The following is a 288358-nucleotide window of genomic DNA, read 5'->3' as shown; positions in this document are numbered from 1 at the left end:
CTGCGCGGACGAACTCGCCCCGCTGAGGACCCCGCCTAGCAGACCCGGCAGCAAGAAGGCCCCATGGTTCACCGACGAACTCAAGAGCTCCAAGAAGAACTGCCGAGCCCTCGAGAAAGTCTGGAAAAGGGATCCGACACCGGACAACAGGACCTCCTACAAACTTGCCACCCGGAAACACCACCAGCTGATCCGCGCCGCCAAGAGAACAGCATTCAAGGACCGGTTGGACAACAACGCACACAACAGCAAGGAACTCTTCAACATCGTGAAAGAGCTTTCCAACCCCAACGCGGGAAACAACGACATCACCCCATCGCAAGACCTCTGCAACTCCCTGGCTTCATACTTCCACAACAAGATCGCGGACATACACAGCAGTTTCAACAACCAACCAACGCACACCACGACCGACCAGCCAGCCCCCCCCACCACCACCCTCCACGCCTGGACCCCGATCAGCACAGAAGACACCATCCGCACGATGAACTCAATCCACTCCGGATCACCAACCGACCCCTGCCCCCACCACATCTTCAACAAGGCCGACGCTGTCATCGCACCCCACCTGCGAGACATCATCAACACATCCTTCGACACCGCCATCTTCCCCGAGAGCTGGAAACACGCCGAACTCAGCGCTCTACTCAAGAAACCAACAGCGGACCCCACCGACCTCAAGAATTACCGCCCCATCTCGCTTCTCCCGTTTCCAGCCAAAGTCATCGAGAAGACCGTCAACAAGCAGATGGCCGCCTTCCTCGAGACGAACGGATCCCTCGACCCCTCACAGTCCGGCTTCCGAGCCAAACACAGCACCGAGACCGCCCTCATCGCCGCCACCGATGACATCCGAGCCCTGATGGACAATGGAGAAACAGCGGCCCTCATCCTCCTAGACCTCTCCGCGGCATTCGACACGGTCTGCCACCGCACCCTAATACGGCGCCTCAGCAACATCGGAATCCAGGACAAGGCGCTGGAATGGATCATCTCCTTCCTCGACGGAAGAACACAGCGAGTCCGCCTACCACCATACAAGTCAGAGGCCTCCGAAGTCATCTGCGGCGTCCCCCAAGGATCATCCCTGAGCCCCACCCTCTTCAACGTCTACATGAGCCCCCTCGCGGCCATCGTACGCAAACACCACCTCAGCATCATCTCCTACGCCGACGACACCCAGCTGATCCTCTCCCTGACCAACAACCCCGCCGCCGCCAGAGCCAACCTACACGAAGGGATGAAAGAGGTAGCCGAGTGGATGACGACCAGCCGCCTGAAACTGAACTCGGACAAGACGGAGGTCCTCATCCTGGGCTCCTCTCCCTCCGCCTGGGACGACTCCTGGTGGCCTCCCGCCCTGGGCACCGCACCCAAACCGACAGACCATGCACGTAACCTGGGCTTCATCCTGGACTCCTCCCTCTCCATGACCAGGCAAGTCAACAGCGTCTCCTCGGCGTGCTTCAACATCCTACGCATGCTACGGAAGATCTTCTGGTGGATCCCCACAGAGACCAGGAAGACCGTCACCCAGGCCCTCGTCACCAGCCGACTGGACTACGGCAACGCCCTCTACGCCGGGACCACCGCCAAGCTCCAGAAGAGACTCCAGCGGATCCAAAACGCCTCAGCCAGACTCATCCTCGACATCCCACGATCCAGCCACATCTCCGGACATCTGAGAGACCTTCACTGGCTCCCCATCAACAAGAGAATCACCTTCCGCCTCCTCACCCACGCACACAAAGCCCTACACGACCAAGGCCCGAGCTACCTCAACAGCCGAGTCAACTTCTACGCTCCCAAACGCCACCTCCGATCAGCCAACCACGCCCTCGCCGCCGTCCCCCGCATCCGAAGAGCAACTACAGGAGGAAGGTCCTTCTCCTACCTGGCCGCCAAGACCTGGAACTCCCTCCTGTCCGACCTGCGCCTGACCCAAGACCACCTCTCCTTCAGGAAGAAGCTGAAGACCTGGCTGTTCGAGCAGTAGCGGCACCCCCCCCCCCCCCCCCCCCAGCGCCTTGAGACCCTACGGGTAGGTAGCGCGCTCTACAAGTGTCACTGATTGATTGTAGTTCTGATAGGGAGGGAGTCGGCCACAAATCCAACAATTAGTAGCATTGTTGGTCTGATGAGAATGGTGTAACATACGAATGAATGTGTTGTTGCGCAGCGCAAGTCGGTAGGACAATTCGTGTGGGGGTAGAGTACTGAACGTGTGCTCTGCAGTGTTATTAGAAACAGAAGGTGCAGGAGGAAAATACATATAAAGCATCCAACTCAGAACAATAATGGTAAGACTCAGAAAAAGCATAATCAGTAAGGTGCAGATGCATCTGCTCCGGAGACTTTTACGATATTTTAGCTTCTTGATCTCCTGTCTATCTCTCTCTCTATTTGGGTCTAACTTAAACATTGTCAGAACTGCCTAACCGCTTCACCCAGGGGGGACTTAAACAATTAAACTGTCTGACTTACTAGACCTCAGCTTTTGCCTGTACTCCTCTTGGGGAGTTTTCTCTAGCAGGGGGAGTTTGGTATCAGTCACTGATACGTGGGAGTTCTGGGATTCAGAGTTTGGCGGTAGTCCATAATGTCTTTTCACGTGACTTGAGTGGAGCCAGCCCTTACGGCCCTCCAACTTGACTGCAGTCCTTGTAGTTAACAAAACAAGCTTCGGCTCCTTCCAGCGGGGCTCCAGCGGAGTCTTCCGATCGAAGTTGCGGATGTATACGAGATCACCAGGGACGATTTTGTGTGGCTTCACCTCGGTGTTGTCTGGGAAGGCTGCCGCGACCTGTGAACGACATGATTGTAGTGCAGACATCAAGGAAGCAAGGTAATCTGTCAACATAGTACTATCAACATCAGTAATCTTTCACGGCAGAGGCGTCCCCCACATATTAGGAGGTCTACCGAAGACCACCTCATACGGGGATAGCCCTGTTCTAGAGTGAGCTACCATTCGCATGTAGAAAAGTGCAACTGGCAATGCTATTATCCAATCCACTCCCTTTTCTTTGCACACCTTTGCAAGGCGTGTTTTCAGAGTCTGGTTGTGTCGCTCCACGAGACCTGCTGCCTCCGGATGCCGGACACAGTGAAACTTCCACAGGTACCCCAATAGAAGAGAGATCTGCTTCATAAGCTCAGATGAGAATGGCTGACCGTTATCTGAATATATGACACGGGGCAAACCATATCGGGGGAAAAACTCGCGAACCAACTGCCTGGCAGTGGTCGGGGCAGTGTAATCTGGAACGGGATATGCTTCTGTCCATCGGGATAGGGCACATACGACTACGAGGACATACTTAAATCCTCGGCATCTGTCCATCTGGATATAATCCATCTGGAGGACTTCAAAAGGATAGTCGGGAGGATGGAATCCACCTTGCTCTATGGGAATCCCTTTTCCTGGATTGAACTGACAACAGATCATGCAGGTACGCACTTTCTGTTTTGCTGCTGCTCGTAAATGCTTGTTGAACCAAAGGTTCTGTACACTGTCTAACATGGCTTTTTCTCCTAGATGTGCTGGACTATGTGCTGTGTTAATGATGACTTGAACCATAGAGTCGGGGAGAAACCATGTGGTCTTTCCCCTCGTCATCCATCCTTGGTCTGTCTGGACCCCTCCTTGTTCAGCCCATTTCTTTATTTCATCTGGAGTGGCATGTGTCTGTATGTCGATGACATCTAATGTGGGGTCCCTGACTGTCATACAATGGGTCTGTGATGTTGCATCAGTCTTTGTCATGTCCGTCGTTTGAGTATGAGTCAGTGCTGTATATTTCGCTGTCCGATCTGCAAAGTCGTTGCCCTGAGAAATCTTGTCTGTGACTTTTGTGTGTGCTTTGCACTTCATGATGGCTATAGCTGTAGGCAAATGTATTGCTTCCAATAGGGCTTGAATAAGGGGACCATGTTGTATCTTGGCTCAGTGAGAGGTCAAGAAACCTCTTTCTTGCCAGAGGACACCGAAGTCGTGTACGACTCCGAATGCATAACGTGAGTCTGTGTATATGTTCACTTTCAGGTTCTTGGCACGTATACAGGCTTGTGTCAGAGCGATGAGCTCTGCTGCTTGGGCTGACAGGGTGTCAATGTGATGTGTTTCTATGACTTCAGTTTCAGTGGTCACTGCATACGCGGCCACTAACTCTCCTGTACTTGTTCTTAAACATGAACCATCCACATAAAGTGTCAGGTCTGTATAGGGTAATGCAACATCTGTCAAGTCTTGTCTAGGTTTCGTAACTGTGTCAATGACATCTATGCAGTCATGTGGAGTGGGATCTGTTGTGCTCGATGGTAAAAGTGTAGCAGGATTCAGTGTGTTACAGCGTCTGATTTCTATGTGTGGTTCGAATAATGTCAATTCATAACCTGTCAGTCGTGCTACAGTCAAGTGTTGAGTCTGGGTTCGGTTTAAAAGAACCTCTACAGAATGAGGAACTTGCACTGTCAATTGATGTCCTAATACAATGGAATCGCTTTGTCTAATTGCTAGAGCTGTAGCTGCAACTGACTTTAAGCACGCAGGCAAGGCCTGGGCTACTGGATCCAATGTACTCGAAAAATAAGCACACGGTCTGTGTTTGTCTGCTTGTAACTGAGTGAGAACCGACAATGCTGTGCCATCGCGTTCTGTCACAAAAAGTGTAAAAGGTTTGCTGTAACATGGTGTTGCTAAAACTGGTGCTTGACATAAGGCTTTCTTTAATTCGTCAAAAGCTTGTGTATGTTCCTGAGTCCATGGGAGAACAGTCGAAGATGCTGCCTCCTGTGTTGTCAACTGAATGAGTGGTTTAGCTAGAAATGCATATTGTGGAATCCACTGTCTGCAATAAGAAGTGAGTCCAATGAAGGCTCGTACTTCTTTCTGTGTCTTGGGTTGCGGAAGATGTGCAATTAACTGAATTCGTTCAGGTGTCAGCTGCCTACCCCACTTGGTCAGCAAGTGCCCAAGGTACACCACTTGCTGAGCACAGAATTGTAGCTTCAAAGGAGACACCTTGTGTCCTTTGTCCGCCAAGAAAAGCAAGACTGTCAGTGATGCTTGTTCACATTCAGGTTCGCTACGGGCGGTGATCAATAGATCATCGACGTATTGAAGTAGGGCAGTGTTAGGTGGCATGTGAATACTGTCAAGTTGTCTTTTTAATGCTTGGCTGTAGATGCTGGGGCTTTCTGTGAATCCTTGAGGTGCGCCGGCAAATTTGAAGCTTCGGCCATTTAAACAGAATCCGAAGAGGTATTGGCTTTCCGGGTCAATAGGAACACTAAAGAAGGCGTTCTTGAGATCGATTACAGTAAAGAACGTCGCTTCAGAATCAATAGCAGTCAATAAGACGAAATGTCGGGACCACGGGATATTGTGGTACAACGCATTTATTCAGTTCTCGTAAATCGATAACTAATCGATAAACTGGAGGTGCATTTGGATCTGTACGTTTAAGAATTGGAATGATAGGGGAATTACAAACATTTGAGTCGGTTTCTACCACCACTCCTTGTGCAATGAGCTCGTCAATGATTTTCAGCAAAGCCACTACAGCATCTGGTGGTAACTTGTATTGTCGAATTCGGGGTAGTACTACTCCTGGCTTGAGTGTAACACGGTATGGAGTAATGTGCATACAACCTACATCAGTGGGGCCTTTCGCCCATAAATGTGCAGGAACATTCTGTAACCTGGGGTCAAAATCTCTCAATACATAATGTCCCTTAAAATCACGAAGGAACAACCTTACTCCTTCCGGAGAACAACAAATTACAGCTCCCAGAGCTTTCAGAGTCTTGATACCAAGTAAGTTTTCTGGACATGATTTCGTGAGTAATAAATCTGTAGTGCGGGACAATGGACCAACTGCAAGGGGAACTGGTTTCGATACTTCGTTAACAATAGGCTTTCCTGAAAATCCAAGGGAAACATTCTGCGAGCCTGAGAGGGGTGCCCCTGGAACCTCGTCGTGACTGATGGTTGTCCTGCTTGCCCCTGTGTCAATCAAAAACTTTCTATCTTTCCCTAATACCTGACTATGTACATAAGGACCCTCTTGATCTACAGGAACCTCAATAAGAGGCAAGCCAACCTCCCTCTCTAGGCTGTTTCATGTGTATTGCTGGTAATCGGGGTAGTCGGATTGTGCATACTGGTACATCTGCTGTGTGACATGTTGTGTTGCGGCAATGGGCTGTGGCTGTGGTACCGCTACTGTCTGTTGTGGAATCTGCATAGGCTGTATATTCTGTGGAACATGTTGTTGGACCTGGTCCTGTCTAGGAGGACGCGGTCTCTCTTTAGTTTTACCTGTGGCTATGTTGTGTTTCAAAACTGCACAATCGTTAACATAGTGTCCTGGCTGTTTACAATAGTTGCCTGTCCCTTTAACAGGAGCTGCTGAATTATTGGACTGTGATTGTGTAGTACCCTTTTTATGACCGTCACCTGGAACTGACTGAGCAACTAACATTTTCATTTTTGTGTCTTTCATACGTCTCTGTTCGTGGTCATGTTCTTCCCTGATTCTGTTCTGTTGATACTGTAACATTTGTAACATTTGTGAAGGCGAATTAGCTTGCCATGTGCTCTCGACTTTCAATACACGGTTCTTAACCTGGGGCAATGAGTTCTCGACTAATTTGGATACAAAAAGGTGTGGGTATGACTCGCTACTTGCTTTCAGGCCACTATTAATAATAAAACATTTCTCAAATCGGGAATAAAAATCACTAGTGTCTTCATCGGGTTTCTGTTTGCAGGCTGAGATAGCATCCCAGTCCTCCTTTTTAGTTGCTAATAATCGTGGCAAAACCTGTACTAACAATCCTGGTAATGCTTTAGTTTTATACCCAAGACCTAAACCTGGGGTTCGAGTCGTTTCTTCGTTTTCTAATGCAGCCCAATCAATCTTTTGGTCTCCCACCTCCCATTCTTTTTCTTTGAGTTTCTCGTAAATACCGGCAGGCAATAACACTTTCAATATTTTCATGATGTCGGGATAGGTATAATCTCCCATGAGTAACATGTCTTTTATTTCACGGTGAAAACCTGCAGGGTCTTTATCATGACTGGGCACTATTTTCTTCATTTCCAATAATTCCATTTTAGTTATGGGCGTGTATACATACACACGTGTAAGGGTATTATCAGTATTCCTGACTGGATGTACTTCTCGTAAAGGATTCTGTTTGTCAAAGTCAAAGTGAAATGGTTTCCTGACTGGGGGTGGAACGGAAACAAGATGTGGAGTCAAGAAGGTTCTATATTTGTGACGTTGTTCTAAAATCGTTTCAATTAGATCGGTACCTAGACCTCTCCATCTTCTCAGGAGTAAGTCTTGCAGTAAATTATATAACGGACCTGGATCGGATGCTTGGTTTTCATACTGTATAATGAGGTGTTGGGTCATGTATATACCAGCTAATCGCTGTTCTTCTGGAATAAGACTCAAAAATGTTTGCACTACTGAATCGTCTTTATATATGCTGTCATCTCCGGCCCACTGTACTGCGGACCGGGCTAGTTCCTGCTCACGTAAGGTATTGAGTTCTTGATAACCTATCCTTTCTTTTAATACTTTGTCAGTCATTTGGAATACATGTTCAAGGGTACATCGTTCTGGTATCGGACAAAGGTAACGTTTCTTGTTTTCTAAATGAATGGGTCTATCGAAGGGCCTGTCAAGAGGGTACGGTCTAGGGAGTTTCTCTCTACCTACATATGCTATCATTTTTTTATCTGTCAGTTGCGAGGTTTCTGCTAGATTCTCTGATTCATCCTCCTCCTGCGAGGAGGGTGGATCGTCTGATTCGAGTGGCTCTTCAGATTTTCGACGGGCATGTATGTCTACTATTTCTTTACGGATCTTTCTAACCATAGCATGTGCACAGTTCTCTTTATCATGTTTACCCTCCGCAATATTCTGGCTCCATCTGTTCAATCTATCCATCTCATCTTGTAGAAAACCTGCCTCATCTTGTTCTCTTATCAAACAATTAACCAAAAATCGCATAATCAAACCTTTGTTCTCAACTTTCTGACGTGACATGGCTTCACCAACACTCTCTGGTCTTTCTCCTGTTCTAATAAAATGATACAATTTGTCTAGATGTTCTGGCATTTCTGGTAGTAATATCAAATAATCTGTAACACGTCTTAAACGTAGGGAAGCTAACAACATGGGTCCTGCTGTACCAGGCACTGTGTCATATCTGCAATCTGTAAACTGTTCTCTAAGCTGTTCGGCCGGGGCACCTTTAGGTGTCCGCGCCATTGCGAATTCTCTCATTGTCACTAGATGTAACAGTGGGGGGGTTTGGTAACCTCCTGTAGCACCTCCTGAGGCGGAGGCTTGAGCATAACCTGGCTGTAGGGTCGGTATTTGTTGTAACTGGGTTGGGATCTGAATGGTGCTAGTCCCAAAAGGATTAAGCGGATGAATAGTAGGGGGAACAACGGGTGGAGGAAGCGAACCAGGAGGAAGCGGTCTGGGAGGGGTCTGCTGTTGAGGACCTGGGGGCTGATGATTATCAGGTGGTAGGTTATTGTCAGCAGGTGGTACATGAGCAGGTACATTGGTATATGCGGGAGCTACATCGTCTAAATAGGAAGAAAGGAAAATGTCTGCTGCGGTCTTATGACGTAATTTAGTCGGAACCAATGGAGGGGGCAGATCTTTCGGTATTTCCGGGGTTGCCTTGGGCAGGCCCTCGGCCAGGACTGGGTACAGTCCTGTCAAAATTGCATTTCTCTGTCTGTCGTGTTGTTCCATTCTAACTCGTTCTCCTTCTTCTAGTAGTTCTTTTTCTTTGGCTTTTTCCGAATCCTCTCTACTTTTCTCTGTTTTTCTGAGTGCTTTCTCTGTCCTTCTATGTGCTTCTTTACGCCATAATTCAATGGCATCTTTCTGTGACTGTCGGGCTTTCTTCTTCCACAACGCTTCTTCTACTCTCATGATGCACTCGGCATCCCATGTCCCTGTAACGGGCCATCTCTGATTCTCTGCCAAGTCTTTCGTGTAGTCTGCCCACAAGTCGAGAAATAATATGGCATCTAAGCCGTGCTTGTGGTACATAAAATGCCCAGGAGTGTCCCTGGGTGGGATGGGAACAGCTTCCTCGAGTATCCCTTTTCTAGTTCCTATCTGTCGTAATTTCGAGAATAAAGGCATTCCTACCTCAATCTAGACACTTTACACAAAAAACACAGTAAGAATTGCGAACAATCTCTCATACCACGACATTAAAACACATTGAAACATTTCAAAAATGAACAACAAAAACACCGTAATTATATACTAGATGCACTGCTAAACAGTACAGATACACTGCTAAAACAGTGCAGACCGGGTCTGTGTACCCAAACCCGTCTTGACCGGACACAAATTAATGTACCCGTCTAGATGCGTCCCCAGCAACGGTACTCACCGGGAAGCACGGAACGGAAGGCCTCGGAAACTCGACTGGACTGGACTGGACTGACGTCACTGCTTCTGCCGCGCACCACTCATGCGCCTCGACTCTACTGGTGGGCCTCTCGATACCTCGGACACTGCTCTCTCGGCTGGGCTCTGGTTGGGATCCTCCGCACTCCTCACCGCCTCGTCTGGATGTCGGCCGCAGTCTCCGTCACCTCCGTAGGCCTGAGGGAGACACAGGAAATCCTGCAGATGCGCATGGGGTCCGTCACAGCTGTAGTCGGGGGCAGAGTCTGCGACGCATCTCCGGCGCGTGGGGTGGGGGAGGGGTCCCTGTTCGGGCGTCAAATTATGTGGTAAATAATTTACCGTATACTCTTTTTGCCATACAATTTACAAAGAATAGCTCAATAAAAATGAGAGGCAGAGTCCGTGATGTCTGAGTCATAAGGGCTTTAATCATAAATGACTAAATGACTCGAGTCAATGGAGATCTCGTCCATCAATACAAGGGTTCGGGTATGCAATGATGGCAGGAAAAGATGTCAACGATTTATTCACAGTACATGACATATATAGTAAAATGACACAATAGCATTGAATACAGTAGGCGTGACAAGTGAAATGTATATGATAAGAACACATGTGTGTAGCAAAGAGGCGTGAATATGGGTGTGCACAGAGGCGTGAACTAGATATGTCACAGAAAAGTGTCATTAGTGGGTGGATGCTTAAAGAATTCTTGCAGAGTCAGCTGAAACCTAAGGCCTGGATGCGCGCGCAGCTAATATGACGTGTGATTGACGTGTATCTGGAGGAAGCTAAGAGTCTGACTTTTGACACGAGTAGAGGAGACAGAAGCCTGGCATGTCAGATCGACCTGTCCCTAAACATATCTGATATCTGGTGTTTGGAGGATGTTTAATCTGGAGTAAAAGGTCTTTCGGGCAGAGGCTATTCTATACTGAATGTATGCGTGTCTAGGTGCAAATGCTCGAAGACGGGGGCCTACCATCGCAACGGGAGCAATGAATTGCATGAGGGAGGACAGGAAGGCTTGGCCCTTGCTCCGCAGTCAGGGATATGTTTTCGTATTTCACTAGACAGGAATGTGTTTTCGAGGAGCTGAGCTGGCTATGCTGATAACTTGAAGGCAAAATACCATTTTTGGCAGGCAGACCAGGCCTAGCCGGGCACCGCTCGCTTGGCAGGAAGTAAGGCAGAGGTCAGGGATGCATCTCAAGGCTGCAGCTTTCAGAGACAGAAGCAGAAATGGCTTGAGGACAGAAATCAGGGCCTAGTTCGGCAGAGCCAGGAAAACGTGAAAGTGCACCACATAAAGACGGTGGCACGGCATACTTAGGAACGGAATTATCGATCCATTTATGGTGGATCTGATAGAGGACATGTTAACTTTGGACGCAAATGTATTTGCGTCTTCAAATTCGGTTGTGGAGGGAAATTACATGCACTTGAAACTCATACATGGAGCCGTTGGGGTCTACGTTAGGGGACACAATTGACCATAAAAATTCCAATTACCTCAGATTCCTAAACCGTAAATATCTCAATACTATAAATGTTGCTATGAGGGTTTATACCTGTAAAAGAAAAAGCAAAAGCCTTGTGGATGTGTAGAGGCAACGTAGGGTTGGATATGATGTAACTATAAAGATACAGAAAATACAGGAACATAAGTAATCTATATGGACAGGAAAATCAGTGCTCTTGTACAAACCAACTGTCCCTGATTTATGAACCTACCTAGATATGACTCCACTAAACATCACAGGGGTAGAGTGTATCTCACACCTCCTAATCCCCTGTTAATAGAAAAGTCAAATATCATGTTACACATAAAACAAAGAATATGTAAATGCCCTTTCCACACACAGTGTTATCATTCCACACAAGCTCCTCTGGAAGGTCCATAGGTGAAACCACCAACTAATAAGTCTTAGCTTGGTTCCAGGAATAGTCGTATTTACAGCAAGAAAAATCAGTACCAAAAGAGAGGCTATCCAAAGTTTGATAGCAACTTATGCCACACCACCGTTGGCCGACAATGCCAACCGGGACAATATCCAAGGAAAGAAACCCACAGCAAGAAACCAAACCAAACGTGAGGATTCCGAATATTTACACATAAAAGGGCAAGTATCATCCAGAGAGCCACTGAGTTTTAGCCTCTCAGCGACGCGGTGTAAGCACCCTTACCGCACCCGAACCAAGAACTCCGAGGTCGATAACCGCATCAGGTAAGGAATCCCCGACACTGCTCCCCGGCCGCCATTCTCCTTATGAGATGTCTCGCGGGAGTGCGGTGCGTCGCGGAGGATGCCGGGAGCGGTAGTTCTTTCCCGAAGCATGCCGGGAATTGTAGTTCGCGGCCATCCGCGATTGTGACAAGGTTAGACTCGTGCAGAGAATTTAAAAAATGTTAATGTCAAGGCTGGGGCTCGAGCGCAGGGAGTAACAGAAACACTGAAAAGCTTGAGCGCCGTTTAGTTTATGAAAAACACTTGAGTGCTAAGTCGCTTTAAATTAATGTTTGAAGCAGTTTTTTCAAAAGGTAAACCCAGCGCAGGCAAAGAATGTAATTATGGCCAGTTTTCTTCAAAGGTAAAGCCTCGGTTTATTCTGTTGAAGCTTCACTGCGTGAAGCAGAGCACAGAGACGAGGTGAAGCCTTTCAGTGAAATAATAAATATCAAAACAGTACCTTAAATTGCAACTCGACAGAAGCAATTACGTGTTAGGACGCTGATATATGAAGAATGAAGATACCAAGCAGGGTTCTTTTGAAGACAGTTGAGTGTTGATTGTAAAAAGTAGAAAAAGTATCCCAGGATCGTCGCCAATGTGAAGAAGTACTCCAAATGCAGATAATTAAGTATCTTCTTTATTAAGAAACAGCTTATACAGCGTCCCATTCACCAAGAAGTCTCTGAAGAACTAACTGACAAAGCTTAGAGTTTCCAACACCGTGACATCAGCTTCTAGAGCTACACAGAATGAACATTCCCTAACCAAAGATAACAAGCATTGCTAAAACAAATTAAGACATGTACAAGCATTACTACAGTTGGCCTGGTCAAAAAATCTCAGATGTAGGCTTGATAAGGGAGGGTTGGCCCTGCCCAATTTTAACATCTATCTGCAGCGTTTCAGTTAAAAAATGTGCTGATGTTGTTAGGGAAGTCAGATGACACCACATGGGGGAAGCTTCTAGGGGATAGGGTGAGAGAACTGAGGGATAAGTTTGGTGCTCCAAGATTTTAAAAAGAAAAGTCTGCTTAAAAGTACTGAGATCAGCTTTGAATGGTATAAGATCGGGTGAATGTGGGGCATAGGTTTCGTGAAGGATTTAGTTTTGTTGCAAATAATTGTTCCAGACACTGGATGGTGTTGGGGATAGAGACTGCAGCAGAACAGGTTGTGGTCCTTACTAAACAGATAGCCGAATTGAAGGCAAGTATTTCAGGCGACAGCACCCTCACCAATTCCAAAGAGGCACTATCTAAACTTGTTGCGACCCTCCAAGATTTCGAGACCTCAACTATTAAGAAGAAGCTTGACAAACTAGCCCGTGATCTCAAGTTCTACGACAAAAAGAAAACATATCCATACCTATCTGAGGACTATTTCCGACAGGACCAACAAGGACGCTTTACTAATCGGGGCTACAGAGGTGGTAGATCAAGAGGACAATTCACCACATTTTCTGACTCTTCCTACAGCTCAGGAGAAGATTCCGAGCAAGATGGCACTAGCAACTCCTAGGGTTACCAGGATAACTATCGTCCTCAATACCAATCAAACTCTTTTTTAGAACAAGGGACATGGAGACAGCCCCGCGGACGAGGCAACAACTGGAACCGAGGGACAGGACGTGGGCAGCAAGGCCCCCCGATGCAGTGGGACAACGACGGTGGCAGAGGCCGCGGAATGAAACAGGTTCGATTTCAACCGGAGGAACACGGGGAACGCTCCACCAGGCGCAAGAATTACAGGTGGTAAAATGAACGGATACACCAATCATCAACCTGTCATCACATGAACTTAATGAGGACGAACTCAGAGTGCTGAGTAAAGGGCCTGTCCTTTGTCCCTACAACTCCACCAAACTGTTTCAATACACTAATGGAACTTTCCAAATTCTTTCGGAAAATAAGACTGCGATTCTTCTTCAAAAATAGACCACCACCGAAGAACATATCTGTAACCGGATTCAGGGTCCCATCCACATTTGTACCCCATACCAACACAATGAGCCACCGAATACTGGCGTCTGAGAGTATCATCACTGATGAAGTCAAGAAAATCCTAAGTGAAAAGACCTATGTGAAATATAATATCCGTAAGACCGAAAGAACAGCATTGGACACTCTAAAATCTAATCCTGATGTTGTGGTGAAGCCAGCCGACAAGGGCGGGGCGATCATCATCCAAGATGTATCCAAGTACAAAGAAGAGATCTGGCGCCAATTAAATGATGGTGTAAGTTACAGAAGACTAACATCTGACCCTACGCGAGACCTGGCTACTGAAATCCAACGGGTGACACAGGAAGGTGTCCAACACGGTTTCCTGATGGATCAGGAATACCACTATCTCAATCAGAGCCATCCACGCATACCAACAATATATACTTTACCCAAGGTGCACAAAGACCTACAAAATCCCCCGGGACGACCCATCGTCTCCGGGTGTGGATCTATTCTTGAGCCTCTATGCCGTTATGTAGACTTCTTTTTAAAACCACTAGCTGAAGCTACCTCCACCTATTTGAGGGATACTACACATACCATCACTCTGGTAGATGAGAAAGCCTTTAATCCTGATGAAGAACTACTGGTAACGTGCGACATTGTGTCGCTATACACGAGCATCCCGCAGGAGGAGGCCCTAATGGTGGCCACCGAAGCCCTTGACAGCCGTGAAGCCCCGGTACAAGTACCAACCTCATTCATAATCCTTCTACTGAAGATCGCAATGATGAGAAATTTCTTCATGTTTCAAAATGTGTTTAACCTACAAACGAAGGGCGTGGCAATGGGGGCAGCCTTTGCCCCGGACCTGGCCATTTTGTTCATGGCCTTCTATGAAAAGACTTTTGTCATTTGTGACCAAAATCCCTTTTGACACCATATACAACTTTGGGTGCGTTACATTGATGATGTGCTGTTAATCTGGAAGGGCAATGACAATGAACTTGAACTTTTCCACTCATGGCTAAATCTACGGTCTCCAGACATCCAATTCACGATACAAGCCAGTAACAAGAAGATTGATTTTCTAGACATCACGCTAGTGGCAGAGGGGGGCACTTTGCACACCACTTTATTTAGAAAACCTGCAGAACGAAATTCATTGTTGCAGTATTCCAGCCACCACCCTAGGAGCCTTCGGGACAACTTGCCCTATGGACAGTTCCTTCGTATCCGAAGGAACTGTAGCAAAAAAGAAGACTATATGCTACAATCAGACATTTTGATGAAACGTTTAACAGAGAGATGCTACCCGAAACGGCTAATCAAACGCTCTAGGAAAAGAGCTTGGTTTTGCCACCGTGAAACACTCCTTGAACCATCAGCACGCAACCGTCACTCAGAAGAACGCATGATTTGCATGACCACCTTCTCGACGAAGAGCCACTCCATAAAGAAGGTTATAAATAAACACTGGAACCTTATTGCCAAGGATCTAGATATCACAAACTTACCGATGCACGCCTTCAAAAAGGCAAGGAATGTAAAAGACTACGTAGTTTCATCGTTTTTAGAGTGCCCACCTGAACCCACCATAGCCTCATGCTGGAAACAACCACGGATAGTTGGACACTACAGATGCGGTAAATGTAAAGCTTGCCCCTCGACTATCCAATCTAAAGACTGTTTTTAAAGACCATCGACACACGCACAAACACCACACGAACTGCAACACCAAAAATGTGATCTATGGAATAATCTGTCCATGTGATCTCATTTATGTAGGTCAGACTCAGCAGCGTGTTAAAGCACGGTTCCTTTCACATTGCAGTAGAATCAGATGTAAGGTACCTGGGGCACCTCTAGTCGAACATTGCACAAAAAAAAAACATTTGCCTGAATCACTGAAATGGGTGGTTTTGGAACATGTCACACTAGGCCCAAGGGGTGGAGATCTATCTTATATTCTAAATATCAGAGAGCTCAAGTGGATTTATATCTTTAACTCTGTAGCCGAGGGTCTAAACGAATCTGAAAATAGTTTTCCACAATTGGCAAATCTTTGATCTATAGGGTAACATGTTGGACTACTTTCAGTTATACAATTGATAGTAAAACTGTTTTCCTGTTTCATTTACAGTAATACCATGTATAAACTGCTTGAGTTTACACTATCCTATGAGATAAGTGCACTCTATTTTTCGTACTAGCAGTTACGTAAATGTCTATATGTATATTACAATGAGAATACATAACACAACGTTGGTATAATTCCTTTTTCATATGTATGTGGATTCTGCAAATATTTTATCTTCCTGAACTATTTAGTCCATGAGTTTACACTATCCTATGAGATAAGTGCACTCAATATATGTATAAATGGAATGTATGTGCTAAGAGAAATCCTAATGTCTATATGCATTACAATGACAAATTTCATCAAATCATCAAATGTTTGGTTAATAATTGTATATCACCAGGATTCTATTCTTTACTAGCAAGGTCGGTGGGGTAGACTTGCCTTGACTGGTAAAAAAGAAGAAAATAAGTTTGACCTCTTCGGTATGGCCGTAAATTTATTTTGTACAACCATTATTGAAACAAGAGAGTTAACAGCACCGCAATAAATTAATAGATGGACAATACAATCTAATTTAAAAATTGTAGTTCGACAACTCGAGGTTAATCTGGACTACAAGGCTTCTAAAGGGTAGAGTCTTTTTTCCACCCTTATAACTCGAGGCCCCGCCCCCTTCAAACCAACCAGGAAGTAATAGGTTTGAGGCGGCAGATTTGAGACAGAGCATTCGGAGTCTCAGACGGGACGGGATCGGTATGCCTGCGGTTTTGTGACAGAGCGCTGAGCATTCTATGATTCAATTTCGGGCGGACTCGCAGACGTCCTAAGGTAACAATTTCATCCAGCCCCTCGTCCTTTACAAATTGCGGCTGAATCACGGGCCTTTCCCTGAACCCATGGGCGTTCTAATTTTATTCTCCTGTAGGAGGCTGTGAACATTGCGTAGGATCCAGCCTTCCTCCAATAATAGCCGTCATTTGTGGAGGTAAGGATCTAATCAGAAAGGTCCCCCTTATTTTTATGTTCACATTCCGAAGCGTAATAATAATTGAACTGGACTGTTTTCTCTTTCCCTCAATTTCCAGGCATAAATTAAAGCCAATTCTTATCAACTTGATAGATGCTTCCAGAACCATCTGTCCATAAGAAGCGGTAACTTTATAATAGAACCATTCACAGCCAGGTTTTTTCATTGAATGCGCATGCACTGAACAGAGAATGAATATTCAGTTTTTCCTTTTACATTTAGGTTTTCGCTTACTCATTTCAAGTTAACCTATATGGAGTACGACATATTGGAACATTTAACCTTATACAGAATCTATTTCGACTGCTAAATTTACCTGTATACCAGTGGTAAGCCTTATAGGATAATTTCCTGGAGCTTTTTCTGTTAATGATACTTCTATAACAGAGTGATTTTAGCCCCTTTTCTTAAAGGTGCAAACACTAAGTTTACATTCTAAATCTGTTTTCTCTCCATATTTAGGTGTTTCTCTAAATAATTCCTAGTTAACCTACATGGAATAGTATGATATATTGGTTCACCTACCCAGGGTACCAGTTTCGCAGGATCCTTCCTATCCGCCCAACAAACTAAATGATAGCGGTAAGCCCTTTGAGGATGAACTTTTGGAGACATCTTGAGCGTTTATAGTTATGATGCCTCTAGATTATGACAATAAATCCATTCTCTCGTTCTTTAGGCTGAAAAATTTGAAAATGTAATCTACTGATAAGAAACTTTAGAAGAAGCTGTCAAGACTCTAACCTTTAGAGGTCAAAAGGTAAACAACAAGGAGGCATGTTGTCACCACAGAGGGATTTTTTATGTATTTAACAACTGTGCTCATATGTTCCTTTGAGCTTAAATGTTTTCACAAACAAGGAAAAGGGATGACCCAACAAGCTCTCTTTGCTGTTTAAATCTTGTCTGTACTAGCTGACATTCAATAGATCTGTAGAAACATCAGTTTTTTCCTTGTTATCTACAGTTACAAAATCACTACTCCAGTCCGGGAGAATCCATCCTTCTGCTGATCCAGCCCCTCTCGCCCCTTGCGATAAGTGAGCGTTAGTCTCTGGTTTACCGTTCAACCTAACAATATGTGATTCTGACACAGACAGACAACACAGTTTTTATTTGTTCACATTGTTCCACCCTCCTTTGAATTCATAACTGGATGGGTGTGTTTCTAATTTGTTTTTTAATTGTCCCCTAGGAGGTTGCCCATCCACAACTTCTTTGTCCTGACGAAGACCCTTTTGTAAGGAAAAGACTCCTACTGTTTATTCGGGTCAAAACGTAGACGACTACACAATCATCGACCAACTCCGGTCCTAATCGAGACACTAACGGCTCTAACGGAGTTAGGTCTTTGTTTTGCCAGTCATATTTTGGACTCTTTACGAGCCTCATGGTGTGGCCTTTACTCTAAGGGGCCACATGTACATAGTCTTCAAATCAAGAATAAGACTTGTCATCGAATGATTCAGACCACTTCTATCCTATCCCTTACACTTCCCTCACTTCACCCCTCCCCGTTGTGAATGTGGGCACGTACATGTATATAAACTTGTTGATATCAAATAAATGTATTATGAGTTCTAATCCATTGAATAGGATGTATATGCAATTTTGAATTAAACTCTTTTGCATCCAATAGCTTTTCTTTTCTGAATTAATTAAATACAAATGAAATACATTTGTAATTCTTGTTCTAAGTCTGAGGACCCCTTCCTTTCGCTACAGAAACAGGTTTGCATTCCTGTGCCTTTAGTAGAACGAGGCGTCGCCTCTCGCCTCCCGTCTACCGCCCCGTCCGGGGCTGTAGGTAAATCGGCCTCGCCTTCTATTTAGTGCTTGGCAGGTTCCGCTTGGGATAACAAATCTCCCGTTCTATTAGAAAAAATGAAGCGCATTATTAGACGCTTCGCGCGCAACGGGGATTTTTTTATATAAAGAATGAGGGTTGTAAAAGGAGGTTCTGCGCTGCCGCGTAGATTCCATTACCTGCATATGCAGTCCACACGTTTTCTATTCTGCTCCTCGGTCGCTCCTAGCTCAAAAATTATAAAAAGGCTCACTTGTGAACTCAATGCATTATGGGAACTGTAGTGTATTCAAAATTGGAACGCATGAATCATGGTTACGTGGGTGGCATGTTGGGTTTATTTGGACACCCATAGTATTAGAAAGATGGAAATCACAGGGTTATTGTCATTAGTATTCAAAAGAAGGCATATTTAATGCATCACATCACAAATCAAGAACTTTTACTGCAAATCAATTGATTCAATCTTTGCGAGTATAACCCGGCAGTGTGATGGAAAGTCTCAGATTCTTTACAATTCGGTCATATTATTCAATCCAGTCATTGTACAATTAAATTTTAGGATGAGGTATGCTTCCTTTTCCAGTAGCATCCTGTTAATGTCCGCTGGGCGTTGTACGTTACTCATTGTATGGAGGACAGACCACCTGAAGTCGGTTTCACTATGTGACATCTCAACAAAATGTTCAACCATAGGGGCTGTAAGTATTTTCTTTTTAATTCTCGACCTGTGTTGTCCTATTCGGAGGTTGACCTGCTGATTTGTTTTGCCTATGTAGATTTTTTGACAAGGGCAAATGATCACATAGATCACGTTTTTGGTTTTACAATTTGAAAAACCTAGATGTCTCCACTTAACTCCTTGGTGCTGGAACTCGTTACCTTCGATAGTGCTCCCACATGCAACACAATTGCCGCATCTGTGGTGGCCCTCTAATGGTTTCATGTCCCATAGTGCTCGAAGGTCATGTTTTGGCTGAGATTTTGGAAGATCTGCTCTCACTATTTGTTCCCCCACGCTTTTGTTCTTTTTATATGCGAAGATGGGACGCGGAAATGGGCATTCTAAATTTTCAAGCAGGTGCCAGTTTTTGAGCACCGCTTGTCTGAGATTATGCGTGTCTGGCCCAAAGGTTGTAACGCAAACTAGTTTATCTAGTTCCTTCTTTTCTTTAACCTGCAATAGGGTTTCCCGAGGGGTGCACCTGGCCCTTTTGAGGGAATTCTTCAGCAGTTTTCGTGGGTACCCTCTGTGGATCATTTAATTGCAGAACACCTGGGCATGGTGGTCATAGTCAGCTATCTCAGAGCAATTTCTCCGGATACGCAACATTTGCCCATACGGCAAATTGGCCTTCAAGCTTCTGGGGTGGTAGCTTTTATGGTGCAAAATGGTGTTTTTATCAGTCAATTTTTTATATAGGGACGTCTTTAATTTTCCATCCTCACAGGGGACCTCTACATCCAAGAATGCCATTCTAGTGGTACTTGTCTCGATAGAGAATTTGATATCCCTATGCCTGTTATTAATCCAGTCATGGAACGCCAAGAGGTCCGTCTGGCTCCCCTGCCACAGGAGCCAGACGTCGTCTATGTACCGCCACCATTGTTTGATGTTGCATTTGTCTGGATTATTATTCTCTATAAATAGAGACTCATACTGTGCCATGTAGAGCACTGCCATCTCTGGGGCATAAGGACACCCCATGGCAGTGCCCTTGATTTGCATGTAGAACCGCTCACTGAACGTAAAGTAATTCTTTTGTAAAGCTATTGCTGCAAGCTTTAGAATGAAGCTGGTTGGCACTCTATGTGGCTTTTCCCTTTTCTCTAGGAACAGTTCAATTACCTCTAATGCTTCTTCTTGGGGTATTTGTGTGTAAAGGGACGTGACGTCCATGGTTGCCATTATCTGTGTAGTTGTGTCAAAGGTCAATCCTTCTACCTTCATTAGGAAATCTGTAGTATCTCTGAGATACGATTTTACCTCCGTCAAAAAGGGCTTTAAAAAGAAATCCACATATTTGGATATTGGTTCCAAACAGGAATCGCAGCCCGAAACAATCGGACGCCCTGGTGGTTCGGCTAGGTTCTTATGTATTTTGGGGAGTAAATATAGCACTGGTATTCGTGGAAATGTTTTATTCAATAAGTCAAATTCTTTACTCCCCAAATGTCAAATGTCAAATAATTTATATAGCGCGCTACATACCCAGAGGGTCTCAAGGCGCTTGAAGAAGGGTGGGGAATTACTTGTCGAATATCCAAGTTTTAAGTTGCTTTCTGAATGCTAGGTGGTTCTGAGTGAGGCGAAGGTGATTGGGAAGTGAGTTCCAGGTTTTATCTGCCAGGTAGGAGAAGGATCTTCCTCCCATGGTGGTTTTGTTGATGCGAGGTACGGCAGCAAAGGCTTGGTTGGAGGAGCGTAGCTGGAGGGAGGGGGTGTAGAAGGAAAGTCGTGTGTTGATGCAATCGGGTCCGAGTTCGTAAAGGGCTTTGTGTGCGTGTGTTAAGAGGCGGAATGTTATTCTCTTATTGACGGGGAGCCAGTGGAGGTTTTTCAGGTGACTGGAGATGTGGTCTTTACGCGGGATGTCTAGTATGAGTCTCGCTGAGGCGTTCTGGATGCGTTGGAGTTTTTTCTGAAGTTTTGCGGTGGTACCGGCGTATAGGGTGTTACCGTAGTCCAGGCGGCTCGTGACCAGTGCGTGGGTGACCGTTTTTCTCGTTTCGGTGGGGATCCAGCGAAATGTTTTTTTGAGCATGCGAAGAATGTTGAAGCACGATGATGAAACGGCGTTGACTTGTCTGTTCATCAAGAGTGAGGAGTCCAGGATGATGCCCAGGTTCCGTGCATGGTCCGTCGGGATGGGTGCTTTTCCAAGGGCCTCTGGCCACCAAGAGTCATCCCAGGCAGAGGGGGAGGTGCCTAAGATAAGGACTTCTGTTTTGTCTGAGTTCAGTTTCAGACGGCTATGCTTCATCCACTCGGCTACTTCTTTCATTCCTTCATGTAGGTTGGTTTAGGCGGTGTTAGGGTCTTTGGTGAGTGAGAGGATCAGTTGAGTGTCATCAGCATAGGAGATGATGTTGAGGTTGTGTTGGCGTGCGAAGGTCGCGAGGGGGCTCATGTATACGTTGAAGAGGGTAGGGCTGAGTAAAGATCCTTGTGGCACGCCGCAAATGACTTCAGTAGCCTCTGACTTGAATGGTGGAAGGCGGACTCTCTGAGTTCTTCCGGTAAGAAACGAGGTGATCCAATCCAGTGCTTTTCTTTGGATTCCGATGTTTTTGAGGAGTTGTAGGAGGGTGTTATGACAGACTGTGTCGAAGGCTGCGGAGAGGTCAAGGAGGATGAGGGCAACTGTGTCTCCATTGTCCAGTAGGGTTCGAATGTCGTCTGTTGCTGAGATGAGTGCGGTTTCAGTGCTGTGTTTTGCTCGGAAGCCGGACTGTGAGGAGTCGAGGGATTTGTTGGTTTCGAGGAAGGCGGCGAGCTGGTTGTTGACGGCTTTCTGGATGACTTTGGCCGGGAATGGTAGGAACGAGATGGGGCGGTAGTTTTTGAGTTCGGTGGGGTCAGCTGTGGGTTTTTTCAGAAGGGCGCTGAGTTCGGCGTGTTTCCAGCTTTCCGGGAAGGTGGAGGAGTTGAGGGAGCAGTTGATGACGTCTCAGAGGTGTGGTGCTATGATGGAGTCAGCTTTGTTGAAGATATGGTGAGGGCATGGGTCTGTAGGGGATCCTGAGTGGATGGAGTTCATCAGTCGGATGGTGTCCTCAGTGGAGATTGGGTTCCAGTCATTTAGGATGTTCAAGGGGGGTGAGGGTACGGCAGAAGGTTGGGTGGGTTGGTCTCCGGGTTGGTTGTCGAAGCTGTTGTGGATGTCTGCGATTTTGTTGTGGAAGAACGAGTCTAGGGAGTCGCAGAGGGTTTGAGAGGGAGTGATGTCGTTGGAGTTGGCTGAAGGGTTGGTAAATTCCTTGATGATGTTGAATAATTCCTTGCTGTTGTGGGCGTTGTTGTCTAGACGGTCTTAAAGTGCAGCTTTCTTAGCAGTCCGGATCAGTTGGTGGTGTGTGCGGGTGGCATTTTTGAAGGCGTCCTTGGTGCTGGTGTTTGGGTCTTTTTTCCAGGCCTTCTCAAGGGAGCGACAGAGTTTCTTGAATGTCTTAAGATGGTCGTTGAACCAGGGAGCGTTTTTGCTGCCTAGTTTGATTTGACCTTTTTTCAAAGGTGCTAGGTTGTCGGCGATGTTGGTTAGCCATTGAGTGAGGTTAGTGGCTGCTTGGTTGGGGTTCGAAGAGTGGGCAGGGGGCTTTTGAAGAAGCGATGAGGAGATCTGGTTGATGGTGATTTTGTTCCAGTTTCTTCGCAGAGTAGGTTGAGGAAGGTTGTGGGTTGTGGTCTTTTTGTAGACAAAGTGAACACAGCTGTGGTCCGTCCAATGGAGAACTGTGGTGTGACTGAAGGAGATATGTTTGCTGGAGGTGAAGATGGGGTCGAGTGTGTGGCCTGCGTAGTGAGTGGGGGTGTTAACAAGTTGTTTGAGTCCGAGGTTGGCGAGATTGTCCAGAAGGGTGGTGGCGTTGCTGTCGTTGCTCTTTTCCAGGTGAAAATTGAGGTCTCCCAGTAGAATGTAGTCCTCGGAAGGGAGGGCGTGTGGGGTGATAAAGTCAATGATGTCTTCACTGAATTGTGCACGGGGTCCTGGTGGCCTATAGAGGAGGGTGCCTCGGAGTGTGGTCTTGGGGTCGGTGTGGATCTGGAAGTGAAGGTTTTCGGCGCTAGCGAGGTTGGCGTCTGAACTGGTTGAGATGCGGATGGAATTCTTATGGACGATTGCGATGCCTCCTCCTGTTTGCTTGGTGCGGTCTTTTCGGATGATCTTGTAGCCTTCCGGGATGGCAGTGGTGATGTCTGGGGCTGAGGATGCGTTCATCCATGTTTCTGTTAGGAAGGCGACGTCCGGAGAGATGGTGTCTAGTAGATTCCAAAGGTCGATGGCGTGTCTGTGGACCGAGCGGGTGTTGAGCAGGATGCATTTAAGGTGGTTGGTGTCAGATCTCTGTTTGGTGTTCGTGGATGAGGAGTTGGTCTTGGTGCCGTCATACTTGCAGGAGATGCATGTGAAGGGTCCATGGGTGTGTCCAGGAGCGGCTTGGGCGCAGTTGGGGAGTCGGCCGGGGTTAAGGGCTAAGAGGGTGGAGGCATCGTATGTAATGCGTGTGGGGTGGGTGGGACGGGGGCCAGGGGGTCTGGTGCTGGGCGCGGGCTTAGCACGGACGGGCGCAGACAGGCTTACCTTTGGCACACCTTCGGCGCGACTGGGGCGCGATCGCTGCGCGATTGTGCAGCTGTCATTAATGGAGAGTGGAGGGGGCGGAGCGTGGGCGGGGCGGCTGGGAGGCAGGAGCGTGGGGGGAGGGACGGGCTGAAGGCACAACCAAATGGCAATACATGGAAAAACAAAGCGCAAAGGCTAACACGCCGATATTAGGGCACAGGAAGAGTAAATAAAGGTTAAAGGTTATGGAAATGCTATTTAAAACACTTTTCAGCACACAGGCACCAATTACGAGTCAAGAGATTACATAGGCAGACACACGGCACAATCAATGAAAGTACAGCAGTGCGAGGTGCTTGTGGAGGAGAGCAGCGCTACGATACCCAGAGGCTGCAGGAGGCAAGGGGGAGCAACCGCTGCATCCGGAGACAGGCCTCTTTCCCTTGTTTTAACACTTGAGTGATCAATCCTTGGATCTGTTTTGTAGGGTCCTCATTAAGGGCTCGATACCATTCGGTATTGTTAACCTGTTTCAGTCCCTCTGCGACATATTTTTCGCGGGCCAGTTGACAACTGCTCCTCCCTTGTCCGCCTGTTTTATGACAAGCGTGGGATCTTCCTTCAGACTACATATTGCTTGTAGTTCTCCCTTGCTGTTATTAGGAGGTACGTACTTCTTAGTTCTTTCCATTTTATTAATTGAAGAGAGCATGATTTGTTCAAACGCTTGTATTTGCTTTGGAATGTTTTGGTGTGGGACAAATTTGGATTTGTTTCTTAGTCCAGTTGTCTCAGTATTTTGGAGAGCCGGCTGATTAAAAAAGAAAGCCTTTAGCCTAAGTTTCCTACAAAAATCCAACGTTTCTATCTTCAATTTTGTATAGTCTGTTCGTTTGCAAGGAACGAATTTCAAGCCAAGATTAAGTAAGGATTCTTCCTGTCTTGTCAGTATTCGATCAGAAAGATTGACCACTGCGTTGGGGTTGCTTATGATTGTAAAACCGTTTGCGCGTTCGCATTTGCCATGGGACTTTGGACTTGGTTCTTCCTTGTTGGCCCCTCTCTAAAAAAGCAACCTGTTTACGTGAGTTATTCCCTCTTGCGTCTGGGTCTGAAGAATCTGATGACGAAGTCTCAGAGAAGGTGGTAAATCGATTTCGGGATCTACCTTGGTAGTCGTTCAACGCCCTGCGGGACTCAGCCTGGGTATAGTAATCCTCTTTTAGAAAGGGATATACTTGTTCTATTTTAAATGATTTGGTGTCTTTCTCGTATTTCAAACTTTTGTTATTTATTGTAATAGCCTTAAAGACCTGTATGTCTTTTTGGATTTTGTCAAGAAGAGTCTTGGCATCAGTGACCGCTGGGTTATCCGCAATAGCTTTTGTTAGCTCTTCTATTTCCTCTACTTCTTTTTTACACAACCTTTGTGCCGTCTCAATGGTATGGACCATCAAGTCCCGGCTACATTTAGTATTGATGTAGCTGAATCCCTTTTTGTATTCAGCGTTGTCTAAGAAAAACACTGGTATGTTCTTAACCTGGAGTCCCCAGGGAATAGTTCCACCCTGATGTTTTAGCAAGAAATAGCCATGTAATTCAGTTCTTACGTGTTTTTTACAAAGTCTTGTGAGTTTTTCAGACTAAAGGATAGTGTATCTTTCTCTGCCATAATATTCGAAGGAAACACGGTCCTTCGCAGCTGCTAGTCTATTCTAGCAGCTGCGAAGGACCGTGTTTCCTTCGAATATTATGGCAGAGAAAGATACACTATCCTTTAGTGAGAGTCATATCCAGTCTCTCATTGCCTCTTCACCGTTTGGATCTATCTCTTTAAGTACCACTGCAAAACAACAGAACGAGTCTGAAAAACTCACAAGACTTTGTAAAAAACACGTAAGAACTGAATTACATGGCTATTTCTTGCTAAAACATCTACAGGGTGGAACTATTCCCTGGGGACTCCAGGTTAAGAACATACCAGTGATTTTCGTAGACGACGCTGAATACAAAAAGGGATTCAGCTACATCAATACTAAATGTAGCCGGGACTTGATGGTCCATACCATTGAGACGGCACAAAGCTTGTGTAAAAAAGAAGTAGAGGAAATAGAAGAGCTAACAAAAGCTATTGCGGATAACCCAGCGGTCACTGATGCCAAGACTCTTCGTGACAAAATCCAAAAAGACATACAGGTCTTTAAGGATATTACAATAAATAACAAAAGTTTGAAATACGAGAAAGACACCAAATCATTTAAAATAGAACAAGTATATCCCTTTCTAAAAGAGGATTACTATACCCAGGCTGAGTCACGCAGGGCGTTGAACGACTACCAAGGTAGATCCCGAAATCGATTTACCACCTTCTCTGAGACTTCGTCATCAGATTCTTCAGACCCAGACGCAAGAGGGAATAACTCACGTAAACAGGTTGCTTTTTTAGAGAGGGGCCAACAAGGAAGAACCAAGTCCAAAGTCCCGTGGCAAATGCGAACGCGCAAATGGTTTTACCAATCATAAGCAACCCCAACGCAGTGGTCAATCTTTCTGATCGAATACTGACAAGACAGGAAGAATCCTTACTTAATCTTGGCTTGAAATTCGTTCCTTGTAAACGAACAGACTATACAAAATTGAAGATAGAAACGTTGGATTTTTGCAGGAATCTTAGGCTAAAGGCTTTCTTTTTTAATCAGCCGGCTCTCCAAAATACTGAGACAACTGGACTAAGAAACAAATCCAAATTTGTCCCACACCAAAACATTCCAAAGCAAATACAAGCGTTTGAACAAATCATGCTCTCTTCAATTAATAAAATGGAAAGAACTAAGAAGTATGTACCTCCTAATATCAGCAAGGGAGAACTACAAGCAATATGTAGTCTGAAGGAAGATCCCTCGCTTATCATAAAACAGGCGGACAAGGGAGGAGCAGTTGTCATCTGGCCCCGCGAAAAATATGTCGCAGAGGGACTGAAACAGGTTAACAATACTGAATGGTATCGAGCCCTTAATGAGGACCCTACAAAACAGATCCAAGGATTGATCACTAAAGTGTTAACACAAGGGAAAGAGGAAGGTTTTTTTGGGAGTAAAGAATTTGACTTTTTGAATAAAAAATTTCCACGAATACCAGTGCTATATTTACTCCCCAAAATACATAAGAACCTAGCCGAACCACCAGGGCGTCCGATTGTTTCGGGCTGCGATTCCTGTTTGGAACCAATATCCAAATATGTGGATTTCTTTTTAAAGCCCTTTTTGACGGAGTTAAAATCGTATCTCAGAGATACTACAGATTTCCTAATGAAGGTAGAAGGATTGACCTTTGACCCAACTACACAGATAATGGCAACCATGGACGTCACGTCACTTTACACACAAATACCCCAAGAAGAAGCATTAGAGGTAATTGAACTGTTCCTAGAGAAAAGGGAAAAGCCACATAGAGTGCCAACCAGCTTCATTCTAAAGCTTGCAGCAATAGCTTTACAAAAGAATTACTTTACGTTCAATGAGCGGTTCTACATGCAAATCAAGGGCACTGCCATGGGGTGTCCTTATGCCCCAGAAATGGCAGTGCTCTACATGGCACAGTATGAGTCTCTATTTATAGAGAATAATAATCCATACAAATGCAACATCAAACAATGGTGGCGGTACATAGCCGACGTCTGGCTCCTGTGGCAGGGGAGCCAGACGGACCTCTTGGCGTTCCATGACTGGATTAATAACAGGCATAGGGATATCAAATTCTCTATCGAGACAAGTAATACTAGAATGACATTCTTGGATGTAGAGGTCACCTGTGAGGATGGAAAATTAAAGACGTCCCTATATAAAAAATTGACTGATAAAAACACCATTTTGCACCATAAAAGCTACCACCCCAGAAGCTTGAAGGCCAATTTGCCGTATGGGCAAATGTTGCGTATCCGGAGAAATTGCTCTGAGATAGCTGACTATGACCACCATGCCCAGGTGTTCTGCATTGAAATGATCCACAGAGGGTACCCACGAAAACTGCTGAAGAATTCCCTCAAAAGGACCAGGTGCACCCCTCGGGAAACCCTATTGCAGGTTAAAGAAAAGAAGGAACTAGATAAACTAGTTTGCGTTACAACCTTAGGGCCAGACACGCATAATCTCAGACAAGCGGTGCTCAAAAACTGGCACCTGCTTGAAAATTTAGAATGCCCATTTCCGCGTCCCATCTTCGCATACAAAAAGAACAAAAGCGTGGGGGAACAAATAGTGCGAGCAGATCTTCCAAAATCTCAGCCAAAACATGACCTTCGAGCACTATGGGACATGAAACCATTAGAGGGCCACCACAGATTTTAGATTTTAGAAAATATTGTCAAAGATTACTTGTGTGCTAATTTTACTTACCGGACAAAACAGCTGTGTACTCAGCGGAGCCAGCGCTGACGCCACACGCATTCTTCCCCTCGCGCCCTCCCGCCACGAGCGGAGGCCACGCCCCTTTCAGGCCACGCCCCCAAACAAACACTCGCGCATAAAAGGCGCCGTGTTAGGGCACCAAGCAAAGACTAAGGGTTGACTCCTGAGGCGGAAGCCGGGAGTAAGGCAGCTTGCTTTTAAAATACTTTTGTGTCACTGATTAAACTGCATTTTCGAAATTATTGTCACAGATTACTTGTGTGCTAATTTTACTTACCGGACAGAACAGCCGTGTACTCAGCGGAGCCAGTGCTGACGCCACACGCATTCTCCCCCTCGCGCCCTCCCGCCACGAGCGGAGGCCACGCCCCTTTCAGGCCACGCCCCCAAACAAACACTCGCGCATAAAAGGCGCCATGTTAGGGCACCAAGCAAAGACTAAGGGTCGACTCCTGAGGCGGAAGCCGGGAGTGAGGCAGCTTGCTTTTAAAATACTGTTGTGTCACTGATTAAACTGCATTTTAGAAATTATTGTCACAGATTACTTGTGTGCTAATTTTACTTACCGGACAGAACAGCTGTGTACTCAGCGGAGCCAGCGCTGACGCCACACGCATTCTCCCCCTCGCGCCCTCCCGCCACGAGCGGAGGCCACGCCCCTTTCAGGCCACGCCCCCCTGTTCCACAACCCTAGAGCAACATAAATTATGTGTAATTCTCGGTCGCGCAGCGGGCGAGCGCAGCGGGCGAGCGCAGCGGGCGCGACGTTTGCACGCTGAAGGCGCGCCTAAGGCAAGCCCGTCTGCGCCCGTCTGCGACCGACCGGGACTAGGGGCTATACCCCCTACAGGCTCCAGCTCATCCATGTCCAAACCCATCTGTTACACACGCAGTGAATTACTAGCTCTTAACAAAACAACCACGGGTGCTAGATCACACCCATGTACTCAAACCGGCCCTGGTCTATCCTATGGACCTATCTCCTGCCGCTCATGCCGATGGTCAAGCATGGGCCAATTCCCAATTGATCACCACACAATCTCCACTAATAATCAGCTGGAATTGAAATGCCTATATCTCAATGCCAGATCTCTACCTAGACATGCACTGGACATCTGGGACATGTTGACATCCAGGACCCCTGACCTGGTTTTTATCACCGAAACATGGTTATCTGATGCCAGCGCCCCAGACCTGGCCAACGCTCTTCCCCTTGAATACAAAATAATTACACAAAATAGACAAGGCAAAAAAAAAGGAGGTGGAGTCGCTGTGATTTTCAGAGACCACCTAACATGTCTCGCGGAAACGATAACTGTCTACCCCGAACATGAGATATTACCATTTAAAATTCTCTTGAAGGACCTTATCATACTAGCCGGTGCAGTTGTCTATAACCCACCAGGGCAACAAGCCAGTGTAGGCGCCAAACTACTGAACCAACTGCTACCATCCTGTCTAAAACACAAAAATTACATGGTCATTGGTGACTTCAACGTCCATTATGAAAATACTAATGCCCCCGGATTGTCCCAGCTGAAATACGACATGTAAATTTTACAACTCAAACAGTTGGTCGAGGGCCCCACGCACTCAGCAGGGCACACCTTGAATCTCCTTTTTACTAATATTGAGTCGACCACTATAAAGGAAATCCTCCCCCTGTCTTGGTCCGATCATTCCATGCTATCTTTCTCTTTTAAACTCCTCGGTAAACTCGTGAAACCAAGACCCACTCCCCCCACCACCAATAGAGCCTGGAGACTAATCAATGACTCCAATTTTCAAAACCACTTTCTTGAGATAGATGTCACCTTGTCGGATGACTCTTCCATCTGCAGTAACGTCACTCTTCTAGAAACCGGAATTCGCCAAACGCTAGACAAACTAGCGCCCCTGCGGGAATTAAGGAAAAAAACAACTACCAGGGAAAAATGGTACACCCCTCTCCTCAAAAGCCTCAAAAAGGAATGCCAAAAAACTGAACATCGATGGAGACAAACAAAAGACTCAGAAACCAGAGCAAACTATGTCACCAAGCGGAAACAATATATCCTTGCCATTCGAGACGCTAAAAAAGCATTCTTTACTCAACGAATCCATGAAAACCACAACTCCGCAAAAGAATTGTTCAAAATTGTAAAGGAGCTCAGTAATCCATCCAGCACTTCAACAAACCCTCACCCCCTCAACCGAGGCCTGTGAACGTATTAGCACTTTCTTCGCTGAGAAAATTAATACAATTTACTCTACCTTTGCACCTTCATATACCCCTATCTTGTCCGACAATCCCGACGAAAATTCGCTAACATCAGACAAAGGCAATGTCCAATCAGACGCAGCCAATTCTCCACGTCTAACTAATTTTCAACCATTCTCCGAAAACGAGGTATTATCGGTACTAAAGACAATCAAATCCGGCTCTCCTGCGGACCCATGTCCCCATTTTGTGTTTTCCGAAATTGCACCAACGCTTTGCCCTTTTATCACCAAACTTTTTAACCAATCCCTCACCACCGTGTCTTTTCCAGAAGCCTGGAAACACGCATCTGTGACCCCCCTTTTGAAGAAAGCTGGATCCGATATCTCCAACCCGGAGAACTACAGGCCAATTTCCCAGCTCCCTTACCTCTCCAAGGCTTTGGAGAAACTGGTTAATATACAACTGTCCCGATATCTGGAAGAGAATTCACTTCTGGACCCCACCCAGACCGGCTTTAGAGCCAACAATAGCACCGAGGCAACGTTGCTGGCAGTGTCGGACAGTATCAGATGCATCACAGATCAAGAGGGATCTGTGGCTCTGATACTGCTAGACCTGTCAGCGGCGTTTGACACGGTATCACATGACTGCCTATTAAACATCCTCCTGAGCAAAGGAGTGCAATCTACAGCATTAAGCTGGATTAAATCATTCCTCAGCAATCGCACCCAAGCAGTGCACATAGGCCAGTTTTACTCAAAACCCTGTCCCATCGGCTGTGGGGTCCCACAAGGGGCCTCACTGAGCCCCACTCTCTTCAATGTCTATGTCTCATCTCTGGCCGACATTGGAAGAAAGTGGGGCATCGGCATATGCTCCTATGCCGACGACACACAGCTGATGGTGACAATGGATGAAGGGTCGGAGACAACGGAGACAACAAAGAAAAAACTACACAGCTGTCTCTCCGAAATGGCAGAATGGATGCGCAACGACTGCCTAAAACTAAATGCCGGCAAATCGGAGATACTACTGTTCGGAGGAGCCAAACTCACATGGAACGACACGTGGTGGCCACCATCACTGGGATCAGCCCCCATCCCGAAACAGCACACCAGAAATCTTGGTATCATGATGGACGACGCCCTGTCCATGAAGGACCATATACGCTTACTCTGGGGCAAAGGCTTCGCAATACTCAAACTCCTGGCAAAAATCTTCTCTTGGATACCTCTGGATTGTCGACGTACAATCACCCAGGCCCTCCTAGTCAGCCGCCTGGATTACGGCAATGCCCTGTTCGAAGGGATGAACGAACAACTGTTCTCCCGCCTACAGGTCCTACAAAACTAGGCGGCTAAACTGGTCTGTAACAAAGGCAAGCGAGACTCAGCATCCGCATGCCTTAAAAAACTTCACTGGCTACCGATGCGCCAGAGGGCCACTTTCAAACTACTCTGTCACGCGCAGAGAGCTCTTTACAAAATGGGCCCTACCATCCTCCAAGGCAAAATTGAATTCTATATCCCCAACAGAAATCTAAGATCCAATAACTTAGCTCTGGCTAAACCCAAGCGGGAAATGAACAGCATCACTCCTGTCCAATTCATAATGGCCTGTGCCACTTTGGCCATGAAAGAAAACTTTTTTCAATTCGAGGAACAGGTTTATTTGCAAACATCGGGCACTAGCATGGGGAGCGTTTATGCCCCCAGCTTAGCAAATCTATACGTTCATTCATTCGAACAAAATCATGTACTGAATGACCTGAATCCCTTCATCGATAACCTTAAAACCTGGAAAAGGTATATCGATGACGTCTTTGTTGTGTGGAGAGGCTCGAGTGATAGTTGTTTGGAATTCTTGGGTTGGCTGAACAGCAGAAATAACCATCTCAAGTTGACCATCGAAATCGGTCGACATGAATTGGCTTTTCTTGACCTTTTAATCACTGCTAGACCAGAGGGCCTGCAAACTGAACTTTACAGGAAGCCCACTGCCAGGAACTCTTTGTTGCTCTTTGACAGCAACCACCCGAAAGCACTGAAGGAGAGCCTTCCCTTCAGCCAGTTCCTACGGGTTCATAGGAACTGCTCAACAAAGGCAGCTTTCAAGAAACATTCCAATGAATTAAGCACGCAGCTGGTTGCCCGTAAATACCCTCCTAGACTTGTGCAAAGGTCCATGAAAAGGGCAATGAACAACAATCGTGAAGCTCTGCTGGAACCGAGGCCCCCTAAGGCTACTCTGGATCGCCTCACTTTTGTCCATACTTTCGGGAATCTCTCCAACAGTATTCAAAGCATGGTCAAGAAACACTGGCCAATACTAAATTTGGGACGTCTAACTCTTCCTCGCCCCCTGTTCTCATTCAAGAGGGGCCCAAATCTTAGAGATAGACTGGTGCACACCAGACCACGTGAAGATCTACCGAGAGCCATAGGTTCACTGTGGAATCTCCCTCCTGTCCAGGGACACCACCCCTGCGAAAATTGCCAGGTGTGTGCACAGACTACAAAATCAGTGGAGATTGATATTGGCACTTCAAGACCCTGGAAGCAGATAAAATTCACTAACTGCAACAGCGATCATGTGATCTATCTAATCACCTGCCCTTGTGGCCATAAGTATGTGGGTATGACCACACGGAAGGTCCGTATACGGATATCGGAACATAAGAGTACCATCCGTTGCGCCAGACAAGCCACAAAACTAACTGCTCACTTTTTGGAGGCTAAACATCTGGCCACTGAATTTCAGTGGACTGTCTTGGAACAACCTTTTATTCCAACACATACAGTAGATGTGGCCAAGTACCTTATGAAAAAAGAACAAAGATGGGTACTAAAACTTAAGACACATAAAGAGGGTTTAAACGATGATATCCCTTGGTCCATACTATAGTCTCTCTCCCTTGAGACCAACAGGACATTGAACACCTTGTTACTGTTTAGATCTACTGCCACTGATATACCAACACTAGTAGTAGGATACATACATCTGTCCTCTTTCATATAATTACACACCGGCCTTACACTGTATATTGCCAATGGCTTGTTCATTATACTGTATTTGACACTCTCACCTGATACGTTTATTTGGTGCTCTTTATCATAACATCCTATTCAAAGTCATTACAGCTAGACTTGATAATATATTAGTTGATCAGAGACACACCTCCTTGAGGGTTCCTCATCGGTCCACCTATATTGTTGACACACTGTATAGATACTCTTGTCTTGACCGGTCGGTTTTGTTGTGTACATCAAATATGGTGGTTTTTACAATAATATCTGTAATTAGCGATACGGGATTAAATGTTGTCCGTTTAGCATTTTCTCCTCATTCTACCTCGCTCTGGATGTGCTCGTTATTGTTTATGTTTACATCTTTTTCCCTCGTGGTCGGCCAATGCCCAATCATCGGTCTAGGGCTAGGCAACCAATGAGCGCCCATTTTGCATTATTAAGATCTTCTGAACCAATGACAATGCACATTCACACGCACCAGGTGGTTACGTGACCAACGACAGCGCGTGTTATAATCAGTCTCGCGCCTGCCGTCCGGTACCTCCCCAGTCGGCCAGGACGCCGGCCACGGAGTACCGACGGACAGGTAAGACGAGCCCCTTCGTTTTCCGCGATGCTGCTTCATCCCGGCACGAGTTCTGTGGATGCGGCGGAGTCTTTTCTCCGTTACTTTAGGGAAAGGCACCATTAACTATAGATACAAGTCCCATTAACAACCGGCTACCGACAGTGAGGAGTGTTTTGTTTTCTTTTGTGCAGACTGTAATTGACATGTGTTTTACATGTTTTTTAGAGCGGTGCTTCATCTTCCCCTGAGCCGCTGCCAGGTGGGGTGAGGCCAGTCTACCTTACAGATCAAGGTAAGGACTGAACGACATTTGGCAAATGCAGTCTCTTTCCAAATGTATAACATCTGGCTCGATTAATATTAAGAGCGCTTAGATCAACTCTTCGAGTGTGATTTTAAGATTGATCCATAGATTATGGACTTACTTGATAACCCATGAGATATTGATAGTTATACCCATACCCCTTACTCCTTTTTTTTCCGTAGTGATCGACACAGACTGTAAGGGCACTCGGATTATCCAGGTGACGTGAGCACTTGTTTTAGTTCCTTGTGTCACTTTTTTCACTTCACTTATTATTTTCACGTTGTGCAGTAGCCCTATTTGTTTAGTCCTGGTCCTGATGAATGCAAGGACGTAGCAGTCCCCATATTGCAGAAACATGTCGACCACCCTTACCCCAGGCAGTCTACATAACCAGACTGCTTAAGGTTTCACATATTTTTAATCTTGGTATTTAAGGCACGCATTGAATAAATATTATCTTGTGCTCTTTCTAAACCAATTTTAACACACTCTTTTGTCTTGGTTTCCTTTTCTCACTCACTTTTTCCTTGCACTTCACACCCCAGTCCCATGCCTTTGTCCACTCATTATCATCGAGTGGTAGACCACACTGTTAGTATCTATACCCTCTGAGGGACCCCTCACCACCGGGTTGACCTCTGAGTGTGGCACTGATTTTCTCAGACGGGTGGTTCGGATAAAATCCCAAATGATGAAAGGCGGATCCGAATGGTGACTGATGGGTAATTTCCTCATCCTTAGAGAATCTCCTGTGCCGCATCGATCTAGTGGTGCGGGTGTCTTGGGTAACTTCTTTACACTCTTGGGCGCCTCTTCTTGAGACCCTCTGGTACCTTGTGTTGTTTATAAACCCAAGCGCATTCACAAGGCAAGGACAGGCGGACGCGCCTTTTCATACTTGGCTGCTAAAAGGTGGAATGAGTTACCTGTAGACCTCAGACACACCACAAACTACCTTCAATTCCGCCAAAAATTAAAAACCCACCTCTTTCCCAAAAACTAACTCCCCAGCACAGTTCTCAGCAGTCTCCTTTGTTTCACAGCGCCGTGATATCCCATGGGATGAGTGCCGCGCTTTACAAATACCAGAAAAACAAAAACAAACAGATGCGGCAATTGTGTTGCATGTGGGAGCACTATCGAAGGTAACGAGTTCCAGCACCAAGGAGTTAAGTGGAGACATCTAGGTTTTTCAAATTGTAAAACCAAAAACGTGATCTATGTGAACATTTGCCCTTGTCAAAAAATTTACATAGGCAAAACAAATCAGCAGGTCAACCTCCGAATAAGACAACACAGGTAGAGAATTAAAAAGAAAATACTTACAGCCCCTATGGTTGAACATTTTGTTGAGATGCCACATAGTGAAACCGACTTCAGGTGGTCTGTCCTCCATACAATGAGTAACGTACAACGCCCTGCGGACATTGACAGGATGCTACTGGAAAAGGAAGCATACCTCATCCTGAAATTTAATTGTACAATGACTGGATTGAATAATATGACCGAATTGTCAAGAATCTGAGACTTTCCATCACACTGCCCGGTTATACTCTGAAAGATTGAATCACTTGATTTGCAGTAAAAGTTCTTGATTTGTGATGTGATGCATTAAATATGCCTTCTTTTGAATACTAATGACAATAACCCTGTGATTTCCATCTTTCTAATACTATGGGTGTCCAAATAAACCCAACATGCCACCCACGTAACCATGATTCATGCGTTCCAATTTTGAATACACTACAATTCCCATAATGCATTGAGTTCAGAAGTGAGCCTTTTTAGAGTTTGACAAAATGCCGGCCGGCTCTGCAATTGAGCTAGGAGCGACCGAGGAGCAGAATAGAAAACGAGTGGACTGCGTATGCAGGTAATGGAATCTACGCGGCAGCGCAGAACCTCCTTTTACAACCCTACTTCTTTATATAAAAAAATCCCCGCTGCACGCGAAGCGTCTAATAATGCGCTTCATTTTTTCTAACAGAACGGGAGATTTGTTATCCCAAGCGGAACCCGCCAAGCACTAAATAGAAGGCAAGGCCGATTTACCTACAGCCCCGGACGGGGCGGTAGACGGGAGGTGAGAGGCGACGCCTCGTTCTACTGAAGGCACAGGTATGCAAACCTGTTTCTGTAGCGAGGCGGCCGTTTTTATGAAAATATGTGAGTTTTAATAATTATTGGGTACTTACAAGTGCGTTACATAAACAGGTAGACATGGAAGGATTCAAAGAACAAGAGAAAAGAAAGAACGAAGTCCTTTGATTGGTACCATCACATGATTTGAAGGTACGGGATGGGTTTGAGAATGACACGTACCTACACATTCTTGTTTACATACAAGGGTTATTTAAAAGCAGGTTATATGTCATTTAATTAGGATCACAAGAACAAAGAACAAGACATTTTTCCGCCCCCCGGTGCATCGCAAGATAGCGCAGACCAAGGTATGAAAAACCACTCTAAAAACAGTACTAGGTGGCTTCCAAACCCCTGGTATTGTATTGAGTAAAAATAGACAATATGTTGTTTGTTTCACAGACTGTCTCTTGTGGAATAAAGTGCCCAGCTTGACAGTTGAAGAAAAGAGTTGTGCCCAGTGATAGAAGCTAAACTACATAGTATCACACAGGTACAGTTGTTTTTATCCAAACCGTTGAGTTTCAACAATAGAGGCTAATTGGTTGTATTAAAACTACGTTTTTCTGCATCCTAACAGAATAATACACAGCCCTGATGATGGTTTGGACACTCATGGTCTGAACTCGAAACGCGTCGGCTACCCCAGCAAGAGCGAATTGTAACAACTAAAGTGTTTCAGGATAATAGTGATACATGTCTCTATTTGCTCTTTGAATATGTAGTAATTTCATTCTTGTTTATGTAAAGAACTTTGATCATTGAATTGATCTCACATATTGCAAAATTCTGCACTGCAATTTATATTGAATGTTGGATGTAATGTTTATGTTTATTGTTTGATATTTTCGTAAATATGCTTTCTTGTCAATTGTTCATTTAATAGGTTTGTTAGCAATTATTTGTTTTGTGTATTCACTTTCTGCCATTTGAAACGATTTTTGTATGAAAGAATATGATTAAAAGGTATAAATAAATATACCGGACCAGATTTAATACTATAGTTTATTTGGTCCTCAATTTAAAATAACTGGAGAGGGGGCAATTTTTTGTGTGCTACAATTATATAGGGCTCAGCCCTCCTTCTGCCCCACCAAGGGCCTACCTCCTTTTTGTGTGAAATCTATTTTATTAGCATTTTATATGAAACCATGTTTCCACCTTCCGCTATCCGCCCATTGGGCTACCCTTTGAGTTCTCAAATGTCCTGTCACCCAGACCGATTTACCTAGTAAATAAAAGATGTTTTACACCTTGTTTATTAACCACACACAAAGTTACAAACACTATAAGCAAATAACACTGACTGAAAGTCACACACATTAGCACTTCAAAATTCAAGAAAGATGCCTGTTACACCTTCCTAAGCGCGTATGTATCGTTTGTAGCAACTTGACTCCCAGCGCCCCACCTGTTTTATATTTTCAACTGGCAAGCCAGCCTAGAAAGCCGTGGTTGCTGCCCCTATCCTAAAAGAATGGGTACAAAATCTTTTGCCCTACACTTTGTTGCCAGGCAAGTCTAAACAGGTTTCCATAATATGCTGTACTTGGTATTTGGTCAAAGGTGTTTCGTCTGCATGCAACAGCAGGTAACCCTCAATGGGAGGGCGTAGTGAAAGGTATCTCTCAACCAGTCGTACCAGGCAGTACCTGGCAACTTCTAACTTGTTTAGCACTACTACTCTGCCAGCCCCTTCTTGGTCCGTCTTAGATTGTCTCAACCTTAGCGATAGGCAATCCCCTGACAAAAGAGCATCATGCCTGCTCAAGGCTATGCCTGATCTATCATTCTTCGATTTTGCCACTATCTCCCCTATCCTGAAGGCACCAAAGAAGGCCAGTGCAAATGTTGCGGAAAAGAGAGCAGCCTAAAACTTTGAACTTGTGGATCTATCTATGCTATCCAGCATCCCTTTTAATGTAGCAAAGTCAATCGCTGCCCTGTTATCTGGAGCACGAGGCTCGCTTCTGGACCAGCCCTTCAGCGCCTACCTGATTAAAAATTACCTGGTTGGGTCTAGCTGCCCCTCAATCCAGCGTGATGGCTGATGGCTGACAGGTGCCCCGCAACCCACGATTGGGACTTGCCCTCATCTTTAGCCCACAGAATGAAGTCCTGTGTCCGGGACTCCAGCATAGGCATCTCCTGTTTCCACTCCCCGGTGACAGCGCAGAACTTCTCCACGCCCGCCCGGTATCGTTTGATCGTCCTCGGGGCCAAAGCAAGCTCCCCTAGCCCTCTCAATCGCCTCTCAGATTCAGAAGGAACCATAGGTGCTCTGGGAAATGGGTCATCTCTTCATTTGTTCTCGGCCACGCCTCCCGAAACCTGTGCCACTGAAAGCGAGAAAAAGCGTCAGCCGCTATGTTCTGGACCCCTTGAATATGCCGCGCTCTACACTCCACATTGCACACAAGGCAAACCCTCATCAACTCTCTGAGTAGACACAGAACTAGCTGGCAAGAAGCTGACTGAGAATTAATGGCCTGCACCACAGCTAAATTATCCGACCACATCAGGACCCTCCGTGCAGCTAGCTTCTCTGGCCATAGGTGAAAGGCTACCACTATGGGAAACAATTCTAGCGCAGTGATGTTAGATGTAATTTTCTTTTTCCGCCACACATTTGGCCAGCCTTGCACACACCATTCAATGTCCATAATGACACCAAAACCTTCTCTTCCAGACGCATCAGTGAACATTGCAAGTTCAGGGGACCCTGCCCAAGGTGCCCTCAAAACAACAGAGCCGTTGAAGTCCCAAAGGAAGGTAGCCCACATTTTAAGGTCCTCTTTCATGCCTTTACTGAGTCTCACTAAATGAGAGCTCTTGCTGACTGTCGCGGATGCCCTTGCCAACCTACGCGCAAAGACCCTTCCAGCGGGAATGATTCTGGCGGCGAAGTTGAGTTTGCCCAGCAGACTCTGTAAGAAGCCCAGCGTCACCATATCCTGCCCCAGAGCCGAATGAATGATTTCTGCCAGATCCCGAACCATGTCTGCTGGTAACCTACACTCACCCTTCACTGTGTCAATTTCAATCCCCAAAAAGGTCAAAACCTGCGCGGGGCCAACGGTTTTACCAGGGAATGTCTGACAAAATATCGAAAACAAAAATATTGAAATACAAAAATATCGGAACAAAAATGTCGAAGTCAAAAATATAGGAATCCTATCCCTAACAAGGTAAGTACAAATATATCGAATATAAAATATAGAATGACAAAAATATCGTTTTTTGTAAAATATAGTTTTTTTTAAAATATAATAAAAATGTAATATTAACAAATTAATACTTATAAATGTAATAAACATATTTAAAATTGTACTATATTATTACAAATTATTATAAAATGTAATACAAATTAATATTAATAAATATATAATACATAAGATATATTTCATAATAAATTAATTATGGTCATAACTTAAAAACAAATAAAAATGTAATAAATTACTAATACATTTATTTACATAAAATGTTCACATAAATAACAATTAATAACAACATAATACTAATAAAAAAGCTAAATACATTTTAGATGGCGTATGAGTAAAAATTACTATTCCCACTCCAGAGAGTGCGACAGTAGGGAAAGTGTTGGATAGCGTAGCAGTAACAATTACTATTCCCACTCCAGAGAGTAAAACAGTAGGGAAAGTGTTGGATAGCGTAGGGTTAAAAACTACTATTCCAACTCCAGAGAGTGCAACAGTAGGGAAAGTGTTGGATAGCGTAGGGGTAACTATTACTATTCCTACTCCAGAGCGTGCAACAGTAGGGAAAGTTTTGGATAGCGTAGGGGTAAAAATTACTATTTCCACTCCAGAGAGTGCAACAGTAGGGAAAGTGTTGGATAGCATCAGGGTAACAATTACTATTCCAACTCCAGAGAGTGCAACAGTAGGGAAAGTGTTGGATAGCGTAGGATTAAAAATTACTATTCCAACTCCAGAGAGTGCAACAGTAGGGAAAGTGTTGGATAGCGTCAGGGTAACAATTACTATTCCAACTCCAGAGAGTGCAACAGTAGGGAAAGTGTTGGATAGCGTAGGGGTAACTATTACTATTCCTACTCCAGAGAGTGCAACAGTAGGTAAAGTTTTGGATAGCGTAGGGGTAAAAATTACTATTCCCACTCCAGAGAGTACAACAGTAGGGAAAGTGTTGGATAGCGTAGGATTAAAAATTACTATTCTAACTCCAGAGAGTGCAACAGTAGGGAAAGTGTTGGATAGCGTAGGGGTAAAAATTACTATTCCCACTCCAGAGAGTGCAACAGTAGGGAAAGTGTTGGATAGCGTAGGGGTAACAATTACTATTCCAACTCCAGAGTGTGCAACAGTAGGGAAAGTGTTGGATAGCGTAGGGGTTTAAATTACATACTTATAAATTACATCTATCAATTAATTAATTATTTTAAAAAAATTACCAATTAATTAAATTTATTTTCCAATTAATAAAAATAAATGTATGCTTCCTACTAATTAATAATTAATTCTACATAATGAAATTACTTCCCACCCTATTCCCCTATAAACCCACAACCCGCTACAGTACTAAAAGACAATATTTAATTAAATTACATTAAAAATAAATAATAAAACATAATCAATACAATATAATATACACAAAAAAAATTTTAAATCGATATTAGTAACATCGAAATTATGTATTTCGATATTATTGACATCGATATTTAAAACTTCGAAATGACTAATATCATACTAATATCGATATTAAGACTGTCGATATTACTTACCTTCTATATTATGTCCCATCGACATTTAAACTTCGAGATAATTGTATATCGAAATTTAAAACTCGATATTTTGTCTGTGTACCCTTACCAGGAGCTAAGGGGACCCCTAAACTAGCAGTCAGTGCTTCAAACTTCTGCAGTGCCTCACTCCACTCCACTGACCCCTGGCTCCCTATAAAAAGGAAGTCATCCAGGTAATGCGATACCCGCTGATCCCATAGCAAGACTGTAATAATGCCCACTGCAGGAAGCTGCTGAACGCTTCAAAGTAGGCACAAGACACTGCGCATCCCATCGGCATGCATCGATCGTAGTAATACTCCCCATCCAATTTGAAGCCTAGCAAGTGTTGACTGTTGGGATGCACCGGTAATAACCTGAAAGCTGATTCAATGCCTGCTTTGGCCAACCATGCTCCTACGCCTGCTCTTCTTACTGGATCTAATGCTACATCCAGCATGCAGTATGAAACGGAGCAGGATCCTTCCTCTAGACCATGGTTGACCGAAGCTCCCTCAGGGTGGGAGAGATTGTGGATTAGTCTGAATGTCCCTGGCTCTTTTTTAGGTACTACACCCAGAGGTGACACCACGAAGTTTTCTAGAGGTGGACTGGCAAAAGGGCCAGCAACTCTCCCTAACACTCTCTCCTTCTCCACCTTGGACTTGACTATAAGCTGCATATCCCTAGCTGACCTTAGATTCTCTGCCTCTCTGGGGCACTTACGGCCCACGTAGGGTATTCTAAACCCTTCGCTAAAACCATCCAAAAGTAATAGCCTGTCCCGCAAGAGTGGATACATATGCAATAGGGGTAGCATGTTAGGATCACGGGCGAGGGCCCCTTCACTGCGCCTGGATAAGCATTGGTTCGTGCGATGGTGAGCAAAGGGGGGGGTAGGAGGGTGGGAGGAGGACACACACTACTCTTATTGCTTGTTTCCTGCATCTTTAGTGGTCTTTGGAGTGGCCCCTTGCTGCACAGAGCATGATCCTGCGAAGTGGGAGCCCCCACATTTGTTACAAGAATGGGCAAATTTGCAGGACTTTCCCCAGGCGCAATAACCGGTGTTAAATGAGCGACATATCCCCGGGGGTGACCTCCTGAACGACACTCTGTTGCCCCCTCTTCCCCTTTAGCCACCCCGAAAGGACTGTCTATCCCCATGTGAATCACCACGCTGTGTATTACTGCCTGAGTCCTTGTTCCCCTGCTTCTTATCCAGGCTCCCCGCATTGCGGAGCAGGTTGGAACCCAGGTGGTCTAACCACTGTTGTACTTCTTTTTGGTCCCATCTCATCTCTGGGCACAAGAACATTCTTCTCCTAAATTCTAGGACGTAGCTCACCCAACCTTGCCCGCCGCATTGAGCGGCTTCTTTCCTTATCATAGTGCTGTATTGGACGAGGGCAGGCGCTTGTTCTCGGTACTTCTCTAATATAACAGCCTGTGAAATGGCAAACGCATCTAGCCAGTTCTCTATTGTTTTCTCAGGCCATTGCTGGTATTTCGTTTTCTTATCCTCCACTTTCACCCCAGCCTTCCTGACGTCTGTCCCTTCCTGTCCTAATAGCAACAGCGAGAAGATATCGATCAGTTCTCTTCTCCATATCACTTCTTTTGCCGCTAGGGGAACCTGCCAGGCCAAGTGACAATGACCAGACAGTAGGGGTGCGGCAGCCACCTTGGCCTCCGGGTTAGGCGCCGCCGGTGGTGCTGACAGGGGAACTACGCAAGCAGCGCTCCCTGCGGAAGAAAGGGTGTTTGTCGACAAAGGTGGTAACAAGGCACCACTACCTAGTGTAGGTGCAGAAGACGTACCGATGGATGGAGCAGAACTGACCACCCCTGTGGCTGTAAATATATCGTAAATCATATGCTCTTATAGAGCGCCTTATCACCGTAAGGTCTCAAGGCGCTTGCTTTGGGAACCCGTCCTGGTCTTTCCCTGCAAGATAACCCCTACTGGGCATCCCCAAGGTGAAGACCAGGCATCCCATCGCGGTGGAGCCGTAGTGGAGATTAAGCAAGCTATTGCCCAGAGTTGCAGAGTGTGAACCCACGATTAGAGTAGGCACTGAGGCGAGAATTATCGAGTCTGTGGACATTATGAGCTCAAGACCCTGCCGCGTCGGGAATTGAACCCTGGTCCCGGGTCTGACCTCTGCATCAGGGTCTGCCTCCTCTAACCGGTAAGCCACACTTCTCCACCCCTGTGGCTGTGGAGACCATAGCGTTGCTGGTGCTGGCTGGTGTGGTTAATGAAGGAAGAGCGGGCGCCAAAGGAGGAGGAGGCGACATGGCTCCCCCAATGCTTCCAATCGGCCGCGACGTGGACGACCCTTCCACCATCGCATTAGTACTGTCCACGGGAGGGAGAGCCGATATGAAGGGCAATGGAGCAGCCGGAGTGACCCACACCAAAGCCACCGCCCTGGCCCCCTCACCGCCATCAGCTGACCTACTTAATGTCATCACAGGAGAAGGGGATACCCTGCTTCCCATAAGCTCCCTCATGAAGTCTTTTAGGGAGTCAGACAATTTACCAAGGTCCTCCCGGGTGACGTAAACATCCGTGTTCTGGACTGCATCCTGGGGAACTACTGGTAACACACACGGTGATTCAAGTCGCGTAGGGGGCTCGATTTGAGCTAGCACTTTCCTGCTCTTGCCTGCAGGAGGGTCAGGCGGGAATTCCTTAGACGTTTGCTTGCGCGCCCTCTTAGACGATCTAGTTGGCCCAGCCTCCTGCAAGTCGACTTCCGGCACGGGCGCTTCACAGATGACTCCGGAGTCATCTCCTTCGACATCCCTCGCAATCCCCCGGGCAAGGATAGCCTCTTCCCCCTGGCCATCTGCATGAATGCCGCCCATTGCGCTTCTTGAGTCGCCTCAGGCAGCAAGTCGTCCACCTGTGACATCTGGGAGAATAGCGATGGGGAGCCCTGGCTCTCCATAGTGCTTCGTCGGATCGTCTCGGAATCTGGGGGGGGGGTGATAAAGGAAAAATGAGAAATGTCCCTGACACTCGAATAGCTCGGGCAACCCTCCGCGAGCCCCGCAGCCTCCAAGTCCCCTGACCCTTGACTTACTTACTCAATCTGTGGCGACTAGTCGTAAGCGAGCTCCCGGCCCGACCAATACTTCACAGCGCGCACTGCTGAATGGGGATGAAAGAGAGGTTTAGCAATTGATACCATACTGTGTCACCAGTTGCTCATGCCAGCCTAGTGCCCAGCACCTCCCTGCCCCAACCTAAACACCTTGCCCTCTGCGTTTCCTGTTATACCTGATCCCACTCCTGTTCCCACCGGTCACCCAATGCTTGTATTCTTCAGCAACCGCCTCTCTGAAATAGAAAATTCAATTAGCCTCACACTGCAATATTTTTTCTCATTGCCGGCCCACTGACCATAGTAAGCCAAACCTGTTTACCCACGATATATCCCATGATGTCTGTTCCGACAACCTCCGCTTCCTGTAGCTCTGCAGTAAATAAAAGAGACATGAGTTCCGTATCCTCCAACCCCCTGCTCAACCCTGCCCCGTTAATTAAGGCCCAAGATCTGACAATCAAACATGCACAATATTCATATTACATTGCATTTCTAGAAAGTTTAAATTATCTTAAAAACGCTTTCTTGTTTAAATTAATGCATCATCATCCCTGAGCCACATTGTCTGTGAGCTGTATAGCGTTTGTCGACCTCCTCTGTTGCAGCTGCCCTGCATTAAGACAAAATAAACATATGAAATTCCCCTTGGGGCCCCCCCCCGTGCTCTTCTTAACACCGGTATTTTCCGTGACCCCACATAAGCACACTCAATGCACAAAACAAAACATAACATTCCCCATGCCCGCAACCCCTCCTCGCAACATCGTTAAAACATAATAAGTGCACCCTGCAGTATCAAGACGAGGGATCCTAGTACCCAAAAAGTGACACTGATGTCCTCCTATAAATAGCTAAAACCTATGCGTGCGAAGCGCAACAAAATGCCAAGAAAGACCAAATTCCCAAAAGACATAGACAGCCCACCCCCTGCACCGTGATAGAGCAAGGAGGAGTCCCTCCCTGCCGCAGCGACGAGCGCGGCCGACGATGCCGCGGGGGAAGGGGGGAGGGGTTGGGCAAGGGCTCGAGGACCGCGCTGCGTAAGTCCGCGACGAAGACGGCGGCCATTTGGCGCCCAATACAAAGTCCTACGTGGGCCCCAACTATGAGGACCGACAGCGGGGCAAGAGCAATGCGCCCGATCCTCGACTAGCCTCATGAGGTCAGCCCAACTGATGGATCACCCCCACGTAAAAATGCAAAATTGCACCAAAATCCAGTCCACCGTGGGCCCGAGACCACGAGGACATGCACAGCAGCAGGGCAGCCCCACCAGCGAGCGCCAGGCACAGGAAGAGGTCCACGCTGCTCCGGTGAGTGTGGTACTGAAAATTCTGAACCTGTGTTTTAAATAGCATGATTCTGTTATGAATTTGGTAACAGCAGACCGTAAACAGTGAGTTCAGCACGTACGAGTGTTTTCGTCATGTTACACCAATGGATTCACTGTGTATTTGAAGGTTTTGTTATGAACCCTCGGGTTCCATCTTGTGCACAGCAGCCATTTTGTGGATTGCCCTTACAGTAGGCCCTCACTGTGGCAGAACAAATATTTAAGGACATAACCTTAGCATGGGTTTGTGCTGACTCCTGCATGACCTGGCGAAAGCTGACCCTGTTGCTTGAGGCTAACCTTGCCAAGCCAGTTCCTGCCCTTAAGCTGATCAAGATTATAGATCAGAGCACAGGACATTGTAAAGATTTACTACACACAAACGTGCCTATCTTACTTCCATCTGTTCCTGTTCCTGCCTCCACGAGCTATTTATGACATGGAATGTGATCTTACTGTTTTGGGTTTATCCGGCATCGTTAGCTAGAGAATGTACGCATTATGTGGACATTGTTTATGGCCTGGATTTATCTTGAAAGTGGGTTTGTCATCATACCGTGCTTTGTGTGCACGTCCTGGGAGTGACCAACAATAATGTACTTCAAAGAGAAAATGTGTGCCTAGGGCATAATAAATGGTATAAAAGGTCTGTGCGGAGACCATTCAGCAGGCTGCCTCATTCAGTTGCTTTAGGTGCAACAGGGCGACGTAGCCTCACAATTAATTGTAATAAAGATGTCTTTTCATATTTCAGATTCTCTGTTGATTTCTTTGCTGCTTTTGAATGGACTACTTATTGGTAAGACCCCTGAGAAGGAGTTTAAGGATTTTTAGAACTACATGAGGCCCAAGGAAGACCACAGCCGCCCCCGGTCGGCCCGCAAGCCGAGAGAGGAGGCAGAGAGACCAGCACAGGCCACCCCGGCGTCCCACCCCACCCAACAGGCAAACCCCTGAACATCCGGAGGCACTGGATCAGCGCTGACAGCGCACAGGAGCAAGGTAAGCCCCCCTACCAGCTTGCGCCACCTACCCGCAGCATCCCGCCCCACCCCAAAGGCAATCCCCAACCAAACAACAGATACAGCGAACCAGGGGCAACACCGGCACCGAGCCACCCTCCCGCCTGCAAGCCCAGACAACCGCACATGGACCGCCGGGCCCCCCTCTCCCCTTGCACGCACCCGGGAACACCACCCTTCCGCCCACAGCACCCCCACCCTGCCACCCCTCAACCCACGCCAGCATATCGGGTACACCAGAGCGCCCAGGGCAGCACCTAGGAACCCCCCACCTCCCTCATCCCTGCCCTTTCCCCCCGCACCAAGAGAGAAAGGCAGCAACGCAGGGCGAAAACAAGCAGTGACCCCGGGGACACACCAGGTCATGAGCACCCCCCCCGGAACGGACCCCCCCACGTTCCCCCCTGCCTGCCAGCACAAGGCACAATAACCCCACCAGCAGCAACCCCACCACTCCAACCCAAGAGCTTCCATACCTCAAAAAAAAAAAGTGCACGGGCAGCCACCCATCCAAAGTCCACGGGGGAGGGGGGGAGAGGGTCAGCTCGCCACCACGTCCAGGAACAAAGAGTGAGCCTGACCCTCACCCCCTGGGTCAAATAGCCTATCCTGCCCCTCCCCCTAGACGAGGAAGTGACTTCACAGGGGGACCATCTGGTACCCCGAACACTAGACTGCTCATGGGTCTGTGCTATCCTATGGCAATAAGGGTGGCTGCCCTCATAGGTGGCCGCCTTTGGTGTCCCGGGGCAGCCAGTCATTGTCTCGACCATCAGTGTACAACGGACCTGCTTCTCACCTGCTGACTATCAGTGTACACACGGACCTGCTTCTCACCTGCTGACCATCAGTGTACATATGGACCTGCTTCTCACCTGCTGACCATCATTGTACATATGGACCTGCTTCTCACTTGCTGACGGCTCATTTGCATAGAGGCCACGATCCTCCCCCAGATCAACCCTGTCTCCTTACTCCCTTCATCGAGCAGATACTCGTTACCTGGCAGCGCGAACTGTTTTAGCCCCAAAGGTGTGCAATGCATTGCCACTAGGCATTACATTATCTTCCCACCTTTTATTTAGAAAAATAAACTAAAAACCCTTTTATTTAGTCTCATCACATCAGTAGTGCTCTGCAGAGCCACAGCCCCTCGGGTGAAGGAGCATGCTCAGTCTACCTACCGCACCGTGGCCCAGGCTGAGGGTGAGGCCAGCTTCCCAGACACTGGACGTGTCCTGCTGAACTCCTGTGGCTGGAAGGGGGGGATGCCGGCATGGCAGTGAGGAGGGTGGACACGGGGCTACCTTCAGACCTCCCATGAGGACTGGCAAGGTCTCGCTGATTGATCTTCCTGAGCACTGGCATTGGTGGTGGTAGGGGTGAGGGGCAGGACTGCAGTTTCTCTTGTTTGAGGGGAGGTAGTTTCTAGGCTGGGCGTGCCTTTTTGCTTGTCCATCATTACTGATCAGAGAGACGGATGACGGCTAGGTGCAGACACCTCACACTTCATTGTGCCCAACATTTGGGTGCTTCCTTCTGCTAGAAGCATCACTCTACACACAGGCCGGGCCCTGAGAGCAGCCTCAGAAGGACAAAAGAACCACCTCAAGCAGCTTCCAAGTTTAAAACCGCAGATTCACACCCCCGTCTGAAACAGGTGTATGAAAGTGGAACCCAAATCACCAACTTTGTTCCAGCTCCAAGTCCTTCATGGCCAAAGGAAGGAGGGCGATGCTGAATCTTTGAAGGGCTTTTGTGTGACCAGATTTATTGACTTCTACATCGAGTTCAGCAGTTCACGTAATATGAACCTTGTCGAGCAGTGCGTAAAGGGAGGCTCGTTTGGTCTGATGCTACAGCGTAATTAAATAATGGAATTCAAGCCTTCCCCTCAGCTGACATACCATTGAACGGGCGCATTTATAATCTAATAGGTGCCCTGTCACTTTCATGTGTTTCCGCCCAGTGGCGTTACAAAACTTGAGGGGGCCCTCCTGCAAACTACATGGAGGGGGCCCCCCTCCCATCCTCCGTGCCAGTCTAGAGCTCTCAGGCCAGCGACCGCCATACTGCAGGGGATGCGGGCTATTGTTACGCCACTGTCACTAATACAGCCGTGATAAGTAACACTGGATGGTGGAGTTAAAGGTTGGGCTTAGTCTGCCCGCAGGCTATCATAGGTGGTGGTCCATTCATTGGGGGGTCCCTGCCATCAGTAGGCCGGGGAGGTTTGCCCAATTTTAGGTGGGTTTCCTGATGCAGACTCCTGTCATGACAAACAACGTCGGGCCCACTCATCGTTCAGTTTTGACAAAAGTGCATCCACTGCTCCTTCTCGGTTCCGTTTTAAAACATTACACAAAGCGACAATGCAGTATTTCAAAAGCAGATGTAACTACAAAGAGCACATTTTGATAATACATTTTTATTAGTAGACAATAGCAATCTTAAGAGGCATTGCAAAGCTTCATACTCACTTTGACCCAAATTCCATCACAGTCTCTCTCTCTCTCTCTGTTAGTCAGTCAGTCAGTCAGTCTATCTCTCTCTGTCATTCAGTCTCTCTTAGTCAGTAAGTCTCTCTCTCTCTCTCTGTCAGTCTCTCTATCTCTCTCTCTTTCTGTCAGTCAGTCAGTCTCTCTCTGTCAGTCAGTCAGTCTTTCTGTCAGTCTCTCTCTGTTTTTTAGTCTCTCTCTCTCTGTCAGTCAGTCTCTCTCTGTCAGTCAGTCTCTCTCTGTCAGTCTCTTTCTTTCTGTGAGTCAGTCTCATAGACAGTTTCTCTCTGCCAGTCTCTCTCAGTCAGTCTCTCGCTCTGTCAGCCAGTCTCTCTCTTGCAGTCTGTCTCTCGCTCTCTCTGTCAGTCAGTCTCCCTCTCTCTGTCAGTCAGTATTCCTCTCTCTGTCAGTCCCTCTCTCTGTCAGTCTCTCTCTCAGTCTCTCTCTCTCAATCTCTCTCTCAGTCAGTCAGTCTCTCTCTCTCTGTCAGTCTCTCTCTCAGTCTCTCTCCCTGTCAGTCCCTCTTTCTGTCAGTCTCTCTCTCTCAGTTTCTCTCTCTCAGTCTCTCTCTCTGTCAGTCTTCCAGACTGTCTCTCTCTCTCTCTCTCTCCTCTGTCAGTCTCTCTCAGTCAGTCATTCTCTCTCTCTCACAGTCATCAAGTCTCTCTCAGTGAGTCTCTCTCTCTCTCTCTCTCTCTCAGTCAGTGACTCTCTCTGTCAGTCAGTCTCTCTCTGTCAACCTCTCTTTCTCTCAGTCAGTCTCTATCTCTCTGTCGGTCAGTCTCTCTTTCTCTGTCAGTCTCCCAGTCTCTCTGTCAGTCAGTCTCTCTGTCAGTCAGTCTCTCTCTTTCTGTCAGTCTCTCTCTCTCAGTCAGTCAGTCTCTCAGTCTCTCTCTCTCCTAGTCTCTCTCTACGAGTCTGTCAGTCCCTCTCAGTCAGTCATTCTCTCTCTCTCGCAGTCACCGTGGCACATTACTTTTAATAAGTCCAAATAAGACAATCAAGACCCAAGACGTCTTCAAGAAATATAGTGATTTTTGCCATAAGACTCACTCAACCCTCTTTGCAGCGCAGCGCCCTTTCCTTGATATCGGTCCTTCATTCATGGGAACTGCACACGTAGGCAGTGATTTCTTGACAAACACTTGTTTTCCAGTTGCATCTAATGGTAACTTCTCAGATGTTTCTTCGAGCATCAGGCACTTTCTTTCGACATTAAAAATTCTCAGCACAGAGAATCATTTTCAGAATTTGAATACAGAATCATGAAATAGATGTTTCTAAACAAGGATCAAAGTGACTTTATTTCCCATCCACAAAGTCACAGATTTATAAGAGCACCGAGGACTGGAAAGAAAACTCAGGGCCACTTGCAGCCCCCCCTGAAAGCAATCAGCTCCGTCTCCGGGGTTTGACAACTAATGATAGGTTGTCACTGAGTGTGCAGGGGCCATTACCTCGACAGCTGCTAAGACAGCTCTGCCGGTTGAGCACTTGCAGCTGAGGTCTGTAAGTGACCTGAAGGTCACAGCTTCCAAGCCGGTCTCGCCGGACTCAGCCTTTCTTGCGGGTGGGAGCAGCACACCTGCTCCCTTGGAGGGGAGCGCCCCATATCTGGTGAATGCTGCATGCACGTGCTGCGTGGGTGTAGGGTACACTACACACCAGCCCGTCTGCACCCCAAGTCCTTAATCATCACAATGTGAAACGCGAGGTGTAATTAGGGGGGCGGCAGATTAGAGTGCCCGGGCTGGGTGCCCTGCATCAGAGTCAGACAGAGGAGACACCTGGCAGCACGACTGCACCATTCTACCCTCCCAATTCTGCCCCCATGACATCACATCGTCATCTACCTGGTTGAATCTCTGGTCCCATGGACACTTACCCTGGCTGTACTTCTTCACGGACACCCAAACTTACACTTCAGGGGTACACGTCACGTCCTCCGACCTCAATGCAAGCGTTCCACCTCACACAACCTCCCTACCCGCACAGACATCCAACGCCGCGCCGGTGCCACTCACCATCTCCCTCCCCCCAGCCCATTACCAACCCCTGGTCCTCTGGAATGATAGTGATACCTTCCAGAGTTCACACACCCACCACCCCCTGGGCCCCTGCCTTCCAATCCAACTACTGCTGCTCCCCTCCACATTTGATTTTACCTCACAAATCGATTAACAAACGTTCTCCTCTTCTGGGCCGCTACCACACCTCACAGACGCCCATATATATGCCCCGTTCGCCCTATGCCATTGAATTAATTGCCCATTCAAAGTTCTACCAGTCCTGAGCTGAGCTCTACTAATACGCACAGCACACGCCATCCTGATGCGCCACACCCAGAGCGCAAGGCTAGCCAGGCAGGGCAGGGCAGGGCAGGGGCCGGGGCCGGGCAATTTCAATCAGGATTATGAGGCCCCGCAGGTCAGTGTCACTGCTGTCAGGACGGTGACGGCAGGGACAAACCTGGCTTTCTCTTCTTCTAATCTCTTCTCTTCTTGTCTTGACTGTGGGCGGCTTGAGCTTGGCCTGGCTCCTTGGGGTGGGCGGGCTATGCGCGCCCCTGGCCCCTGATTCCACACCTTGTGTTTGCGCCGCCGGCGATTGCACATGTGCTGTGCCGACAAATGTAATGAGGACATCATTGGTCACTACTCATGACACCAGCCAGCCAGCCCTACCCCCAGCCCCCCCCCACCCCCCGGACACCACGCGCATACGCGGCGGATTTGAAAGTGAAAGAAAGTCAGGACTGGACCGGACCGACTGGGAGTAAACAAGTGTGAGTGCGCGCATCCACAGCCTGTCCCGCCGCCTGATTCATCGATCGATTCGGCATTTATAATATTTGCATCAGAGTGACTTGCCCGGGGTGCCGCGGCACTGACTGGCCCTGCCTGCATCAGACAGAGGAGGCTGACAGAGTGCCTCACTCACACAGGCCCCAGCCGGGCCCGGGGCCCACGCTGGGCACCATTTTTTCACAGCCTACTGTGTGCGCAAGCAGCATGTATTATACGTGAGGGGCCCCTGCGGGGCCCCCGGAGCCAGTGGCCCTCGCGGGGCCCCCCCACAACGCCCCTGTTTCCGCCTCTGTCATTTGAAGTGTTTTCAACGCGGCTTTCCTCCAGCTGACTTTGCTGACTCAGTTAAAAGTGCGCAAGCAGGTAAAAGAGAAGAGGCCCCCTGTCAGAATCGGGTGTTTCTGTCTCTGCCAGCGGAGGTTTACACGCGTCCTTCCTCCAGCGGACCTTCCTGCCTGCTATTATAGTGCGCAGCTCTATTGATGACCGAGTTCTAACTCTCCGCCTATGCTGACAGCGCTCTGACACAAGACTTTTCAGTCCTGTCATCTTTCTCCACTCAGCTGCAGCTTGCGCGATAGCGTGTTCATAACGCTAGAGGGCAGTGTCTGACGGACTCAAGCGCCCGGGCATTTTGCACCTGGTGTCATCTTTCTACTAATTAACTGCTTGGTGGCTGGCGCTGGAAATTCGATAAGCTGGGTATGTCCTTAACTGAGGCCTCGCTATTCAAGGGAGATCCCACATTATATTTCACACGCGCTGACAGGCACAGCCATTCATTTAAAATCAAGCCTGTCTGGCCATATTCTGTGGGGGATCCCAACCTTTCACGTTCACACACGCTGACAGGCACACCTGATCAGGTTAAACAAGCTTGTCATTCATATTTTGGGTTGCTCTACGCCACCACGCTGACAGGCACAGCTGTTTATTATAAATCAAGCCTGTCTGATTGTAGTTATTTGGGCTACTTTAAGTCTGAACGCTGACAGGCACAGCTGTTTATTCTAAATCAAGCCTGTCTGATTGTAGTTATTTGGGCTACTTTAAGTCTGAACGCTGACAGGCACAGCTGTTTATTCTAAATCAAGCCTGTCTGATTGTAGTTATTTGGGCTACTTTAAGTCTGAACGCTGACAGGCACAGCTTTACGGTACTACGGGCACTGTTAAAGTCTACCAGCTCTTCAGGGATTTAATAAGGGTATTACTACTGTGAATGGACTTATACATTTTGGTAAACTGCTTTTATTACATTAGCTTGCATGAATTGATGATGTATTGCCATACTTAAGCGTTTATCTTTCCTGCACTGTGTATATTCTCATTGTTATTCATTTTGACAGGTGGTATTGTAGCTTCTTTTTAGTGATTGGGCCACAGTACTAGTAGCATATACCTGCGAGGCTATTGTGGTACACGTTGTGCAACATTTGTTATCTCCATTATGGCTGCATCTAATATGTCACAACCCACGCCTTTTTTAATTGAGTGTGGGGAACCCAACATGCCATGGAAAGAGTGGGTGAGAGTGTTTGAATCATATCTAATTGCTGTAGGGGGGTAGAAACGTAGTGCTTTTAGAATGCAACATGTCCTCCTCCACAATCTAGGCAATCTGAGCAGAAAGATATTCGACACGTTACCTGAACCAGAAGTGGAGGATGCATCTAATGTTTATGAAATATCGTTAATTAAGTTAATTAAGTTAGGTATCCATTTTGGGGACAAGATAAACATTGTACTTGAACGCCACAAATTTTTTTGTAGAGTCCAGGGAAAAGAGGAGAGTATTGCCAGTTATGTGGCAGTGTTGAGGGGTCTAAGTACCCACTGCCAATTTGGGGATCTTAATGATTCCCTCATAAGAGACCAAATAGTGAGGTGCACTAGCAATAGCAGAATTCAAGAGAAACTACTCCAAAAACAACCTGACCTCGAGGAAGCTGTTGAAATAGCCAAATCCATCAAGCATAAAGCTAAATGCATAAAAGAAATAAGACCCAAACCCAATCAAGGGGAACATAACAATGCTGGAAGTAATTTAGTATCTTAAGTAGTTGAAACCTCAGAGGAGGGAGAAGTACTAAAAATCAAAGGGGAAAAACACTCCCAAGCGGAGAAAGCCAAACCCGCTACTAACAACAAACTTAAATGCTTCGTTGCCGCAGCAATAACCATTTGGCTAATAACCCTACATGTCCTGCTAAGTCAGCCATGTGCAAGAAATGTAATAAAAAGGGTCATTTATCTAGGCTTTGTCATAGTCCTAGACCTAAGCAGTGGTCTACTTCAAGTCCTCAAGAGAGTAAGGTACATTCCATAAACAAGATTGTATTTCAAATAAGAGAGTCGGAAGCAGTCAACCACATAGAGTATCCACAATGTGATGTAAATATTGAAGGAAAGATGGTCAAAATGTACGCAGACTCATGTTCGCAATTTACTTTGATGAATATAGCAGACTTTAAAAGTATGAATATATGTGATGTCAAGGATTTGGTGGGGGCAGATATCAATCCTCGTAGCTACACTAAGAAATATATTCCTGTCAAGGGTATGATGAACTCCCACACCACTTTCATAGACCGTTCCATCCTAGGCAAGGTATATATTGTAGAGGAAGGTTCTAACCTACTGGGGTGGCAACACCAAAAAGAACTGGGCATAATACTCAACCCCAACAGCAGTGAGCAAGTCCTTTCCATGGGAGCATCTAATTCAAGTGACAAGGGGGTTAAGGAGTTCCCTGAAGTATTTTCATCAGAGTTAGGGCTCCTCAAAAACTTCCAACACAAGATTAAACTCAAGCTGAATGCTAAACCTATCACCCACAAATCTAGGCCTATACCACACTTAATGTGGGAACCTTTGAGGGAAGAGCTGTACAAATTACAAAGGTTGGGAGTTATCAGGCCTGTAGATTGCAGTGCATGGGTTTCACCAGTGGTGATAGCTAAGAAGGCTGATAACAACAGTATAAGATTATGCATTGACCTCAGAGACCTTAATGACAACATCATAGTGGAAAGATTCCCACTTCCCCGCATCCACGAAGCATTAAGCACTATGGGGGAGGCAAGTTGTTTTAGTGTGTTAGACCTTTCAAGCGCCTACCACCAGGTGGAACTCCATCCGGAGTCAAGAGAACTTACAACGTTTACCACTCCATTAGGCTCCTTTATGTTCCTCCGCATGCCGTTTGGATTGGCATCCGTGGCTGCGGTATTTCAAAAGATCATGAAGCACATTTTGGAAGGCATTTCTTATACTATATGCTTCCAAGATGATGTTCTGGTATATGGGGCTACTAAAGAGGAACATGATAATTATCTCAAGTCGGTTCTGGATAAATTCAAAGAAGCAGGCCTCACGCTCAATGAAAAGAAATGCAAGATCGAAGTAGAGTCTGTAGATTACTTAGGGCACTCTATATCCAAGGAAGGGTTCCGTCCTAAGCTCAGTCTTTTGGAGGCCATAGAAAAAGCCCAAGCTCCCACAAACAAACAAGAACTGCTGTCTTTCCTTGGTTTAGCAGAGTACATGGCAAAGTATGCAAAAAACTTTGCGGACATTGCTGGAAACCTCAGGGATCTCACCAAGAGTCATGCCCAATTCAAATGGTTAGAGGTACACCAGAACGCTTTTGAGGCCATCAAGTCAGCTATTCTCAATGCCCCGTACCTGTGTAACTATGATCCTTTAAGGAGAACCATCCTCACCACGGACCCCAGTAATAAGGGTTTAGGTGCTACCCTGTCACAAGTCATCGCAGGCAAGGGGGGAATAGTTGTGTTCGCCTCTCGTACCCTGAGCAGTGCAGAAAGAAACTATTCAGTAATAGAAAAGGAGGCACTAGCCTGTTTCTGGGCCGTGAGGCACTTTAAATTCTACCTGTGGGGCATTAAATTCACCATTCCAACGGATCACAAACCGTTGGTGTACATCTTCAGTTCGAAGGGGGCTTCTAGTTGCACACCCAGGATAGCCAAATGGGTGTTAGGATTAGAAAGCTTCATCTTCAAAGTTGAGTTTGTAGCGAGAGATCATAACAAGGCAGCTGACTTTTTATCAAGAGTACCTTTGGAAAGGGTGGAGCAGTTTGATGTTCATGAATTTCCCATTTTACAAGTACATTCAAGTACAATTAGCAAGGAGGAATGGGCTGAAAGTATGAACAATGACCAAACCATCAGCAAATTGAAGGACCTCACTGTAAATGGGTGGCCGGAGAACCCCAGAGAGGTCGATGATGAGTTGAGCAAATTTTGGGAAGTAAAACATGAAATTAGCCTCAATGAGGATCTGCTATTGAGAAAAGACAAGATAATACCCCCAGAAACTTTGAGAGGTAAACTAATCGACCTAGTCCATGAAGGACACTTACGGAGAAGCCTTACAAAGAATAGACTCAGGGAGCATTACTGGTTTCCAGGAATGGATTCACGGGTAGAGAACAAAGTGAAGAACTGCAACGCCTGTGCCTATAGTGACAAATCCGGACATATTCAGAAGGCCCCATTATCACCGGTGTCTATCCCAAGCAAGCCATGGGACAAATTGGCATTCGACATTATAGGCCCGATAAACAGAACAGGCATGAATAAACGATTTGTCTTTACATTAACTGACTTCCATACACACTGGGTTGTGACTAAACTGGTCAATGACACCACTACTGAAACTTTAATAGAATTCCTGAGCGACACGTTCTCCAATGAAGGTATTCTCTTCGAAATGGTCATGGATAATGGAGTACAGCTCACGTCATCAGCAATGTCCAATTTCTTGGAGAAGCTCAAGATTGCTCATCTCAAGACAGCGCTGTACTGTCCAAGGGCAAATGGCATGATTGAGAGAGTGAATAGAATGATAAAAGAGAACATCCAGCTAGCGTGTGCCAACAATATTCCTGTAGAAAAATCAATCAGAGACTTGCTGTGGGCATTTCACACGACTCCTAACACAGTATCAGGTATATCGCCATTCTGCTCTCTCAGGAGAAGGAAGCCAAGTACCAAATTTTTCCCTTCATGGATAGGAGGTGGAGATCTGTCTTCTCAATCGTTTGAAGAGGTTAGACATAAAGTAGAATCTCATCAGACCAAATATAAAGAACAGTAGGATGCGAAACATGGATGAAAAACTCAGAATTGGGCAGTAGGAAAAATGGTAATAGTAAGGAGACCTAATGTTACTGGCTATTTTGAGTCCAAATACTTGAAGCCAAGAAAAATTGTGGAGGTTAAAAAGAACACGGTATCCTTAGAGAATGGACAAAACTGGAGCATGGACCGGTTGGCAAGAGTCCATGATCCAGGAGCCCCTGCACAAGGGAGTTCTGGGAGAACCACTTATCAAAGGGGGCACACCAAGAGAGTTACTAATGCTCCTAGCTGGCACAAGGACTACAGAATGTATTACGGTGGTGCCACATATCATTGTATCATTTTCCGGGGCTTTGTTAGGGGGGAAGATGTGTTATAATTTCCTGTTCTTAACTGTGCATTACATGGTTCTGTAGGCATCTATATTTATATGATACATATATTGTTATGCAGAACTTGGTATCTTCCCTCACCCCTCCCTTTCCATCCCCATTGGAAAGTTCCTTGCCCCTGGAGGCTGCTTTAGAATGTTGACAGTGAGGGCATTGAGACTGAAGAGAGCGATGTCATGAAGTGTCCGTGTAAGCTGTTCTGGTAGCACTGTGGAGGCTGTGAATAAAGAAGAAGTTCACTTGGATCCTGTCTGGTGTACTTTTTAACAACTACAATGACCCCTAAACTCCCCGCATGAACTGTGATCAGTAAATGAGCCTATCGTGTGCTACAACAGCCCTCATGGTAGCACTACAATGACCCCTAAACTCCCCACATGAACTGTGGTCAGTAAATGAGCCTATCGTGTGCTAGAAAGGACCTCATGGCAGCACAACAATGACCCCTAAACTCCCTGCATGAACTGTGATCAGTAAATGAGCCTATCCTGGCCTACAACAGACCTCATGGTAGCACAACAATGACCCCTAAACTCCCCACATGAACTGTGGTCAGTAAATGAGCCTATCGTGTGCTACAACAGACCTCATGGCAGCACAACAATGACCCCTAAACTCCCCACATGAACTGTGGTCAGTAAATGAGCCTATCGTGTGCTACAACAGACCTCATGCTAGCACTACAATGACCCCTAAACTCCCCACATGAACTGTGGTCAGTAAATGAGCCTATCGTGTGCTAGAAAGGACCTCATGGCAGCACAACAATGACCCCTAAACTCCCTGCATGAACTGTGATCAGTAAATGAGCCTATCCTTGCCTACAACAGACCTCATGGTAGCACAACAATGACCCCTAAACTCCCCACATGAACTGTGGTCAGTAAATGAGCCTATCGTGTGCTACAACAGACCTCATGGCAGCACAACAATGACCCCTAAACTCCCCACATGAACTGTGGTCAGTAAATGAGCCTATCGTGTGCTACAACAGACCTCATGGTAGCACTACAATGACCCCTAAACTCCCCACATGAACTGTGGTCAGTAAATGAGCCTATCGTGTGCTACAACAGAACTCATGGCAGCACTACAATGACCCCTAAACTCCCCACATGAACTGTGATCAGTAAATGAGCCTATTGTGTGCTACAACAGACCTCATGGTAGCACTACAATGACCCCTAAACTCCCCACATGAACTGTGGCCAGTAAATGAGCCTATCGTGTGCTACAACAGAACTCATGGCAGCACTACAATGACCCCTAAACTCCCCACATGAACTGTGATCAGTAAATGAGCCTATTGTGTGCTACAACAGACCTCATGGCAGCACTACAATGACCCCTAAACTCCCCACATGAACTGTGATCAGTAAATGAGCCTATCCTGTGCTACAACAGACCTCATGGCAGCACAACAATGACCCCTAAACTCCCCACATGAACTGTGATCAGTAAATGAGCCTATCCTGTGCTACAACAGACCTCATGGCAGCACAACAATGACCCCTAAACTCCCCACATGAACTCTGATCAGTAAATGAGCCTATTGTGTGCTACAAAGGACCTCATGGCAGCACAACAATGACCCCTAAACTCCCCGCGTGAACTGTGATCAGTAAATGAGCCTATCGTGTGCTACAACAGACCTCATGGTAGCACTACAATGACCCCTAAACTCCCCACATGAACTGTGATCAGTAAATGAGCCTATCGTGTGCTACAACAGACCTCATGGCAGCACAACAATGACCCCTAAACTCCCCGCATGAACTGTGATCAGTAAATGAGCCTATCGTGTGCTACAACAGACCTCATGGCAGCACAACAATGAACCCTAAACTCCCCACATGAACTGTGATCAGTAAATGAGCCGATCGTGTGCTACAACAGACCTCATGGCAGCACTACAATGACACCTAAACTCCCCACATGAACTGCGATCAGTAAATGAGCCTATCCTGGCCTACAATAGACCTCATGGTAGCACTACAATGACCCCTAAACTCCCCACATGAACTGTGATCAGTATAGGAGCCTGTCGTGTGCTACAACAGAACTCATGGCAGCACTACAATGACCCCTAAACTCCCCACATGAACTGTGATCAGTAAATGAGCCTATCGTGTGCTACAAAGGACCTCATGGCAGCACAACAATGACCCCTGAACTCCCCACATGAACTGTGATCAGTAAATGAGCCTATCGTGTGCTACAACAGACCTCATGGCAGCACAACAATGACCCCTGAACTCCCCACATGAACTGTGATCAGTAAATGAGCCTATCGTGTGCTACAACAGACCTCATGGTAGCACTACAATGACCCCTAAACTCCCCACATGAACTGTGATCAGTAAATGAGCCTATCGTGTGCTACAACAGACCTCATGGCAGCACAACAATGACCCCTGAACTCCCCACATGAACTGTGATCAGTAAATGAGCCTATCGTGTGCTACAACAGACCTCATGGCAGCACAACAATGACCCCTAAACTCCCCACATGAACTGTGGTCAGTAAATGAGCCTATCCTGTGCTACAACAGACCTCATGGCAGCACTACAATGACCCCTAAACTCCCCACATGAACTGTGATCAGTATAGGAGCCTGTCGTGTGCTACAACAGAACTCATGGCAGCACTACAATGACCCCTAAACTCCCCACATGAACTGTGATCAGTAAATGAGCCTATCGTGTGCTACAAAGGACCTCATGGCAGCACAACAATGACCCCTGAACTCCCCACATGAACTGTGATCAGTAAATGAGCCTATCGTGTGCTACAACAGACCTCATGGCAGCACAACAATGACCCCTGAACTCCCCACATGAACTGTGATCAGTAAATGAGCCTATCGTGTGCTACAACAGACCTCATGGTAGCACTACAATGACCCCTAAACTCCCCACATGAACTGTGATCAGTAAATGAGCCTATCGTGTGCTACAACAGACCTCATGGCAGCACAACAATGACCCCTAAACTCCCCACATGAACTGTGGTCAGTAAATGAGCCTATCGTGTGCTACAACAGACCTCATGGTAGCACTACAATGACCCCTAAACTCCCCACATGAACTGTGGTCAGTAAATGAGCCTATCGTGTGCTACAACAGAACTCATGGCAGCACTACAATGACCCCTAAACTCCCCGCATGAACTGTGATCAGTAAATGAGCCTATCGTGTGCTACAAAGGACCTCATGGCAGCACAACAATGACCCCTAAACTCCCCGCATGAACTGTGATCAGTAAATGAGCCTATCGTGTGCTACAACAGACCTCATGGTAGCACTACAATGACCCCTAAACTCCCCACATGAACTGTGATCAGTAAATGAGCCTATCGTGTGCTACAACAGACCTCATGGCAGCACTACAATGACCCCTAAACTCCCCACATGAACTGTGATCAGTAAATGAGCCTATCGTGTGCTACAACAGACCTCATGGCAGCACTACAATGACCCCTAAACTCCCCACATGAACTGTGATCAGTAAATGAGCCTATCCTGTGCTACAACAGACCTCATGGCAGCACAACAATGACCCCTAAACTCCCCACATGAACTGTGATCAGTAAATGAGCCTATCCTGTGCTACAACAGACCTCATGGCAGCACAACAATGACCCCTAAACTCCCCGCGTGAACTGTGATCAGTAAATGAGCCTATCGTGTGCTACAAAGGACCTCATGGCAGCTCAACAATGACCCCTAAACTCCCCGCGTGAACTGTGATCAGTAAATGAGCCTATCGTGTGCTACAACAGACCTCATGGTAGCACTACAATGACCCCTAAACTCCCCACATGAACTGTGATCAGTAAATGAGCCTATCGTGTGCTACAACAGACCTCATGGCAGCACAACAATGACCCCTAAACTCCCCACATGAACTGTGATCAGTAAATGAGCCTATCGTGTGCTACAACAGACCTCATGGCAGCACAACAATGACCCCTAAACTCCCCACATGAACTGTGATCAGTAAATGAGCCGATCGTGTGCTACAACAGACCTCATGGCAGCACTACAATGACACCTAAACTCCCCACATGAACTGCGATCAGTAAATGAGCAGCCTATCCTGGCCTACAACAGACCTCATGGTAGCACAACAATGCCCCTTAAACTCCCCACATGAACTGTGATCAGTATAGGAGCCTGTCGTGTGCTACAACAGACCTCATGGCAGCACAACAATGACCCCTAAACTCCCCACATGAACTGTGATCAGTAAATGAGCCTATCGTGTGCTACAACAGACCTCATGGCAGCACAACAATGACCCCTAAACTCCCCGCATGAACTGTGATCAGTAAATGAGCCTATCGTGTGCTACAACAGACCTCATGGCAGCACAACAATGACCCCTAAACTCCCCACATGAACTGTGATCAGTAAATGAGCCTATCGTGTGCTACAACAGACCTCATGGCAGCACAACAATGACCCCTAAACTCCCCACATGAACTGTGATCAGTAAATGAGCCGATCGTGTGCTACAACAGACCTCATGGCAGCACTACAATGACACCTAAACTCCCCACATGAACTGTGATCAGTAAATGAGCCTATCCTGGCCTACAACAGACCTCATGGTAGCACAACAATGCCCCTTAAACTCCCCACATGAACTGTGATCAGTATAGGAGCCTGTCGTGTGCTACAACAGACCTCATGGCAGCACAACAATGACCCCTAAACTCCCCGCATGAACTGTGATCAGTAAATGAGCCTATCGTGTGCTACAACAGACCTCATGGCAGCACAACAATGACCCCTAAACTCCCTGCATGAACTGTGATCAGTAAATGAGCCTATCCTGTGCTACAACAGACCTCATGGCAGCACAACAATGACCCCTAAACGCCCCACATGAACTGTGATCAGTAAATGAGCCTAGCGTGTGCTACAACAGACCTCATGGCAGCACAACAATGACCCCTAAACTCCCCACATGAACTGTGATCAGTAAATGAGCCTATCGTGTGCTACAACAGACCTCATGGCAGCACAACAATGCCCCCTAAACTCCCCACATGAACTGTGATCAGTAAATGAGCCTATCGTGTGCTACAACAGACCTCATGGCAGCACAACAATGACCCCTAAACTCCCTGCATGAACTGTGATCAGTAAATGAGCCTATCCTGTGCTACAACAGACCTCATGGCAGCACAACAATGACCCCTAAACGCCCCACATGAACTGTGATCAGTAAATGAGCCTAGCGTGTGCTACAACAGACCTCATGGCAGCACAACAATGACCCCTAAACTCCCCACATGAACTGTGATCAGTAAATGAGCCTATCCTGGCCTACAACAGACCTCATGGTAGCACAACAATGCCCCTTAAACTCCCCACATGAACTGTGATCAGTATAGGAGCCTGTCGTGTGCTACAACAGACCTCATGGCAGCACAACAATGACCCCTAAACTCCCCGCATGAACTGTGATCAGTAAATGAGCCTATCGTGTGCTACAACAGACCTCATGGCAGCACTACAATGACCCCTAAACTCCCCACATGAACTGTGATCAGTAAATGAGCCTATCCTGGCCTACAACAGACCTCATGGTAGCACAACAATGCCCCTTAAACTCCCCACATGAACTGTGATCAGTATAGGAGCCTGTCGTGTGCTACAACAGACCTCATGGCAGCACAACAATGACCCCTAAACTCCCCGCATGAACTGTGATCAGTAAATGAGCCTATCGTGTGCTACAACAGACCTCATGGCAGCACAACAATGACCCCTAAACTCCCCGCATGAACTGTGATCAGTAAATGAGCCTATCCTGTGCTACAACAGACCTCATGGCAGAACAACAATGACCCCTAAACTCCCCGCATGAACTGTGATCAGTAAATGAGCCTATCGTGTGCTACAACAGACCTCATGGCAGCACAACAATGACCCCTAAACTCCCCGCATGAACTGTGATCAGTAAATGAGCCTATCGTGTGCTACAACAGACGTCATGGCAGCACAACAATGACCCCTAAACTCCCCGCATGAACTGTGATCAGTAAATGAGCCTATCCTGTGCTACAACAGACCTCATGGCAGCACAACAATGACCCCTAAACGCCCCACATGAACTGTGATCAGTAAATGAGCCTAGCGTGTGCTACAACAGACCTCATGCCAGCACAACAATGACCCCTAAACTCCCCACATGAACTGTGATCAGTAAATGAGCCTATCGTGTGCTACAACAGACCTCATGGCAGCACTACAATGACCCCTAAACTCCCCACATGAACTGTGATCAGTAAATGAGCCTATCGTGTGCTACAACAGACCTCATGGCAGCACAACAATGACCCCTAAACTCCCCACATGAACTGTGATCAGTAAATGAGCCTATCGTGTGCTACAACAGACCTCATGGCAGCACTACAATGACACCTAAACTCCCCACATGAACTGTGATCAGTAAATGAGCCTATCGTGTGCTACAACAGACCTCATGGCAGCACAACAATGACCCCTAAACTCCCCACATGAACTGTGATCAGTAAATGAGCCTATCCTGGCCTACAACAGACCTCATGGTAGCACAACAATGACCCCTGAACTCCCCACATGAACTGTGATCAGTAAATGAGCCTATCGTGTGCTACAACAGACCTCATGGCAGCGCAACAATGACCCCTGAACTCCCCACATGAACTGTGATCAGTAAATGAGCCTATCGTGTGCTACAACAGACCTCATGGCAGCACTACAATGACCCCTAAACTCCCCACATGTACTGTGATCAGTAAATGAGCCTATCGTGTGCTACAACAGACCTCATGGCAGCACTGCAATGACCCCTAAACTCCCCACATGAACTGTGATCAGTAAATGAGCCTATCGTGTGCTACAACAGACCTCATGGCAGCACTACAATGACCCCTAAACTCCCCACATGAACTGTGATCAGTAAATGAGCCTATCGTGTGCTACAACAGACCTCATGGTAGCACAACAATGACCCCTAAACTCCCCACATGAACTGTGATCAGTAAATGAGCCTATCGTGTGCTACAACAGACCTCATGGTAGCACAACAATGACCCCTAAACTCCCCACATGAACTGCGATCAGTAAATGAGCCTATCGTGTGCTACAACAGACCGCGCTCCTGCAGCAAAGAAGTGCAATCAAGGACACTGTCCATGGACAGAGCCATACAGAGCACCCAGCATCAGTCTGGAGTACCACATAGAAAGGGTGATTTCAAAATTGTCTCTTTCCGTAATCAGAAATTGTCTTAGAAATATTCATTTATTTGGCATAAAAAGGTTACTGCAAGAGCATATAATTAGAAGAAAGTTTCAAATTGGACATGCACAGGCATTCATAACAATGTCCAATGCATTCTTTATAGAGTAAATAAAGATGTTGACACTGTGTTGTTCAGTCCAAGCACATCCGTAACAATGTGTTCATTAATCCGAGCACAGCCAACACTTATTTTGTCTTTATCCAAGACTTCCCCAGGGCTGTAGAAGCAGAAAGACACATATGTCATGTCATTTAACATACATGTTAGACGGGAAACCTGAGGGTCGGCCGAGTGAGGGGGAGAGGCCTCCTGGTGAGGGTCCTCTCCTTAGATCGTACAGACGAGCAACCACCCCCCTACAGATGGACACCACACAAAGATAGGTTCGTAACTCTTTTATCAGTATTCTTTGGCAGGTTATCGTACGATACAGTAGAAACAGGATTCGAGGATCCTGTGGATTTTAGTCTCTGTGGGAAGGGGGTAGCGGGACAGTCTTGGTACCGGTTTGGTACAGGGATATCTGGCGAACAGCTCTCAATCCTTGAGCTGGAGAGTTCTTCGGTAGGGGCCGCGGCAGCGCCAGCAGGACTCCCAAGATGGTTCAAAAGGATGGGCCACGGCAGCGTCAGCAGGACTCCAAGGATGGTTCACGAAGATGAGCCGCGGCAGCGCCAGCAGGACTCCAAGGATGGTTCACGAAGATGAGCCGCGGCAGCGCCAGCAGGACTCCAAGGATGGTTCACGAAGATGAGCCGCGGCAGCGCCAGCAGGACTCTACGGATGAGTTTGTCTCGGTGTCTCTCGACTCCAGGATACAACTGCCTTCCTGCTCCGGAGCTGCACCAGTTATAGGTCTGGTGCCCTTTGATGTCCGGACCCTCGCACTTGGAGGTCGGGGGGGGTCCGGGATGTGCGAGTCCAGACACCCAGCAGGGGGGTGGAGCCAGCGCCCAGGGACACTGTGGGCGATCGAAACTAGGCGGATGGGGGACCATCGAAACTCCTTCCCCCATTGACTCGCCAAGTGGTCTCTTTACCCCCTGGTCAGATCGTGGTGCCTCGATGTCGGGGCTTTGCTGGGCCTGCGGCTGGGGTCGGGCCGAAGCCACGAGGCCTAGTCGTGGAGGGTCCAAGATGGCAGCTGGGCCAGAGATGATGGTCCGGGAAATGGTCCGGGCCAGCCGGGAGAGTTGAGGGGATGAGGTCGAGTACCGTCGGGGGAGAGCTGGGGCGGCCCGGAGGGGCGGCACTCGTGGAGGGTGGAAGGTGCCGCTCTTGGTCGTAAAACAGGGGTCGGGGTAGTCCGGGACCCGCCATGCGGGAGGAGTGGGGCCATGCCACGTGGCCCTGTCCAACATGCGTCCCCCCCAGCTGAAGGCAGGGAGAGTCACCCATCTTCTTGGGTATTCTCCTCGCCGAGGCGGAAGAAGCGGGACAGGCCATCTGCGTTGGCGTGGTCGTTGCCTGGGCGATGCTCCACAGTGAAGTCCATCCCCTGCAGGGAGATGGACCAACGCAACAGCTTCGAATTCTCTCCTTGCATCTGCATCAGCCATTGCAGAGGTCGGTGGTCGGTTTGGACCCGGAAGTGGGTGCCGAAGAGATAGGGTCGGAGCTTCTTGAGGGCCCACACCACGGCGAAGGCCTCCCGCTCAATGGTGCTCCAGCGCTGTTCTCGGGCCAGCAGACGTCGGCTAATGAAGGCTACTGGCTGGTCAATCCCCTCTGCGTTGATTTGGGAGAGGACTGCTCCAACGCCGTGATCGGAGGCATCGGTCTGTATTATGAATTCCCGGCTGTAGTCGGGGGCTTGGAGCACGGGGGCGGTGCACATTGCTGTCTTGAGGGTTTCAAAGGCGGCCTGACACTCCGGTGTCCAGTGCACCTTCGGTGGGTGTTTTTTGGACGTGAGTTCTGTAAGGGGGCCCACAATTCTGCCGTAGTCCTTCACGAAGCGCCAGTAATATCCTGTGAGCCCCAGGAAGGTTCGGACCTCGGTTTGGGTGACCGGGGGTTCCCAGGCCCGGATGGCGGCGATCTTTGGTTGGAGGGGGGCCACCTGGCCACTTCCCACCTGGTGCCCCAGGTAGGTCACGGACCCTTGGCCAATTTGGCACTTGCTGGCTTTTATTGTCAGTCCTGCCCGTCGGAGGGCGGCCAAGACCTCATGAAGGTGTTGGAGGTGATCGCCCCAGTGGAGACTGTACACCGCGATATCGTCTAGGTAGGCAGCGCTGAATTCCTCGAGCCCCGCCAGCACCTTATTCACTAGTATCTGGAACGTGGCGGGGCGTTTTTCATCCCGAAGGGCATCACCTTGAAGTGATAGTGGCCATCCGGGGTGGAGAAGGCGGATCGCTCCTGGGCACCTGGTTGAGGCCGATCTGCCAGTAGCCCGCAGTTAGGTCGAAAGTGCTCAGGTAGCGGGCTGCCCCCAGGCGGTCGATGAGTTCATCAGCCCGAGGGATGGGGTGAGCGTCTGTTCGGGTGACGGCGTTCAGGCCCCGGTAGTCCACACAAAATCTGAGTTCGGGGCGACGCCAGGGGCGGCGGCCTTGGGGACAAGCACGACCGGGCTGGCCCATGGGCTGTCGGAGGGCTCGATCACTCCAAGAGCCAGCATCTTGGATACTTCCGATTGGATGCAAGCGTGTACCCGATCGGGAACGCAGTAGGCCCGGTGCCGTATAGGTGGGCTATCCCCGGTGTCGACATCGTGGAGGCACCATGGGGTGACCCCGGGGGTGAGGGAGAATAGATCGGCAAATTGTTGTAATAGGTCTTGGCAGCTTTGGCGTTGTGCTGGGGTCAGGGTGGAAGAGAGGTTGACGCCTTCCACTGAGCCTTCTTTCTCGAGGGTCTTCAGGAGGTCGGGCAGTGGCTCAGAGTCCTCTTCAGCCCCGCTGTCGGTAGCCATCAGGAGGCTAAGTTCTGAGCGAACAAAGTGAGGCTTGAGTCGGTTGGCATGGAGGACCCGGAGGTGGTTCCTGGGGGACTCCATGTCTACCAGGTAGGTGACAGGCCCCTTGCGCTCCACCACTTTGAAGGGCCCCGTCCATTTGTCCTGGAGGGCGCAGGGTTCGACCGGGGACATGACCCAGACCTGTTGTCCCGGCTCGAACTCGATGGATGAGGCGTTTTGATCATACCACCTCTTTATGTCTTCTTGGCTGGCTTCGAGGTTGGCCTTGGCAAGTTCCCTGAACTGCCGAGTCTGGTTCCGGAGGGTCAGGAGGTACCGGTACACATCAGGAGGAGCATTCTGGGTGGTCACCTCCCATCCTTCTTTGATCAGACTCAGAGTACCCCGGACGGGGTGCCCATACAATAGTTCGAAGGGGCTGAATCCCAGAGACTTCTATGGGACCTCCCGGTAGGCGAATAGGAGGCAGGGCAGCAACACGTCCCATTGGCGTCGTAAGGGCTCCTCCAAGCCCATGATCATGCCCTTGAGGGTGCGATTGAAACGTTCTACCAGTCCGTTCCCTTGCGGGTGGTAGGGGGTCGTGAATTTGTAGGTGACCCCGCACTGTTGCCAGAGGGACTTCATGTATCGGGAAATGAAGTTCGTGCCCCGATCACTGACGACTTCTCGGGGGAAGCCCACCCATGAGAAGATCCCCATCAGGGCTCGGCCCACCACGGGCGCGGTCACGGTCCGGAGAGGTATGGCCTCGGGATAGCGGGTGGCATGGTCCACCAGGACGAGTATGAACCGGTGACCTTGTGATGTCCGGGGTTCCAGGGGCCCCACAATGTCAATCCCTACCCGCTCAAAGGGAGTGTTGACGACCGGGAAGGGTTGCAGGGGGACTTTTATTTTTCGGCCGCTCTACCCGCTGGCCTGGCAGGTGGGGCAGGCTCGGCAGTGATGGATCACGTCGTTCCTCATCTTGGGCCTGTAGAAGTGGGTAACCAGGCGGCTGTAAGTTTTGTCCTGCCCCAGGTGCCCTGCGAGGGGTACGTCATGGGCCAGGTTCAGGAGGAAGTCTCTGAATCGGAGGGGGACTACCAGCACCCGGCTTGCCCCGAGCTCGGCAATCTTTTGTTCGCTGTAGAGAAGCTCATTGTCCTAATAGACCCAGTGAGCCCCCGAGGCATCCCCCTGTGCACTGGGTGGCGGCTTGCTGCCGGAGCCCCTCGAGGGAGGGACACGTTTTTTGTTCTTGGCAGAACTGTTCTTGAATGGGGCCACCTTCTTGTTGCCACGGGGCTAGCTCCAGGAGGTCGAGGAGTAGGTCAGGTTCTTCGTCGTGGGGCCCCGGTGGACCGGGTTCAGGGTCGGTGTCTTCAGTGACTACGGGCGGTGGAGGTTCAGGCCATTCGGGTTCTTCCGTAGAGGGGATGGTGGAGGCGGCCATGGATCGGTTCGTTGCACAGACCCATTCAGGGAGGCCAAGCATCCCCAGGTGCTCTCTCCGCTCAACGGCAGACCAGGGAGAGTTCTCGAGGTCGTTCCCCAGGAGGCAGTCTATGGGGGCATCGTCTCGGACGGTCACTTTCAGCATACCCGACACTCCCCCCCATTCAAAGGGGACGCGGGCCATCTGGCACAGGCTTTCTGAGTTATCCGCTGACCGTACTGGGCATAGCACATTGGGCAGGATTTGATCTGGGGTCACCAGATGGCAACGGACAGCCGTGACGCTGGCTCCCGTGTCGCGGAGGGCTTCGGCCCGGTGTACATTAATGGTGACCCACTGGCTGTACTTCTGCGTATTGGCCGGGATGGGGGCTCGTGGGACCATGTCTCTTTCGCCCAGACATGCCAGGGACATGGCTGCGGGTTCCCACTCGGGCTGGTACTGTTCATCGTATTTGACCTCTTCCTCGCCTTGTTCCTCCCCTAGGGAGACGGCGGTGATCTGGCGGTTTAGCGGTCCTGTGGGAGTGGATGGTTGGTTTCTCGGGCAATTGGGGTCGTTGGCGTAATGACCGGGCCTCTGGCATTTGTGGCAGATAATGTTGGGTGGGGTCCCGGCCGCACTGGAGGGCTTCCTCTCCCGGCCAGGGACGGGGGAGTGCTGGTGAGAGGCACCGTGGCGGTGTCCCGGCCCGGCCCTGGCCTCCTCCTCCTCCTCGCGGACGGTGGGACCCCTGGGAGGTTCGGCCTTGGTCTCCCGTCCAGTTCTGGGGGACCCGGGTGTTCTCCCATCGATCTGCTTCAATGGCGAGTTTCCGGGGCTCGGTCAGTTTACTGTCGAGGAGATGCTGCCTTAGTTTGATGAAACAGTTATTGGAGAGGTGTTCCCATACAATAAGATCGAACAATTGCTCATAGGTGGTGACTTGGCTGCCCCTGATCCATCCTTCTAGGGCTCGGCTAAAAAAGTTCACATATTCTACCCAGGTGGTACCGGGGATCCTTTTACAGTCTCTGAATCGCTGCCGGTACATCTCGGGGGTGAGCCCATATCGAGTGAGGAGGGCGGCTTTCATATGCTCGTAGGAGGTCATCTCAGCGTCGGGAAGCTGTAGCAGGGCATCTCTCCCTTCGTTGACGAATCTCCCCCACAACCCGGCCCCCCAGTCTTTTCGCGGGACCCGGTGGGAGGTCATGGCTACCTCGTAGGCCTTAAACCATTGCTGGATGTCGTCGTTCTTGTAGTACTCTCGAACGACATCTTTGGGGATGTGGACCTTGGTGTCCGCAGGGGGAGTGGAGCTTTGGTTCTCGGAGACGCCGAGGTCCCTGTTCTGTTTCCTAATTTCTAGTTCCTTCAAACCGCGCTCTTGTTCGTACGCGAGCTTCTTCTCCTCCAGCTCCCTCTGACTTTTGTTCTCTTCCCGTTCTCCCTGTAATCGGAGGTGTTCCAGGGCTATCTTTTTTCCCGCTAGTTTCAGTTCTCCATCTAAGCGGAGTCTAGCCAGTTCCAGCTCGTGGAGCCGGCTCCTCTCTCGTTCTCGGGCCTAATCGTGAGAGAGACCCGTGCTTCTCTCCTCCTCGGGGGTTGCAATGGTTTCCGTGGGTGCTATGTTTTCGTTTTGGGGTGGCGACTCTCCCGTCTCCCCCACGTCTGCAGGGCATGCTTGAGATCGTCTTTGGTGCTTAGTCCCGTGGTAGCGATACCCAAGTTTATGCAGAATTGCTTCAATTCTTTGTGACTGTAATCTTCCAGTCGTTCCATCTGGAATTTCGCGGTTGTACTGGTTTCTTTCGTCGTCATGGTCGCTGTGTGTTTTTCGTTGGTAGTGGGGCGAGTTACTCTCCGTACGATCTGCGTCGGCTCGAATCGCGCCGCTGGCCACCAATGTTAGACGGGAAACCTGAGGGTCGGCCGAGTGAGGGGGAGAGGCCTCCTGGTGAGGATCCTCTCCTTAGATCGTACAGATGAGCAACCACCCCCCTACAGATGGACACCACACAAAGATAGGTTTGTAACTCTTTTATCAGTATTCTTTGGCAGGTTATCGTACGATACAGTAGAAACAGGATTCGAGGATCCTGTGGATTTTAGTCTCTGTGGGAAGGGGGTAGCGGGACAGTCTTGGTACCGGTGTGGTACAGGGATATCTGGCGGACAGCTCTCAATCCTCGAGCTGGAGGGTTCTTCGGTAGGGGCCGCAGCAGCGCCAGCAGGACTCCAAGGAAGGTTCACGAAGATGAGCCGCGGCAGCGCCAGCAGGACTCCAAGATTGGTTCACGAAGATGACCCGCGGCAGCACCAGCAGGACTCCAAGGATGGTTCATGAAGATGAGCCGCGGCAGCGCCAGCAGGACTCCAAGGATGGATCACGAAGATGAGCCGTGGCAGTGCCAGCAGGACTCTACGGATGAGTTTGTCTCTGTGTCTCTCGACTCCAGGATACAACTGCCTTCCTGCTCCGGAGCTGCCCCAGTTATAGGTCTGGTGCCCTTTGATGTCCGGACCCTCGCACTTGGAGGTCGGGGGGTCCAGGATGTGCGAGTCCAGACACCCAGCAGGGGGGGAAGCCAGCGCCCAGGGAGGCTGTGGGCGATCGAAACTAGGCGGATGGGGGACCATCGAAACTCCTTCCCCCATTGACTCGCCAAGTGGTCTCTTTACCCCCTGGTCAGATCATGGTGCCTCGATGTCGGGGCTTTGCTGGGCCTGCGGCTGGGGTCGGGCCGAGGCCACGAGGCCTGGTCGTGGAGAGTTCAAGATGGCGGCTGGGCCGGAGACGATGGTCCGGGAAATGGTCTGGGCCAGCCGGGAGAGTTGAGGGGATGAAGTCAAGTTCCTTCGGGGGAGAGCTGGGGCGGCCCGGAGGGGCGGCACTCGTGGAGGGTGGAAGGTGCCGCTCTTGGTCGTAAAACAGGGGTCGGGGTAGTCCGGGACCCGCCATGCGGGAGGAGTAGGGCCACGCCACGAGGCCATGTCCAACAATACATTGGTAAATATCTATGGCAAAAGTCCAGAGAGTGTGAACCGCGTGGACCCTCTACAAAAAAGCACCACCAAACACCAATGAGTGAAAAAGAGAAATGTGAAGACGATACCGAAGGAGAAAACTGTGGATCCCATGAGCAACAACGTGCAAATGTAAACAAGCGTTAGGTAAGCCACAAAAAAGAGAAGAAGCAGAGGTAAAACATCTATTATGTTGGAAAAATCCACCATCACCAAATAAGGGGAGGTAAAGTTAATATTATGGGTGGGTGGATCTCGCAGTGTTGCACCACCCGGAATTCCATGGAGTTGCAAAAAAACAGACTTCTGCTCCACCCTAGTGTAAATGGGGGGATGTAGGTGGGGGTTATGGAGGCCCAGTTGATACGCACATTCTCAAAGCTTCAAAATAGGAAGCATGCAGAACGCCATAGGCAGGTGGGTGCAGCTCAGCCCTGATTCCGACACCCCCACCACCCAAGACCTAAAATTCGCTCTCTCTTGAATTCTGACCGGTGACAGCTGTGTGCATATCTCAATGCATGCAATGCCCTTCCTCGCAACTTCTGCTCAACAAGGCTGGTTCATTGTGCCCATCCTACCCCAAGGGGTGTATTTCAGTAAAGAGCTGTGCCCCTCACACACGCTCACCTTTCTCAGAGCTCGTGCTGGCAACGGCACCAGCCTCTATACGGACGGTGAGCACAATCCTCAGATTCCCCATTGCTTGTGCCTTAGTCCACGCTCACCATGCCGCCCATTGGGCTGCAGCATACCTTAGCCACGCCCCTTCACTGACTGGTGTCAGCAAAGCCAGTCTTTATACCCTGTCAGGTTAGAGCACTGGGCAGCAATCTTTAATGCAGGTATAGATATCTTAATTTAAGTGGAGACAGCAGGGGAGAGGGCTTTAATGATGCAAACCATGAAGATTCTTTTAATATGATAGTTATATATATATGAAAGTATTTTTTAATGGGATTATATTTCATAACAATATTAGGGGTGGAGTGGCGGCTGATGCGGGTAAAGTAAATTTCGCTATGCTACGTCGGAGGTGGAGTTGTTTGCCGAACTCCACGCTTCAAGTGGAGTGCAGAGTGGTAAAAACGTTTCAAGCTCCGCCTGCGGAGCAGAGGACACTTCCCGTCCATAGTTAATATTTGCACAAAATCTTCTAAAGAATAGTCAAAAACCTACATCGTAATACGCATTTCTGTGTTGATGGTCAAGTAGCAATGTAGACATTACTCTGTGAAAAATATTAGTGAAGAAACTAGTTTAATACCAGCACTCAATTCTTGAATAATCTCATAACGAAAAATGAGAAACGCAAACAACGTATGATATGCATTCTGCAGCAAACGGAAAGAGGAATTTGCCTCTAAGGATTGGTTTTGTTTAGGAAGGTGTCCTATCTGTAATAAAGATACCCTTGCACCATGGTGCAAAGGTGCCTATGTTGCAGTGCCTCAGTGATAAGAGACAGCCCAATGCACCACATCTTGTTAGATATGGTACAGTTCTACTGTCTCCCTTTCACACAGTGCATTAACTTTCCTTGCTGCTCTGCATTGTGTGAAATGTTAGTAAATCTGCCCCTAAAGGTATTGTGTCTGTTGGTGATCAGTGAGTTCTCATCTCTTGGCCTAGTTTGCAGAATAATTGTAGGACGGCGCCCAGGACACCAACGCCAAACAACCTCCACCACCATGGACAGGGCCGAGAACCCCTGTCTACTCTGTGGTCCCGAGCAACATCTGACAATCTCTATTACTGCTGCCACCACCCTGGACCGGATTTTAATGCTAATGTAGATTTTGTCAGTGTATCTTGACCTGGATAAACTAGTAATTAACATAACAGAATTGGATGAAACACTTGAAGTATGATTTTTTTATGGCTTAAATATTAAAGAGGTTTCTTGTGTTATTGTTCATTTAGGTTAATATTAGTTGTCACTGTTAGACATGTGAGTGAGTCTGTCGACCAGTGAGTGAGTGGGCCATTGAGTAAGGGAGTCAGTCAGTGGAGTTCTAAGTTCTTATTTCTTGGGCTGAGCCTTCTCAGACCACATGAGTCCATGGAACTGCAACTTCCTAAAGATGACCCCAAATCAGGAACTGAGTATCACTGGGTCTCCTTGTAGATATCCTTTGTCTTTAAAAGATTCTCCGTTTGGCTCCATCTTGGGAATCCTCAACAGATGAGGGTTAAGAAAAGATTAATTTCATTTTCAATCACTGTTGGTCCTGGGTGCATCGTGTTCGATGCAAAGGCAGTGGTGATGTCCCATGCATCGACTACTCCAACGTTCAGACCACGGAATATGGAATTCAGTATCGAGTATTGAACAAATCCATGAAAGTCACTAAGCTTTTCAAAACTTCTCTCCATGTCACTAGTGTTTTCTGTTTTGATGACTACGCGGGTCTCTGGGCTCCTCAGGAAAAGGCGCTCGATGGCCCTGCGGATGCTGATGACCCTTCGGATGAAGAGATGTAAAGGAAAGGCCCGGAAGTGTGCACCAAGAGAGAGGGCGATCACTGTGTGTTTGTTTCCTCCAACTTGATCGATCTGCCGAGGGATCGTTTGCTCCTCCCTTACTGAGTAGAAGCCGGACTGAAATGGATTTCCGTGTTTCTTAAACTTGACTTGAATGTTTCTGTCTACGTCGACAGCCATCAGCATCCCCTGCCATCCTGCATCGTACAGGTCCATCTCTTTCAGGGCTGTTGACAAATGAGGAGAATGAAGAGTTAGATGACTTGACAGACTCAACTGAACGACGTTCCCTTGCACACTCAACCCACATGTTCCGCTATCAGTCTAATGGCAGCAGTGGTGGCTCGTGACATTTGAAAGTGGTGCGCGTAAAATGATAATCATACTGCACCGTAGTGAGCGCGCCCGAACCCCCTAAGGAGGGTTCGGGGGGGATTTCCCCCCCAAGAAAATTTTGAAAAAAGAGTGGACAAATGGTGCATTTTCAGGCAAATTTGAGAAAGCTGGAAGGTTAATAAAGCAATTGTGAAAGGGCAGTTATTACATTAATAAAGTGGTGTCATATAACATAGGTAGCTGCCTATTCAGCATAACCACAGAGCTTCGTAACAGACTTTGAAACACAATGCATTGCTGAGTACCGCACAGATGTATTTTAATAACAAACAAATAAACAGGACGCCAACTAGCAGCCTTCAAACAGAGTGTTCACTTAACAGAATATTAATACAATAAAAAATAGGGCCCGAAAAATAGCGGTAAATATGAGTGACCATGCAAAAAATCCATATATTTTCCGGGTAATAAATAAATATTTCAGAAGTTCAGAACTAAAAATGTATTGCAGATAACATGGAACACTTTTTAAATGGTAAAATAAATGGTCGTCTAACCCAAAAAAATATCATGTTTTTAATAAACGTAACAGTAAGCAAAGTTAATTATTCTACAGGGAATGTTGGCAGGGAGAGCTGGCAGATGAGAGACCAGGGTTGGTATTAGATGACGGTCTGGAGCTCTATGGGTAGATGCAGCTATTAAGAAGGCAGTGCTGAAGTCATAAGTGTATCATTATCAATATTTGAATCAAAGCCCGCCCTAAAAATGCATCTATTATTACAAGCTAATAGAAGCATATGAGACAATGAGCATGTACACATTATGTTAAAGAAATGGTATATTTCTAAAGTATTCTCGAATCAACAATTCTCATGAGGAGCCGAAATCTAACAATGACATGAAATGCCACCTGAAGGCACCAGGAACTAAGCGCAGTGTAATGCTACCCTAACGTAAAATTAATTATCTCATTCCACAGACTTAGGGCTTCATCTTTGGGCGTCTCTTCTTGCTCATAGATGATAGCAGGTGCTTCTCATAACCCTAGACAAACCCTAAAACGATGGAATTTTGCAAGGAAAAAAAGCAGCTCCCTTAATGTCTACATGTATACCTTACAGGCACATAACTGAAATCGGCATCGCTCAGACTATAATTCACAAAAGAAAAAACTATTTTTTTTAAAATGAGCCATAGCCACTGATACATTTTAGAATGTGAACATGTGTCTGTATTATTCAAATGTGGCAATGATTAATTCATTGTATATTGATGCAAACATTCCTAACAGAGACCTCTGCGAGCTAATGCATTTTCTGCATGGCGCTTTTCCATTGATGTCACAAAATGGATGCGGAAAGTGATTTTCATAATAGTAATATTAGGATTACAGAATCAGGCCACTTAAAGGAATGGAGCTGACTGCGAAAGCTGTGGCAGCAGATCTTGAAGGAACGTGGAGATTAATCTACCTCAGCAAACTAAAAATGAATATACCACTGGCCGCCATCCTGCTGTGCACTCCAAAACACCTGCCCTCTGCTTTTATGTAGAATATTTTAGAGTGACTCAGGCTTTCAGGCAGAAAAGGCATGCAAAGAAGCAGTTCCTTCCCTCAGAGGCACGCTCAGTAGAGAATTTCTAAAATCTGCTGCCAGCCTTTTACTACCTCATTACGGAGATGTTCCGTTGCATTATGGGGTATTAAAATTACAGTCTCAATAATTGGCAATCCATTGGCAGGGGGCTGCGATATTTTCTTTTCATGCACTTTCTTACTTCTACATCGTTTACTATTTGGCCCAAGCTATAAGGGAGACAGGAATGGGTCGGAGTGTCTCTGCGCACCCACTGCAGAAGTGTTTAATTTTAAGCAGTGACTTTGCTTCATTTGCCAGCGCTTCAGTTATTCATCAGTGAATTAGGCATTTGGGCTTAAGTTCTGACTGAGCTCTCTCACTCGAGTCACTTTTAAGAAGGGCCTCTGGCATTGGGCTCAGGGCTGTTCTCTGCCACTGTGCTACTCCGGAACCGCCAACCGCATAATTACAGATATATAGACTTTACTTGCACAGTCTAGTCAGACACACCTACCTTGCGTCGTCACAGTGTAGTGGTCACACAGTCACTCACTACTAGTCAGACTCTCGATGTCTGATCTTGAACAATTACACTCTCCTCGTCCTCGAGTCGACTGCACCGTCCGCACAAGCTCTCGTGCAGAGATGGGGATGATGAAGGGTGACTGGACGTGGGCCGGCCCGATTTGCCCAGCAACTGCAGAATGTCTAATCACTGAATGGCTTAACACTAAGACATTACAGTGATCGGACATTGCCAATGCCCCGCGTTGGACGCTCCCACCCCCGCGGTGCAGGACTAGACTGGCGACCACAAGCACAGTCAGAGTCTCAAAAGCACTGCTATAGTACTACATGATGCTGCAGCAGTAGCTAGCCAATGATGACGCTGCTCTCTTCAGAGGAGAGCTGCTCTCGAAAGAGAGCAGCGTCAGGATTGGAGTGAGCATGAAAAACATTTTGCTCCATTTTGAACCACTGGGGTATATGGCAGTAGCAAACCCCGTACTCAGCGGTGCTTGCTTCTCGTAGGCCACAGGGCTTCCTAGCTGAAGAAAGGCAGCCGGTCACGTGATTTGATGATGTGGCGCCGCAGTGCGAGTTTTAAATTATAATTTTAATAATATAGAAACTTGAACTGTGCGCTAAATTGCCCCCAATAATTATTAGTGGGGCAACGCCCCACCGTCCAAATGGTAAAACCGCCACTGTATGGCAGTCCTCTGACACTTGCTGTAGGGGATCATTGATTGAGGAGGTATGGAGAGCGCAAGCACCTGGATGTCAGGGGACTAGCAGGGTGAACAGTCAGGGGACTAGCAGGGTGAACAGTCAGGGGACTAGCAGGGTGAACAGTCAGGGGACTAGCAGGGTGAACAGTCAGGGGACTAGCAGGGTGAACAGTCAGGGGACTAGCAAGGTGACCGGTCACAGGACTAGCAGGGTGATCTGTCAGGGGACTAGCAGGGTGAACAGTCAGGGGACTAGCAGGGTGAACAGTCAGGGGACTAGCAGGGTGAACAGTCAGGGGACTAGCAAGGTGACCGGTCACAGGACTAGCAGGGTGATCTGTCAGGGGACTAGCAGGGTGAACAGTCAGGGGACTAGCAGGGTGATCTGTCAGGGGACTAGCAGGGTAATCTGTCAGGGGACTAGCAGGGTGAACAGTCAGGGGACTAGCAGGGTGAACAGTCAGGGGACTAGCAGGGTGAACAGTCAGGGGACTAGCAGGGTGAACAGTGAGGGGACTAGCAGGGTGATCTGTCAGGGGACTAGCAGGGTGAACAGTCAGGGGACTAGCAGGGTGAACAGTCAGGGGACTAGCAGGGTGAACAGTCAGGGGACTAGCAGGGTGAACAGTCAGGGGACTAGCAGGGTGATCTGTCAGGGGACTAGCAGGGTGAACAGTCAGGGGACTAGCAGGGTGATCTGTCAGGGGACTAGCAGGGTGACTGGTCACAGGACTAGCAGGGTGATCTGTCAGGGGGCTAGCAGGGTGAACAGTCAGGGGACTAGCAGGGTGATCTGTCAGGGGACTAGCAGGGTGAACAGTCAGGGGACTAGCAGGGTGAACAGTCAGGGGACTAGCAGGGTGAACAGTCAGGGGACTAGCAGGGTGAACAGTGAGGGGACTAGCAGGGTGACTGGTCACAGGACTAGCAGGGTGATCTGTCAGGGGGCTAGCAGGGTGACCAGTCAGGGCACTAGTGGAAGGACCAGTCAGGGGACTAGCAGGGCAGGGTGACCAGTCACAGGACTAGCAGGGTGACCAGTCAGGTGACTGGCAGGGTGAGACTGGGACAGGACTGGATAACTTTTTACTTTTTATTTTTTTATTGCATTTCAAGATACTTCCCGCAGTGTGCCAAGGGGCCCACCTTGCATAACAGGAGATTTACAAAAAAGAATGCAGACATTTACATTTTGTTGAAAAATTCGCCATCCCTCCCCCAACCCATCCCAGAACACCCAACAGGCAGAGCATGTGTCAAACAATGGCAGGTTTGCAGTTTGAGCAGAAGGTACAGCACCCCACCCACAAGATGGGCCACCTTCTTGACCCGGTTTTCGCAAACTGGAGTCAAGTGGAAGCTCAGATTCCGGTCCCCATCCCACGGTCCGACCACCATCTCATCCCATTCACCATTGAGATGCAGGGAGCGCGTCCGACCGAACCTCCTGCTCATAAACACCCTAGGCGGAGATGGGCGGCGTTCTCCCAAGCTAAATTCAACCAGGCGCTAACTGCAAAGGGTCATCCTAGGGGTGAGGGGGTAGAAGAAATGAACTCCAACCTTTACCAACGAAACACGGAGGCCTTGGACCTGGTGGCTCCACTCGGTGTGGCAAAAACGGGGGGCCGAGCTCAGAGATCGGCTCCCTGGTACAACGAGGGCATGCGGGCGGCCAAAGCAGCGCGTAAACGTGCTGAAAGGCAATGGAGGATTGCCTACTCGACCCACGCCAAAGCAGAGTACATTGACTGTAGGCACAACTATCATAAACTGATAAGAAAGGGTAAATCACTGTACTACTGCAACAAGATTGAAGAAGCTGAACAGTCCACTAAGGAACTCTTCTCAATCTATAAATCTATTGCGGTAGGGAAGCCCGCTGCGGTGCCCAAGAAATTCTGCACTACGGAGGGTTGTGACCGGATTGCAGAGTTCTTTGCAAACAAGGTCACTAACATCTACAAATTCCTTCCCTCAGAAGGCCGACAATAGTCCTTTACACCCGGAGGCTATTAAAATCAAAGGGGAACAACGATTAACCACCTTCGTCACATCTCCTACTGAGGAACTTCTCCGCATCTGTGGGTCGATAAAATCTGGCTCCCCAAGAGACCCGACCACTCCTAGTCGGCTGAAGGGTAGCCTGCAAGTACTTGAACCCGATGTTCGCCACCTATTAGATACTTCCTTCAAGTCCCAGAGTGTCCCCAATGCTTGGAAGCAGGCAGTTGTACTTCCTCTGCAAAAGAAAGCCAATGTCAGTTTCGAAAAACTTGACAATCTTCGCCCAATTTCCCTCCTGCCCTATATGGCTAAAGTGGCGGAAAAAATAGCCAACTTGCAACTCATGCAGTTCGTGAAGGAGGCCTCGCTACTCCATGACTCGCAATTTGGCTTGACGGAATCGGCGCTTCTCGTGGCGGTCGAAGCGCTACGACAGGGCGTGGATGAGGGCCAAACTATGGCTTTGATCTTACTTGATCTAAGCGCGGCATTCGACACTGTAGCACATTCCACCTTGCTACAGTGTCTGAATGAAGGTGGGGTCACTGGAGAAGCGCTTGGCTGGATCGGGTCCTTCCTGTCTGACAGGTGTTTTCAGGTCCGTTTGGGTGAATGCTACTCGAAGGAGATTGAGTTGGGCCAGGGCGTGCCTCAGGGCTCGTCCCTGAGCCCAACCCTATTCAATATCTATGTCTCCCCCCTAGCAGCCATCGTGGAGGGCCATGGTCTTCGCCTGGTGTCCTACGCCGATGACACGCAGCTGGTCATCTCCCTATCGCGTGCTCCCGGCCTTGCAGCGGACATCTTCAGGAATTGCATGCAAGACCTGGCAACCTGGATGTCCGCAAACTGTTTAAAGCTGAACGGTAGCAAGACTGAGGTGCTCGTGGTGGGGGGAGGGTCATCTGCTTGGTCGTCGGTCGTCGGCGTGGTGGCCACCCTGTCTGGGTGAGGTCCCCGTTCCCTGCCGTGAGGCCAGGAACCTCGGCGTGTGGCTGGATAAGGACCTTGCCTTTGGTCCCCAGATCAGCCGGTTGACGGGGGTGTGTTTCGGTGTCCTGAGAGCCTTACGGAAAGTTTTAGACCTTCTCCCTATTTCTGCTCGAAGGACGCTGGTGCACGCCCTGGTCACCTCGCGACTTGATTATGGGAACCTGCTATATCTGGGGGCCACGAGCAAGGTCATGGGCCGCCTGCAAATGCTCCAAAATGCCGCGGCGCGGCTTGTTCTCAGGCTCCCTAGGAGGTCACCCTCCAAACCAGCTCTACAAGCCCTCCACTGGCTCCCAGTGTAGAAGAGGGTAGAGTTCAAAGCCCTCTCCACATGTCACCGCATTCTGAGCGGTAAAGCCCCTGCTCCGGTCCAGAGTCTGGTGACCCACTATGAGCCCACACGTAGTCTACGGTCCTCACAGACTGGACTGCTAAAGGTCCCCAGAGGAAGGAAGGCGCGTATGGGAGGAAGATCTTTCAGACACCTCGCTCCCAGATGCTGGAATGCCCTACCGTCAGAACTGCGACTTGAACCATCTGAAGTCCTGTTCAGGAAGAAGCTTAAAGCCCACCTTTTCAGCAGGTAGCCTTCCGTGGGAGGGGGGGGGGGGCAGCCATTTCACTTACCACAGCGCGGGGACACGCCAGTGGCGTAACCAGGCGCTTTACAAATGCCCAAAATAAATAAATGAATAAATGTGTAACATGATCGCACTGCGATATAGTGCAGCTTCCAGTAACTCAACAGGGCTTACATCTCAGTCCTTCAGCACATAAAACCAATTATTCCTAAGCAATTATAGCAAGTCCAGGTTCTTCACAGGTATACGGTCAGTGCCGCCAACAATATTCAGGCCTGGAAGTTGCAGGTAGCTCCTAAGCATATCCCTCAATCTATTCTTTGCAGTTCCAAAGATCTCGAATCTACTTCCTCAAAGTAGGGACAGACTTGGCAGCTCAATGCATCGTGCAGCACGTTTAGCAAACATAGTAGATATGGCATTAATACGTCTATTGCATGGTTGAATCTGTTTTGCCAGCCCCAGCAGACGCAGCTCGGGTGTACATTTAATCCTTTCAAGTGTCATTTCAGTGAGCACCTTCACAACACGCCGCCAAAAACCGAATGTAACAGCACATTCCCGTGCCAGGGGCATGAAATGAGCCCCATCCTGCCCACATCTAGTGCATCTCGCATCCTCTCGCAATCCAAAGTTCACCAGCTGCTCAGGGGTGTAACACAACGGATGCAGGTACTTAACATTTATAATGTGAGGATTACAATTGTCAGCCAGGCGCCCGTCAATTGGCAGCAGGACTCCCAGCTTCCCCATGTCAAGGAGACCACAAGCTCTTTATTCCACTTATCGAATGAGGAGGAGTCTGAGCAGTCACTTTCCCTTTGGGACAATCAGCCAGTGACAAAAAGGAAACATTCAAATACATGTCGCCAAGTTGTGTAACCCCTGCGCTTTGTAGCACCGTTAGGGCTCCACACTCCTGCGATGCAGAGAGACCAGGGTGTGCGGTCTGGTGCATATATATATTCTCTCCGTGCACACTTTGCAAGGGTCTTCCATGCCCAAACTGTACACCTTACCGGATCAATCTCCTTCCTGGTGCCACCCTCACCACCTAGCAAGATCAAAGCCGTTAACGGGGTTGGGTGTGCAGTGTCCGCCTCCACAGCAACTTGTGGCAGATAACTGTGTGGGAAATGCCAACAGTGTCGCCCTTGAGCAGACAGATGATACAAACTCAAGTCAGGCGCTTCAAGCCCCCCGCGCTCAAACTGCAGCGTAGAGTATCCCAGCTGCATCTAGGCTGCGTTCCAGCCCACACCAACGACAGCAGCAGGACTGCAATGTTTCAACACTGCCACGTTCAGCTTTAGTGGAATATTCACACATAAGTAGAGGAGTTTCGGCCAAACAGTAATCTGTACTACAGCGATCCTATCTGCAAGTGAAGGTGGCAGGCGAGCCTACGAGAGACCTGCTCAGTGATCTCAGTAATGACACACCCAATATGTGTGCTTAGACCATGTCAGGGTCCCTATGCACCCAGGTCCCCAAGCACTTCCCGGGTCAGTTGACCAGGAGAGTGGGAATTCCAAGGCTGTCTCCGGAGTACAGTCCGTCAGTGGGAACACCACGGACTTTGCCCAATGTATTTCCAGCCCAGAGTGTCTCTCAAACAAAACATATTCACGAGAAGGGATGGCAGATTTGTGGCTGGCTCACGGACGTACGACATCATATCACCTGCATAGAAAGAGACAGCCAGCGGACGCTGTCAAAACCATAGAGAAGCGTCAGCATGTGTTTATCTGATCTTACGCGCTAACGGTGCAAGTGCCAAAGAGAAGAGCATCAGTGAGAGGGGGCTTCCCTGCCTGGGGCCCCTACATACAGGAAAAGTATCTGATACCTACACATTAACGCGCAGCCTGGCGACCGGGACAGTATACAATAGACGCACCCATCTCAAGAAAAAAGGCGGCATACCCATTCTCTGCAAAACAACAAACATGTACCCCCATTGTGGAGAAGTGTGGCTCAGGGGTTAGAGGCGGCAGACCCGGAAGCTGAGATCGGCCCTGGACCAGGGTTCAATTCCCCGCCCCGACGGGGGTTGGGCTCAATAATTCCACGGACTCGATAATTCTCGCTCCGGTGCCTACTCGAATCACGGGTTCACACTCTGCGACTCTGGGCAATAGCTTGCTTAATCAGCACAACGGCCCCTCGCGGCGGGATGCCTGGCTTTCACCTTGTGGATACCCTGCCGGGGTATCTCACAGGGGAATACCAGGACGGGTTCCCTAAGCAAGCGCATAGATGCCTGCGATGTGGGCGATTTGCGCTATATAAATACATATAAATACATGTACATTTACATTTACATTGTAGCGAAACAAAGGCGTTTGCCGCATCGAGCAGCATTGCCACGGCTGGGAGCTCTGGATCCAAGTGATGTAGTACAGCAAAATAGTCCGTAGATTATGTACGGTCGACCGCTTAGGGATGAATACCGACTGGTCGGGAAGGATCAATTTTAGGACCAGAGGTTGAAATCTATTCTTAATTATTTTCATCAGAATTTTAGTGTCAATGTTTATTAAGGACAATGGTCTAAACGACTCACACTTATTTGCATCTTTATCCAGCTTTAGAAGTGTTACAATATGAGCTCCCCGGAGGGTGGGGGGGTGTGGGGGGGGTAGCGTACCTGTCTCGTATGCTTTGGCAAATACTTCTAGCAATCTCTCGGACAGATCCTTAATATATGCCTTGTAAAACTCACTGGACTGCCCATCTAGCTCCAAAACTTTACATGTTGGGAGGGACATTATAGCTTCCTTGACATCCTCCACATCAAAGGGCTTAGCCAAGTATTCCTGCTGGCCATTAAATAGCCACCCAAGAGCTATATCCTCCAGATACCAGGAGACTTCTGCATCGACTAAATAATTTGGTGTAAAAGTCAAGGAATACCTTGCTGATTTCTGGAGATTAGTGACGCGCAATAGAGTCCGCATCCAACATTTCAACAATATGTTCCTGTCCGTGAGGTAAGGAAAGTTTATGTGCCAATAAGTGGCTGGATCTGCCACCCTCTCCATAATAGCATGCTTTACATCTCCTACATCTATGTAGAAACTCCTGGTCAGCAACTTGATTATGTTCAGATATCAATTCCCTGATTTGGGTAAGAATTGCTGGAGCGAGGCTCTGTTCATATTCTCGTTTAAGTGCAGTAATGTCGCGATCGCTCTCGCCGCCAGGGCCAGAAGAAAGAGACGTCGAATAGTGCGTCCTCTCCAGACCGACTACATGTCTCAGAAAGCTAAGCGGCTTTGGAAGGCCAGAAAAAGGGCTGAGCCTATATAAGCTCCTCCCCTGCAGCAGGTAGTTGCTTGACAATTGTTTTTGCAGCTTTGGTTATGGCGGAAGGTGTTGTCCCTGCCGGATGTATGACCTAGAACCCCAGCGCCGACGAAAAGCCTGCGAGGTCAGAGGATTCAAGCCAAGCACCGACAAAGAGCATGCGAGGTCAGAGGATTCAAACCCAGCACCTTAGAAGAGCCTGCGAGGTCAGAGGAGAAGAGGTTTTCCTGCTGCAAGTCGCAAGTATATTAAAGAAGAACGGGCTCGTTCTTCTTTCCAAACTTTATTTACTTTCTTGATACTATCCCGCTTGTTACGCGTTCTTTGTTTCTTTATCACACCAGAGTTTCCCGACTTAGTAAGAAATGGTACTTACAATATATACTTTTCTTTTGAACCATTAGACATCTTGTTTGTTCCCAAGAATCATTGAGAGCAAAACGCCCGCAAACGAAAAGTACTTTTCAGTACCGGAGGGTAGAAGAGTTTCTCTGGAAAATATATATACTCTATTGAGGGAAGTGACGATAACTTTCCTTTCAAAAGTATCCGTTATCTCGGATTTAGGAACTACATGATTACGCTGTACGAAGATTCAGTGTTACATCTGGTAAGTGTAGCAACCCGGGGCCAGGGGGGATTGACATTAGTCAGACAAGGTACTCACTCCTGCTCTCTGTCTCTCCACGCTGCAGTACGTCCCTCAACCGAGATCTTGTGGATAACTCAGACCAGACCCAGAAGGCAGTGCCGCTAAACCCGACTCTTCTACACCTTATCACCTCCCGACTTCTCGCAATACACGCTCAGAAAGTGGCTAGTACATCAATACTGGGTGTTGTGTTTAGACGAGTCGAGAGGACTCTCATCCCATGGTCTCTGCTAGTCATTTACCTAAGGTTAGTGGCGGGCGTTAGTTCTTGCGCTGCTCACAATCCCGACAAGTAATCTTTACAGCTAATCTGCGTATCCTATTCCGGAGATCATTGAAAACCCAAGCCTGCACCCCAATACATTCCCCTCTAATGGTGAATTTAAAGGCCTCCCAGATTGAACCTGTGCTATCTACCAAGCCTTTTTTTTCGGAAAACAAATTAGTTATTGCAGTACCGATTGTGGCCCAAAAACTGTATCTACCAGGGAGGACTGCTGTAGCCTCCACTGAAACGTAGGTCTGACACATCCAGGGATGCACAGTTCTTGCAGAACAGGAGAGTGATTGGAAAGCGTTTTTGCCAAAAGTTTGATTGTGACAGTCCAGTGGCAGACCTCCTCGGAAGCCAGCCAATAGTCCAGTCTGGACCAGGACCTGTGCACTGTGGAAACAAATGTACTCTCCCTCCCGGCCGGGTATCGAAGTCTCCATATATCTCTGAAACTGTCGGCCTCTTTAAGCTCAGTCAACACTTGTGCGGCCATTTTCCCCTGCTCTGGCACGTCCACTGAGCGGTCCAGCCAAAGATCTAAGCAAACATTTTAATCACCACCCCAAATCACATCAGCTGGAGGGAAGGAAGAAATATGCCACCACATATCATTGAAAAAGGCTGAATCATCGATGTTAGGACCATATTTATTCACCAATAGTACAGCCATGCCTCCCATTATGCCCAGGACCAGAACCATCCTTCCCTGCTCATTCACCTCAGACCTAAGCAATGTGAACGTGGTACCTGTTTTGACTAAAATCATCACACCATAGACTATCAATTCCCTACATTTTTTTCTCCGTATGTTTGGTGAGATGCGTTGCCTGGAGAAAAGCGACCTGCACATCCCGCCTATCTAGAAATGCTAACACATTGCGGATCTTTTTTGGGTTGTTGAGCCCGCATACATTCCTTGTCAATAACTTAACAATACCACCTGGACCTGTGATGAGCCATCATCCCAGTTTAACCCCCCACACTTCCCACATCAGAGAGTCGTGTTAACAAAGAGGATGCATATTCACTGCACCATGTCTGCCGGACCTCCCCCCCTTCCCCACCGCCCCCCCCCACTTCAGCAGCCCCAACTTGCTAAAGATATCCCAATTGAACACAAGCAACCCCCTCCCCCCATAAACATAGAACCCAATGAAAGAAACTGGGTACACCCATTAGGGATTGCTAGAGTGCATTCAACCTCCCTATGGAAGGGGAGGAGGCCGATCTTGTCTTTCGTGGTGTATTGACAGCACAGTCTTTGTCCCAAGCCCATAGGGCCACAGCCACATCATCTTTTGACAGTACATATGTGATCAGCAAATCGTGGGACCTTGATGTGATCCTCCCTGTGCCGGGCCTTTCACATAGGATTGATCAGTTCTGGCGGGCCACCAACCACCCAGCAACCCCCTGAGCATGCAGACAGCAACCTCCAGGCCACCACCATTCACTTACATTTAGAAAACGCATACCAGGACTTACTTTTCCTCTTCATCAGGATTGTTAGCGGTTTCACTGCAACGCTTTTTCAATGTTTTAGCTTGGTCCATCGCATCTTTCGGCCATTGTGGCTGGCACCCCTGTGGCACAGGCAGCCGCTGCTTGCCACCACCCAGCCAATCGTGTATACACCACTTTTTGAACCAAATAGTGTAGTCCGCACATATGTATATCTACTGTAGCGCAGAGAGCCACCACAGCATAGCCCGCAACTACAATTCCTTATCCGCAATCACAGGCCTCTCACAACGTGATGCACACTTTTGGGGTGCCGAGCCGAGAGTGGCAACTGCCATGTTGTTTTTCTAGGGCCGGTCCGCTTTATAGCAAAATTTTGGCACATCACAGCTTTTGCAGGACCGCAAGCTACTTTATTCTAGAATGGCGTCCCTAACGGTCGCGATGCCTCACTATATGTGGCTGTCATTCGACTCATTGCAAAGGATTGTAGTCCGATTTTGGGTCGGCCGTCAGAGCTGCACTAATGATGTATAAAACAAGGACCCCTGAGCAGAGAACTAACTGTGCTCCTAGGTCAGGGATAAATAATATATGTAAACAACAACCTAGGCAGACATAATGCTAGTCAAATGAATATTATAAGGGCAAGGGACCATTCTCAAAAATAAAGTTAAAATACATTTTATTGGCAACACATCAATAATTCATATAAGACAGTTAAAAATAAATATTTAATAAAGCAAAAATTGATAAAATAGTCCAAAATAACTATATATGAAGTAGCAACATATAATACAACCAATATGCACAAAAAACGATTAAAAATTAGTTACACAATATAAAAAACAGATATACGTGGCACAGAAGTGATTAATCTCGACGCACGTTTCGGTGACCAGCTCCTTCTTCAGGACAAGCCACAAAATAACCTGAATAATAATAAACAGCATATATTCAACGTCAGGTAAATGCATAAAATAGTGTGTTGACCAAAAACAAATTATTATAACATTCCAAATCCCAGATTTCGTTATGTTTACTAAACATTTTTTAAAAAGAAATCAAAAATTATACATCAACATAACAGAGAATTGGTCGAAGGCCCATCTTCAGACAAGTCTATATCATTAGTAAATATGAACATTCATAATAGATTTCTGTGCTCATTTATCCTAAGCCAGTTAAACTGGGAATATAAGTAAGGATTCAGTATGAGTTACAAGAGCAAAATTAGGAGTTCCAGGCATATATGCCAGCAATATACAGATTAGAAGACTCCTTTCAAACGTGTATATGAAGATCTTATAGAGAATTCTCAGTTTAAATTTCTGGGACGCAGATGGCAGTAACCATTGATGGAGTTTAGTGACTGACTGAGATCTTTACCTAAGCGCCATGCTGAAATATTCGATCTTTTAGTGGACAAATCCCCTGATATATATTTCATTACTGAAACGTGGATGAATGACGATCTAACAACTATCTCTAACTTAGCACTCCAGCCTGGTTTCTCGATCACCCTAATTAATAGGGCGTCAAGAGGAGGCGGTATTGCTGTAATTACTAAAACTATCTATCCTTGCTCGTTTGACAAAACTAATCTTAAAGGGGCTGAATGTGGATATTTTAATATTTCCATTAACGCCCACTTTACTTTTTCGGGCCTACTTATATATAGACCTCCTGGTCCAATGGGTGGTTTTGATACGTCTCTTCTGGAGATTGTGGAAGCCTGTGCTATGAGATCAGCTAACTTTAGCATCTTGGGTGACCTCAACCTCCATTTCGAGCTGGAGCATGAACCAATGATCTGTAATTTGATTACGGATCTAGTAGCCTTTCCATCTCGTCCAATTAGTCGTAGGTCCCACGCACACTGGAGGCCATACGCTGGACCCTATCTTTACCAACATTGAGTCAGCTAGCTCCCCTGCTCCTATTTATTTATTTATTTATCGCAATTTTTAGAGCGCATCAATTACCCATACGGGTGTCTCGGCGCTAATGTTACAGAACTTCACTTCAGTTGGGGTAGAATTTAGGAGGTAAACAGCCAGGTTTTGAGGCTTTTTCTAAATTTTAGCAGCGTAGGGGCAGTTTTAATATGGAGTGGCAGAGTGTTCCATAGTTTGGCAGTTGCGATGGTGAAGCATCTGTCTCCCCAGTTGGTTTTTTTTGTCCGAGGGACTTTTAACAGGTGGGCTGATGCTGACCGTAATGTTCTCTGATGTTCCACTGGGCAGAGGGCTTTTTTTAGGAACAATGGTTCGGGACTGTTCAAAGTTTTGTAGGCTATACAGAGTGCCTTAAACTTTATTCGGCTCCTGATGGGGAGCCAGTGTAATTTTTTGATGTAAGGGGAGGTAGGGGTGAATTTGGGGATGGATAGGAGAATTCTGGCTGCGGCATTTTGTACCGTCTGGAGCTTATTAATTACCTTTTCCTGAGCATTCAGAAATAAGGAGTTGCAATAATCTGTTCTGGAGAACACTAGGGTACTGATCAATGTTTTACCGGCGGATTGTGGCAGATAGGGGAGGAGTTTCTTTATTCTTTTTAGGATGAAGAAAGCAGAGGATACCACAGAATTGGCGTGGTGGAGGAACGTCAATTTGTTATCAAAAGTGACTCCCAAATTTCGTACCTTGACTACTGGCTGGGGGGGCGAGCCCATCTGTGATGGCCACCACTGTGGGGACCAGGCCGGCTGCAAGCTCCCGAATGTCATCACCTCTGTTTTGTTGGAGTTCAGCTTGAGGCAGTTAGATGACATCCAGGAGCTTATCGCCTTCATCCCTTCTTGAAAATTTGCTGCGACAGATGTTCCGTCATTGTGCACTGATAGCACTAATTGGGTGTCGTCAGCATACGTTGTGAGGGCAATTCCATGGGATTTTATTACTCTCGCCAAGTCCGACACATAGATATTAAAAAGTGTCGGACTTAGCGAGGAACCCTGTGGAACTCCGCAGGGGAGGGAGAAAGTCTGGGAGGTGAAGTTACCCATCTTGACTGTTTGTGGGCGGTTAGCTAAAAATGAGGCGATAAGGTCTTTGGCCTTGTCTCTTATGCCTAAAGCTGAGACACGGTCGATCAGAGTGACATGATCGACCGTGTCAAATGCAGCGGAAAGGTCCAGTAGTATTAGGACCGCCGCGCCTCCTTTGTCCATAGCTGTTCTGATCTCATCTGCTGCCTTGAGCAGTGCAGTTTCCGTTCCATGGCCCTGCCTGAAACCGAACTGAGTGTCGTCTAGAAGATCGTTGTCGTTGATATATTTGGAGAGTTGGGTATTCATTACCTTCTCGAAGATCTTAGCTGGGAAGGGAAGGCAGGCGATGGGTCTATAGCTAGCAGGGAGAAGAGGGTCCAATGTTGGTTTCTTGAGGAGAGGTTTAATAATTGCCTCTTTCCAGACCGATGGATAGATGCCTGTAGAAAACATGGCGTTACAGATAGTAGATAACGCGGGGGAGATGGATTCTGGGATAAGATTCAGAATAGCTGGAGGGCATGGGTCTAGGGGAGATCCCGATTTAGTGCTAGTTACCAGATGTCGGATTTGTTCTTGATTAGTCGGATGAAAGGATATGAAGCTGACATTATTGGTTGTAGGAGGTGATGTCAGGGGGGGGAGAGAGGATGAATGGGAAAAAGTTGAAAAAATGGAGCTAACCTTATCCTCAAAGAAGCTAGCCAGATCATCTGCTAGGGATTGTGAGCCTTCTAGTCGTGGGGCAGGTGGATTGGACAGATGGGTAACCACCTGAAACAGTTCTCCTGCTGAGTTTTTTGCCTGGTTGATTTGGGCGATGTAGTAGCGACTTTTTTCTGAGTTTATAAGTTTTTTGTAGATGGAAAGAGCGTTTTTGTAGTTTGTTTTATCAATGGGGTTGTATTGCCGGCGCCACTTCCTTTCAAGGTTCCTACAATGCTGTCTCTGAATTCGAAGGGGCTCTGTAAACCATTGTGCTGATGGTAATTTCCTGTTTCGGCGTGAGTTTTTAGTCGGGGCTAGTTTGTTGCATGCCATGATTAAATTGTTCAAATAGTTAGAGGAAGCCAGGGTAGGGTCCTGCTCATTAGGGATGTGGGTTTCTTGCATTATCTCAGATAACTGAGATAGGTTGATATGTTTCCAGTCTCTATAAGTGGATTCTGAGACGGATGTGGGCGGGGATTTAGTAGGGCTCACTTCGATGGAAAAGCAGATCGCTGAATGGTCTGACCATATCAGAGGGATTACTTGTGTAACGGTTATTTGGGGGTTGTTGGTAAATAGACCGTCCAGGGTGTGGCCTGCTTGATGAGTGGGAGATTCTACTATTTGCATCAGGCCGGCGGCAGCTAGATCCATGATTAGCTGTGTGGTATCCGGGTCATTGGAGTTTTCTAAATGAAAATTAAGATCGCCCAGTATGGTGAAATATGGGGAGCCTGCGGCCACTTCAATTATATTTCCTAAGTGGGCTAGGAACTTGGATCTCGATCCCGGAGGTCGATAGATTAGCATGCCCTTGAATGATGATTTAGCAGAGAGGCCTAATGTGAAAAGAAGGCCTTCGTATTCGGGGCATGTAGTTTGTGCCGTGGAGAGTTTGATGTGGTCTCTGTATATTATGGCTATGCCTCCACCTTTTTTTATGGGTCTGTCTAATCTGCACACATTGAAGTTGATAGGGGTGGCAGCTTTGAAATCTGGACCGGAGGCTTCGTCCCCCCAGGTTTCTGTAATAAACAGAAGATCCAGTTTATAGGTGTCTATTAAATCAGCAATTTCAAGCTTGTGTTTGGGAAGCGATCTTGCATTTATGAGTGCTGCTGATATTGGGCGTGAGGCAGTGTTGGTCGGTTTGTTAGTGTCCAAAATGCAAGTAGGACAGTAGTGAGGGCCCATGAGAGGATTGGTATGCCTAAAACAGGGAGGGACATGGGGCCGTTCTGCTACATGTCTGAGGTTGAGAAGTTCGGCAGCGGTATAGATGTATCTTACCGGGTTTGCCGCCCGTGGTGGAGTTGAAGCGGCAGGGGAAGTGGACCTTAGCCCGTCCTCGGCGCGGACGAGCGCAGATGAGCTTGCCTTATGCGCGCCTTCGGCGCGCAATCGGCGCGCCCGCTGCGCTCGTCCGCTGCGCTTCCGGTTGCAGCACATGATTTATTGGGCTTCAGCTGACATTGGAGGGGGTGTGGTCAGCGCGAGTGGGCGTGTCAGCCGAATGGGAAGTCGGCGTTGCCCTGGCAGCGGTGTGCCGCGTCAGCCCCGAGTCGGCTTGGCGGTGTGCTGCGCAAATCAGGTACACAACAGGAATATTAGCAGTTATTTAAAAACAAATCACAGTGCTAAAATGCTAAACTCCCGGCTTCCGCCTCAGGAGTGGAGTTCTGAAACGCTTGCTCGTATTCAGCGCGCGTTTAAGTAGAGGCAGGGGGCGTGGTCAGCGCGAGTGGGCGTGTCAGCCGAATGGGAAGTCGGCGTTGCCCTGGCAGCGGTGTGCCGCGTCAGCCCCGAGTCGGCTTGGCGGTGTGCTGCGCAAATCAGGTACACAACAGGAATATTAGCAGTTATTTAAAAACAAATCACAGTGCTAAAATGCTAAACTCCCGGCTTCCGCCTCAGGAGTGGAGTTCTGAAACGCTTGCTCGTATTCAGCGCGCGTTTAAGTAGAGGCAGGGGGCGTGGTCAGCGCGAGTGGGCGTGTCAGCCGAATGGGAAGTCGGCGTTGCCCTGGCAGCGGTGTGCCGCGTCAGCCCCGAGTCGGCTTGGCGGTGTGCTGCGCAAATCAGGTACACAACAGGAATATTAGCAGTTATTTAAAAACAAATCACAGTGCTAAAATGCTAAACTCCCGGCTTCCGCCTCAGGAGTGGAGTTCTGAAACGCTTGCTCGTATTCAGCGCGCGTTTAAGTAGAGGCAGGGGGCGTGGTCAGCGCGAGTGGGCGTGTCAGCCGAATGGGAAGTCGGCGTTGCCCTGGCAGCGGTGTGCCGCGTCAGCCCCGAGTCGGCTTGGCGGTGTGCTGCGCAAATCAGGTACACAACAGGAATATTAGCAGTTATTTAAAAACAAATCACAGTGCTAAAATGCTAAACTCCCGGCTTCCGCCTCAGGAGTGGAGTTCTGAAACTCTGAGACCTATTGCCTGGTCGGATCACTCAATGGTTACATTGTCCTTCTGCACATCTACCCCCAACAACTGTAAAACTCAAACAGTCACACGTAAAAGACCCTGGCGCAAACTCCGTTTTACGGATTTCCAAGCCCTTCTTGAAAGTGATCCTTTGAACTCCTTTTCTGATGTCGACTCAGGCTATGACTCATTCTGTACTTGGCTTTCCCAGGCACTGGAAAGGCTCATTCCAGAAACCTGGTGCACTAGACGCACTCGAGATGCCAATCCCTGGTATGACGTGACTTTGGCAGGCCTCAAAAAGACCTGTAAACGTTAGAACGCAACTGGAGGAAAGAATATTCCAACGAGAAAAAAGCTGACTACCTAATGCAACTTAAACTTTACCACAAAGCTATTTGTAGAACGCGGGCAGCATATTATGCCACTGAGATAAACACCAGCCCCAATCCTGCTAAAGTGATTTTTTAAATCCTAAAGGAACTCAACACAAAGAAATCCGCTGTTAATGTTATTACCTCAGTGGCTCATTGTGAAGAAATAGCTTCTTTCTTCGTGGAAAAGATCCGGGGCATCTACCTGGCCTTCACTGCTGAAATCCAGCCCAGAGGAGGCTTGGATGCTATACCTAGCTCTGTTTCTAGGTTATATATTATCCACGAAATTTCTACTGAAAGATTCAATCAGCTCACTAAGCTCATTAAATCGGGCTCCCCCATGGACCTTCTTAAGCCTGCCCAATTCCGAGACTCCTCCCTGTGTTGCCTTGCTCCACTACACAGTATAATTAATGCCTCCCTTTCCTCCGGGGTGGTCCCAGCCAAATGGAAACAAGCGTGGGAATCCCCCATACTAAAGAAGCCTACCTTGACCCCCAGAAGCCCGAAAGCTATAGACCCATATCATTGCTCCCTTGGGCCACTAAGAGCGCTGAGGCACATGTTAACACCATTCTTACTAATGTCTTAAACATCAATAACACTCTGGAAGACACTCAGCATGGATTCCGTGCTGGTTACAGCACGGAGACAGCAGTCCTGGCTATGACGGAGCACCTTTGGGCCTCCCTGGACATGGGCCAAACAGCGGCACTTATTCTATTAGACCTGAGTGCCGCGTTTGACACCGTGTCCCACCAGATCCTGCTTCGCCGGCTCGAAGAGGCCGGGATCACTGATGTGGCTCTTGCCTGGTTTAGGTCATTTCTGACCAACTGGTCTTTTCGGGTTTCCACTTCTCCCTTCCTTTCCAAGGCTTACTCTATTGAACAATGGTCCCTCAGGGCTCGGCCTTGAGTCCCACCCTGTTCAATTTGTACGTCCAGCCACTGGCTGCCGTCGCTAAAGCGTGGGACCTTAACATCGTGTCCTACACTGACTACACGCTGCTAGTGGTTGCTTTATCGGAGGGAGGGGACATGGACCCTCTCAAATTCAATTCTGGCTTGGCTGCTGTAGCAGAATGGCTTACTGCAAACTGTCTGCAGCTTAATGCCGCAAAGAAGGAGGTGCTATTGGTGGGAAAAAAACTGAACTTTGGGGTGATCACTGGTGGCCTTCCAATCTGGGAAAAGCTCCGACACCTAAGCCAGTAGTCAAAAACCTGGGAGTCTGGTTAGACCCTGCTCTTAGTTTTACCACCCAAACTAAAAAAGTGGCCGCTGCATGCTTCGGAATTTTGCGAAGTTTAAAAACTATTTTGAAATTTTTCGACCCTGATACCAGACAAGTGATTGTCCAATCTATGGTGCTGTCCAGATTGGATTACACGTCCTCTCTGCTTCTTGGGACCAACAGAACAGAAACGGCCCATTTGCAACGCGTTCAGAACGCGGCTGCAAGAGCTTTAGTAGGCCTGCCCCGCTTTAGCTCTACTTCCAATACTATTCGCAAACTACATTGGCTTCCAGTAGCCCATCGAATACAATTTAAGGCCTTATGCATCTCTTTTAGAATCTTAAGACAGTATACCCCCAGAATGCTAAAACCTCTACTGAAGATGTATGTGCCCACGCGAGCCCTTCGCTCCGGTCAGAATCTGGTTGAAATACCCCGATTCAAGCGCAGTAGAGCTGGTGGACGGTCTTTTCGGTATCTAGCAGCTAAGCTATGGAACACTCTACCAATTCAGCAAAGCCATTAAAACTTTCTTATTTCCTTAATTTCCGGATGTCTCTTTCTGTTCTCTGTTGTGTTTTTGTTTGCTGGGGCAGCTGTGTGTTCTACAAAACCCCATAACATAACATAACATAACTTAGCGATAATGCGTCCTGAGTCTATGCCAAAATTACTTACTTTATTCTTTATAAAGTGAGGGGTTGCCAAGTCATATTGTTTCAAGTCGGGATAAAAAGTGAATGTCGATAATTTATATTTGAGGTACGAATTCCAAATTTCTTTTCTGTTGGCCAACACACTATTTTATGCATTTACCTGACGTTGAATATAAGCTGTTTATTATTATTCAGGTTATTTTGTGGCTTGTCCTGAAGAAGGCGCTGGTCGCCGAAATGCAAGTCGAGACTAATCACTTCTGTGCCACGTATATCTGTTTTTGTATATTGTGTAACTCATTTTTAATCGTTTTTTGTGCATATTGATTGTATTATATGTTGCTACTTCATATATAGTTCTTTTGGACTATTTTATCAATTTTTGCTTCATTAAATAATTATTTTTAAATGTCTTATATGAATTATTGATGTGTTGCCAATAAAATTTATTTTAACTTCATTTTTGAGAATGGTCCCTTGCCCTTATGATATTCATTTGACAAGCATTATGTCTGCCTAAGTTGTTGTTTACATATAAGAGCTGCACTAATGTGCAGCCATCTTGCAGTGCGCCCTCTAGCGCCCCTGGGGGATTAGATAACTTAAGTGTAAGTTAAACAAGAGTGTACCTGAAGGCTAGAGGGGAGTTAGGGCAGAAGCTGAGGAATGAAGGGTGTTGGGTCAGGCAGTGAAGAGGGAGCTGGAAGTCTGCAGGCAAAACACAAGCACTGATAGCAGGAAGGTACGCAGCTAAACGATAGGGAAACTATCATACATAAAAGCGTGTCTGCTCCTCGAAAATGATCTCTCTGTGAGGTGAAAAGATCATAAACGAAAGCAAAGAGCAGATGAATCTCACAGAGTTCTGGGAGACGCCCAGCAGCTGCCACGCAGAAGGGGCACCAGGTGGGTCTGTGTGCCAGAAGCACAAGCCTTGGAATCGAAAGGGCGCCCTGGAAAGCAATGAGAATCAAGACAACAACAGAAGACAGAACAACAAGGAACAGAACAAGGAACACCAGACAGAAACTGGGCTCAGCCAAAAGCAGGACTAGAGTTAGTGTCAGGAACAGAACTAGGAGTAGAAACAAAGCCAGGAAGAACTGCACTCATACAAGGCAAGGCAGAAATATGCAGACAAAGAGGAACACAGAATACAAGGCCAGGAGTCTGCACAGAACAGGGAAGATCAAGAAGAGCGCAGGCAGGAGACTATGAACTACGGCAAGCACAGCAAGAGAGATGAAGGAAAACTGGAGACAGAAACAGGAGACTATGACCGATAGATAACTCAAGAGCAGATGTGCATGAAGACTAGGAACATAAACAGGAGACTGTGAGCTATGGATAACACAGAAACAGAGACACAGGAAAAGTAGAGACAGAAACAGGAGAAAATGAATTGTTGATAACACTGGAACAGAGAAGAATTAAAACTAGGGGCAGGAACAGGAGATGATGAACTCTGGCTCAGAGATGCAGGAAAACAAGGAAAAGAAACAGGATGTAGGAAGGTGGAATCTGACTGCATGGTTGCCCTCACTTTTTCCCTGGTGTTTTGATGGTTTTTGACTTAGTTTGCTGGGAACCTGCTGTTCAGGTCCCCAGTCTAGCTCCTTCCTCTCTAAACTGATTCCATGTACTTTAGGTACACTCCAGATTGTTACTGGGGTACCCTTGTGAGTCCCTAGTATATGGTACACTAGGTACTAAGGGTATAGGTACCCCAGAGGTCTACCATGAGCTGCAACATGTATTATGCCACCCCTGGGAAGCCGTCCAACATGAAACCATAGGACTGCTACGGCAGCCTGGGTAAGGTGGTGCATGCACCCCTTACTGAGATATAGGTTGCCTATATCTACCTGAAATCATTACACATAGAGACCTATCAGTCACCCCCATAGTAGGCCTTATCAATCCTGAAGGCAGGGGGTTGGTTTCGTGTGAGAGGGTGCCCATGCATGATCAGGGCCCCTATGCAGCCTTCAGAACCTATTCTCTGGGGCTGTTCTGTGATGCAGCCAGACCATATACTCTTAAGTGCATTATATCCTCGCTGTAAATGCTAACTTTGGAATGGCTGCACAGAAACATGTTGTGTTTGGTGGCAAACACTTTGGAATCCTACCTCCACTGCCAGTCCTGGCGGCGGGGGTAGAATTTCACCCTTCTAGAGGAAGAGACATGTACACACGACTCTGCCCGGTAACCAATTTAAAGAGCCCTGGCATCACAAATTGGATGCTGCAGCCACAGATACGAGTCTGGCCTCCTGCTGCTGACCGAAACTCCGACAGGGGAGGCCTGGACAATAGGTTTCTGGTCACAGGGAGGTGTAACCACCTCCCAGACAGGCTTTTGTCTATTGGGGCTGGGTGGGTGCACTCTGAGAGTGCTTTGAAGTCTGCACAGGGGGTACATTTGGTGTCCCTGTGCATAGTCCAGTTCAAAACGGTTGCAGGGGCTACCAGCCCCTGCTCTGGCACGAAACTGGACAAAGGAAATGGGTGTACCCACCCCTCTTTTCAAACACTCCCATAGGTGGGTCCCCAGACTATGTCCAACCCCTCTCTTAGGTATAAGTGAGGAATCCCTGGCAATAGGTCTTTAGATATCCCTAGACTAAACTTGGCAACTGAATCCTAGAACTTCGACGCTCTACTCAAGACTTGAGGACTGAAGACATCTCCCTTGGGGTCAAGGAGTGACTCCCCTGCTTGGCAGGCACCAACAAAGCATTTGTAATTCTGCACCTCTGAAGCTCATGACGGACTCCAAAGTATCTACAGCCCAGGAAGAAGATTTCCAGACTTCTCAGAGGCCGACCCGAGTCCCCAGCAAAGCTGAGACTAGCAGCCCTCGTGAGTGACGTGGAACCCGAACTCCTGGACAGCTTCCATTGACTTCTCAACGTCTCTTGAAGTTGTGCTTTGGGTTACATGCAGCCCAAGCCCCGAGCATCATCTGCATCGAAGATGATGAGCCTACACTCCACGAGTGTTCCGTGAGCCCGCTTCTTGCATTTCCGCTTAAGGCTCCTTCATGATCCCTGGTCTATCGACTGGTGGGTCCCTGTGAAAGCAACTCTGATTTTCCTTGGGCTTCACTCGTTGCTCCAGATGTGCCCTGACTCCCCACCACATGGTGAGTCCCTCGGACCTTGCTGGTCCACACACAAGCATCTTTCTCTTTTCTGCATGGGTTGCTGTTGCCAAGGCTTGTTGAGTCCAATCCGGGCACTGAGACCCTAGCACTCGACATCCTTTGTGGGGCAGCTCGATTCCAGATCATGGTTGTCATGGACACCTCCTGGTCCTCATGGCTGAAGAGTCAAGCTTTACCTTCTTCATCTGAAATCACCTGACATCGGTGGGCATTCGTCTACCGTTCCCCTGGTCACTGGCTAGTGACCCAGACTCTGTCCCATCTGCTTTCAGGTTCTTCTCATCTTCGGTCCAGGCTTGGATCACTATGGACACTTTCCTCTTTGACGGCAGCAGCACTTTGAAGCAGATCGCCATTGAAATCAACAAAGATTCCAGACACCAAAAGACACCTATGCACCCGGTTTCCCTGGGTGAGGTAACTTGAGCACTCCGGTGCTCCCGTGGGTGTTGGCCCTAGAACCCCTTAAGACTAAAGGGGTTTGCTCAAAGTCCTCCTCTAAGTATCCCTTTTCTTTAAATTTCCAACCGCAACTTTCCCTGTTGAAGTTAACGGTAATCTGCGGCTGTGTTCTCACACTGCACGAGTCCCCCTGTGGGTCCCCTGTGTCACTCCCTTGGGTGGTTACTTGAGGCCCCAGCACTTCTACAGGCCCTATGCCTTGTGTCTAGCAAAGTTGTGGTTCTTATACCACTTTATTGATATATCGTTTGGTCCGCCCCTAGGGCTCAACATATATTGTGCTAATTTATTGTGTGCTAATGAGTTTTCTGTATGTACTTTTGCCTCTAGCCTCATAAAGAGACTAGTCTGGTGTGTTTAGAATAAATACATATATTTTATATATATACCTGGTGTGGTTCTCCTTTCATTTGGTCATTCACAAGATTATAGACTGGTAAATCAAGCAGCTTTACATTCCTCTAAGACTTAGCCTGAAGGCTGCTCTCCACAGCTACCACTATAAAGGTTGTCTTAAACCTACCATCAATAAGGGTCATTTGGACTGGTGCAAGGTGCCCACTAGAATAGCGGACAGCATATGCCAGGCCAACTTCTCAAACAGGAGATGTATGAAGGTAGGATCTGCTTAAATGTTACCCCCACTTGCTTGATGTGATGCTGTTTCTCACTAGTCTGACTGGGATCCTGCTAACAGGACCCAATCTCTCTGCTTTCTCCCCTAAATTGTATGGTAATTACTTAGGTACATCCCAGATTGGCTACTTGGTACCCTTACTAGTCCTTGGTACATGGTACTAAGACACCCAGGGCCTAGGTACCCCAGTGGTCCCCCATAGGCTGAAGCTTGTATTGTGCCACCCATGGGAGACCATTCAAACTATCTCTACAGGTCTGCCATTGTAGCCTGTGTAAACTGGTGCTAGCTCCACTTATGAAAGATATAGGTTTCCCAGGGGAGGGGCAACGAGGAGAAATATCTTTATTTTGCCTCGTTGCTTCCGCTTTCTAAGTGCGCTGCCATCTGCAGCACAATTAGAAAGAGGAAAATGCTTCTGATGTGTTCCTTTCTTCACAAAAACAATCCTGCCTACAATGCAGGCACCCTTGCACCATGGCTGCCTGTGTTGGCGCAGGCAGCACATTGTGTGCCAGCATAAGGCGAGGAGGCAGCAGAATGGGATTCAGTAGCAACGTCCTTTCCTGGACCTCCTCTTACCTTCCAACCTACACCAGTTTGCCCACATGGTCACCTCCAGGTCCCCAATGATCCCTATCACTGCTGGAGTGCCCCAGGGTTCCCCTGTTATCCTCAGCCTCTGCATTGAGCCCCTTAGGGTTCTACTCACAGAGACCGTATCAAGATTCAACAATGCACCCACAATACACAACTCTACTTCACGCATCCAACACAGCAAACCCTGTCTGCGTCTCATCCCTTCCAGACCTGGATCTCAAGCCCCTCCCTGAAACTCAACCCAACCGAGGCAGAATTTCACCTGTTTGCAAAGAACATCAAGCCAATAATATTACAAATGACACCAACCTTGAGGGCTTTGAGGCCCACTGTTCACCCTATGCCAAGTCACTTGGAGTCGTCCTGAAAACTAACCTCGCCCACAAAGAACAAAGACAGCCTGGCAGCAGATCTCAGTGAAACCTGTTTCTTCCAGAAAGTGACTTCAGAGCTGCTGTTCAAGCCCTCGTACACTTGTATCTGGATGGTGGCAATGCCCCACTCCACGCCCTCCCAGGCTCCACTCTGGCATCCCTTAAGGGCATTTTTCAATATCTTGCAAAGCGTTGTCCGGTTGAGGCTCTGCTCATATCTGGCTTCTGCTTTGCTGCCTCCCTGGGTATTCTGAAACCAATATTGAGTCTCTCTTACAATGTCACTCTAGCTGGATGTGGTGCAGGCACCAAGGTTCCTCTCATTCAGCCTATGACCAAGTTTCACCTACTTTTGGCAGCACTGATCAGGAACGTCACCCACTGCTTTATCGTCGAGTCCTCCATGAAATAGAGGGTCTTCCCCTTCAGGCAGCTATTGATCTGGTCCTGTGTCCTGAACCTCTTCATGGAACAGGAGACTGGAGTCCAAACATCCTGCAAAACGAAGCCTCCAGGAAAGGCTGGCCACATCCCGATCTCGCACTTCGGTTCTGGAGAGGTGCTGCTGTGACCTGAAATCATATGAATGACGAGAAAGTACATTTTCATCAATTCTCATTCAACATTTTCTTTTGAAATAATTTCATGGTGCTGTGACCTTTTTATGTTATGAATTGTTTTATGAAACCCAAGCATGTCATTCCTTAGAGCCTGAGAAATGGAGAGCCGGACAGCACTCTGATTGGAAAGGGAGAGGAACATTATGGACTGCCTGATCCTAAAATATTGTACAGAGAGGCCTGGCTACAGATACAGTATGTCACTTCCTGTCTTAAGGTTCAAAGGTCTTGGACCATCCTGGGCTGCTGTAACTAACCATTCACAGTGTCACTCCTTGTCTGAAGCCACAGAGGTCTTGGATCGTCCAGGATCCTGCACTGGAGCGTTTCAGGCCACTCCACTGAAAGTAGACCTTGGGCCTCATCATGAAGCGCTGCTCTGGCTCCGCACAGTCGACGGTTCGCTCCCTGATTGCACCCCATGAGACTTAGAACAAATGTGGAGTTAAACCTTACTTCCCTATAAGAACACGGGGGAGTCAAAGATCTCTCAAAACAAACTCAAACAAGCATTTGCAATGCAATAGATCTCACACTTGCGAGAGTTTGAGCTTTTGGTGTTGTAAATGATAATGTCTTTTACCTATGTGTTTTGGTTTGAAATAGAGCGGATGTACGTGGAGTGGAGTGGAATTAAGTGGTGTGTGTAGTAGAGTAGGGTCTGCTTCCAGTGGTCACCCCCACATTTTGCTGTGATTTTCTGGTTTTTCGACTTTAGACTGGCTGTGGCCCTGCTAATCAGGACCATAGCCTAGCTGTTCTCTCTCTAAGGTAAGGTAAGGTAATTTTATTTGCACAGTTAATTAAAACCAATGCAATGCGATACAAAATATGAAAATTAAAACACAATATAAAATCACATATGTTTAAAATTATCATTGTATGAACATTTATGTTCTGTTCTTAATGATTGTAAAATCATATCAGCCATTCAGTTATCACTCAGTATTTGAAGTTAAATATGATTTGTGTTACAAGACAAGTTGGAACCAAGTCAATTCAAGATTCTGGCCCTGGCATTTTTTCCCCCACAGCCTTTAAAAATTTTACAAGGCCGCAGCTCAATTGAGGGTCCTGAGATGAAAAACTGGATAGTACTGCGCTCCTTCGTGTGCCTAGCCCAAGCCGAATAAAGTGTTGTTTTAAAAGGAGTTTCCTCTCATCTTTCAATTTCTCGCAATAGCATAGTAAGTGAATCATGTCTTCTTCTATATGACCGCATAGCCGGCATGACAATCCTGCTTTCTTTTTTAACCAGTGCGGGAAATGCTGGATGCAGGGCAGCAGCCCTAGTCTGTATTTTAAGAAACACATTTTTGTCTTTTTAGCATAGCCCAAGCCCAAATAGTTCTGAGGAGCTTTTGCCGAATAAGAATTCAAAATCATCCAAGCGTGCTTTCTTTTTTCAAAAACGGTTTTGTCTTGTACCCACGACTGGTGTTTGATAGATTTCTTTACCAGTTTGTTGAAGGTTTTATGGTCTAAGGAGGATGCCCAGAGCTGTTCCAGCCCAGTGTTTACAAGACTTTTTGCAAGGTATTTGGCTGCAGGGGAGGTCGAAGTCTGCTCTATTTCCCTCCATAGATGTTCGTTCAAGGTTCCCTGTGCAGATTTCCTCACTTTGTCCCATACACAGATGTAGGTCCCCTGGTGTGCCAGGAGCTGTTGTTGAATACCAAACTCGAGCCTAATCTGTGATGGGGAGGTCCACTTAGGAAGACTAAAGATGATTCTGTATGCGGCTATGAATGTACTGTCAAGTGTTGTTGCATCTCTGCCTCGTAAGACCTCACTTCCATAAGTGATTGTTGGCAGTAGTTTTGCTCGGATAACTTGTACCAATGGTGTTAGTGATGGACCAGATAGCTTGTTATTCAAGGTTTTTAAAGCAATTGCCAGAGCTATCCCTTTGCCTTTGATGCAAGACCTTTGAGCAGTGAATCGGCCGCCGTTGTCAATTTTCACGCCTAAATACTTATATATTGACGTGTCTTTAATGCGAGATTTGTTCCAGAGCCACGTGAAGGTTTTTCTTTTTCTTTTACTGATGGTCATAGTTTGAGTTTTCTCGAGGTTCACTTTTAGATCGTTTGCCTCGGAATAGCTCTGAGTGATGTTCAGGAGTCTTTGAAGCCCTACTTTAGTGTGGCTTATAAGAACAATGTTGTCCGCATATAAGAGGCATGGTATATTAAGCCCTCTTAGTTTGGGGGCATGTGAGTTGCAGTCAATCAGATTTGGCGCCAGGGCACCCAAAAACAGATTAAACAATGTTGGGGCCAGGACGCAGCCCTGTTTGAGGCCGTTTTTTGTCGGTATGCGCCTGGACAGCAGTGAGCCGTCCTCCACCTTTATCCGTATCCAGGTCTCCGTGTGCAGGTTTATTAACAGGTCCAGCAGCGGTTTTGAGATCCCCCAATTCTTTAGTTTAGACCACAGGAGATTCCAGTTGATGTTATCGGAAGCCGCTTTATAATCTATGTAGCAGAGATGTAGTGGCAGTTTTTTTGTCTCTGCCTTATCTATTAGTAGGCCCATGGTTAGGATATTAGTCATCGTGCCCACTGTTTTAACAAAGCCTGTCTGATAAACCGGTATCAGTGATTTCTTTGCAGCCCATTCCTGTAGTTCCTCCAGCAGTAATCCTGCGAAGTACTTCGCCTCATTGTCTATTAGGGCCACTAGTCGGTAGTTTTGAGGAAGAGCCCTGTCCCCTGCTTTGTATATTGGGGTTATAATAGAGCCCTTCCAGGAATCTGGCAAGATGTTCGAGCACCTGATTTCCAAAAAAAGGGGTTCAAGAGCTGCTGCCCAGTAACCCACGTCTTGCTTAAAGAGGATCGGGGGGATTCCATCAGGTCCCGGGGCTCCTTCCCTTCTACCTTTTTTAAGTTGACATTCAATGCTGTGTTGGAGCTTTAAGATGTTGGTAGGTTCGTATTTGTCTTTAGTTTTGATGCACAATTGGGTTTGTTGTACAATGTTGGCATTGTCGACTATTCTGTTATCTAGTGTAGATAGGACCTTGTTTTTAGGAGGTTCTTGATTGAAGTGCATGTCAAGATAGGATGCCCATATTCCCTCTGTAATGTTTGATGAGACCCCCAGGTTTGACGGACGTATCAGCGAGTTAATGGTTTTCCAAAACCTCGCCCCATCATTCTGTTTAGTGTCTGAGTGCAGTTTTGCCCACACGTCCTCCTCTGTTGATTTGGTTGCCTTCCATTTCAACTTTTTTAGATTGGATTTCAGTGTCCGAAGGTGATTTTGCTTTGCTATTTCTTTTGGGTCCAGTTGTATTTCCCTCATTAAGCGGTATATCATGGTTTTCGCTTCCTTAATTTTTCCTCTGTACTCTCGTGATAGGATTTCAATTTTGCCGATCTTTGCAGCTGCTTTGGGCTGTGTTGCGTAGTTCGATATCATGATTGTAAATTGTTCCCATTTTGTAACCTCGTTTAATCCAGTGCGCTCCAAAAAGTGTTGTTGTGCACTTCCTATTAACAGCTCGCCCATTGCTGCTGAGTACTTGATTTTTTTGAAGTTGACAGTATGAATGGTCTCTTTTGGGGCGCTTGATCGCTCGAGTGTAGGTTTCACTATATTCAAAGCCATTTCCTGCGGGCAATGGTCACTGTCAGTTTTTTCCCTATCTGGAACGAGGTTATATAATGAAAAAGAGGTAGTGAAACAAAAGTATAATCTAATATGCTGTTTGACCTTGTAGAGTGATAAGTTGGGGCTGGCAGACTGTCTCCTGCAAACCTGCCATTTAGGGTTCTGATATTAAAATGTTCCAATTCTTCGAGTGTCTGTGCTCCAAATTTTGTTTGCTTAGTAATTTGAAATTTCTCTTGTAGTGGTAGGTCCCAAGATATATTTTGAGCTAAATTTGCCTCTTCTTGTGGCATACTCATAAGGTTAAGATTGAAATCCCCTGTTAGCACAATATTAGTTGTTGACATTCCCATAAGACATTCCTCCAAGAAGTTGTATAATTCCATAACTGCTTTTTTTTTCCTTTGGGATGGATATAGGCATTGATGAACATGCAGTCACTGTTAACTTTCTCCTCATCTTGGGGTGCTAGGGCTAGCCTAATTGCAAGATTGGCTTCTGAAGAGGAGCCTATTTCTTCTATCCTGACAAAACTAGTGACTGCTACGTAAATCGCTAGTCCCCCTTTGAAGTGCCCGTACTTAGCTGACCTTATGGCATCTGTGAAAAATCATAAGTATCCTTGGAGATGTGGAGGTTCAGCTAGCCATGTCTCATGCAGGGCCACTATGTCAAAAGATCTTATGTAGGCTATAAATTCTAAATCCAGCATTTTAGTTGATAGACCATTGATGTTCCAGGAGCATATGCGCAGTTGGTTTAGCGTGTGCTCCCGGGGGGTTTGGTCGGGTTGACAGTTGCTGTTTTTTATAGTTCTCACAATCCGTCTTAGATCTTTCAACTCAGTTGAAACCACCCTGTCCACTCCTAACCAGCAGGTGCTTTCAGTGTTCTCGTTACTACCTGTTCTACATGGACCTGCCGCGCCTCTAAGAACCGAGATTCTGTGGCTGGAAGCGTTATCCCTGGGTTCCGGCTTTGCTTCTGGGAACAGGATGTCTGGGTATCTTGGTTTTGTATTTGGTTTTATTGTGATTCCCCAGTTCTTAAATACCTCGGCTTCGGATAGAATTTTCTGCGTTGTTTTTCCCGAGGCCCAAGTCGCCTTTGTCGCTTCCCTTCCTGTACCTTCTAAGTCTACAAATTCAATGAATAACAGGTCTGTGCTTGATACGTTTGCCAGTGGGGGTATGTGGGATAATAGTCGTAGTATATTTGTTCTGTTTAGGATATCATGTCATCCTTTTGAGGTATATTCTGGGATAAACCATATAGCCTCTGGGGTATTCCCTTGTTCATTTCTGCACCGCCCTCTATTGTAGCTGACTAAGGGTGTTTCCAGTTCCACATAATCTGTTGATCTTGTTTTTACCATGTAAGTGTCAGTATTGGTTGTTCCACCTGAGGCTTGGTCAGTTGCGCTTTGGTGGGGCACAAGAATTTCGGGATCTGTGTGTCTCCCCCTTCCGCCCAATAGATGCATGTTGCTTGTCCAATTTGCTGGTGCCGATTCTATTGTTGTGTGGTCTCCCCGTATATGTAATATCGCAGTTGCTTGATTGATATCGTATAATTGACTTTCCGTCAGTCCTATACCTGTTCCTTGACTTTCTACTCGTTTATCAATTCTAACCTGGGTAAGACCTCGTTCTGTATTTTGCAGGAGGTTGTGGCTAATCTTTGTGTTGTTTTTTTGCACATTTGACGAGCCGGTGTCAGCAGACTTTGGGGGGTTACTTGTTTGTTGTGCAAATGCTAATTTGCCGTTTTGAGGGTGTGTGTTTTGTTCGTCTGATCCAATGTTAACTGGATTCTCCAGGATTTCAGATATTTGGCCTGTTTCATTGGATTTTTGGCTTGAAGTTTTCTCTTCCCCAGATTGTGATTTGTTTTGCTCCATGGTAATAGATCGACCAAAGAGTTGCCTAAATCCTTCGCGTTTTGAGCAGAGCTTATGTTTTCTGCCTTTACGTTTTTTATCTCGTCTCTGTTTCGCCTTCGATTTTGTATCACTGACATCTTCATCTATGATGTCCGTTGGTAAAGGGCTCTTTGGCCCCGTATCTTTATCCACTGGGCAGTTGCTTGGATCATTCTTTCTAGGTTGTGCCTGAGTACCTGTGCCCGTCGGTTTAGTCTTTCTAACGACATCTGTATCTTCACCTGATTTTTCTTTAGCGACCACTTCTGTTTGTGTGTGAAGAGCAATGTTGGTATCTTTTTTTGATGGGTAACCCCATATCTCGTTGTGAGGCATGTTGTTTTCCTGGGGAGGTCTTTTGAGTTGTGAGCAAAGGTCTGTTAGTAATGTTGGGAGGGTGGACAGCTTGTCAATAATTGGGCCTCATTTGCACCCACTACTGGTGCTCCTCTTTGTATCTTGTAAATGACCCAATTTGCTCCGGAGAAGCGTATTTAATGCACCCATTTTCCCATCTATGGCAACCACAAATACAGCTAAAGTGTCTAATAGCGTTAGTTGGGCGTCCATTTTCTCCGATTGGTTGTGTAATGCTTCCACCAAGAGTTGTACTGTGTTTAGGAGACTGGGCCAGGCGCTTTCCTGCCCGTGATGTTCTGGGGTTTTTTCTTGACATCCAGGTGGTCCCTTAAGGTTTGCTACTCCTTCTGGCAAGCTTGATTCCACTTGTTTTTCCTGTGCACCTTCAGTTCTCATGGACCGTGTATGTGTAGTCTTCCCCCTGCTGTTCTGATCTTGAGGGTATGCAGCTACAAGTTCTTCCCACTCTTCCTTCCCCAAGTAAGAGGATATTTCTATTACCTCTGACACTGAGGTTGTTTGTCTTTCTTCTTTGCTGGAGGCCCTATCCATCTTATTATTACCAAGCTCTTGTTGTTTGTACGAAGTATCCAGGACTATCATGGACAAGTGCTTCTCTTCGCCGCGCTCAGTTCCACTTCCAGTTTCCTTCTTGTTTATAGATTCCTCCAAGAGGCTTGTGGCCTCTAACCTTGTATTCTTCCTCATGTTATCATCCTTAGCGTTGTCGCTGATGTTGAGTATGCTATTGTCAGGTGTTCCTAGTGGCCTATCCATTGCTTTATTAGGCCAATGTACTTGAACTAAGTTGGAATCTATGGTCAATTTATTCCCGGTACTGGATCCCACAGATCCGATCTTTCGCTTTGCCTCAGAGTTCTGAGGCTGGGGTGTTGATGTTGTTTGAGGTAAGGAGATAGACATTGTGCTGTTTTTTTCTTTGCTCTTTTCCTTGTCCTTATCCTGTAGGAACTGTGTGCCCCTAAACTTGAAAGGCGGAGGTATCTGTGTTGGCTCCAGGGGCAATTGTAATTCTAATTCCTCATTTATCTTTGAGAATAGGGTGTCCCCTGCGTTTTTTAGGAAACAGAATTTTGTATAAATTTTGGGTTGGTATGAAGATTGGTTTGTTTTTTTGCTCCTTTCTGCATTAACCGTAGAGTCACTTCTTAAGTTGTTGGAAATTGATTTGTCCGACGTTATGTCTATTAAGGAGCTCTGTTTGGCTGGCGGAGACCCTTTAGTTTCCTCGGGTGTCTTATCTGTTTGCTTGCGTTTTTTTCCTTTGCTTGTTGGGCCTCCTCGTATCCTTCCTGATCTCATTTTATGGGCGCAGCCCCTTAGTTGCTGATTAATAGATAGGTTTAAATGGTGTCAAGGGCGACCCAATAGGCGAGACTCCTTGTCAGCCCTGCCCTGTCGGTGCCGTTTGAGCTGGTTTTTTTCTGATTGCTCCAACTTTGACCCCTATCAGCACAACAGGCACAAGCCAGCCCACGTAATGCACCCCGCCAGTAATCTTAGGCTAGAATAGTTGGTGTTGGTGTTGGGGGTTGGTAGTAACTAAGCCTGAAACAAGTTGATGGAGGTGGTTCGATTGCAAAATAGTGCTGGAGGCTCACCTCTGGTGTACTAATCGATTCCCGGGCAACCGAGTGATGTGGGCGGCAGGTCCACTCCTCCTCTCCTTTCAGTCGACAGAACAGCAGCTTCTGTTGCGGAATGATGTGAGCTATGAAACCAAGGTCGGGGCGGGGTCTGGAGCTCCCCGGCAGAACACAGCCCGCAGCTCCCCCCGTCTCCGTTTCTGCTTTGCCCGCTTTATCTGCTTTACCTGCTCAGTAGTAAACAGGTGGCAGGTAGTGAGTCGGGGGTCTCAGCAGGGTCTCAGCAGGGTCTCAGCAGTGAAGGACCTGCAGCGTGACAGCAAACTGACCCGTGCTGACCAACGGCTCCCTGCAGCAGAGCAAAACACGGCAGAAGTCCAGCCTCCTGGTCACAGCCTGATCTTGGCTTTCTCTAGTGCCCCCCCCTTGTACCTGCTCCAGCAGCTGACAGCCGCAGGTGACAGCCGCAGTCACTGTTTCCTCTGCTCACTGCTCTGTGGTTGCTCCGCAGTGACTCCTCCCGGGCGATCTCCCAGCGGCGTCCCGGTGCCCAGCAAAGCTAGTCCCGGTGCCACAGCTGGTCCGCAATCAGCTCACTCCCGGCGAGCCAGCAAGGGACCAAGTGGTTCAACAGGCAGGTCCAACAGGCAGGCTTCGTCGGCCTGCCGGGGCCGGGGTCGGGGGCCCTTTCGTGGGCAAGGCGAGTGGAAAACGCTGTCTGTGAGGTAGTTCTTTCGTGGTTCTTAGCCTGCTCCCGCGACCTGCTCGCCGCTCGATTCTGGCGTTTCTCTGGTGTTTGCTCTCTCTAGCACTCTAGCTCCCTCTAGCGGTCAGCTTTGGCTCTAAATTGATACCATGTACTTTAGGTACATACCAGATTGATTCCTGGGTCACCTTTGTGAGCCCCTGTATAGTGTACTGTTAGACCTGGCACCTTGGCGTGAGTCTCCCTTCCACTTTTTGCTGATGTGCCTCCGATGTTTTGCTGGTTTTCCGATACTCAGGGCACTGCGCCACGGCTGATCCGTGCCGCAGTGCAAGTGCTCCCTACTCTAAACTGTACATACGATTGATATCCATGATTGGTGCATTGGATTTACTGTCAGTCCCTAGTAACGCGCACGAGAGAGTGCCGGGGCGTGTAGATGCCAATACTGCTGGTGGGCTTGCAGCGCTGGTTGCGCCACCCACCCAAGCAGCCGTAAAGATGTGTCTGGGAACTGCGACCGCAGAACCCGCGTGCGGTCTCGTACTGTCACGCTAGCTGGGCAAGTGTCCCCACTTGCCAGCACCGACCCTTCCCTTGGCTACATATTAGTCACCCCGATGGTAGGCCTGCGGGCAGGGTGCATTGTAGGTGCAAGGTAGGACAAGCCCTGATGTGCGTGGCATGTCCTGGTAGTGACTTACAACGAAGACCGTATTTCACTACTGAAGGCTACCTGCTCCATTAGGCCAGACTGAGCTGCGAGGATTATTACAACCTATAACCCCCGCAGGCTCAAGGAGCATGGTAGTGAGTCATGTTTAGTATGCCTGGACTCAGGGTGATGAGATATTTCTTGTAGTCAAGTTTATTTCATTATCCTGGGTTTGCAAATGCTACTTTTAGAAAGTTAGCATTTGCTTGCCTAACCATTTCAGTTGCCTCTGCCAGTATGTGTATCCGACTGTCTGGGATGTGTGAGTGACAGGGCTGGAGGGATGACAGGTGGTGAATGCGCAGATTACACCTTAGTGGGAGGTAGGAGTGCCTCTTGACTCGAACTGTCACTGTGCTCGGCCACCACAATGCTGGCTCCACCCTCCTGGGGAGCGGCGGATGACTCTGCCGGCACCTGGCCCAGGAAGGGCGAAGCCCCATCAACAAGGTACGCTGGCCACCCCTGTCCGGACAATGCTGGCTCCACCTCCTGTGGGGCGTCTGATGCGCCTGCCCCTCACACTGAAAGCAGAAGCCGGAGTACACCCGCCGGGGTACTCCAGAACTGAGAGTGGCTATGCAAAGGCCCCCCTGGCCTGCGGGAACAAAAGAATTGGCCTATAAAAGATGGAGCCCTGCTCCTTGAAAGTTAGATCCAGTTTGGGCCACAGAACGACTCTGCCCTACGAGAAGGACCGCGAGAAGACAAGGAAGGGTGCTGACTCTTGCCTGTGTCTGGTGCCTTGCTGCTGAAGGAGAGGAAGACAAAAAGACTACGAAAAGACTTTTGTGCTACTTGTGCCAAACTCTGCAAAGAGATCTCCAAGGGCTTGGAACTGAACTTGCCCCCTGACCAGCGTCCCAGGACCAGTGGACGCTAAACCCCCCTTGGAAGAAAGCGACTGCGGGTGCTGACCATCGCCGCAGTACCGACAAAGAGGAAGCTCCTCTAAGGCCTCCACTCCCTCCCGACCACCGTGACCGGGGCCCAAAGCTACAGCGGAAGCACAGTGAGGACCAGCCGCCGCTGGCCCAAACATCGTGACCACACCTGCGCTGGGAGCCCGAGAGCAAAGCGAAGGAGGACCCGTCTGGTCCGAGCTATCGAGGCGACTGCATAGCGAGCCGTCCCTCACCTGCAAGGACAGACTATTGCCTTACGAGAATCCACAAGGTCGGCAACCTGCCCGACAGCCCAGCTGTGAGCCCACAGCTGCACCGACATCTGGCTGGGTACGTCCTGCACTTGGGGACCGTACTGCCACTTGTCGCCGCCACACAGCCGCCGACTCCAAGGTCGGAGCAGCCGACGAAGAGAGGACCGTGCCGCCACAGAGCACCGCTGCCCCGGACGACCAGTGACCTGCTCGGCCGAAGAGCCGCAACGATCAGCGACACCGGGAAGGCAACGCAACGTGGGACAGATCCCCTGGAAGCCGCTGGCTCCACAAAGACCTTTGTTTAACGCCGGCCTACGGGCCTCAAAAGAACTACAATAAGAACTGTGGTAACCCAAAGCTAATAATCTGCAACCGTATCCGTAAAGTTATTGACTGTATTCACAAGCCTGCGTAAAGTCTATATAAAGAGATATATTTTTACAAGAATACAGTCTGGTCTCGTTGTGTGGTGGGTTGGTTGTAAAGGTGTACTGTTGCAAGTGTTTAACCCTATGTGCCCCAAAGATTAGCCTAAGACTGCTTAAGCCACACTACCTAGAGGGTAAGCAGAGGTTGTCTGGAAGGTAACCCTCAGCCCTGACGAGGAAGAGAGAGTCCCTGCTTGTCGCTAGTGTTGCACTGCGCCAACTAGAGCCTCCCCCTTCCTACATTGGACGCAGCGGTGAGGATTTCGAACTTACACTTGCGATAGTTATACCTGAGCTTCTGACCACTACACAAGGATTACGGTACAGTTACTAAACCACAGACTTTGCCTTTTGAAAGAAGATTCCGAGTGCAGAAACCATGCCGGGCACAAAGAGCCTGGATGGAGCGGAGTCCACGACCTCCGAGGTTTTGGAGATAGAATGGGACGCCGCAAAGCTGGACAAATACTCAAAGATGGAGCTGAAGTTTTTTTGTAGGAAACTAAAGGTTCCACACGCTGGTTGCAAAAACAAGCCGGAGCTCTACAAGGCCCTGAAAGCCTGGATAGAGTCCCGAAAGACCCCGGAAGAGCAAGACGTCCTCGCCGAGCAGAACGCAACGGAGGAGCAGAATGCGCTTGGGGATCTGATCGATCTCGAGCGGCAGGACAGCGAGCACAGCTTGGGTAAAGGCCTGTCGCCAGAGGAGCTGGCGGACAGGAAGGAAACCCGGAATCACGAAAGAAAGTTGGCAGAATTGAAAATCCAGCTGGAGCTTGAAACGAAAAGAATGGCGCTGGAAGAGCGAAAGCACCAGATGGATTATGAGGTGAAAATGAGGGAGATAAGTCTCAAAGAGAGAGACTTGGATCGGCCTCCCTCTGGTGGCAGCACATCGCCAGTGCAGGTAGAGTCAAGAGTGCATATCCCGAAGGACGTAGTCAAGGAGTTCTTTAAGGGGGATGACATAGGACAATGGTTTAGGGCATATGAGGTAGCCATGTCCTCCCACCGGGTCCCTGAAAAGGATTGGGGAGCGGGGTTGTGGGGAAGGTTCCTTAGCGAAGGGAGAGATACCTTGCTAGATTTGCCCGTTGAGAATCAGAGGTCCTATACCCACATGAAAGAAGCTTTGTTGAACAGGTACGGGCTTACCCCTGAAATGTATAGACAGAAGTTTAGGGGATGTACTAAGCGGCCTGGGAATACGTATGTGGAATATGTGACTTACTTTTGCAGAGCACTGGATGGTTGGGTGAAAGGTAACAAAGTGAATGATTTTCAAGGTCTCTTTGATTTAATTGCATGGGAGCACTTGTCTGATCACTGTTTTCCTGAGTTACGCCAACATCTGATCGATAGCAAGCTGTCCAACCCGAGGAAGCTTGCTGAGGAGGCGGACCGCTGGCTCAGCACCAGGGTCCACAAGGGTCCCGTGGGAGATTCCGCCAAGAGTGGGCAGGGTCCCCAGCAGAAGAGTGGGGGGGACAAGGGGGGAAAACAGAAAGGGTTCCAAAAAGGCCCCCAAAGTAGTTCCCAAGGGAATCCGCAGCAGGGTTCTCAGCCTCCCCCACCCCCGAAGCAGAATGGGGCCCCGACAGGTAAACCTGTTCCAAAGGGGCCCTTCAATTGTTTCAAATGTGGCGAACCTGGGCACATATCGAGTGACCCCAAGTGTCGCCTCTTTGGAAAACCCGCACCCACTGGTGCTCCGCCCCGACAAGTGACTAGCGTTCACCTGGGAGAAGAAATGATGGTCCCGGGGGGTGGAGATCCCGTTCACATGACCCTGGTCTCGTTAGGAGACAGTGAGATGATCCCTACGAACTACCTGCCCTCTAACACTAAGAAATATGGGCAGGTGGTGATCATCAATGGCAAGGAAGCTGAGGCTCTTAGAGACACAGGAGCCAGTGTGACTGCAGTGAGGCAGCACCTGGTGTCTCAAGAGCAGGTTGTACCCCATGCCTACTGTAGGGTTATCAACGCTGATAATTCTGAGAGTCAGTGTCCGATGGCTCAAGTTCCCTTCGAGTGGGGGGGGGTCTCTGGTACTCTGCAGGTCTGTGTGAGAAAAACCATGCCTGTTGACTGTTTGCTAGGGAACGACTTGGAGCACTCCCCTTGGGAAAAGGTGGAGAAAACGACTCACCTACGGATGGTGGGTCTGCCTGACTGGGCGTGCGTGACCACCCGGTCGATGGCAGCCAGTAAGGGTGATCGAGAGGTCCTGGGGCCTGATGGAGAGGCCCAGGAACCGGCCTTAGGGAGAAGGCGCAGGGGGCGCGGGAAACCGGCCCCTGAAGTTCCTACGGTCCAGGAGGAGGCAGACCTTGAGGGGGATGCCCTGGAGCCTACGGGGGAACAGATCGCCGAACTGGGGGACCTGCCTGAGCTGACCCATTGGCAGCAAGAAGGAGGACCCTCCAGGGAGGAATTCTGCAGGGAGCAGAAAGAATGCCCTTCTCTCACGGGTATGCGGCAGCAGGCTGCAGACCAGGCCAATGGTGTTCAGGCCAAAACACATTACGTGTACTGGGAGAACGACCTCCTGTATTCAGAGCCTAAGGCTGCTGAACCTGGGTCAGCCCGTGTGCTGGTGGTACCCCAGAAGTTCAGAGCCTTCCTACTGGGTCTGGCTCATGATGTACCTTTAGCAGGACATTTGGGGATGGACAAGACCTATGACAGGCTTGTCACCCACTTTTACTGGCCCCAAATGCATAAGAGTTCCGATACTTATTGCAGAACCTGTCCGACTTGCCAGGCAAGTGGGAAGACGGGAGGGAAGAACAAGGCTCCCCTCCAACCCTTCCCTGTGGTCGGTACGCCATTCCAGCGAGTGGGTATTGACATCGTCGGGCCTCTGGACCCCAAGACAGCCATGGGCAACAGGTTCATCCTGGTCTTGGTGGACCATGCCACCCGGTACCCTGAAGCCATACCTCTGAGGACAGTGACGGCTCCCGTGGTGGGGCGTGCACTGATGGGAATTTTCTCACGAGTAGGATTCCCTCTAGAGGTAGTGAGCGACAGGGGGACCAATTTCATATCGAAATATATGAAATCCCTTTGGCAGGAGTGTGGCGTAACGTACAAGTTCACCACCCCCTACCATCCCCAAGGTAACGGGTTGGTTGAAAGATTCAACCGAACCCTCAAAGGCATGATCATGGGCCTGGAAGGTCCGATGAGGCGTAAGTGGGACGTCCTCTTACCATGCCTACTGTTTGCATATCGCGAGGTGCCACAGAAGTCCCTAGGGTTCAGTCCCTTTGAACTGCTGTACGGCCACCCCGTGAGAGGACCGCTGAGTTTGGTAAAGGAAGGCTGGGAGCAATCTCCCAGGAAACCTCCCCAGAATGTATATAGCTACATGCTGGCCTTCAGAAACCAGACCAGGCGCTTCAGACAACTTGCCGAGGCAAATCTGGAAGCGAGCCAGGAAGAAATGAAGCGGTGGTACGATCAGAATGCCACTCTGGTCGAGCTTCAGCCTGGACAAGAGGTGTATGTCCTGGCCCCGGTGGAGCCCTGTGCCCTTCAAGATAAGTGGACAGGACCATTCGAGGTTGTGGAGCGGAAAAGCCCCGTGACATACTTGGTGGACATGAAGACGGCCAGGAACCCTTTGCGGGTCCTACATGTCAACCGCCTCAAGCCCCACTTGCGAAGGTCCGAAGTGGGCATGTTGTTGGCAACCGATGACGGAATGGAGGAGGAGTCAGAGCCTCTACCGGACCTCTTGGTGGCCTGTGAGAAGGATGGGTCAGTGGATGGAGTTAACCTCTCACCCTCCCTGACCGCCGAACAACAGGAGGATTGCCGCCAGTTGCTGGGGCAGTTTCCAGACCTGTTTTCCCTGGTTCCGAGTGTCACAGATTGGTGCGTCCATGATGTGGACACTGGAGACAGCTTGCCGGTGAAACATAAGGCTTACCGGGTGACTGACAGGGTCCGGGCCTGCATCAAGGAGGAGGTCTCCAAGATGCTTGCCCTCGGGGTGGTTGAGTCTTCCAGCAGTCCTTGGTCCAGCCCCGTGGTCTTGGTCCCAAAGGCTGCTGCGCCGGGAGCCACACCCGAACTCCGGTTCTGTGTGGACTACAGAGGACTCAATTCAGTCACGAAGACTGACGCGCACCCCATCCCCAGAGCTGACGAGCTCATTGATCGGCTAGGGGCTGCCCGGTTTCTCAGCACGTTTGATCTGACGTCTGGGTACTGGCAGATCGCCTTGACCGATGGGGCAAAGGAGAGGTCGGCATTCTCTACCCCAGATGGGCATTTCCAGTTCCGGGTTATGCCATTTGGAATGAAGAATGCCCCTGCCACCTTTCAGAGATTGGTCAACCAGGTGTTGGCTGGACTGGACGAGTTCAGTGCCGCCTACCTGGATGACATCGCGGTGTTCAGCGGCACCTGGCCCGAACACCTGCGACACCTCTGGGAAGTGTTGATGGCCCTGCGCAGAGCAGGCCTCACAATCAAGGCAAGCAAGTGCCAGATTGGGCAGGGATCCGTGGTGTACTTGGGACACCAAGTTGGGAGTGGCAAGGTAGCCCCCTTGCAGCCCAAAATCGAAACCATCCTGGCTTGGGAACCCCCCAAGACCCAGACTGCAGTGAGAGCCTTCCTGGGGCTCACTGGGTATTACAGGAGGTTTGTCAAGGGCTATGGCACGATTGTGACCCCCTTGACAGAGCTGACTTCGAAGAAGCAGCCCAGGAATGTGATTTGGACTGACACCTGTCAGAAAGCTTTCGACACCCTGAAGACTGCCATGTGCACGGCGCCCGTGCTCCTGGCCCCCGATTTCTCCAAAGAGTTCATTGTGCAAACAGACGCTTCAGAGCATGGTGTAGGGGCTGTTCTTTCACAGATGACTGAGGAGGGCTTTGACCAACCCGTAGCCTTCATAAGTCGGAGGTTACTTCCACGGGAAAGTAGGTGGAGTGCAATAGAGCGTGAAGCATTTGCTGTGGTCTGGGCACGGAAGAAGCTAAGACCCTACTTGTTTGGGTCTCACTTCCGAGTTCAGACGGACCACAGGCCCCTCAGATGGTTGATGCAAATGAGGGGTGAGAACCCGAAACTATTGAGGTGGTCCATTTCTCTACAGAGTATGGACTTTACGGTGGAACACCGCCCTGGCACCGATCACGCCAACGCTGACGGTCTGTCCAGATTTTTCCGCCTTAGTGATGTGGAACTCCCTGGGGAAGGGTAGTTCCCCCCACATTTCAGCTGGAGGGGACACATGTTAGACCTGGCACCTTGGCGTGAGTCTCCCTTCCACTTTTTGCTGATGTGCCTCTGATGTTTTGCTGGTTTTCCGATACTCAGGGCACTGCGCCACGGCTGATCCGTGCCGCAGTGCAAGTGCTCCCTACTCTAAACTGTACATACGATTGATATCCATGATTGGTGCATTGGATTTACTGTCAGTCCCTAGTAACGCGCACGAGAGAGTGCCGGGGCGTGTAGATGCCAATACTGCTGGTGGGCTTGCAGCGCTGGTTGCGCCACCCACCCAAGCAGCCGTAAAGATGTGTCTGGGAACTGCGACCGCAGAACCCGCGTGCGGTCTCGTACTGTCACGCTAGCTGGGCAAGTGTCCCCACTTGCCAGCACCGACCCTTCCCTTGGCTACATATTAGTCACCCCGATGGTAGGCCTGCGGGCAGGGTGCATTGTAGGTGCAAGGTAGGACAAGCCCTGATGTGCGTGGCATGTCCTGGTAGTGACTTACAACGAAGACCGTATTTCACTACTGAAGGCTACCTGCTCCATTAGGCCAGACTGAGCTGCGAGGATTATTACAACCTATAACCCCCGCAGGCTCAAGGAGCATGGTAGTGAGTCATGTTTAGTATGCCTGGACTCAGGGTGATGAGATATTTCTTGTAGTCAAGTTTATTTCATTATCCTGGGTTTGCAAATGCTACTTTTAGAAAGTTAGCATTTGCTTGCCTAACCATTTCAGTTGCCTCTGCCAGTATGTGTATCCGACTGTCTGGGATGTGTGAGTGACAGGGCTGGAGGGATGACAGGTGGTGAATGCGCAGATTACACCTTAGTGGGAGGTAGGAGTGCCTCTTGACTCGAACTGTCACTGTGCTCGGCCACCACAATGCTGGCTCCACCCTCCTGGGGAGCGGCGGATGACTCTGCCGGCACCTGGCCCAGGAAGGGCGAAGCCCCATCAACAAGGTACGCTGGCCACCCCTGTCCGGACAATGCTGGCTCCACCTCCTGTGGGGCGTCTGATGCGCCTGCCCCTCACACTGAAAGCAGAAGCCGGAGTACACCCGCCGGGGTACTCCAGAACTGAGAGTGGCTATGCAAAGGCCCCCCTGGCCTGCGGGAACAAAAGAATTGGCCTATAAAAGATGGAGCCCTGCTCCTTGAAAGTTAGATCCAGTTTGGGCCACAGAACGACTCTGCCCTACGAGAAGGACCGCGAGAAGACAAGGAAGGGTGCTGACTCTTGCCTGTGTCTGGTGCCTTGCTGCTGAAGGAGAGGAAGACAAAAAGACTACGAAAAGACTTTTGTGCTACTTGTGCCAAACTCTGCAAAGAGATCTCCAAGGGCTTGGAACTGAACTTGCCCCCTGACCAGCGTCCCAGGACCAGTGGACGCTAAACCCCCCTTGGAAGAAAGCGACTGCGGGTGCTGACCATCGCCGCAGTACCGACAAAGAGGAAGCTCCTCTAAGGCATCCACTCCCTCCCGACCACCGTGACCGGGGCCCAAAGCTACAGCGGAAGCACAGTGAGGACCAGCCGCCGCTGGCCCAAACATCGTGACCACACCTGCGCTGGGAGCCCGAGAGCAAAGCGAAGGAGGACCCGTCTGGTCCGAGCTATCGAGGCGACTGCATAGCGAGCCGTCCCTCACCTGCAAGGACAGACTATTGCCTTACGAGAATCCACAAGGTCGGCAACCTGCCCGACAGCCCAGCTGTGAGCCCACAGCTGCACCGACATCTGGCTGGGTACGTCCTGCACTTGGGGACCGTACTGCCACTTGTCGCCGCCACACAGCCGCCGACTCCAAGGTCGGAGCAGCCGACGAAGAGAGGACCGTGCCGCCACAGAGCACCGCTGCCCCGGACGACCAGTGACCTGCTCGGCCGAAGAGCCGCAACGATCAGCGACACCGGGAAGGCAACGCGACGTGGGACAGATCCCCTGGAAGCCGCTGGCTCCACAAAGACCTTTGTTTAACGCCGGCCTACGGGCCTCAAAAGAACTACAATAAGAACTGTGGTAACCCAAAGCTAATAATCTGCAACCGTATCCGTAAAGTTATTGACTGTATTCACAAGCCTGCGTAAAGTCTATATAAAGAGATATATTTTTACAAGAATACAGTCTGGTCTCGTTGTGTGGTGGGTTGGTTGTAAAGGTGTACTGTTGCAAGTGTTTAACCCTATGTGCCCCAAAGATTAGCCTAAGACTGCTTAAGCCACACTACCTAGAGGGTAAGCAGAGGTTGTCTGGAAGGTAACCCTCAGCCCTGACGAGGAAGAGAGAGTCCCTGCTTGTCGCTAGTGTTGCACTGCGCCAACTAGAGCCTCCCCCTTCCTACATGTACCCTAGGTACCCAGGGCATAGGTACATCCAAGGCCTACCAGGGGCTGCAGCATGTATTATGCCACCCCTGCCTGGCCCTCTAAACTGACACGGAACCTGTGAACACTGACCGGGCTTTGCTCCGTTCAGGTGCTGCTGGGCCGGGCTTTGCTCCGCCACTCTGCTGTTGGGCCGGGCTTTGCTCTGCCGCTGCTGCTGGGCCGGGCTTTGCTCCGCTCACCGACCCGAGGGGCCGGACTACATTTCCTAAGTCTCCCGGGACCGGCGAGGACGCCGCACACGTCAAGCCCCAGCGCCAGGAGGCGCATAAAGGTCTGTCGGGGGCTGAGCTTCCTGGGAACCTGTGAACATTGACCTGTCTTTGCTCCATTGGGGTGCTGCTGGGCCGGGCTTTGGTCCGCCGCTGCTGCTGGGCCGGGCTTTGCTCCGCCGCTCTGCTGTTGGGCCAGGCTTTGCTCCACCGCTGCTTCTGGGCCGGGCTTTGCTCCGCCGACCGACCCGAGGGGTCAGACTACATTTCCAAAGTCTCCCCGGACCGGCAAGGATGCCGCACACGTCAAGCCCCAGCGCCAGGAGGCGCATAAAGCGCTGTCCGGATCCTCGCCGTGCGGGACGTGCCGGGAGAAGCCCGGGACAAGGGCGGGCTGTCTGTGGCCATCCGGGGCAGGAGGAGGCAGGACTGGGCCACCCCCTGACATTGCTAGATGGGTAAGCGCAAGAAAGTTAACGATGCTGAGGAGGGGGAAGTAAAGCTAAGGTACCAAAACATTCGAACTCTATTTTGACGTATCTTTCTTCTGCTGTGGGGGCCCTCACAAAGGAAATAGCGAACGCCGAACATGAATTGTAAATGTAAATGTAAATGTATTGGCATTTATATAGCGCACTACTTACCCGTAGGGTCCCAAGGCGCTTCGACCGCTGCGAAACCCTTCCTGGCTTCCCTGAGAGATGGTCCCTTAATGGGTATCTCCAGGGTGAGACCAGGCATCCCCGGCGGTCTGGTGGGGCCGTTAGTGAAGATGAGGCAAGCTAATGCCCAGAGTTGCCGAGTGTGATCGCTGATCAGAGTGGGCACCGAGGCGAGAGAATTATCGAGTCCGCTGACCCTGGTCCAGAAACCTGCCGCGCTGGGAATCGAACCCTGGTCCCGGGCCGTCCTCTGCTCTCGGGTCTGCCGCCTCTAACCAGTGAGCCACACTGAATTGGGCCGGACACCCTCATCCCAGCCCAACTCCCCTAATACTCAAGTCATCCAGAATCCTGTTAAAGCTTCCCATATCCCGCTTGAGCCTGAGGTGGTCCTACTTTACCAGTAACTTCCGGTGCTGACAAATTCCCAGACTGTACCATAATGCATCCTGCTTCCTCTAGAACCCAGCGGTGCGACCCATCCCCTAAACGGAAACAGGGAAAACTCAAGAAAGTCCCTGTTGGGCCTCCTGGGGTTTCAGACTCTTTGGGAAAAAGATGGAGGCCCTTTTTACTGTTCGGATTGAGCCCCTACTCATCGGTATCGCCAAGGATATCGTGGACACTCTGAACACCTGTTTGGAAGGACTCTTAAAGAAGTGTTCACTTCTGGACAAACTTGTACATGATCACACTCTGCATTTAAAAGCATACAAGGTGGGGCCCGTAGGGAATGGTAACAGTGGTAACAGTGGTAATGAGGGGGTAAAAATAGGGGAGTTGGGACTACCCCATAGTGAGATGGTGCAAGCTAAAGTTGACGATAGGACGAGAGATCCCTTAATTCCCCGTAAAGGTCTGGAGGTTACTCTATCTCACCCCAATACTTCTGCTCGCCCAACTGAACAACCTATGGTTCCCAATATTAAAAGGGTGAGACCAAGCCAAGCCAATCTGCACTTACCACCGGATGCTGCCCCTTTTGTTACCATCTTTACCAGGGTACCCTCGCTCATTGAGGGAGAGTCTGAATCTGTTTTAGACCTTATGGCAAGAGCACGTATATGGTGTGATGATGTTTGCAGCGGGGCTTCAATCTCTGACAGGATTATTTTTGCAAGAAGGGTGGGCTGGATAGGGCAGTGTGAGAAGTCTGTACAAGGGGATTGTGTGCTTATCAACTTTGATAGGGCTAATCTGGCAGATAGACTGTTTTGGGACGGGTCACATATTTCTATAAGAGACCAACTGAGACCTGTGCCTTTGGGTTATTTTTATCCCCCCTTTCCAAAACCCTAGGGTGACCACCGACCATCATCTCGGAGGCGGGGGTCGATCCCAGTACTGGGGGACATATCGAGCCAAGCATGATTGCATTAATACTCTAAGGACAGACACTGCAGTCCAGGCACCTATTCCCCATTTAGCATTTAGCCCCGTTGTGGGTAGTGGGAGGGTCCTGAGCAATCGCTTTGCCCCTCTGTCGGGTTTAGAAGATAACGACTGACTGGCGGGCACGAGGCCTGTTCCTACGGCCTAGGCTTCTATTCCTGACAAGGGTATCGCTTGTAAAATTCTCAGTTGGAATGTGGCTGGGGTCAGAGCTAAAAGAAGTAATGATGCATGGGTTAGCTTTGTTACTAGCTATGATATTGTAGCATTGCAAGAAACATGGGATACCTCGCCTGGGTTGTGGTTGGATGGCTTTGTGAGCTTTGCCGTCCCGGCAGTTCCTAGCATCATTGGTAGAGCCAAGGGAGGTCTCATTCTCCTATTTTCTTTAAAACTTAAGGAGGCTTTAAAATTAATTAATAGTAGCTCACCAAATCTCTTAATCGTGGAAAGAGAGGTTTCACCTAGCAAGAAAACTCTCTTTATAAACTTTTATAACTCCTGAAACAGGGATAACGATAATGACCATATCGCTACCCTGGAATCATTTTTACTATCCGTCAGTCAAGATAAAAACACAAACGATGAGTGTGTCCTACTGGGCAATTCTAATATCCATCCTTATAATAACATGTGTAGTATAGGCGACCCCCTGGGCCCCCCTAGTTTAGGGGAAACTCATTTTGAGCACACCAAGGCCGGAGAGGCATTAGAAGAGTTGCTAGCTAATTTTAACCTATCCGAACCTACTACTCCGGATGGGAAGACAAGAATAAATACCTATAAAGGCTCAGAACCTGGGTCTGCTATAGACTATATATTTGTGACCCCAGGGATTTTACACCGGACCTATTCCTATGTAACAGTAGTCTCCTTGTTCAGCGATCACAACCCTGTTTTACTTGAAGTGAAATGGGGGGACTCTAGGATCAATGTCATTTCCTGCTAAGACGAGGTCAGTACTACGCCTGGTGGACCAGGGGAGAAGGATAAAGTGGGCAAACGTGGTCCCTGAAACTTTTTACGCAGATCTCCTTCCAAAAATGTAGGGTTATATGGCCATCTGTGGGGACCTGAGTGCAACTAACTACGATATAATGGGGGCATTTGAATCCATATGCACACATATCTCTTCAGATTTGACAGCAAAACTTGGGCAGGGAGCAAATAATCATCGTCGATGGTTCAACACCAAGTGCTCAAAAGCTCACAGAGCACTCATGTCAGCCTTAAAACACAATCCGCAAGACAAGGCGGTCATCGCACTGGTAAGGAGAGAGTAGAAGCAAGCTACCAAACAAAGGAAGGATGATATAAAGGCAGCGGCTTGGGACAATCTACTCTCAATAGATGTTCTTAGGAACAGCAGCAAATTTTGGTCAATAATTAATGAGCATTATTTCTCGTATTCGGACAATCGTGTTACTGACTGTGTCATTCCCGATGATAAATGGCTGAGTCATTTTAGAGCAGTTTACGGCGATTTGGACTCGGCAGCCCCTGGCTATATAGGGATAATCTCTGAGGGTGGACCAGTAGTTTTTAATGAAGTAGAAGTGGAGTTAGCAATCTTAGAGTCAACTAAAAATAAAGCCTCAGGTCCAGACGTGGTGCCAGTAGATTTTTATAAACATTCCCCGAAACTCTTGGCTAGAATACTTTCAAATATATTTAACGCTGCTAACGGAAACCTTTTTCCTACTTCTTGGGCTACCTCAATTATAGTGCAGATCTTTAAAAAACCTTAAACAAAAACTACTGGGTTTGGGCTCCCAACAGCACCGCTTGCCACAAGCTTATAACAAACAACAGAAGATGCACGTGCTGCCAATAACTTGACTGCCTTATTTTTGGCTAAACATCAGAGTTGAAACAAATGTTTATATTGACCACAGGGTGTCGTGTATTTATTTAATTTCAAATTGGATTTATTTATTCATTTTTATCTCAAAGACATCAGATTTTTTAAGTTCATTATTTAAGACCTTATGTACAACATAAACAACAAAATGGCATATATTCAAAATAAACAATTTTTTACAAATAAAGAGATTAGAACACTTTGGACAACACAGATCACACACTATCAGTCATACAACTTTCACACCACACTATTTACACTATATATATAAACACATCAACAAGAAACAATGTGAATTATTTCAACAATGTAATCACTTAGATTACAATAAAGCCAAAAACATTCGTATTTTGTCAGAACCGTTTGTCAATTTTTTCACAGTTTTGATTTTTCAGTTTAGGCTTATAAAGTCTACGCGTTTCGAACTCAAAAAGTGATGAGTTCTCATCAGGACTGAGGTCTCCCAGTGAATCAGAAACCAGAAAAGAAAAGAATGTGGGCTTGTCCGGGAAATCAACCATATGGTTGAAGGAAGTCTAAATCCACGATTATTTGTCAAGTCCGCCTGGTGGGTGCTGTCAATCTTGGAAATGGAGAATCAATCTATGTGTCCGGGTTAACAATCAGCGCCGGTATTTCTCAAGTCAGTCGCGTCAGCACGGAGCAGAATTTAGTTGCCTGTGCAATACTTCCGGATCCTCGCGGACCCGGAAGTATTGCACAGCGAGGACGCCCGGCATCGCTCCACCAAGAGCTGTTCTTCCAAATCCGGGTCACTAACGAGGGAAGGTGCACTTCCAGCTTTAAATCTATGCGTGGATCGCACCAGGGCTGTATCTTGGCCCCCCTCCTCTTTACCATCTACGTTAATGGCCTAGGGCAACATCTGGAGGAGGTGGGTGGGGACGTTCCGCGTATAGGAGAAACTAAGATCCCTGCTCTCCTATACGCAGAAAGTATAGGAGAAACTAAGATCCCTGCTCTCCTATACGCAGACGACGCCGTCCTTATAGCCTGTACTGGCAACGGCCTGCAGCTTTTACTTGATGCATTTGGGGCATTTATGGACAGGTTGGACCTAAAGGTAAACGCTAATAAATCTCACACCATGGTGGTTGGATTCCACAGAAATAGGGGTAAATCAAAACAATTTAAATGTAAGGGAGAGGTGGTCACAAGGGTAGCTGTTTTCCCATACCTGGGGGTGCTCTTTGACGAGAGAGGCTCCTGGGGCCCTCAGGTAAGGGCAAAGAGTCTATCTGTGGCTAGATCAACCGCGGCACTCATGGGTTTCACAAAAAGGTTGGGGGCAAGGCCGATGGAGGCCCTGCTCAAGGTCTACAATGCTAAATGCATTTCAATCGCGATGTATGGGTCGGCCTTATGGGGACATGTACATTTAGAAACAATCCAGAGGGTAGAAAACAGGTTCCTACGATCTGTGTTGTCCGTGCCCCAGTCAACTCCGACTTTTTTTACGCATGCGGAGATGGGCCTGGATTATGTCACCGATAGGCTCAACCTAGCGCCATTAAAATTCTGGCTTAAGAACTAACCCTCAACCATGCGATCTTAACTGATGTTATGTCCCTAGATAATTCCTACAAAGTGCCCTGGTTGGAGTACCTGAGAAAATCTTTTGAACATCTGGGACGCCCGGATCTCTTCTCGTCACCATCCAGTATTAGGAAAGCGGATGTGAATTTGGTTAAAAAACAGTTTATGGAAAGGGCCTGTCTAGCCAGAGAGGATAGGGAACTGTTGAAACCTACTGTGCGATCCCACTATATGCTCTTGGGTTCAACCTCTCTTGAGCATTACCTTATAACCGTCACTAAGCCATTTCATAGGTTTTTATTGGTAAAGTTCAGGTTTAATTTGATTAATTTTTATTTGGGTTATTACCCAACTTGGGTTAAACCAGAGCAAGCCACCCCTTGCATTTGTGATCAATTCTCAACCCAGGACACAATGCACTTTGTAATGTTTTGCGGGCTCTTCTCAGACATTAGAAAAAAATACCTGCGACCTATTTTGAAGGAGGCGGGTTTTACGCAAGTGAGACCGGCATTGGTTTTCCTTCAGTCCTTGAGTAGCATTCGCACTACATTTTGTGTAGCAAATTTTTTAGTGGAGGCTTCGAGGATTAAATTGTGTAATGCCCCACGGTCTGTGACATAATGAATTTGTGTAAACAAAAACAATTCCCAACAGGTATCATGCAAGGGCAATTTAAACAATGTATGCAGTTTGCATTACAAAAATAATGAACAAGGAGTCACTGAAATTTTTGAAAAAAAGCAGTATTATTCACCAATAGACACAGGGAGAGGTCTTTCACATGGCAATACAGTTAACCAGCACTGTACAGAACAGATCATGTGACAACCCAGTGGCACTTGGTGCGTAGTGATATATACAGTTGGTGATTGTGAAGGTGCAAGTGCTGGAGCATTCACTGCTAGCAGTCCACAACCAGAAGAGCCCCAATTGCCTTCCGCCGCCCTGATTCACACAGGCGCCGTACGTCCCGCCTGCTGATCAGATTCAATCGACGATCAGCCCTCGACTCTTGAGCGACCGCATGGACCTTAGCCACCCACACTTCCCCGCCTGGGTGTCACTCACTGACTCCATCGACAACCCTGTCCTGATGACGATCCCTGACTAACGGGGATCGAAACGCCGTCGACTCTACAGCATAAACTATATGACGCATATCACGATTTGTGCTCCTGCTTAAATTTATGCAATCTTGTTTTAAGTGATTACAACTTGTTCTTGTGGAGCCATTATTGATGTACAAACTTGGGTTTATGCGCCGATCACGCTGTTCACTTTTGCACTTGCACCTTCACAATCACCAACTGTATGTATCACTACGCACCAAGTGCCACTGGGTTGTCGCATGATCTGTTCTGTACAGTGCTAGTTAACTGTATTGCCATGTGAAAGACCTCTCCCTGTGTCTATTGGTGAATAATACTGCTTTTTTTCAAAAATTTCAGTGACTCCTTGTTCATTATTTTTGTAATGCAAACTGCATACATTGTTTAAATTGCCCTTACATGATGCCTGTTGGGAATTGTTTTTGTTAACACGACACACCCATCCTAACGTGGTCTATGGGTTCTCGCCTGTTGTTCTTATACATAATGAATTTGTATCATGTTATTTATTTATGTGCTTTTAATCTTTTTGCTATTGTATCCCATATACCGAAAATGAAAATGTATCAAATGTAACAAATAATTTTATATGTGTACACAAATATGTTTTCATGCCTTTTATGATTTTTATAAATCGAATAAAGTGTATTTGACTGACTGACACCAGAGGCTGGTCACCCAGCCTGGGTGAGGTGGTGTAAACACCCCTTACTTAGATATAGTATACCTATATCAGCTTTATAAATAGACACATAATAGCCTAAAAGTCACTCCTATGGCAGGCCTTAACAATCCTGAAGTCAGAGAGCTTGGTTTTATGTGAGAGGGTGCCCTAGCATGAGCTGAGCCCTTCTACAGCTTTCGGAACCATCTCCTTATAGCTGTTCTATGATATTACCATACCATATACTCTTAAGTGCATTACAATCCTTGCAGTTAATGCTAACTTTAGTTTGGCTTTATCAAAACATGTTGTGTAAGGTGTCAAACACTTTGGAATACTACACCCCCCTACCAGTTCTGGTGGCGGGGGTAGTATGCCACCCTTCTAGAGTTTACTGCTTTACCCAGTTAAAGTTAAACAGAGCCTCAGCATCACAAAATGGATGCTGCTGCCACAGACACAAGTCTAACCTCCTGCTGCTGGACGAAACTCCAGCAGGGGTGGCCTAGACAATAGGTTTCCTGTCCAGGGAGGTGCCAGCACCTCCCCAGACAGGGTTTTGTTTATTGAGGCTGGGAAGGCTGCATCAGCAGATGCTTTTCCAGACACTGCCTGGGGCACACAAGATGCTCCATGCATAGCCCAGTTCAAATCAGTTGCCCCCCCTTCCCAGGTCCACCCATAGGAGGGACCTAGCAGGTAATCCAACCCCTTTTCTTAGTATAAGTATAGGAGCTGAGTCCCTAGGACTTTAGATTCACCTGGACGAAACGTTGATACATATATCCCGGACCTTGGATGTTCCATATCGACAGGAAGACGGTGAGTGACACCCAGGCGGGGAAGTGTGGGTGGCTGAGGTCCATGCGGTCGCTCAAGAGTCGAGGGCTGATCGTCGAACTGAGATGGACTCTGGCCTAGTCAGAGTACCACCTCAAGCTGTTTTGATCTGTGATGAGGACATAGCAATGTCCTCTACTGTGAGCTTCAATAATTTGGGCAAGTACAGACAAATTCCTTTGATTAATAACAAAAGTGGCTCAGCCTACATGGACACATATGCCAATGTCACTATGGTGACACCTGACTTTGTGGAACATGGACAGATCATACTAGATGAGAATTACCTAGTAACCAATGCTAGCAATGTCACTACCACACACAGTATGGCAGTTGTTAATTTTTCCTGGGGAGGGGTAACTGGCCGCAAAAGGGTTGTGGTTAGCTCAGATCTCCCTGTAGAATGTTTGCTTGGCAATGACCTAGAAGCTTCAGATTGGGCTGACGTGGAGTACAGGACACATGCAGAAATGTTAGGCATCTCAGCACATGTGCTTGCTGTGACAATTGCAACACTGAACAGGTACTGGATTCTGGAATAATGGACCAGTTACCTACCAGGACAAGGAGCAGTAGGGTTAACGCCTTGCCTTTCCCCTTGCCTCAGGATGAGGATCAACCTTCTGAGGAAACTGATTGTGAGACCCAAGAAGGAACTGTCCTAGAAGAGCTTGAACCTGATCAGGTTGAGTTTCTTGGGACAGGGGGACCTTCCAGGGCAGATCTGAGACAGGCGCAGTTGGATTGCCCTTCTCTTGAAGCCCTCAGACAACAAGCTGTTGCTAAGGCTGCAGGTAATGCTAATGGAACCCATAGAGTGAATTGGGATGAAGGGCTCCTGTATTCAGAGGCTAGAGACCCCAAGCCTGGTGCTTCCAGGAAGTTGGTCATACCTTTGGCATTCAGTGGCTTCCTTCTTACATTAGCCCATGATATTCCCCTTGCAGGACATCTTTGCCTGAACAAGACTTGGGACAGGCTCGTCCCTCACTTTCACTGGCCTCACATGTCAGAGGATACCAAGAAGTTTTGTCGCTCCTGTGTCCCCTTCCAAGCCAGTGGCAAATCAGGTGGCACCCCCCTTATACCACTACCTGTGGTGGGGGTTCCCTTTGAGAGAGTAGGGAATGACATTGTTGGACCAATGGATCCCCAAACAGCATCTGGCACAGGTTTATTCTGGTGGTAGTGGATCATGCCACCAGATACCCAGAAGCCATCCCACTTAGGACCACAACAGCACCTGTTGTGGTAAGAGCCCTTTTGGGAGTTTTCTCAAGAGTTGGCTTCCCTAAGGAGGTTGTATCAGACAGAGGTACAAACTTTATGTCTAGTTACCTGACTGCAATGTGGAAGGAGTCTTGTATGAACTACAAGTTCACTACACCCTATCACCCACAGTGCAATGGCCTAGTTGAAAGATTCAAAAAGACCTTAAAGGGCATGATTAAGGGTCTCCCTGAAAAGCTCAGGCGGAGATGGGATATCCTACTGCCCTGCCTTTTGTTTGCTTATAGAGAAGTCCCACTGAAGGGAGGTGCCTACAGCCCTGTTTAACTTTTGTTTGGACATCCTGTAAGATGACCCCTTTGTCTGGTGAAGGAAGGATGGAAGTTACCTCTCAAACTTAAAAAAAAAAAGACATTGTGGACTATGTACTTGGTCTCCGCTCCAGGATGGCTGAGTACATAAAAAAGGCATCCAAAAACCTTGAGGCTAGCCAGGAATTACAAAAAGCCTGGCATGACCAAAAGGCTGTGCTGACTGTTTAACAGCCAGGGTAGAAAGTGTGGGTGTTGGAGCCAGTGGCCCCAGCAGCTCTCCAGGACAAGTGGTCTGGACCCCACACTATTGTTGAACAGAAGGGAGAAGTCACCTATTTGGTTGATCTTGGAACTCCCAGGTACCCCCACAGGGTGCTTCATGTCAACAGATTGAAACCATATGTTGACAGGGTGGACATGGGCTTGCTCATGGCCATGGATGAAGGACAGGAGGAAGAGAGTGACCCTCTCCCAGACCTGCTTTTTCAGAACCCTGATGATGGTTCAATTGAGGTGTAGTCTTGGCAGACAGCCTCACTGACCAACAGCAGAATGACTGCAGAAAGGTTCTGCAGGCTTACAGACATATTTTGTCTCTGACTCCAAGTTAGACTACCTGGTGCACTCACTGGGGACAGTCTGCCTGTTAAAATTAAGATTTACAGGCAACCTGACCATGTCAGGGATTGTATCAGGAAAGAGGTCCAAAAGATGTTGGAGTTGGGAGTCATTGAGCCCTCAGAGAGCCCTTGGGCCAGTCCTGTAGTCCTTGTGCCTAAACCTCACACCCAAGATAGTTAGAAAGAGATGAGGTTTTGCGTGGATTTCACAGGTCTCAATGCTGTCACTAGGACAGATGCCCACCCAATACCCAGGGCAGATGAGCTCATTGACAGATTGGCATCTGCCAAGTTTTTGAGTACATTTGACCTGACAGCTGGCTACTGGCAGATTAGACTAGCTGATTCTGCAGAGCCAAAGACAGCATTTTTAATCCCTGGCGGGCACTACCAATTTGTGGTGATGCCCTTTGGTTTGAAAAATGAACCTGCCACTTTCCAAACGTTGGTGAACCAATTCCTCACAGGTTTGGATGACTTCTGTGCAGCTTATCTAGATGATATTGCTGTCTTTAGCTCCACCTGGGGAGATCACCTGATTCGCCTGAAGAAAGTTTTTGAGGCCCTGTAAAAGGCAGGCCTAACTATCAAGGCAACCAAGTGCCAGGTAGGGTACAGTAAGGTTGTGTACCTGGGCCACCTTGTAGTTGGAGGTCAGGTTCAAACATTGGAGAGCAAGATCCAGACCATAAAGGACTGGACTGCTCCCCCCACCCATACACAGGTCAGAGCTTTCTTGGGACTGACTGGGTACTACAGGAAATTTGTCAGGGGGTATGGTTCCATTGTGACCCCCTGAATGACTTAACATCCAAGAAAATGCCAAAGAAAGTTCAGTGGACAGTCAGCTGTCAAAAGGCATTTGATGACCTGAAGCAGGCAATGTGTTCTGCACCTATTCTGCAAAGTCCAGACTACTCCAAGGAGTTCATTGTTCAAACAGATGCTTCTGAGTTGGGAGTGGGGGGTGTGCTTTCACAATTGAATAAAGATGGTCAAGCCCAGCCAGAAGCTTTTATTAGCAGAAGGCTGACCCCTAGAGAGACACGTTGAGAGGGAGGCCTTTGCTGTGGTTTGGGCCCTGAAGAAGCTGAGGCCATACTTGTTTGATACTCACTTCAAGATTCAAACAGACCATAAGCCCCTCTTGTGGCTAAATCAGATGAAGGGTGAAAATCCCAAACTGCTCAGGTGGTCCATTTCCCTACAGGGGATGGACTTTAAAGTGGAACATAGACCTGTGAGTGACCATGCCAATAAAGATGGACTCTCCAGATATTTCCACTCAGAACATGAAGGCTCAACTGGTCACGGTTAGTTTAATGTCCCTGCGTTTGGGGGGGATGGTTGTGTAGGAGAGTAGGGTCTGCTTCCTATGGTCACCCCCACTTTTTGCTGTGATTTTCTGTTTTTTCGACTTTAGACTGCCTGTGGCCCTGCTAATCAGGACCACAGTGTAGCTGTTCTCTCTCTAAATTGATACCATGTACTTTAGGTACATACCTAATTGGGAATTGGGTCACCTTTGTGAGCCCCTTAATAGTGTACTGTAGGTACCCAGGGCATAGGTGCATCCAAGGCCTACCAAGGGCTGCAGCATGTATTATGCCACCCCTGGCTGGCCCTCTAAACTGACACCACAGGCTGGTCACCCAGCTTGGGTAAGGTGGTGTAATCACCCCTTACTTAGATATAGTATACCTATATCTGCCTTATATATAGACACATAGTAGCCTATAAGTCACTCCTATGGAAGACCTTAACAATCCTGAAGGCAGAGTGCTTTGTTTTATGTGAGAGGGTGCCCTAGCAAGAGCTGAGCCCTTTTACAGCTTGCGGAACCATCTCCTTATAGCTGTTCTATGATATTGCCATACCATATACTCTTAAGTGCATTATAATCCTCGCTGTTAGTGCTAACTTTGGTTTGGTTTTATCAAAACATGCCGTGTAAGGTGTCAAACACTTTGGAATACTACCTCCCCCCCCCCCCCCACACCATTTCTGGTGGCGGGGGTAGCATTCCACCCTTCTAGATGGAGAAGACATGTAGTTACTGCTTTACCCGGTTAAAGTTAAACAGAGCCTCAGCATCACAAAATGGATGCTGCTGCCACAGACACGAGTCTGACCTCCTGCTGCTGGACAAAACTCTGGCAGTGGAGGCCTGGACAATAGGTTTCCTGCCCAAGGAGGTGCCAGCAACTGCCCAGACAGGCTTTAGTGTATTGGGGCAGGGTGGGCTACATTCAGTAAATGCTTTCTAGACACTGCCTGGGGCACACAAGGTGCTCCATGCATAGCCCGGTTCAAACCAGTTGCTGGGGCACTCCAGCCCCACTCTGGTGCAAAACTGGATGAAGGGAAAGGGATGTAACCACCCCCTTCCCAGGTCCAACCATAGGAGGGACCTAGCAGGTAATCCAACCCCTTTTCTTAGTAAAAGTATAGGACTTGAGTCCCTAGGACTTTAGATTCACCTGGACGAAACTTTGATACATATATCCTGGACCTTCGACGTTCCATATTGACTGGAAGACGGAAGACATCTCCCTTGTGGTCAAGGAGTGACCACCCTGTGCAAACAGGCACCACCAGTAACTTGCCAGTCCGTATTGTCGAGGCTCCTGCCGGAAACCGAAGACTCTGCGACACAAGACATGGACTTCCAGACATCTCTGACCCTGCTCCAAGACTCCAGCAAAGCTGAGACCCGTGGCAGACACTAGAGATGTGGGACCGGAACTCCTGGACATCCTGCATTTTGCTAACTGCATCGACTCCTGAGGTAACTTGCAGTTGTACATTAGGGTACAAGAAGTCCCAGACCCAAGCACCATTTGCATTGAAGCTCAGCCCTCCACACTCCACGAGTGCCACGTGGGGCCTGCTCTTGTATTTCAGCTTGATGCGTCTTTCCAGTTCCTTGCCCATTGGCTAGTGAGTACCCTAAAGACTTCCTTTTGAAACTGAACTGCTTTTCCGGTTGCTCCAGGCTTGCTCCAACTTCTCCCCAAAGGAGAAGTTCCTCAGACCTTGATGGTCTGCTCCAGAGCCAATCTTCACTTGCTGCGTAGGTTGTTTTTGCCAAAGCTTGTTGGGTCCAATCGGGATACCAAGACCGCAGTCAACTAGATCCTTTGTGGTACAGCTCGAATCCATCACCTGGTTATCATCGACGCCTCTTGTTCCTCGTGGCTGCAGAGACAAGCTTCACCTCTTCACCTGAGATCATCGCAACATCGCCTGGTTCCTTACTGGTTCCTTCCTGGTCACTGGCTAGTGACCCAGACTTTGTCCCCTCTGCTTTCATGTTCTTCAGATCTTCGATCCACCCTTGGATCCACCCGGACACTTTTCCTCTGGTCGCCTGCAGCACTTCTTTGCAGATCTCCATTGAAAACGACGACGACGAAACCCGACACAAAAAGACACCTATGCACCTGGCTTCCCTGGGTGAGGAAACTCGAGTACTCCGGTGCTCCCATGGGTCTTGACTCTCGAAGTGTCCTAGTCTAAAGGGGTTTCATCGTAGTCCATCCAGAAGTGTCCTTAAACAGTATCTTTGTAACTTCTTTGTTTCCTATAGAAAGTCAATGGTAACTCGCGGCTGTGTTTAGACACTGCAGGCGTCTCCCGTGGGCCTCCTACTTCCTAACCTTTGGTTGTTTAGTGTAGCCCCAGTGATTCCCTAGGCCCCAGGCCTACTTTCTATTTTGACACCTCCAGCAAAGCTGGGACCCGTGGCGGACACAAGAGATGGAACTCCTGGACATCCTGCACTTTGCTAACTGCATCGACTCCTGAGGTAACCCGCAGTCAACTAGATCCTTTGTGGTACAGCTCGAATCCAGCACCTGGTTATCATCGACGCCTCTTGTTCCTCGTGGCTGCAGAGACAAGCTTCACCTCTTCACCTGAGATCATCGTGACATCGCCTGGTTCCTTCCTGGTTCCTTCCTGGTCACTCGCTAGTGACCCAGACTCTGTACCCTCAGCTTTCAGGTTCTTCAGATCTCCGATCCACCCTTGGATCCACCTGGACACTTTTCCTCTGGTCGCCAGCAGCACTTCTTTGCAGATTTCCTTTAAAAACGACGACAAAACCCGACACGAAAAGACACCTATGCACCCGGCTTCCCTTGGTGAGGTAACACGAGTACTCCGGTGCTCCCGTGGGTCTCGACTCTCGCAGTGTCCTAGTCTAAAGGGGTTTCATCGTAATCCATCCGGAAGTGTCCTTAAACAGTAACTTTGTAACTTCTTCATTTCCCATAGAAAGTCAATGGTAACTCGCAGCTGTGTTTAGACACTGCACCCGTCTCCAGTGCGCCTCCTACTAACCTTTGGTTGGTTAGTGTAGCCCCAGTGATTCCACAGGCCCCAGGCCTAATTTCTATTTCAGACTTGGTTCTTATACCACTATTTTAGTATATGGTTTGTGAGGCCCCTAGGGCAAAACTGTATTTTTACAACTTATCGTATGCCAATTAACCCCTTCGAGGCTGATGACGAGGCTGATGACGAGCTGGGCTCGTCATGAACAATGGGAAATGGCAATATCCAGCACAGGAGAAAAATAACCACAGCAGCTATGTGGTTAAGTAACTCTTAATGTACTTTTGCCTCTGACCTCATAAAGAGTCCAGAGGGGTTGTGTTTAGAATAAATACATATATATTTGATATATACCTTGTGTGGTGTCCTTTCATTTGGTATTCAAGGGATTTCATATGGTAAAACAACTTGCTTCACATGCTCTCTGAAGTCTTAGCCTCAAGACTGCTGGCCCATGCTACCACTAGGATAGCTTGTCTATAAGGTTAACTTTACAACCACCATCAATAAGGGTCGATTAGACTGGTGCAAGGTGCCCACTAGAATTAGTGGACATCATATGCCTGGCTAACTTCTCACAGTGTGTGGTATATTTGTGTAGTGGAATTATCTGGTATGGTGAATAGATAGTGGTGAGAGCTGCACACACTAGATACAAAAGTAGGTAGAGAGGGAAAGGTAGTTTGTGGATGAAGTGGTTAAACAAACTTAACATAGAGGAGCAGAAAGATTGTGTGAGAAATAGAGAAATAAGGGGAGAGCAGGACACAGATGCATTTGAGGGAGCACCTGTATATGCAGAAATTACCCTACAGGAGGAGGAGAGCGTGGGTTAGAGGAACAGAAACCTTGGAAAGTCACAGGAAAGAAACTGTGTTCAAAGATCGGAAGTCAACCCTATGAGAGAGGTGGGGAGAGAGGGATGAGAGAGAGTGTGACAAGGAGAGACGAGTGGGAGTGGTACCTAAAGGTATGTGGCGAGAGGTAGACCAGTGCACATCATGAGGAGGTACGGCAAGGTAGCACGTGTGACCAAGCAGTGGAGAGAGGAGAGAGGGAGTGTGAGGGGGAACAGGGATTGCGAGATGAGAGGGGTATTGGTAGTTTGAGGGGGCGATGAGAGGGGCAGTGGTTTTGTGTGGGAGGGATGCCAGGGGAGTGTGGAAGTATGATGGAAAGATGGTTGTATTGGAATTGTTTGTTGTGGAATTTTGTGGAATGGAATTGTATGGTGTGGTGTGGAGTTGTGTAGTGGAAATATGTGGCATGGTGTGCTGTAGAAATATGTGTATAATAATTAAATGATATTGAGTATACTGGAATTATTTACAGTGATGAGGAAATATAAATTTTTGGTCAAGTTATGTTCCCTATCGTGTACCCCACCGTCTCCATGTACGAGTTAAAGTGCATGTAACTTCCCTCCTGTGCCAGCTATGAAGACGCAAATACATTTGCGTCCAACGTTAACATGTCCTCTTTCAGACCCACCCTGAATGGGTTGAATAGTCCGTTCCTAAGTATGCCATGCCAACGTCTTTTTGTAGTGTACTTTACATGTTTTTCAGCTCTGGCAAAGTAGGCCCTGAATTTCTGCCATCGAGCCTTTTTCTGCCTTCTGACTCTGAAAGCCTCAGCCCAGGCTGCCCCCGTACCTGTGAACTCTGCCTTACTTCCAGCGCGGCCCACCGCGCTCAGCTCAGCCTGCTGCCTGCCAAGACTGACTACAACCTTCGAGTTATCTGTTCCGCTCCTCGGAAATACATTCCTGCCTACTAGTTTCAGTAAACATCCCCCAGCTGCAGAGCCGAAGGGCCGGCCTGTCTCCGTGCAAGTAATTCATAGCCTCTGTTACCATGCTCCCATGGAAGGCCCATGCCCCCACGCTTCTCATGCAGACACTCAGGCGCTTATACACGCACTCACAGTCAGTATAGAATAGCTTCTGCCCCAGAGACCTTTCCGCCCAGATAGCTCAGTTCCTAAACATCAGATATCAGATATGATAGAAGCACAAGTTGATCTGACATGCCAGACTTCTGTCTCTTTCCGTCAGTGTAAATGTCAAGCCCCCTGCACCCTCCAGTTTCACGCCAATCACACGTCATGCAGCTGCGCGCGCATCCAAGCCTCCGATTTCTGCTGACATTGCAACATTTCTGTTTAGTGCCACCCACATGTGACACCTACCTGTGACGTTTCTAGAGCACACCTCCAGTTACGCCTAGTCCACGCCTTCTGATTACGTACTAGTAACACGTGGATGCTGTTATCTTGTCTTCTCTCAGCTGTTACGCCTACTATATTGCTTTCTATGATGTAAATTAAGTATATAAGCTATGTACTGTCAATAAAATATGGCTCTATCCCTTCCTGAACCCTGTGTGGTTGCAGGAACCCGATACCCAGTTCCGGAACGATTCCTTTTTAAGGAATAAAACCCCTAAGAAACTCTAACACCACGGACTCTGTTTTCTTTCTTTCCGATTGAGTTATTATTGATTAAGTACTTACCTGCATAGAAATTAAGATGGTAAATTAAATATTTACGACAGTGAGATGGTGTGCTATGGAGTGTATTATGTGGAATGGTATGAGTGTTGAGGAGTGGCATGTTGTGAAGTTGCATTATGAGGTGTGCTGTCACATTTTGTGGCATGATGTGGAAATCTGTGGTCTGTTCTGTCAGCAGAACAGACCACAGAACTGAAAACACATGTCCACTACACACCTCAAACTCAGATGTACCATCAAACATACCGCAAGCCTACATTCAACTCACACAAACTCTCACATCGCAGAGTGACCATACACCCAACTAACGAAACACCGGCATGCACCAAATCCAAGACCAACACAATCACGATACACATAGAGCCTGCATACACCCTTATGCTTTTGAAATCTCAGGCACCAAACATACAAGTACACTCAACATACCAGACATCAAATACTACCCGCCACACATACTCAGCTCTGTTAACATACAAAGGTGTGTGTGCGCGCACACACATGCTCAAATCCACTCTATAAACATTATCAGGAACAGACACATAACACACCATAGACACAAATGAAACACCTGCATACACACCCTACAGACAGTGCCCTGGACGTGCCCTTCTCCCCCACACACATATATAACACAGGAATAAATACTGACATACACCTAAACCCATGCAACTACTCTGTAGACGTAAATTATAACACACACCACAGGGCCACAGCTAAAAACCTGGCACCCACATACACACTATCTGTCACACACAACTCCTCCAACACACACATGCGTTCCCATCATGCATGCACATGTGCACAATAGCTCGACCTCACATGCAAAAACATAGCCATCGCCTTCACTGCGCATACACATAGAACAGACAGGACACACATTCGCACACACATTCATGCCACAGCCACACTAATGATAAAAAAAAGTCAGCGCCACTATAGTTATGCGACAGGGAAGTGTCGAATTATGCACATTCCCTGCAAGCACACTGACTGCAAGAAATGACTGTGTATGCGCACGTTGAAGAGCAGCCTCTCAAACACATGCGCAGTGCACAGTCCTGGCACACAACCCCTCAGCTTGACACTCACATACAGGCAGCACAATAACACCATAGGCCTGTAAATCACACATACACACCCACTCCCACCAGGGTCGGATTGGGATCACAATTCGGCCCAAGCACTGACGAAAAAAGTGGCCCACATTCAAGAGGCGTGGCCTATATTTAAGGGCCGTGGCCCACATTCAAGGGGCGTGCCCTTTCATGAAACACTATTTGCACAGACAAGGAATGAAAGTGGGAGGATACTGTTCTTGCACAGGACACAGGGCAAAGGTGCCAACGGCCTACATGCTGAGCAACTAAAAAAAATAGCAAGGCCCCTTTCTGTCACAAATTTATTCCAGCCCTCCAGCACAGGAGCACCTGAAAAGCAGCAAAGCCCCTGCTATTACTAACCTACTTAGCCCTCCCCAGACCTTCAGCTCAGGAGCACATGAACAGGTAAGGCCCCTACAATTAGTAAATTAATCAGCCCTCCAGGCCTCGGGAAAATGTCCTGGCAGGGGAGCACAAAACACAGCTTTCTGGGTCATCAAAGGTAGCCAGGTAGCCAGGGGGGAGGCTAAGGTGAAGCTGGTGCATGGGAAGTGCCTTCCTAGTGTGTTCTGGCGCCTTGAGTGTTTACCATTTACTGTAGTATTACCCTTGTACCTGTGTATGGTACCCTTTTGTAACTTGCACACGTCACTTTTCTCTGGTATCACACTGTATGCTACCTCTCACTTTTGTTTGCTTTAGATACTTGCACAAGTGCCACCATTGCCTACGTAACGTTTGTTCTTGTGCTGGAGTGTCTGCCATTTATTGCAGTATTATACCTCTACTTGTACTTTGTACGCTTTTGTAACCTGCACACATATCACTTTTTCCTCCTGTAATGTACCTCATGTATTTTGGTTGCTCACTATTGTCACTTTTGATTCATGTAACTTAACGTTTGCTTTTGTAATTTGTCCACTTGTAATTTTTCTCTTCTATTATTGCTGTTCCTTGTGTGAAGCGCTCTGACACCTTCGGGTAAAGTCCAATCTATATAAAATCGCATAAATAAAATAAAAAAATTCCAAACATCACCAGGCCCCCACAGCAAGACCCATTCTTCCTCGCACCCACTATGCCCTGAATGTGAAGGGCTGTGGGCGAGGTGTTACGACTAACACCGTTTCTGGGCTGCATGGGCCCCAGGTGGGCCAAGGTGCAAATGGCTCAAAGGCCTGAGAAACACCTGGCCCCCAGGGAGGCCGATTATTGCAAACAATCTCCCCTGCCCAGCCTCAGCTTGATTGCTTGGCAGGGTAGGGGTGAAGGAGAGCCCACAGCTGACAATCGCTGTCCGGCCGCACAGCGAGGCTGCTTTCATTTTCTCTGTCTGTCTCCGTGCACTGTGGGCCGTTTTTTTTCTCCCCTTTCCTAGTCCACTCTCTGTGGACTGGGACAGGGGAGAAAACAAGCATTTGCAATGCAATAGGTCTCGCATTAGAAAAGTTTGAGCTATTGGTATTGTAAATGACAATTATTTTATTTATGAGTTGGTTTTGAAAATAGCGAAATTAATAGCTTTGTCATTTACAATGCCAATAGTTTTTTCTTTCGTAAATGTGACAACTATAGCATTTATAATGCTGACGATGAAGAATAAGTGCTGCTCCCCAAACTGAGCGCAGGTGTCCATCACCAGCAGCCATCTCCTTAAATTATACCTATGCTTTTGAAAGGATGCTAGTACCCCTATTGTCTATGATTGATGTAGGAGGGATGTTTGCACTGCTGTCCGTGTGTGCTTTACATTTGAAGGAAGGTTCACATAGGTGACAGGAGCTCCCTCGTTTTCCATGTCAGGACATCTAGGCACATACCTGCAATTAGAGTACTGAAAGTATAAACTCCAGAATGCATTCTGCCATCGGTTAAAAATACATTTAGAATTTCTGAATGTGTCACTCATTGTTTGAAGTTTCTTGGCAGCTGCATAGAGCTTTCCTGCTGTATGTGCTGCATGTGTATATGTGAAGTATTATGTACTTGCACAGAATGCAAGAAAAAGTAATTTGCAATTGTATGTAGTACAGAATAAGGCAGGTAAACTACTGCAATCTAATGACTAGCAAAATATAAAAAATTTATTCTAAATTAGGGTAACAAAATAAAAGGTGCACAACAAATAGTTGAGAGGCTTCAAAATATGAGGCACTAAGGACCTCACCATCAAAAAGGCACTGGTGTACTGTGCCCATCAGTGAAACTTCAGCAGTTATAAGTTTCCCCATACTGAACCTGTTCTGTGCGTGATTGGTTGCATGCTCTGTGCAACGAGGAGAAGCTGCCAATGCCTCACATGGTTATTTATTGGTATCTACATAGAACATTCTATACCTTTTGCAAGACAGTGTGCCGTATTGTTATTTCTGCCTGAATGAAGCTTGAGAAGAAGGCCGTACTGAACATTCTGGCTCCGATTTACAAAGGTAATATACAATTTGAGTACGTTTACAGTTTTGAGTATGATTACTATTCTTCAGTATTCACAAACTTCAAGTGTAAGTTACTACATCTAATAACAAGCTTACTCTGCGCAGCAGATACTAGTGCCAAACGTAAAGCATTAGAGAGCACAAAAAATGTTATGTCATCTGCAGTTCTACATTGCAGAAGATATGTTCTTTGTGGTGGTCAGTATAAAAAAAAAAACAGAAAGCTAGAGATGACAAAGCAAATAGGCGTGGCTAGCATGAAATCTACACTAATATCTAATACATCTATGAACAAGCAGGCGCATGCTTTGCGGGCTCCCAGAGGGATTGGAAGAGCGGTAACTGCTCCTTAGCAGGCAGACCTCGGTTGAAGCTGCATGATACAAATAGGGCGGCACATATAGTAAAATGACAATTATATAGTTGGTTGTGCTTTTCATTTCTACTACGTATCCAATGCCCTCCCTTGAAATTAGGGCTCATTTAATAGAAGCGGTTTTAAGTACCCTGCTGAGTAGTGTGTTCAGAGCAGCCCTGCTTTGCCCGCTCTGTCCCTTACACATTCAAGCATACGCACATACACAACACACAGACTCACAGCTTTATGAATACGCACACATACACTCACAAAACACTGACATACATCTGCAGATATGTACCCCTGCACTAAGTGCACAGATAAACACGCTAACAGCACTGATGCACTCAGAGATATTCCGATATGCGAAAACGCCCACATACACACACTTGTACAAACACACGCACGTGCATGCGTACACACTCACCAAAACACAGACGCAACAGACATGCAGGCACAGTCACAGATCTGCACGTGCGTGCCCCCTCCCTCGCCCCATACATATATATCACCAGGTCAAGGCTTTCAACATCGATTGGTTACAATATATCCATTCAACGAGGGAGGGAACAAATTGGCGTGAGGGTGACCGAATGAGTCGAGGTTTGGGTAAATGAGCGACTTTTGAGTCGAGGTGTGAAATAGCAGGTGAAAAAATCCCCGAGAATCTGAGTGAGCGAGTAAAGCCATTTGCCTAGCACTGGTCAGGACACATAGGGGTTGAGCTGTCAGTCAGCGGTAGAACACCCGTATTCAGATCGGGTGAAGCCAGGGCACTTTACTAAGCTAATTTACAAAGCGTCATCTCCTCAAGCTTCAGTTGTTGCCAGTAATTAACCACATGTCTAAGCTCACCTTTGTAGAGACACTCCGGCCACCGTCCAGGACATGCTTTCACTAAACACAATACACTCATGGTTTGTAAATCCATTTTAATGCTCAGTTTAAAGTATTTTAAGTACTCCTAAAGAAATCCCACTGTCTGATTTACGGCATGCGGGCCCTAGCTCTGAATGTGCAGAGGGTTTTTCATAGTCATTCACCATGCCAGACGGTGTAAGTGATACTATGGCACTATTTATGAAGGCCGGGTTCATCTCGCAGAAGGTTGCACAATTTCCGAGAGCGTGAAATCTATGTTAGATGGAAGCCTCACTTGCCCCATGTGTGTCGTTCCTCTGATCTGCAGTCAACAACGGTCTCCCACTAGACAGGGCTTTTGTGTTTTCAATAGTACTGGGGGTGCATTACTGCTCAGTTGTGTAGTCTAATTTACAAACACGGCTATTAATCCTCCGAAACGTTAAAAACAAGGCGGAAGAGACGCGAGACGCCAGCGGCCAGTCGCGTGCACATCTCCTGTTGTTGTAGTGATCGGGAGAGTGCCGCCGCGCTGCCCGCGGCGACCCGGAAGCTCTTGGCCGGCCGGCCAATCCGCTCGCGGCCAACCGGAAGTCCCGCCTCCTGAGGTCCGTGAGACGGCCTGCCAGCGCATGGAGCGCCCTGCCGGTCCTGGGTAGCCCGGGTCCCCAGGAGGGGGCCGGGGAGAAGGAGGAGTGTGGCGCCTGTTGCGGGGCTCCTCTGACCTGAGGGAGCCCCGATTGAGAAGAGGAGACGCGCCGTGAGGAGCCCCGCCGGAAGAGCGCAGTCGGTGAGTGGGGCCCAGGGCTGATGTGAAGTCCGTGCGTGCCTGTGTGTATGCCTGTGGGGGAGGGGAGGGGAGTGGAGGGGGGGAGTGTGTGCGCGTGTGCGCGCGTGTGTGCGTGTGTGCATGTGTGCGCGAGGGAATGTGTGTGCGCATGCGTGACTGTGTGTGATTGAGAGAATGCGAGGCAGGGGATAGTGTGCCGTGTGCCTGTATGTGTGCCGTGTGCCTGCATGTGCATGCGCGCGCCTGTGTGTGTGTGTGCGTGGGTGCATGCAGAGGGGTGGGGGCTGCCTGTGTCTGTGTGTGAGCAAGGGCTTTGCTCTGCGCAAGCGCAGCTCAGACGCGCGCTCCCGAGGTGAAATCTGACAATGTGAAAGCGCGCGTCTGATTGCTGTCCACTTTCCTAAATACGGGACACATAATTTGTCGAGCTGACAGCATTCATGCTTTTGCATGAATGCCACATCAGCTCGACCTAAAAACGGCCCACAGAGGGCGCTGAGGCACGGCCCTTCGGCCCATTCCCGAATGCCCCCCTTGCCAATCCACCCCACCATTCCTAACCTAGCCCCCCACCCCCAACCCCAGCCTCGGCCGAAGGGAGCAGATTAAGAGCTCTCCATGGCAGGAAGAATGCAGCCAGCGGGTGAGTAAACAACATCTGCAGACCCTGGACACCAGGACAGAATACCGGCAGAAGGACAGCGTTTTACAGATGCTTACCGTAGTTTATCAGGCTATGGCGTACATCAATCCTGGTCGCTTGAACTACACCTTGTGGTTCTGAAAATTCCGGACCCTGCCATAATGGTGTACCAAGGCCTAAACACTCGTGCAGAAAATATCATCATAGCACGACGAATTTGGTATCAATAGACCGGTAATGATCAGGACATTATGCCTGTGTATTTGCGTCACGATCGAGTGATGCTATCACCCTTAAATCACTGTTCTTGTCCTGAGCCCACGGCATCCATCTTGTGTCTTGCCCTCATATAGTCAATTGATTAAAGGCTGAATTTGATCCAAAGGACACGTCCACCTTTCTCTGACTTCTCCATGACCTGAACAGGCTGTATCTGCCTACGTGATGTTGGCCTCACCAAACCAGTCCATGCCCTCTAGTCAATCTATATTAAAGATCTGAGCAACTTGTTGTGTACATTGGCCTGAGCAAGATTAGAAGGCCGAATACAGTAGCCATGCCTGTTTATGACCCACAAGCATCCCTTATCCTACATTTCTATCTTCCACACCTGGCTCTGTTTCTCTGCTTCTGGGCTTTTACAATGGGGAGGTGAATGTTTATATGATGGGGAGGAAACCAGTTCTATTGTGAGTTTCTCCGGCCTGCACAGGAAAATATGTGAAGTTTGACATATGTTCATGATGGAAGATGGGTTGGTCAGTTTGGGCAAGTAGAATGGAATTCATAATTATAGCCTGCTTTGTTATGGTACCATGGGAGCGACCTACAATGATGTGTGTCACAGCAAGAATTTGAGCCTAGGGGCAAACTTTTTGTATAAAAAGCCTGCCTGAGAAAGCTCAGGCAGGCTCCCTCTTTCAATTGTAAAACTACGGTTGGACGACAAAGCCTCATAATTAATTATAATAAAGATGTCTTTTAATTTTACAGATTGGCTTCCAATTCCTTATCTGCTTTATTTTGCAAACTGCTGGATAGATCCCTGGTGGGGAGAGTGAGTCATTATCGAATTTTCTTCAGTTGGCTGCCCAACTCGGGGCCTTATCATGGAGTGGTTATCTACAGGAGTGTTTTGTCAAAGGATGGAAGAACTGCTGGGCAAGAAAAGACAGAATTCTACCAAAAAGAGGTACTCTGGGCACAGGGTTTTCTGGGGGATTATCTGTCTCTGTGGCCCAGTATGTTTTTCGATTTTTCTGACTTAAAACTCTCCTAAAGATGTCACTCCTGACTAAGGAACCCATTCTTTTTTTTTGCTGTAAGTATTTTTTTTAAACAGACTGTTAGTGCAGTGGGGAATTGACAGTTATAATCTGGACAAATATTTGTGTATATGCAAATTGCAATTTGTATAGGCAGTTGAAGAGATATTTTCTCCATCTGTTTTAGTTGAAGAATAAAAATGGGTCGCTCCCAGTCCTTTGGTTCTGAGTCCTTAGTTATTTATTGGTCGCAGAAATGTGACGCAGTCCTTAGTTATTTATTGGTCGCAGAAATGTGACGCTTTGGTTTGGGTACCGGTACATTTGGTTCATTTGGTAGGCCTTTGGTTGCTGTGGTTCAGATTATCGTTGGATAATCTTCCTCAGTATTGGTTCCTTGGTTTTATTTGAACACTGCAGTATTCAAAAAACGTGGGTCACGTACATTTGCGTGTATATCGTTGGAGATAGCCCCATGAAGTTTGAAACCCGACTAGTGAGCGCAGATGCCTGGTCGCGGTATTTTGTTTTGTATTAGTATTGACTAGGTTGCAACAAAGGATTCCCGGTTGGAGGATTCGCGTCTGATACCTCCGGTTGGAACTCCAATTTATGAGCTCTCTTTAAAAGTATGGAGGCTGTCTCTTTTGCAGCCTTCTGGAAATCTGTTGAAGAATTAAACAAAACAAAAAAAAAAAATAGGAACTGAAACATTTTTGTTGTAAATATGGTTTACAACTAGTATTGGCAGGTTATTTTTGAAGACAGTCTGTAGGCTGTTCCTTGTTCCTGTCCTAAGTGTTGACCTATGGGTTAAAATGTGTGTTTAAATGTCTATGTTGTTTGTGGGTTTTGTTGTAAATTGCGACGGAGCTATGTACAAGAAATGGTTAGAGCGCGCTGTTTTGTGTGTCCTGAGTGTTTGACCCCCCTTCTGTTTTGTGTCTGGAATGAGCTCAATGTATGTATGTGTATGGGTCACGTTCAATAGATGTAAATAAGGCTCCAAAGAAAAAAAAAATGAAAAAACGAAATTGCCTGTTCAGTAATCTCACGCATTCCCAGTTAGGCAGCTGCACCTAGGCTTGTGTGTTAAAATGTATCTAAATAATAGGCAAGGGATGTAGTGAGCGTTTTATATGTAGAACAGTCACAAATAGCAATAATTAGGCTTCATTAGGAAAAAATAATTATTAATTATGAAAAATAATTATTAAAAACATAGTGCTACAAAAATCGTTTTTTAATATTTGTGAAGCTTAACACTCATACTATGACTCCCTAGCATTAAAATGTTTGATTTAAGTTATGTTGTACCACGAAAATGACCAAACACCTCTGTGCGCAATTTCCCTTACCCTAGGCGCAAACAAGCTCATTTCTATAAGGTATAAGTTAGTATTTTCAAATGTATGACTCATAGACATTCTAGTAATACCCATAATGCAATAAAATTATAGAATATTTATTTCTTAGTATCCAGAATGCAAAAGTCGATTTTCAGATAAATAGACTGTTTTGAATAGTTTCAGGGCCCCTTTTTAAAGTGTCTTTTCAGTAAAATACATACATTTAGATCTTAATATATATGTTTGCAGGTTGTGCCTTCTTATGATTCAGCGAGTCAATGTGTCATAGAAATTGTTTTAAATATAGTGAAATATTGCAGGTTATGTGGAAATGGTTAAACCTACTGGCCTTGTCAGCTTCAGTTACCACGAGCAGGGGACTGGCAGAACCTGTATAACGTGTTCCAGCAGTAGCAGCCCAGATGTTATCTTGTAAGGCTGTCTTGTTGACATTTGCGACCTTTTAATTAGGGCCTTGCCTGTGGAATGCAGCATGACATGGTTAAACATGCATCTGATGCTAACTTCAGCTGCCTCTTTATATTTAAATCCCTGCCCCTGCCACGGTCCTGACCTGAGGTCACTTGAATAGCCTGACTTGCTCTGATAAATTTAATTCCTGCTCATGTTTATAATTTAAAAGTGTCTTCTTAAAGCGTTACAAATTTGACATTAGCTGGGTTTGGGTTTTTGTTTTTGAACTAAAATGAGCAGAGGATGCAAGGCCATGTACAGCAATGATGATTGCATTTTAGCCAAAGAATAAATAATAGCTCCAGCATGTTCCCACAAAAGGCTTGTTGTTCGGTAAATTATGTCATCAACACATTTATCTCAAATTAGAAATACGGCAGGGCTGACACAGCATTGCATCCCGCTAATAATAATAAAAGGAACACTATTTAATTTGTAAAACTGCAGCCTCATTTGTCAGTACCCTGAAGGATTGTAGATCCCACACGTGGTTTGCATAGCTCCCAGTTGCTTTCATAATGCTGCACACAAGCGCTTTATATGAGATGTAGTTGATTGTATATGATTTAAATCTGTAACCTTCATTCATTGCAGGCTGGCTTGTTCTCATTTGCCGCATTCACATTACATCTGCGTTAAAAGCGCACATCTGAGATAATAAACAAATAGGAAAGGTATTCCTCATGCAAAATTGTAGCACCTGCACTTCATGTCTTACAAATTAAGCACTGTGTAAAATGAGGGAACATGATTTAAAAAGGGCAAATGCAAAAGTGATTTCTTTGAGAAAACAAATATCAAACATTCTGCTAAATGATCTGTAGAACTGGTATATGTGTGTCTCCATGCTAGGAACGAATTTTTTTAAGTTAAGTTTATTTGACAAAATGAAAAACGAAGTGTTACATTGAGTTTTAGATAGGCAATAAGTAGAAGCCCTTCCCCAAAATTCTGCAACTTAAAGGCCTTAGGCCTGAGTGAGAACGGGCGTTTTTGCAAAGTACATAAAAAAAAAGAGTTACAGGTAAGTAATGAAAAGTTTTTATATGTCACGTTGTGTCATGTTTTGTAGTCTGATAAAAAGGGTTATAATTGATGTTGTATTATGAGAAATGTGTGTGTTGTGTATCTTTTCTGCTTCTTCCTACAGATAATTCATGGATTAAATTCACAAGACACGTGAGTTGGCTGGTTGAAGAGAAATGTTTTTTTTTTTTGCGTAATTTCTTTAAGAAAAAATGTGTGTGTTTATGTTTCATTTATACATTTGGTCCACTGAAACGCGTTATTTGACACAGCGACATTATATTTTTACAGAAGAGTATCAATTACCTGATGCCCTGCTGTCAAAAGAAGGGCATGTGCCATGGTATTATGCATGACCGTTTATTCATATATGCTGTTTGTTTGTCTGGGCTGTTTTTCCTTGTGCTTGATATACAGCAAGTATATCTTATGGCTTGAGATGGCTTGATATGTGTATTTGTTTTTTAATGTTTTTTGTGTATGTTCTGTTCTATGGTGCTACTTTCAATTACAAATTCCCCTGTGTTGTGAAGGAACGCATATGACGATATGCATTGTTTCACAATAAATTGGATGAATTTGTATTAAGATAAAGATCACAGATATGGACCTCATATTGTGAGCGAGTAAGGCAGCTGTTTTTCCAGTGCATGCCTAAATTTGGCTGTAATGATTTTTTAAAGAAAACTAAAATGATATACTGGATGAAAGTGTGTCAACCGCTGTTAGTCACTTAACTGCCCTTTTTCCTTAAGGACAGGCAGCTCTGCATTTATGTATCCTTGATTGGGCCTAAGGATGGAATTATAGATCCGTGACTAAAGGTGGCCTAATTTCGATATCGCTTTTTTTTTTTTGATCGCATTTTTTGATTCCTGAATAAGTTTATGGATTCATTTTTTTTCCCTGAAGAGACAACTGAACATTAGTTAGAATTACCGTGTAGGGTATAGATTGTCAGCGGTAGAGTTAAATTTCTGTAACATTGGTCTTTCATGTATCCCCGTGCTCTTGGCGCTGTGTCACATGCCTTAGGCCACCCAAGCAAACTCTTGTCCTTCCTATAGATTTTTCTTTTTGCTTCTTCCCTGACCAATGTTGCATCATGTTGAGTTATTGAAGATTTTAGTTGTGTTCTACTTCCATTTTCCCTTCTCCATCTTCCTTTCACCAGTCAGCCCATTTATTATTATGGGTGTATTGTTCTTGTCCTAAACTGCAGTGATGTAGTAGGAACCCCCCTTATGCCACATACATTCCCTTTTGATTGATCAGAGTAGTTTTCGAGAATTTTCTTTAGGCCCACTTCAAATGTCTTTTCAGACTGACTGTCAGGATAGTGATAGCCTGGTTAATTGACCCAATACAAGTTTTCCATCTCAATAGGAGATTTTCCATCTCAATAGGAGATATCTCAAGTTTACATTCTTTTTAGTACGACATATTTTTAATGTCTATTTTTAATTTTTCAGTTCTCATGCAGATACCAGGACTCTCTAGTTCTTGTCCTCTTGTCTGCACAGTTGATCATTAGCCTTTGTATTACATAGTGCACCTGATGCACATTTTTTAAGGGGACCTTTCTTCATGTCCTGGATAATCTGAATTATGTCATTGCTCTATTTGAGATGCTCTAGATAAGGAGTTTAGGAACACCTAGGCTTCATCATTAAGGAGAATATGTATTTACCCCATTAAATAATGTACCCCATTAGACAATGCCACTGTGTGAGGGCATCCATTTAGGTTCCCATGACGTATTGCCACTCCTTTGCAGATTGCAGGCCACTTGCTTGCAGCCCTCTTGTCAAAAAGCCAACCCATGAACTGTTTTTGTATCTGACTTGAAGGAAACTAACAATTGTGTTGCATTTCCTATATCACTAGGCTGCGGGATCTTCCAGAGTCAAAAAGGAAGAATGTTATCCTGCAGACCGGTGATCAAAAAAGCCTGGTCCCCATCAGTGAGCATGGCAGACGACTACAGACTTCTTGGCCCTGCAATGCATGAACAGCAATCAGCAGCGTGAACAGCAATCAGCAGCGTGGGCAGCGGTCATCAGCATGGACAGCGATCATCAGCGTGCCTCCAGTGGTACCTCCTAAGCAAGCCATTTGTTTCATCAGAAGGCGTTGTAAAAAGAAAAGAAAAAAGGAGCTGATTTTCTGTTTTGCCTCAGAAGTTCAGTGCAAAGATGCGAAGGATCCCTGCTTTTGATGGCAGGACTGTCATTCACTTTGTGCAATTTGTTCAAACTGTCATGTGCTTGAACCTCTGACAGCGCGCGGTACCCTGACCCCTTGGCCTGAGTTTTTGGCCTTTCCCCACACACACCTCTTTTCCCTTTGCTCCAGCAGAAAGGCAGTGCACCTGAGAATCCACGTTTGGAAAAAGGCACTACATTCTGGTGCCCATGAGAGAGCAGCTTGAGCGTCCTCTGACACTAAATGATGAGTGTTGGAGTCTGAAAGTGCTGCTGACCTTGCTAGGTTTGTTGCTAAATGGTGCTTGGATCTGCACGAGATGCTTTGTGCCCTTGATTAATGAAGAGCGCATCATTTGTAGTGTCTGCCACAAAGAAGAGACACTGGTGCATTGTTTTAAGACATTGAGACTTTCGAGTGAGCTGTGAGTGTTTGCCCGGAGGGCACTCCTACTAAACAGTATTGTCTTCTCATGAAAAAGCCTGAATTGAAGAGGCCCAACGCGAAGAAGACACTGGAAGCGGATTTGATGGACAATAGAAGCCTGCAAGTAGAGGCTTTGGCGGACTCTGGGTATTTTCTGTGAGTTTGCATAGAATTAGAGTTTGGAAACTAATTTTTGCTGATTTTCTGGCATTGTTTTAAAGTACTATGCTGTTTAGTAAAAGCAGAATAAAGTCCACCCTCTGTGGAACAGTATCCCTTTTCATCTGAGAGCACTGATCAGGAACACCATTGTTTCACTTAAACATATAATGAATTACTGAAATGCATAGGAAGCTATATAAAATGTTATTAGATAATTCTAGGATTTGCCTTCTGTTTAGGATTGTGGAATATTATGATTTCATTCGTAATAATGGTCACTACGTCCTCCCGTGGTCTATATGTTCTCAACAACGTGTTTTCTAGTGTTATTCTAAAATGACATTGTCTTTTATGGGTGGGATTGTTTTTGTTGCTACCCAATTGACATCTGTACCCACCTCCCAACCTATGTCTCTTCCTACTATTACTCCTTTGCATTTGACTTTTGCTTTTCCTTTTCTCTCTTGCTTTTTCTGAAATTGTATTATGGTTTTCTGTTAAATTTTTGATTGGTTACCATTTGCCAGTTGCAGGGTCACGTAGGAGTACAAACGGTTCAGTTTGTGACCTGAGTAGTGGCAGTAGGCCTGTAGGACTTGCAGTGTCCCTATGACCTGCTAATAATCACAGCTGAAGTACTCTATCAAGATTGCGTGAGCGACATTAGAAAATGGAGATTGTATTGAGGAATGACGATAAAAAGCAAGAGATGAAAAACCGAAATTATAGAATGTTGTTCTCTAAGTGTGGTATAACTTTATCTATTTTAATACTTTTATGTATTCTATTAGTTACTATATTCTGGTTTATTTCTCCTACACAATTGACGTCTGCACCAACTTCTCAACCTACTCTTTCTTTACTGTTTCTTCACATGATTTTCATATTTTACCTGAACATACATTGGTTAGACCAGAGTTTACTGATAGACCCTTCTGTACAGCTTCTACATCAACACTAGAACATCACTAATTGTTGGGTGGGTGATCTTATACCACATACTACAGATAGAGGTGTTCACTATTTGGTCCTGCAATATATGGCCTTTGTACCACTACGTGTGTAAGAAGACTTGTCCCGAGAGAGTTGCTAAGTAGTAAGATAATACTACAGCAACCACTTGATGATCTGATAAGTATAGACCTAGATTCAGACTGACATGGGTTTAGGTTATTGCCTATATAAGGGCAAACGGAGCGTCTGTGGTTCTGAAAATTCCGGACCCTGCCATAATGGTGTACAAAGGCCTAAACACTCGTGCAGAAAATATCATCATAGCACGACGAATTTGGTATCAATAGACCGGTAATGATCAGGACATTATGCCTGTGTATTTGCTTCACGATCGAGTGATGCTATCACCCTTAAATCACTGTTCTTGTCCTGAGCCCACGGCATCCATCTTGTGTCTTGCCCTCATATAGTCAATTGATTAAAGGCTGAATTTGATCCAAAGGACACGTCCACCTTTCTCTGACTTCTCCATGACCTGAACAGGCTGAATCTGCCTACGTGATGTTGGCCTCACCAAACCAGTCCATGCCCTCTAGTCAATCTATATTAAAGATCTGAGCAACTTGTTGTGTACATTGGCCTGAGCAAGATTAGAAGGCCGAATACAGTAGCCATGCCTGTTTATGACCCACAAGCATCCCTTATCCTACATTTCTATCTTCCACACCTGGCTCTGTTTCTCTGCTTCTGGGCTTTTACAATGGGGAGGTGACTGTTTATATGATGGGGAGGAAACCAGTTCTATTGTAAGTTTCTCCGGCCTGCACAGGAAAATATGTGAAGTTTGACATATGTTCATGATGGAAGATGGGTTGGTCAGTTTGGGGAATGGAATTCATAATTATAGCCTGCTTTGTTATGGTACCATGGGAGCGACCTACAATGATGTGTGTCACAGCAAGAATGTGAGCCTAGGGGCAAACTTTTTGTATAAAAAGCCTGCCTGAGAAAGCTCAGGCAGGCTCCCTCTATCATTTGTAAAACTACGGTTGGACGACGAAGCCTCATAATTAATTATAATAAAGATGTCTTTTAATTTTACAGATTGGCTTCCAATTCCTTATCTGCTTTATTTTGCAAACTGCTGGATAGATCCCTGGTGGGGAGAGTGAGTCATTTTCGAATTTTCTTCAACCTCCGAAAATGCATTAGGGAAAAGAACAAAATTGGCATGGAACTCGGAACTGGCAAAAGGGGGGACCCAGGGAGAGCCAGGCGCGAGCCGGTCTCTTCCTGGGTATGTTCGCGCGAGAATCGGGAAATCAGGTGGGGACTGATTAGCGGAAGGGATATAAGGGAGGCAGGCTGGCGGTTGGGAATTGCGTGGCGGGAGGCTAGAAGGGAGGTTTGTTTTGCGGCGTGTGCGGTGTACCTTTTTTCCCTGGCCCCATGGAGGAAGCGGCGGAGGTCCGGAGGGCCGTGCAGATACTCTGCGAGGCCGGGCGCGAGGACCTGCTGCGGCCGGGTGTCCCGGCGGAGGCGTGGGTCGGAATGGCCCGCCCCCCTCGCAAGGCTTCAGAGGGTGTTGCCAGGGCAGTGACGGCGTGCTTGTCCCATGGCCTGGAGCCGGAGGAGGAGGAAGACGGCGAGGCAGCCATGCCGGCGGACGGGCCCATGCTTGTTTTGCCCGCTGCAGCCGTGGAGCCCACGCCGGGTGACCCGGGCGCCCTCCAGCAGGTATGTGCTTTACCGTTCTTCAGTGCTGGTTCACGTGGGGCGCCCGGGGGGAGGCGGGGGCGTTCCGAGGGCCGGCAGGCTCCGCGCTCAGGCGGACTGGCCCCGGGGAAGTCGGGGAAGCCACAGGCGGGCCCCAAACCAAAGCGGGGGCGGAGCCTTGATTTACACGGGCACTCCCAGACCCCTCCCCCTGCTGCGGTGCCTGCAGACTCCCTACCTACAGTAACCCCTCTGCCGGAAGGGGTTTCCCCATACCTATGGCTGAATGGGCAATGTTTCCTGCTCTCCCCCGCCACGCCGGGGCCTGGTCCTGCCCCCCTCCACACTTTTGGCCCCCCAGTACTGGGTGGTGCCGATGTTGGGTTACATACTGCCGCGCTGCCAGCGTACCCCCCCTCTGAGGCCCCTACTCCTGCTTCTGTTGTAGATTCTGCGGGTGCTGCACCTAGCATGCTGCCCCCTTCGGCCACCATGCCTGCGGCCACCGGTGTGCCTGGCCCCCAGCTTGCCCCCCCCACGTCCTTGGCTCCTGGTGGAAAGGGTTTGTTACACAGGGGGGCGCCCCCGGTTCCTGGGCAAGCTCTGTTCCCGGTCCCTAGGGGTCGGCCAGGTGGCCTCCAGGGTGGTCCTACGACTGGGTCGGGTGGTGTCCATGGTCTGGCGTCGGTGGGTCGTTCATTGGGGGGTGATTGCGGTTCCGCTTTAAGGGAGAATGTTTTTGGGAACTCTTCCTCGTCTGGCTCGAGCGGCCGCAGTTTTCAATCTGCGCCTTCGGCTGGGCGGCTGTTGGCTGTTTCTACGGGCCCGGGAACTGTCCACACGGCTGTTTCCAGTGGTGGGCTTACAGGGGAGTTATCTGGAGCGGATAGCTCTTCTACAGCTTTCCGTGCACACAGCTTTCAGAACATTGACTGGCAGTTTTATGATGGGGGTATTGGTGATGGGGCTATGCCCAGTGGCAGTGCGCAAGTTGCATTTTCTGACGAAGCTTTCTGTGGGAATTTTCATGATGATGACTTGGAAGAAGGGGAATTGAGAGACTCAGATGTTGGGCTTTTGGCAGCACGGGCCCAAGGGGGTGGGTTGGGGCAACCCACTGTTTCTCGTGTTTTGCAGGAGTCTCGTGCGGACCATGCAGCTGTACGAGGGGCAGTGAGGTCTGGACTTTCTCAAAGGGATTGTGGGGCTGTTCAACCACAGTCGGAGCAGTTGCCGAGAGGTAAGGATGGGTGGTGGTCTGTGTGGCAACCTAGGGAGAGTCTCCCTGTTAAGAGTACAAGATCTATTGGTACGGGTGATGGGGTTGTGGTTGAGCGAGTCGCTCTGGCACCGAGGCTTGAGCGGCCGGTGATTTTGAATGTTTCTACTGTGCAAGTTGCAAAGGATGTTTCTGCAGCAGGGTCTGGGGGGGTGGTTGCCACACGGGTCATGGAGGATAGTATCCTACCGAAAAAATTGCCTTATTCTGGAGTGGGGATGCCGTTGGGGTCACATTTGTCTGAAAAAACAAAGAATCTCATATGGTCTGGTGCATTTGTGGATGTTTTTCGGCTTCTACATAGGGATGTCCAAGCTAAAGAGGGGTCGAAGGAGGAGGAATTAGAATTGACTCGGAGGCCTCGGGTTCCGAAGTCGATAGAGAATTGGACTTCGGCCTTTCTTGTTTATGCCAGCGTTTATTGCCAACGTCATCCAGAGAAGGCAATAGACATGTTTAAATATGCAGATGTCATACGCAAGGCCCACAGTTACTTTGGAGGCTTTGCCTGGTTGTCCTATGATGACGAATTAAGGGCGCGCATGAGCGCTTTTCCTGAGCGTTCGTGGGGTGAGGTTGATTCTGAATTATGGCTGCAATGGATGGCATCGGCGAATCCGCCTGCTACAACCCACACGGCTAGCGGGCAGCCTGTGTATTATCGGCCCTTTTCAGCTCGCCCCGCTCAGTCTGGGGCGGGGGTTTGGGGCAGAGGTCAATCATCCGCCTCTGGCACATGCTGGCATTTTAACAGGGGTTCCTGTAACAGACCAGCTTGCAGGTATAAGCATGAGTGTTCGCAGTGTGGGGGGAAACATGCGCTCACCCAGTGTTTTCCCGGCCAGCGATTTGGTGATCAAGGACGGGGTTCGGGGGGTAGAGGACAGCCGCAGCAAGCCGTTTACAAGGGCTCCTACTCCTATTAGGCAGGATGTTCTCGATCTCTGGCTGTTGGAATATCCTGATTTTGAGGCTGCTAAGATTTTGTCTTGGGGTTTCAGGATTGGGTTTCGGATTGGGTATCAGGGACCCAGGGTGGGCAGGTGGTCGGACAATTTGAAGTCTGCGAAGGAGAGTCCCCATGTTGTGCGGAAAAAGCTGGATGCCGAGCTTGCAGCGGGTCGGATTGCTGGTCCTTTTTTGAATTGTCCTCTGCCTGACCTGATTGTATCGCCTCTGGGTGTGGTACCCAAGAAGGCGGAAGGGGAGTTTCGTCTTATCCATCACCTGTCATGGCCCGAGGGTGCATCCATTAACGATTTTATTGATCCAGCTGACTCAACTGTCAATTATGCTTCAGTGGACGATGCTTTACGGCTCGTGCGCCGCTGGGGTTGGGGCGTTGCTGGCGAAGAGCGACATTCAGTCGGCTTTCCGGCTATTGCCCATCCATCCTTGGGATTTCAGTCTGTTGGGAATGCATTTTGATGGTAGTTTCTACGTGGATAGGGTGTTGCCCATGGGCTGTTCAGTGTCATGCTCCCTTTTTGAGACATTCAGTACCTTTCTGCAGTGGCGCTTCACTTTTGTTAGTGGCCACGTCCTGGTCTGCCATTACCTTGATGATTTTCTTTTCATTGGGGAGGGTCACTCTGGGCAGTGTCAGTCGGCTTTGACCATCTTTCAGGCTCTGGCGGAGGAATTGGGCGTTCCATTGGCGCCGGATAAGACAGAGGGTCCATGTACATCCCTGACTTTTTTGGGGATTGAAATTGATACCTTGTCTATGGTGGCGAGATTACCTGAGGTTAAAGTGAGGGAAATGTCTTCCTTCATACATCTGGTGTTGGGGGAGCGGAAAGTTATTTTGAGGACCGTCCAGAAGCTTTTGGGGTACCTCAATTTTGCTTGCCGGGTTGTTCGGGCGGGCAGGACGTTCTGTAGACGTCTGGGTCTTTCCATGTCTGGCGCAAGCCTTCCCCATCATCGGGTGCGCATTACCACCGCTGTGCGTGCCGATTTGACTGTCTGGCTTCGTTTCCTACAGGAGTTCAATGGCGTGTCCTTGTTTTTTGCGGATGAGGACATGGTGTGGCAAGTTCAGTTGTTCACGGATGCGTAGGGAGCCCACGGCTTCGGCGTATTTTGGGAAGGTCGATGGTGCGCGGCCGGCTGGCCGGCGCACTGGAAGGAACAGGGTCGCAGCATAGCGTTTCTGGAGCTCTTCCCGCTGCTGGTTGCTTTGTATCTCTGGGGGGAGGAGTTTCAGAATCGCTCCGTTTTGTTCCATGTGGACAATTTGGCAGTCGTTCACCTTGTCAATCATCAGAAGGCTCGTGACTTGAGGGTTTTGCGGCTCCTGCGCGCATTCATGCTGCGGTGTCTGCAATTAAATATTGTCTTTAAAGCACGGCATGTTCCTGGTACTGCTAATTGCATCGCTGACTCTTTGTCTCGCTTTCAGTGGTCCGAATTCCGCAAATTGGCTCCTGGGGCGGACCTGGAACCCACGGCGATCCCACAGTACGTATGGGACCTGGGGGATTGAGGGTACACCAATTGGTCAAAAATTCAGTGGCTGACTCCACAAGGCGGGGTTATGTGAAGGCCTGGCAGGAGTTTATGCAGTTTGGTAAGGATTTGGCGGGGCCATTCAGGGCCGGGTTGTCAGACGAACAATGCATCTTACAATTTGTTTTACATTTGGCGGACAAGGGACTATCGCCCACAACCATTTCTGGCAAGTTGGCTGGTGTTTCTTTTTATGGGCAGCTTTGGTGGGGGAGGGATCCTGTTGGGGGGGTGTTGGTTCGTAAAGTGTTGAAAGGTTTGGCCAGGCTTCGTGCTGGTGGTCAGCAGCTCCGGCAGCCGGTGACGTTTGAGTTGCTCCAGTTGCTGTTGCCGGAATTGGAGGTGTGTTGCCATGATGAATTTGAGTGTGCCAAATTTCGTTTGTGTTTTGTTTGGTTGTTCTTTGGGGCATTTCGGGCATCAGAGCTGCTGGGGTTGAGGGGTAGGGTAGGTATGACCAGCGGTGAGTTGTTGTTGGAAAGTGACATAGTGCGGCTGTTGCTGCGGGCGTCCAAAACTGACCAGATGGGTAGGGGTAAGTGGGTGTTCCTTGGCAGGAGTGGTGTCTTTACATGTTGCCCGGTTGGAGAATGGGAAGTGTTTGTGGCCTCCCAACATTTTTCCCAGGGGCCCATATTTTGTCATGCTGATGGTAGTCCCATAGTCGCCTCTCAATTGTTGGCTGTATTACGCAAGGTTTTGTTGCGCCTGGGGAGGGATCCTGTTCAATTTGGTACCCATTCCTTCAGAATTGGGGCGGCGACAGAGGCCGCTAGGTTGGGGTGGGACTGGTCACAGATTCGTCGCATTGGACATTGGCGTTCCAAGTGCTGTGAAAAATATGTGCGAAAATAGTACATTTTGCTTGTCTAACATTTCTTTTTCTCCTAGGTCCTTGGCCCTCAGTCGCCGGATCCAAAAGGAGGGTGTGGATCCTGGGGCACTCTCTTGTTAAACGGGCAGCTTTAGCCGCTGCTAGTCAGCTTTGCGGGAGATCACTTGGTTTAAACAGCATGACGCACGAAGTCTCCTGGCATGGCAAGGGGGGCATGCGCTGGGGTGGGCTTTTTCCCGCCTTGGCGGCTTTGGTTTCACAACGTTTGGGGGGCCGGCCGGATCTCCTGGTCCTGCATTTGGGCGAAAATGACTTGGTTTCACTCTCTGGTTTGACTTTGTTAAAATTGATGAAGCAAGACCTGGAAATCATCAAGACCACATGGGTGAGCACCATGCTGATATGGACTGAGTTTGTGCCTCGGTTGCAATGGCGTGGGGCGAGGAACCATTCCGCCCTAGAAAAGGCTCGAAGGAAAGTTAATAGGACAATGCGACTTTTTTGTCACCATTTGGGTATCTACAGTTTGGATCATTACCATTTAAAAGTCTCTGAACATCATTTATTCTGTGAGGACGGTGTGCATCTATCTTCTTTGGGCATCTCTTTTTACCTTCTGGAACTCAGGGATTTGATTAGCAAAGTTCTTCAGGTGCAGTTGTGGTGTGCTCCTTCCTTTCCATTTTTAGGTGGGGCAGGAAAACGCTAAAGGTTTTCCTGGGTGGCGGGTTTTTGCTAGTGGGGTGGGCAGCCTGGAGCGGGTTGGCCATCCTGAAGGGTAGCTCGTTGGGTAGTACTAGGGGTAGTAGGCAGGAGTTTTGTTCGGGGTTTTGGGATTTAGGTTTCGTAGGATCACTGTAGAGTTGAATTATGTAAATAAATAAATAATGAATGTGTTCATGAAATTTATGATGCACCTGTCTTAAAATAAAGTGGCCTTTCTTGCTCCTAAAGAGGTGTGGACAGTGATTTCTTGCGCGAGGGGGGACCCAGGGAGAGCCAGGCGCGAGCCGGTCTCTTCCTGGGTATGTTCGCGCGAGAATCGGGAAATCAGGTGGGGACTGATTAGCGGAAGGGATATAAGGGAGGCAGGCTGGCGGTTGGGAACTGCGTGGCGGGAGGCTAGAAGGGAGGTTTGTTTTGCCCCACCCACCCTCCCTCTTTTTTATTTTATTTTGTGGGTTTTTTATTTGCGGTGCTCTAGGTGCTGCTTTGTTTGGTAGGTTTGCCACTGTTAGGACAGGTGCCTTTGTTCTTTAGGAGGCGGGTTTTTGCTAGTGGGGTGGGCAGCCTGGAGCGGGTTGGCCATCCTGAAGGGTAGCTCGTTGGGTAGTACTAGGGGTAGTAGGCAGGAGTTTTGTTCGGGGTTTTGGGATTTAGGTTTCGTAGGATCACTGTAGAGTTGAATTATGTAAATAAATAAATAATGAATGTGTTCATGAAATTTATGATGCACCTGTCTTAAAATAAAGTGGCCTTTCTTGCTCCTAAAGAGGTGTGGACAGTGATTTCTTGCGCGATATTTACCACATAAGCAACTTAACGCTGAGTATGAAACTGAATGTAATTAAAATAACATGGACACGGACTTCCACTGAAGACCTAGGGGCCCGCTGGGGGTCTCAGGAACTCCCAAGAGCTTCAGAACATGAGGCGGGGGCCACTCGTTGCTATGTGCACAACTTTGGAAATCCATGTCAGCATCTGTCCTCTCACTGGGAAAGCAGCTCTTTTAGGGATACTGAAGGACTCACACCATGCATGCAAGATGGCTCAGTGAGTTAACCAATATTTTTGTGCGATCTTCAGGTCACAATTTTGAATCCAGTTTGAGGCATCACAGCCTTTTATCCTTCTGAGATCGAAAACCTACCTTAAATCAGGCAATAGCTAAGCCGGTTACATACAGCACTTAGGCACACTGGGTGTTGGATTACGCATAAAGTACTGATGATTCTGTTACGTTAGAGTGCCTTCTGCTGTGCTCATTTCAGTTCTCCTTTGGTTGGCCACACAGCGCTGTATTATTAGTAACCCCCTCTCTCATGTTGGCCTGCTGATCAGGGTACAAAAATGCCCCATAGCTCCAGTGTGGTCTCTGGAAGAGCAGCGGCTCTGTCTGCACACAACCATTGACGTGCCTTGTGAGACTGTGACGCACACACATTCAATCTTCTCTATCCATAGATAGTTTTAATAAAAATGAAGCACTATTTTCAAGTCTATTGGCTGTCAATCAGTAGACTTTACAGGCAGTTCTGGAAAGAAACCCTTAGAACATGGAGCATTTTTTTCCACAGCTGCAAGTCACGTGCGTGCCTCAGCCTATATGAACAATGTTTTGTGCCTCTCACTTTTCTGCTAGGCCCGTCTTCCTGCAATAGATTCCTGGAGCTTAACAGGGGGCCAGCCCAGTTCTACTTTGAGAAGGTTTGGACTTTTTTTTAAATTTATTTGAATGTTTATATAGCGCGAACTCGACCCGAAGGTATTGGAGCGCTTTACACGAGCACCGTATTTACATGATACATTCAGGCACGGGGAGATGAAGTGATTTGCCCAGAATCACAGAATGGGGACGCGACCCGAGGCTCGAACCCGGGTTCCTGCACCAAAGTCGGCAGTTTAGCCGATGGACCACATCCTCTCCCCGACTTTGTACTGGGAGGCCCAAGGCCTGCGGTATCTCTTCTGCTTGGAATGAGCGTGAGGGGTCACGGAAGAGTACAGAATGGTTCTCACATCACCATGTTAGTTTGAAATGCAAATGCTGCTGCATTCACGGATGGCACACACACGCCCAGGCCCGGACTGGCAATGCCGGGCACCGGGAAATCCCCCGGTAGGCTGGATGGGGGTGGGGCCGTTTTTTTGACTGGGGGCCGGTTTTTAGTCCGGACTGTGACTGTTAGTAAACCAGAGTTCACTTCACTCACAGTACAGTAGTAGTCACTCTCACTACTCTGCCTGTCTCCTACTCGCTCCGCGCTCGGCGATCCATGCGCAGAAAAAAAAAGCACAACTATCACCCTGGATTCGCTGCATAAATATGCATTGGGGCACAATTTAATAGGGTCACGCGCAGCGCGCAGTCTCCGCTGCCGCATCTGCGCGGTATCTTCTCTTCACCCACCGTAGGGCGGGGCAGCTGGTGGTGATTGTGCGCACTGGGGCCAAATTGGGGCTCGCGCATGCTTAATAAAACTTGCATGTGACCGGTGAGGCAGGGTCGAGGAGCATTCCAGAACTTAGCCAGAGACTGCCTGTTACAACGACAGAGTGAGAGTGAGAGGCATACCATCTGGCCTGCGCCCCATAATTTAATTATATCTAGCTGCTACCTCTCCCTGCTGCCGACTGCCACCGCCGCTCGTAGGTGAGTCACTGAAACTGAGTCAGAGTAGTGCCTGTGTCTGTCCGCGTCTGAGTCCGACCACCAGTTGCAAATTGAAATATCATCATCATGGCACTGTGGGCTGGGATGAAACAAAAGGTATAGGCCCCCCCTGTCGTCGTCGTTTTCCCCACCCCCTACCCCCCTTCTCGCACAGGTCCTTGGCCAATACCCAGGCCTGCCTATACCTTTTTGTTTCATCCCCGGCCCGGTTCTGCGCAGCAACAGCGCGCTAGCGCCCTGGGGTCCCTGGGTGTGGATTTATATGTGAGCACAGAGGCCTGCCAGTGAAGCTGTTGGTGATCAGGGGCCAGGGCGGACCCGGCGGAGCCGGTTGCCGGAGCAAGGTGGTAGCTGTGTAGTAGCACGAGGGAAAGATCAGACAGACTTCATTTCTGCATCTCTCAACAATTTAATTCCTTCAAGCGCTCAACGAAAAATCAGCTGTCTTCTCCAATTTTTCAAGATTGCTGTTTTTTTCCACTCGTTTTCTTTCTCCCCTATTAATTATTCCATTGACATCCCAGATGCTCCCGTGTCAAACTCTGTTCCCTCCAATTTCGCTTTAGAACACATTGAATGACTACAGGAAATAACATGGAGCTGTGTTTTTGTGTATTTCATTTCTAACACCTTCACCCTGTTTCTTAAGTGGGCGTGGCTTCCTTGCAGAATTTGCATTTGTTTCAGATTTAACGTGAGGCTAAAATACCATTAAATAAACCAAGACATGGTAAATGAATGCACACATTGTTAAAAGTCTTCAACAGTGCACACTGTTACACACTCCCCAGTTTCTTTTAACTACTGATATTCTGTGAGTTTTCTAATCTACACAGATATAGTTGATAAAGTGGAGTCCCGCTTTTCTTTTAGATAAAATGTGATCAATGCGTAGAATGCTGCCTGCCTCGCTTAAGTTGAGTTGCTTGCACAGTCTTGGGCTGCGGTGCCTGGGCCTGGCCGTGAATCCCCGAGCCGAGACACACACTCCTGGGGAGACGAGCACAGATTAAGAAGCCCCTCCTAGTTACCCCCCACTACACTTTTGCAGGCAGCCCTGCTTTGGTTCCTGCCACGGGACCCGGCCAGCACTGACCTCAAACATGAGCTCACGTCAGATTCTATAAAAAAAATGGGGTTTCTTTTTGTCAGGGTGTTTGTTGTCTGTTGTTCGGGTCCGACTCCGAGCAGGTCCAGCTGAAATGTTCCGAGCCAGCAGCAGGCAGGATACGTGACACGTGTACTCCCTCTGGTGGAGCTGTGCTGCTTGACTCTTGGGGGCTGTAACTGGGGCGAAAGTTGGGGTCAGCACAGCAGGGCTGCTAAAAATATATTTTTCAGCACAAGCCCCAACAGTGCCTTCTAGTTTTTTTTATTTTACACCAACGAGTCTTTTTGTTTTTTCTTTTAAGGTGTTACTTGCCACTTGCACTAAGTTGCCACTACATATCTCCTGTTGGTAAGGCTAACGTGTACATTTCTAGGAGCCCTTGGTGCGTTCCCTTGACGCTGGCTCAGTTCGTGACCTATGTTTTATTACATTGTCCGGATTTCAGTCCGGATTTCACAAGAAAGATGTTTGCACTGTTAAAATGTGCACTTGTGTGTTCAGTGTGGGTGGTGACGGCGGCGCCTGCTAGTGTCTTTTTCTAGACGCCTCCTGCTAGGTCCTGCACTTTGCTGTGTGAGGAAACAGAAATGACCCCAGCAATAAGTTCCGCTTGGCTAGCGAGTTGGCACTTGGCACCATATGCCAAATAACACTCTCCCAGGCGCACGTAAGCAGACACACACACACAAATAAGGATGGGCGTGGCTTGTTGACAACAAGAGGTAGGGACATGGCTGGTCTTGCAGTTAGTTGACGTTTCCTGTATTTGGTAGAGAGCAGCCCATCCAACCACCCTCACTTGAATCAGGTATATTTACCAGTGACCTCTGTGTTCATGGCATAGTGTGGGTGGGTTACGTCTCACTGGACCTTGTCCTACAGCAAGTTTTGTGATGTGATCCCCGCTGACAGACAGATCACTGCTGCAGAGAGTTGGCGCCTCTCAAAGGCATCATCCCTGTGCCCCCCCACCCCGTCCCTTCCTACCACTGCTCCGAGCACCGTTGATCTGCACCGGACATCCATGGCTCCCTGCCCCACCTGAATGGACCATCTCAGCGCCAACTGGGGCCGCTACAAATGCGGTCAGTGCAAAAGGCTCTCACTGCTCCCCACAGTTCATTGCCATCCAACCACTCCATTATAATTGTTCCTTACATGTGTGTCCACAAGTGTGTGTGCACCTGTTGGTGTGTACATGTGTGGTTGCATATGTGTGCAAGTAAAGTATACAATGCTGATTCCCCTGTGTTACCAGTTCAGTGTGTGCTAGGCAAGTCTGCTCACGTTATATCAGATTGTATAAGTGTGTGTGAGCGTGTGTGTTTTTGTTGCACTTTTTCGCTCATCATTGCATTGTGCATTTACATTGTGTCCCCATGAACCCTTTGTGCCCTTGCACAGTGCGCACCCCATGTTACCTGAACTTCCCCACTTGCACCCTATTTTCTTCCTTTCTTCCCTGAGACCTCTTCACACTGTACAACCACTTTTTATTTTATTTAGTTGTTTAACAATTTTATATGGTGCCCCAGCAACTTTGGTTATATTCACACTTTACAATAGCCGCTAAAAGATACAGCAAGCAGTGTGCATAAGTGCCTTTATGTAATAAGTCTATAAAAAAAGTTAGGGCAGTTGTACAGTGGAGTAACATAAGGTTTAAGGGAAGGCATGCCTATGCAAGGGCCTGTCAGATGAGCTAACAGTTATTCCGAAGAGCATGGGAGTGGGAGCAGTTCCTAAATCCGCTTTGGGTGTGTTCCAGAGGGATGTAGTGACACCATCAGTGCTTGAGAGGTCTTTAATGTAAACATTTCACCTTTGTGTCCTGCACCTGTGTATCCTGTACCTACTTTCCTATGTCCCCTACACTTCGCTCCTTGATTGTACTAGTGGTTTTAGATTTTGAACTAAGAAAAACTACCCTTGCTAGCTTTGTTAAAGCTCAACAGCGGTACAGCATGGACAACAGCAGTGCAAGTTTCCCTAATAGAAATAACAGCTACAGGAGAGGAAGAAAATCTAAATACCCAGTCTTCCCCAAAGAACAGGTACCTATAACGTGCAGCAGAGCGTCTTATATGTTGGAAATTAGGACTGACTTCTGCTACCTTTGTGCTACATGATTTGTGTATTATTCAAGCTTGTGAACATCTGTTCATTAGACAGAAAACAAACCCATTTACATTGGCAATTCTTGTTCTTGAATTGCGTTTTCTTGTTCTTCAAACCGTATGGGGGCTGGTCTCACTTTTACTTTGTCCTATTTGATTCACTACTCGTGTCTATTTTTGGTGCTCTCTGTAAGAATGTCAAGGGGTACATATGACTGGGTGGGTAACCTGGTGCTCTTTGAGGTCATCATCTACTATTTACTGTTTTTTTAAATTTGATACAATTGAATATGTAATGAAAAATGTGCTGTAAAATTCACCATTTTGGTCTGTTTTCCAAAATTTTCTTGGGGGGAAAACTCCCCAAACCCCTCTAGTAGTGGTAGGGAGTGCAGGCTGCACTCGCTCGCTACGCCTCGGACGGGGGCTGGTCTGGCAAAATTTGCCAGGGCTGCTTTCAGTTCCCAGTCCGGCTGCCCCCACCCTTCCTAATCCCGCGCCCCTGTCCCGGCCTGAAGGAAGCGGATGAAGAGCTCTCCGTGGCGGGAAGAATGCGGCCCTTCTCGCGCTGATGGGAGGGAATCCATCAATCAAAGTGAAAGTAAAGCTACACACTGCCGAAAAAAAGAGTAAATATGCTCTTTCTTCATGACAACAACAACGATTATTCTAAGGCGTGCAAACACGAAATCGAGCTCCATTTTTGTGGGTAATATTAGCTATTAATTGAGAGGAAAGAAGAGGCGGCCTGCATGGGCGTCCGCAGACATTTTTCCAGGGGGGGCAAAATGTTAACATCATCACCATCCTCCGACATGATGTGTGCTTGGTGGTGCACAAGAAACACTGGGGCGCAGAACTGGGATAGACTCAATTAAATGCCAGGAATCCAGGACATGTGACTGACCCTGCCACAGGCCAACAAACACCGCCTGTAGGGAAAACGCTAAACTTTCTGACAAGGTGCTTTATCTCGGTCTGCTAGGTGTGCAGACTTCCGGGTCCTCGATCCAACATCAATCAAGGCTGTCTTCAGCGCAATTCGATTTTTATTAGAATACTTTAAAACAGCCTATAATTAAAGCATCAGATTGAATATACTGTATGCACAGTGTATGTTAGGGATTATTTGTAGCACACATATTTACCAATATTTGCTTCTTGGTGCTAGAATTCATGATAACTTTTATCCAAAGTTAAAGCACAACGTCAAAGTTAGTAATAAATAATGCAGCAATCACACACGCTAGTGATTCGCCAATGGGTGCTCCAATTAATTTATACAAAATAAAATGTATAGGTCCAAATGTTAGCTATATTTTTTAAAAGAAACTTAGAGTCCCTCTACGTGTAATCAATGTCAAACTGACAACGTGCGCACGTTTAGGGATACAATAATGGCCAGCTCCCTTATGCGGAAGCCCGGCACCGTAAATGTGTGGCACATGCGGCGCCCGCAGCGACGGCACATCACAGGTCCAGGGATGCTGAGTCTTACACAGTGTTTGAGGTGGGGGAAATAAAGTAGGGGAACAGTGGGCGGAGAATCAGAGGGCGGGAATAACCCAAGGATTGGATCTGTGGGTGGAGCCAGAGGTGTGGCCAGAATGCGCAGACATCACAATTTTTAGTATTTGTTTGGCATTTCACTGCCCAGTTTAATCAACCAATGGAAACACATGATTATTTAAGGTTATAATGAGTTATTGACATTGAAATCTATATCTATACTACTATTATAAAGAGAGAACACAAACCTTTTGTCAAGGTAAACGTGGGAACCACAGCGCCAATCCACACACCCAATACATTGTTGTAATCCTCAGGGTGTGCAGATGGACATAGGCTAAAGAAAAAAAAAAAAACGTAAATTTAAAAATATAACTTAAAAAAAAAAAAAGTAGTGCCCTGAAAGTAGCGCCGGCCGCGACGCTGCGCTGGCCGCGACGTAGCGCTGGCCGCAGCGTACGTGATGACGAGAAGGAGCGGCGGTGAATTGAGGAGCAAGGGGAGGAGCGGCAGCTCAGGTGCTTCATGACGAGGAGGAGCGGCGGTGAAGTGAGGAGCGCGGGGAGGAGCGGCGGCTCAGGTAAGGCTCTGGGACACGGGAAATGTCAGGGCTGGAGGGAGCCTGTGCGGGAGGTTGGCCTTGAACAAATGCGGCTGAGGTAAGGCTCAGGCTCTGGGGGCAGCCTTTCAGGCTTGCGTGCACTCCCGCCCCGGCCCCCGCCCGCCACAACATTTTCCGAGACACAGACAATTTTGTGACGGGCGGGGGCCGGGGCGGGAGTGCACGCAAGCCTGAAATGTTGCCCCCAGCCCCCTTCTGCCCCAGGCAACGCTGGGGCGGGCTGCTAGTATATTCACAAAGTGGGATATGCTTCTAATCACAGAATATACTAAATACGATAAAATGTGGAAACATAAGCCATTTGTCTCCGAGCCATGGAGTTTCTGTCATCAGCACTTCTCCCTTTTTCCACAACAGCAGTTCAAACATGAATGGCAAAATATCCTAGTTTGCAAATGTTTTCTCTAAAATTATGGCTCTGCCATATTTGCCTTATAATGCAAGATCTGCTGCATGATCTGCTCATTTAAACTAATAAATTGTTGTAGCTCAAAAGTTAATATAAAATGTGACTTGTGTTGCTGCGGAGTGGATGGCCTATTGTAAAGGTTGACTGGTCACCTTTCTCACTGCTGCATTTGTATGTTACACTGGTACTAATAAGGCAAAATCTTTCCAGAGACTGTTAGCATGTGTACACACGTCAAAATATTAAAATATTTGAAAATATACTGCATTACGCTGCTGCGTTTTTTTAATGCATAATTTTGTCAACACTACGGCATAATGTTGTCATCCTTTGCTGCATAATTAATTCCAGTGGCCCCACAGCAGGCAGCACATGTTAAAAGTGTTTGTGAATAAAGCAGGGAGACTGTGAAGTTTGCGAACTTCGTTTGGTGTGCGTGCAAATCTTGCATTGCCAAGTCCTGATGATTTGCAACTACTACTGCTGAAACAAGGCCAATGGAGGTACCTATGGGTGAGGCAGACTGGCCTCAAGGGCAGGGCCAGCCATAGCACTGGTGATGTCCTGTGCATTAATGTTTGTTAGTGCCCCCCAATGACCACCTCTGCCATGGATTCCCTCACTACCACCCTTTAACTTTGCCCCCAAAGATTCCATAACTACTCTTTCTCAGATGCATTAAATTTGATTTACAGCGCCACTCATACCATTGTAGGGTGTCAGAGCACTTTACATCACACGCATCACACAGAGACAATCAATATGTGTGTAAATCACTGTATAGAAAATGTTACATAAGACTAAGGACTACAAGGTGTAGGAGTCACATGACAACCATACTAGTAGCCCGTATAGTTTGGTCTGGAGAAACACAATACCCGCAATTTAAAACGTAATACCATGGTTGAGGGTTCTCCTTAATAATCATAATTGATTTCTGTCCAAAAGAACACTTTTTGGGACATTAGGATAATCAAAGACTGGGGGGGGGGGGGGGGGGGGGGGGGAACATAACGCTCTAATTTATACCTTGCAGTTTGCATGCAGCTCTTAGATGACAGTTAATAGCTCACTCTTCTAAGTTAGGATTTTAACTTACAAACTGCAAGTAACAAAAGGATCTCTCTGACAAATGCAGTAACCCACTGACCTATTTACATTGAATATATGACGTTAGACACATTATGTGCACTTAGTGATCTGCATGGCGCATCTTCTTTGCAGCCGGTACAATAACCCTCTGAGCTACCTTTCCATGAGTCAAAACTTCCACTAGACAAAATTCTGATCTCTCTCTGGGAAGAACATTAATCACCAGAGTCATCATGACATTTTTATTGTTGCCGAAAATTGCTGGAGGCCAGGAAGGAGGAAGCAAGCGTTTTTAAAACCATAATATACTTGCAAACATGCTGCCTCCACCTAAAGTCTGCACCCAGTGCGGTCACACTGGTTGCACCGCCCTATAGCTGGCCCTTCTCAAGGGTCCTGTGACCTCAGTGACTGTTGTTCTAGGGTGTGCTGCTTCATAGGCCTGCCCGCAAGACTGGAGGTGAACTTCAGTATGGATAGTGGTGGACAAGCCTTGAAGGTTAACCTACACTTGTCAAGCTCGGGTCCACCTGCTGGTGCGAAAACACCAGGACTTCTAAGGTGTTGCGAAGCCTTCTAAGGTCTAGCATGTGATTGTGCTCTCGCAGGAGAGTGGTCTGGTGGGCTGGTTATTAAGGCTGAACCTGGTTCCAAGTTCCAAATTCAGCAGCTCTGAACATAGTGCCACATCCTCTCCCCCACTGAACACTGTACTGCCCCACTGAGAAAAACTCCCACTGTCTTCAACAACAACCCAATTGTTACCCGCTATAAACACCTGGATGCAGCTCAATTTAAATTACGCACTAGACAAGAGCAATATGCAGCCTACAAAAAAAAAGTAACAACATCCTGGAAAAAGCAAACACTTATAGGGAATGCAAAACTTAGCAAACCATGGGAACTGTAAGCAGGAACAACATGGTTACCTTAATGCTTTTACACTCACTATTCAGAAATCAGTGAGTGCTTTTGCCTGAAAAGTTAAGGACACGACTACAGGGCCCTGAATGGACCCATTTCAATGGCCATTGTTATATCATTACAAAACTTAAGCAGTATGGTAAAAATACCACATCCTTGGACGCAGAGCGGCAGCACACATTTTGTTTTCCAATCCACACATTGCAGTCCCTCCAGGATTGGTGCACTAGTTCCAAGTCCAGGGAAAACAAAGACAAGAAAAACAAAAATAACGCTTCACTGGCAAACTCTGTAAAAGTGGCGCTAATGTGTTTTGGTGTGAATAAAATCAGTTTGGCCAGTTTGCTACCACTCTGTCTTACTTTATTTAGTTATTTATTTATTTTTCATATTTTTAGCCTTTTATTCCCAATGCTGCACTTTGGAATTAAAATGTCAGAAAAATACGACATTTCCAGCAAAAGTCTTTCTTTTTTGGATCCATTTCACAGGCAAGCAAATAAAAGAAAGGAGAGGAAAGAGAGTGAGAACCCTGTCTTGAAGCCACGGTTTTCATGGACGTCCGCAGGGGGGGCAAGGAGGGTCGCTCCAGGGGGGGGCAAGCGCCCCTCATTGCCCCCCCTGCCGACGCCCATGGTGGCCTGCACTGTACAGAAACGGTAATGTTATGACAGGAAGATCAAAGGATTCAAAGCAAAGTACCAGACATCGCATCTGCCTGCTGGCTGCCTCAATGAAAGCGTGCACACACAGTGTGTGACTAATTTAAAAGAAACACGGGCCGGTGGGCGTGGCTTGGATGGCAAGGAGGCAGTATACCTAAGTCCGGAGCTCCCGACCCCCAAGTCGAATGAGCGGCGCGCAACGAAGGTTAACGCGAGGAAACGCAACAACAAAAGCTACGAGGGCGTGTAGGAACACAAGAGGCACCCAGCGCGAGGCTCAAAAGACCGAAAGGGAAAAGGACGAGGCAACGGCGGAGAAGAAATCAAACGGGGCAGGAGAGGAAGGAGTAGCACAAGATGGCGGCGTGACCCCAGAGGAGGAGAGGAGAACACGAGAGGCGACGGGCAGAACCAACAACGCCAGCGGCAGCAGCAGCCAGGAAGCGACATCCAAGTAAGAGCGCCCCAGGCGAAAAGCAACCCCAACACCCGGCGTGAGCCACAAAGCGAGCCAAACCCGCAAACTCTCCTACTACAAAGATAGACATTTTTCGGAAAAGGCAAAGAAGCAAGCGGCGGCCATCTTAGCAAAGGCAAAGAACTAAGGGACGGCCATATTACCAAAGCACAAATAACGGCGTCAGTAGCAGCGACAGTAAAGCGAACGCAGTGGCCAATTTGATAAGGCAGAGAAGCGCGGGGCGGACTACCCTCACGCAGCTGGTGAACGAAGCGGCGGCTTTCACCCAAGGCGATAAGCAGGATCTGCCCAACGCCCAGCGCGAGCCATATGAAGTAAGCGGCGGCCATCTTGGCAAAGGCGAAGAAGTAAGGGGCGGCCATCTTACCAAAGCACAAGTTTAGGCGACAGTTGCGGGGACAGGAAGGCGAACGTAGCGGCAACTTTGACAAGGGCAGAGAGGCGCGGGGGCCTTTTCTTTATGCAGCAAGTGAACGAAGCGGTGATGCCCAAATAAGGCGCTCGGCAAGATCTACCCCAAACAGGGAAACAGGCCGAGCGTCGACACCACGGTGGCCATCTTGAAGAAGGGAGAGAGGCAGCCATCTTAACAGAGCAGCAACCGAAACAACAAGGGAAACAGCAAACAAATACAGCGGTATACCCGAGGGAGAGGAACTCGGAAGCCTGCAGGCAAGCACGAAACGGCAAAGAACTTTTGCAGGTCCACCGTAACAAACAGCCGCGGAAAAAAACAGCCGGCTAGGGACACAGGAGTCACTGACAAGGGTAGCTGCCCGAAGGTGCGGAACTCACCATAGCCCAAGAGAGAGAACTGCAGGGAGGGAAGGTGCGCAGACAAGAAGAAGGCCTAGACAAGCCAGCCGACACAAGACAGTGCAAACCCCCCCCCCCCGACCAGCACGGCGCGAAATAGACACAGAGGTGAGCAGAGACAACCGCTAAAACGAGCGAGAGTGCCGCAGGGGAGCTCAGGCGACAAGAGACATAGCAATGGCACGCAAACGCAAGAGGCTGGCGGGGGGCGAAGACCAGGACCCGCACCATTAAGTGGCCGTGTAGGTTCAGAGAGAGCACCCTGCCCCCACTCAGCAACCAAATCACCAAAGAAGCAAAAGGCACAAAGGCAGAACCAACCAAACAACAACAAAAAGAAGGAAGACTTTTGACACACCAGGTCAGAAGAGGCTTTGACACCATGTCGGGGAAAGACGACAAGAAGATTACAAACGACCCCAAAAAAAGCAAGAATGACATCCCTGACCCACCAGCAAAGAAACAAAACGGCCAAGGCAACGAAACGATAACGCTAGACACACTACTGAGGAAAATCACGGAGGGCAACGATCTAACAAAGGTCACAAAAAAGACAGTGGACAGCATCCAAATGGAGCTGATAGCAATAAGAGCCAAGCAAAGCAAAGCTAACGGAAGGATAGACGAAGTGGAGAAAAGGGTGAGCCATTTGGAAGATCGCGCAGGGTCGATGCACAAAGACCTGGGCTTAGTGATAAGGAGGACCTCAGTACTGCAAAGAGTAATGGCGGAACAGGAAGATAGATGCCGCAAAGGGAGCGTCAGACTGCTGGGAGTCCCCGAAGAGGAAGAAGACACCCCAGGCGCATACGCTCTGATGCTGGAGACCATAATTCCAAAGCTACTGGCCTAAGCTTTGACAGGCCCTTCGAGATTGAAAAAGCCTACCGCATCCCGGCAAAGAAACCAGCAAACAGCAACACCCCGAGACCAATAATTTGCAAGCCCTTACGAGCAAATCACACGGACGCAATATTCACTGGTGCTAGGAAAGGCCACCCAATGTTGGTCAATGGAAAGAAGGTGACAATCACCCAAGATTTCTCAAAAATCACGGTCGAAGTGAGAAAAGGGTTCCTAGCCCTGCGAGATCAACTGCGCAAAAATAACATCACCTTCACTTTCGCTGGCCCATCCAGAATGAGAATAACGGACAGACACGGAAGTAGAATCTTTGAGGACCCCAACGACCTACGCAGATACTTGAAAGGCCCGGCACCTGAGGAAATGGAGCTACAGAGTCCAGGAGCAAAGCGAAGAGCATCGTCGGACGGAGCTGAGGGAGAAGTAGAATGAAGCAAGGACAAAGAGCGCTACAACACCGGCAAGGCCTGCGTAAACCCAAGTGTGACTACACCCCCAACTAAGACTATCCACTGACAATCGAGAGGACATAAGGATAGCAGAACTCGCAAACAACGCAAGGAACGATTTGAACCAAACTACCTCAGACAACGCACATTGGTGCACGCACACGGACACAACCGCATCTACCTCTGGAGGGGAAAGGGAACAGCTGATAGCTGCCAAGGAGAAGACAACCTGCTACAACCAGCTATATCCTTTTTCATACCCTGTAACCCATGCTGATCCATAACAACAACTAACAGTCACTAACTGAACTAAGTGTACCACCACTATGTAAAGACACAAGGGCAAGAGCGCTACGCCTTCCCAGCAGACATAGACTTGGGGGGCGAGAGAGTGGGAGGACCCTTGCTGTCGCACACCCACAATTCCACAGGCGGAGGGTGGGGGAGAGGGAGAGAGGGGGGTGGACAAGGGAGAGGGGGGAGACATGTGGACCGGAAGGCGAATGGTACAGTACGTAAATGTGTAACTAGATTATCTTTTTCTTCTTATATCCTTTTCCCACCTATCATCCCACACCCCACACTCCATTGCTCGGGGGAGGCTCTTAGGGAGATCCAAGGAGGACAGACGGAGCAACTAGCCATGCGCAAGGTGAGGAACAAAGAACACAGCGATAACACAAAACCACCATGAGTAATGCACCAAGAACCAAACTAACCACAAACCTCAAGGTGGTGTCCATGAACGTTAAAGGCCTCAACCACCCAATCAAATGAAGGAAAGTACTAGACCACCTAGCCAAACTAAAAGGCAACATCTACACATTACAAGAAACTAAACTCACAGAAGAAGAAGCTAAGCTTCTGAAAGCGAGGTGGATAGGGGAAGTCCTCTGCTCGTCGGCAAACGGGAAGAAACAAGGTGTATTCACCATACTGAGCAAGAGGGCAAACTTAACCATAAAAAAACTCAAGCGCAGACGAGGATGGGCGGATACTGATAACAAGCTTACTCAAAGGAGAAGAACGAATACACATAGCCAACATTTATGGGCCGAACTCCGAAGACAAAAAATTCTGGCAGGAGGTAGACACGAAGCTATCCAATATACCTAAAGACGACCTCATGCTGGTAGCTGGGGACATGAACAGGGTAATGGACCAAAGCCACAGACAGACACCCGCACAGAATAAGCCACGAATCTCAAAACACCAACACCCTGAAAGACCTGTGTACCAAACTACACCTTGCCGACCCGTGGAGGCTACAGAACCCAAATGCACGCGAATACACCTTCTACTCGCACCCACACAACTCCTACAGCAGGATAGATTACATACTGATGTCTAATACACACACACACCTAATCGAAGACACAGACACCTATAACCATCTCTGACCACGCGCACATCACACTTTCATTGAACGGAAGACATAAAGAAAGTCCGACGAGAAGATGGCGACTAAATGACGATATCCTGCAGAACAAAGACAACGTGAAGGAAATTGAAGACGCATTAAAGGACTACCTAAAACACAATGACAACGGTGAGGTAGGGAAAAGCACCATCTGGGAAGCCCTCAATGCGACCCTAAGAGGAAAATTGATCAACATCAAAGCAAGAATGTGAGGTAATATAAATTTTATGATCGATTGTGTCCCCTATCTTAGACCCCACTGACTCCGTGTACATGCTACAAGTACATGTATGTTCCCTCCCCTTCAAGCTATAAAGACGCAAATACATTTGCGTCCAACGTTAACATGTCCTCTTTCAGATCCACCATGAATGGGTCAAATAGTCCGTTCCTAAATATGCCATGCCAACGTCTTTATGTAATGTACTTTACACGTTTTTCAGCCCTGGCGAAGTAGGCCCTGAATTTCTGCCATCGAGCCTTTTCCTGCCTTCTGACTCTGAATCTCAAACCTGGGCTTTGCATCTGTACCCGTGACCTCTGCCTCACTCCCTGTGCGGCTAACGGTGCTTGGCTCAGCCTGTTGCCTGCCAAGACTGTATTCAACCTTCGAATTATCTGTTCCACTCCTCGAAAATACATTCCTGTCTAGTAGTTTCATGTCAACATCCTTCCAGCTGCAGAGCAAAGGGCTTGGCCTCACTGTCTCTCTGCAAGTAATTCATGCCTCTGTTTCCATGGTAGGCCCATGCCCTCCCTCGCACCCCTCGCATCTCATGCAGACACGTAGACGCTCATACACGCACCCACAGCCAGTATAGAATAGCCTCTTGTCCGAGAGACCTTTTCCTTCCAGATAATACAGTTCCTTAAACATGAGATATTAGATACGATTTGGGATTAGGTTGATCTGACATCCAGACATCTGTCTCCATTTGATGGCTAAATGTCAAGTCCCCCGTCACCCCTCAAGTTACACGTACATTACACGTCATACTGCTGCGCGCGCATCTCTGCCATGTATTTTTGCTGACACTGCCGGATTCACTCATGGATCCGCCTACTTGTGACATCATGTTTTATGACGTTCTTGTTCACGCCTTCATGCACGCCTATTGTAACGCCTTTTTGTATTACGTACATGCACTCTTATCTCTCTTCTCAGCTGTTACGCCTCCTGCATATGCCTTTACTGTAATGCATTGACTATATATGAATGCCTGTCAATAATGTATTGTCGCATACTTGCATATTCGCATATTACCATTGACTCTGTCAGTCTGTCCCTTCCCGAACCTGCGTGGTGACGGAACGGTATGCCACCTTGGCTCGAGCCAATATGCTAATCACCCAATTCCTTTTATAGGAATAAAACCCTTTTTGAGAAACCTCAAATATCACGGATTTTGCCTCTTATTTATTATGAGTTATTCTTATTGACTTTACCGCATAGAAATTCAGTACCAGGTAATTAATTTTACCACATAATTGGCGCCCGAACAGGGACCCCTCCCCCCTCTCACCCGCCGGAGGTGCTTTGCAGGCTTAGTCCCCTGCCACAGCCGGACGGAAACTACGCGTACCCGCAGGATTTCCTGTATCTCCCTCAGGCCAACGGAGGTGACTGAGGCCGCGATCGACACCCAGACGAGGCGGTGAGAAGTGCGGAGGATCCCGACCAGAGCCTAGCTGAGAGAGCAAGATCCGAGGTATACGGAGGCCCACCAGGTTCCGAAATCCCGAAGTATCTGCGTCACGAGTCGAGTCCGAATCCAGTCCGAATCCAGTCGAGTCCAGTCCAGGGTTTCCGAGGCCTTCTGTTTCCGTGCTTCCCGGTGAGTACCGTTGCTGGGGACGCATCTAGACGTGCGCATTAGTTTGTGCCGGTCAAGACAGGTTTGGGTACACAGACCTGGTCTGCACTGTTTTAGACAGTGTATCTGTACTGTTTAGCAGTATATCCAGTCTGCACTGTTGAGCAGTGTATCTAGTATTATGCAGTTAGCCAGTTACATTCTAATTGTTATCATTCATGTCAAAATGTTTTAATGTGTCTCAAAATGTCGTGGTATGAGTGATTGTTCGATCGTCATTATTGTGATTATTATGTTCATTGTGTTCATATCTGAGTAAGCACTAAGTAGCCAGATTTTTTAAGATGCCGTTGTTCTCCAAATTAAGACAGATAAAGACTAGAAAAGGGGTACTCGAGGAAGCTGTTCCCATCCCACCTAGGGACACTCCAGGGTACTTTATGTACCACAAGCACGGCCTAGATGCCGTTTTATTTCTCGATTTATGGGTGGACTACACTAAAGATCTAGCAGAGAATCAGAGATGGCCCGCTGCAGGGACATGGGATTCAGAGTGTATCATAAGAGTAGAAGAAGCATTACGTAAAAAGAAAGCCAGACAGTCACAGAAAGATGCCATCGAATTATGGCGTAAAGAATCACATAGGCGTACAGAAAAAGCACTTAGAAAAGAAGAGAAAAGGAAAGAGGATCCAGACAAGGCCCAAGAAAACGTATTAGTTGAGGAAGGTATCCGAGTAAAAATAGAACAAGTAGACAGACAACTGAACACCCTTAGGAATGGTATGTACCCTCTCCTGGCCGAAGGTTTACCTAAGGCCACTCCGGAAGTACCAAAAGATCTACCACCTCCCATGCTCCCGACTAAAATGCATCCCAAAACCGCGAAGGACATTTTCCTTTCTTCCTATCTAGATGATGTAGCGCCCGCATATGCTAATACCGCACCGCCGCGTACACCTCCTCCTGGCGGCGCTCGACCCCGAGACAATCAGCTCCTACCCCCGCGACAAGCTACTCCTCCACCTCTTCCTCCCGTTCCGAATGTCCCTCCTGGTCTTCCTCCCGTTCTTCCAGCTCTTCCCGCACCCATTCCTCCCACTTTACACCCGAACAACCCCTTCGGTGGCAGTGCCTCAGGAGGCACGTCCGGAGGAGCGATAGGTTTCCAGACACCTCCACAAGTACATAGATTGACTTACAGGGATCTAGCACAACAACGTACACCTCGATCAGCCGATTTCGATATAATAAAAGACCGTCTCGGGGATTGTAGATATGATCCAGTACCCGGTAGAAATGATGAAAGACTAATACTAGCATCAGTACGACTAAGGCGGGTCACCAACTTTTTGTTGACCCTACCCGGAATGGTGGAACATCTAGACAGAATATATCGTTTTGTTCAAACAGGGCAGGGACCTGAAAGTATTAAGGAAGCCATTGCTCACCAGAAAGTTGACATTCAAGCCAAGATATTACGGTTTTTTATAAACTGCTTAATAAGAGAACAAGATAGGCCGGGGATGGACCCGGAGGAAATGAAAGCACTTCATAGATGGGGTCAGAATATAGCAGACGGGAACCATGATAAACAGAATTGTATAAAAAACATGTATCAAAGAATCAGAAGCGTAGTAATAAAAATACATGAAACAAGACCAATAGAACCAGAGAATGAATCAGACAAGTTTGAGTCCTCAGAAGAGGAGCCATCAGAAGAAGCTACAGGACAAACACAATTACCAGTTAGAGAAACGATAGCATATGTAGGTAAAGGAAGACCTTTCAATAATTCAATGCGCCCAGTGCGTCCAGAAAGTAAAATAATTTTTCAAGAAGCCATGTGTAATCCAAGAACTCCTGAACACTTATTTCAAGCTACTGATAACAGACTTCGAGAACGAATGGGGTACCATGTACTAGATTCTATGGATGAACAAGAATTAGCGAGGTCAGCAGTACAATGGGCTGACAGTCCCGAGAAATATAGTGATGATGCGTTAGCACACACATTTTTGAATATGACACCAAGTGAGCAGCGTTTAGCTGGTACATACATGATACAACACCTACTTCTATTGTATAGGAGCCAACATTCCGACCCAGGCCCCCTGCCTGATATATTAGCAGAACTACTCATGAATAAATGGAGAGGTCTAGGTACCGATCTAATTAAAGTAATTCTAGAACAAAGGCACAGATATAGTGCCTTCCTATGTCCACAATCTGATTCAGCACACTCCATGGAAAGAAAAATGTATTACCTGGATAGACAGAATCCGTTGCGAGAAGTGCACCCAGTTCAGAATGCCGACAATACACTTAGACGTGTGTTTGTGTTCACACCCATAACCAAAATAGAATTATTGGAAATGAAAAAACTAGTACCTAGCCATGATAAAGATCCCGCAGGTTTCCACCGTGAATTAAAAGACATGTTACTCATGGGTGACTATACTTATCCCGACATTATGAAGATATTGAAAGTACTACTGCCTCCTGGTATTTATGAGAAACTTAAAGAAAAAGAATGGGAAGTGGGAAATGCAAAGATTGATTGGACTGCATTAGAAAACGAAGAAAATACTAGAATTCCAGGCCAAGGGCTCGGGGATAAGGTTAAAGCATTACCAGGATTGTTAGTACAAGTGTTGCCACGTTTATTAAGTACGAAAAAGGAAGATTGGGGTGCAATCTCAGCCTGTAAACAGAAACCCGATGAAGACACTAGTGATTTTTATACTCGATTTGAGAAATGTTTTGGTATTAATAGCGGCCTGAAACCAAGTAGCGAGTCATATCCACACCTTTTTGTAACAAAATTAGTTGAGAATTCACTGCCCCAGGTTAAGAACAGAGTACTGAAAGTCAAAAGCACTTGGCAAGCTAACACCCCTTCACAAATGTTACAAATGTTACAGTACCACCAGAATAGAATTAGAGAAGAACAAGAACATGAACAAAGACGTATGAAAGACACGAAAATGAAAATGTTAGTTGCCCAGTCAGTTCCTGCTGATGGTCACAAAAAGGGTGCGACCCAGCCTAGTAATTCGACGGCTCCTGTTAAAGGGACATGTAACTATTGTAAACAGCCAGGTCATTATGTAAACGATTGTGCAGTTCTGAAACACAATATCTCCACGGGTAAGACCAAGGAGAGACCGCGCGTACCTAGACAAGATCAAGCCCAGCAACAAGTACCACAGAATATACAACATATTCCGCCTATGCCAGCTTCATCGCAAACTGTAGCAGTGCCACAGCAACAGCCTATTACTGCAACACAGAACACAACACAACAGATGTACCAGTACGCACAGAATGACTACCCTGATTATCAGCGGTACACATGAAACAGCCTAGAGAGGGAGTTTGGCTTGCCCCTTATTGAAGTTCCTGTAGATCAAGAGGGTCCTTATGTACACAGTCAAGTGTTAGGAAAAGACAGAAAGTTTTTAATTGACACAGGGGCAAGCAGGACCACAATCAGTCACAATGAGGTTCCAGGGGCACCCCTCTCAGGCTCACAGAATGTTTCCCTTGGATTTTCAGGAAAGCCTATTATTAATGAAGTATCACAGCCACTTCCCCTTGCAGTCGGTCCTTTGACACGGACTACAGATTTATTGCTTACAAAAGCATGTCCAGAAAACTTATTAGGAATAAAGACACTGAAAGCTCTAGGAGCTATAATATGCTGTTCTCCGGAAGGAGTACGATTATTCTTGCGAGATTTTAAAGGCCATTATGTATTAAGAGACATGGATCCCCGGTTACAGAGTGTACCTGCACACTTGTGGGCGAAAGGCCCCACTGATGTAGGTTGTATGCACATTACACCATATCGAGTCACACTCAAAGCAGGAGTGGTATTACCACGAATTCGACAATACAAGTTACCTCCAGATGCTGTAGTGGCTTTACTGAGAATCATTGACGAGCTCATTGCACAAGGAGTGGTCGTGGAAACCGACTCCAATGTATGTAATTCTCCTATCATCCCAGTTCTTAAACGTACTGATCCAAATGCACCACCTGTTTATCGATTAGTTATTGATCTGCGCGAATTGAATAAATGCATTGTACCACAGTATCCTGTGGTTCCAGATATTTCTTCATTACTGACGGCTATTGATTCAGAAGCGACGTTCTTTACTGTAATTGACCTCAAGAACGCCTTCTTTAGCGTCCCAATTGATCCAGAAAGCCAATACTTGTTCGGATTCAGTTTAAATGGACGAAGTTTCAAATTTTCACGCGCACCTCAAGGATTCACAGAAAGCCCCAGCATCTATAGCCAAGCACTGAAAAGACAACTTGACGGTATCCATATGCCTGTTAACACCGCCCTACTCCAGTATGTCGATGATCTGCTGATCACCGCACGAAGCGAGCCCGAATGTGAAAAAGCATCACTGACGGTTTTAAATTTCCTGGCTGACAAGGGGCACAAGGTTTCCCCTTCAAAGCTGCAATTCTGTGTTCAGCAAGTTGTGTACCTGGGTCACTTGCTGTCCAAAGTGGGGAGACAGCTCACTCCAGATCGCATTCAGTTAATTGTAAACATGTCACCACCGAAAACACAAAAGGAGGTGCGGGCTTTCATAGGCCTCACCTCGTACTGCAGACAATGGATTCCCCAATATGCATTTCCAGCAAAGCCACTCATCCAGTTGACAACTCAGGAGGCAGCGACATCGACTGTCCTCCCTTGGACTCAGGAACATACACAAGCTTTTGAAGACTTAAAGAAAGCCTTATGCCAAGCACCAGTTTTAGCAACACCATGTTACAGTAAACCCTTTATACTTTTTGTTACAGAACGTGAAGGTACTGCCTTGTCAGTCCTCACTCAGGAACAAGCAGGTTCACACAAACCGTGTGCTTACTTTTCTAGCACATTAGATCCAGTAGCCCAAGCTTTACCTGGATGTTTGAAATCAGTCGCAGCGACAGCTTTAGCAATCAGACAGAGTGATTCCATAGTATTAGGACATCAATTGACAGTACAAGTTCCACATTCTGTGGAAGTTCTTTTAAACCGTACACAGACCCAACACTTGACCATAGCAAGACTGACAGGTTATGAATTGACATTGTTTCAACCACACATAGAAATCAGACGCTGTAACACATTGAATCCTGCCACATTATTGCCATTAAGCGGTGTAGATCCACTGAAGCATGATTGTATCGAAGTCATTACTATTACGACGAAACCCAGACAAGACTTGACAGATGTCCCATTACCAGACCCAGACCTGACACTTTATGTGGATGGTTCATGTATGAGAACAGGTACAGGAGAATTAGTGGCAGCTTACGCAGTCACAACAGACACCGAAGTTATAGAAACAAATTGTATCGACACCCTGTCAGCTCAAGCAGCAGAGCTCATCGCTCTGACACAAGCCTGTATTCAAGCCAAAAATAAGAGAGTTAACATATACACTGATTCACGTTATGCATTCGGAGTCGTTCACGATTTCGGAGTCCTCTGGCGAGAGAGAGGTTACTTGACTTCTCACGGTGCCAACATTCAACACGGTCCCCTCATTCAAGCCCTGTTAGATGCAATACATCTACCTACTGTGATATCTATTATGAAGTGTAAGGCACATACAAAGGTTACCGATACGATCTCCCAGGGTAACGACCTGGCAGACCGAACAGCTAAGCAAACTGCCCAGAATCGAATGTATGCAACTGACTTGACAAAGACAATAGTTCCGACGCAATCACACTGCATGACAGTCAAGGACCCCGCACATGATGTAATTGACATACAGACACATGCCACACCCGATGAAATAAAGAAGTGGACTGAACTAGGAGGGATCCAAACAGATCAGGGATGGATGACGAAGGGAAAATCTATATGGTTTCTCCCCGATTCTATGGTTCAAGTCATCATTAATACTATACATAGCCCAGCGCACCTAGGAGAAAAGGCAATGCTAGATAGCATTCAACACATATGGTACAATAAGAACTTACGAGCAGCAGCGAAACAGAAAGTGCGTACTTGCATGATTTGTTGTCAGTTCAATCCAGGTAAAAGCATCCCTGTAGAGAAAGGTGGATTTCAGCCTCCCGATCACCCTTTTGAAGTCCTCCAGATGGATTATATCCAGATGGAACGTTGTCGAGGATTCAAGTATGTCCTCGTAGTCGTATGTGCACTTTCCCGATGGACAGAAGCATACCCAGTCCCAGATTATACTGCTCCGACCACAGCCAAGCAACTGGTTCGCGAGTTCTTCCCACGGTATGGTTTGCCCCGTATCGTGTACTCAGATAACGGTCAGCCATTCTCATCCGAGCTTGTGAAACACATAACACTCCTGTTAGGGTATCAGTGGAAGTTCCACTGTGTCCGGCATCCCGAGGCAGCAGGTCTCGTGGAGCGCCATAATCAGACTCTAAAGATCCGACTTTCCAAAATATGTAGAGAGAAAGGCGTTGACTGGATAGTAGCCTTACCAGTTGCCCTCTTCTATATGAGGATGGTTGCGCACTCTCGAACCGGGCTATCACCGTATGAAGTGGTCTTCGGTAGGCCACCAAATATGTGGGGGACGCCTATACCTCGTAAAATCACAGATGTTGATTGTGTCATGCTGACAGATTACCTTGCCTCCTTGATGTCTGCACTACAATCTTGTCGTTCACAGGTAGCTGCAGCCTTTCCCGACAACACCGAGGTGAAGCCCCATGAAGTGGTCCCTGGTGACTTTGTGTTCGTGAGGAATTTTGACCGGAGAAGCCCACTGGAGCCCCGCTGGCAGACCCCGAAGTTGGTTCTTCTGACGACAAGGACGGCTGTTAAATTGGAGGGCAGAAAAGGGTGGCTGCACTCGAGCCACATCAAGAAATTCCACGGACTTCCTTCGGACTTGGACTCTAAGCCCTGCCCTCCTCCACAAACTGACTCAAAACTCCCCCTGGTTGAGAAAACCGCCTCCGAAGAGTATAGACTAAAGCTACGGTCTAGCAAGTCAGACAGTTTAATTGTTTAAGTCCTCCCCTAGGTGAATCGGTTAAATTAGTTTCTGACATGTATCCCCTAGACCGAGATAGAGAGAGAGATAGACAGAGACAACTCAAGAAACGTGCATATTGTAAATCACTCCGTAGTCACTGTATAGTGACATTATTAATTATGTTTTTCCTAAGCCTTCTTGTTATTGCTGCAAGTATATTATTACACATGTACTACCCTATTTTCAAGCATGCACAATCTGCTTACAATGTCACTGCCGAACATTCTCTTAGCGAATTACCTCCCCATGAATTATCTTACAGACTTGCGCTGCGCAACAACACATTCATTAGTATGTTACATCACTCCCATCAGACTAACAATGCTACAAACTGTTGGATATGTGGCCGACTCCCTCCCTACCAGAAATACAAGGGAGTTCTGCCCCTTTTTCCGTACCCGTTCACCCACAATGGCTCCTGTGGGGCATGGTTTAGATTGATTAATTCCTTAGATTCTGACATTGCGGTTTACAATGGGAATTGGGTTTGGGGAAACCTGAACTCAGTTCTACTTAAAGTCTGTTACCCTGACAAGAAGGGACTTCCCACTAGAACAGGAACAGATCTAGAAAACGAAGTATATGGATTAGGTAATTACACAATTAACCTCATGATTCTTACTGTTGAATCCGAAGCCGCACCAGTATTACCTGCTATGTCAGTGTTACCAGTCAAAGGGGAATTATGTATCAGAAAGAATGGTTCTATACACTTAGGTCATAGTAAATGTACTACTGTGATCGAATTCAGTGATCAAGGCAAATCCACGTTTAGAGCTACACGTCACTCCTACTTTGTCTGTGGCCATATCGCATACATACGTTTGCCTCCAGATTGGGATGGTACCTGTTACATTGCATTCCTTCTGCCACCTGTTTTCCTAGCCCCTCCTGACTATCACAGAAATACCAATTTAGTAAACAATAGACTCCGAAGAGACCTCCCGATTGTCGACTACACTGAAACGGCATGGGAGCAATACACAGACTTCAATAAAGGTTTCTTCCCCTACTTAGGTGCTGTTTTCAATAGTAAACTGATACGCAAACTAACTAGAACCCTTGAAGCAGTAGTGAATGAAACTACCTCCGCTTTAGGCAACTTAACAGAAGAGCAGTCCGCCATGCGGGTTGTTGTTCTTCAAAATCGTCTCGTCATTGACGTCATCCTAGCTGACAGGGGTGGAGCTTGTAAGGTCATCGGGTCAAGTTGCTGTGTTTTCATTCCAGAAAACGCGCCAACGGTATATAAAGCTATAACACGTCTCCATAAAATTGCAAATCTGATACATCAGAATCCAGGCACCTGGACTTGGTCCGGTTGGTTCTGGACAACGTTGACCGCTTGGGGATGGAAGATCCTATCCTTCCTAGGCATTGGCCTTCTCATAGTATTCAGTTGCTGCCTATGTTTACAATGTGGACCGGCGATTTGCGGCTTGTGCGCCACATCATGTATTCCGCATCCAAATTCAAAACGTCAAAAGAAGAAAGAAGAGCAAATGATGTTACATGAACAGATTGATCGATTCATGCAGATCGATATATCATGAAGGGTCCGTAGGGGACAAGGAGGGAATGAGGTAATATAAATTTTATGATCGATTGTGTCCCCTATCTTAGACCCCACCGACTCCGTGTACACGCTACAAGTACATGTATGTTCCCTCCCCTTCAAGCTATAAAGACGCAAATACATTTGCGTCCAACGTTAACATGTCCTCTTTCAGATCCACCATGAATGGGTCAAATAGTCCGTTCCTAAATATGCCATGCCAACGTCTTTATGTAATGTACTTTACACGTTTTTCAGCCCTGGCGAAGTAGGCCCTGAATTTCTGCCATCGAGCCTTTTCCTGCCTTCTGACTCTGAATCTCAAACCTGGGCTTTGCATCTGTACCCGTGACCTCTGCCTCACTCCCTGTGCGGCTAACGGTGCTTGGCTCAGCCTGTTGCCTGCCAAGACTGTATTCAACCTTCGAATTATTTGCTCCACTCCTCGAAAATACATTCCTGTCTAGTAGTTTCATGTCAACATCCTTCCAGCTGCAGAGCAAAGGGCTTGGCCTCACTGTCTCTCTGCAAGTAATTCATGCCTCTGTTTCCATGGTAGGCCCATGCCCTCCCTCGCACCCCTCGCATCTCATGCAGACACGTAGACGCTCATACACGCACCCACAGCCAGTATAGAATAGCCTCTTGTCCGAGAGACCTTTTCCTTCCAGATAATACAGTTCCTTAAACATGAGATATTAGATACGATTTGGGATTAGGTTGATCTGACATCCAGACATCTGTCTCCATTTGATGGCTAAATGTCAAGTCCCCCGTCACCCCTCAAGTTACACGTACATTACACGTCATACTGCTGCGCGCGCATCTCTGCCATGTATTTTTGCTGACACTGCCGGATTCACTCATGGATCCGCCTACTTGTGACATCATGTTTTATGACGTTCTTGTTCATGCCTTCATGCACGCCTATTGTAACGCCTTTTTGTATTACGTACATGCACTCTTATCTCTCTTCTCAGCTGTTACGCCTCCTGCATATGCCTTTACTGTAATGCATTGACTATATATATGAATGCCTGTCAATAATGTATTGTCGCATACTTGCATATTCGCATATTACCATTGACTCTGTCAGTCTGTCCCTTCCCGAACCTGCGTGGTGACGGAACGGTATGCCACCTTGGCTCGAGCCAATATGCTAATCACCCAATTCCTTTTATAGGAATAAAACCCTTTTTGAGAAACCTCAAATATCACGGATTTTGCCTCTTATTTATTATGAGTTATTCTTATTGACTTTACCGCATAGAAATTCAGTACCAGGTAATTAATTTTACCACAAATGAACCGGGGTAGGAACAAAAAGATCAGCGAACTGGAAGAAGAAATAACACAGCTGGAAAGAGGGCACTGCGCTAACATAACGGACAAGAATACCCTCACCACGCTAACAAAGAAGAAATATGAGCTGAACAAAATTCTAAGTGAAAGAGCGGGCACGTCGCTGACTAAATTCAAATCCATAAACGTATGTGCCGCCAGCAAAGCTGGGAAACAACTGGCGTCCTACCTGAAAGCAAAACAAAAACAAAACACAGAATCGCAGCGATAACAGACAAAACAAATAAGTCCCAAACGACGAACAAAGGTATACTCGAAGTATTCAGACAGTTTTACCAGGAACTATACACCGAAGACAAGAATCTAAAAGAAGACGGTGATGCAGTCCTGCTCAAAAACACCAACCTGCCAGAACTCAACACAGAAAAAAGAACATCGCTGTAAGCGGACATAGCAGACACAGAAATCGAAGCAGCCATCAACCAGCTCAAACTAAACAAGGCACCAGGTCCAGACGGATACACAGCGAAGTTCTACAAGACCTTCTGCCAGCAACTAAAACCACTAATGGCGGAAACATAAACTCACTGCATACAGAGAGGCAAGATGACAGAGTCCATGGGCGAAGCGAACATCACAATAATCCCCAAGGAAGGGAAAGATCCACAATACCCTCAGAACTACAGACCGATCTCGCTCATAAATGTTGACTGTAAGATATACGCGAAGATATTGGCCAACAGACTGAACAAGGTCCTACCAAATATCATCCACAACTCACAAGTAGGATACATCAAAAACAGACTATCGTAAGACAATACACGCCTACTGTGCCATCTCATCAACCACACAACACACAGCAGCGAACAGGCGGTGATGATAGCACTAGATGCGGAAAAGGCGTTTGACAGAGTCTCCTGGCCATTCCTTAACAACTGTATGAGCAGGTTTGGGCTAGGGGCCAAATACAGATCCATGGTGATGGCCCTGTACAACGAACCAAAAGTGAAAGTGGTGGTAATTGGAAGCACATCGGAAACACTCACACTGGGTAGAGGCACCAGGCAAGGCTGCCCCCTCTGTGGTTCTCCCGAAGAAGGCGTGCTGATACGCTGAAACGCACATAGAGACAATTTTATGTACCCACTTGTTTGTTTTTTATGATTGTATTGATGTTTTTACATATGACTAACAATATATTTGTAAATGTGCAAATTGTTTTAACAATTGTGTTATCTTCATGTATTTTATAAACATATTTCATATGATGTATATTTTTAATAAATAAATCGCACTATTATTGAAGTTGGTTCTGTTAGTTCTTCCTGTACACTGCATTAGGTCCATTGTGTTGTGTTTATATATTTTTTGTGCCATTGTACCTGATATCCTTCAGGACCCTTTAGTTGCCTAGGTTTGTTATTTGTATAAATATTGTGCCCTGACCTAGGAACTTGGAACCAATCTCAGGGGGTCCCTTTCTTATATATTCACAAGGCTGCCCGCTCTCACCAGGCCTCTTCCTTCTAGCACTAGAACCACTACTAGCCAGAATAAGGGACAATAACGAAATAGCAGGCGTTAAAATCAAGGAAAAAACCGCCAAACTGGCAGCATACGTAGATGACATCCTCATCACGACCACCAGTCCGGCAACGTCAATAACGGCACTCATGGACACAATAGGAGAATATGCTGAAGCCTCGGGATACAAGCTCAATAAAGACAAATCAGAGTGTAAGCCAATGAACATCCACACCACCAGAGAGGTGCTTGGCGACTCAGGACTGACATGGCAGACGAAACCACTCAAATACCTGGGTCTGCTTTTTGGGAGAGTCCTAACATCCACACTAGAACACAACGAGGACTCAACCCTGAAGAAGATAAAGGAAAGACTAGACCTATGGTCACCCAAATACATAAGCTGTGGGGCAGGATAGAAACAATAAAGATGATGGTAACGCCAGCGGTCAACTACACGCTCAGCATGCTACCGCTCCCGATGACAGACGCATTCCACAAAAAACTAGACAAGCTCATAAATAACTTCATATGGAGAAACAAAAAACCGAGAATCAACATACAGAAACTGAGATTAACGAAAGACCTTGGAGGACTCAACTTAGCGAACTACAAAACCTTTCAAACAGCCTGCCTAGCGAGGCAAGGAATCTTCTGGCTAGACAACACCCAAAGCAACAAACCTGTTTGGTTAGAGGTGGAAAAGAACATTCTGGGGGGGCTAAACCCCGTAGCGCTTCTAACAGCAAACAGGCACACCCAAAGAACGAACCCGATACTGAGATACACCAAGGACGCACTGATGAAAATAGACAGGCGTATGACACGGAAACTGAAGGGCACGACATGGGAGTCGATCTGGTTCAACACAAAGATAACCTATCAAGGAGCAACAATGCACAACGAAACATGGATAGAGAAAGGAATAAGCCTTCCAAACCAGCTAGAAACCAGACAATTGCCACTAACATTCCAAAACCTGCAACAACTAAACGAGCTCCCGAACCGAGAACTCTACAACTTCCAAAAAATCAAAACAGCCATAACCAAAGCAAACCTATGCAAGGAAGAACCCACCATCATCAAATACATGCAAACCCTAAACTCAGCAGGCCACCAAACGGCAAAGATATACAGGTCCCTCACCCCACCCACGTCATCACTGAACAAGAAAACAACTAACACATGGGAACAACTCCTAGGCAGGCAGTTAAACGACAGCGAACGATGCAAACTGTGGCGCTCAGCGTCAACAAACAAGATAACCCCACAACTAGCCCAGACAAAATTCTGGCTCCTCCACAGGGCCTACTGGACACCATCAAGACTCCACAAAATTGGCATCACAGAATCAGGCAACTGCTGGAACTGCCGGATAGAGGAAGGAACTCTAGAACACCTCATCTTCACCTGCACGAAGGTCAGGAAGTTCTGGTTGCAGGTGAACAGCTTCCTGAACGAGACTTTCAACAAAGACTTAACAATCAGCTTTGTAAGCCTGGCCACAGAACATATGACAGCGGACCTAAACAGCAAAGAAGAAAGAGACTACTGCTCACAGCAGCCCTAAAAATAATCCTGACGAACTGGAAAAACACGGCCAAAGCAAACTTTAGAATGTGGATGAACTGGGTCACCTTTCTCAGAGGGGCGGACAACATAACGGGGAAATTCTCAAAAGAACACAACTCGAAAAAAGAGATGTGGGAGCTACTGGATGCACAGCTGTCGAGAACCCAGTGAAAGACGCATAACTAAGGCCCCCCCCTCCTCCCCTCTCTTTCTTCTCTCTCTTTCTCTTTTCTCCCCTCCTCTTCGGGGAAGATGAAGGCGAAGCGTACCACATTCTGTACTGTATGCAAGAATTGCCAAATGTATATTCCACTTCTTTTTTATATTTTCATAAAAAAACTTTTAAATAAAAAAAAAAAAAAGAAAAGAAAAATGGGCCAGACCTTTCACTGGCTGCTGGCAGTCTGTCTACCTGTGAAAGGTCCGGACCGTGTTCCTTCTAAATTAGTCATGCACACTTTCACTTTCATTCCAGCTGCAGGCAGCCGTCAGGTCACTGGGCTGTGTTGGTTTATTAAATTACACAACAATGCTTACTTATTCAGTCAGTGGCACAGTGCTCGCCTCTACCACCTCAATCCCACACGAGCTCGATATGTTCTCTTGCTCTGGCCTCCAACTTGTGACTGATTCCCAAACAAAAAACTGGAAAATTCTGGATTAACCCCTCCCCCTGACCCCGGCACACCAATCACTTCTGAACAACAACTGTTGATAGGTGGTTCTCAAGTCTCAAGGAAGAGGCAGAGGAGGCCACTGCCACAACCCCACTACCTTACCAAAGCTGGGCTTGCCTGCCCCCAGCCATTGGAATGAATTGGAGCTTCTGACTCCTCCCTGGGCTAATCAAAATTCGCTCAAATGAAAAGCTGTATTCTGGCAGTAAAACACAGATCTTGCCCACCTGTGTGTCGTCACTGCTCTGCTTTCTGGCTTCAGGTCGAAGATATCTTCGCCCAGCCAAAAGCATGCACACACAGCAGAGAGCCAAGAGCCAATGCCATCATCCCCCACCCCCTCAAAGAAAAACCTGGATTTACCCATCTTTGTTCACCACGCAGCCAGCACAATTTATTGCTAGCTGCTCGGTGTTCCAGCTCATATTTTTTTTAATCCCCCAAGGGTGGCAGAGCGGCGCCCATCTCGCCCATGAACACCAGCCTCCACTGAAAGAAAGTATATTAATAGCATTGCAGAGCAAAGAGAACGATACGTGCCACAAAGGAAGACCAATGATCATGAGGCATAATTAAAGCTTAAGTTAGCACACCTAAAGATTAACAGTCTAGTTTGGTTAAATAATGGCATGCTCAGATAGGTGTATACAGCAGAATCACGGAAGAGGAGGTGAAGAACAGTCAATAACATGGAAAATAAGAAAGAATAAAGTGCAGCTGTGGAAGTAAACTCGGCTCCCGGTCCACACGCTTTCTCTGGGCAATTTTCGGGGGCCCCCAGGCAGAATCATCGGTAAAAGAACCTACCAGCGTCGGATGATGTGAGGCTCCGGTGGAATGTATTTTGCTCTCTCTGGAGCGTCTGCACAGCCCTTACTCTGTTGCGACTTCTCCGGGAAGAGAATCCAGCGAGGGCTAAGATGGCGGCCGGAGTCCACCTTTGACAAGAGACGGCTCGACCCCTCTGAACAACCTGGCTTCCACAGATGCTATGAACACACCGGCCCCTTGAGGAACGGAGCGGCGAGCCCCGCAAAGCGTGCTCGGGGTTTCTGGGGGCAGTGGAGTCTGCGGCGCTGTACATCCTCAATGCCTGACTTCAACAATCCAACGAGGGACAAGATGGCGGCCGGAGCCCGCCAGTGATGAGAGACAGCCCGACAACTCTGAGAAACGTCGCGGCTACAGACACACCGGAACCTTGAGGATCACAGAGATGAGCCCCGCGAAGCGCGCTCGGGGTTCCTGGAGGCGGTTGAGTCTGCGGCGCTTTACATCCTTAATGCCTGACTTTAACATGGCGGACAAAATTGCCCTCAAATGCGCCTGGAGCTGAAGCTCCGTGTCAACCCTGCTCTCCAGGCTACTGAAGGGATCTTTGCAGCACCACACTCCAGAATAGAGAGCGTGTTCCGGCGCCGGAATTTGGTTGGAGGTGCATGGGCATAATATCACTGCCCTAACTTGTGTAGCTGGCCCCGAAATTGGAGTTTTCGGTTGCAAACACCAGTGAGCAAGATAGCGACTGCCCCGAACTGTCTGGTTGCGGATTGCCCTAAATTTCAATTTGTGACTTTGCCAGCGGCTGGTTGCTGAACCTTTACAAGCACCCTTACAAGCAGGCATCAGGCCGGATAGGGCACTCCTGTAAGACGCTTTGGAGAATCGTATGACCACAATTACAGCTCCCGGTACGGGAAACTCCTGAGGCATTGCAATTGTGGACCTTAGTCTCTCATGGACTTCTTTACTTTGCCCTTTGTCCTGCCCGCCATTTTGCTGCTGTTCTCGGCCGTTTTTTTCCCTGGTCCCCGACCCGTCATCTTGTCCATTCCCTCGTCTTTTTACCCTTTTCCCTCTTTTCCCCCTTGAGGATCCTCAAATGTTTCTTCCCCTCCCTGTTTTGCCTTTTCTCCATACCCTCGAATCCCTCCCACCTTCCCTTGGTGTTGTGTCTACGTCCCCCCTTCGACCCCACTTAATGGAACTCTGCCTGAGGAAATCTACTATGTTTGTACATTTATGTACATAGAGATAACTCCAATCACTAGTATATGCAGTAGACCTTTGTACTCTACTATTCCTATGTGACTCTTAGAGTATATCCTGTCATATTCCTTCCCTATGTATATAGAGATAACTCTAATCACTAGTATATGCAGTAGACCTTTGTACCATCTACCATTCCTATGTGACTCTTAGAGTATATCCAGTCACATCCCTTCCCTATGTATATAGAGATAACTCTAATCACTAGTATATGCAGTAGACCTTTGTACTCTCTACCATTCCTATGTGACTCTTAGAGTATATCCAGTCATATCCCTTCCCTATGTATATAGAGATAACTCTAATCACTAGTATATGCAGTAGACCTTTGTACTCTCTACCATTCCTATGTGACTCTTAGAGTATATCCATTCGTATTCCTTCCCTATGTATATAGAGATAACTCTAATCACTAGTATATGCAGTAGACCTTTGTACTCTCTACCATTCCTATGTGACTCTTAGAGTATATCCAGTCAAATCCCTTCCCTACGCATATAGAGATAACTCTAAACACTAGTATATGCAGTAGACCGCTGTGCTCTCTACCATTCCTATGTGACCCTTGGAGTATATCCAGTCATATCCCATCCCTATGTATATAGAGATAACTCTAATCACTAGTGTATGCAGTAGCCCTTTGTACTATCTACCATTCCTATGTGACTCTTAGAGTATATTCATTTGTATCTCCTCCTTGTGTGACTTTACATCTTGTACATTTGCATTTTTTTCTGTTTGTATACTTTATGTGACGCATGTAATCATAAGTCCTTATGTTTCTCAACTGGTTCTTATGTAAAGCGCTCTGACACCTTCGGGTAAAGTTTGCGCTATATAAAATCGCATAAATTAAATAAATAATAAAATAAACCCACACTTCGGTTCGAGATTCCTTGTACTCTCGAGACCCCCAGTGGACATGAGCAGGAGTCCGCGACCTCGCCGAGTATGTGAGCATTGAAGGGGTGAACTTGCTTTGTTTGCGTCCTGCCTGCTGGGGAGTTTCCCAGTAGCGATTCAAAAGCCTGGGCTGCGGGGAGGATCTTCCTATTCCTACCTGTCCTCCCACCAAAATTGGAGCAGGAAAGGGGGGTTGGCATCCAGCACTGTCTGGAGATGCCTGGCTTGCAATTCAAAGGAGGTATTACTGCTTGGGGGCATTGTGAAGCACCTCCGCCAAGAGCAGGCTTTGTTCCGGCCCCTGAGTGCACTAGCCCTCACCGCCTGAGGTCAGAAACCGGTCTGGTGGGGGCAGGCTGGCTAAGACTAGTTAGAGACCCCACCAGTGTCTGGGAGGTTTTCATGGGGCCTCTAAGGTGCCCTCTGTGTGCATTTAGTAATAAATCTAACACTGGGATCTGAGTGTATTTATTAAGATGAGATGTTTGATACCAAACATCCCTGGGTCCAGTGAAGCTGTCATGGAGCTGGGAAACTCATAACTACATGCCCCCAGCCCATGTACTTTCGATGGATTCGCTGACCAGTTACACTATCCAAGAATGGACCTGGAGAGTGTAGGGGCATCTCCACTCATACCGATATGTCAACACATGGGGTAAAGTGCACCCTGCCTTAAGGCTGTACAGCTTGCATTAGGGGTTACTTACATATACCTCATGCAATGTCTGCGGGCGTTGGACACATGGGCTGTGTGCCATGTCGACTCTTCAGATTTCTCTCCATTAAGGCACGCAGCCTGCATTGGCAGTGTGTATGGTCTTGGTAAAGGTTCTCTATGGTGGCACAATCAATGCTGCAGCCATACAGGATTCTATTCAGTACCCATGCCCAGGGCACAAGTCGTAAAAAAAGAAGTGGGGGGATGCTGTCACCGGAAGTGACGTCACGACCGGAAGTGACATCACGAAATGTGCCGAGCTCTTCATCCCGGAGAGGCCAAAGAGTGAAGTCCAGCTGTTTGGCAGGGGGGATGGCGTCCCCCGGTAAAATAAGTGGGGGGACGCCGTCCACCTGCGTGGTACCCGGACTCGAGCCCTGCCCATGCCCTAGGTACCAGGAGTACCATGTGCTAGAGGTGTACAATGGGGATTGAAGTGGTTCCAATCCTGGGACAGTGTCATGGAGAGAGATTTTTATTTTTATTTATTTTATTTTAAAGGTTTTATATAGCGTGGCTAAACCCGGAGGTATCAGAGCACTTTACATGAGAATCAGAGCACAGTTACAGGTTACATCATTACAGAGGTTACACAGTTATTAGAGCATGGCAACATAGTTACATGTAAGGTCGAGATAAACAATAAGCACTAATACGAAAGGGGAAAAGGAGGCAAGGGGGGCATTTCAGGGGAGGAGGGGTAGGAGCAGGGGAAGTAGACAGAGAATGAAGGAGGGAAAGAGGAGGGGACGGAGAGAAACACAGCATGGAATGAGGAGGGGAAGGGCGATGGGGACACAAACCGGTAAACAAGTCAAAGCTTCGTCCACCGTCCAGTAAGCTGTGATCCCAGGGGAAGTGGTATCACTTCTCTATCTCTGTTGCGGGAGGCTCCCTTTACGCAGTAGACTCTCTAAGAGGGATCTCTGAGACTCCAAGGCCTACATACTGGATCCTTCCCCAACAAGGGGTGAGGGAGTGCTTTGGCAAGGGGTTCCATAGCATACCTCAGCTGGGAGTGGCTCCCTTTGCGCTGTGGACTCTCTCAGCGGGTGCGCTGAGACTCCAGAGTAAAACTATTGGATCATTTCCCAACAAGGGGAGAAGGAGTGCTTAGTCAAAGGGGACAAAGGACAGGCGGTGTAGCAGGGAAGGGGAGAGATTCAGGGGAGAGGGGATAGGAGGGGATAGGAGCAAGGGAAGTAGACAAAGAGAGAAAGAGTACTAAATGGGAACAAACAGCATCCGTTTAGGGAACAGACTGTTTTCTCTCTGTGGCCATGAGTTTGCCCCATCTCAAAGGTAAAAACCTAGCACAGGCCATTCCAGAAGCTTTGCCATCCAGGACATTAAGCACACAGTTTGTAATTCGAATTATTTTTTTTTCTTCCCCACTTTTCCTCAATTCACAGAAGTTTATAGTACGCTGCACATCAGCAATCCAGATTTTTCCTATTAAGTTCTTGGGTGCAGAGGATGATGCTCAGAGCAAACAGTGTTTAACCCAGTCAACATCCAGGGGAGGTAGTTCAGAATTATGAGGCTGAGGGAGACGATCATGAACCCAATGAAGGCCAACTCGTGGACCACAGGGTTCTTTGTAGCAGACACTAATGTCAGAGGGAGAAGGCATAGGTTCTCCAGGACGTTAGGATGAAGTTAATGTGGCACAAGACGTGGTAAGTGCGGGTGGAACATGACATGGCACGATAATGATTTTTGTTAGAAATGGGATTTCTGGTTGGCTGAGGCTTGCGCCAAAGCCAGGCAGAAACCACAACTCTAGTCAGGGCAAGGAAGTTACACTCCAAAGATAACCCCTGCTCACCCCCTTGGCAACGTGACACGAGCAGTAAGGTTGATCCCCGGGGCAATGTAAGTTAAGTATTTGCGCACGCAACCACCAGCAACAATATCCAAGGCCTCCCACAAAAGGAACTCCACACAAGGTATATGTAAAAATAGCCTTTGTATTATAAAACACATTAGATAGTAAACAGAGCCTTGTGTGCGTGGGTGAGGAGTCTGAACGTGATTCTCTTGCTGACGGGGAGCCAGTGCAGGTCTCTCAGGTGTCCTTTGATGTGGCTGTGACGGGGGATGTCGAGGATGAGTCGTGCGGAGGCGTTCTGGATGCGTTGGAGTCTTTTTTGAAGTTTCGCTGAGGTTCCGGCATAGAGGGTGTTCCCGTAGTCCAGTCGGCTGGTGACGAGTGCCTGGGTGATGGTCTTCCTGTTTTCCGTGGGGATCCATCTGAAGATCTTGCGGAGCATGCGCAGGGTGTTGAGGCACGAGGATGAGACGGCGTTGACTTGTCTGGTCATTGACAGGGAGGAGTCCAGGATGAAGCCCAGGTTGGGAGCGTGGTCCGTAGGTTTGGGAGCGGTGCCCAGGGCCGGGGGCCACCAGGAGTCGTCCCAGGCGGCTGTTCCTCATCCAGTCGGTGACGTCTTTCATCCCTTCGTGTAGGTTGGCTCTGGCGGTGGTGGGGTCGCTGGTGAGGGAGAGGATGAGCTGGGTGTCTTCAGCGTAGGAGATGAAGTTGAGGTTGTGCTGGCGTGCGATGGCTGCGAGGGGGCTCATGTAGACGTTGAAGAGGGTTGGGCTGAGTGAAGATCCTTGTGGTACGCATCAGGTGACTTCGGTGGCCTCGGATCTGAACGGAGGGAGGCTGACTCTCTGGGTTCTTCCGGTGAGGAACGAGATGATCCTCTCCAGCTCTTTCTCTCGGATTCCGATGTTGCTGAGGCGCTTCACTAGGGTGCGGTGGAAGACGGTGTCGAATGCCGCAGAGAGGTCCAGGAGAATGAGGGCCGCTGTTTCCCCGTTGTCGATCAGGGTTCTGATGTCGTCGGTGGCTGCGATCAGGGCGGTCTCGGGGATGTGGTTGGCCCGAAATCTGGACTGCGAGGGGTCGAGGGATCCGTTCGTCTCGAGGAAGGCGGCAAACTGTTTGTTGACGGTCTTCTCGATGACTTTGGCGGGAAAAGGAAGGAGCGAGATGGGTTGGTAGTTCTTGAGGTCGGTGGGGTCCGCCGTTGGTTTCTTCAGGAGGGCGGTCAGCTCGGCATGCTTCCAGCTCTCCGGGAAGGTGGCCGTGTGGAAGGAGGAGTTGATGGTGTCTCGGAGATGGGGTGCGATGGTGGCGTCGGCTTTGTTGAAGACGTGGTGTGGGCACGGGTCGGTTGGTGATCCGGAGTGGATGGAGTTCATTGTGCGGGTGGTGTCTTCGGTGCTGATCGGGGTCCAGTTGCAGAGGGTGGTGGTGGCGGGCGTTGGTTCGGTGGTGGGGTGCGTGGTCTGTGCGTCGAAGCTGTTGTGTATGTCAGCAATCTTGCGGTGGAAGAACGAGGCGAGAGAGATGCAGAGGTCTTGCGAGGGAGTGATGTCATTGTTTCCGGCGCTGGGGTTGGAGAACTCTTTGATGATGCTGAAGAGTTCCTTGCTGTCGTGGGTGTTGTTGTCCAGTCGTTCTTTGAGTGCCGTCTTCTTGGTGGTGAGGATTAGCTGATGGTGTTTGCGGATGGCGTGCTTGAGGGCGGTCCTGTTGTCTGTGGTGTGGTCGAGCCACCAGGCTTTCTCGAGGGTACGGCAGTTCTTCTTGGATTCCTTGAGTTCGTCGGTGAACCAGGGAGTTTTCTTGCTGCCGTGTCTGCTGGGAGAGTTCTTTAGTGGTGTGAGGTCATCGGCGCAGGCGGTCAGCCACTTGGTGAGGTTGCTGGCTGCTTCGTTGGGGTCCGTTGTGCTGGTGGGAGTGTTCTGGCTGAGGGAGGCGGTGAGCTGCTCGGCGGTGATCTTGCTCCAGCTTCGGCAGGGGACCTGTTGCGGGTGGTGTCAGCATCTCCATGCCTCCACCTTGGTTCAATACCATCATGCTAAAAGAATTCCACGTAGATTAGGAATAGCACCACGTCCCATGTTGTTTAGGTTTCATTTAAACCCTCAATTCATTGATAAGTGTTTTTCAATTTTAAACAAGTGTTCTTTAGATCTAATACTTCAAATCATAGAAGAACTGATTGGCACCATCAAAGATCTAGATGAAGAAATATTCAACTTAAAGAGGAAACTTGAAATAATTATTGAACCACAAATCTGGACAACAACTCTTGAGGATTTAAACCTAAAATTGGATCGCTATAATAAAGAACTACAAGAAGGCAAAATCAGAAAATATTGTCGCGACACAATTGATTATAAGTTGAATGAGGTTTATAGTTGGACGGAGATCTCTGCTAAGAAACCATTTACCTCACACAAGACCCATACATCTAGTGAAGAAAGCATTACGACAGATCAGGATATTTCGGCAACAAGACCACTAGTCAGCAAGACTGGGGCAGCACCAACTACACAGTCATCAGCTACGATGCAAACAGTACAAAACCAACTAGCTATTACTTCAACTACGAGATCTTTTTTGTCACAGGTCCAAAGTTCGGGACAAACACCTCCACAGAAACAAGGTCAACCGACAGATCCAATAAGCGTTCAACAAGGAGAGGAAAAGGGAAGAACTCTTTGAAGTGAAAAGAATGTAGCTTAGTCACCAATATATCATCCACAGTGTTTACCAAACAACAAATCATGACTTTAGAGAAAGGCATGTCCTTTGTGCCCACCAATGACACTACAACCTTGGACACCAACGTAGCGCTATACAAGTTTATGCGTAAACTTAGACTACGTCACTATTTCTCTAATGTCCCACAAGACCAGCAAGATCTGGAAGAAGACACACACAACAAATTCAAACCTAAAAGTAAATACCAACTGCCTATCTCCCACAAAATACTTAATTTCTTTGAAGAAACCGTAAAACGTGATTTAGCTAAGATCCAGTACAAGACATCCAGAAAAACAAATTTTACCAATCATGACCGACGCACAATTCAATTCATAGTCCAAAATGAGGCTCTAACATTGAAACCAGCAGACAAGGGCGGTTTCCTTGTTATAATGGATACCACCTATTACACACGCAAAGTGGATGAGCATATTGAAGACACGAATACATATATCATTCTTGAAAATGACCCCACGTCATCTTTACAGGAAATATTGAATAAATATCTCCAGGAAGCAGTTACAAATGGAATCATCAACACTCAACAGAAGTTGTATTTGACCACACAGAACCCAAGAAGACCCAAACTGTATATGACACCAAAGATACACAAACATCCTACAGATCCACCATATCGCCCCATAGTGGCGGGCTGCAGTTCAATATTCGACCCACTTGGAAAATACCTTGATCACCATCTGCAACAGTTCGTTCAATCATGGTGCACCTATATCAAAGATACCACCCATTTTTTGAATAAAATTGAAACCATACAAAAGTTCTACAATAAAGATTGGGTGCTGTGTACCATTGATGTTACAGCCTTATATACCTTCATTAATCATGTTGAAGGGATGGAAGCTACAGAATGGGCACTGTTACAACTTGATTTGACCCAAGACAAAAGTATTTCTTTTGTTAAAGTTACTTCACTTCTGTCTGAAAAACAGTTATTTCCAATGGAAGGACAACTTTTATGGACAGCTAGCTGGCACAAGCATGGGATTTTCTGAAGCACCAGCATATGCTAACATTTTTATGTCCAAATTTGAACAAGAACACATACTAACATCAGAGACATGGTGTGAAGGTTTGGTACAATATTGTCGTTTTATAGAAGACATTTTTCTAATTTGGTCTAAAGATCAGCTGGAACTTAAAAGTTTGATACACCAACTCAACACTAAGAACTCAAGGATCCAATTTACACACTCAATAAGTATGACTCAAGTCAATTTCCTGGAAGTGAAGGTGTTCGGCCAGCGCCGAACACCTTCACTTCCAGATCCACACCGACCCCAAGACCACACTCAGAGGCACCCTCCTCTACCGGCCTCCAGGACCCCGTGCACAATTCAATGACGACATCACTGACTTTATCACCCCACACGCCCTCCCCTCCGAGGAATACATTCTATTGGGAGACCTCAATTTTCACCTGGAAAAGAGCAATGACAGCAACACCACCACCCTTCTGGACAATCTCGCCAACCTCGGACTCAAACAACTTGTCAATACCCCCACCCACAATGCAGGTTACACACTCGACCCTATCTTCACCTCCAGCAAACATGTCTCCTTCAGTCACACCACAGCTCTCCATTGGACGGACCACAGCTGCGTTCACTTTATCTACAAAAAGACCACAACCCACAACCATCCTCAACCTACTCTGCAAAGAAACTGGAACAAAATCACCATCGACCAGATCTCCTCATCGCTTCTTCAAAACCCCCCTGCCCACTCCTCAAACCCCAACCAAGCAGCCATTAACCTCACCCAATGGCTAACCAACAGCGCCGACAACCTAGCACCGTTGAAAAAACGTCAAATCAAACTAGGCAGCAAAAACGCCTCCTGGTTCAACGATGATCTTAAGAAATCCAAGAAACTCTGTCGCTCCCTCGAGAAGGCCTGGAAAAAAGACCCAAACACCAGCACCAGGGACGCCTTCAAAAACGCCACCCGCATACACCACCAACCAATCCGGTCTGCCAAGAAAGCCGCATTCAAAGACCGACTAGATAACAACGCCCACAACAGCAAGGAATTATTCAACATCGTCAAAGAATTTACCAACCCCTCAGCCAACTCCAACGACATCACCCCCTCTCAAGCCCTTTGCGACTCCCTAGCTTAATTCTTCCACAACAAAATCGCAGACATCCACAACAGCTCCGACAACCAACCCGGAGACCAACCCACCCAACCTTCTGCAGTACCTTCACCCCCCTTGAACATCCTTAATGACTGGAACCCAATCTCCACTGAGGACACCATCCGCCTGATGAACTCCATCCACCCAGGATCCCCCACAGACCCATGCCCTCACCACATCTTCAACAAAGCAGACTCCATCATAGCACCACACCTCCGAGATGTCATCAACTGCTCCCTCAACTCCGCCACCTTCCCGGAAAGCTGGAAACACGCAGAACTCAGCGCCCTTCTGAAAAAACCCACAGCTGACCCCACCGAACTCAAAAACTACCGCCCCATCTCGCTCCTTCCATTCCCGGCCAAAGTCATCGAGAAAGCTGTCAACAACCAGCTCGCCGCCTTCCTCGAAACCAACAAATCCCTCGACTCCTCACAGTCCGGCTTCCGAGCCAAACACAGCACTGAGACCGCCCTCATCGCAGCAACAGACGACATTCGAACTCTACTGGACAATGGAGACACAGTCGCCCTCATCCTCCTCGACCTCTCCGCAGCCTTCGACACAGTCTGTCATAGCACCCTATTACAACGCCTCAGAAACATCGGAACCCAAGGAAAAGCACTGGAATGGATCACCTCGTTCCTCACCGGAAGAACTCAAAGAGTCCGCCTCCCACCATTCAAATCAGAGGCCTCTGGAGTCATTTGCGGCGTGCCACAAGGATCTTCACTAAGCCCCACCCTCTTCAACGTATACATGAGCCCCCTCGCGGCCATCGCACGCCAACACAACCTCAACATCATCTCCTACGCTGATGACACTCAACTGATCCTCTTACTCACCAATGACCCGAACACCGCCAAAACCAACCTACATGAAGGAATGAAAAAAGTAGCCGAGTGGATGAAGCACAGACGTCTGAAACTGAACTCAGACAAAACAGAAGTCCTTATCTTAGGTACCTCCCCCTCCCCCTGGGATGACTCTTGGTGGCCAGAGGCCCTGGAAAAGCACCCATCCCGACGGACCACGCACGGAACCTGGGCGTCATCCTGGACTCCTCACTCTCAATGAACAGACAAGTCAACGCCGTTTCATCATCTTGCTTCAACATTCTTTGCATGCTCAAAAAAACATTTCGCTGGATCCCCACCGAAACTAGAAAAATGGTCACCCACGCACTGGTCACGAGCCGCCTGGACTACGGAAACACCATATACGCCGGTACCACCGCAAAACTCCAGAAAAAACTCCAACGCATCCAGAACGCTTCAGCCAGACTCATACTAGACATCCTGCGTAAAGACCACATCTCTGGTCACCTGAAAAACATCCACTGGCTCCCCGTCAATAAGAGGATTACATTCCGCCTCCTAACCCACGCACACAAAGCACTTTACGAACTTAGACCCGAATGCCTCAACACACGACTTTCCTTCTACACCCCCTCCCGCCAGCTACGATCCTCCAACCAAGCCCTTGCTACTGTACCTCGCATCAACAAAACCACCATGGGAGGAAGATCCTTCTCCTACCTGGCAGGTAAAACCGGGAACTCACTTCCCACTCACCTTCGCCTCACTCAGAACCACCTAGCATTCAGAAAGCAACTTAAAACTTGGATATTCGACAAGTAATTCCCCACCCTTCTTCAAGCGCCTTGAGACCCTCTGGGTATGTAGCGCGCTATATAAATTATTTGACTTGACTTGACTTGTTGTGACCATTAAAAAAGATCAAACAGAGAACAGACTAGTAACAGATATATATACAAAGCCCATTGATCGTAATAGTGTCCATCCAAGAAGTTTGATCACGAACTTACCGTATTCACATTTTCTAAGAATTAAGAAAATATGTACAGATGAAGAGACCTTCAGTAAACAACCAAAGATACACCGTACTAGATTCGAGCAAAGAGGGTATCCCCCAGACATCCTTGATCAAAGTATTGACAGGTTGATGATCAGAGATCGACAATCTCTCTTAACTACGTTACCCAAGAAACAGAGCACTGCGTTTACCTTTGTATCAAAGTTTTCGACAGCATCAAATGAAATTAAAAGAGTTATTCTCAACCGATGGGAGCTTCTACAAAATGAAGAGGAGTTTAATGGAATATATGCTGAACAACCAATATTCGCGTACACAAGAGGAAGAAACCTTATGGACACTGTACGAACACCAGCTAAATTACCAGAACCCAACACGTACAAAGGTACGCAGAAATGTCACAACTGCACTCACTGCAATAATATAATTACAGGCAATATACTAGTGCATCCCATCTCTGGTAAAAAATTTCAGTTGAAACACTCAGCTGACTGCAACACCACTCATTTAGTCTACAGCCTAAAATACCCATGTGGCAAAATTTACATAGGCAAAACAGAGCGCAAGCTCAAAGTAAGATTAACAGAGCATAAAAGTACTATTGGTACCAAGAGTAGATCCACAGCAATATCCAACCATTGGTTGGATGAACACCACAACATTGCCCAACTGAGAGTACAAGTTGTGGAAGTAGTGAGAAAAATAGAAGGACAGGATAACAGTGCTAAACTTCTACAAAGAGAAGAATTTTGGATAGACCATCTACACACATTGATTCCCCAAGGTCTCAATGACAGGCTAGATTTCAGTTGTTTCCTGTGAAGAGTTACAGTACACGAGAGTACAGTAATAGAACAGCTTTCATTGAGACATGTTTCTATTTTGTATGTACCTAGATCAATTTGTAGACATTTTGTCCACTAAACATGAGGATAATGACAATATGGGTTGTTTCAACATGTATAAGAACACTTTGTTTGTCGGATTATTAAATATGTGAACATGTAGTTGACTTTATCATGTGGTAGATGACAACTAATCGTTACATATTATTGATTTTGTTATCAGGGTTTAGATAATCATCATATACATTTTGGACTACTAAACCAATAAGTAATTGTAAAATAGAGCCGTAAGGTTCAATTTTAGAGACATTAAACCTTTTATTAGATCTGAAATATCATATATTTGTAGAATCAGTACATGCAGAGCCAGTATTATCATCGAGTGCTATTTTATAACTTAATGAACAGCCAGATATATTATATTATTTTGGGCCAGTCACAGATAGCATGACTTAACTCAAACATAGTTAACTGATATAGACCTTTTTGGGTACTTTTCAATTATCATATACTGATCCCGGAATTGTTGATGAGTTAAATATCTTCTTTGGAAAATACTACGGACACCTAGTTTGATAAAAATGCTATCAGTTCAGAGTATTAACAACATAAACAAGGACCACAGTCACTCACATAATGATGTCTAAACCTGTAGTTCTCGTAATACTGTAGTACTCGTAATTACCTGTCAACAGTTAAAAAGACTACCATTCCCATAAATCCACGCTCCTAGTGACGTTCACACTTAGGCTCGGCACTCTTTTAATAGCGTATGGTATCCTTCCGCGGTAATCTGTATTGAACGTTTGAATCCTTGACAGTTCTCCTTTGCTTTTTGCCCTTTATATTAATCCTCTTATTTTAAAACTATTAGAAAGTAACAATATTAAGCCAATAGTATATAATCACCATGAGACTAAAGTTTTAGCATATGCTGACGACATCGCGGTACTAACATCCCACCCGATTGAAGCTATGCGCGAAATTGAATTACTCGCACTACAATACGGTAAATATTCGGGTTATTCTTTAAATAGGGGAAAGACCATTGTGCTGTGCACAGACAATACTATCTGTTCAGATTCGAGAAGAGCAAATAATGCGACATATTTGGGAGTGATATTATCTGCTGACATAAAGATATTAGCCAAAAATAACTTTGATCCATTAATAGAAAAAATTAAGATAGATTTGGATAGGGTAAACGGTTTGCATCTTTCCATTATAGGTAGAGTAAATTATTTAAAAATGAATATATTACCGAAATGTCTGTATCTCTTTCGCTCTATTCCTTTATTTATAGATCCTAATATAATTAATTTAATTAATAAGCTTACTTCTAAATTTGTCTGGCAAAATGGGAAGATCAGACGATCTCTACTCTATCTATCCACTCCGCTCAACAGAGGTGGGCTCACTGCTCCAAATTTAACCTTATATTACTGGGCAGCCTTTTTAAAACATCTAAAACCCATGATTCTAGGAACACCCTTAGCCCTTGATACGTCTAACATTAATATACCAACAATTTATGAATTAATGCTAGGGCAAGAAGCGAAAGGCTTGCTGTTAAGAAAAACTGAAAAAGCCTATTATAATCGAACTAAGAGTGAAATTATTAAAAGTGCCTGGCTGATCTGGAACAAGATACTTAAACATACACAAATTGGCAAATTCAACCGATATACGCCCATTTTCCATTCTACCATTACATCTGACCTTGACTTTGAACATACAGCTAAGAAATGGTATAGTCTAGGCATAAAAACAATTAACGAAGTGTGGATGAATGGGCCACAAACTACATTTCAAGATGTTAAAATAAGATTTGGTCTTCCAGAAGGTGATTTTCTTAAATTTGCACAATTACAGGCAAAATTAAAAGCTAAAAAAGAAGCTATTACTCTTCAGAAGAATGATTTAATAGAAGCAAGTCATCATGCAAAAACCAAGATTGGAACATTATATAATATCTTATTAACTAATGTCAACGATGATCTCGAGAAAACAGAAACTAAATGGATGGTAAAATTAAATAATCCGGACGTTGATATAGATAAATTATTGGAAATGAGCAGCAAATTATTTATGGCTAGTAATTTAAAGGCTCAATTATACAAAACTATTTATGATTTATATTTTACCCCTGCTAAACTTTTTGCATGGGGGAAAGGGGAAAATGATCATTGCCCACGCTGTTCACAAGGCCCAGCGACTTTAATTCACCTTTTTAGTAGCTGCTCCGAGCTACGTTTATTAAAAAATATGATTGCCACATTTTGGGAGAAAGTCTTTCATCGCAAACTTCCAGAGTCCGATACCTTATTTGTGTTGGGATATGATAGCTCGCTAAAGCTGAGTAAATCTGAACAAAGACTGTTATTTATAGGTACAGCTGTATTGAGACTAATCTTGTCCGCACGCTGGAAGGATACTCTTCCTCCTACCTTTCAAATGTGGCTAGCTCGATTTCTCGCAGTTTATTCTTTTGAATCTGCAATTTATGAAACTAGAGGAATTAAAACAAAATTACGTGGTAAAGAATTGTGGAACCCTATATCACTATGGAAAGAGGAGGTTTGTCCTAGTGGAATTGGTTAATGGAAATTTTTTGGCCTCATATATGTCATATGTTATTTTCTGAAATGTGTTGGTTTTTTCCTTTTCTTTTTGAATTTTAACTGTAAACATTCGATGTATCACATTATGCTTGTAATTTGTATTACCCTCTGCTGAATGCTGGTTCAATAAAAAAAATAAAAAAAAAAAAAAAAAAAAAAAAAAAAAAAAAATGAATCCTTGACAGTTCACCGGCAGTAACGGAGAAACATTTCTTCATCACAAGGTATGCGTTTAAAACTAGTGTTTTATTATTCAACACCACATGTATTTTATACAACCATAGTCAAGAGCATTGTATATATATTCTTATTTACAGAAAAACAATCCAGAATTACTCGACTAATACAACGAAATGAAGCAAAAATACAGTGATTGAGATAAACGCTAACCATTAGGTAGGTTGAATATTATTGTTCGACCAAGACTTTAAAGTTTTAACAATGAGACAATTAATCGTGAATACGTTTACATTATTACAAGACCCATTTTTATGTAGATGTCTACCTAGTGGGCCACTCATTCATATTGAACTTGAGAAACCATTGGACGCTTATTGGCACAATAGCTGATATTATACAGGTCAGTTTCTTTCATTACATGTTATACAAGACAAGGGTGAATAAGGAGCCAGATTTCATCGATCCGATTTATAACATAGGTTGTCTACTACAGTTGTATATTTACCAACAGCCCGTGAGGCGCTTATTTTTTGAATTACCTATTATTTACGCAAGGCCATTTGTGTGGTATTTGAGTATCAGAATAACATATACTGCGTTAGTCTTTGAAGCATTTACTCGATAACGCTATGTACCTCAGGTCAGTCCAGTTATTCAGTTTTGTTAGGAGGTTTCGTGAATGTCTTATTTGGTGTTGTAGCATTCTAGTGCTACAGTACCTGGGAGACCTTGTAATCCAATGTCTTTTGATATACATAGATCCTAAACATTTGCATAACTGAGATAATAATAAACGCACATTACGTTTATCATCTCGAATCTTGTTAAGATTCAGTTTGACATGATTAATCAGAACCTTCTTTTAGACAGATCATAACATAGGATCCCAATTATAAGTTTAAGTGTAGATATTCCAAGAAAATACCCCCAGTGTCTAACTTTTTTTTCATATTATCCATACACAATTGTGATTTATGTATGTTTTGGTATTTCTAGGATATTTCCCCTGACGAAGGGAATAAAAATTCCCGAAACGCATTGGGCTACGCATCTCCTGAAACCAACAGTCATATGTTAATTCATGCTATACAATGTTTCCATTTCATTTGATTTCGATGTAAATAGGATTTCATTGTTTATATGTCAATAATTCTTATGGATGATTTCTAATGCAGAAAGATATGTATAGTGTAGGATGACACGTACAGTTACAATGTAATAATTGTTAATATAAATGTGACATTGCAACATTTAAGATTGACACAATCTGGATAAAAAAATGAATTAATACAAATGAGAGTGTTTATTTTGATTCTAACGGATGAAAGCCCAGATATTTTGTTTCTATGTGAAACATGGCTCCATGATGACCAAACTAGTATCCAGAACCTCACGCTGCCCGAGGGATTCTCTATGATAACCATAAATAGAGACTCAAGGGGTGGTGGGATAGCTGTCGTATACCGAACGACATACAACTGCTCCTTCATGAAGGAAGACATCTGGGGTGCGAAAGCGCACGGTTTAAGATCACCACTAGTCCGCAGTTTACCCTCTCGGGCCTATATATCTACCGTCCGCCCGGTCCTACCTCTAGGTTCATTGAAGAACTTTTAGACGTAGCTCATACTCTAGTGGTGTCTTCTCCCAACTTCACATTATTGGGAGATCTTAACCTCCATTTTGACTCCGTGTCTGACCCTACCATTAAAAACGTATTGGCGGATCTTACAGCCCTACAACTTAACTCGCTTATTCATACCCCTACTCACTCTGCCGGGCACTCACTAGACCCTGTCTTTACCAACATCTTAGAGGCCACGGCTGATCTCCCCAAACCCATGGGCTGGACTGACCATTTCCTTATTAGATTTTCCATGATGGTCAGAGAACCGCTCACAAAAAATACTTCCAGTTCCTGCTATAAGAGGCCCTGGCACAAACTTTCATCTGGTGATCTTATCACTAATCTAGGCGATTTCCACTTTAATGCCGAGAATAGAGACATAAATGCAGCATATGCTGCTTTCCATGAGTGGATCACCACAGGGCTTGATACCCTAATTCCAGCCAAATGGATCGAAACCCGTAGTACCCCTTCTAACCCATGGTACAATGAGAATTTAAAAACCATGCGGAAAGAATGTAAAAGAGCTGAACGCTGCTGGAAGAAGGAGTATAAGGATACTGACAAAGCCCTCTACCTGTCAAAGTTAAGGACGTACCACAAGGCGATACGTACCACTCGTGCATCCTTTTATGCTAAGTAAATCAACTTAAGTGCTAACCCCACCAAAACCATTTTTAAGCTAGTACAAAATCTCCAAAATAGCTCTAACCCAGCACCATGCATTACTTCCTTACAACAATGTGATGACCTCGCTACTTTCTTTATAGAAAAAGTGAGGAAAATCTACAACACCTTTCCACAGGATTTTCCTGAGCTCCTCAACCCTCTTAACCTTTTGGCCGACAATCCTAGCCTGTCACTTATACCTAGTATAACCCATGACGACCTAGCCAAACTATGCACACAGGTTAAGTCCGGTTCTCCTACAGATCCTATGAGACCAGCCAAATTTCTAGAATCCCTTGATTTTTTCCTCCCTCCCTTGGCCACTCTGCTCAATCTCTCTTTCTCCTCGGCGGTGGTTCCCACCTGCTGGAAGCAAGCATGGGTCTCTCCGATTATTAAAAAGCCTACGTTAGACCTACCTGTAGGACACCCCCGCGCCGCACGGCCACCAGCTGCTGCGTGTGCCCCCTCCGCCTTCTGCCTCGCTGCCGGCTGCTGCCGCCTGACCACGCCCCCTCCCTCGAGCCACGAGGTCCGTGGTAGCTCCTGTGCCCTGCTGTCTTTCTGTTAGCCTAAGTTAGATCTGTATTTCTTTATTTTGTGTAATTTTGTCATTTTTCCTTAATTTGTCAGCATTGTAGTTTTTCTGTCCCTCTGTTCCCTCCCCGCTCCCCGCTTCCCGCCACCGCCGCTAAGCCCCGCCCCTTTTGCCTTCTGTATCCCTCCCCGCTCCCGCCTCCCAGCTGCCCCGCCCACCCGCGCACTTGGCCATATATGGCGACCGTGCGACGCAGGTGAGTGTGACCTACCTGTAGGACACCCCCGCGCCGCACGGCCACCAGCTGCTGCGTGTGCCCCCTCCACCTTCTGCCTCGCTGCCCGGCTGCTGCCGCCTGACCACGCCCCCTCCCTCGAGCCACGAGGTCCGTGGTAGCTCCTGTGCCCTGCTGTCTTTCTGTTAGCCTAAGTTAGATCTGTATTTCTTTATTTTGTGTAATTTTGTCATTTTTCCTTAATTTGTCAGCATTGTAGTTTTTCTGTCCCTCTGTTCCCTCCCCGCTCCCCGCTTCCCGCCACCGCCGCTAAGCCCCGCCCCTTTTGCCTTCTGTATCCCTCCCCGCCTCCCAGCTGCCCCGCCCACCCGCGCACTTCGCCATATATGGCGACCGTGCGAAGGCGCGCCAAAGGTAAGCCCGTCTACGCCCGTCCGCGCCTGGACCGCGCCCAGTGCCAGGACCCCTGGCCTTCGAGGACCCCGACCGACCCGCCTGACGTACAACGCCGCCACCCTCATCGCACTCAACACCGGCCGAGCCCCGGAATGCTGCAGAGCCACCCCACGACGCGTCCACGGACCCTTCAGCTGCAGCACCTGCAAGTTCACCTGCATCCGGACCTGCCCGACACCAGCACCTGCCATGCCGAACACCAGCAGCAACCACCTCAAGTTTATCCTGCTCAACACCCGCTCCGTCCACAGACACGCCATCGAACTCTGGAACCTCATCGACACCACAGCCCCCGACGTCGCCTTCATCACGGAGACCTGGATGAACGCCTCCTCAGCACCCGACATCGCCATCGCCATCCCAGAGGGCTACAAGATCACCCGGAGGGACCGCAACGCCAACCAGGTGGGAGGAGGCATCGCCATCATCCACAAGAACACCATCCGCATCACGACCAGCACCGACAACACCCCACCTTCCGCCGAACACCTGCACTTCCAGATCCACACCGACCCGAAGACCACCCTCAGAGGCACCCTGATCTACCGACCTCCGGGACCACGCACTCAATTCAGCGAGGACATCGCCGACTTCGTCAGCCCGCACGCCCTCCCCTCCGCCGACTACATCCTCCTGGGGGACTTCAACTTCCACCTGGAGAACAACAACGACTGCAACACCAGCACCCTGCTCAACAACCTCGCCAACCTTGGACTCAAGCAGCTGGTGTCCACCCCCACCCACCTCGCCGGACACACACTTGACGCCATCTTCTCATCCAGCAAAGACATCGCCTTCAGCCACGCCACAGAACTCCACTGGACGGATCACAGATGCATCCACTTCACCTTCAGAAGAACGACGATCCACCACCACCAGCAACAGGCTGCCTGAAGAAGCTGGAACAAGATCACAGCCGACCAGCTCGCCGCCTCCCTGAGCCAGCACCCTCCGGCCAGCTCAGCGAACCCCAGCCAGGCCGCCGACAACCTCACGAAGTGGATCAGCAACTGCGTGGACGAACTCGCCCCACTGAGGACCCCGCCCAGCAGACCCGGCAGTAAGAGAGCCCCATGGTTCACCGACGAACTCAAGAGCTCCAAGAAGAACTGCCGAGCCCTCGAGAAAGCCTGGAGAAGGGAACCCACGCCGGACAACAGGACCACCCTCAAGATCGCCACCCGGAAACACCACCAACTGATCCGCATCGCCAAGAAAACGGCTTTCAAGAACCGACTGGACAACAACGCACACAACTGCAAGGAACTCTTCAACATCGTGAAAGAGCTCTCCAACCCCAACGCCGGAAACAACGACATCACCCCTTCGCAAGACCTCTGCAACTCCCTCGCCTCCTACTTCCACAACAAGATCGCGGACATACACAACAGCTTCAGCACCCATCCGACCCACGCCACTACCGCAGCAACGCCACCCACCACCACCCTCCGCGCCTGGACCCCGGTCAACACCGAAGACACCGTCCACACGATGAACTCCGTCCACTCCGGATCTCCGACCGACCCCTGCCCTCACCACGTCTTCAACAAAGACAACGCTGTCATCGCACCCCACCTGCGGGACATCATCAACACCTCATTCGACACCACCACCTTCCCCGAGAGCTGGAAGCACGCCAAACTCAGCGTTCTACTGAAGAAACCTACAGCAGACCCCACCGAACTCAAGAATTACCGCCCCATCTCTCTACTCCCGTTTCCAGCCAAAGTCATCGAGAAAACCGTCAACAAACAGCTGGCCGCCTTCCTCGAGACGAATGGATCCCTCGACCCATCACAGTCCAGATTCCGTGCCAACCACAGCACCGAGACCGCCCTCATCGCCGCCACTGACGACATCCGAGCCCTGATGGACAACGGGGAAACAGCGGCCCTCTCTCAACGTCTACATGAGCCCTCTCGCGGCCATCGCACGCCAACACAACCTCAACATAATCTCCTACGCCGACGACACCCAGCTGATCCTCTCCCTGACCAACGACCCCGCCGCCGCCAGAGCCAACCTGCACGAAGGGATGAGAGAGGTAGCCGAGTGGATGACGACGAGCCGCCTGAAGCTGAACTCGGATAAGACGGAGGTCCTCATCCTGGGCTCCTCGCCCTCCGCCTGGGACGACTCCTGGTGGCCCCCCGCCCTGGGCACCGCACCCAAACCGACGGACCACGCACGCAACCTGGGTTTCATCCTGGACTCCTCCCTCTCCATGACCAGGCAAGTCAACGCCGTCTCCTCGTCGTGCTTCAACATCCTGCGCATGCTTCGGAAGATCTTCTGGTGGATCCCCACAGAGACCAGGAAGACCACCTCTCCTTCAGGAAGAAGCTCAAGACCTGGCTGTTCGAGCAGTAGTGGCACCCCACCCCCCCCAAGCGCCTCGAGACCCTACGGGTAGGTAGTGCGCTCTATAAATTTCTTTGATTGATTGATTAGACCAAACAAAGCCAGAAATTTTTAGACCTATTTCACTGCTTCCATGGGCATCTAAACTGGCAGAAGCCCACGTGAACAAAGTATTGTCCCACTATATGGTCCAAAATAAAATCTTGGACCCATCCCAAAATGACTTCAGATCAGGATTCAGTACCGAATCCGCCCTGCTGACTACCATTGAACACCTCCGGAACATACTGGACGCCGGTCAAAGTGCTGCGCTGATTCTACTTGACCTCAGCGCGGCCTTTGATACGGTCTCCCATAATATCCTGCTAAGACGACTCGAGGCAATAGGGATTTGCGATCTTGCCCTTGAGTGGTTTCGGTCCTTCCTGAAGGATAGATCCTTCCGGGTCTCAGCCCCCCCATTTATTTCTCTGCCCCATTCCATCAAACAAGGAGTTCCCCAGGGATCGGCGCTTAGCCCATCCCTTTTTAATCTCTATGTCCAGCCTCTCGCTGAAGTGGCAAAAGAGTGGGACCTTACGCTGGTGTCGGATGCTGACGACACGCAGCTGGTCATCACTCTAACTGAGGGCCCCTCAATTTCAGCTGCGAAATTTAGAGATGGCTTAGCGGCAGTTGCGCAATGGATGACACGTAATTGCCTACAATTGAACGCTGGGAAAACAGAAGTGCTGCTCCTTGGAAAAAATCCCTGTTACTGGAGTGAACATTGGTGGCCGTCCCTACTTGGCCCCATTCCTTCGCCCAAAACTGTGGTGAAGAATTTGGGTGTCTGGCTGGACTCCTCTCTCAATTTCCAGACCCACACAAAGAAAGTGGCAGATACTTGTGTGGGTCTGCTGAGGAGCCTTCATCCGATACTGGGCTTCTTCGACCCCAAAACGCGCCAACTGATAGTTCAATAAATCATCCTGGCTCGATTGGATTATGCCAATGTTCTATTCTTATGCATCAATAAAGCAGAGATGGTACGGCTGCAACGGGTACAAAACTCAGCAGCTAGGGCTGTGGTGGGCCTTCCCCACAGGTGCTCTGCTAGATCTACCATCCAGAAGCTACACTGGCTGCGTATTGAGTCTCGAGTTCGATTCAAGACTCTCACCACTGCCTTCAAAATTCTCAGATCAGATTGTCCGGGACTCCTACGCCCACTTCTGGTACCCTACACCCCCCAGCGCGCCCTACGCTCCTTAGGACAACACCTTGTGGTTGTCCCTCGCACCAGGCTCAGCAGAATGGGTGGCCGCTCTTTCAAGGTTTTGGGGGCGAAACTTTGGAACTCCCTGCCACTTCACATTCGCTCTATGACAAACCTGATGGCCTTTCGCAAGGCAATCAAAACATATCTGTTTTCCCTGATATAATCTTCCTGTTGTTTCACTCCCTCCCTCCCTCCCTCCCCTCAGGTATCTGTTATGGTTCAGGGCCGGGACGCCTCGTTGCTGGGACAGCTGTTTTGCGCTTAACAAATTATTAAAATAAAATACAAAATAAAATTCAATATTGAAAGACAGTTTTGTCCTTGGAACAGTGCACACTGCATACAGGCCGCTGCCTGCATCCCTCTACAGAATCTTGCACATAAACCATTTTCTGACAAAAAATGATGGTGAAAAGATGACAAACTGAAAGTGCTCGGATCTGTATCCTCTTCTCTTACGATAGAATATTTGCAAAGAGAATCTCCAACAGAGCACTTCGTCCAGGGAGGCGTTTGTCCCCTTGGATTCTCGTTTCTCTCGCTCAGTTCTCTTCCTCTTGTGATTATCACTGCATTGGGTATTAGTCAAGTTTTGGAAATGGCCCTTTCTGCAGTGTCATTCCCAAACTTTTTGCCTTTCTCCTCCTTTTTGTCTATCTTCGTTTTTTGTTGGATTTAGGACTCTGGGCACTTTACCACTGGTAACCAGTGCTAAAGTGCACGTGCCCTCTGCTTTAAACATGGTAATATTGGCTTAAACACGGGCAGCATATTTAATGTATTAATAAGCTCCTAGCATAGTGCACTGCATGTGCTCAGGGCCTGAGGCCTAACTGTTATTAGTTGCCCTGCAGCACTGATTCTGCCACCAACTTCAATAGCCCTTTGAACCTGTCTCAGGCCTGCCGTTACAGAGACTGTGCGTACAGCATTAAACTGCCCTGCCAACCTGGCAAGTTAGCCATCCTGTCAGGCCCAAATCTCCGTTTTAATACATCTAAGCCACCCTTAAGGTAGGCCCTTTATTTTATTTATTTTTATTTTAAAAGTTTTATATAGCGCTGGCTAGACCCAGAGGTATCAGAGCGCTTTACATGATTAGGATAGTATAAGGCAAAAATGTTATAAATACATATAAGAGGTAAGGCAACAACAATGTGAGTATATACAAAGTTACAACAACATAAGCATTATACAAATCAAGATAGATAAACAGGAGCTGGAGCAATACACTTCAAGTAATACACTTCAAGTAATTAGGTAGAATGGTGCACAAGAAGAAGGGCAGATCCTTCGAAACAAATAAAAGTATGGTGATAGGAGATCCGGAGTAAGGCGCAGGAGTAAGGCACAGGTTAGGATCCCCAATAGTAATTGAGGAGGTGGGTTTTGAGGTCTTTTTTGAAACTGTAATAGGAGGGGTTATAGTGCGGGTTTTTTGGGAGGGCGTTCCAGCCAGTAGGGGCATTGCCAGAGAAGGAGCGAGATTGTGTGGCTTTCTTTTTATGCAGAGGTGGGATTAGGATGAGGGTGTTGGTGCTTCTCAGAGGTCGTGTGGTGCCTGCAATGAGGAGTTTCTTGGAGAGGTACTTCGGAGTGTTTTGGTGAAGGGCTTTATGACAGCCCAATGGCAGGGTGCAGTGTATTCAAAAAGTAGGACAAGTATTTTTAAGTTGGACATGCCCTAGTAGTGATAAACTCTTAAATTTGTTATTCAAAACTGCAAAACCTCTCTCTCATAGGTTAACATTGAGATTACCTTATTACATTTTATAAGTGTAATTTCCAATTGGGAAGGGAAAGATGATGTCTCTGGAATCACAATTTAAAATCTTACCTTATAGGGCAAGTAGATGTTAAATTGTAATTCTGAATGTGCCATTTTTAGAAAGTTGTGAAGCTAGGAAAGGGGGTAATTGTTAGTATGAAAGGGCCGACCAAACAGCCATTGCGCACAGGAGTGTTCACTACTTTTCCTCTGCTCTGCAGCCCGCTCCTCACGCACACTACTGCAGCAAGAGGTCAAAATAAAATGATGATAACATTACATTAATATCAATTTATTGTTTCCTTTCTTTTGCTGCTTCCTGGCAGTGAGGTGACACTCCTCAGCCTTAGTGGAGGAGCCGCCACTGGTGCCCGCATTGGCGCTCGGCAGCCCATTGTGGGTCAGTGCACTGGGAAGGACAGGAATGCGCCGCATTGCCTTGAATACAGAGCATTCCTGTCCTTACCCAGTGACGTAGGGCAGAGTAGCGAGGGGACTTGCTTGGCTGTGCCACTCTTTCATAAATACAGCCATATGAGTTTAGTCGGGTCACTCTGCAGATAATATCTCCTTTTCATACTAAGGCTTTGGGTTACTTCCCAAAAGAATATTTTCTCACAAAATACATTCAGAAGTCATTGGCTGCATGTACCTCATCCTGCCTCCTCTCACCACCTTCCTACCTCTGCTGGAGCAGCGAGTCTCTCTGTATCACATGTCACTAGGCAGCTGCCTACCACGTGCCAGCCAAGGAGCTGAATAATTCTTACAAAGCATTGGCTAATCCAAACACTTCCTCGAAACCCAGATCTTACTTCGCCAAAGAGGGCCTGACCTGAACAAGATACCTTCAGGATCCTGGATGTCAAATAATCATATTATATTATGACTATTGTGATGTTGATATGTCCCATCTGTTGTTTAACTGGTTTAGCGTATTTCTGATTCATGTGAAAGTCGTAGAGACCCGACATTAGTTTTGTGTGCCCCCACCATGCTTAGGTAAAGCATCTCTGGGGCGCCCCACATGTCCACGCATATGGAGCCCGCTTGCTTCTGAGGCAGTGACGTGCTTGAGTGTATCTCTAGTATTGCGATGTTGCACCTGGAGCTCGTCTTCATGCATAGGGAGCGATTTGCATTGATTATCGGATATTAATTGATGCATGGAGTGTATTCTTCCCTTTTCCATAACTCCCACTCCAGCACTTTTGTTCATATTCAAAATGGGATTATCGAGGGAGATGATTGAAAGCTTTAGATCATTGAACGCCCTCCCATACCTATGGCGATACTCCTTTCAAGAGCTACTCATAATGGGATATCCGAGGCTTGGGGCGATGTGTGGTATCTTTAAGGTCCTGGGGGCAGCGTGCACCCTTCTCTTTCTGATCACCCTCAAGAGTCTTCAACACAACCTCCTTGCCTCATCCTTACTTAGACCACAGTTGTAAAGTTTGCTTGCTGACAGATGATGGTAGCAGCACTCACCCGTGCAGTTGAAGACCTCAATATCCGGGATGCCATGTGGTATTTCCACACGAAGGTCAGGCCTAGAAAATAATGAGAAAACACTTAACACGTTAAGTACTTTTGAGTGACTCGTAGGAGGAGTGCACTACATCACTTGCAGTTGGAAGTTTAGACTTTTTTAGAACTATTAGTCAAGTGATATAAATGGGCTCAAATGTCCAACAAAATGATTGTGTGGACAGACAGAACTATTATGTGCTGAAGACCAGCAATCGTATGACCATGGACAACTTCACATGAAGAAAAACCATAGAAGTATCAGAGCAACAGACAGAACCATCACATGGAAAATAAGACCCATCACATGAACAGGCACAACAGTCACATGAACAGCAAACCCCCAATATATGAATATACAAGCTTCATAGGAACAGGAGCAGATACAACATGCACGGACACAATCATCATATCAACAGACATGACGCTATGTGAACTGGAACAACCATGATGAACAGGAACCGACAACACCTCAAGAGGCACAGCTGTGACGTACACAGGACACACCCATTTATGATCAAGCACAGCCATTACTTAACAGATATAACCATTACCAGAATTAACACAACCAATCCTTTAGACAAACACAACTACCATATGAACAGGAGCATCCACCAAATGCATGGACACTGCCCTCATATCAACAGACAAAACTATCATATGTACAGGAGCAACCACCAAATGCATGGACACCGCCCTCATATATCAACAGACACATCTATCATATGAACAGGAGCAACCACCAAATGCATGGACACCGCCCTCATATCAGCAGGCACAACTATCATATGAACAGGAGCAACCATCAAATGCATGGACACCGCCCTCATATCAGCAGGCACAACTATCATATGAACAGGAGCAACCATCAAATGCATAGACACCGCCCTTATATCAGCAGACACAACTATCATATGAACAGGAGCAACCATCAAATGCATGGACATAGCCCTCCTATATCCACAGACACAACTATCATATGAACAGGAGCAACCACCAAATGCATGGACACCGCCCTCATATCAGCAGGCACAACTATCATATGAACAGGAGCAACCATCAAATGCATGGACACCGCCCTCATATCAGCAGGCACAACCATCCTTTAGACAAACACAACTATCATATGAACAGACTAAACCATAGTAGGAAGAGGAGCAACCATCATATGAACACAAAACACTATGAAGAACAGCCATCACATACACAGACACAACAAGCACATAAACATGTACAATCATCATATGAACAGGAAAACAGTTATGTGGATGCACAGCCATCTGATGAGAAAATACAACCATATCAACAGTCAAAAGGCTCACATGAACAGGCACAACCATCAATAATCAAGAGCAACAGACATAAACAGAACCAGCCATGCAAAGCAACACCATTATACGAACAGACAACATTATATAGACAATCATCACATGAACAGACCTAGGAACAGGCACAGCCATCATATGACCTGGCACAACCATGAATGCACGGACAAAACACCACCTGCAGAGGAATACCCATCATATGGACAGGCACGAATATCATATGAAGAGGAACAACCATCAAATGAACAGATAAAATCATAAAATTAACAAGCACAACAATCATAAGATGAAGAACAAACATGCTGTGCACAGACCGCATCATATGAAGAGGTACAGCCATCATATGAACAGGAGCAACCACTACATGGATAGCCAAATCATCAACTGAAAAGAAATGACCATCGTATGACAAGCACAACCATCACATGGACAGAAGCAGCCATCATATGAACCGGCACATCCACCAGGTACATAGACACAAGCATCACATGTACAGACACAACCATGATTGAATATTCACATGAACAGTAACAATAATAAACATCATAAACACAGATACAAATATGTACACAGGTACAACCATTACACACAGATATACAACCACATTTGCAGGGGGACATTCATTGTGCGAGCATAAACATCCATCATGTGAAGTGGTACGATGGTAGGTGAACAAGCACAACCTAAGCAAGCTCAGATATAGCCCTAAATGCACAAACAAAGCTTACACTGCCAGCTGGAGGCTGAAATGGCCAACCGCAGTCTTCAGATGCAAAGTATCAGCCTCATTGGCTCAGCTACAGATGCTAATTTCCCAGGCACAAACAGATAGTGTTATTTTTGTGCTGCACTAGGGGATGAAAGCAGTGCCTTGCCACATTTATTTAAAATGGCCGCCTTCTGCTGGTGTCATCCATTGTGCTTGGGTAGAAACAAGGTGCCTAGAGCCAGGCATAACCTTCGCACAATGGTACAGAGGTGTGTGTACTGAATGTTTACTCTTCCAGTACAGAAACCTGTGCAACGACAAACTCTTAAACATTCCACACACTGTGGCCCTGATTGACAAAGAGCCTCCACCCTCAGGGCAGAGGATCCGCAGTCGTGGGGGGATCCCTGCACTCGGGATGGGATCTCTGCAGTCATGATGGGATCTCTGCAGTCATGATGGGATCTCCACACTTGCAGTGGAATCCTTACACTTGTGGTGGGATCTCTGCACTCGTGGTGGGATCTCTGCACTCGAGGTGGGATCTCTGCACTCATGGTAGGATTGCTGCACTCATGTTGGGATCTCTGTACTCAGGTTGGGATCTCTGTACTCATGGTGGGATCTCTGCACTCATGGTGGAATCTCTGCACTCGTGGTGGGATCTCTGCACTTGTGGTGGGATTGCTGCACTCGTGTTTGGATCGCTGCGCTCGTGATGGGATCTCTGCACTCATGAGAGATCTCTGCACTCATGGTGGGATCTCTGCGCTCATGGTAGGATCTCTGCACTAGTGATGGGATCTCTGCACTTGTGGTGTGATCGGTGCACTCAATGCAGGATCTGACCATTTATGGTGGAATCTCATCAATCGTAGTGAGATCTCCACATTTATGGTGGGATCTCTGCACTCATGGTGGGATCTCTGCACTCATGGTGGGACCTTTGCACTTGCGGCGGGATCTGAGCACTTGTGTTGGGACCTCTGCACTTGTGATGGGATCTCTGTACGTGTGGTAGGATCTCTGCACTCATGGTGGGATCTCTGAACTCATGATGGGATCTCTGCACTTGTGGTGGAATCCGTGCACGCATGGCAGGATCTGACCACTCATGGTGGAATCTCTCCAATCAGGCTGAGATCTCGACACTTATGGTAGGATCTCTGCACTTGTGTTGGGATCTCCACACTCATGATGGGATCTCTGTACTCATGTTGGGATCTCTGTACTCAGGTTGGGATCTCTGCACTCGTGGTGTGGCAGGATCTGAACGCTTGTGGTGGAATCTCTGCTATTATGGTGAGACTTCTACACTCATATTGGGATCTCTGCACTTCTGGTAGAATCTCTGCATTCATGGTGGGATCTCTGCATTCATGGTGGGATCTCTGCACGTGTGGTATGATCTCTGCACTCATTGTGGGATCTCTGCACTCGTGATGGGATCTCTGCACTCATGGTGGCATCTCTGCACTCATGAAGGGATATCTGCACTTGTGGTGGGATCTCTACACTCGTGATGGGATCTCTGCACTTGTTTTGGAATCTGTGCACTTATGGCAGGACCTGACCACTTGTGATGGAATCTCTCCAATCAGGCTGAGATCTCCACACTTATGGTAGGATCTCTGCACTTGTGTTGGGATCTCCACGCTCCTGATGGGATCTCTGTACTCATGTTGGGATCTCTGTACTCAGGTTGGGATATTTACACTCGTGGTGGGACCTCTGCACTTGTGGTGGGATCTCTGCACTTGTGGTGGGATCTCTGCACTTGTGATGGGATCTCTGCACTTGTGGTGGGATCTCTGCACTCATGGTGGGATCTCTGCACGTGTGGTATGATCTCTGCACTCATTGTGGGATCTCTGCACTCGTGATGGGATCTCTGCACTCATGGTGGCATCTCTGCACTCATGAAGGGATATCTGCACTTGTGGTGGGATCTCTACACTCGTGATGGGATCTCTGCACTTGTTTTGGAATCTGTGCACTTATGGCAGGACCTGACCACTTGTGATGGAATCTCTCCAATCAGGCTGAGATCTCCACACTTATGGTAGGATCTCTGCACTTGTGTTGGGATCTCCACGCTCCTGATGGGATCTCTGTACTCATGTTGGGATCTCTGTACTCAGGTTGGGATATTTACACTCGTGGTGGGACCTCTGCACTTGTGGTGGGATCTCTGCACTTGTGGTGGGATCTCTGCACTTGTGATGGGATCTCTGCACTTGTGGTGGGATCTCTGCACTTGTGGTGGGATCTCCGCACTCGTGGTGGGATCTTTGCACTTGTGGTGGGATCTCTGCACTCATGTTGGGATCTCTGTACTCAGGTTGGGATATTTACACTCGTGGTGGGACCTCTGCACTTGTGGTGGGATCTCTGCACTTGTGGTGGGATCTCTGCACTTGTGATGGGATCTCTGCACTTGTGGTGGGATCTCTGCACTCATGGTGGGATCTCTGCACGTGTGGTATGATCTCTGCACTCATTGTGGGATCTCTGCACTCGTGATGGGATCTCTGCACTCATGGTGGCATCTCTGCACTCATGAAGGGATATCTGCACTTGTGGTGGGATCTCTACACTCGTGATGGGATCTCTGCACTTGTTTTGGAATCTGTGCACTTATGGCAGGACCTGACCACTTGTGATGGAATCTCTCCAATCAGGCTGAGATCTCCACACTTATGGTAGGATCTCTGCACTTGTGTTGGGATCTCCACGCTCCTGATGGGATCTCTGTACTCATGTTGGGATCTCTGTACTCAGGTTGGGATATTTACACTCGTGGTGGGACCTCTGCACTTGTGGTGGGATCTCTGCACTTGTGGTGGGATCTCTGCACTTGTGATGGGATCTCTGCACTTGTGGTGGGATCTCTGCACTTGTGGTGGGATCTCCGCACTCGTGGTGGGATCTTTGCACTTGTGGTGGGATCTCTGCACTCATGATGGGATCTCTGCACTCATGATGGGATCCCTGCACTCATGATGGGATCTGTGCACTTGTGGTGGGATCTCTGCACTCATGATGGGATCTCTGCACTTGTGGTGGGATCTCTGCACTCATGATGGGATCTGAGCACTTGTGGTGGAATCTCTGCTATTGTGGTGAAACCTCTACACTCATGGTAGTATCTCTGCACCCCCGCTATTGAAAAAGTGTTTATATATGATTTTTATTACAGGTGAATCGAACAATTTCGAACCTAAGTGGGTAACAAAAAGGCCACTGAATACTGCACAAAAGGTGTGAGTAGAATTTTAATGTGTTGTGTCTTTCCTGACGAATGCTCCATAGACCCGGCTGGGCAAGAAGGAGCAGAAACATGTTGACTTTGTGAGTAAAGTGATATGCGAAGATCCAGTAACTTGATCTAAAAGCATTCCCATGATTTTAATAACAAACCGCACCCTATCATAATTAAAGGAGTTTTTGGATGCAGGTTTGTCTTTTAAGTATTACCTTCACTGTGGGGGTATCTGTGCACACCTCTGGACACTACTAAAGGTTAAAGAAATTGCGGGTGCACAAACCACAGCCATGGCTCCCCCTCTTAATACTTACCAATGCCAAGATCTAACCAGTTTCTTTACCGAAAAAAATCGAGAAAATCATCAGGGACATTAAAACAAATAACAATGAACCATCCCCTTTTGCTGACACAGAATATGCTCCCTCCTGTGAGAATACCCTGAAATCTTGGCCTCCCATCACGGTTAACATATTGAAGACCATTTTTAAGACCATCAAATCCGGCTCCCCCAGGGACCCGATTCCTATCAAAGTAATTAAACAACTGGACGATCGCTCCCTGGAAATCATTGTAGATACACTCAATTCCTCGTTAGAACTTTCCACTGTCCCGGCCCTCTGGAAACACGCCATGATAAGGCCATTGGTAAAAAAGCCCACAGCAAATCCCGAACTCCCAGCAAACTATAGACCTATATCTTTGCTCCCTGCTTTCTCCAAATGCTTAGAGAGACACGTCCACTCGGTCTTATCCACCTTTGCTGAAAACAATTCGCTCTTGCACCCTTTGCAATCGGCTTTCGGGCTGGTTTCTCGACAGAAACCACCCTCCTAGGAGTTACTGAACACATCCGGAACCTCCTTAATAATGGTCAAACGGTCGCGCTCGTGCTTTTAGACCTGAGCGCGGCCTTTGACACCATATCCCACGAAACACTCATCAAGTCGTTATACAGAAACGGTGTCCGTGGGAAAGCGCTCGAATGGATCCGGTCCTTCTTGGCTCAACGGACATTCCAAATAACATCCTCCTTGGCCTGCTCCGATACCTTTAAAGCCCCTCACGGAGTGCCACAGGCGCCTCCCGCTAAGATCTCTACCACTCAAACCTGGCTTAAACAGCTAACTGCACTCAATGTCCAACCCACCATAGTTGATTCAGCAAAATCTCTAGGCATAACTCTCGACTCCAATCTCAACATGCAGCATCACATCAGCAAGGCTACTAAGGGAGCGAACTTCCAAATCAATACCTTGAGGAAACTTAAACCCTTCCTGCCAGCCAAAGACTTCCAAACTGCAGTACAAGCACTAGTAATCCCGTGAATTGAATACGGCAGCATCGCCCTCTGCGGTCTTCTGTTAACGACTACTGCACCCTTAAGAGCTTCTCTAAATGCTGCAGCGAGACTCATCACTGGGTGAAAAAAACACTTGCATATCTCCCCTGACCTGAAATCCTTGAACTGGCTGCCTTTTGAAGCCAGAATATATCTGAAAATAGCCTGCATGACACACAAGGCTGTACACCTGAGCTCTCCCGGATACCTCACTCAGAAACTGTCAATCTCTGGCGGCTCTAGAAACACTAGAGGCACTAACAATCTTCTGCTAAAACCTTGTAGATTCCGGAAGGAAAAAACTTATAAACGCACTTTCTAAGGAATGGCACCCAGGATCTGGAACTCACTCCCTCCTGAAACCAGGCTCATCTCCTCCATCACACACTTTAAGAAAGAAGTAAAAGCTATTCTCATGGCCAAATACACTTGACCTATTAATATGGATCTGTAAGACTCTGCACCGATATGTATTATTTTGCTCGATCCCTACAACTATGTGTTTTACCTGTATTATTGACTTACCTGACTATCTATGCACACATTTATCTGTAATACTTGCATTATTGATGTACCTGTTCCACTTTACTCCCTAATGACCTGCTTTTCACTCGCTTGTTGATATTCCCTGCTTTGTAAAGCGCTCTGATATCTGCAAAGATCTTGTTCATGCTATATAAAACTTTCAAAATAAATAAAATGAAAAATAAATCTATTTTGAGCCCCCTGTTTTTTAATCTTTACCTCAGACCCCTGGCCGACCTAGCGGAAAGATATGGACTTACACTCATGACCTACGCCGATGATTCCCAAAGTATTTTTTCCCTATCTGAATCTTGTCCATCTTCTCCGTCTCTCCTCAAATTAGGGCTTCAAAACATCCTTAATTGGATGACAAGAAATCATTTAAAGCTTAACGGAGACAAAACAGAGATTCTTCTCGTAGGGAAACAATGTGAACTTTGGAATCCCTCACACTGGCCCAACCAGATGGGAAATTTTCCCACCCCAGTTACTCAAGTACGTAATTTGGGAGTCATCATGGACAGCTCCCTCTCCTTGAATCAACAGGCCAGCAAAGTTGTCGGCCTATGCCTTACCATTATCAAATGGCTGAGGAAAATCCTTTGGATGCTGCCATCATCCACTCTAAAAACCGTAGTCAATGCCCGCATAACATCATGGCTTGACTACGGCAATATTCTGTACCTTGGTGCCAACAAAGTCAGTAGACTACAGCTTGTTCAAAATGCAGCTGTTCGACTACTGTGCAGAATCCCCAAAAATTCCGGAGTCTCGAGCTAACGCTGTGAACTCCACTGGCTCAGGGTAGAAAGCAGAGTCTGTTTCAAAGCCCTGAACTACATGTTCAGAATCAAAGCAGGCATTGCACCCAAATGCCTTCTAGCCTTGGCTCATCCATACACTCCCAAGCGAAACCTTCGCTCGCAATCAGCTGCAATCTTCTACGTACCAAGATTCAAACTGGCAAGAATGGGAGGCAGATCTTTTGCTCACCTTGGACCATCCCTCTTGAACGCACTCGCTCCCTTCATTCGAAAGGAGGAAAACCATGCTAGGTTTAGAAGGCACGTTAAGACTTGGCTATTCGAACGATAACTAGAATAGCCAGAATTTCCCTGCCATCACTATGCTGTGTCTCGGCGCCGGGAAACCCTTTTTGGGTAGCTGTTGCGCCTTATAAATTTAAAAAATAAAATAAAAAAATACGCCACACCAGAGGTTGCCTCAGGCTTGAGGCTGGCATATAGCACGCTAGATGACCCAATGATGAATGCCACAACGCTTATATGGGGCGGAAAAAACGATATAAACCACAACAAAAACTAACATAGCATTTATGAGGGTTATCTAAGAAACCTAATGTAACATAGTTACAAGTGTCCTGTCCTGCATTTGATTTAGATATCTAACCTGGGGAACTGATTGGACACCAATTCCTCCACCCTATTTTTGATCAAAAGTAGGGTTTTCTGGTACATCACCAAAGACTGAGGTCCTGGTTTCCTGTGCATAGTTCTGTATATGTGCAGAATCCATGCAAAATGGCACACCTAACATTTGGTCTGGTTCTTATTTGAGAAGCACTCGAGTAGTACCGGTGGTTGATCACAACACTGTTGCTTCTGTTTTCTGGTAAACAGTTGTGATGACCTTACATACCTGTATTCATGTTGTTATAGGTCTATTCAAGCTTGATTATATTAACCCCTTGGCCGCAGCAGTAATTCCACCATGGCACTGGGGGGTAGCGCGGGGCCGTCAGGCTCGTGACGGAACCACACCGTGATGAGCCACGGGCGAGCTGTGCTCATGGCGGCGTGGTTCCTTCATGACTCCGCCCACTCACTAATTCGCCCACACAGGCGGGGAATCAGTGCCGCGTGGGTGAAGCGGCCGCAGCATGACAGAACCACGCTGTCATGACCACGCACTGCCAGTGGCTCATGATGGTGTGGTTCCGTCATGAGCAGGGAAGGGGTTAAACGGTTTCTCTTTTGAATGACTACCCGATATTGCGCTGCCACCTATTAGGTTGTTCTTCTTTCTTAGTCCCTATGGCTGATGCCGATATTGCGGCTCATAGCCACGCACCGCTCCATCATCATTTGCAAGCATATGGAGTGCCGGACGTGGGTATCGAACATATTTTTGTGGTCAGAGCTGATCCAGCTTAACACTTTGAGGTGTTTTATTCTTGGGTAACCTTTCCAGCAGTGAATGGGGTTGATAACCTATTTCATGTATACACTCCCACTGCAACACCTAATGCATATCGGCTATATAGAACTCCTGATTTTGGCATGGCAACGCCGTATGTGGTTTAATGGCGCCCTACCCCATACAGTGACTCTGGTCCGTTTCGGCCCTTTATCAATTCCAGGGGCCACTTGGCCACTTTTGGCTGGGTAAACACCACATCCACGTTATTTGGCAGTAGCAGTAGCTGAACTTTGCATCTTGCATGGCTCCTTGATTGAAGTACATAGAACCTTGGTGCAATAAGTCTCGTGCAATCTGCAGGTGGGAGCACCTGGAGTTGCTGCGCAACCAGCTGGATCTGGGGGATTGTCTATTAGTCCCATTATGGTTTTTTTGGTTATGTGCAAGCGACCACAGAATAAGGATAATTTACCTTACTGGCTTGCAGAGAAATTTGACCAGCTGGAAGCTGTATTTCTGAATACCACTCCTGTTGAGAAACACAGGATTGTAACTATTAGTTTGTAGAAAGATTTAATTTCCAAAGTAGCCGATTGTGAAAATTGGGGTAAAGTGTTTGCGGCGGTGTATGTGAAGTGATTTGGCACACCTTCTATGACAGTGCTCTCCTCCGGGATTAAGCGTGTTCAAGATGAGCACGGACCGAAGGCGGCTGTTGAGTTTGGGATGAGTTTGGTTGAATTGTTCAACGTAGTTGCTGATCTGATCCTTGCTAATATCAAGGGTGATGCAGTTAACTTTCAGGTGTCTAATGCCTTGCGCCTTGTCCCGGAAGATGAGAAACCCTGTGAATTACCAAAAATAATTACAGATGCCTACAAGACAATTGCGGTACAAAAGGGGGTGGTGATGGATGGAGCATCTGAATCAATCAAACACTCACACCCAGTCAAAAGATCTGGGTTTAATCCATCACCCTTCTTTAGCCCACTCTGCAATCCCCAGTTCAGACATGGCTATATGCAAATCAGTCTGACCCAGTGCCTCATGGGAACAGTACAGCCCGAACTGCCAAGCCATGTCTTCCCTGGACTGGAAACAAGCTTCCGAGGACCAGTTTCTGGCATTCCAGCCATCTTCAGCCCGGCTGCTTGAATCCAGTGGCAAAGTGAGCAAGGGACTCACGTCTGAGCATACCCTGCCACACTTATGGCGGCCAAAAGCGGTACAAAAGGGGGTGGTGATGGACGGAGCATCTGAATCAATCAAACACTCACACCCAGTCAAAAGATCTGGGTTTAATCCATCACCGTTCTTTAGCCCACTCTGCCACCCCAGTTCAGACATGGCTATATGCAAATCAGTCTGACCCTGAGCCTCATGGGAGCAGTCCAGCCCTAACTGCCAAGCCATGTCTTCCCTGGACCGGAAACAATCTTCCGAGGACCGGTTTCTGGCATTCCAGCCGTCTTCAGCCCGGCGTGCTTGAATCCCGTGGCAAAGTGAGCAAGGGACTCACGTCTGAGCATATCCTGCCACACTTATGGCGGCCAAAAGCGGTACAAAAGGGGGTGGTGATGGACGGAGCATCTGAATCAATCAAACACTCACACCCAGTCAAAAGATCTGGGTTTAATCCATCACCATTCTTTAGCCCACTCTGCCACCCCAGTTCAGACATGGCTATATGCAAATCAGTCTGACCCTGAGCCTCATGGGAGCAGTCCAGCCCGAACTGTCAAGCCATGTCTTCCCTGGACCGGAAACAATCTTCCGAGGACCGGTTTCTGTCATTCCAGCCGTCTTCAGCCCGGCTTGCTTGAATCCCGTGGCAAAGTGAGCAAGGGACTCACGTCTGAGCATACCCTGCCACACTTATGGAGGCCAAAAGCGGTACAAAAGGGGGTGGTGTTGGACGGAGCATCTGAATCAATCAAACACTCACACCCAGTCAAAAGATCTGGGTTTAATCCATTACCATTCTTTAGCCCACTCTGCCACCCCAGTTCAGACATGGCTATATGCAAATCAGTCTGACCCTGTGCCTCATGGGAACAGTCCAGCCCGAACTGCCAAGCCATGTCTTCCCTGGACCGGAAACAAGCTTCCGAGGACCGGTTTCTGGCATTCCAGCCGTCTTCAGCCCGGCTTGCTTGAATCCAGTGGCAAAGTGAGCAAGGGACTCACGTCTGAGCATACCCTGCCACACTTATGGTGGCCAAACGCGGTACAAAAGGGGGTGGTGATGGACGAAGCATCTGAATCAATCAAACACTCACACCCAGTCAAAAGATCTGGGTTTAATCCATCACCGTTCTTTAGCCCACTCAGCCACCCCAGTTCAGACATGGCTATATGCAAATCAGTCTGACCCTGTGCCTCATGGGAGCAGTCCAGCCCGAACTGTCAAGCCATGTTTTCCCTAGACCGGAAACAATCTTCCGAGGACCGGTTTCTGGCATTCCAGCCGTCTTCAGCCCGGCTTACTTGAATCCCGTGGCAAAGTGAGCAAGGGACTCACGTCTGAGCATATCCTGGAACACTTATGGCGGCCAAAAGCGGTACAAAAGGGGGTGGTGATGGACGGAGCATCTGAATCAATCAAACACTCACACCCAGTCAAAAGATCTGGGTTTAATCCATCACCTTCTTTAGCCCACTCTGCCACCCCAGTTCAGACATGGCTATATGCAAATCAGTCTGACCCTGTGCCTCATGGGAACAGTCCAGCCCAAACTGCCAAGCCATGTCTTCCCTGGACCGGAAACAATCTTCCTGAGGACCGGTTTCTGGCATTCCAGCCGTCTTCAGCCCGGCTTGCTTGAATCCCGTGGCAAAGTGAGCAAGGGACTCGCGTATGAGCATATCCTGCCACACTTATGGCGGCCAAAAGCGGTACAAAAGGGGGTGGTGATGGACGGAGCATCTGAATCAATCAAACACTCACACCCAGTCAAAAGATCTGGGTTTAATCCATCACCGTTCTTTAGCCCACTCTGCCACCCCAGTTCAGACATGGCTATATGCAAATCAGTCTGACCCTGTGCCTCATGGGAACAGTCCAGCCCGAACTGCCAAGCCATGTCTTCCCTGGACCGGAAACAAGCTTCCGAGGACCGGTTTCTGGCATTCCAGCCGTCTTCAGCCCGGCTTGCTTGAATCCAGTGGCAAAGTGAGGAACAGACTCAAGTCTGAGCATACCCTGCCACACTTATGGCGGCCAAAAGCGGTACAAAAGGGGGTGGTGATGGACGGAGCATCTGGATCAATCAAACACTCACACTCAGTCAAAAGATCTTGGTTTAATCCATCACCGTTCTTTAGCCCACTCTGCTACCCCAGTTCAGACATGGCTATATGCAAATCAGTCTGACCCTGTGCCTCATGGGAACAGTCGAGCCCGAACTGCCAAGCCATGTCTTCCCTGGACTGGAAACAAGCTTCCGAGGACCAGTTTCTGGCATTCCAGCCGTCTTCAGCCCAGTTTGCTTGAATCCAATGGCAAAGTGAGCAACGGACTCACGTCTGAGCATACCCTGCCACACTTATGGCGGCTAATAGCGGTACAAAAGGGGGTGGTGATGGACGGAGCATCTGAATCAATCAAACACTCACACCCAGTCAAAATATCTGGGTTTAATCCATCACCGTTCTTTAGCCCACTCCGCCACCCCAGTTCATACATGGCTATATGCAAATCAGTCTGACCCTGTGCCTCATGGGAACAGTCCAGCCCGAACTGCGAAGCCATGTCTTCCCTGGACCGGAAACAAGCTTCTGAGGACCGGTTTCTGGCATTCCAGACGTCTTCAGCCCGGCTTACTTGAATCCCGTTGCAAAGTGAGCAAGGGATTCACGTCTGAGCATACCCTGCCACACTTATGGCGGCCAAAAGTGGTACAAAAGGGGGTGGTGATGGACGGAGCATCTGAATCAATCAAACACTCAGACACAGTCAAAAGATATGGGTTTGATCCATCACTGTTCTTTAGCCCACTCTGCCACCCCAGTTCAGACATGGCTATATGCAAATCAGTCTGACCCTGTGCCTCATGGGAACAGTCCAGCCCGAACTGCCAAGCCATGTCTTCCCTGGACCGGAAACAAGCTTCCGAGGACCTGTTTCTGGCATTCCAGCCATCTTCAGACTGGCTTGCTTGAATCCAGTGGCAAAGTGAGCAAGGGACTGACGTCTGAGCATACCCTGCCACACTTATGGTGGCCAAAAGCGGTACAAAAGAGGGTGGTGATGGACGGAGCATCTGAATCAATCAAACACTCGCACTCAGTCAAAAGTTCTTGGTTTAATCCATCACCGTTCTTTAGCCGACTCTGCCACCCCAGTTCAGACATGGCTATATGCAAATAAGTCTGACCCTGTGTCTCATGGGAACAGTCCAGCCCGGACTGCCAAGCCATGTCTTCCCTCGACCGGAAACAAGGTTCCGAGGACCGGTATCTGGCATTCCAGCCGTCTTCAGCCCGGCTTGTTTGAATCCAGTGGCAAAGTGAGCAAGGGACTCACGTCTGAGCCTACCCTGCCACACTTATGGCGGCCAAAAGCGGTAAAAAAGGGGGTGGTGATGGACGGAGCGTCTGAATCAATCAAACACTCACACCCAGTCAAAAGATCTGGGTTTAATCCATCACTGTTCTTTAGCCCACTCTGCCACCCCAGTTCAGACATGGCTATATGCAAATCAGTCTGACCCTGTGCCTCATGGGAACAGTCTAGCCCGAACTGCCAAGCCATGTCTTCCCTGGACTGGAAACAAGCTTCCGAGGACCGGTATCTGGCATTCCAGCCGTCTTCAGCCCGGCTTGCTTGAATCCAGTGGCAAAGTGAGCAAGGGACTCACGTCTGAGCATACCCTGCCACACTTATGGCAGCCAAAAGCAGTAAAAAAGGGGGTGGTGATGGACGGAGCATCTGAATCAATCAAACACTCACACCCAGTCAAAAGATCTGGGTTTAATCCATCACTGTTCTTTAGCCCACTCTGCCACCCCAGTTCAGACATGGCTATATGCAAATCACTCTGACCCTTTGCCTCATGGGAACAGTCCAGCCCGAACAGCCAAGCCATGTCTTCCCTGGACCGAAAACAAGCTTCCGAGGACCGGTTTCTGGCATTCCAGCCGTCTTCAGCCCGGTTTGCTTGAATCCAATGGCAAAGTGAGCAACGGACTCACGTCTGAGCATACCCTGCCACACTTATGGCGGCTAAAAGCGGTACAAAAGGGGGTGGTGATGGACGGAGCATCTGAATCAATCAAACACTCACACCCAGTCAAAATATCTGGGTTTAATCCATCACCGTTCTTTAGCCCACTCCGCCACCCCAGTTCATACATGGCTATATGCAAATCAGTCTGACCCTGTGCCTCATGGGAACAGTCCAGCCCGAACTGCGAAGCCATGTCTTCCCTGGACCGGAAACAAGCTTCCGAGGACCGGTTTCTGGCATTCCAGATGTCTTCAGCCCGGCTTGCTTGAATCCCGTTGCAAAGTGAGCAAGGGACTCACGTCTGAGCATACCCTGCCACACTTATGGCGGCCAAAAGTGGTACAAAAGGGGGTGGTGATGGACGGAGCATCTGAATCAATCAAACACTCAGACACAGTCAAAAGATATGGGTTTGATCCATCACCGTTCTTTAGCCCACTCTGCCACCCCAGTTCAGACATGGCTATATGCAAATCAGTCTGACCCTGTGCCTCATGGGAACAGTCCAGCCCGAACTGCCAAGCCATGTCTTCCCTGGATCGGAAACAAGCTTCCGAGGACCGGTTTCTGGCATTCCAGCCGTCTTCAGCCCGGCTTGCTTGAATCCAGTGGCAAAGTGAGCAAGGGACTGACGTCTGAGCATACCCTGCCACACTTATGGTGGCCAAAAGCGGTACAAAAGAGGGTGGTGATGGACGGAGCATCTGAATCAATCAAACACTCACACTCTGTCAAAAGTTCTTGGTTTAATCCATCACCGTTCTTTAGCCGACTCTGCCACCCCAGTTCAGACATGGCTATATGCAAATAAGTCTGACCCTGTGCCTCATGGGAACAGTCCAGCCCGGACTGCCAAGCCATGTCTTCCCTGGACCGGAAACATGGTTCCGAGGACCGGTATCTGGCATTCCAGCCGTCTTCAGCCCGGCTTGTTTGAATCCAGTGGCAAAGTGAGCAAGGGACTCACGTCTGAGCCTACCCTGCTACACTTATGGCGGCCAAAAGCGGTAAAAAAGGGGGTGGTGATGGACGGAGCGTCTGAATCAATCAAACACTCACACCCAGTCAAAAGATCTGGGTTTAATCCATCACTGTTCTTTAGCCCACTCTGCCACCCCAGTTCAGACATGGCTATATGCAAATCAGTCTGACCCTGTGCCTCATGGGAACAGTCTAGCCCGAACTGCCAAGCCATGTCTTCCCTGGACTGGAAACAAGCTTCCGAGGACCGGTATCTGGCATTCCAGCCGTCTTCAGCCCGGCTTGCTTGAATCCAGTGGCAAAGTGAGCAAGGGACTCACGTCTGAGCATACCCTGCCACACTTATGGCGGCCAAAAGCGGTAAAAAAGGGGGTGGTGATGGACGGAGCATCTGAATCAATCAAACACTCACACCCAGTCAAAAGATCTGGGTTTAATCCATCACTGTTCTTTAGCCCACTCTGCCACCCCAGTTCAGACATGGCTATATGCAAATCACTCTGACCCTTTGCCTCATGGGAACAGTCCAGCCCGAACAGCCAAGCCATGTCTTCCCTGGACCGAAAACAAGCTTCCGAGGACCGGTTTCTGGCATTCCAGCCGTCTTCAGCCCGGTTTGCTTGAATCCAATGGCAAAGTGAGCAACGGACTCACGTCTGAGCATACCCTGCCACACTTATGGCGGCCAAAAGTGGTACAAAAGGGGGTGGTGATGGACGGAGGATCTGAATCAATCAAACACTCAGACACAGTCAAAAGATATGGGTTTGATCCATCACCGTTCTTTAGCCCACTCTGCCACCCCAGTTCAGACATGGCTATATGCAAATCAGTCTGACCCTGTGCCTCATGGGAACAGTCCAGCCCGAACTGCCAAGCCATGTCTTCCCTGTATCGGAAACAAGCTTCCGAGGACCGGTTTCTGGCATTCCAGCCGTCTTCAGCCCGGCTTGCTTGAATCCAGTGGCAAAGTGAGCAAGGGACTGAAGTCTGAGCATACCCTGCCACACTTATGGTGGCCAAAAGCGGTACAAAAGAGGGTGGTGATGGACGGAGCATCTGAATCAATCAAACACTCACACTCAGTCAAAAGTTCTTGGTTTAATCCATCACCGTTCTTTATCCGACTCTGCCACCCCAGTTCAGACATGGCTATATGCAAATAAGTCTGACCCTGTGCCTCATGGGAACAGTCCAGCCTGGACTGCCAAGCCATGTCTTCCCTGGACCGGAAACAAGGTTCCGAGGACCGGTATCTGGCATTCCAGCTGTCTTCAGCCCGGCTTGCTTGAATCCAGTGGCAAAGTGAGCAAGGGACTCACGTCTGAGCCTACCCTGCCACACTTATGGCGGCCAAAAGTGGTAAAAAAGGGGGTGGTGATGGACGGAGCATCTGAATCAATCAAACACTCACACCCAATCAAAAGATCTGGGTTTAATCCATCACTGTTCTTTAGCCCACTCTGCCACCCCAGTTCAGACATGGCTATATGCAAATCAGTCTGACCCTGTGCCTCTTGGGAACAGTCCAGCCCAAACAGCCAGGCCATGTCTTCCCTGGACCGGAAACAAGCTTCCGAGGACCGGTTTCTGGCATTCCAGCCGTCTTCAGCCCAGCTTGCTTGAATCCAATGGCAAAGTGAGCAACGGACTCACGTCTGAGCATACCCTGCCACACTTATGGCGGCCAAAAGCGGTACAAAAGGGGGTGGTGATGGACGGAGTATCTGAATCAATCAAACACTCACACCCAGTCAAAATATCTGGGTTTAATCCATCACCGTTCTTTAGCCCACTCAGCCACCCCAGTTCAGACATGGCTATATGCAAATCAGTCTGACCCTGTGCCTCATGGGAACAGTCCAGCCCGAACTGCCAAGCCATGTCTTCCCTGGACCGGAAACAAGCTTCCGAGGACCGGTTTCTGGTATTCCAGCCGTCTTCAGCCCGGCTTGCTTGAATCCAGTGGGAAAGTGAGCAAGGGACTTACGTCTGAGCATACCCTTTGGCCACACTTATGGTGGCCAAAAGCGGTACAAAAGGGGGTGGTGATGGACGGAGCATCTGAATCAATCAAACACTCACACCCAGTCAAAAGATCTGGGTTTAATCCATCACCGTTCTTTAGCCCACTCTGCCACCCCAGTTCAGACATGGCTATATGCAAATCAGTCTGACCCTGTGCCTCATGGGAACCGTCCAGCCCGAATTGCCAAGCCATGTCTTCCCTGGACCGGAAACAATCTTCCGAGGACCGGTTTCTGGCATTCCAGCCGTCTTCAGCCCGGCTTGCTTGAATCCCGTGGCAAAGAGAGCAAGGGACTCACGTCTGAGCATATCCTGCCACCCTTATGGCAGCCAAAAGCGGTACAAAAGGGGGTGGTGATGGACAGAGCATCTGAATCAATCAAACACTCACACCCAGTCAAAAGATCTGGGTTTAATCCATCACTGTTCTTTAGCCCACTCTGCCACCCCAGTTCAGACATGGCTATATGCAAATCAGTCTGACCCTGTGCCTCATGGGAACAGTCCAGCCCAAACAGCCAAGCCATGTCTTCCCTGGACCGGAAACAAGCTTCCAAAGACCGGTTTCAGGCATTCCAGCCGTCTTCAGCCCGGCTTGCTTGAATCCAAAGGCAAAGTGAGCAACAGACTCATGTCTGAGCATACCCTGCCACACTTATGGCGGCTAAAAGCGGTACAAAAGGGGGTGGTGATGGACGGAGCATCTGAATCAATCAAACACTCACACCCAGTCAAAATATCTGGGTTTAATCCATCACCGTTCTTTAGCCCACTCTGCCACCCCAGTTCAGACATGGCTATATGCAAATCAGTCTGACCCTGTGCCTCATGGGAACAGTCCAGCCCGAACTGCCAAGCCATGTCTTCCCTGGACCGGAAACAAGCTTCCGAGGACCAGTTTCTGGCATTCCAGCCGTCTTCAGCCCGGCTTGCTTGAATCCAGTGGCAAAGTGAGGAAGGGATCACGTCTGAGCATACCCTGCCACACTTATTGCGGCCAAAAGCGGTACAAAAGGGGGTGGTGATGGACGGAGCATCTGAATCAATCAAACACTCACACCCAGTCAAAAGATCTGGGTTTGAGCCATCACCGTTCTTTAGCCCACTCTGCCACCCCAGTTCAGACATAGCTATATGCAAATCAGTCTGACCCTGTGCCTCATGGGAACAGTCCAGCCCGAACTGCCAAGCCATGTCTTCCCTGGACCGGAAACAAGCTTCCGAGGACCGGTTTCTGGCATTCCAGCCGTCTTCAGCCCGGCTTGCATGAATCCAGTGGCAAAGTGAGGAAGGGATCACGTCTGAGCATACCCTGCCACACTTATGGCGGCCAAAAGCGGTACAAAAGGGGGTGGTGATGGACGGAGCATCTGAATCAATCAAACGCTCACACCCAGTCAAAAAATCTGATCCTTGCTATTATCAAGGGTGATGCAGTTAACTTTTAGGTGTCTAATGCCTTGCGCCTTGTCCCGGAAGATGAGAAACCCTGCGAATTACCAAAAATATTTGCAGATGCCTACAAGACAATTGGCCGCAATAGTTTGGGTGTTAAACCTTTTGCTAAAAGTCCAGCACAACAGCAAACACAGGCGGCTGTCTGCAAAAGACGACCATCCTTTTTTTCCTAAGAAAAATTGGAAAAATAAAAAACAGGGGAAGCAACAACAGAAGCAAGGGTCTCTTGCTGTGTCACCGGTGCCCGAGTCTTCAGAGCGCACTTATGATTTGCCCAACCGCGCGAGAATTAGATCTCCTGACAGATTTCAGGTTCCTGATCAATATTCTCTTTGTTCTTTACAAGACATATCAGGCTCACAAGCTGGTGGCAGAGAACTTCAGTAGCGTGGAAGAGGTTGAGGTGCCTCGCAAGTTCGTGAGTAACCTCGTCAGCCTGACGGTAAAGGGAAACACAACGATTTTCCTTGTCAGCGCCCACAGGTTCAGAAAAAGAAAGTTGATGCTTTAACAGCGAGATATGCCACAGACGGTGAGGACACGCTCCAGAACTTAACATGGGCAGTAATGCTGCTAGAGAGTGCAGCGGAGTTTACCATAGTGCGGCAAGCGCTGCGTCCATTTCTGGAGGCTACAGCAACTGAGACTTTCATCACAGTTGAAACGCTGACACCCGAGTGGCAAACCCTGACAAATTATATGAAATAGTCCTTATGATTGAAGGTGACATACAGCGTGTAATTAAAGGGATTTTTTGGGAAAATCTGGCTTCTTCTTATGACATTTTGTTGGCAGAGGCAGATTGGCCCCCGTCTTTTGTTCTTGCCGCTCTGAAGGGGGATGACGTTTTACTGCCTAGATCTTCACTTAACGTCTCCAAGGAGCATGCAAAGGCTTTTGCAAAAGAGTGGGCTTTGGTGCTCGCACCAGCACTGTACCGTACTCAGGTGGGCTGGGACAAGGACTCTCCTCCGCATGAGATCCTATTACGGTCTATGCCACAACCCCAATATCTCATCCGGTGGGAAGCAAAAGCTCCCGTTGCCCAAATTCTAGATCAATTAGAATATCAAAGGAGTAATTGAGAAATGTGTGTCAATGATGAATAACCCTTTATTTACCTTAACCAAACCGAATGGGTCATACTGCTTAGTTTTGGATTACCGACACTTGAATTCTCATTGTCGTACCTGTGCGGTTCAGAATACCCATAGTTCTGCTCTAGTGGACAGTATTGTTCGTAAAAAATATAAAACTACCCTTGATATTTCCAACTCATTTTTAAGTCACAACTTGTCTCCTGAAAGCAGTCAATGGACCACCTTTACCTCCGTCAGAAAACAAAAACAATTTAGGCGTTTGGCCATGGACTACAACAACAGCTCAGGTGTATTCGCCGCCTGTGTCGTCTCTTAATTGGACGGCATTGACCCTGATGCGTACTCGTACGTTGATGATATTTATCTCACGGATGACGAATTATGGCCGCATCTTTGTCGAATGGATCGCATCATAGTTTTGTTTGCGGACTACGGCTATAAGTTTAACTTTGCTAAATCACACATTGCAGAGTACACAGTGTTGTTCCTGGGCTACGAGATCAATAATGAAAGTAGAGGCTTGGGGCCTCATTTATGAGAAATGACGCATCGCTGCATGATAGCAGCGATGCGTCACTTCTCAGTGCGCACTCCTTGCGACATTCCAGATGCGTCATATTTAATGTATGACGCATCATGTCGCAAGGAGTTACAGATACGTCAGTATTTCTGACGTATCTGTAATTACAAAAGCGACGCATTGCTGGAGTGTGTCACAAAAGTGACCCAACTCCAGACATGCGTCCTTTCACATGGGGCAAGCCCCATGTGAAAGGGCCTGCGTCAGTCTTACACCTGCTGTGAGGCAGGCGCAAGATTTTGACACAACAGCGTCCTAAAAGTGATGCTGTGAAATCTCAAACATTTCACTGCGTCACATCTACGACCCTTCCTTGCGTCAATACGCCCCCCTTGCATACATTATACCTGGCGCAGATATAATGTGGCGGAGGGGTTTACAAAGTGACGCATCTACCTAGATGCGTCACTTTGTAAATTTGACGCAACAAGGCACATGGTGCCTCACTTCTTGGAGAAATGCACATGTTTGCACTCTCCTACAACCCTGAAGAAACTACAGTCTTTGCTGGGCTTTTTAAACTTTGGTCGAACTTACATTCCTGAGTATGCCCAGCGTATCAAACCGTTGTATGTTTTGATACAACCTACCTATTCAAAAACCTGCTGGCTTCCGGAACATTCATCTATCCTGCAATCTTTACAGTCTGATATTCTTGAATATAAATACTTGTTGACACATGATAACCACACTAACCTGGTGATACGTATCATCCAAGGTGCGGTGGGTTTCCCTTACGTAATATTTAATGAAGGCAACACAGTGCCTATTGCGTACTAGTCACATGTGTACACTTCAGCTGAACTGCGATTTTCATCTGTTGAAAAAATTCTGACGGCTGTCCAGATGGCGATCCTCAAAAAATGCGTACTGGCACAGGGGAAGCATATTTTGGTTGTGACACCATATCCTGCTCTAGAAGCAGTGACAAAGGCAAGTGTACCAAACTCAAAAGCTTTGCATCCATGTTGGATACAATGGGCTACTTCGTTGACATCTTTGGATGTCACCTTCATCTTTGACTCCTCTCTGCAGACACAGTATTTTTTGCAGTATGAATTTGTCCCTTCTGCTCCTCTGTTATGTTATGTTATGTTAAAAAAGCTTGTAAAGCGCACTTACACCCAACGGTTTCATGGCGCTGTGAGCAAAGGAGGACAAACGTTCAGCAATTAAGGCAGCAGAGGAAAGAGGGAATAGTCATAAGCTATACGGAATAAGTGACTTTTCAGAAGAGTTCTAAAATGGGCATAAGAGGTAGTAGATCTGAGCTCTAGAGGGAGCACGTTCCAGCGGGTGGGGGCAAGGAACGAGAATCTAAGGCCCCCGTGCTTCTTGCTTTTAAAAGTAGGAGTCGTAAGCAAGGCGAGATGAGAGAAGCGGAGATTGCGTGATGGGCAGTAGTGGTGGAGAAGAGAGGAAATAAAAAATGGGCTGAGGACGGCCAAGGCTTTGAAGGTGATGCAGCTGATTTTAAATTCGCACAGTTTGGCTACCGGGAGCCAATGGAGGCTTTTGAGCAGGGGGCGAACGTGATGGTGTCTAGGCTGGTGAAAAATCAATCTTGTGGCCTGGTTTTGAACCAGCTGCAAGCGGTTCAACTGATATGCGGGGATGCCAACGTAGAGAGAGTTGGCGTAATCGATCCTGGAGATTACAAGGGTCAAAAGTGCCCAAATAAGTGCCTCCGTAGTTAGGAAGCGGGAAATCTTGCGGATCTTTTGGAGGTGGAAAAAACTAGAAGAGACCACTGCATTAATGTGGAGCTTCATCGAGAGGTCCTTACAAATATTAAATCCCAAGCTCTTTACAGAGTCAACAGGGCGGGGAGGTAGGCCAAGACCTAGTGGCTAGAAGTTGGAGGTCCATGGATTGGGGGTGCCCCCGATCAAGACCAGCTCTGTCTTGTCGGGGTTGAGCTTGAGATGATTTTCCCCCATCCAATCACTAATATGGCACAGGGTGGACCGAAAATTGTGAATGGATTGGTCGGAGGAGTCAGTAGCAAAGACCAACTGAATATCGTCCGCATAGTTTAATGAGGTGATGTTACTGCCTCGGAGAGAACGGATAAGGGGGGTAAGATACAAGAAAGGGAAGAGCCCTGGGGGACGCCACTTGTCAACTTCACATTATCTGCTGAGAAGTGGGAGAAAAATATTTACAACAAGGGGTGGTGAGGGACAGAGTCTCTGAATTAAACAGAAAGCTCTCACCCAGTCAAAAGATCAGGGCTAGATCCAACACCGTTTTTTAGCTCACTGCACCATCCCAGTTTCAGAACCTGGCTGTATGCAAATTAGTCTGTTCCTGTCCCAGTGCATGATGGGAACAGGGCAAACCAAACTACAAAAGCCAATTCTTACACTGGGAAGGAAACAAGCTCCCGGGGACCGGTTTCTGGCATTACAGCCGTCTTCGGCCCGGTTTGCTTGAATCCATATGGTGCAATGAGCAAGGGTCTCACATCTGAGAATACCCTTCCACGCTTAGGGTGGACAAAAATATTTACAACAAGGGGTGGTGAGGGACAGAGTCTCTGAATTAAACAGAAAGCTCTCACCCAGTCAAAAGATCAGGGCTAGATCCAACACCGTTTTTTAGCTCACTGCACCATCCCAGTTTCAGAACCTGGCTGTATGCAAATTAGTCTGTTCCTGTCCCAGTGCATGATGGGAACAGGGCAAACCAAACTACAAAAGCCAATTCTTACACTAGGAAGGAAACAAGCTCCTGGGGACCGGTTTCTGGCATTACAGCCGTCTTCGGCCCGGTTTGCTTGAATCCTGATGGTGCAATGAGCAAGGGTCTCACATCTGAGAATACCCTTCCACGCTTAGGGTGGACTCAGACACTCTGTTCATCACCACCCCCTTTTCTAAATCGTTTTTGGCCACTATAGGTGTGGCAGGGTATACTCAGACATGAGTCCCTTTCTCACTGCTCCATCAGGATTCAAGCAAGCCGGGCCGAAGAAGGCTGAAATGCCAGAAACCGGTCCCCGGTAGCTTGTCTCCTTTCTGGTGAAGAATTGGCTTGGTAGTTTAGTCTGCCCTGTTCCCATGATGCACTGGGCCAGGGACAGACTGATTTGCATATAGCCAGGTTCTGAGCTGGGATGGGGCAGTGAGATAAATAACGGTGATGGATCAAGCCCTGATCTTTGGACTGGGTAAGAGTGGTCTGTTTAACTCAGACACTCTGTTCATCACCACCCCCTTTTCTAAATCGTTTTTGGCCACTATAGGTGTGGCAGGGTATACTCAGACATGCGTCCCTTTCTCACTGCTCCATCAGGATTCAAGCAAGCCGGGCCGAAGAAGGCTGAAATGCCAGAAACCGGTCCCCGGTAGCTTGTCTCCTTTCTGGTGAAGAATTGGCTTGGTAGTTTAGTCTGCCCTGTTCCCAGATTGCACTGGGCCAGGGACAGACTGATTTGCATATAGCCAGGTTCTGAGCTGGGATGGGGCAGTGAGATAAATAACGGTGATGGATCAAGCCCTGATCTTTGGAGTGGGTAAGAGTGGTCTGTTTAACTCAGACACTCTGTTCATCACCACCCCCTTTTCTAAATCGTTTTTGGCCACTATAGGTGTGGCAGGGTATACTCAGACATGAGTCCCTTTCTCACTGCTCCATCAGGATTCAAGCAAGCCGGGCCGAAGAAGGCTGAAATGCCAGAAACCGGTCCCCGGTAGCTTGTCTCCTTTCTGGTGAAGAATTGGCTTGGTAGTTTAGTCTGCCCTGTTCCCATGATGCACTGGGCCAGGGACAGACTGATTTGCATATAGCCAGGTTCTGAGCTGGGATGGGGCAGTGAGATAAATAACGGTGATGGATCAAGCCCTGATCTTTGGACTGGGTAAGAGTGGTCTGTTTAACTCAGACACTCTGTTCATCACCACCCCCTTTTCTAAATCGTTTTTGGCCACTATAGGTGTGGCAGGGTATACTCAGACATGAGTCCCTTTCTCACTGCTCCATCAGGATTCAAGCAAGCCGGGCCGAAGAAGGCTGAAATGCCAGAAACCGGTCCCCGGTAGCTTGTCTCCTTTCTGGTGAAGAATTAGCTTGGTAGTTTAGTCTGCCCTGTTCCCATGATGCATTGGGCCAGGGACAGACTGATTTGCATATAGCCAGGTTCTGAGCTGGGATGGGACAGTGAGATAAATAACGGTGATGGATCAAGCCCTGATCTTTGGACTGGGTAAGAGTGGTCTGTTTAACTCAGACACTCTGTTCATCACCACCCCCTTTTCTAAATCGTTTTTGGCCACTATAGGTGTGGCAGGGTATACTCAGACATGAGTCCCTTTCTCACTGCTCCATCAGGATTCAAGCAAGCCGGGCCGAAGAAGGCTGAAATGCCAGAAACCAGTCCCCGGTAGCTTGTCTCCTTTCTGGTGAAGAATTGGCTTGGTAGTTTAGTCTGCCCTGTTCCCATGATGCACTGGGCCAGGGACAGACTGATTTGCATATAGCCAGGTTCTGAGCTGGGATGGGGCAGTGAGATAAATAACGGTGATGGATCAAGCCCTGATCTTTGGACTGGGTAAGAGTGGTCTGTTTAACTCAGACACTCTGTTCATCACCACCCCCTTTTCTAAATCGTTTTTGGCCACTATAGGTGTGGCAGGGTATACTCAGACATGAGTCCCTTTCTCACTGCTCCATCAGGATTCAAGCAAGCCGGGCCGAAGAAGGCTGAAATGCCAGAAACCGGTCCCCGGTAGCTTGTCTCCTTTCTGGTGAAGAATTGGCTTGGTAGTTTAGTCTGCCCTGTTCCCATGATGCACTGGGCCAGGGACAGACTGATTTGCATATAGCCAGGTTCTGAGCTGGGATGGGGGAGTGAGATAAATAACGGTGATGGATCAAGCCCTGATCTTTGGACTGGGTAAGAGTGGTCTGTTTAACTCAGACACTCTGTTCATCACCACCCCCTTTTCTAAATCGTTTTTGGCCACTATAGGTGTGGCAGGGTATACTCAGACATGAGTCCCTTTCTCACTGCTCCATCAGGATTCAAGCAAGCCGGGCCGAAGAAGGCTGAAATGCCAGAAACCGGTCCCCGGTAGCTTGTCTCCTTTCTGGTGAAGAATTGGCTTGGTAGTTTAGTCTGCCCTGTTCCCATGATGCACTGGGCCAGGGACAGACTGATTTGCATATAGCCAGGTTCTGAGCTGGGATGGGGCAGTGAGATAAATAACGGTGATGGATCAAGCCCTGATCTTTGGACTGGGTAAGAGTGGTCTGTTTAACTCAGACACTCTGTTCATCACCACCCCCCTTTTCTAAATCGTTTTTGGCCACTATAGGTGTGGCAGGGTATACTCAGACATGAGTCCCTTTCTCACTGCTCCATCAGGATTCAAGCAAGCCGGGCCGAAGAAGGCTGAAATGCCAGAAACCGGTCCCCGGTAGCTTGTCTCCTTTCTGGTGAAGAATTGGCTTGGTAGTTTAGTCTGCCCTGTTCCCATGATGCACTGGGCCAGGGACAGACTGATTTGCATATAGCCAGGTTCTGAGCTGGGATGGGGCAGTGAGATAAATAACGGTGATGGATCAAGCCCTGATCTTTGGACTGGGTAAGAGTGGTCTGTTTAACTCAGACACTCTGTTCATCACCACCCCCTTTTCTAAATCGAGAAGTGGGAGAGACGGACCGCCTGATGGCGGTTGCTTAAAAAGAACGGACCCACTCAAGGGCCATTCCCTAGATGCCGGCCTCTCCGACACGGCCGACCAGAATGTCATGGTCGAAAGTGTCAAAGGAGGCCGACAAATCCAGGAGCACCAGGAGCTCTGTCTATGCGTCCTTTAGAGGAGTACCATTGTATCATTTACAATGATGGTTCAGTGCAACCGGCAATGGTGTGAAAGCATTCTTATTCAGCAGCGTGCGCAATTGTGGCAGGTGCCACCGTGAACGGTCATGTGTTGTACACACTCAGGCACTAGGAGACTGTACCACCCAATTAGCTGAGCTGCGCACTCTGGTGCTTGCACTTGAGTTTGCAGATCCGAATGTCTTTACTCTCATTGTCAGTGATTCTTACTACTGTGTTCAGTCTTTCAATGACAACTTACACTTTTGGTCTCAGAATGACTATCGTGATTCTAAGTTAAAAACACACCTATTCCCGACTCCTTAGGATATTATTTTTCTTTTTTTCCACGGCTTACCGGTACTATGAGGCCCTCCTGGAAAAGCGTAAGCGCGGAGATACCCCTACGGGGGTTGAATCCTGCGCTATATAAGAATATAAATAAATCAATAAATAAGGGCAGCGCAATCAAGCATGAAGTGCTTTGGGTTCGAGTCAAAGATCTTAAAGATTGTATACCTCTCACACATGTAATTCATACTCTTGGCCACCAGCGCGTAGAAGTACACGCGATCGACAACAGTTTAGCTGATAAAGCAGCTAAATCATCAGTAGCCACGTTTTCAATTGCAGCAGTTACAAGATCCATGAGTAAGATTGATAATGACATCTTGGCAGCAATTGCTGCTACAGAGATGGGTGTTAATTACCCGCAGGGTTTCCCTTCGAGATACTCTTATCACTTAAGTCCCGATAAAGTTCATTATGTGAGGATTAATGACGTTGATGACAGATTAATTCCCAACGCGGACCGCAGACTTTCACTGATGAACAGCCGCACACAAAGGCTTGAGTGTCTGCAACTGTTTCCATCTTACAGCAACGTGGTGGTATGGCTTATATAAACAAACCCGTAATTATGTGCTTTCATGTGATATTTGCCAACAGATTAAGCCGTCTATGGTAGCACGTCCACCACAAACACTGCTGTGTATTTCTAATAGACCTTTTGGCTGTGTTCATTTAGATCACTGCGGTCCATTTTCTTTAGATACTGCCTCTAAATTCATTTTAGTTGTCGTTGATTCGTGCATACGTTATCTTTGGGTGTGGCCACAACGAAGTGCTGATGCTCGAACTGTCATCAGAGATTTGCATGTCTTAGTGGGAATATTTGCATGTGCCACTTTCCATTCAGACCAGCGTCCAGCGTTCGCCTCTAAGGTGAACAAGGAGTCCTTGAGGTCTTTGGGGGTGCAGGTCAAATTTTCATCTCAATACAGACCTGAGGGTATTTCAGTTGTGGAGCGAATGAACCATGACTTAAAGCAATCCTTGATAGCTAAGGTTTTAGGTACGGCCAGGAACTGGTTCGCCCATTTGTATAACGTACAATGTGCACTAAATAATCTCTCCAGAAGATCTCTGGGTGGGTGGACCCCATACGAAATGCTCTTTGGCATGAAAATGTTTGTGCCAGACCTTGATGGTCTAGACATGGCGGCAACTGCCACAGCCTTTAATGTAGATAATCATTAAAATCATTAAAAAACCTGGCTTTTCACTCCACTACGCTAAGATTTGTCACCTGGCATATGGTTAGTCTGTTCTCACAGCGCCGGGACACCTCCATGTGAGGTAGCTGTTCGCGCTCTACAAAACTCATTATTATTATTATTATTATCATTCTGCTGTATTACAGAAGCTACAAGACACCAGAGACGGTCTTGGAAAGGAACACTTGCCCTCAGCCACAGATGCAGCACTACAGATTCCGGTAGTCGGCTGGCTACCCAAATTCAGAGACCTGGTTCAAGAGAAGGTGGAGAACAAAAAAGAGTTTGGCCCCTCTTATCGTCTCTGTGGACTATGTCAAGTTACAACATCTAGCCGATCCTGAATAGTATAATACCAGTGGCTTCTTGTCCAGGTATTTCCAGGAATCCGGTGTTTGGTGCTTCTGACAACATACAGCGTTACACTGCTAGAGAGATGGACTCTGTCGTTAACCCTTTGTTAAACCTTCCTACTTCCAATCTTAATGAAGAAACAGAGTATGCTTATCCCAAAACCGAGTCAATGCCTGGTTTACAACCGGATACCCTTAACCAGTCACGTTTCTCTTTTGACTCGAACTCTACTTTATCACTAACCCCGACAACATTTTCTATTTTAGTGGCCTGGTTTAAAAAGACATATTTGATTCCACGTTGGCCATACATCTAGATGGTCCTTTTTGCCATTTATTTTTAATGTTGATTGGCTAGTGACATTCTTTTTCCTTCTCATAAATGGTTGTTGTAATTTAACAGCGATTAGATTAAGCATTAGCAGAAGACATCTCAGTTCTTGTCGATATCTTGACATTTAACGGACTCCATTTTGTATTTACGGCAGCCATCTTGTCTGCTACATGCTGCCTCATGCCGACCATGTGCTTTGTCCTATCTTCCTGTCTACGCCACTTGAAATCTGCCCGGCAGCAAGATATATTTAGCATCCCTTACTTTTGCGCATGTCAAGTAGGGTCCACATCTGTTAGTGATTAGTTCCAGATAGGAATGTGTTTGTCGACCCCCCAAACTGTTAGCTCCTCCCACTGATTGATTATGCCTCTCGATATTACCTTATATGTACATAAACTGTGCTCTTGTGTTTGTACCGACTTCTTTTGAGTCCCTGTGCGGGTATAAATAAACCATGCTTTCTTGGCGCTACTTCTTGCAATACCGAAGGGTACTGTTTGAACCGTAGCACTACCTCATGAGGTGTAATAAATGTTACTTTTTCTATTCCAGTTTCTGTGCCAACTTCTTTCTATTGGTCCGTGGACTTTGTGCAGAGAAGGGCGAACCCCTTGCACTAACGGGTCTGGCTGAGGCCTGCTGCTACAAATTGGCGCCCGACACGTGGGGCTCATCGGCGACCCAGATACCCAAAGGAATGGTCACGATGAAGGATTGGGATCTCGCTGCGGACGCGATCGCATGCCAGAGGAGACCCGAGTCTTGGCATCCAAGGCTTTTTTTCCTTCTTTCCGATCCGACCATTCAGGTGGCGCCGGCCTTAGACTGGGATCTCTTCTGTCGATTCGCTGTGCAGTGACCCTTTGGTCGAATTTAGAACTTGGCAGTTGGAACCCGGACACCCTATGATTGGTAAGGGCCGTTTTACGGCACATACTATGGGTTTTGGATGCCCTTTTATGGTAAGGTAGTTTTAGGAACACTTACTGTGGCATATTTTGTATTTGGTAAAGACTAGTCTTATTTGTATGAGTATTTGTTTGATTGATATATGAGTTATAACACATATAGGCAGGCAATATGGAGATTTTTTTTCAATGAGTCAAATTTGAACGGCGCAACGTACTAGAAGTACCTTAAGTGCCACTTGGTGTATAATACTGCATATTTTGCATTATTCTTGGCATGCCTGTTTTCAGCGCACTTCAAAGGATGTGCTGCTTTTGTAATGGGACCCGACTTAGACTTAAAAACTCGCAACCGGCTCCCCCAGAGGGGACGCCTAATAGGGATATGTATATAAAATTTGGTCTTTCTTCCATAATTTACAGCATTATGGCATAGATATACCCGCAAGGATCCTGAGTTACGTTGGCCTATGCATGAGTCATTTGATATACGAAAGATTGAGTATGTGAAGCGATGTATGTTTGAGCGGAAGTCTAGACGTGATATGTTTGAATGTGTGCATATGTGGAAGAAAGAAGTGCGTGAACGAGCGAAGCGTGAGCAAGCCTTGATTGAGAAGGAGCAGCGAAAGAATGTGTATGAGAAAGCGCTGAAGTTGAGAAAGAAAGAAGTGAAAGAGCTGAAAGAGAGAGAGGAGAAAGAACATAGATTGCAGGTATCTGGCCAATACCCTGTCCGACAATCTTTCTACCCTGTCCTTAATAAACCACAAGATGATTTTTTGTTATTAGATCGACCTCCACCTCCATATGCCGTTCCATCTGCTCCGTCCAATGGTGGTGAGGATTCCGATTCAGATCAACGAAAGGCGCGGGACACTCGTGCAATGCTGTCCGCACAACGTGCAGCCGATATCAGACAAGCTGCTCGTAACGCATTGATCCTGTTTCCGATCTCTTAGCTAGTATACAGGGATGGTCGGAAAGGGAGCAGATATATTTCACTGAGACGTTTGCTTCAGAAGTCGTTGAATTATTTCTGAAATTCTCTCCAGATCTAGAACCTGATGATGTATCAACTGATTGTAAGAACATGCTTGATTGTCTTTTTGTTTTCTCTCAGGTGGCTGACATGATTAGACGGTTGGTTAAATTACGAACTGAGCCGGTTCACTTGAAGGAGAAGAAAAAGCTTGCAGACGAAGCTGCGCAGAAATCTCAGACTGGAGAGTCGCAGTCTTCTATCTTCGGAACAGATAAGCGAATGTCGGTTTATATGAAGCCCATGTGGGAAGCAGCGCCTTTGTATGTTCCTCCTAGAGGAGTGGGTGACAATGATGATAAAAGTTCTGTTGATGCAAAAGGTTATTTTATTTATAATTGGGTCTATACTCCTTGGAATAGGGCAGATGTAATGGTGCTTAAAGCAGCATTACCCGATCCACTTAAAAATCCAGCTGCCTTCTATGAGGAAGTTGAAGGCGCTATAAATTCCTATACTATGACTTTGTGTGACATTGATTTATTTTTCGGGTTGATATTACCACCGTCTATGTGGAGGACCGTTCGTAGAATTAACGATCGTGCTACTTTTGGCGCGGAATGGAAAGAATTAGAACAGTTGGATGTGGAGAGGGAACCCGCTCAAAAGCCACATAAGTTAATATTATATCTCCCTGCAGCTATATTAACTAAGCTTAAAACAGTTATTCCCCCTAAAAAGATAGATTGGACTGTTTTAGCATCGTGCAAACAAAAGGTAGTTGAATCGGTTTCTGATTTCTTTACACGTTTTGAGGAAGCTTTTCACGATTTTAGCGGTCAGTCCTTGACAGATGTTACAGGCAGACATCTTTTTGTTGATAAATATGTTACAAATCTGTTACCAGGGATAGCTAGCCATTTAAAAGCCAGTGAAAGTTCTTGGACTACATCTTCTCCGACATCTGTTTTAACGATGGCTCAGTATTATGAGCGTCAAGAGTTAGAAGCAAAAGGTAATGAAGACAAGAAATCTAAAGATCTGAAAACGAAGGTTATGTTAGCTCCAGTTTATGGTCCGCCCTCTAGAAGTTATGATAGAGGCGAAAGCGGATCTTTTAATCCCACTTTACTCGTTCGAATTTGTCTATTAATCAATGTGCGTATTGTAAGCAATTTGGCCACTGGATGGCCGATTGTCCAGTGTTGCATGCTCAACAGGGTTCGCGAGGTCGGGGACAAATGAGAAATCGGTCTGGTTATTCAGGGCCAGAGGAAATACAAATGATCGTGGTTGATTTGACACAAATGTGCGAACACAGGATAGGTTTAACACCTTTGATAGGCGAAATAAGTATCAAATGTCCGATTATGTGCAGCCTGACATTTACGATTCTGTTCTTGCATAGGATTGCATAGGATGGATGGGGTAAGGAATCAGTTGAAGTTCCAGTAGATCAGAGGGGTCCTTATGTTACAGCAAATGTTTTGGGTTCTACTGATCGGTTTCTGCTCGATACAGGAGCTAATCGTAGCGCTTTGTCTAAACAATTGGTTGTCTGGCGTAACTATTACTTCTATAGGTTTCAATGGAACACCTTCCCTTAGCCCACTGTCACAACCACTTGCATTCCATAATGATACATTTAGTGTTCCATGTCAGTTTTTGCTTTCTCCAAACACACCAGACAATATTGTGGGTTTCGACATGCTCAAGTATTTCAGAGCCACAATACGATGCTCTCCTGATGGAGTGCATGTCATTTTGAATGAAAATCACTCTGTGCCCAAGAGAGCTTGTCTTGTTAGGGAGGATATTGCATTAGCTTCACTCCCTGAAACTTTATGGGCTACCTCAGACACTGATGTGGGCCAAATGGTTATCCCACCGGTACACATTAGCGTCAAGGAGGGAGCTGTGTTACCACGTTTGCCTCAATACAGAATTTCACAGGAGGGTGAGGAAGCACTCATACGAAATGTACATGATCTCATTCAAGTTGGGGTTGTTGAGGAAGTTCCATTTAACTTTTGTAAAAGCCCAATTATAGACCTTAGAGAGGTGAACTAGATCGTAGTACCACAATACCCTGTAGTTTCTGATATTATGACACTCGTTTCTTTGGTTCCTCCTACAGCAACCACGTTCTCTGTTATAGATTTGAAGAATGCGTTCTTTTCGATCCCTATTCATCCTGATAGCCGATATCTGTTCGGTTTCACTTTGAATAATCGATCGTAGATTTTGTAGAGTTCCTCAAGACTATACCGAGAGTCCGAGTATTTACAGTCAAGCATTGAAAAGAGAGCTTGATTCCTTTGCTTTGCCTGAAGGTGTAGCTCTCATACAATATGTCAATGACATCTTGTTGGCAGCCGATACCCCTGAACAATGTGAAACGTGTGCCCTGTCTTTGCTTTCCTTTCTTGCTTCACATCATTAAAAAGTATCACGAAATAAAGTGCAATATTGTAGACCGAAGGTAACCTACTTAGGTCACCTTTTGTCGAAGGAGTTACATGCATTGACATCAGATCGCATACAAGTAATTTTAGATATACCAGTACCTTCGACACGGAAAGAAGTGCGTGCATTTCTTGGTCTTACTTCTTTTTGTAGACAATGGATTTTGGGGTTTTCCTACATTGTTAAACCTTTGCTAGCATTGTAGACAAAAGACACTCCAATACCCCTTCCATGGACAGATGAATGTGAAACGGCTTTTCGGCAGTTACGACAAGCCCTTTGTTCAGCACCAGTGTTAGGTACACCAGATTACACGAAGCTTTTTACACTCTACGTGCAGGAGAAAGATGGATGCGCGTTATCAGTTTTAGTTCAGTTACATGGGGATAAGCACCGTCCCTGTGCTTATTTTTCAGCAGTCCTTGATCCCGTTGCCCAAACATTGCCTGGGTGTTTTCGCTCAGTTGCAGCAACAGCTGTGCCAATACGACAGAGGGAAGGAATAGTTTTGTCACATAAGCTGTTAGTGTTGGTACCCCATGCTGTTGATGCCCTTTTAAATCAGACAAAGACGCAGCACTTAACTAGCGCTCGTCTGACAGGATATGAACTGACATTGCTATTATTATTATTATTATTATTATTGGGACATTTGTTGAGCGCTGCGATTACGCACACCGGCGTGTCCACGCGCTAAAAGTGGGAATAGGCAGATGACAGGGAACACAAAAACTACGCGGGCCATTATTTACTGTAAAGATAAGTTTTTAGTTTTGCCCGGAATCTAGCCTCATCTGGTTCCAAACGCAGGTCCGTTGGTAGTTTGTTCCAGTTGGTTGCCGCCAAGTATCTGAAAGACCTGCCTCCCATGCGGGCTTTCTTAATTCTTGGAGTCCTCAGTAGGCCACCCCCTGTTGATCTAAGCGCGCGTGTTGGTATGTACGCTTTGATCAAAATCGTCAGAGGGGCGGGTGCCCTGCCATTCAAAATGCGATGACAGGTGCAGAGGGCTTTATACTCCACTCTTCTCCTCACCGGGAGCCAGTGTAGCTGCTGGAGGGCCGCCTTAGAAGGCGCCCTTTTAGGCAGTCTGAGAATCAGACGCGCTGCCGCATTCTGCAGCACTTGCAGCCGGGCCATGCTTTTTTCTGGAGCCCCCAGGTACAGCAGGTTCCCATAGTCCGCCCTAGCTGTCACCAGGGCATGAACCAGGGTTTGACGTGCTTCAAGCGGGAGTAAGTCCAGGACCTTTCTCAGCTTCTTTAGAATCCCGAAGCAGACTCCCACCACCCGATCAATCTGGGGGCCAAATGTGAGCCCAACGTCAAACCACACCCCCAAGTTGCGCGCCTCTAGGCACGGGGTTGGGGTAGGTCCAAGGCAGGAGGGCCACCATGCCGGCGACCAGGCAGACTGGGCTCTCCCTACCACCAGCACCTCTGTCTTGCTGCCGTTCAGCTTCAAACAATTGTTGGCCATCCATTCGGCAAGATCTTTCATGCACGAACGGAAGCCATCGGCAGCAAGACAGGGCGCCTGCGACAGGGAGATCACCAGCTGCGTGTCGTCGGCGTAGGAGACCAGTTGGAGGCCATGGCTCTCCACGATCGATGCAACAGGCGCGACATACATATTAAAGAGGGTTGGGCTCAATGACGAGCCCTGCGTCACGCCTTGGCCCAGAGGCACCCCTCTTGAGTAGCAGTCTCCCTGCCTGACTTGAAAACTTCTCTCATTGAGGAAGTCTTGGATCCATCTCAGCGCGGTGCCAGAGATGCCCCCTCTGTTCAGACACTGTAGCAAGATGTTATGTGCTACAGTGTCGAACGCCGTGCTGAGGTCCAACAAGATCAGAGCCATAGTTTGGCCTGCATCCACGCCCTCTCTCAGATGTTCCGTCGCCATGAGGAGGGCGGACTCGGTGGAATGTCGTGGCCTGAAGCCAAACTGCGTCGCATGGAGCAGTCCCCTTTCCTCCACGTGCTTCATAATTTGGGTATTAACCACCTTTTCCGACACTTTTGACAGAAAAGGCAGGAGGGAGATGGGCCTCAGATTTTCTAATACCTCGAAGCCTAAGTGGGGTTTCTTCCGGAGCGGGAGCACCACCGCCTGTTTCCATCCGTCCGGCAGCTTCCCTGATCCGAAAGATACGTCAAGGATGTGCCTTACATAAGGCTCCTCATATTACATTGAAGAGATGTGCAACTTTAAACCCAGCTACTTTGTTGCCATATCCGGCGACTCAGCCTCAGTCACAAGAAACACATGATTGTATATTCTTGACTGAGGACAGACAAAGGGTCGCATTGATTTGCAAGATACGCTCCTTCCAGATGTGGATGGTGAATTGTAGGTTGATGGGTCCTGTTTGAAATTACCAGATGGTACCACCTTAGCCACGTATGCAATTACCACACTTGAGACAATAGTGGAGACAGCTCGCATACCACAGAAATCGGCTCAAGCAGCTGAATTGATAGCCTTGACACGAGAATGTGAGCTTAGTACTGATCTATGTGTGAATATTTATACAGATAGCCGCTATGCTTTTGGAGTAGCGCATGATTTTGGCCGGATGTATTACATCACAACGCATGCTTTTACATTGTATGCTTTTACATCGCACGTTTTACAACGCATGCCTTTACAACGCATAGTGTTGAGGGGTGCTGGATAGTGAATAGTTTAATTTACTATTCCAACTCCAGTCCCCGTGGATAGTAGGGAAGGTGTTGAATAGTAAATTAAATCTATTCCTTATCCTAGAGCGCCCCCCAGCACAATGCGTTGTAAAAGTTGCGATGTAAAAGCACTGCATGGTAAAAGTTGCGTTGTAAAGGATGTTTCCCTTTTGGCCTACTCTGGAAGGAAAGAGGCTTTCTTGCATCTCACGGAATGCAGATAATGCACAGAGATTTAGTACATAATCTTTTGCTGCATTAACATACCCAAAGAAAATAGCTGTTGTGAAGTGTAGTGTGCATAAGAAAGTGACAGATAAGATTGGACAAGGTAATGCCTTTGCAGATCACGTGGCTCGTGAGATTGCGACGCAGAGAAGCACTACTTCTATGTATGTAGTGAAGTCACAAGCTGAGCGTTGGCAAGATGCTAGGCAGGAAGTACGAGAGATACAGAAATCAGCTTCTGTAAAGGAACGTGAACAATGGTCTGAAGGAGGAGAGTTGGATGATGAAGGTTGTTGGCGAAATAAGCAGATGGATAGATGGAAGCTGCCTATAGCCTTTGTACAACCTACGGTTCAAATGGCACATGGGCTAGCACATGTTGGAGCTTCAGCAGTAACGAGATTGCTTACACAAGTTTGGGAGCATCCAGCAATTGCTAGCACAGCTGAGAGAGTAGTGCAGTCCTGTTTGATCTGTTTACAATATAATCCTGGAAAAGGGACACGAACTCCAGCTGGAGGATTTGTTACACCAACTGCACTTCGAAGTCTTGCAAATGGATTATATCTAACTTGAGCGTTGTAATAATTTGAAGTATGTCTTAGTGGTGGTCTGTGCCTTCAGTAAATGGATCGAGGCGTACCCCACGAAGGATAATACTGCTATCACTACAGCAAAGGTGTTGTTGAAGGAATTCTTCCAGATATTTGGTGTTTGCAAATTCTTAGGGAATGATAATGTACCTCATTTTATTGGGGAAGTTATCAAACATGTCCTGAAGGGATTAGGAATTAAACAGAAGTTCCATGGAGTGTTCCATCCACAATCAGCAGGATTGGTGGAAAGGTATAATGCTACTCTGAAGTTGAAAATAGCGAAGATTCAGGCTTCCACATCTTTGACTTGGCCGGATGCGTAGCCTCTGGCATTGTTGTCTATTAGATCGATACAACATTCTCGAACAGGCCTCCCTCCCCTATGAAGTGATATTTGGGAGGTCCATGAATATTTGGGGAGTTCTGAAACCGAGTTCTGTGTATGATGTACCTTGTGTCTTAATGAATGACTATTTGGCACAATTGACTGACAGCTTGGTTTCTATTCATCAACAGGTTCGAGAAGCATTCCCCAACAGATCTACAGGTGATGGCCATGCACTCTGACCTGGGGATTTTGTGATGGAGAAAGAATTTGAGAGGTCAAGCAGCTTGGAGCCGAGGTGGCGTGGACCAGAACAGGTGCTCCTTGCCACAAGAACAGCGGTTCGAGTCACCAACATAAAAAATTGGGTGCATAGTACCCATTGTCGCAAGGTATTGTCAACCTTGGTGGAACCTGCTGTGCTGACCGATCATCGAGAGATCTTGACTACGGAGAAAGGCCACGCTGTATCACCTGACAAATCTGCAGAGTTCTTCCCGGACCAGACGATCCCTGGAGCATTGTGATACAACTTGAGGCTGAGAAAAGAGTCTACAGTTTTGAAAGAGGCAGGTTGAGCAACCGCCCTGGGTAGTGGAAACGGAATGCCGATATGACAAGGGGGGATGTCAGCCTTGCGTAGTGTAGTGACACCCGTCTTGATCTTCGGTGAAGAAACCAACGTCTACCCACGGTAGAAGAGCTCCTACAATTATTTTTTGGTTTTGATTTTGTTTTTTTAGAGAGAGTTAATTTTGTTGCTGAAATGAATAAACAAAGGAAAATGTTGGGTGCTATAGGAGTTTTTGCTGCTTTGACAATTATAGCAGTGATTACTTGGTCTGTTGAAGTGATGATTCCTGCTCGTGAGTTGTTTGTTGTTACTACTCCAGTCCCGAGGAGCACCAACATTTCACTCTTCCATATCATGAACAGAAACACCGTTTGCATAGGCCGAAACTCGAGGGAGGGATGGCGGTCCCAGATTTCGAACTATATTATTTGGTAGTGCAGCTGCAGATCCTCACGCAACACGTTGCGAAGGTATTTCGGGGACCTGACCAGCAAAGGGGGAGGGGGATCCCGAGACACGTCCTATCTTACATTGTGATGAACCAACGGCTTGATGTGCGGGACCTGACACCCGAGGAAAAAACGTTGCGACTGTGTTGGAGTAGAAGCTGGAAACATGCGGGAGTGGACCACCCGTATGCCCCGGAGATACCCCTGGGCATGTTGACGGCGCTGCCGCACGGAGGAGATTGGACCACCCTTTTGGAATGGGAGGAGATGGGGCTCCAGGTGGTGGGCAATTTGTACGCTGAGGGAGAACTGCTGCCCTTTCAAGCGGTGCAGGATCAGTTCGGAATCCCGGCTGGGAACTTCCTCTTGTACATGGCGGTTAAGGCAGCGATTAGGAGGCACTGGGGTGAAGGGCAGAAAGAACCAGCGACCACGTTGGCATGCCAGTATGTCGTGATGGCTGCGGGGACGATTAAGGCGATTACATGTCTCCAGTCGCGAATGCTTCGCGAGGGACAGACACCCCTTATAGGGTTGAAGCAGAAGTGGGAGGAGAGTGTAGGAAAACCCATTCCAGATGAAACGTGGGGTCAACTCTTGCAAAGGGCGGGGAAGGGTTGTAGGAACGCACGCTTCCAGCAAGTGCATTTCTTTGGGGTCCATAGGGCCTATCTAACCCCGGGTAGGATACAGAGGCATTTCCGAGTCACGAGGGCGGCTTGCCCCAGGTGTTTTCTTCCGGGGACAGAATTGGACCACATGTTTTGGGACTGCCCAAGACTGGGATCCTACTGCACAGACGTGAGTGTGCTCCTGAACGAAGTGACAGAGAGGCAGGTGACCTTTGACAAGGGAACCTGCCTGCTGCTATGGTTTCCTCACACGAAGAAGACGAAGGTTACCAGCAAATTTATCGATCTGGGGTTAATTCTGGCTCAGAGAGAGCTGACGTGGCGCTGGAAGTCGACGGAGGGCCCGTCTAGTAGGCGATGGGCGATGGAATTGAGTAAATGGGCCAACAGTGAAAGTATGATCCGGCTTCGGCAAGTAACGCGCGACGCGGATGAGAGGGGTTTGGAGGTAGCATGGGCATGGGAGTGTCTGGTGCAAGCGTTGGTGGACTACATGTCGCAGGAGGGAGACGAGGAGGAATGAAGCAGATGGTGCATTCCTAGTTGGCGCTCGGGTGCCTGAGTGTTGTTCCCTTGGCTCCTGCATAACAGATTACATTCCGGCAGTCGGCACACACCAGTGATACTTCATGGTGGGGGATGGGAGGTTTGGGGGGGGCCCCGAGGGAGGCTTGAGGATGATTACAGTGTGCGTGGGACATGGGTTACAACAGGTAGGTGGGCCGAATCGGTCCAGTCTCCTTGGGTGGAAGGGAGGCGCTGACCCGAGTCATTATTCCTCGATGCTTACTAGTCGGGCGTGTTATTGGTTTGGGGTTGGGGGGGTAGGTTTTAAAAAAGCATTGTTCACATTATTATTTTATCGCCTAGCGCCATCCCAGATCATTGACTTTTGCCGCCCTGCCTCCGGGATGTGGGCTGAACGGCTGTGTGATGATGGAGTACTTATAGGGGGTGGGCGATGTGCGGAACCGGGCAGAGGTATGTGTAAGCTGTATAACTTTGATGCTGCAATAAAAATTGTTTTGCAAAAAAAAATGAGCAGAAACACCGTCAGTCTGATCTCATTAACACTTTTGTTCAGATGCTGCACCACATCCATAACTATACGAACATCACTAACTGTTGGGTATGTGGAATGATTCCAGTGCATCAAAAGAAAGGAGGAACGCCTTTTATTCCACTTCCTTTCTCGCACAATGGCTCTTGTCGAGCCTGGTACACCTTATTGTTCTCAACTAGGAAACCTGCAGTAGGTGGACTTCTTTTTCGTTTGAATAAAGAGTTTTACCAGGACAAAGATGGTTATCCTTAAGCCAATGGAACTATATGGGAATGAGAGGAATACCGACCGGACAATTTCTCTACGCCATATGTTTTCACCCACACAAGAGACTTTGCCAAAAGTGAACAATTTGTGATTACTGTTACAGAGACTAAAGCAGACTTATGTGTACAAAGCATTGGACATATCCCAGTTGGAGTCAGTGATTGTATTACTGTATTAAAAATAGATGGAATGAATAATAGTTCTTTTTTAGCTTTGAATAACACATATCTAGTATGTGGCAGTAATGGATACTATTGACTACCAGTTGGGTGGTAAGGTGTAGGTTATGTATCTTTCTTGTTACCCCCTGTTTTCTTAGCACCTGCATTATATCATCGAGATTTTAAACTGTACAAAAATGTTTTATTAAATCGAAGCAAGAGGACTATAAGCTCTGATGAAGTAGACCAGACAGACACTAGTCTACAGCAATATGTTGATTTTAATTTGCGTCTGTTCTCTTTGTTGGGCACTGCACTGAATAGCAGGAAAGTGAGACGGTTAACTAGAGTTGTAGAAGCTGTCACTAATCAGACTGCTATAACACTAGGAAATATTACTGAAGAACTGCAAGTTGCTAGAATTGTAGTGCTCCAAAACAGGATGGTTCTAGATGTGATGCTAGCAGATCGAGGAGGAGCATGTAAAATTATCGGTAGTAGTTGTGTGTTTATCCCTGATAATTCGCCCTCAGTGTATGATGGAATTTTTAAACTGCATAAGATAGCTACAGACATTCACACAAAGAATGGCACTTGGTCTTTTACTGGATGGTTTTGGGCTTTAGTCTCGGCTTGGGGTTGGAAACTACTGACTGTCCTATGTATTGCAATTGCAGTGTGCTTACGTTAGGTGTCCTAGATTCCCATCACTAGAAGCATCCCAAATGGGGGGTAGCCCAACTGGTTTACAAACCTTAATACAAATGTACCCAACCACCTATTTAGTACGTTCAACCATATATAAAATACACAATATCAAAGTGACAAAGTCTCTTTTAGTGTTGAAGTTAATATTTAAGGAATAGAATTATTGAAATTCAAGAATTGAAGTAAAAGCGAGTATCCTTTATTAAGTTTTTCATCTTTAAACAGTGTATGAACCGTATATATCTTATTATATATTCATCTGTTATTCACTGAAACATCCTAATTATTAATATGTTGCCCATCTCGTCTCTAAACCCATTGGAGTTGGATACATGTTTTCTTCAAATTTTCATTTACCAATGTTGCATTGTAAAGAGATCGCCCTTTTACCACAATTCATAAGAAAAGAAGTGGGGGTCATCTTATAACTGATAAGTGCATTTATTAAAGACTGCTTGATAGTCCTATAGAAAGTAATGCATTTCTGAATCACTGTTTAACCCTTCTTTCACGCTTCTGCAGCGACTAATCCATCTCACTTCCTCTTTCCTGATACTTAATTCCCAGTCTCCCCCTCTTGCACTGGGTTCAATTTTTTGGAGACCATGGAACCTGAAATCTTTTTGTCCCTCATGACATTATTTTATATGAACAAAGATTGGTGATTTAACATCTTCATTTAGAATCGCCCTTCTATGCTCCTTAAGTATCAGGAAAGAGGAAGTGAGATGGATTAGTCGCTGCAGAAGCTTGAAAGAAGGGTTAAACAGCGATTCAGAAATGCTTTACTTTCTATAGGACTATCAAGCAGTCTTTAATAAATGCACTTATCAGTTATAAGATGACCCCCACTTCTTTTCTTATGAAATGTGGTAAAAGGGCCATCTCTTTACAATGCAACATTGGTAAATGTAAATTTGAAGAAAACATGTATCCAACTCCAATGGGTTTAGAGATGAGATGGGCAACATATTAATAATTAGGATGTTTCAGTGAATAACAGATGAATATATAATAAGATATATACGGTTCATACACTGTTTAAAGATGAAAAACTTACTAAAGGATACTCGCTTTTACTTCAATTCTTGAATTTCAATATTTCTATTCCTTAAATATTAACTTCAACACTAAAAGCGACTTTGTCACTTTGATATTGTATATTTGATATATGGTTGAACGTACTAAATAGGTGGTTGGGTACATTTGTATTAAGGTTTGTAAGCCAGTTGGGCTACCCCCCATTTGGGATGCTTCTAGTGATGGAAATCTAGGACACCTAACGTAAGCACTACTTTGTGTCCGTGCAAATAATAGTGATTTTCGTTCAGACTTGCGATTCATATCAATCACTGATTGCTGGTCTTTATAAAGAATATACGAGCATGCAATAAAACAGGTTAAAGTCGATTTTTAAGTTTAGTTTTTTAAAACTAGTAACAAATTGATTCCTAAAGCAAAGTGTATTACATGCTTTACTTTTAATATTGCTAAAGAAACATTTTTAGTTATGGATTGGCCAACATGCAACTTGGTTAGAGCCAATCATTACGAGTGCGCTAGAAACCGGATACTATTTCTAACTTCCGTTTTATGTCAGACTGAACCACCAGTTGCTATCCAAACGCAACGCCTAATGTAGATTGGTGTACAATACCAAACACCGGAAATACTACCTGGATTTCCGCCCTATGTACGGCGGGACCGTTCTCCAAGGCTTAAGGACGTAACCTAATATGCGGACCTTGGAGAGAACAAAATGGACAGACCAGCTATGTACTATATAATCAGGCTGCATTGGATAAAGACTAAACCGGAAACACTGCATGGATTTCTGTTGCAGACATAGCGGAACAAGTTTTTTCTTCCTCGCTAATAGGTAACCCAACATGCAGACGTTATAGGGAACCTTGAGCAATGATCTTGCTGCGCTTTGGCGCGAAATTAGCTATACGCCCATTGGTTCCAGAATGATTTAAATAACGCTGTTCACAGTCCATCCATTGTCGACTCTTTACCAGGCGGGTCGTCATGGAGTACGGATGCGAGTGAAACCCGATATTTACAGACGGAGGTAGGTTATCGCTAGAGATTTTCTTTACGCTCTAGGGCTAGGTGCTATAGACGGTGTATGGTTTTCACAAATGGGAATCCTTGTCTTTTTGCTTTTAGAAAGATTAATCACATATTGGACATTACCAAAGCAAGGGATGGACATCGTGGAAAGAATTTTGACTGGTAGGATTTATGTATATTAGTTCTTTTGGGGCCCTTGGGTAAACTTGGATGCATTGGAATTCCTTGTTACTAGGTGGTTTAAGTAACTGTTTAAGTTACTTTTGGCATCAGAGAGTGTTATAATGTCATCTCTCCTGAATTGGAAACTTAACTTTTGTCAATAATTAAAACTAACCTACCCTATTATAAAATAGAATCTCGTTTTGTGTTCTCTTCATTCAGATTTTTTGACACGAGATATTTAAAAGCTATCGTTACTGGAGACCCCTACAGTCGCATCCGGTATCAATCACTTAATTTTTAAGGAAGAGTTTCATGATAAACAAATTCTCACTTAATTTGAGGTGAGCATTTTTAATTATTTTTTAACATTCCAGATGGGGGTCACAGCCACACTGGCCATACTTGAGAATTAATTCATTCTCTTTTGCACATGGCAACAATGCAAGGAACAGGCATATAATGTATTTTTTGTTGTTGAATGTATGTACATAGAGTTCTGTCATATGTTTCAATTGATTTATTTATCTGTTGAGTAGAATGTCAAATAGGCAGGCTCACTCTGATAATGGTTATAGAGTGTTAATAGTTAGCGGCTGGAAAACTATTGGGGAATGATTTATGTATTAGAAACCTTTCCAGCAAGCAAGGTAGAAATAAAAGTGGATTTTTTGTTCATGAATAACAGTTAGTTATAGTTTCCTTTTCTTTCTTTCACTTTTTACAGCCCTGATGATGTCCCTGTGAGGACGAAACGCGTAGGCTGTAATGCTGTAAAATAATATACATGATCAACCTTTGAAGTGACTGTTTTGGATTGAAGAAAAGAAGAACAAATAAAAATTAAACAAGAAGAAAATACGCCAGGAATCCTGACTTATCTGGTGGCGCAGTATTGACGCATTGCCGGAGAGTGTCGGTAAACTGATGCAACTCCAGCTATGTGTTTTTACAAATGGGACGAGTCCCATGTAAACAGCCCAGTGTCACTGTGGTGCATTGTTTATGCTGCCGCAGCGTCACAAAGAAGCGATGCAAGCCCTCATAAATAAGGGCGCCAAATCATTAATTCTATGTTATCTTATTTCGTACATATTCAGTTGGGATATTTCTTTCTGGTTTGCAATGAAGACAAAATTTGCTGCTCTGCAGAGAGAATTATACAGGTTGTAACCTGCTCATTGGTGGAATGTTAATGAGGTAATACAGCTACTAGAACGCTAACCTGATATTTTGTATCTTTTTGTTTCATCCATGTTGGGTGATATCCTATTTTTGTACTTTTCAGCTGGAGTAAAAGTAAAGAAGTTCTAATCATAACCGTGGCCTTTGTAGGGCATATTTACAGCGAAATGGAGAAGCGTGTGTAGTGTAGTGTTTCTTTCCTTTGTCTTCCTCGTGAGGATCCCACATGAGTCCTCACGAGGAATGGCAGGAATGCAAAGAATGGTTGTGCTTGTGCAGCACAGAATGTATTGGTTTAAGTGTTTGTACTTACGTGACAGTTGTGGTCGGTTCACGGGAGACAGTAACTTTCTGAACTTGCTCCTGGAAGGCTGCTCTGGTCCTCATCTGGTCTTCAATTGGAATAAATCTTTATCTTCAATTTCATATCATGTACGTCTTCACTACAGCGTGGAGCCAGCAAAGACTGCGAAGGCCACACTTCTCCATTCTGAAAATGCAAGGATGCGCCATATTCACAAGAATGTGGTGCACCCCTGCGTTTACCCCTGCATTGGCGCTAACTTCAGCTGCCTAGCGCCAAAGCAGTCACCCTTGCACCTTAGTGCAGGGGTGTCTGCATTGGGAGGAAACTATCTTTAAATGCAGTTTTGTAACCTCTATGTGTGCTGCTTTGTGCAACGCACCGACCTATCTACACCATATCAATGAGGCCATGAAAAGCAATGCACTGTGGCTTTGCATGACGTGTTGAGATGGATCTGTACTTTGTGGCGCTGGACAGTCATAAAAAGAACATGGACGCCGAAGGAGCAAAGGTTTGTAAATAAGCCCTGGGTACCTAGGACTTCTCTGGCATCCTGATGCCACTGCAAGCTACCCAAACAATCAAAGGGTGAGTGCCATGGAGACAGAGTCCCCAGGGCCTAGAAGGCGTTCTACCAGAGCCTGCAGGGAGCTTGGCAAACCACTGCTCCCATGATGGGAAATATAAAATCCGTGTTCAATGGCCAGCCAAAGGTCAGGTGCGACCACTTCCCACACTTCCACACAAGTGGTGTGCTCCTTGCACAGCCTGTCCTGCTGACGTCAGTCCTGTAATGTATATCATTCTTTTTACATTTTTGAGAGGAAGGTTATGTTGCCATACCTGAGCCGCCATTGTATGTTATTATTGCTACTTGGCGCCAGACACCTCACACATGTGTTCACGTGTCACAGAATCAAACCCGTGATGGCGCAAACCACTGGCAGGCAGAGCCCCTTTAACCCCTTGTGTGCTCGTGACGGAACCGTTCCGTCACGAGCCTCGGGTGGGCTGTGCTGTTGACAGAACGGTTCCGTCATGGCCCCGGCGCGAATTCCACACCTGCGCTGAAGGTTCTATTAGGCGGGCGGGGCCGTGACGGAACCGTTCCGTCACAAGCATAGCCCACCCGAGGCTCGTGACGGAGCGGTTCCGTCACGAGCACAGGAGCGCCACGCGGCCCCCCTCCCCCTTAGCACTGCGGCGGAATAGCCGCCGCAGCTAAGGGGTTAAGGCATGGGCAGAGTGGGTTGGCCCAGGGCCCCAGCCTTTTATGGGGGCCCTGATGGAGCCACCTCTGTCCTGCAGAGAGTCTCGCCCTGATCAACTTGAATAATTCTTAAATAGATTGTTTTAATTACTGTTTTCATGCAACATCCATGAAACAGTATTTTTTTACATCAAAACAGGACTTAGCATTTAAGAAATGAAAAGATTAATTGCAGTAATGTTAGTGCGCTGTGCAGTGTTACAAACAATATTGAAAACATCACTCTCCCAGATATTTTCGATGTGAATACATTCAGGGGCAGATTTACAAGCCCCTTGCGTCACTTTTGCACCACCATTGCATCACTTTTTGTGAGGCAGCGGCAGCGTAAACAATGCACCACTTTGTAGCCCATTTACCTCGTGACGCATCTAAGGAGATGTGTACCCATTGTAAAGCCCTGGGCCACATTATACCTACGTCAGGTATAATGTACGCAGGGTGGGCGTTCCCATGCAGGAAAGCATCGTAGGACTGACACAGTGAAATCTACAAGATATCTCTGCGCCACTTCTAGGACGTCACTACGTCAAAACCTTACGCCTGCTTGGAGCAGGTGTAAGGAGTGTCGCAGCACAATAAGTAGAGGCCTCAACAAGCATTGCTGGAGTTGTGTCGTGATTGCAACACAACTTCAGCGATGCGTGACTTTTGCACCACCAGATGCGTCAGCATTTCTGACGCATCTGTCAATCCTTGCGCCATGGTAAGCTGTATTGTAAATACATTGCATTCATGGTGGTGCAAGGGTTTTGTACGCAGGTGCAGGGAAACTGATGCATCTCTACAGATGTGTCAGTTTCTTGTAAATCCGCCCCTCAGAATTTGGATGGGTGCGCCTGTACACTGTCAGTGGCATGGCCACAGAGGCCTTGTAAGAGCTGAAATCGGATAATAAATCCAAAGTTGTTCCGAACAGGGGGGGCACAAAATATGCCTGGCCCAGGGCTACAAAAATCCTTAGGATGTGCCTGTTGCCAGGAAGTCAAGTAGCTAATTGTCAAATCGCTTGCAGTCTATCAGCATCACAAAACCTGCATTAGAATCCTAGCTTCTTTACATCGCGAACTGTGTGATCCTGAGCAAATTACGTTAGCAAAATGTCCTAATCTTTTTGGGAGAGCGAAGACATGGTTCAGTTTATAGCTAAGTAAGAGTGAACTTTTTTAGGCAGCCACATGTTTCAACCCACAAGGCATGTATGTGCAGTAATGAGGCAGGTACCTGTGGAAGAGCTGCATCTCCAGGTGGCTGAGGTAGGTGAGCTCCGTACGCTCTCCTGAAAGCTCCGTGAGGGATCCGCAGGGTAGCCCGGCGGGTTTGGCACAGTAGAAGGCCTCTTCGTCCCTCTCATCCAGGTACTCACACACCTCCTCCGTGCTGGGCAGCTCAAACCCACATTGTGTGATGACCTCCTGGGTTGCACTTGTAAACTTCCCTTTGTGGTCGATGGATATATAGCCCTTATTCCGCGCCCTCCACAGCGCCGAGACGCCCTCACTCGGGTGAATGAGGAGCAGTGAGATCTTGACCTGTGCCTCCCAGAAGAGCGTGAAATGCACATGGTATGTTCCATTGTGGAAATCTTGGACTGTCCCAGAGGCGGCCGCCCTCACATCAGGAGAGTATATCCGTGCCCGTAAAGCATCCCCCCCATGGGTCTTCCTGTGGCCCAGGTAGTCATACATGTCCAGCTGGACCGTCACCTGCTCGCCGATGCAGTATTTGGCTCTGGGCTCCAGGATGAAGGCCCGGCTCTTCCCTGCGCAGGTGGTGTTGTCTTTGTGCGTGAAGGTGATGTTGGGTACCATCAAGTCCACCTCTCTCATGAACCTCCTGATCTGAAGGTCAGTCTGTGTGGGGCGGAATCCCTTCCTGGACAGGAGGCGATCCTTCTCCGCCTGTGATCCTTGGCACGAGGGGGCTTCTCCAAAGTACCTGAAGAGGAAAGACTGAGACAGAAAGCACCAATTAAAGAGACATTGCAGCATGGATCAGAGAAGAAAGAGCAGCCACACATATTACCAATCAGGGAATTAACTGTCATCAGCAACTGGGCGGGAATTGAAGCAACCACAGGGGCCCACATTAGAAAAGTACAATTGGACAATGGCTGCCTGAAACCTGTGCAGTGTTGTGTGCAAACACTAGGTCACATTGGCAGCAAAACATGTTATAATGTGGAGGTGCATACAGTCTCTGTGTGGACTTACATGGGAGGAGAGAACACACAACATGTCATCCTGAGGAGGAGCACGCAGTCGCTGTGTGGACTTACATGGGGAGCACACATCAGACAGCCACAGATAAACAGACTCAGACTTCATAAAAGATCTCCCGAACCCACGACCATACCTGTGAGACCTGCGGGTCAGCAGGGAATTGAATAAGCAGTGCCTTGCATAAGAACAGAGCAGGCCAGACAAAACCTCACGTCCAGATGCCCTGAAGAAGCTACACTGACGGCCAAGGTCTGAGACCATGGAGAATGGGACAGGAGCAAGTAGGAACAACTAGAGGGCTGACTCCCCGGGGTTGGATGTTCCCAGAGTTAGTAGCACAAGAGGGGTACAAAGTTCCCCGATGGGAAATATAAGAGACAAGATTGCATGCAGCATAGAGGAAGGTAAAAGGGAAAAGGGCATTTCCCTTTTTGGAACTAAAACTCTCACACACCTAGCAAGCTAGATGTCATGCTTCATCATATGGGTTCTGCTCCTCGTCAGACTGGCCCTGCAATGTCTGACGGGCACCAGTAAAGGGGCTCTTTATCGGAGATCTTTTGTTCCGGCCATATGGTGCATGCGGGTGAGAGGGCGAGTGAAAGTGTAGTCGTGAAGTAGTGGTGAATTAAAAAAGGAGGGTCAGTCCACAGGGAATTTTATTAGAGTGGCTGACTCCCTTGGTTAAATGACACAGAGTGCAAACGCCAGTTAGCAAATACCACCCATTACAGACCTTTGGCTGCAGACCCCACCAAAAGACTAACTACTGCTATCACCATCCTACTTATGGAGGGTGAGACCAACGAATGGATCACCGAGAATGAAGCAGCATTCTTGCTGACTACTGACCCGGTGATACCATATTTTTCCACCCTCCCCAAGATCCGCAAGGGACAGACACCGGTCCCAGGGAGGCCAATTGTCTTAGGAATTGGCTCACTACTTGAGCCACTCTCAAAATTCTGCGACTCTTTCCTTCAACCAGTGGTTAGAAATATACCATCTTTTCTACAAGATACTAGGGATGTGCTCCGTCTTTTGATAACATCAAGGGGAGGGAGGGTGTTGACCTCCTCCTTACACTAGAAGTTGAAGCATTGTATACTAACATCCCGCAACAGGCCACCCTGGAAGCCGTTGAAACGACTCTGCGGCAGGAAGAGTGGACTTCACCAACACCAATCCCCTTTATAATGGCCTGTGCAAACTTAGCCTTCACTGAGAATTTCTTCCAGTATTGAACACAACTATACCATCAGATTCGGGGGACCTCTATGGGTTCTACCTTCGCCCCTAGCTTGGCCTGCATTTACATGGCCACGTTTGAAGAAAGTGTCATCAGGGCCACACACAACCCCTTTAGCGACAACATAACACTCTGGCACAGGTCCATAGACGATATCCTCGTACTATGGAAAGGAGACCGCGTGACTTGCGAGGCCTTTTGCACCTGGATTAATCAGCAGAATCCATTCCTTAAATTTACTGGCACCATCTCTGATACGGCTATCTCCTTCCTAGACTTGAGCATTAGTCTGATCCCGACTGGGCTTAGCACAACACTCTACCGCAAGGACACTGACAGGAATAGTCTTGCTATACGACAGCTATCACCCTAAAGCCCTGAGGGACAATATCCCATTTGGACAGTTCCTCAGGGTTCTCAGAAACTGCACTAACAAAGCTGATTTTAGGCAAGAAGCAAGCCTTCTACAACACAAGTTACAGGACAGATGGTACCCAACCAGGCTCATCCACAACTCGTGTAAACGAGCCTTAAATAACCCCAGAGAAGCACTACTGGAAACTCGCTCTAAAGAGTAAGAAGAACTGATAACCTGCGTCACTAGTTTCACTAAAAACTCGGCTTACATTAAAAGCAGTATAAACAAACATTGGAATATCATTAACGCAGGTGGTTTGGATATCCCCCGCTTTGCATTCAAACGGACATCCAATTTGAAGGATGCTCTGATCCATACATGTCCCAAGAAACAAAACACCAGCAGCCAGAGTACTTTATGGGACCTCACCCCAGTGAGGGGTCATTTTCCATGTGGGGCGTGTGCTGTATGCCCACAAACTCATCAGTGCAAAGAGATTAGTCTCACTGACACGTTCATGTGGCCACTCCAGAGGCATACCAATTGCAAAAGCAAAAGATGCATTTATATGCTGACCTGTCCCTGCAATAAGTATTATATCGGGATGACCATGAGACAAGTTAAACTAAGAATCATGGAGCATAAAAGCAATATCAGATGCTCAAAGACACATACCAGACTGTACAAACACTACACAGAACAGGGCATCATGCAGACAGTGTCCGTTGGCTGGTTCTAGAGTCCCATCCCAATATTACACAGCAGGCCCTCTTTCGAATTGAACAAAGATGGGTCCACCGGTTAAAACCTGACACAATAGGTCTAAATGGTTCTGTGCCATGGGTGTCGCTGGCACGCTAGCTCTGTCCCGCAGGTTGCCAGACAACCAACACACTATCTGCTTACCCACAAACAACCCCAATGACCATTCACGTATGGCTCCACACCCCTAGTTGTATAGGTGTATGACTTGTCCAGATAACTTGCTCCCAACACCTGGTACACGGCTGTGTATCATTAGGATTGACTTGAGCTCATATGGATTACTGAGCCTATGCCAGTCCCAGCGCCTGTATCAACTCCTCATCCTCCAAAATACTGACATCACTTCCTTGCCTACACAGTATGACTTGGCACGGGGGGGGTAGTGTGTGGTGGCGTCACTCCGTAGTGAGGCGTTACCTTTCGGCTACCTTTGGCCACATTACTTGAGACGATCCACAAGTATACATGCGGTCTCCTCCTCTGTCGCCTAATGCAAGGGGTCTTGATTCACGACCCTCTCATTCGTTCCCATATGACCCACAGATATTATCGGGCTGCTGGCATGTCACCTTACCATCTTGTGTCTCTGTGGATACAATTAACCATGCGTGTAAAACCTGGGGTTCACTGGTTTACTTTTGTTAACATTCTCAAGACAGACTGACACGGGTATCGTTAACCCGATAAACTGCGAGTTCTCCCAATATGGCCGCTGCAACTCGCCGCAGTATACTGAGGTTGAACTCGGTTGGGTTTCTACTCGTAGCAAGTGCCTAGCGCATGCGCTGTCTCGTCCTGCTGCAGCCCCACCCGCCGCGAGCGTGACCATGCGGAAATGCGGTTACTACTAATACCACGGGCATTCCCCGTGGACGCTACCAGTCGCTCTGATGCCTTGACCAGGCTCGTGGGGTTAGGTTGTGACGGTTGTGACCGCACACGTATTAGGTAAGTGCGTTGCGAGGCTCGGAGAGTTTTGAGCCCGGTACCTTGTTGGTGACGTTTCGGGCTGGGAGCGCTTGTACCATCGAGATAGCTCTGATTCGCCAATGCTGTGGAGGACGTATGTCCTTGAGTTCAAGGAGCGGTGTTTGTATGGGCATTGTTGCCATGCCTGCTGGTTGCGGTCCGCACACGGGCTCGACCCTGACCTGATGCTCGCTATACTGTTCACCTCTGGTGGAGGTGTTTGACATGGGTAGGGCGAGCTTAGTGTCCGCGATACTCCTATGGGTATTGTACGGCCTCATGGGACCCTGCTTTGACCTCTTGACAATTATGCTCACCTCGCAGGTGTGTTAAGGGGCTATTCTTGAGACGGTTATCTCCCACAGTAACCATCTATGAGCTCATAGCGATCAACTCACCTCAACGCCTCCGTGTGAGTTGGTTCTAAGGCAGCGCATCTGCTGCTTGTTTTTTCCTCCCTTTAGGTATCTGACACATTGGTGCAGGTCCCACGGGAGCAGACTGCGAGGCGCCTTAGGGATTCACTTAGGGTAAGCTCCTATCTGTCTGTCTCTCCGTCCCTCCATTTCTTCATTGGTTCAGGCGTCTTCGCCTTCTTAACATAGCTATACCCACGCCTGGGGGATTCCTGTCACTATTAACATAATTTGTTTATAGTTTTTGGTTTTATTTCCATCAGTGTGCCTTTTCAGTGTAGAATTCATGTGACCCAGGAAGCAATGGAACATAGTATTGATCATTTTTCCACATTGTATATATTTTCCCTTAGGTCGCATTGCTACAGCAGGACCTGCTGGCCAGCCAACTTATTGTCCTCCTGCAATAAGGTTGTAATTTACATTCTTTTTCACTGTGTAGTACTGAGCACTTAGGTCCTGAAGAATTGCCATGACGGCAAGAAACATGTTGACCTGACCAGAGGGCCGTAGATGTCCTGCTGTTAACTTTTCCAGTACATATCTCCCCTCCCACCCTTTTCAACCAAGAGTGTCAGCCACTCTAATAAAGTTCCCTGTGGACTGACCCACCTTTTTTAATTCACCACTACTTCACGACTACACTTTCACTCGCCCTCTCATCCGCATGCACCATATGGCCGGAACAAAAGATCTCCCATAAAGAGCCCCTTTACGGGTGCCCGTCAGACATTGCAGCGCCAGTCTGACGAGGAGCAGAACCCATATGATGAAGCATGACATCTAGCTTGCTAGGTGTGTGAGGGTTTTAGTTCCAAAAAGGGAAATGCCCTTTTCCCCTTTACCTTCCTCTATGCTGCACGCACTCTTGTGTCTTATATTTCCCATCGGGGAACTTTGTACCCCTCTTGTGCTACTAGTTTCCTGGACTTGTACACTGGACCCCGTTAAAAGATCGTCCACTCGCGGTTCCCCTTCTTGTTGATATATGTTCCCAGAGTTACTCCAGGCAGATCATACTTAACACCCCTACAGACATAGCACTGTGCCTGGCAACATCTTGTGTTGATTTGGCCACCATTACCATAGAGTTGGTCCACTTTGCCCTGATTTCCAGCACAATTATTGTGTTTTCTCTTCTCAGGTCCCCTTGTTCTGTGGTCCCTGCATGGTATAATAATGCGTTCACCCGCCTGAGGGGCGTTTGTGTAACCCCCCCCCCTCTCTTGGCGTGAGGCACGTGGAGAGTTAAATAAAGAGGCTTGAGGTGTTGTCGAGCAGTTACGAAGTACCACAGTACTGTATCCGTGTGTGCACCATCTGCGGCGGTGAATAGAACAAGTGGGGACGAGGGGTGGACCCCGCGACCGACTCCGGGTGGGACCCCTTACCTCTGGGTGCCGTGGCCTTCAAGGTCCTGGTGAGCCCGGCCGGTCTGGAGCTGCATGTTGCGGTGTGGCAGGGGAAGCTCCATCCCTGAGGTGCGGCTATTGTCTCCTGCAGGGCCTGCGCTCCTGGTGCAGCACCCGGCCGCGGCGGTGAGGTCCTGCAGCTGTCGGCAGAGGTGGTGTGTAGGGAGGCAGCTGAGCCAAGACACTCACACATGCGACGCTGCCAGTGTCCAGGACAGCGGGTGTTTCCTTTTCAAAGAGGAGTGAAAATACACCACACAGCCCATCAGCCAGCAAGAGTGTGCAGGACTCGGACAGCATTTACCAGGCAAGTGAATCATGGCAACAAGTGGGGAGGAGTACACGTATGTCAGCATACCCCCATACTCAACTAAGGTGGTCATGGGACAGTACAAGCTCACAGCAGCCAGGACCTCGTACACCCACTAACTGTGACCCCCAAGCACAGGGGCTATGTCTGCCATTCCCCCTGTGGAACCATTTCTACTGGATGTCCCTCAATCAGCCCAGGCAGCTAAGTGGAAGCGCTGGTTGGAGCGCCTAGAGACTTACTTTGCGGCCATTGACCTGGATGACAATAGAAGGCATCCGATGCTGTTACACTTAGGGGGACCAGCTATCCACAAGTTGGGGAAATCGGAGGTTGAGGCAGGCCCAACACACACCTATACCAAGTTGAAAGAAGCGCATACAGCTTATTTACAACCACCAGCGAACCCCGATTATAAGCGGTTTCTGCTGCGACAAGCCAGGCAGCTACCAGAAGAACCTGTTGATGCATTTTATGCACGACTGAGAAACTTAGCTAGCACCTGCACATTGCCTGATGCAGCTGATGAAATCTGAGCCCAATTCATACAAGGTTGTTTGTCTACCAAGCTGCGTGAAAATATCCGGCAAATCTCTGGCATGTCAATGGCCGGCATGCTGACCATGGGCAGATCGAAAGAATTCTCGAAAGTACGGACAGCCCATATGGAGGCGGCGCTTCAACAAGTGGTGACCGTGAAGCCAGTAAAGGCTGTTACTGCCAACACCCCAGACAGGAGGAAACAGAGGAATCAAAACATCTTCAGAACCTGCTATGGATGTGGTGGACCATATCCTCAAAAGGGTCCGTGTTCTGCATATGGGAAAATATGTTCAAATTGTAATAAATTGAATCACTTTGTGAAATTCTGCTGCTCTGCAACTCAGGAATGAATCGTCGACTGAAGCTGATTAACAGCCAATGACAGTCCAGCCGAGGAAGGAGACATGGACAACGATGATGTGGAGGGAGCTGTTCACGTCATCCATGCCTGACAACCAGGAGGGTACCTGCGGAAACACATCCTAAAGTGTAGCGTGCTGGTGGATGGCCCCAGGTGCAAGCCTTGAATGACACGGGAGCGTCTATCAATATAATGGCCCATTCCATGATGCTCATGTTACCCGTTTCACCAGTCCTGACCCACACTACCGCCAGAGTCTATGCCTATGGGTCCACTGATCCTCTCCTGCTGGTAGGAGTGGTCACCGCTGAAGTGGCACATGGAGCTTGTTACATTTGGGAATCTCTGGTTGGCACAGGTTGGTACTTGTGCCAAGCAGGGACCCTCTCCTCTAGTCAGGACAAGAGTATTACCCTCTCAAAATAACCCCTGCTTACCCTCTAGGTAGCTTGGCGCGAGCAGTCAAGGCTTATTTCAGAGACGCTGTAGGGTAAGCATTTGTGACCACATACAGTAACTTAGTGACAACACCACAAATGGACACCACACTAGTTGTATATCAAAAATAGTTAGCTTTTATATAAGACTTAGCACAAGACCAAATAACGGCAAAAATTATCCACAATGCTATCAGTAATCAAGAGTTCTTGTTAAAAATGTGTAATTTATAGTTCTGTGTGCTTCGCACTCTCAGTCCAGCTCTCCCAGTAATGAAAATGCCCAAAAGAGCCAAATAGGCACAGTGGACGCTCCTGTCCGATGCGTACACAAATGCAGTGCGAGTCGTTTACAGTACCTTGGTTTAAAGGGTCCGGCACGGTCGGGGCGATGAAAACGAAAGCGTTGTATGCAGCGATGTCCTCCTATCACGGTGCGAGCTACGGCTCGTAGAAGTCCTTGGTGCGGGTTCGTCGAACTCAAAGTTGCGTTATTTGAAGGGACGGTGCAGGGTGCGGTGCGATCGATTTATGTTGCAGCGTACGAGCCGTACCTTGAGAGATAGTGCCTTTCAACCTTTAAGCGCGGTGCGAGGCGGGCAGTACGATGCGGACGCGCGAAGCGTACCCCAGCCTTTCGACGCGGTTGCAGTTTGCCCTCAGCAGCAGGGTGTGCGTTGAACAGTGCGGCTCGAAAGGGCGAAGCGGGATGCGGTGTTGGGTCCACTTGTCATGGTGCGAGCTAAGGCTCGCTGGGGGCACAGAGTCGCGTTGTTTGAGGCGGACGGCTTGGAACGGGGCTTCCCAGAGTACGAGTTGATCCTACGAGGCGCACACAGCTCCCTGCCTCGGCGCTACAGGGAAAAAAACTTTTCCAACAGCTCTCTTCAAGGAGGGTGAAGTCCACTGGTTCTGGGACTTCGATCAGGGGGCAAGCTCACAAGGCCTTGGAGATCTTTGGCACAAGTTAAAAATAAAGGCTTTGAATCTTTCTCCTCTCCCTTACAGCAAGGCAACCTCTGCAGGCCAATCCGCCAGGTCAGGGACAGTATTTCTCCTTCAGCTTTCCCAGTTCCTTCTCATCAGGTGGAGGTTTCTTCTTGGCAAGTCTGGATCTAATTTCGTGGGAGCAGGGTCCCAATACTTATACCCCTAAATCCTTGGTTCCTCTGGGGTAGAGGGGCCTGTGCCCAGCCAAAACCAGTTCTTGAGCACTTTGTTGACATGAGTCTGAATTTTCATTCAGGGAGCAGGCTAGAGACATCAGACACTCCACAGGAGGTGGAACCAGCATTGTGGTGGAGAGGCACAGTCCTATTCAGAGCCCAGGTGCACTCCTCCCACCCATCTGGATGTAATTCTCTCTACTCACCACCAGGCTACCTAGCCCTGCCCTCTGGAATTTCCCAGCCCTGTCACTCAAAGAAACCAGAATGCAAATACACATCCTACCAGAGGCGGACTGAAATGGTTAGGCAAGCAAATACCTACTTTCTAAAAGTGGTATTTGCAAACACAGAATATTAAAATAAACTTTACTAAAAGATGTATTTTATTATTCTGAGTTCAGGCATACTAAACTCGAATTTCTACCATGTTCCCTGATTCTGTTAGGATTATAGAATGTAATAATTCCACAGCCCATTCTGGCCTATGGAAAACAGGCAGCCTTGCAATAGTGAAAAACAAAAATGCCTGTAATTCACTATTAGGACATGCTACACACATCAGGGATTGTCCTTCCTTATACTTACAATGCACCATGCCCTTGGGCCTACCATAGAGGTGACTAATATGAAGTCAAGGGAAGGTTTAGGGACTGGCAAGTGGGTACACTTGCCCAGTCAGCATGACAATACCAGACTGCACGCAGGTTCTGCAATGGCAGACCTTAGACACATTTTACCAGGCCGCTTCTGTGGGTGGCACAACCAGTGCTGCAAGCCCACCAGCAGCATTTGGATTTACATGCCCTGGCACTCCTGGTGCACTGTACTAGGGTCTGACATTAAACCAAATAAGCCAATCATGGAATTCAATAAATACAGCAATTTACATCGGGGGCACTTGCACTGTGGCACTGGTTGGCAGTGGCACAGTGCTCTGAGCATCTGTGGCGCTACGAGTCTAAAGAGTACATTGGCCCGGTTGCAGTCATTTTGGAATGGAAGGGGCCGCCAAACGCGAGTGGCGGATGTTTTGGGGGAATGCCACCCGTCCCACACAAGCATGTGAGGGATGTGCATCTGTGACCATCACGCAGGCCACCCCGAGGCAGAGATACATAGTGAGTCTCATTGGGATTGGGCCGGTGTCGCCCACCTTTGCAGCGTGTTGCAGTTGGCTTCCCAGGCCCCTTTAGCGAGACTAGTTTGCAACGCCTCCACACACCTGGACCACACAGCCCCAGAAGTTTCTCCTCCTTGCTTTTCCCCCCACCCATCTGGGTCCTCCTTGACCGGGCTCTTGCGGTGGCATGCTCCCGGCGCACCCGCGCGGTGCATGCACAGGTATGCTTTCACTGGCTCCGGGAGGGGGTTGGGGTAGCATGGCTGCCTAGGGGTGTAAAGGCACACCACACGCTGTTGGTGTTTGAGTGAGGGGAGAGTCTAGGGCTCCTCTAGCACCATCCCTATGGTCCGCGAGGTGCGTGGTTCTTGCTTGCATGCAGGTAGGTGGCTGAGCGAGTTGCCGGTCAAATTCGGTAGGGGGCTAGTCGGCATCCCAGACGCATCCGCTGTGGTTGCTATGAATGGCACTGCCCCCGTTGGAAAGAAAGCACGTTTCCAGGTTATGGGTAGGAAGTGTTTCACTCCGTAGATAAGTTGCGGGACGCGGGCATTGCAGTGGGAGTCCGGTCCTGGCCTCGCAGCTTCTGCCCTTCATTGCCAGTTACAGTGCGTAGACCGTGTGGAGGCTGCATGTGTGGCATGTGTTGCATTGAGCTGTTGCTGGCACCAGCCACAATGTGTTTGTTGTGGATCCCTAGCAGTCACGCGGTGTTCATGCGGATCCCGCTGTGGGCATTCACCAGGCACATTTGAGTGAGCACTATGGGGCAGCCCACTGAGGGCCCCACAGCTGAGTGTTGCAGCATGTTTCAATGATCGCGGGGCGGGCAGTGCCTTTAGGCCGCGCGATGCATATCCCTTGGTCCTGGATGTGCTGCAGATCTTTATAGTAAGGCTTTGACCATGGCAGCAGATTATTTCCTAAAGAAGCCGAGCGCTGGGAGGTTTCATTATTAACACAGTGTTCGTATGACCTTTATTGTTAGAGCCTATTACGACACAATGGTATAGCACAGCATGCTGAGGCACCTTGTACGTACAGGGGCAACCAGGGTTCGAGCCCCGGGGTTAATAGAAATAAATTGCGACTCGAAGGCATAATGACCAGCCACAAGTTTTTTACAACTTTGATTTCAGCGGGCCGTAATAGTCTGGACCAGCTTAAAGCATAGCTTTCCTGGAGTTCTCTACTCCATCTCAGATTCGGGTGACACTGATGCTGCCAAACTGCAGGTTCGAGTCCACCTGGGAATAAATACCCAGGTGCGGGAGGCAGTGAGGTTTACCGGTCGGGCCCGACCAGAGGCCTCAGGTTCCGGCGCAGTAGTCCGTCCAAGTTGTTAACTGATTTCCACTATCCCCAATGATATCGGAGTCACGGAGGTCCCAAGGCAGATTGCTTGCTCCACCCTTCCCGCACTGGTTGCACGGCGGGGGAGTGAGGTGCGGGTTGCGGTGGGGAGCCCACCCAGCATGTTCCCAATTGGTGGTGCAAATCTTGTGCAATTTTCTTTCATGTACAAGGAATTTCCCCCCACCACCATGAGGGGGCAGGGATTGTTCACTCCGAACTCACTCCGAGCTTCCCCGGGAGGCATGCGTCCTCAACACGTATGGGCAGGGATGCTGTGCCTCGGCCCGGACACCAACCTGCCGAGGCAGGTTGGGGCTTGTGGAGGGGGGCAGCAAGCACTGCAGGCCGACCGACTCGTCCCCGCAGGGGACCCTCATAAGAGGGCGGACACCGTAGTGCCACAAGATGGCAAGCGCACCAGCCTTTTGGGTCCCAGTGGCTAGCAGCCAGGTGCAGGCCCGTCACTTCCGGTGTGGGGGGGGCGGGTTTTGGGATATTTAGGTTTCCTCCTCCCTCTAGGCGATCTCTTTGTCGTCCTTCTTCCCTCGATGTTGGGTCGTGCCCTGAAATTGCAAGAAACAAGGTGAGCGCTTTACCCACATCGTGCCCGCTCCCCCCATTATGGGGGTCGAGCTGGGCTGGGCGGCCTGCTTAGCGACGGGCTGCTGATGCTGGAGCGTACTATTGTTAATTTTTTGTGCCTGTGCTTTGCGTGCGATTGGGGTGGTCTGGGCACGGCGGGTGGCTCTCTCCTACAGCTTCTTTTGGGGCACTGGCCACAGTGATGCTTGGCTGGGGCATCAATTGGCCCTGCTTTTCCTGTTGTGCATATGGATTGTCTTTATTTCAGGATAGGGCCGATGTTTGTGGGGCATGTCCTCAATTTTCCTATCTTACGGCCCGGGTCTGCTACGGGGGGTTGTGTTTGCCTGGAGTGTGGGCGGCGCATCTGGCGGGACACGTAGGGGTACAGGTGATCGATGTCCGTTATAAATCTTAGTAGCCGTTTGCGGACAGGTTGTGCGGTTCCCCCTTGGTGCTATTCCGGTCCCCCAGCATTGCCCTAAGACGCGCGGTAGGACCGTCTGAGGGGAGTCTTTTATAGCGCTTGCAGTGTCTCTTGCGGCATGGATTATTGGTGTATCCACACTATGACCACGCAGTTGGCGCAAGGTAGAGGCCATTCTGGCGACCAGGGTAGTGTTGGGTCGCTGCTTAGGTAGGCATGGGCGCAAGGTTGCGGCCATTTTAGCGACCAGGGCAGCTTTTGGTCACTGCTCTCGTGGGCAAGGGCGTCAGGCAGCGGCCATCTTGGCGACCCGAGCAACTTCATGCCTTCGGAGGCTTGGGCGCCAGGGTCCGGCCATCTTGCCTTCACTGTGTTGATCGGTACCGTGCGCATGCTAAGACTCGTCGGGGGGTTTTCTCATTTCAGTATGTTTCATTATCACTTGAGTCCACCTTGTATTTGTAAATGTATGTATTTGAGCATATATAGCGCACAGCTACCCACAAAGGGTTTCCCGGCGCTTGCTTAGAGAACCCGTCCTGGTATTCCCCTGTGAGATAACCCCGGCAGGGTATCCACAAGGTGAAAGCCAGGCATCCCGCCGCGAGGGGCCGTTGTGGAGATTAAGCAAGCTATTGCCCAGAGTCGCAGAGTGTGAACCCGTGAGTCGAGAAGGCACCGGAGCGAGAATTATCGAGTCCGTGGAATTTTTGAGCCCAAGACCCGCCGAGGCGGGGCATTGAACCCTGGTCCAGGGCCCATCTCAGCTTCCGGGTCTGCCGCCTCTAACCCCTGAGCCACACTTCTCCACGCGTTTTGGGACGTTACTATGTGTCCTTCCTTTTTCTAACGGGTGCTCATTTTATAGGACATTCATCACGTTGGTTCGGGTCCAGTTCGCACTACTTTTCTGACAAACTTTTCATTTTACCGGGAGCGGAGCGAGTTGGTTTTACTTCTTTCAGTGCCGGCCAATTCAGTGTAATTTTCCTGATTCGTGCCGCCTTTTTCAGCTAAGTCGTGCGCGGCTCTTGGCTTAGTGCTCTAGTTACGATTGCATTGGTTTCACTGACTGGGATTCGAGACCCCCAACAACTCCGTGGACGTGGTCGACGGGGCATGGCTTTATTATGTATACTGTCTAGTCGTAATTTTCTTAATGTCAGTATTTCTCTTTTGCGCCTCCTAGCGGGATGGTTTTGCTCCTGATTTTCAGTGCCGGCCAATTCATTGTAATGTGCCGGTTTTGTGCCGCCTTATACAGCTAAGTCGTCCACGACTCTTGGTTCAGCACTCTAGTTACGATTGCCTTGGTATGCTCTGACGGGGGTTCAAGACCCCTAACAATCCCATGGACATGTCACCGGGTCGTGGCTTTAGTATGTATAATGACAAGTCATTTTTTCTGGATGCCAGTTTTTCTTTTTTGGACCTCCTGCTGTCCATGAGTCGTCATTTTACCCTCGCACGCCCGGGTTTGCCCCCTCTCCTTATGTAATTTTACGGGGCTAGGGGTTGCCTACCTTTGAAGAGTTTCGAGCAGGGCCGGCTCTATTTGCACAAGCGGCAGCTGTCCGTCTTGCCCCCTTCCCCTAGGACATGTTTTTTGTAGTGTCTTGTGCGGAGCAGTCCCGATTTGGGGCGGGGATCGACTTAGATGCAGCGGGGGGGGGGGGCAGTGGCCTGAGGTTGAGGAACAGCGGGCAGCTCGCACGCGGCTGTGCGGGGACAGTGTTAAGGGCCTTTTCCTGGTCCACGGCTGCACACTTTGCGTGTGTGTGGCAGGGGGGCGCACGCTCGAATTTCCATCTGAGGAACAAGGTCAGAGCGCAGAGGTGAGCTTCGTTCTTCAGAGGTAGGTGTTTGTTGGTGCATGCAGCCAGTTTGGGTTTCTCCTTTTCAAGGGTACAATTAATAGTGGTGGACACTGCTTGCAGGACTTAAATGTAATAAATGGGCCTAACATGTGTGTACTTGCAGGAAGTGTGTACTTGTATGGCTGCGGAGGACCGGCTGGAGGAAAAGCTGGGCTGGGAATTCACGACGCCTGAATATTAATGACCAAAGCAGAATAAAAGTATGGAAGTAATGAAAAGAACGTTTTGACACTTTCCTTTATCTTTCAGGAGTCAAAGCGAAGCAGTCGGTGCAACGGACAAAGTGAGTTTCCTCGTCCTTTGAGCGCAATTTCCATTTACGCCTTTTTCGCCACGCTGTGATGCGAGTATGGAAGGGTCGGGGACACGCACCAGTTGTTAACACAAGACGGACAGGGTACTTTTCTTCATATGTGTGCTGTGGCTGATCCTATTTTTATCCCCAGATCCCGTGTGGGTGAACAGAAGTGAGAATGGACAGCCAAGGTCCCCCCCCCTCTTCCAAGAAAACACCCAGGTGGAGGACTCGTTGCCGGGCACATCCCAGGACGCTCAGTGGGCAGACTTTTTGGAGATGGCAAAGCTTAAAGGCCTTGCTTGCGCACAGAGTTTGATGCACACTCCAGAGCCAGACGATTTGGGTTTCCCGGGTGATTCTCCAACGTCTGACACCAAGAACAGTGCCGATGCCGCTTCCTCCAGGCCCAAAAGGATCAGAAAGCCCACTGTCAGGGATTTCCCCCAGGAAACACTGCCGCAGACACGAAGCAAATCGGTGGCGACCCCCCGTGAGCTCCCGACGCAGGGGGTAATTGCTACTCCGCCGCCCCAGGTCCTCTCTAAAGACAACCAGGCTGCCCAAGGTAATTTTGCAACAAGAGACCATCTGGCTAAAATGATGGACACCATGAACAATTTTATGGGGCGATTCCAAGGGGTGTTTACTGCTGCTAGCTCGCTCCAAGCTAGGGGAAGTATCGTTGTTAGCGTGATTCCTGCTCCGGCAGCCTCCACTGTGTAGTCATCTGTTCAACCGTCTAAGCAAGGGGTTACTGTGCAGGCGGCGACCACATCAGTGGCTATTGCGACTGGGGCGCAGAGTGCGGCGCCTTTGGGGATTTCACCCGCCGCTCCGCCCCCGCTCACTACCTTGGTTCCCAACACGCCCTCGGCCACTACCAACGCTTCCGCAGGGGTGCCTCCTGCTGCCAGCCCATTGCCCGTTCCCTTGCCTTCCCCTGTTCCTGCGATCTCTCCGGGCGTTGCCCCTTGGCTTGGCAGGTACCACAAGCTGCCAAAGAAGGTATTTGGAAAAGGGAGTTTATAGATATCTTTACCCTCCTCATGTTGGGTGAGGAAGGCATCGACGCTAGAAAGTTTGGGGCAAAGGAAGATGACAAAAAGGTTAAGTAGCAGCCATGACCTGAAAAGAATATTTCGAATTGGTTAGAAGCCTTCTCCATTTTAGCGTCAGTCACCATGGAAAGATTCCCTGAACAGGGCCCAGGCCTGGTACAATATTCTAGGATTATTCACAAGGAGGCCTTGAAATGTGGTGGAAATGGATGGATCAATTACGACAGGGAATTCAGAAGGAAAATGTCTCAATGCCCAGAGATGAACTGGGATCAAAAAGAGGTCCAGCTCTGGATGGAGCACATGCTCTCGGTTGGAGCAACAGGTAGTCTTCCCGGTGGGCAGTCTTCTACAGGGGGGTCCTCCCAGTTTCGGGGTAAGGGTACACATGCCTTTCGTGGAGGCCGCAGAGGGGGTGGTTACAGAGGTGGCTTAAAGCGATCCACCCAGGGCGCTTGCTGTCTCTTCATCAATGGGTCTTGCTCATGGGGTAAGACATGCAAATTCGTACATGCCTGTAAAACTTGTGGGGGACCCCACCCCGCAACATCTGCTTCATGCCACTCCAAGCGAGCTCCCAGCCAGCAAGTAAAGGGGGACTGTAATTTGGTGATAGGCAGCATGTCTCCCTTTCTGGCTACTCCTTACACGCTTTCATGCTCTCTCCCGTTGCAGTTAAGCGAGTATTCAGGGCGCTCTCTTTCTTCAGTTTCACCCTCTCCGCCACCTATTTTGCACCTGCAAGAGCCACTAGGAGTGTCCCCCTTGATCCTTGAAAACATCACTCCATTGCTTAGGCGCTATCCCTCCACGAAGGTTTTAAGATCCCTTTTACAGGTGCTCTGGGGGCAGAGGATGCTGACAATCTAAGATCTGCCAAGGATCAGTGAGAAGTGGTTAGAGTGAAGGTGGAAAAAGAGAGAACTCTGGGCAGAATAGGCGGTCCTTTCCTGCACCCACCACTTGAGAATTTTGTTGTATCTCCCCTGAGGGTTGTTCCCAAAAAGGAACCAGGAGCCTTTAGACTCTTTCCATCACCTTTCCTACCCTAAAGGGACTTCAGTCAATGATGGACTAGAGGAGGGAGCATGCTCGGTGTCATATTGCACGCTGGACGAGGCATTGGATCTGGTCAGGAGGGCGGGCAGAGGGGCCTGGTTAGCCAAAGCAGACATTGAATCAGCTTTCAGGTTATTGCCAGTCCACCCGAGCAGCTATCAACTGCTAGGTTTCAAGCTAGACAGCAAGTTCTACTATGATAAATGCATGCCCATGGGTTGCGCTGTGTCCTGTGCGTACTTTGAAGCTTTCAGTTGTTTCCTTCAATGGGCACTCCAAGACACATACGGTGTAGAGGGGGTGACTCATTACTTGGATGACTTTTTGTTCATCGGGAGCGACGGGACGCAGCTCTGCTCTCAGGCACTGGCAGACATTGTTCTTCTCACAGACCACCTGGGGGTACCCCTGGTTCCTGGTAAGACAGTGGGGCCAGCGCAAATTCTGACTTTCCTGGGAATAGAGATCGACACGATTGCAGGGGAGTCCAGATTACCTGAGGAGAAGGTGCGCGACCTGACTAGCAAGATTCAGGCGCTGGTAGGGCTGGACAAGGCTTCCCTGGGGTGCATCCAGGGCATCTTAGGTCTCCTCAATTTCGCTGCCAGAATCATCCCGGCAGGGAGGGTCTTTGCCAGAAGACTCGCTAGGACTACTGCAAATATATTCAAAAAGCACCACATGGTGAAGCTGAGCAAGGGTATTCAACACGATTTGGCCATGTGGTCTGAGTTTCTGCGCAACTTCAACGGGGCAGTGATCTGGAGGGCTCCATGGGCTGGCAGCCCTGACCTTGCCCTTTACACAGACTCCTCAGGCAGGCACGGTTTTGGTGCCATCTTAGACAGGGAATGGTGCGCTGAGAAATGGCCCAAAGCTTGGATAAAGAAAAAGGTGACAGCAAAGATCACTGTTCTCAAGCTCTTCCCCATCGTAGTGGCCTTTCACTTATGGCCTGCTACCCTGTCAGCCAAAAGGGTCCTGCTGTGGTCAGACAACTTAGCAGTAGTACAGGCCATCAACTCTCACTCTGCAAGTTGCCCCCTAGTTTTATGCCTGCTGCAAACTTGCCTTTACAATAATGTTGAATGCAGGGCGCGACACATTCAGGGTACCAAGAACATCGCAGCTGACGCTCTCTCTCGTTTTCAGTGGTAACGGTTCAGAGAGGCTTGGCCAAGAGCGAGAGAGGAAGCCACCCCCTTCCCAGCACACCTCTGGTACCTTTTTAAGTGGTGAACAGAATGAGGGCCCTGGGGGAGATGTTGTAAGCACTGAACACTAACAAAAGATACAAAGCATGTGTGAAAAAAAATTGTGCCACTGTGGGGTCGTGGGAGGACTCTGGGGTAGCAGCAGAGATGAAAGTCCAGGCCTTCATCCTGTGGGCCAAAGATAACAAAAAGAGCCATTCATGGATATCAGGCCACCTAGCAGCCATTAGCCACAATGCCAAGTTGAAGGGGCAGGCTGACCCTACCAGGACTTTTGTTATCAGGGCAGCTTTAAAGGGGAGGGCCAGAGGTGAACCCAAAGTGCCCGACAATAGATCGCCCATTGATTTCATAACACTCCAAAGAATGATCTTGTGTTTGCCTCAAGTTACTTCCTCTGTTTACGAGACGGCTTTGTTCGCATCAGCTTTCAGTTTAGCTTTCTTTGGCGCTTTCAGGATCTCCGAGCTGGTGGCCAAATCAAAGAATGACACGTCAGGTGTAGCTATGTTTCTGCAGGATGTGTTTGTTATAGGTGATGCTCTAAAGATCACCCTCTGTCAATCCAAAACTGATCATCAGGGAAGGGGGACAGAGTTTTGGTTACAAAGCCTAGGCTCGCCCAAATTTTGCCCAGTGAGCCTCCTGGCGGCTTACCTAGCCATCCGCCCGCATAGTGAGGGCTATCTCCTCTTGCATTCAGGTGGCACGCCGCTCACCAAATATCAAGTGGAACATGTCATGCATGCATGTTTGTTTTCGGCAGGTGTTTGTACTCAGGACAAACGTTTCGGAACACACTCTTTCCGCATAGGTGCAGCTACAACTGCATCCTCTGAAGGGGTACAAGTAGAGGGCATTAAAAAATTAGGGAGATGGACCTCAGACTGTTATAGAGGTACATCAGACCAGATAATAGGAAGTAGTTCTCAGAGATTGCAGAACATTTTATGAAAGTCTTGTTCTGGAACTGTAGACAGTAGCTTGTAATTTTGGCCACTCTTGTCCCTGTCCCACAAACTGAGTTTTGCTGTGTATGTTTTGCAGTGTGGTTTTCATGCCAGTGTGTTTTTATATGCATGTTTTAATAAAAATAGTTACGTACAACACTTCTCTTTATTTACCAGGAACCACTGTCTGGGTGCTGGGCCACGAGGGTGTATCCAAGTTGGCTCTGTGGGCTGAAAGCAGGAAGAGGAATCATGGGTTTAGCAAGACCAAATTTGTATGGCGTGGAATCACTGGCTTGCATTGGAACAGGGTGCTGGGCTTCCTAAAACAAGAATTACAGGGGAACCCCCACCCCCCAGACGTGCTTATCCTGCAGTTGGGAGGGAATAACTTGCCTATCCTAGGTAAAAGGTTCCTACTGAGGGACATTAAAGTGAACATTTCCAAGATCAGCAACTTATTAGGACCTTGCGAGCTGTGGTGGTCTGAGATCACACCACGCCGGGTTTGGCTAGGGGCTCGCTATGGGCAAGCGCTAGAAGTGGCGCGAAGGAAAGTGAACTGCGCAATGCGTAAATTCGCGGAGCTGATGGGCTTTGGCTTCATTAGACATGGGGAATTTCACCCGAAATCCACTGGTTGCTTTGACGAGGAAGGAGTCCACCTCTCCAGAGTAGGCATGGATGTATTCCTGTTGAACATTCAGGAAGCCCTTCTTTCAGCAGGCTGCGTTTAGGAAGGTTGAGCTCAGGTGGGGGGCCCTACTGTGACGGTCGCCACATCCAGGGCTGTGGAGGAGTTACAGGACGATCGAGGGGCAAAAGGTACTCAGGAGTACCCTATGCAGAAGCACAAAGGGTGCTGAGGCCCAATATCCCCGGGAGATCAGTGCGGTGGACCCTAGGGTGCGACAGCGCCCCGTTATCCTACGAGCGGTTGGTAACCTGGACAACCGGGGGTCGCTTGAATGCTCCGCCCCTTTTAGGGGGGGTGTGCAAGAGGGTGGACCAATGGTTCACCAGATATGGGAGGGGCTATCCTCTCACCACAACCGCTAAGCACCGTCTGGCCAAGGCCGCGGGCTACTTGGCCTATCAGGTGGCAAGCTGCGAGGGGCGGCTTGCCTTTGGATCGTCTGTAAGATAACCCACCATGTTTTGGCATAAGTTATGCTAATAAACCTGCAGCAATTTTCTCCACCAAAAAGTTGTCTTGTCTGTTTATTTAATCATGTGCAACATGTTTATTGAAGGGTTGGTGTGCGGGCCGATATTGGCACTATGCAGGCCGACCGACTCGCCGCCGCAGGGGACCCTCATAACAGGGCGGACACCGTAGCGCCACAAGATGGCAAGCGCACCAGCCTTTTCGGTCCAGTGGGGACCAGTGGCTAGTAGCCAGATGCAGGTGCGGGGTATTTATGCTTCCCCCTCCCTCTAGGCTGCCTCTTTGTCATCCTTCTTTCCTCGATGTTGCCCTCCCTGCCGCTTACCCTACATCTCAGGGGGCGGGGGAGAGCTATGCTTAAAATATTTGTTATTTGTGTTGCAGGAGGAGTTACAGGACGATCCAGAGGCAAAAGATAGTCAGGAGTACCCTATGCAGAAGCACAAAGGGTGCTGAGGCCCAATATCCCTGGGAGATCTGTGCGGTGGACCCTGGGGTGCGACGGCGCCCCGTTATCCTACTGGGTGGTTGTTAACCTGGACAACCGGGGGTCGCGTGAACGCTCCGCCCCTTTTCGAGGTGGGTGTGAGCAAGAGGGTGGACGGTTGGTTCACCGGATATGGGTGGGGCTATCCTCTCACCACAACCGCTAAGAACCGTCTGGCCAAGGCCGTCGGCCTACCTCGCCTATCAGGTGGCAAGCTGCGAGGGGCGGCTTGCCTTTGGATCGTCTGTAAGATAACCCACCATGTTTTGGCATAAGTTATGCTAATAAACCTGCAGCTCCTTTTTCCGAACAACAAGTTGTCTTGTCTGTTTATTTATTCATGTGCAACATGTTTTGTGGAGGGTTGGTGTGCGGGCAGATATTGGCACTATGCTTCCTGCTCCACAAGGTTCAGTGGGCAGGGATACACAAGCGTGGTGTCAGGTCTGGCAGGTAGGTCACTGGGCCCAAGCAGCAGTCACTGGGCAGGGGGTGTCTGTTCTCAGCCCCCAAGTACTTCCTTGTTACTCAGCATCAATGTGGCATGCATGCTTTACGTTTCTGGGCACACTTTAGGGGCCAGGGTATTAAAGTGTTGACGCTGCTGCCAGGAAGCCGGGGGCCCTGAAAGCGGCCTTGTTTACAACATGATGAGTCAGTCATTCACCAAAATGTTAGGCTACGGGATCCACTGCATTCAGAAACACATGCTGGCCAGTTAGAGGCTACGTGGCTTGGCCTGGCTTGGCCCGGCTCGGTTTTCTGCTGCATGCCGTGTGGCTTGCGACCCAGCCCCACTATGAGGAGTGTGGTACACAGAGGCTTGTAAGGTTGTCACATCAGTCCGGGCAGTCAACCACTTGCATTGGGCATCCCAAACGTAAACTATTTACAACATTAATAGTTATGCATTTACTAAGCCTTTTTGGTCTCTTAGCAATGTTCTGGTGCATGTGTTCATGACCGCGGAATACTGTTCTGGGCGGGGCTGCCTGTTTACAACACTGGAGGCACCAGCTGCAGCTTGGCATCACGACAAGGTCGAGTAGGTTCTATGTTTTAATCTTTCCATCTGCTCATCAGGAGCGCAAGAATTTTACCAAGTTGAGCCGGTGTTTTCTTGGCAAGTCAAGTTGTGCTTTGTCTTTTAGATGGAAGTGAATGTTGCGAGGCTGATAGATTAAGTGATTGCTTGCTTGGATCTACTGCGGCTTCAAATTGAACCACTCCCTCTGGGTCCCGGGGGGTACTACCCAGCCTGGAGACTTGAGGCTGTCGCTCAGATGCATGCAGCAAGGGCACGGGAATGCAACAGTTTCGCCCAGCAGAACAGGCAAACGGTTTAAAGGGCTCTGCCCCTTTAAGTGATTATCAGTTGCTATTCTAATGCTTGCCCCGGTAGTGAGAATTCCACATCTACACGTATCACAGCATTAGAGGACTATCCCTACACCAGGCAAGGGTGCATGGGGTGGCGCATTTATCTTATGCGACTAGTAAGCATTGACAAAGCCACTAGAAGGGCTTGTTGTAGGTGTCGTTCCCCTTTGTTAGAGGTGTAGTGTGACGTTTTGTCCCGTTTTGACTTTTACATCCTAGTCTCCCGATGCTGACGGCACGGGCGAACTGCCTAGGATGAGAGAGAAGAAGAGACGTGTATTGCTGCGTTGGTTCGCACTGAGCAGCATAGTGCCAATATAGGCCCTCTCACCAGCCCGCTCGCAGCAACATGCATGTCACAGAAATAAGCAGACAAGACAACTTTATGTTGGAGAAAAGTAGCTGCAGGTTTATTAGCATATACACATGCCAACAAGGTGGGTTATCTTACAGGTCATCCAAAGGCAAGCAGCCCCTAGCGACCTACCACCTGATGGGCCAATTTGCAACGTGACAATAGCCAATCGTTGCTTAGCGGTTGTGGTGAGGAGATAGCCCCTCCCAAATCCGGTGAACCATTGGTCCACCCTCCAGCTCACGCCCCCCCCTACGAGGGGCGGAGGGTTCAAGCAACCACCGGTTGTACAGGTTTCCAACCGCCCGTAGGATAGCGGGGCGCCGTCGCACCCCCAGGGTCCACCGCACAGACTTCTTGGGGATGTTAGGCCTCAGCATCATATTGTGCTCCTGAAGAGGGTACTCCCGGGTACCTTTCCACCTCTGGATTGCCCTGTAACTCCGCCTGCAACACAAATGAGAAAAGATTAGAACATTTCCCCCCCCCCACCCTGAAAGCGCCGGGTATGCGGAAGGGAGGGAAACGGCATCAGGGTGAAGGGACAGCGGACAAAGAGGCCGCTCGGTGGGCGGGGGAGGAATAAATACTCTCCCCCGCCCACCCCAGGCTGGAAGTGACGCGCTGGACACTCCGGGTCCTAAAAGAGCTTGGCTTCCCCGTGTGCCATCTTGTGGCACTACGGTGGCCGCCCTCTTATTAGTGTCCCCTGCGGGGACGTGTCGGTCGGCCTGCATAGTGCCAATATCGGCCCACTCACCTGCCCGCTCGCAGCAACATGCATGTCGGAAGAAATAAGCAGACAAGACAACTTTATGTTGGAGAAAAGTAGCTGCAGGTTTATTAGCATATACACATGCCAACAAGGTGGGTTATCTTACAGGCGATCCAAAGGCAAGCCGCCCCTCGCGACCTACCACCTGATGGGCCAATTTGCAACGTGACAATAGTCAATTGTTGCTTAGCGGTTGTGGTGAGGAGATAGCCCCTCCCAAATCCGGTGAACCCTTGGTCCACTTTCCAGCTCACGCCCCCCCCTACGAGGGGCGGAGCGTTCAAGCAACCGCCGGTTGTACAGGTTTCCAACCGCCCGTAGGAAAGCGGGGCGCCGTCGCACCCCAGGGTCCACCGCACAGACTTCTTGGGGATGTTAGGACTCAGCATCATATTGTGCTCCTGAAGAGGGTACTCCCGGGTACCTTTCCGCCTCTGGGTCGCCCTGTAACTCCGCCATAGCTCTGGGTGTGGCGACCGTCGCAGCCAGGGCCCCCCACCAAGGCCGGCATGCTTCCTCTATTTCCGTTTATTAATAAAGGGGGCCTCTCCCATACCAGCCAGAATAGATCCAATGAAAATCGGGCAGTAGTAACAAAATATCTTCCCAAAGCCCCTTGCGCATGGCGAAAGGTCTCCCAAGTTAAAGACGCCCTGTCGCCTCTCCCCCTAAATTAACACAGCACAGGACCTCCTGTGTGTAGGCTCCAGAGCCTCCCCTGACTATCTACAGATATGGAGACATGTCTGACCACTGAAAATTACCTGTCCTCCACCGGTAAGAAAACCCACCGTAGGTTCATTGTGGTCGTTCTCTCAGGTGCCATAGAAAACTGCAGTGACCAGCGGAAGCCCTAGAAAAAGGAACTGGGTGCACACACAAGGTGACACGGCCAGTATAAGGGGGGGTTGAGAGAGTAGAGTCCAATAAGTTACACTGCAAGGCATAGCCATGGCTCAACCTATGCTACATGCAGACAAGTGCCTGGTCCCAGAAACCTGGACCCTGCTAACCAAATAAGACCCTTATCTATACACCGGGGTGGAGTTGAATAAAGACAGTGTGTCACAAGGATCCCACTAGGTGGGTGGAAAATCCGCTGGAACCCGTCACCAGACCGGTGTCGGACTACCATAGTCTGTGTCACCTGTTACGCTGTACTCTCTACGGGGGCACCACTGGGACCCATCTGTGTCCCCGCTCATACTGCGTCGTGCACTAGGCCCCTAATGCCCTATTCCATCCCTCAAAGACACCTGACAGCCTGAAGCCCCCTTGCCGCTTACGTTACGCTGTACTCTCTATGGGGGCACCACTGGGACCCATCTGAGTACCTGCTCAAACTGCGTTGTGCACTAGGCCCCTAATGCCCTATTCCATCCCTCAAAGACACCTGACAGCCTGAAGCCCCCTTGCCGCTTACGTTACGCTGTACTCTCTATGGGGGCACCACTGGGACCCATCTGAGTACCTGCTCAAACTGCGTTGTGCACTAGGCCCCTAATGCCCTATTCCATCCCTCAAAGACATCTGACAGCCTGAAGCCCCCTTGCCGCTTATGTTGAAGCCATAGTGCCCCGCACACCCAGTCAGTGTATAGTAACATGCAATTACTCAAAAGTTACCAGTGAAGGTAAGAGGCTGGTTCTGACCTGAAAAGGCTTGGAAATGGCCGTTCCCACCTGAAGAGACTGTCGTGCCATGTGAAGGGTGGCAAAAGCACGGGTGTCCCAGTGTACCAGCCGGGTAAGGGGGGGGAACTACCAGGATGAAACAAGACCCATCTTGAGCAGTGGGAACGCCAAAGAGTCAAAAGATTGACTTGGCTGATCTCAAGGATCCAACTCTTAGTGCATGCCTGCCCCCATAAATTAATACAATAGTTGGGCAGCCCCCCACTGGCCGTAAGCTTCACATGAAGCGTATACGACCAGTTTGGGTTTAGCTCAGGCGACTTCCCTTATACACTGAGGGAGGGGTCTCCTATGTTAGACACTTGTGCAAGTCGTCCCCCTGTGCCTGGCCTGCGTAGGACCGAAAGAAGCTAAAACAAGTAACCTATACAACTGTAACTGTAAAACAGACCCCACTCGGCAGAAGAGTCGGGGACGCGATCCCGTTGCCTGGGAAGAAAACCAACCCCACGCACGCTGAAGCCACCGGGCCCCTCCAGGATCGGCCCCCCATGCACACGACATGCCCTGTGTGCGGGGGCAGGGCGCAACGGGCATATCATAGCATCGCAGACTGTCTAGGAGACACCAAGACAGAGGACACAGAGCAGGGCATGTTCTTCTGGCAGGAGCCGGCACTGCACAGACAAACCTTGCACCTCTACACGCAACACCTAAATGCCGCACGCTGCACCAACGAGAAAAAGACCACTGCAAAGGGCGAAACACTGCCCGCGAAAGGCAGCTGGTAGCGCGCTTACTAAACACTAAGATTGCTAGCGATACTGCACACCCGGACAAGGCCAGACTGGGTGCTGCCTATTGCCAACCACAACATTCTCCTCCTGCGAGGACACCTGAAAAAAAATGTGAACTCTGGTCTCAGGACAGAAAGCCAATCTAAATAGAAAAACTTCTCCTATCTAAAGACGTGTCCTCGTAGCGCGTCCTAGCGTTATGGGCGTAAGCCATACGAAGATAAACCTTTACCCTGAGTTTGTCCATATAGAGAACATGCATACTTCTCTGTCTTCTTAAAACACGCTGCTTGCTACCTCTTACATAGCTTCGCCCATAGCGCTGCCCTGTCTGGTCCAGTTAGCCTACTAAACACCAGTTAGCTGCTAATGAAATCGTACGAAAACTCGCCTCCCTTGCAGCCAGGCCACTCGCCTCCCTTGCAGCCAGGCCACTCGCCTCCCTTGCAGCCAGGCCCTCCAGTGGCCGCACACAGACTGCCCTAGTCTTCTGTGTCCACACGGATCACACAACCTGCCACACTGACTTCCTCGTAATGCCTACAGAAATAGAACAATCTGAGCTGAAAGTCATCTAAACATAGGTCCCTGTAAACAATTGCAAACAGTCTGCATAGAGAGGCCACGTAAGGGAACCGGGGCTTCCACCTGGAAAGCCCGTGCCCTAACCCGAGCTCCTTCCCTGGTCGACCACATGCACGGCATCAGAAAGTGGCGACAACAATCTACCTCTTCACCTTGCAAAGGGGGCTCATACATCAAGGAGCCCGAAGGGGACTGAACGATTGCGGCTCTTCGAACATCACTCCAAAGCTTGGCAACGAAACGCTCCCTGACCGTCGCTGTCCCCATC

General features: G+C 47.8%; 1 protein-coding gene across 1 annotated transcript; it reads right to left on the bottom strand.

The window, feature by feature from the left end:
• Positions 1-74073: 74073 nt before the first annotated feature.
• LOC147700485 (NXPE family member 2-like) lies at positions 74074-268183 on the bottom strand. Its single transcript, XM_086928426.1, has 6 exons — positions 268128-268183; positions 261982-262695; positions 214901-214962; positions 130010-130027; positions 101120-101320; positions 74074-74925 (listed from the first exon to the last, which is right to left on the bottom strand). The coding sequence occupies exons 1-6, from the start codon at positions 268181-268183 to the stop codon at positions 74393-74395; spliced, it is 1584 nt and encodes a 527-aa protein (XP_086784552.1). The 3' UTR covers positions 74074-74392.
• Positions 268184-288358: the final 20175 nt, after the last annotated feature.

This window comes from Lissotriton vulgaris, chromosome 7, assembly GCF_964263255.1.
Source record: "Lissotriton vulgaris chromosome 7, aLisVul1.2, whole genome shotgun sequence".
NCBI lineage: Eukaryota > Metazoa > Chordata > Amphibia > Caudata > Salamandridae > Lissotriton > Lissotriton vulgaris.
This window is presented reverse-complemented; position numbering and strand designations above follow the sequence as displayed.

Bases quoted from the DNA above. Each gene is read 5' to 3' on its own strand.
- LOC147700485 (XM_086928426.1), bottom strand. From the start codon at position 268,183: ATGCAGCTCCAGACCGGCCGGGCTCACCAGGACCTTGAAGGCCACGGC. The intron at 214,963-261,981 runs GTACCTGCCTCA...ATTATTTTCTAG, and splicing joins GAGATGCAGCTCTTCCACAG to GCCTGACCTTCGTGTGGAAA. The intron at 74,926-101,119 runs GTAGGTGAAACT...ATTTGTCAACAG, and splicing joins CCTGATCAGTGCTGCCAAAA to CCCTGAAAGAGATGGACCTG.